The sequence below is a fragment of the Pristiophorus japonicus genome, chromosome 1, assembly GCF_044704955.1.
Source record: "Pristiophorus japonicus isolate sPriJap1 chromosome 1, sPriJap1.hap1, whole genome shotgun sequence".
In the NCBI taxonomy this organism is placed as follows: Eukaryota; Metazoa; Chordata; class Chondrichthyes; family Pristiophoridae; genus Pristiophorus; species Pristiophorus japonicus.
In genome coordinates, this window is record NC_091977.1 from 279,047,275 (window position 1) to 279,335,632 (window position 288,358).

Sequence of the window (288,358 nt, forward strand, 5' to 3'; positions counted from 1 at the left end):
CTGAGGAAGAGATAAGAAAGCCAGTACAGCCATCCTAGGCGTCGGACAGACTGTGGCAAAGTGCAGGTCATGGAACAACACAATGGGAGATGGACAATTGCATATATCACTCAGAGTCAGTCTGATAAGAGTCGACAAATCAATGTAACTTCGCTGATAGAATTAGACCTATCGATGATTTTGTAGGAGGGTGCTCCTTTCCAAAACCTGTATAAGTTCAACTTAAAAACTCATGTATTTCGGAGGTTCCACGACTGAACCTTCCCTTGCAATTGCTCGTAATAAAAGCCGGTTGAACCTGGGATTTCGTGTGTTCACTTCTGTGATAATTATACAACAGGAGAAGGGCGAAGTGTCGATTAACTAGATCAGTTAGTCCACCCCGAAGAAGAGAAGCCTCCTTTTTTTTACCTCAAAACAACTTTGAGAAGATCTGACCACCTGTCAGTGTTGTGAACAAATCTTTTACATTTGTCAATGCATTGCGGAGATTACCCTCTAGAACTTGGTTTACGGTTACTTTATAATCACCACACAATCTTACCTTACCATCTGACTTAGGTACAACTTGGGTGTAGCCCAATTACATAGACCTATCTTAGAGATAATGTTCTCAGTCTCTAGTTTCAACTATCACCTTGAATGCATATGGTACGGAACATGGCTTGCAGTAAACCGATCTAGTGTCTTTCTGTACCCTTGAAGCCTTGGATTGGATTGGCTGTTTCGCAGAACATTTTCGGCTATTTCTTGATCACATCATCCTTCAATGCAAATCTCATTTCAACACGAAAAAACCCCACTCCAATGCAGCTTCAGACATCCCAACCAATTTCTTCTTAGTAAGGCAGGCTTGTCTCCTGCCACCACTAAGAGAGGCAAGCTCTGAAATTGATTCTTGTATTTCATCGGTACGGTGAAACGACCTGCCACAGGAATGTTCTCTCCTGAGTATCCTCGCAGCGCTATCTTGGATTTCTCCAATGGTAAATCATGCAATTTGTCGAGATATAGCGATTCCGGTACCATGCTCCCCGATGCACCAGTGTCGATTTTCATGGGTATCTTGGTTCCTGCAACATCTATTTGGATGATGATATTTTTCGACTCGTTGTTAGATACCCTCATGCTCCTGATGAAATGCATCTGCTCATCCTGTTAATCTTCTTCCATGCTATGTACTGTCTGGGGATTTCTACTTACAGCCTTGAAAGTTGGTTTACTTTTCAGTCGGCATGCCTTTGCAAGATGCCCAGTTTTCATGCAGAAGAAACACTCTGCCTTCATATATGGACAATTTTGAGCAATGTTTTGTCCCAGACACTGATAGCATGACTTCAATGCTCTGTTACCATTGCCAGTTGCCGAGGCCTTGGGGCCCAACTGCTTTTTACTTTTAACCTGCGGGCGATTCACCTCGGATGTCTGATTCATTTTTCATCCCACAAACAAAGCGGTCACACAATGCTCGGTCCTGAAAGTTTACGAAATGTCAGTGAATAGGTAGATTTTTTAATGTTACAATGTACGCACTGATACTTCCATCAATGAATTGATCTCGTATTCCAAAATGACAACTTTCAGCAATTTTCAGGGGCTCAGGACTGTAGTGCTGTTCTAACTTGCTTAGAATCTCCATAAGCGATGTATCCTTTGGCTTGATGGGAACAAGCACATTTTTTAGGGTTTCATACACCTCGGGCCTGCTTCAGTCAAGAAAAGAGCCCATTTTCTTTCCAATACCATCCGGTTACGGTTTTCATCATCGGGGACTTCAATTATATTATTCGCAGTGAAAAACATTTCTAGCCGTTCCACATACGCTCCAGAAGTTTCACGGTCGCGTTGGAATTCACCTAAGCGCCCTATTATTCCCATAGGCACAGCCATCTGGACTCTGGCAGTTCAGTCAAGTGTGCTTGTAATTTACCTTAGATTTTTAGCTGTTCTGCAAACAAAGGACCTCTCTAGTCTCTCAGTTGTTTGGCTGGAATCATATACCAACAAAAATTTCAGCTAGGGAATCCAGAAATCCTATCCTTCATCACCAATGTGATATATTTTCTATGACATCACAACACACAAGACTTCACAAGATGGCTCTTAACTCAGGAACTTGTCAGGTGACCTGTCACTTGATGCCTTTATTATGAAAACAGCAATGGCTGCATTACCACAGTAGTCCACTAGGTGAAACTATATTACAGGAGTTGTGAGTGGAGTGGCCGGAGGAGCCGAGCAGGCGGAGGAAACAGTCGGCAAATGAGAAAACAGAGAGTTGTGGTGAATGGCTATTTTTCGGACCAGAGGGAAGTATACTGTGGCATTCCCCAAGGTTCAGTACGAGGACCACTGCTGTTTTTGATATACATTAATAACTTGGACTTGGGGGTACAGGGCACAATTTCAAAATTTGAAGATGACACAAAACTTGGAAATGTAGTGAACAGCGAGGAAGGTAGTAACTTCAAGAGGACTTAAACAGACTGGTGGAATGGACGACACGTGACAGATGAAATTCAATGCAGAAAAGTATGAGGTGGTACATTTTGGTCGGAAGAATAAGGAAAGACCATACGCACTAAATGGTACAATTTTAAAGTGGTTACAAGAACAGAGAGACCTGGGGGTGTTTATGCACAAATCTTTGAAGGTGGCAGGACAGGTTAACAAAGCAGTTATTAAAGCATATGGGATCCTGGGCTTTATAAAGAGAGGCATAGAGTACAAAAACCAGGAAACACATATAAAACATTAGTTCAGCCCCAGCTGGAGTAATGTGTCCAATTCTGGGAACCACACTTTAGGAAGGATGTGAAGGCTGTGGAGAGGGTACAGAAGAGATTTGCTAGAATGGTTCCAGGGTAATTCCAGAGATGACTACATGAATAGACTAAAGAAGCTGGCATTGTTCTCCTTGGAGCAGAGAAGGCTAAGGGGAGATTTGATTGAGGCATTTAAAATCATGAAGGATTTAGATAAAGTGAATAAAGAGGAACCGTTTCCAACGACTGAAGGGTCAATAACCAGATGGTACAGATTTAAGGCGATTGCTGAAAGAACCAGAGGCGACATGAGGAAAACCTTTTTTATGCAATGGGTGGTTAGGATTTGGAAAGGACTGCCTAATAGGGTGGTGGATACAGATTCAATAGGTGCCTTCAAAAGGGAATTGGATAAATACTTGAAGGAGAAAAAATTGAGTTCCTGGGGAGGAGTGGAGGAGTGGGACTAAATGGATTGCTCTTCAAAAGAGCTGACACAGACTCAGTGGGCCAAGTGGCCTCCTTCTATGCTGTACGATTCTATGATTTTGCGCTCAAGACTCTGGAGTGGGACTTGAGCCCACAACCTTCTGACATTGAGTCACAGCTAACTTTAATAAAATGCTACATTTCCCTGAATTGTATTAATTATCCATTTTCCATCAATTACACAGGATATTTGCTACCCCCTTGAAATATGAGTTAGTTGGTATTAAACACTTCATAATTCCAGCCAAAGGAACGATAACCCAATGCTCTTGTGTTCAATTAGTATATTAAAACCCATCCTTTGTTTCAAAAGGAAGTCATCAGATTCACATACACATTCCCCATCAATAGCCATTTAGGCAATCCATTTTGGTTTCCATCCATGTGCAATGGCAGCAATCAGATCCTACATACCAGGACTTCCAGAACACTGCATGTCTCTGTCTTTTCCTGAGGTGAAAATATTGGCCAGACTGTAATGTAAGTTCCCTCCAGTTTACAGAAAACAGCTTAGTGATGATCTTAACTGTGTGTACTGTTACTAGCAATAAGGAATTCAAATCAATAATCTTCTACAGATAAAAATAAATTGTCACAGCCATATTTGCTGAAATGACATAAAAAGCTCAATGTCAGCAATGAGAATTTCCATCAAAGGGCAGTACCCAACCATTCTGATCAAGAAGAAGAACTTATCTTCTAAAGCTACTTGCCCTAATAGCATGAGTGGTTGAGTTCTCAAATCCTTGGCTGGAGCAGTGTAACCTCATGAGTGCAAAGAAATAATTTTCCTTTATATAAAGCCTGTCCACAGTAGTCAGGGCATCTCAAAGTACTTCACAGCCAATGAATTAGTTTTGAGGTGTAACCACTGTTGTTAAGTAGGCAAACGTGGCAGCTAGTTTACATAACAAGATCCCACAACAGCACTGAGACAAATGGTCAGTTAATCTGTTTTGGTGGTGCTGGTTGAGGGATAAATTTTGACCAGCATATGAGGACACCCCTGCTCTTCAAATAGTGCAGTGGTATATTTTACATCCCCCTAAACAGGCTGGAGTGGGGGGCAGGGTGTGGGCCGGCTGGCGAGTAGTTGCTTACAAGAATACACATATTTAGGACACAATGAGAGGAATTAAAGTTTATGAGGATAAATACAATCAGACAATACTATATGCTACTGGTGCAGCTTATACCCAAAAGGCCACGGGCAGGTTTTAGATAGCTATTTGTACCCTGTTTTTTGAAGTTAGCTCATTAAGTGCAGATTTGAAGTGCAGATTTGGATATGTTTAGGGAGTATTCAGGTGGTACGAGTGAAAACTTGGAACTGAAATTTAAAGGAGACAATTAGAGGAATGTCAGAAAAGGAGAACAAAAATTCTAAAGGCCTTTGGAAAGGCTCAGAAAACATTTCAATACACAGCCACCTACCATCTACAAGATACACTGCAGCAACTCGCCAAAGCTTCTTCGGCAGCACCTCTAAAACCCATGACCTCTACCACCTAGAAGGACAAGGGCAGCAGGCGCATGGGACCATCATCACCTGCAAGTTCCCCATAAAATTAAAGGAAATGGTAGCATAGTGGTAATGTTACTGGACTAGTAATCTGGAGACAAGAGTTGAACTACCTCCATGGCAGCTGGGGAATCTAAATTCAGTTAATTAAATACATCCGGAATTTAAAAAAAAGCTAGTATCAGTAATGGTGACCATGGGGGCTCAATTTTCCCCAGTATTTGCACCGTTATTTTTTGGAGCAGGCTGCTTTTTCTCTGGCCTAACTTAAAAATCCCCAGTTTCCCCAATCAATTTGCACCAGTGTAACTCAGTTACGAATTTTTTGTCAGTTTTTTTTTCAGCCAAAGGGGGCGTAACCAGCCACCTTCGCCACTTCTGGCCATTTAGGGAAGTTTGACCAGCTGAGAGTTACTCCAGTTCTGATTTCTATGTCTTGCACCTATTTTCTATGTTTCTATTGAGGATGTAACTGGTAGAGTGGACAAGGGAGAACCAGTGGATGTGGTGTATTTGGACTTTCAAAAGGCTTTTGACAAGGACCCACACAAGAGATTGGTATGCAAAATTAAAGCACATGGTATTGGGGGTAATGTACTGACTTGGATAGAGAACTGGTTGGCAGACAGGAAGCAGAGAGTCAGGATAAATGCGTCCTTTTCAGAATGGCAGGCAGTGACTAGTGGGGTGTCACAGGGTTCAGTGCTGGGACCCCAGCTATTTACAATATACATGAGTGATTTAGATGAAGGAATTGAGTGTAATATCTCCAAGTTTGCGGATGACACTAAGCTGGGTGGCAGTGTAAGCTGTGAGGAGGACACTAAGAGGCTGCAGGGTGACTTGGACAGGTTAGGTGAGTGGGCAAATGCATGGCAGATGCAGTATAAGTGGATAAATGTGAGGTTATCCACTTTGGTGGCAAAAACACGAAGGCAGAATATTATCTGAATGGCAGCAGATTAGGAAAAGGGGAGGTGCAACACGACCTGGGTGTCATGGCACATCAGTCATTGAAAGTTGGCATGCAGGTACAGCAGGCGGTGAAGAAGGCAAATGGTATATTGGCCTTCATAGCTAGGGGATTTGAGTATAGGAGCAGGGAGGTCTTACTGCAGTTGTACAGGGCCTTAGTGAGGCCTCACCTGGAATATTGTGTTCAGTTTTAGTCTCCTAATCTGAGGAAGGACATTCTTGCTATTGAGGGAGTGCAGCGAAAGTTCACCAGACTGATTCCCGGGATGGAAGGACTGACAAATGAGGAGAGACTGGATCGACTGGACCTGTATTCACTGGAGTTTAGAAGGATGAGAGGGGATCTCATATAAACATATAAAATTCTGACAGGACTGGACAGGTTAGATGCAGGAAGAATGTTCACGGTGTTGCGTAAGTTCAGAACCAAGGGACATAGTCGAAGGATAAGGGGTAGGCCATTTAGGACTGAGATGAGGAGAAACTTCTTCACTCAGAGTTGTTAACCTGTGGAATTCCCTACTGCAGAGAGTTGTTGATGCCAGTTCATTGGATATATTCAAGAAAGAGTTAGATATGGCCCTTACGGCTAAAGGGATCAAGGGGTATGGAGAGAAAGCAGGAAAGGGGTACTGAGGTGAACGATCAGCCATGATCTTATTGAATGGTGGTGCAGGCTCAAAGGGCGGAATGGCCTACTCCTGCACCTATTTTATGTTTCTATGATTAGGCCAGCGTATGTGAGTGAGAGAGAAAAAGAAAGTTGGTGCTATGTGTTTTTGAATTCTTTTAATGTGTTAGGAGGTGGTTGTATGCTTTAACTTTGCAGCCTCAGCTCATTGTGTCCCTGGTTACCATGGCAGCCTGATCTTTTTGGCGCACATCAAGGCTCCACCCCCAAACTAAAGGTCAAATTATGCCATGCCAAATGAAGAGATCCAACGGGGAAACTTACACTTTTTCTTTGGCGTACGTGGGCCGCAAAAAATCAAGCACAACTCTTCAAGTATGCCAAAAAAATGCTTTGGGGAAAATTGAGCACCATGAAACTACCAGATTGTTGTAAAAACCCATCTGGTAAACTTATGTCCTTTAGGGAAGGAAATCTGCCATCCTTTTCCGGTCTGGCCTATATGTGACTCCAGATTCACAGCAATGTGGTTGGCTCATTGGCTCACCACCACCTTTTCAAGGCCAGTTAGCGATGGATGGGCAGTAAATGCTGGCCTTGCCCGTGATGACCACATCCCATGAAATAAATTTTAAAACAAGTTACACACCATCCGGACTTTGAAATATATTGGCGCTCCTTCATCATCGTCGAGTCAAAACCCTGGAAATCTCTCCGTTACTGCACTGTGGGAATACCTTCAGCACACGGACCGCAACGACTTATGAATGCGGCTCATCACCACATTCTCAAGGGCAGTAAATGTCCAATGAATAAATGTTTTAAAAGCCACCGTTGCTGAGGTTGACCAGGCAGCAGAGCAAAAAGTGACAGGTAAATATGAAGGGAAAGACAATTCAAAGGGTATGCCCAGAAGCAAACCCCTCTGGTATGCTGGCCAACATTTATGCCTCAACCTGCACCAAGTAAATGACCACAGGCCAGCACTCAACACCATTTGATGGCTGCTGAAATGGATATGATTCTGCACGAGAGGACTTCAAGCAGGATGGCCCTCTATGCCACTCCACAGCACCATCCTCATGCCAGAAAGGCAGAGGAGCCAATTTTCAGGCCACAACTGTTACTATCAACAGATGTTCCAGCCCTATGTTGCAATGGTACCCACAGGTATCCTTGTAGCATCTGGCACAGCTCAGTATCTACCTCTTGGATGACCTAGACTATGTTCCCCATTCCATTGCAGTGCAACTGCTGTTGATGTCGCTGGCATGCCTTCTTGCAATGCAGTAAGAACATTAGATAGGAACAGGAGTAGGCCATTTGGCCCCTCAAACCTATTGCGCCATTTAATAAGATCATGACTGATCTGATCATGGACTCAGCTCCACTTCCCTGCCCACTCCCGAAAACCTTTTACTCCTATATTGCACAAAAATCTATCTCCACCTTAAATATATTCAATGATCCAGCCTCCACAGCTCTCTGGGACAGAGAATTCCAGATTTACAACCTTGTGAGAGAAGCAATTCCTCCTCATCTCAGTTTCAAATGGGCGTTCCCTTATTCTGAGACTATGCCCCCTAGTTTTAGTTTCCCCTATGAGTGGAAATATCCTCTCTGCATCCACCTTGTCAAGCCCTCTCAGTATCTCATATTTCGATAAGATCACCTCTCATTCTTCTGAATTCCAATGAGTAGAGGCCCAACCTACTCAACCTTTCCTCATAAGTCAATCCCCTCATCTCCAGAATCAATCTAGTGAACCTTCTCTGAACTGCCTCCAAAGCAAGTATATCCTTTCGTAAATATCGAAACCAAAACTGCACAAAGTATTCCAGTTGTGGCCTCACCAATACCCTGTACAGTTGCAGTAGGACTTCTCTGCTTTTATACTCCATCCACCTTGCAATAAAGGCCAACATTCCATTTGCCTTCCTGATTACTTGCTGTACTAAATTTTTGTGTTTCATGACAAGGACCCCAGGTCCCTCTGTACTGCAGCACTTTGCAGCTTTTCTCCATTTAAATTATAATTTTCCTTTCTATTTTTTCTGCCGAAGTGGATAACCTCACATTTTCCCACATTGTACTGTCAAATTTTTGCCCACTCACTTAGCCTGTCTATATCTCTTTGCAGATTTTTTGTGTTCTCACAATTTGCTTTCCCACCCATCTTTGTATCATCAGCAAACTTGGCTACATTACACTTGGTCCCTTCACCCAAGTCATTAAAATAGATTGTAAATAGTTGAGGCCCCAGCAGCCTCCACTAATTACTGATTGCCAACCAGAAAACTACCCATTTATCCCGACTCTTTGTTTTCTGTTCGTTAGCCAATCCTCTATGTGGCACCTTATCGAATGCCTTCTGGAAATCCAAATACACCACATCCACTGGTTCCTCTTTACCCACCCTGCTTGTCACATCCTCCAAGAAGATTCAATGCCACTGAATGCGTGACATACTATGACTGAGGTGCTTCAGAGTTATATCCAGCATTAAAGTCAGTTATTCACATATCTTAGTAATGCTATCAGGTCTGCTGCCCTAGATTCCTTGGGGAATAAGAGCCTCATGCATGAATTGCCTGTCAAAGTGAGGTCTTTGCACTTGTGTAGGCAGATGTGAGTGTGAGGGAGGGTGGACTAAACCAACTCTTCGAGCCCAGCCTCCCTAGAATCCCTCCAAAAGATTCACCGCTGAACACCGGACAGGATTCTTATTATTGCCAGGAACTGTCTGGGTCAACAACAAAAAATTAAAACACAGGACCCAAAATGCTAGCAGGAATAAAGCACAAAAACAAAAAGAAGAAATGTCAAAAAGAATTCCCAAAATATTGCAGAATCAAAGAACTTGCCTGTGCCCTTTGAATGTGTTACAGCCATTTTTTATGAGCTTTCTTTAGAAATGACTTACTGCATGCCTGAAAATAGGGTGCAGAACATCCCTACCCCGAAAGAATACTTAAATGAAATATATTTTCCACTACTGGCTGCACGACTGATACTGCTGCAATGGTGTCAGTGGAAAATCTAGGGTCATAATTTCAGACTTGCTGGGACTTGGAATAAAACTGATCAGTGTTTGTTCATGTAGATTGCACTATTAGGTTAATACCCAGAAGTTTTTACTTGATTACCTTGGGGGAGGGGGTAGAAGGGAAACATCAGAAAGATTAATGTTCGAGGTTTTGTCTGTGATTAATTTACTTGCCTCCCAGGAGTGCATCACAGTGCAAATTATGCATTGCCAGTTAACAAGCAAACTTTTTTTTATTTCCATAAAAATCTTCTCAAAATAGTGGTAATGTTAAAGGCAATATAATCCATAACAATTAATAGATTTATTAAATGTGTTGTGTATGTGTATGAAATTAATGTGGTGATCACAAGCCCAATATCTGAATTTTGATAAATTGAAACAATTAAAATGAGGTCTAGAAAGGGTAGAATGATCAATTATTCCAAACACTAAGAATCGAATACTTGACTTACATATTTATTTATTTTTAACCACTTAAATCATGAAAAAAATTTAAACTGATGTTCTCCAAGTTTATTTGTTGAATGCACATTTAAAAAAAAATCCAGTTTATAGATATACAATTTTTATTTTTTACAATCAATCATGTCATTTTTAGAATGTAAACTAACTTCTTCAAATTGTATTGACTCAATACTTCAATATTTTCACCATTAATGCGTGGGATTAGCATTTAAAGTGTTTAATGAACACCGAGGCTTCAAAAACGTAAAGCATATCTCAGTTACTAGATAGTTGGCATAATTTTAGTTCCATGCAGTGCACTGCTATGATAAATTATTTTCAGAAAAGTTAATGTCCATGAAAGCATGTGATACATAAAATTCTTACTGAAGTTATATTTCAAATGTTTATCTTAATCAGCTTCTGAAAAAATATTTTTAAATCTTAGGCGAAATGGTTTGGATTTTTGTAACTCCATCTAATTTTGCTGAAGTTCAATTCTGAAATATTGCCCAATAATTAAGATACTCTGTCCTCACTGACAGAATAACTATTTCACCACAGCCACAATATGCTTCTTCTTCTCGGAGACAAATGGGGTGGATCCTGGTTTGCTGTGCTTGCGGCGATTCTGTTCCCTGAAAGAAAAAAATAATTTGTAATGTGGTATGCTTATTTGGTTAAATACTTATTTAAACATGAACATATTTCATGTCTACTGTTAATTGTGGCATCTTCTCTTTAAAAGTCAAAAATCGTACACACAAGTCATTAACCGACTCAATTTGTCAGCTAAAACAAAAAAACATTAAGTTGTCTCAAAATTGACCAAAATGCCTTTTACAACAAAAAAAAGAATTCCCAGAAAAGACAGGCATGCAGAAGGGTTGTGAGGGCTTTCCAGACATTTATTACAAGCCCAGTTATTCCTTTTTCACCTCTCTTCCTGTAAAGACCATATCCCTTTCTCCCAATGGCTCGATCTCCATTGTATGTGCTTTGATGACTCCACTTTCTGTACCACAGCTTCTGAAATGTCCTTTCTCCTGTGGGCGACAGGACCCGTGACTATGTCTGCCCCATTTTCCTTGCCGGAGCGCTCATATTGTCTCCCTTCTCACACATGCTACCGACACATTCTTTTCTCTTCTTCCTAAACTAGGGTCGTCAAATTTGGTTGGATTTATTCGTTGAGGTTTGATCACATGATCTCCACCCGCCAACTACTCCATCCAGTCAAACAGCCTTTCTTCCCATCTCCAATATTTTTTATAACTACTAATAAACAAAGTGTTCACAAAAAATGAAAAAAAAAGCAATTTTCGGACTTCCCTGTTGTTTGTCATTTCAGTACCCACCCCCCCCACCAGGTTTCCCACAAAATGTCTCTTTTTCGCGACGACTCTGGAGCCACATGATCTAAACAGTGAATTTAGCCATTTCTCCCATTTTCTTCATCCATTTCTGCTATCCAACTACCACTGCACCCACCCTTATTTTGAAAGTTTCTTTCGAACTCTGTGCTTTTTTCCCTGTAACATGTCTCTGCGTCGAACCATTTCCTGCTCTCTTGTTCTTTTAATATCTGTACTAGGGAGGATTAATTAGTAATCTTGTTGTGCGAGGCACCTTGGAGAAGAGTGACCATAATATGGTAGAATTCTTCATTAAGATGGAGAGTGACACAGTTAACTCAGACACTAGGGTCCTGAACGTAAAGAAAGGTAACTTCGATGGTATGAGACGTGAATTGGCTAGGATTGACTGGCAAATGATACTTAAAGGGTTGACGGTGGATAGGCAATGGCAGACATTTAAAGATCACATGGATGAACTTCAACAATTATACATCCCTGTCTGGCGTAAAAATAAAACTGGGAAGGTGGCGTAACCGTGGCTAACAAAGAAAATTAGGAATAGTGTTAAAACCAAAGAAGAGGCATATAAATTGGCCAGAAAAAGCAGCAAACCCAAGGACTAGGATAAATTTAGAATTCAGCAGAGGACAAAGGGTTTAATTAGGAGGGGGAAAATAGAGTACGAGAGGAAGCTTACAGGGAACATAAAAACTGACTGCAAAAGCTTCTATAGGTATGTGAAGAGAAAAAGATTAGTGAAGACAAATGTAGGTCCCTTGCAGTCAGAATCAGGTGAATTTATAATTGGAACAAAGAAATGGCAGACCAATTGAACAAATACTTTGGTTCGGTCTTCACTAAGGAAGACACAAATAACCTTCCAAAAATACTAGGGAGTTGTGTTAGGGAAATTGATGGGATTGAAGGCCGATATATCCCCAGGGCCTGATAGTCTGCATTCCAGAATACTTAAGGGAGTGGCCCTAGAAATAATGGATGCATTGGTGGTCATTTTCCAACATTCTATAGATTCTGGATCAGTTCCTATGGATTGGAGGGTAGCTAATGTCACCCCACTTTTTAAAAAAGGAGGGAGAGAAAACAGAGAATTATTAGCCTGACATCGGTAGTGGGGAAAATATTGGAATCAATTATTAACGATGCATTTGGAAAGCAGTGACAGGATCGGTGAAAGGGAAATCATGCATGACAAATCTTCTAGAATTTTTTGAGGATGTAACTAGTAGAGTGGACAAGGGAAAACCCAGTGGCTGTGGTGTATTTGGACTTTCAAAAGGCTTTTGACAAGGTCCCACACAAGAGATTAGTGTGCAAAATTAAAGCACATGGTATTGGGGGTAATGCACTGACGCGGATAGAGAACTGGTTGGCAAACAGGAAGCAAAGAGTAGGAATAAATCAGTCCTTTTCAGAATGGCAGGCAGTGCCTAGTGAGGTACCGCAAGGTTCAGTGTTGGGACCCCAGCTATTTACAATATACATTAATGATTTGGATGAAGGAATTGAATGTAATATCTCCAAGTTTGCAGATGACACTAAGCTGGGTGGCAGTGAGAGCTGTGAAAAGGATGCTAAGAGGCTGCAGGGTGACTTGGACAGGTTAGGTAAGTGGGCAAATGCATGGCAGATGTAGTATAATATAGATAAATGTGAGGTTATCCAATGTGGTGGCAAAAACAGGAAGGCAGATTATCTGAATGGGGACAGATTAGGAAAAGGGGAGGTGTAACGAGACCTGGGTGTCATGGTACATCAGTCATTGAAAGTTGGCATGCAGGTACAGCAGGCGGTGAAGGCGGCAAATGGCATGTTGGCCTTCATAGTGAGAGGATTTGAGTATAGGAGCAGGGAGGTCTTACTGCAGTTGTACAGGGCCTTGGTGAGGCCACACCTTGAATATTGTGTACAGTTTTGGTCTCCTAATCTGAGGAAGGACATTCTTGCTATTGAGGGAGTGCAGCGAAGGTTCACTAGACTGATTCCCGGGATGGCAGGACTGACGCAAGAAAGAGTTGATCGACTAGGCTTATATTCACTGAAATTTAGAAGAATGAGAAGGGATCTCATAAAAACATAAAATTCTGACGGGATTGGACAGGTTGGATGCAGGAAGAATGTTCCCGATGTTGGGGAAGTCTAGAACCAGGAGTCACAGTCTAAGGATAAGGGGTAAGCCATTTAGAACCGAGATGAGGAGAAACTTCTTCACTCAAGAGAATTGTGAACCTGTGGAATTCTGTACCACAGAAAGTTGTTGAGGCCAGTTCATTAGATATATTCAAAAAGGAGTTAGATGTGGCCCTTACGGCTAAAGGGATCAAGGGGTAGGGAGAGAAAGCAGGAATGGGATACTGAAGTTGCATGTTCAGCCATGAACTCATTGAATGGGGTGCAGGCTCGAAGGACCGAATGGCCTACTCCTGCACCTATTTTCTATGTTTCATGGAGATGATCTTTTCATATCACTTTTTCACAGCTTTTAAAAAAATCTGTTGATAAGTGATTAAACCCATTAACTGTCTCTCTACCAGGAGTAATCATTCCTGATTCAAGAATTCTGCCTGGCTTCCTCCATATGCTCATCCCAATAAAAGGAGAATACTGATCTTTTAATTTGCAGCTTTATCAAAGGGTAAGGACCCAAAATGTTAACCCATCCACTCTCTTTTCAGGCGCTAATGTTCCCGTGCTGTATTTCCAGCATTTCCTGTTTTTATTTGCAGCAAGGAAGTAACATTAGGAAATACAAATTCCAGATCCTGGATATGAAGCAGGAATCCGATCTTTACTATTATTAACCCTTTGACAGCTAGGAGATGCAGTAGCAATTTTAAGCTCTGTGGACTATCCAGTTTTGTAGCTTTTCAGCTGTTACTGTAATAATTGTTTCAATGTCCCAGTGTAATAAAGCTACACACAAATCAGGAATGGATTACTGTATTAACCCCAAACCTTAAGTACAGTTAAAAACTATAGATATGATTTTGCATTCAATGGGAATGCATTCATAAAAATCAGCTCTTGTATATAAAGTATTAAAAATGTAAAATTTTGCTTTCTATGTTGTTCCCCTCTCTCTCCATTGAGATATTTTTTTCCTTTGTCATATGAAACAGGCTGGTGCTTTTTTTCCTCTAGAGACTTAGAGGTGATTTGATAGAGGTCTTTGAAATTATGAAGGGATTCGATAGGGTAGATGTAGAAAAGATATTTCCATTTGTGGGGGTGTCCTAAACTAGTGGCTATAAATATAAGATAGTCAATAATAAATCCAATAATCAATTTAGGAGAAACTTCTTTACTCAGAGTGGTGTAAATGTGGAACTTGCTACCACATGGAGTGATTCAGACAAATAGCATAGATGCATTGAAGGTAGATAAGTACATGAGGGAGAAAGGACTAGAAGGGTATGTTGATGGGATTAGATGAAGCAAGGTGGGGAGAAGCTCATTTGGAGCATAAACAACAGCATAGACCTGTTGGCCCATTTCTGTGCTAAAAAATGTTATGCCACTCGAGGTAATATTTTTTTTTAAACTTTAGTATTGCAATTTGGCCTTAATTTATCTAAATGTTGTATACCTTATTTTTCTACCTACTGGGACCAGACTGACCATTTGAGGTGGGAGCGGAAACCAAGATTTCAAGAGGTTTTTGCGACTAGTTGAAAGCCAATAAAATAAAGACGCGCTTATTTGTACAGCCAAAATGGACGCCATGCTCCACCCTTTGTCTATGATTGATCCCCTTGGATGATAAGCCACACCTTGAAGTTTCACTGGAATGTGTAACTGGAACCACCCATCCCAAGGTCTCACTGATTTTGCAAATTGTAACTCGATCCACTTTGACTTCCTGAAGCGACAGAGGACAGAGCTCCCAGAAGACAGCAAGGGTTAGCCAAAGTGCCTTACCCTAGTCCAAGTGCATCCTCCCCCCATCCGAAGTGCCTTACCCCAGGTCAAGTGTATGCCTCCCCCAGCCGAAGTGCCTCACCTCCACGCAGGTGCATGCCTCCCCCAGCTGAAATGCCTTACCACAGTGCAAGTGCATCCCTCTCCCAGCCAAAGTCCCTCCTTACACCCCCTCCACCCCCCGCTCCCCCCAACCATAGATGGGGCATTGTGTATGGATTGTTAACAGGTTTATTGGGTATGAAGTGAATAGTGACAGTGTTGTGACTTCTGGATTTCATCCAACGATGTCCCTTGTAGGGGGTTGGAAGAACGTGATCAGTCTTCCCAGAGTTCCCCCTCTCCCCTCCGATCCCCCCCAGCCACTCTCTCCCTCCCCCAGTCTCTCTCTCTCTCTATCCCTCTCAGTCTCCCGCCGCTTCTCTCGGCCCCCTGTCGAGATCAGGTCAGCAGTCTCAGGCCTCAGGTCCTGCTTCTCGGTACCACGTGGAGTGAATGATTCGGGGCCGGGGGTCAGAGCTTGACAGACACCACATGGGGGCACGGAGCTTGACAGATGCATGCGCAAAAAAAACGCAGTACAAATAGTTACATCGATGAAATAAAGACTGATATGGTCACACCAAACATGGGGTTCTGCTGAATTAATATTTGTGTGGGTGAGGAAAGAAACTGATAGAATTTGATTCCTGGGATGAGATTCTGAGGGGGATTAACAGGGTAGATGCTGAGAAGTTGCTTCCCTTGGCTAGAGATTCTGAAACTAGGGTGCCGAGTCTCAGGGTAAGGGGTTCAGCCATTTAAGACTGAGATGAGCAGGGATTTCTTCACTCAAGAGGGTTGTGAATCTTTTGAATTCTCTACCTCAAAGGGCTGTAAATGCTGAATCGTTGAGTATATTCAAGGCTGAGATAGATAGGTTTTTAGACTCTAGGAGAATCAAGGAATATGGGGATCAGGTGGGAAAGTGCAGTTGGAGTTGAAGATCAGCTATGACCTTATTGAATGGTGGAGCAGGCTCAAGGGGCCCTATGGTTTAGGTGACCAGTCTGGAACAGCCCATCTCCTAATTCTTATGTTTTTATGTAACTAAGTATTGATATGCTAATTCAAAGACACAGGAGCTATTGAATTGCCTATTCAATTTAGATTACTAGTATCTAAAATCTTATTTACTGTTGTAACAAATCTCAGGATATATCCGATAAATCCAACATCACGCTTTCCTTTGGCTTATGAATGCCTGATTAATACTAACATAGGTTTTTCAAGCTGGCACAGAGGGAAGAGGAGCGACAACTGCTTGATAGATGTGTGTGTGCATGTATGTATAAATGTGTATTAATATATATGTGATAGGTATGTTAATATATAGAGGTGTTAATTTGGACTTTGGGAGTATGCCAGGTTTAACTTTAAAGATGTTGGATTCTCATAGAAATTCAGGCAATCCTAACATCACAAACTAAATGGATCTAGATGAGGTGGGCGTTAAACTAAAAACAATTCAATTAAAAAGGATCCATGGAACAAAAACTAGGATAAACTGTACGAAAATGAACAGAATAAGGCATTTAGTACTTTGGAATCCTGTGATAAGTAAATTACATCGAACTGTCCAACCAATAAGTTTCACTTCAGGAAATAATGGTGGCAAATAGATGTTCTTCCTGAACTATAATGCAATCTATTTCTGAGTGAAAAGCTGCAACTCAGTACCATCACTTCTTCCTGTTACATAATGCAATCAACTGCAAGCTCTTTCATCTCAAAAGCTGGCCAATCCTTTTCATGGTGCAAGGATTCGGCGAAAACATCGACAGCAAAAGCATAACATTTTGGACTTTAAGTTTTGGACACATTTTCCGTTACTGCAGAGAAGCAGACAGCATAACTTGGGACAGGTCCAAACAGGTCCCGTACAACAGTTCTAGACACCGGAATTATAGTAGTGAACAGAAATACACAGTTATAGCCAGATCTTTTGGTCTCAACCGTCTCAATGCTTTTATTCAAGTTAAAGCACACACCTGTACCCAGTAAAACACACCCTGGTGGTGTAAAACAGACAAACAGTACAACACACAACCCTGCTCCGTCTAAACAGGCCGCTAACGCGAAGTACCCACGACTAAAACACCCCTTGGTTTGATAGGTCACCACCGAATCTGTCCAACAGACTCTGCGTACGCCTATGATCCGTGCAAAAACCTCCCCATTAAACCCCTAAGGCTTGGTTGGGACACACGACATCCCTTCACACTATGCGGTGGGCTGGGATACTGCTCACCAGTTATACTCGCTGCTTCTCCCAATGAGCGAGGCTCTCTTTGCTCGTAGATGGTGTTTCTTCTCTCCATCCCAGGCGGAGTGCTCGGTCTTTGAGTACGTTGAATGAAGCAAGCAAGCATAGAAGAGAGAGAGAGAAATGGCAGCCAAAACTGCCTCTCTTATACCTGCAAAAATGCTTCTTCTTGCGCCAAAAGTTAGTTCTTCGCCTGAGGCAGTACAACTAAGAAGCAAATGAAACACCTTTTTGGCTGGTGTCTTTATCAACTGGTTGTTCCTGAGGACAAGACTCCAACAAGTCTGGGTGGCCGGAAAGCTTCCTTTTATCTTGAGCACCGACCAATCTTCCTGATGGGTTCCCATTACATGACAAAAAGGGTCCTCTATTAGGTTCCTTCCTGCGATGTTTTCCTGTATTCAGCCGTCGACCCATCCCTGCCCACCTGATGTGTATTCCTGTGGAATATGTTTGGACCTGTCCCAAGTTATGCTGTCTGCTTCTCTGCAGTAACAGAAAATGTGTCCAAAACTTAAAGTCCAAAATGTTATGCTTTTGCTGTCGATGTTTTCGCCGAATCCTTGCACCATGAAAAGGATTGGCCAGCTTTTGAGATGAAAGAGCTTGCAGTTGATTGCATTATGTAACAGGAAGAAGTGATGGTACTGAGTTGCAGCTTTTCACTCAGAAATAGGTTGCATTATAGTTCAGGAAGAACATCTATTTGCCACCATTATTTCCTGAAGTGAAACCTATTGGTTGGACAGTTCAATGTAATTTAGCTTATCACAGGATTCCAAAGCACTAAAGGCTGTATTCTGTTAATTTTCATACAGTTTATCCTAGTTTTTGTTCCATGGATCCTTTTTAATTGAATTGTTTTTAGGTTAACGCCCACCTCGTCTATGCTCCATTTAGTTTGTGATGTTAGAAATTCAGGCAATCCTATGAGAATCCAACATCTTTAAAGTTAAACCAGGCATACTCCCAAAGTCCAAATTAACACCTCTATATATTAACATATCTATCACATATGTATTAATACACATTTATACATACATGCACACACACATCTCATCGAAACCACCAAGGGCAAAACTACTTACAATGGCTTAGATTTGTCCTGTGATTTGCCGATCCATACAGACCAGGCGTATTCCATGTTTAAAGCCCAGTCTGCACTGAGATTAAGCAAACTCAGTCAGGGCAGTGGTTGGAGCACTACTGTTGGCCTCAGTGCCATTGGGACCAGAAAAGAGAACATTAGCTAGGAATCCCTCTTCTGATGGCTATCCAGTACTTGGAACCGTACCCCAGTGAGGAGTACATAGCTTCTGGGTCGAAGACAAGGAGAAAAATGGGAAAGAAAAGAAGTGTTCCATTCTTGTTTCAGTCACAATATCTAAACATAATGGACCATTCAACCCAAGAAATGTAAGCAAGACAAAGCTTGTAGTTCATAAAATAAAAATCATGTCTTGGGATCATGCACAAAGGCTCAAGCCGAATGTCAAAACACTTGTGTTTGTGTGTTTGATCATCTAATCCACTCTTACACAGCACCCAAGAGCTGGTTACAGAGTAACACAAACAGCAACTAGGGAATCGATTCTTGGAATGAGCCACCAATGCAACTGAAAAATAACATTTTTGCATTTTTAAAATCTGTATTGCTCTGAGCTTTATGATCTTAAAGTCACCACCAAAAGTGGTATAATCTTGAAGAACACTTTGAGATAGGCTGGTTCCAGACTGGTCACCTACAAGCACTAGTTTTATTTTTCTATTACACCCTTTTAGTATTGCCAATTTAAAACTTATCCAACACTACTGTAATTCTCATTTTACTCAATATATTCACTCTCAATTTCAGTTACAGATGTGACACGAAAGTAAAATGTAGATCTGTACCGAATTGATTATAATATGCTCAAATCAGTTCATTTATTACTGAGCCGGCCAATGGTACAACACTGTACAGAATTCTGATTTATTGTAAAGCTTGTAGAAATACAGACTAAAAAATGCAAAAATATTGTTCTGCGGTTACAGAGATCTAAATAAACTATGGCTCATTCCAAGATTAGTTCCCTAGTTGCGGTTAGTGTCACTCTGTAACTAGTTCTTGGATGATTTGCAAGAGTGGATGGGATGATGAACTATTTTTCTCTATATGAAGCATTTCTCAGCTACTTGCCATCACCGGAGCTATTGGAAACACACCAGGTGGGTTGTTGTGGATCCAAACTAATATTTTACTCCTCTGAAGTATATTACAGTGGAAGCCCCAAGATCTTATTCGTCAAATAACAAAGGCACATCCAGTCAGGCTATAGTGTAGCCTAATTTTTGAACTGTAGATTTGTCTGAATATTTTGGTTACTTCTACAAATTCTGAATGAAATTTTAATTAAAATAAGACTTAATAATAGAAAATATTATATATAGGGTGTTGTGTCACAGGATAGTTAATTGAAACATACTTTCTGCGTCGTGCTTCCCTCATGATGCGGAGTTCCTTGGACTGGTTGTAAATCATTTTAGGCAAATGACGGTGACGGGCTATACGTTTAATGTGAGGATGGTGCTGGAATTTTTCTTGAAGTTTCTGGTTGTAGTTCAAAGAAGCCTTCTCTCTTGGTGCAAGCTGAAGCAGCAAAATGAATGGTATTAATGCATCTAAAGACTTTAATTACATTATTCAAGAACACAAAATACAGTTACATTCTTCATGTCCCTTCTACACTGACAACTTTTATTTAATTTTTTTAAATTACTAATATTTATCAGCATTAATATTCCTTGCTATACAACAATCAATATGAAATATTATTTAGTACTTTAGTAACATCATAATTCAAAGTCTAAACATTTTCCCATGGTAGCACACTTTGGTTATTTGTTATTTGGATTAAAACCAGTAAAAGCAAATCTTAACAGAAAAGCTGGAATACAAACTGAACCAAAGAAATGAACTTGAAGTGTTTTGACTGTAAGGATGTCTAATCAAAGTTAAACAGCAACAGCATATAATTGTGTAACTATAAAGGAAGCATTTTAAAATAAAATTATTATGCCTTGCCCTTTCCCCATAACAGTTATGTAAAAAACAATTAAAATGGTGAAGTGCCAGGGCAGTACTTTACGCTTTACATAGTCCAAACAAACAAAATGATTGAAAAAAGTTAAACAAAAATCTAAGAACAAAAAAAAAGCAAAATCTCTTAAGTCTTCAGTTTTATAAAGGGTAGTTTAAAAGGAACCACTTGGAATTTGTCACGTATGAGAAAATTAAAAAGATACATTGATAAAATGAACTGCAGCCGAAATAGGCGACAGTGGCACACTGATGTATTCACACAGATGAAATTTGAATGAGCGATTCATCATATAAACATAGAAAATAGGTGCAGGATTAGGCCATTCGGCCCTTCGAGCCTCAATGAGTTCATGACTGAACATGCAACTTCAGTACCCCATTCCTGCTTTCTCGCCATACCCCTTGATCCCCCGAGTAGTAAGGACTACATCGAACTCCTTTTTGAATATATTTAGTGAATTGGCCTCAACAACTTTCTGTGGTAGAGAATTCCACAGGTTCACCACTCTCTGGGTGAAGAAGTTTCTCCTCATCTCGGTCCTAAATGGCTTACCCCTTATCCTCAGACTGTGACCCCTGGTTCTGGACTTCCCCAACATTGGGAACATTCTTCCTGTATCTAACCTGTCTAAACCCGTCAGAATTTTAAACATTTCTATGAGATCCCCTCTCATTTTTCTGAACTCCAGTGAATACAAGCCCAGTTGATCCAGTCTTTCTTAATATGTCAGTCCCACCATCCCGGGAATAAGTCTGGTGAACGTTCGCTGCACTCCCTCAATAGCAAGAATGTCCTTCCTCAAGTTAGGAGACCAATACTGTACACAATACTCCAGGTGTGGCCTCACCAAGACCCTGTACAACTGTAGCAACACCTCCCTGCCCCTGTATTCAAATCCCCTTGCTATGAAGGCCAACATGCCATTTGCTTTCTTAACCGCCTGCTGTACCTGCATGCCAACCTTCAATGACTGTTGTACCATGACACCCAGGTCTCGTTGCACCTCCCCTTTTCCTAATCTGTCACCATTCAGATAATAGTCTGTCTCTCTGTTTTTACCACCAAAGTGGATAACCTCACATTTATCCACATTATACTTCATCTGCCATGCATTTGCCCACTCACCTAACCTATCCAAGTCACTCTGCAGCCTCATAGCATCCTCCTCGCAGCTCGCACTGCCACCCAACTTAGTGTCATCCACAAATTTGGAGATACTACATTTAATCCCCTCGTCTAAATCATTTATGTACAATGTAAACAGCTGGGGCCCCAGCACAGAACCTTGTGGTACCCCATTAGTCACTGCCTGCCATTCTGAAAAGTACCCATTTACTCCTACTCTTTGCTTCCTGTCTGCCAATCAGTTCTCAATCCACGTCAGCACACTACCCCTAATCCCATGTTCTTTAACTTTGCATATTAATCCCTTGTGTGGGACCTTGTCGAAAGCCTTCTGAAGGTCCAAATACACCACATCAACTGGTTCTCCCTTGTCCACTCTACTGGAAACATCCTCAAAAAATTCCAGAAGATTTGTCAAGCATGATTTTCCTTTCACAAATCCATGCTGACTTGGACCTATCATGTCACCTTTTTCCAAATGCGTTGCTATGACATCCTTAATAATTGATTCCATCATTTTACCAACTGCCGATGTCAGGCTGACCGATCTATAATTCCCTGTTTTCTCTCTCCCTCCTTTTTAAAAAGTGGGGTTACATTGGATACCTTCCACTCCATAGGAACTGATCCAGAGTCTATGGAATGTTGGAAAATGACTGTCAATGCATCCGCTATTTCCAAGGCCACCTCCTTAAGTACTCTGGGATGCAGTCCATCAGGCCCTGGGGATTTATCGGCCTTCAATCCCATCAATTTCACCAACACAATTTCCTGACTAATAAGGATTTCCCTCAGTTCCTCCTTCTTACTGGACCCTCTGACCCCTTTTATATCTGGAAGGTTGTTTGTGTCCTCCTTAGTGAATACTGAACCAAAGTACTTGTTCAATTGGTCTGCCATATCTTTGTTCCCAGTTATGACTTCCCCTGATTCTGACTGCAGAGGACCTACGTTTGTCTTTACTAACCTTTTTCTCTTTACATATCTATACAAACTTTTGCAGTCCATCTTAATGTTCCCTGCAAGCTTCCTCTCGTACTCTATTTTCCCTGCCCTAATCAAACCCTTTGTCCTCCTCTGCTGAGTTCTAAATTTCTCCCAGTCCCCGGGTTCACTGCTATTTCTGGCCAATTTGTATGCCACTTCCTTGGCTTTAATACTATCCCTGATTTCCCTTGATAGCCACGGTTGAGCCACCTTCCCTTTTTTATTTTTACGCCAGACAAGGATGTACAATTGTTGTAGTTCATCCGTGCGGTCTCTAAATGTCTGCCATTGCCCATCCACTGTCAACCCCTTAAGTATCATTCGCCAATCTATTCTAGCAAATTCACGCCTCATACCTTCAAAGTTACCCTTCTTTAAGTTCTGGACCATGGTCTCTGAATTAACTGTTTCATTCTCCATCCTAATGTAGAATTCCACCATATTATGGTCACTCTTTCTCAAATGAACATTAGTATTTTTTTTATACTCGTAACAGATTACAGAATATTTGCGGGCTGAGGTGGGGGAAGAGAAATGAAAAGATCAAAAGGAAATATTGAAAGTGCGTGGCCCAGTAGTTCTGTAGTGGGCTACTGTTGCCACAGGAGGCAAAGGAGGGAATAGAGGACCATGTAAACACTCTGAATGACTAATAATCAAACCCTCTCCAGTCCAGGTGGGCAATATTTCAGCTCAGTGTTATTTAGCTCTGAACTAAAATTGCTGAAATCACTGAATGTTCCCAATTCTGTAGAAATGTTCTAAGCACACATCAAATTATGGAGCAATGAATCAAATGGCTAAGAAGCATTCTTACTGTTTGAGGACGAATGTAAATAGCTGGGGGTTTGAAGAGAGCAGAATAAATAGGAAATAATACAAAAGTTAGAATTGCTTTGGGAGGGGTGGTACTCGAGAGGGACATGCTGTGCTGAAACCATTCAGAAATTCAATTGCAGTTCAGTGCCTAAATATTGTTACAAAGCAGTTAATGGCAAAGTTCCATTTTCCAATTTGTAAAGTTCACAACAGCTTATTTGGCAGTATAAACTCAGCTGATAAGCTTGACAATTCCAACGTGGTCTTGGCCAGCCTCCCATCCTTCACCGTCAGTAAATTTCAGCTCATCCAAACTCCTGCACTAATTCCATCTCACCCATCATTCTTGGCATCCGAAACCCCAACACTTCAAATTTAAAATGTTAAGCCTTGCGTTTAACATCCTTTAAGGCCTCATCCTTCTCCGGCTGTAATTTCCTCCAGTTTTCACAACTCTTCCCAACACCTCTGCTCCTCTGACTCTGTCCGCACTCTTTTTACCTCACCACTGGAAGATGTGCCTTCACCTGCCGAGGCCCTATGCTCTGGAATTCCCTTGACCTCTGCAGTACTGAGGAAATGCTGCACTGTTGGAGGTGCTGTCTTTTGGATGAGACGTTAAACCAAGGCTTTGCCTGTCCTCTCGAATGGGCATAAAAGATCCCATGGCAGGGGAGTTCTTCTGGCGTACTGGCCAATATTTATCACTCAACCAACATCACTAAAACAGATCACCTGGTCATGTATTTCATTACTGTTTGTGAGAACTGGCTGTGCACAAGTTGGCTGCTGCATTTCCCTACATTACAATGCCTTGGGACGTCCTGAGATTGTGAAAGACGCTATATAAACGGAGTGACTATTTGTACAAATACTTTTCTATGACTTCTGCACCTGCGTCCTCCGGACTCCAGGGGGGGCGGAAAGAAATGAAAAGAGACACACATTGGCGGGGGGCGGGGGGTGAGGAGGGAAAGAGACACACACGGAGGTGGGGTAGGGGAGGAAGAGAGAGACACATGGAGTGGTATGTTAGGTAGAGAGGGGGGAGATAGGGAACTCGGGGAAGATGAATCACTTTTCTCGGAAAGCTCGGTGCATCAGGGACAATGTTGGAGTGGATGAAATCCAGAAGTCACGACACTGTCACCCAATAAACCTGTTTACAATCTGTGACCTACACAATGCCCCATCTATGGCTGGGGGAGGAGTTAGGTCATGCATTTGTGCTAGGGTAAGGGACTTCAACTGGGGGAGGGAGAATCCTGGAGAGATCAAGGCTAAGGTACAACAGCATGGACATGGGCTACGGATGTTAGTTGAAGGTTTAAAAAAAAACAGAATGCATTAAAAATCATAAATCTACTTCATGATACAGGTTGAACCTCTCTTATCCGGCACCCTCGGGACCTGGCCTTTGCTGGATAAGGGATTTTGCCGGACGAGGGGCGGTCACGTTAAATTGGATGGTACAGGTACTGAGCAAGGGGCTATCGGGGCTGGGAGTGCGGCAGAGAGATCGTGGGGGGAGGGCGCGGTGGATCGCAGGGTCGGGCCAGCGATTTGCAGGAGTCGGCAGCGAGGAAGAACTTCAATTTGTTCATGTCGGAGTTCTGCACATGCACCACCCGGTGGCCAAGAATGGTGCCGGACGAGGGGTAGTGCTGGATAACGGAGTCCCAGATAAGAGAAGAATTAGAAAACTTCAGAATTTAAAGTACTGCATTAGTTTCACTTCAGGCGAAGATAGAATAGTTCAAAACTTTCTGGCTACCAAATTTAACCCATTTTTGATTCTTCCATCAGATAGAAACATAGAAACATAGAAAATAGGTGCAGGAGTAGGCCATTCGGCCCTTCGAGCCTGCACCGCCATTCAATGAGTTCATGGCTGAACATGCAACTTCAGTACCCCATTCCTGCTTTCTCGCCATACCCCTTGATCGCCCTCGTATTATGGACTATATCTAACTCCTTTTTGAATATATTTAGTGAATTGGCCTCAACAACTATCTGTGGTAGAGAATTCCACAGGTTCACCACTCTCTGGGTGAAGAAGTTTCTCCTCATCTCGGTCCTAAATGGCTTACCCCTTATCCTTAGATTGTGACCGCTGGTTCTGAACTTCCCCAACATTGGGAACATTCTTCCTGCATCGAACCTGTCTAAACCCGTCAGAATTTTAAACATTTCTATGAGATCCCCTCTCATTTTTCTGAACTCCAGTGAATACAAGCCCAGTTGATCCAATCTTTCTTGATATGTCAGTCCCGCCATCCCGGGAATCAGTCTGGTGAACCTTCGCTGCACTCCCTCAATAGCAAGAATGTCCTTCCTCAAGTTAGGAGACCAATACTGTACACAATACTCCAGGTGTGGCCTCACCAAGGCCCTGTACAACTGTAGTAAACCTCCCTGCCCCTTGCTATGAAGGCCAACATGCCATTTGCTTTCTTAACCGTCTGCTGTACCTGCATGCCAACCTTCAATGACTGTTGTACCATGACACCCAGGTCTCGTTGCACCTCCCCTTTTCCTAATCTGTCACCATTCAGATAATAGTCTGTCTCTCTGTTTTTACCACCAAAGTGGATAACCTCACATTTATCCACATTATACTTCATCTGCCATGCATTTGCCCACTCACCTAACCTATCCAAGTCACTCTGCAGCCTCATAGCATCCTCCTCACAGCTCACACTGTCATCCAACTTAGTGCCATCCGCAAATTTGGAGATACTACATTTAATCTCCTCGTCTAAATCATTAATGTACATTGTAAACAGCTGGGGCTCCAGCACAGAACCTTGTGGTACCCCATTAGTCACTGCCTGCCATTCTGAAAAGTACCCATTTACTCCTACTCTTTGCTTCCTGTCTGCCAATCAGTTCTCAATCCACGTCAGCACACTACCCCCAATCCCATGTGCTTTAACCTTGCACATTAATCTCTTGCGTGGGACCTTGTCGAAAGCCTTCTGAAAGTCCAAATGCACCACATCAACTGGTTCTCCCTTGTCCACTCTACTGGAAACATCCTCAAAAAATTCCAGAAGATTTGTCAAGCATGATTTTCCTTTCACAAATCCATGCTGACTTGGACCTATCATGTCACCTCTTTCCAAATGCGCTGCTATGACATCCTTAATAATTGATTACATCATTTTACCCACTGCCGATGTCAGGCTGACCGATCTATAATTCCCTGTTTTCTCTCGCCCTCCTTTTTTAAAAAGTGGGGTTACATTGGCTACCCTCCACTCCATAGGAACTGATCCAGAGTCTATGGAATGTTGGAAAATGACTGTCAATGCATCCGCTATTTCCAAGGCCACCTCCTTAAGTACTCTGGGATGCAGTCCATCAGGCCCTGGGGATTTATCGGCCTTCAATCCGATCAATTTTACCAACACAATTTCCTGACTAATAAGGATTTCCCTCAGTTCCTCCTTCTTACTGGACCCTCTGACCCCTTTTATATCTGGAAGGTTGTTTGTGTCCTCCTTAGTGAATACTGAACCAAAGTACTTGTTCAATTGGTCTGCCATTTCTTTGTTCCCAGTTATGACTTCCCCTGATTCTGACTGCAGAGGACCTACGTTTGTCTTTACTAACCTTTTTCTCTTTACATAACTATAGAAACTTTTGCAGTCCATCTTAATGTTCCCTGCAAGCTTCCTCTCGTACTCTATTTTCCCTGCCCTAATCAAACCCTTTGTCCTCCTCTGCTGAGTTCTAAATTTCTCCCAGTCCCCGGGTTCACTGCTATTTCTGGCCAATTTGTATGCCACTTCCTTGGCTTTAATACTATCCCTGATTTCCCTTGATAGCCACGGTTGAGCCACCTTCCCTTTTTTATTTTTATGCCAGACAAGGATGTACAATTGTTGTAGTTCATCCGTGCGGTCTCTAAATGTCTGCCATTGCCCATCCACTGTCAACCCCTTAAGTATCATTCGCCAATCTATTCTAGCAAATTCACGCCTCATACCTTCAAAGTTACCCTTCTTTTAAGTTCTGGACCATGGTCTCTGAATTAACTGTTTCATTCTCCATCCTAATGTAGAATTCCACCATATTATGGTCACTCTTTCTCAAATGAACATTAGTATTTTTTTTATACTCTTAACAGATTACAGAATATTTGCGGGCTGAGGTGGGGGAAGAGAAATGAAAAGATCAAAAGGAAATATTGAAAGTGCGTGGCCTAGTAGTTCTGTAGTGGGCAAAGGAGGGAATAGAGGAGCATGTAAACACTCTGAATGACTAATAATCAAACCCTCTCCAGTCCAGGTGGGCAATATTTCAGCTCAGTGTTATTTAGCTCTGAACTAAAATTGCTGAAATCACTGAATGTTCTCAATTCTGTAGAAATGTTCTAAGCACACATCAGATTGTGGAGCAATGAATCAAATGGCTAAGAAGCATTCTTACTGTTTGAGGACGAATGTAAATAGCTGGGGGTTTGAAGAGAGCAGAATAAATAGGAAATAATACAAAAGTTAGAATTGCTTTGGGAGGGGTGGTACTCGAGAGGGACATGCTGTGCTGAAACCATTCAGAAATTCAATTGCAGTTCAGTGCCTAAATATTGTTACAAAGCAGTTAATGGCAAAGTTCCATTTTCCAATTTGTAAAGTTCACAACAGCTTATTTGGCAGTATAAACTCAGCTGATAAGCTTGACAATTCCAACATGGTCTTGGCCAGCCTCCCATCCTTCACCGTCAGTAAATTTCAGCTCATCCAAACTCCTGCACTAATTCCATCTCACCCATCATTCCTGGCATCCGAAACCCCAACACTTCAAATTTAAAATGTTAACCCTTGCGTTTAACATCCTTTAAGGCCTCATCCTTCTCCGGCTGTAATTTCCTCCAGTTTTCACAACTCTTCCCAACACCTCTGCTCCTCTGACTCTGTCCGCACTCTTTTTACCTCACCACTGGAAGATGTGCCTTCACCTGCCGAGGCCCTATGCTCTGGAATTCCCTTGACCTCTGCAGTACTGAGGAAATGCTGCACTGTTGGAGGTGCTGTCTTTTGGATGAGACGTTAAACCAAGGCTTTGCCTGTCCTCTCGAATGGGCATAAAAGATCCCATGGCAGGGGAGTTCTTCTGGCGTACTGGCCAATATTTATCACTCAACCAACATCACTAAAACAGATCACCTGGTCATGTATTTCATTACTGTTTGTGAGAACTGGCTGTGCACAAGTTGGCTGCTGCATTTCCCTACATTACAATGCCTTGGGACGTCCTTAGATTGTGAAAGACGCTATATAAACGGAGTGACTATTTGTACAAATACTTTTCTATGACTTCCGCACCTGCGTCCTCCGGACCCCACGGGGGGGCGGAAAGAAGTGAAAAGAGACACACATTGGCGGGGGGCGGGGGGGTGAGGAGGGAAAGAGACACACACGGAGGTGGGGTAGGGGAGGAAGAGAGAGACACATGGAGTGGTATGTTAGGTAGAGAGGGGGGAGATAGGGAACTCGGGGAAGATGAATCACTTTTCTCGGAAAGCTCGGTGCATCAGGGACAATGTTGGAGTGGATGAAATCCAGAAGTCACGACACTGTCACCCAATAAACCTGTTTACAATCTGTGACCTACACAATGCCCCATCTATGGCTGGGGGAGGAGTTAGGTCATGCATTTGTGCTAGGGTAAGGGACTTCAACTGGGGGAGGGAGAATCCTGGAGAGATCAAGGCTAAGGTACAACAGCATGGACATGGGCTATGGATGTTAGTTGAAGGTTTAAAAAAAAACAGAAAAATCATAAATCTACTTCATGATACAGGTTGAACCTCTCTTATCCGGCACCCTCGGGACCTGGCCTGTGCTGGATAAGGGATTTTGCCGGACGAGGGGCGGTCACGTTAAACTGGATGGTACAGGTACTGAGCAAGGGGCTATCGGGGCTGGGAGTGCGGCAGAGAGATCGTGGGGGGAGGGCGCGGTGGATCGCAGGGTCGGGCCAGCGATTTGCAGGAGTCGGCAGCGAGGAAGAACTTCAATTTGTTCATGTCGGAGTTCTGCACATGCACCACCCGGTGGCCAAGAATGGTGCCGGACGAGGGGTAGTGCTGGATAACGGAGTTCCAGATAAGAGAAGAATTAGAAAACTTCAGGATTTAAAGTACTGCATTAGTTTCACTTTAGGCGAAGATAGAATAGTTCAAAACTTTCTGGCTTCCAAATTTAACCCATTTTTGAGTCTTCCATCAGATAGAAACATAGAAACATAGAAAATAGGTGCAGGAGTAGGCCATTCGGCCCTTCGGGCCTGCACCGCCATTCAATGAGTTCATGGCTAACATGCAACTTCAGTACCCCATTCCTGCTTTCGCGCCATACCCCTTGATCCCCCTCGTATTATGGACTATATCTAACTTCTTTTTGAATATATTTAGTGAATTGGCCTCAACAACTTTCTGTGGTAGAGAATTTCACAGGTTCACCACTCTCTGGGTGAAGAAGTTTCTCCTCATCTCGGTCCTAAATGGCTTACCCCTTATCCTTAGACTGTGACCGCTGGTTCTGGACTTCCCCAACATTGGGAACATTCTTCCTGCATCGAACCTGTCTAACCCCGTCAGAATTTTAAACGTTTCTATGAGATCCCCTCTCATTCTTCTGAACTCCAGTGAATACAAGCCCAGTTGATCCAGTCTTTCTTGATAGGTCAGTCCCACCATCCCAGGAATCAGTCTGGTGAATCTTCGCTGCACTCCCTCAATAGCAAGAATGTCCTTCCTCAAGTTAGGAGACCAAAACTGTACACAATTCTCCAGGTGTGGCCTCACCAAGGCCCTGTACAACTGTAGTAACACCTCCCTGCCCCTGTACTCAAATCCTCTTGCTATGAAGGCCAACATGCCATTTGCTTTCTTAACCGCCTGCTGTACCTGCATGCCAACCTTCAATGACTGATGTACCATGACACCCAGGTCCCGTTGCACCTCCCCTTTTCCTAATCTGTCACCATTCAGATAATAGTCTGTCTCTCTGTTTTTACCACCAAAGTGGATAACCTCACATTTATCCACATTATACTTCATCTGCCATGCATTTGCCCACTCACCTAACCTATCCAAGTCACTCTGCAGCCTCATAGCATCCTCCTCGCAGCTCACACTGCCACCCAACTTAGTGTCATCCGCAAATTTGGAGATACTACATTTAATCCCCTCGTCTAAATCATTAATGTACAATGTGAACAGCTGGGGCCCCAGCACAGAACTTGCGGTACCCCACTAGTCACTGCCTGCCATTCTGAAAAGTACCCATTTACTCCTACTCCTTGCTTCCTGTCTGCCAACCAGTTCTCAATCCACGTCAGCACACTACCCCTAATCCCATGTGCTTTAACTTTGAACATTAATCTCTTGTGTGGGACCTTGTCGAAAGCCTTCTGAAAGTCCAAATACATCACATCAACTGGTTCTCCCTTGTCCACTCTACTGGAAACATCCTCAAAAAATTCCAGAAGTTTTGTCAAGTATGATTTCCCTTTCACAAATCCATGCTGACTTAGACTTATCATGTCACCTCTTTCCAAATGCGCTGCTATGACATCCTTAATAATTGATTCCATCATTTTACCCACTACCGATGTAATGCAATATGTAAGTTGGAAAACTGCACACCACTTAAAGATGAGGCATTAATTGAACATGCTGTAGAGGTCAAAGATATTTTTAAACAGCGAGATGATGACAGCCGTTTTATAGGAGGGGAAATAATTCCTGAAGGAGCTCGCTATCATCAGAAAGTTTTGGGCTGAGGAAGTTTCTTGAGTATTGAGGGAGCAGGCAGAGGGGGTCTCAGTTGATAGGAGTCTGATGGGCACTGAAGGGAGGAAGATAGCGGAAAAATTTCAGAGCTTTGCAGGTGAGGGAGGGTTGGCACACCTTCGAGGCTGGTGGTGGTAGAGGGCCGAGCAGATAGCTTAAATAAGTCCAGTGATAACAATACAGCATTGGCACTGGTTCATGTGTGGCACATTCTCAGGAAATGTATATACTGCCAGTTGCAACTCAGAGGACAGTTCACATTGTTAAACTATTCACTGCTATTGAACGTTTTGTACAAAATGTTATTTAAAAATAGAAATCTAATATAGCCTGTCTCACGAGGGTAACTTAAAATTTATAACAAAATAAATATTCTCGTGACATAACAGATTCCAACATTAGCTGAACATGTCTGTCACTGCACTTTGATGCCTCAGGGTATAGGTGGTTGGGAATGCAAAGCTGCAACCTACTAGAAAATAATTTAAATTTTAAAATTATTTTTAAAAAAAATTATTTAATTGTTGATGGCAGAAATGCAATATTGGTGATTTTAAAACCAATCATGCTACTTACAGCATACAGCTCCCATAAGTGGCATAACATATTAATAATAAGTATTGTCAACTTAGGATTTTAAATAAATGTTTAAAGCCTGGACACTAAACAGAGGAAATTAAATAGACTGCATTTTAATTGCAATTAAATTTACTCTTAAAATGTTAAGTCTTACAGCAGCTGAGTGAAAATGGGCCGAAGGATATGAGACAGTGAAATGTTTATTAGTAGGTTATCAAAAGTTAAAAATGTGATTGTTTAATTCCAATGTTCAATGTGCCTGAAATACTTCATTTGTTAATTTAAATAAAAGATCAAGAGGGTATTTCACTTTTTGAAGAACTGTAGTATACAGATGGGAATAGAACTTCATTCACGAGTAATGCTTATCTGGGGAGTCCACTTAACTTAACATAACTCAACATTTCATTCTCAGTAATTAAAATGCATCCAACCAAACATTGAATTGTAGCTTTCACCATATGCTCCTGTGCATAACATCTACAACTACAAATACATCACCACAGAACTGTCCTGTAAGCAAGCATGGATACTTGTGGAATAAACTGTATATCTGGGTGATGGCTTAATAAATTTACAATATTATTAATAAGTACCACAAAAAATCCAGATTAAATTACTGATGCCATATAATTTTGATCAAATGTCACCATCACTATTATTACTTTTTACCTGCAATATTGTTTTTCATCTCTCAATTGCATTAAAGAAAAATTGTTTTACAAATATAAAACTTATGAGTTAATGGACTCAAGTTTTGGCCTGAATTGCTCCTATTTTTTTGGAGCAACTAGTTTAGAATGGAGCATCTTAGAAATTGCAATTCTCAGCATTTAGTTTGCTCCAGTTCAAGTGAGTTAGAATATTTTCATTTTAGAACAGATTTTTTTTCCCCAAAAGAGGGCGTGCCCAGCCCTTACATCTGTTTTGCAAGTTTAGGCAGCTACACCAAACTAACTTAGAATGGAGTAAGTGTTGATTTTTGTACGCTCAGAAAAACCTTGCTTACACTTATAAATCAGGCGTAGGGAATGAGAGATAGGGGAGGGGGCGGGGAAGAGGGGGGGGGTTACAAACATTAAACACTTCACTTTTACAAATATAGAGCCATCATCAATAATAAATGATAAATAAATCAATAAATCAATCAAAAAAATTAAGAAAATAATAAAAAATTATGTTTCTATTCACTGACTGCAGTACCGGGAGCCCTCCAACAGCGTGCTGCGACGGAGCCTCCAAAGTGTCTCTCTCTCTGCCTCTGTAAGTGTCTCTCTCTCTCTCTCTCTGCCTCTGTCAATGTCTCTGCCTCTGTCAGTGTCTCTGTGTCTCTGACAGCGAGGGGTGGGGGGAGAGGAGGGAGGGAGAGGAAGTGGGGAGGGAGAGGAAATGGGGAGGGAGAGGGGAAAGGGGGAGAGAGAGAGAGGAGTGGGGGTGGAGGGAGAGAGAGGAGGGGAGGATGAACAAGCCCTGCCGCCGACGACGCAGATGCCTGGCCGCCGAAGACTTTGGGTGGGGCCCGCCCCCAGCAAGATGTCGGGCGGGCAGGCCCCACCGACGGTGTGCGGTGGGGGGGGGGGGGGAAGAGCAGGGGGGCAGAGGGGGACTGGCTGAATGGGAGGGGGAGGGGGGGAGGGGGGGGGGGGAAAGAGCGGGAGCTGGATGGGAGGGAGGGAGGTCAGAGTCCGATCTTCGCCCGGGGAGCTCATTCAGCCAGGGGCGGCGTGCTTCGGGCCCCTCCCACGCAGCCTCGGGAGCGAGGAGCTACTGCACATGCGCGCACACTCTAGCGCGCATGTGCAGAGGTCCCGGCCCTGTTTTCAGCGCAGGGACCTGGCTCCGCCCCCGACCCCTTGTGCTGCGCCATTCCGAGCACGAAGACGTCCTGAGGAACTCGCAGAATCACAAGGTAAGTTTTCGCCGCGCTTTTTATTCCAGAAAATCGGCGCATCTCTTAGAGGGCAGAAACTTGGGCCCATAGGGTGGAGTTTCAACTTTTGAGCTCAGCTGACGACTTCTTAGGTGAACTTTCCCCCAGGTATTAATTAGTCTATGTGTTTTCTACTGCTACAAAAATCATTCTGCCTTTTACTATTAATAATGAATTGGCTTGTGAATATTTTTCTTGGAAATACCAATTTTGCACTATTAACACAATATGCACATTACTGTGGTTATCTACCATACATCAAGTTAACTGCACACCACATAATAACTTTTAATAATTCCCCACAGGTATTTAACAACTACAACAATAGCGAACCTTGCAAATAAAGAAAACAATATGCATCTCATGCAAGCCTTTTTTGTACTCATCAGGAGGAGGTACATCAATCTTCCTTGAACAGAGGCTCAACCAGTCCCCATCCACCACCACCAGCCTGGTTGAACTTGTTCTTACATTGAAGAACATCTCCTTTAATTTCCCATTTCCTTCAAATAAAAGGTGTTGCTATGAGAACCTGTATGGATCCGAGCTATGTGCCTGCCTTTTTGTGGGGTACGTGGAACACTCTTTTTTCGAGTCCTACTCAGGTTCCGTCCTTCACCTCTTTTACCAGAACTTGATGACTGCATAGTTGCTGCTTCCTGCTCTTACTCCGAACTGGAAAACTATCAACTTTGTTTCCAATTTCCAATCCTCACTCGCCTTCACATTTTCGATCCTGGATTCTTCCATTGCCTTCCTTGACTTTTCTATCTCCATTTTTGGTGATAGGCTGTCCACCAATATCAACTATAAGCCCACTGACTCCCATACCAACCTGGGTGACCGTGCCCGTCCCATTTTCTGCACTTCTGCCCTCACCCCTTCCGCTCCCTCCTAGAACCACAATAGGGTCCCTCTTGTTCTCCCCTCCAGCCTCCACATTCAACGGATCATCCTCTACCATTTCCGTCACTCCAGCACGATGCCAACACATCTTTTCCTCGCCTCCCCATTCAGCATTGACGGGACCATTCCCTTTGCAACACTCTTTCATCACACTCAACACCCATTCCCCTTCTCCTGGCACCTTCCAGATGGAGCATTGCAGCGAGGAAAATCGAGAAGAGGGTTGGCGCGATGACGCAGACATTACCACCCCGCTTTTCCGCTGCTTTTGTTACTTAATCACTCCTGCCCTCCACCCTATCGTAGACCTTCCTTTTTGTTCTTTCCTACCTGCTCCCGCTTTCCCCCCTGGCTGTGCACTTGCATATAAATGGTTAAATCTCTAATATCATAGAACCACAGAATGATACAGCACAGCAGGAGATCATTTGGCCCATAATGCCTGTGCCAGCTAAAGCACATCTATCCAGTTAGTCCCACTCCTAATAGCCCTGTCAATTTTATCCCTTCAAGTATTTATCAAATTCCTCTTTGAAAGTTACTATTGAATCTACTTCCACCACACTTTCAGGCAGTGCATTCCAGATCACAACAACGCGCTGTGTACAAAAATGTTTCCTCATTCCAATCACCATAAATCTGTGTCTTCTGATTACCAACCCTTCTGCCATTGGAAACAGTTTCTCCTTATTTACTGTCAAAATCATTCATGACTTTGAACACCTCTATCAAATCCCCTCTTAACTTTCTCTGCTCCAAGGAGAACAACCACAGCTTCTCCATATAACTGAAGTCTTTCATCCCATGTACCATTCTAGTAAATCTCCTCCGCGCCTTCTCCAAGACCATATTATTACCTCAATGCAATCGAGGTAATGCTAAACCTGCCAAGCAAACAGCCAAATCATTTTATCCTAATTAAATCATGGCCTTCACTTTTACACCTCAATCAACGAGGAGTTCCAACTTCCATTACCAGTTAAATAAATGTATCAAGCTCCATCCAGTCAAGTTCATTTTCCTAAGCCTGCCTAAATAGCTGCTTCCGTCTTAATAAATCCCTGTCTCACTCTTTTTACTGAAAACTGTCAAAGCATTCTAAATTGTAAGGGCTTTTATTATAATTAAAAGCAATGATTTTCTTTAATTCAATTTATTTAAGAAGAGCAAATTGCTGCTGATCTAGTACAACTGCAATGCTTCTCTAGACAAAAAAAAAGTATAATAAAGTAATTTATGAAAGCTGTCAAAATATGGGCAACCAAATAGGAGTTTTGCGCTAGATAAGCAGTAGATTACCAGGTCAGAAAATCTGCCAGAATGCAGAAGGGAATATTATGCAGGTAAATTTTTCAGTTATTACATACAGCAATTGTAAGTCAATCACAGTTATGGTTTTAACCTGTACTTTGTCAAGTTTTTAAAAAGGAAACTTGATTAAAAAAAAAAATCTATCCTACAAATCTGGAATCCAAGTTGTCAGTCTGGAATACTCTTCACTTGCCTAGATGAGTGCAGCTCCAACAAAACTCAAGAAGTTCAACACCAGGACAAAGCAGCCTGCTTGATTGGCACCCCATCCACTACCTCAGCTCATCTGCTGCTGAAACCTTCATCCGTGCATTTGTTACCTCTAGACTCGACAATCATAATGCTCTCTTGGCTGGCCTTGCACCTTCCGTAAACTTGAGCTCATCCAAAACTCTTCTCATATCCTAACTCACACCAAGTCCTATTCACCCAAACTACTGTGCTCTTGGTTAGGCAACACCTAGATTTCAAAATTCTCATCTTTGTTTTCAAACCCCTCCATGGTCTCGTCCCTCTGTAACTACCTCTAGACCTACTGCTCTCCTCCAATCCTGGCTTCTTGCACATCCCCGATTTTCTTTGCTCCACCACTGTCGGCTATGCCTTCAGCTGCCAAGGACCTAAGCTCTGGAATTCCCTCCCTAAACCTCTTCACCTCTCTATCCTACTTTAAGACAGTCCTTAAAACATAGCTGTTCCATCAAGATTTTGGTGACCTGCCCTACTATCTCTTTAGGTGGCTTGTTGTCAAATTCTGTTTTATAATTGCTCCTGTGAAGCACCTTGGGACGTTTTACTATGTTAAAGACACTATAAAAATGCAAGTTGTTTTTGCTGGTAGCCAAGTACTGGACTTCATGTAACTGACTTTCAGCCTTTAGCTTATCAGGGTGCTTTTCAAGCTGACATTTGCCAAACATAAGATTTTAGAGATCATCTTAAAACAGATTATTGTGAAACACCTGCATAAGTATAAAGTCATTGACAATAGTCAGTGTGGATTTACTGGGGGCCGGGGGGGGGAGATAGAAAAGATCATGTTTAACAAACTCATTAGAATTTGTTGGAGGTATCAGAGCTGGTGGATAAGAAAACACCATGTACATTACTTATCTGGACTTCAGCAAGGCTTTTGCTACAGTACCGTATAGAAGATTGCTCCATAGAATGAAAAGCAAACTCAGTGAGCAGTTCGAGAAGTAATTTGGCAACAGGCTACATCAAAAGAGACTGATGATGGTAATGCATGGAGCTGCATCAGAATGGCAGGAAGTGAGCAGTGGGTTTCTCCAAAGAAAAGTAAAGTAATGAAACCGTTGCAATTCACATTGGAACTGGGGAAAGATTAAATTGTCAAAATTTACCAAAGACAGCAATGTGGTGGGAGAGTTGCTTACATGCAGAGAGATTGAGAGAGATTGCGATATTGGGCTGAGAAATTACAAGTTAAATTCAATGTCAACAAGTGCAAAGTAATGGGATGAGAAAAATAAACATTGGAGCAATAAATGAGATGCGGTTACCATCCACAGGAAGGATATAAAAGTGCTGGAAATGGTGCAGCAAAAGACCACCTGTCTGATACCTAACATCAGATATCTGAGCGACAAGGAGAGACTACAGATAACCTGGGAAAGAGAATTTTATTGAGGCAGAACAACACAAGTGATATCAACATAATGAACCCCAAGAAATAGTACCATGACACTGAAAATGACAACAAGGAGGCATGGGATGAAGCTCAGAAGAGGGAAGGTGAATGGACATTCAGATATATCCATTACACACAAGAAGTTGGTTAATTTTTGGAATGGACTGTTCAAGGATGCAACCGAGGCCGATAGCATCAGTAATTTAAAGAAGGAATTGGACAGCCATTTGGCGAGAAAATCAATTGAGCAATAGGTAATAAGAACATAAGAAATTGGAGCAGGAGTAGGCCATTTGGCCCCTTGAGCCTGCTCTGCCATTCAATAAGATCATGGCTGATCTGATCTTGGCCTCAGCTCCACTTCCCTGTCTGCACCCCATAACTCTAGACTCCTTTATCATTCAAAATTCTGTCTATCTCCACCTTAAATATATTCAATGACCCAGCCTCCACAGCTCTCTGGGGTAGAGAATTCCAAATATTCATGACCGAGAGAAGAAAATCCTCATCTCAGTTTTAAATGGGCGACCCCTTATTCTGAAACTATGCTCTCTAGTTTGAGATTCTCCCACGAGGGGAAACATCCTGTTGTCAAGCCCACTCAGACTCTTATATGTTTCAATAAGATCACATCTCACTCTTCTAAACTCCAATGAGTATAGGCCCAACCTGCTCATCCTTTCTTCATAAGTCAACCCCTTCATCTCAGGAATCAACCATGTGACCCTTCTCTGAACTGCCTCCAATGCAAGTATCCTTAAAAAAGGAGACCAAAACTCTACACATTATTCCAGGTGTGGCCTCACTAATACCCTGTACAATTGTAGCAGGACTTCCCTGCTTTTATATTCCAACCCCTTGCAATAAAGGCCAACATTCCATTTGCCTTCCTGATTACTTGCTGTACCTGCATACTAACTTTTTGTGTTTCATGTACAAAAACCCCAGATCCCTCTGTACCGTAGCATTTTGTAATCTCTCCCCACTTAAATAATAATTAGCTTTTTTATTTTTCCTACCAAAGTGGATAACCTCACATTTTCCCACATTATACTCCATCTGCGAAAGTTTTTTCCACTTACTTAACCTATCTGTATCTCTTTGAAGATTCTTTGCGTCCTCCTCACAACTTGATTTCCCACCTATCTTTGTATCATCAGCAAACTTGGCTATATTACACGGTCCCTTCATGCAAGTCATTAATATAGATTGTAAATAGTTGAGGTCCCAGCATTGATCCCTGTGGCACCCCACTAGGTACAGTTTGCCAACCTGAAAATGACCCTTTTATCCCAACTCTGTTTTCTGTTAGTTAGCCAATCCTCAATCCATGCTAATATATTACCCCCAACCCCGTGAACTCTGATCTTTGTGCAGTAACCTTTTATGTGGCACCTTATCGAATGCCTTCTGGAAATCCTACATCCACTGGTTCCCCTTATCCATCCTGCTCGTTACATTCTCAAAGAACTCCAGCAAGTTTGTCAAACATGATTTCCCTTTCATAAAACCATCGAGACTCTGCATTATGATTTTCTAAATGTCCTGCTACTACTTCCTTAATGATGGAATCCAGCATTTTCCCAATGACAGATGTTAGGCTAACTGGTTGGGATAGATCTTCTTCTTAGGCAGTCCCTTGGAGTCGAGGATGACTGATTTAGTGAAGCAGGACAGGGCAGCAAAAAGCAAAATACATGAGTCCCTTCACACTTTGTGTGACGTTCATGTGGGGTCCTACTCTGGCCTGATTAGCCTGAATGGTGGATAGTGCATGCAGTGGCGAGGCCAAACTATTGGTTACTGCTTATTAAATGTAAGCTGTAGGGCATTTCTGTCTCCCTCCTTTTTTTAAATAGGGGTGTTAGTTACATTTACGGTTTTCCAGTCTGCTGGGACCTCTCCAGAATCCAGGGAATTTTGATAGATTACAACCAATGCATCTACTATCTTTGCAGCCACTTCTTTTACGACCCGAGGATGCAGGCCATCAGGTCCAGGGGACTTGACAACCTTTAGTCCCATTAGTTTGCCTAGTATTTTGTAATGAACTGTGTATTTTGCTTTTGAATCTAGGCACGTCCAGTGGACAGAAATGGTCCTTTCTGGCCCTGAACATTCTGATACAAGTTTGCAATATAGGTCATATCATTGTTGGTGTATATCTAACAAATTGTCAGCTGTAGAAATGTATGAACAACTTGTATCCTTTAGGAGTAAGCCAAAGCAGCTGTTGGAACTCTCAATATGAAAAGGAACTCCTTTATCCCTGATTTTCTCCCCTCCTCTACTTAAAGGCACTGACATATGCTGGAGTACAATTATCCAGGCTACAACAGTCCTCTCAAGTAGGCATTTTTCATGTTCAAGTCAGGATAGTGAGTGTCAGTGGGCTATTCACCTTTTGAGAGCTACCAGTCACATAGAATCCACACCTCACTAAATACACTAAGTACACTCCACAAGGGATCACGGGACAATTTTCAGAAACAGGAGCCTGCATTACTTTATGGACACGTTAGTTTGCAACACCTAAAGCTCTGATTGGGTCCCTTTGATCACAAGACCGGATTGCTGATTTCTCCTCCAAGGGGATCAGACACACCCAGCAGTTTCTCTGGAATGTGTAATTAGAACCGCCCTGCCTACGTAAACAGTGACTTTGCAAAGTGTAATTCGAGCCATTCTGACTGCCGCCTTCAGACATAACAGAACAGAACAGACAGGGCTCCCTCTCATAGGTTCCCCCCCCCCACTGAGTTCCTAGCCTCCTCTCCCCCATCCCTGCTCCAATCTCTCTCTGCTTCAGTCTCTCTCTCTATGCCCAGTCTCCACTCTCACTATCCCAGTCTCAAGTCACTCTCACTCTCGCTCACTCTGTGCCCGTCTCAAATCTCAGTCTCTCTCTCTCACGCTCTATGCCCCAGTCTCGAGTCTCTCTTTCTCTCTCTCTCTCTCTGCCCCAGTCTCTCTCTCTCGCTCTGCCCCAGTCTTTCTCTCTCTCTCTCTCTCTCTCACTCTCTCTGCCCCAGTCTCTCTCTCCACCGCTCTCTCTCTCCGATAGCCGCGAAAATGTTCGAAATCACTTCCGGCTTCCTCATATTGTACTGCGCATGCGTGACCGGATCGATTATGCATATGCAATTAGGGGCGGAGCCCACAGCACGCATGCGTACAAGGACACAAAACTGATCGTGCAGATAATCACTGTTAGTTTACCCCATCCCTAGCTAACTCCACACAAACCAAGGATTAAACCTTGGATCTTATGTTCTGCTCCAGACATTTATCAATTGAGTCACCAGGGGAGCTGTGACAGAAGGAATTGAAGTAAAACCTAATTGCCTTCGCTAAGGAGAGTAGATTTACACATATTGAGGACTTTTGCAAGTTAAGACGGCAGAGGATTAGCCTCCTCCATTTATGTGGGTATGTGAATACGAAAGTGTAAGTATCTGTTCATGTGAATGAATTGTGTTTGTGGCAGAGAGAGAGAAAGAAGGAAGAAATTAGTTCAGAGGGATTGAGAGGATTAAATAATTTGGGTAAAACAGGAAATTAGTAAAGAAAGAAAGAAAGACACGACCACCAGATGGCTCACAGCGTTTTACAGCCAATGAAGTACTCTTGGAGTGCAGTCACTGTTGTAATGTAGGAAACGCGGTAGCCAATTTGCGCATAAGTAAGTTCCCACAAACAGCGATGCGATACAAACCTGATAATCTGTTTTTTTATTATATTGATTGAGGGATAAATATTGGCCAGGACACCAGGAATAACTCCCCTGCTCTTCTTCAAAATAGTGCCATGGATCTATTCCATCCACTTGAGGGGGCAGACGGGGCCTCGGTTTAATGTCTCATCCGAAAGACGGCACCCTCAGACAGTGCAGCGCTCCCTCAGCACGTCACTGGAGTGTCAGCCGAGAATTTTTGTGCTCACATCCCAGGAGTGGGACTTGAACCCACAGCCTTCTTATTCAGAGGCAAGAGTGCTACTCACTGAGCCACAGTCCCACAATCTTAGGCAATTTAAATTAGATAACTTTACATACATATTGTGTTAGTGAATGTTAATATAGGAGGGGCATTTTTTTCCAAATTCAAGCTCCCACTATTGAGTCTGGAGCAAATACTGTACAGGCAAAATCATGAAGATGGCGCTTGTGATTTCCCACTATTAACTGTGTGATTGGATGCTCCCCAACGTGCTGGAATATTCATAAAATAGGTCCTTTGGTGTTAAGCACAGTCTATATTACTGCTCATGTAACTGCATGCAAATCGGTCTCTGGTATTTAAAGTTGTATTTGCTTTTATGATATTGGAAAATGCTTAATCACAAAAAAAATTCCCATTCAAGTAAGTGTCAAAAAACAATGTTTTGTAACCTTATTTTGTAGGTAATGAATAACCAAGATGAGTCTTCATCATCTCACACAAGAGATGCTCTCGACACAAAAGTAATTATTATGATGAACATATTTAACAAGTAGAACCAAAGCAAAATGCATAATCAATACCAAAGACATTGTTTTGTCATGTGTTGACTCAATTAAGTTACTTTTGAAAGTCAACTATGTAGCTGGTCTTGGAAGGCTGGATTGCAGAAACAAGATATCTGTTGCTTGGCTTCAGCCCAAACTTCCCAATTACTGATTCAGTAACTTGTGTAAAGGTGGGAGTCTGGTGTCTAGCATCCAAAACTAAGTGACAGACCTCATATCTGCCAACCAACTGTAAGTAAGTTACTCCAGAATCAGATGCTTTAATAGCCATATCTTTAAATATTCATCTGTAAAACCAGTCATCAAAGCTATTTTTTAATGATTAAATACCATTTCCTAACAGTTACTGTGCGCGTCTGGAGGTCCCGTGCAGGCCACTTGCCGGCTCCACAATGGGACATTTCATGCATGAACGCTGGGCCACGCAGTCCATCAAAGGGACCATGCACCCAAACAAAAAAATTAGGTGGAACATTGACGAGGACCTGTGAAATAGGATTCAGGTGACACTTGTGTAGCTGGCTATAGCGCACTTGTGATTTCAACAATCAGTTATCAAGTCACCCTATTTGTAGATATAAATGCTACCCTCTGTACTTAGTGTATGTCTGCTGTTGGAAAAACTCTTACATCAAATTTAAAATGCTTCTGTAAGGCTCTTGAACACCAAGCGGGTATACTGTACAAAACAAAAATAATTTTGTAAAATCCCGTAACTCAATTATTCTGTATTTAGAAACATAGAAAATAGGTGCAGGAGTAGGCCATTCGGCCCTTCGAGCCTGCACCGCCATTCAATGAGTTCATGGCTGAACATGCAACTTCAGTACCCTATTCCTGCTTTCTCGCCATACCCCTTGATCCCCCTAGTAGTAAGGACTACATCCAACTCCTTTTTGAATATATTTAGTGAATTGGCCTCAACAACTTTCTGTGGTAGAGAATTCCACAGGTTCACCACTCTCTGGGTGAAGAAGTTTCTCCTCATCTCGGTCCTAAATGGCTTACCCCTTATCCTTAGACTATGATCCCTGGTTCTGGACTTCCCCAACATTGGGAACATTCTTCCTGCATCTAACCTGTCGAAACCCGTCAGAATTTTAAATGTTTCTATGAGATTGACGTGGTTAATTTTTAAAATAAGTCACAAGTTCTCATTAGTTTACTCTTTATACATTGTCCAATCTCTAGGATTTTACGAAATAAGTCCTTCCTGATCACCTTAAGTTTGTGGATTACTGTGTTTGATGTATTTTCTGCAGTTACTATACTTTGAACACAGCAGTTACAATGTTGTATCAGTTAGATAACCAACAAGTGAATAAAGCAATGTCAAGTATTAAAGAGGTAGGAATAGGTGAAAAGGGAATTGAGTTTTTAAACAGTGTGAAGAGGACTCCTTTCTTACGCAGTATGGAAGAAGCCCAACAACAGATTCATCACTGTTACATCGAGTCATGGGAAATGAACCAGAGCAGATAAGAGAACTAACTGTGAGGGAACATTTAGGCACTAGCAATCACAATATAATGATTTAAAATAATGATTGAGAAAGACATAAGTAAAACAAAGACCAAATTAATAGATTGGAAAATAGCTAATTTTGAAGGACTGAGAATGAAACTGGAAATAGTTAATTGAGGGAATGAGAATGAAACTGGAAAAAAATATTGACAAAGAGATGGAACAGCAGTGGGAAATATTTTAAAAAGGTGATCAGTAGAGTTCAGGTGAAATATATTCCCCAAAAAACAAAAACAAACTAGCCAATAATGAAACACCATGGATGAAGAAGAGATTATGGGCATACACTAAGTACATAGACAATAAAGGCAAGGATGACAAACGAGAATGTGAAGAGGTAAGGAAAGAAGTTAAAAAAAAGGAAAGCAAAGAGGAGCTACAAAATTAAATTACATTTTCCCAGAGATTGGTAGACTTCTGGAACAAGCTGCCGTTTCATGTGGTGGATGCAAGCTCGCTGAATTCCTTCAAGTGAAAGCTGGATTTGTTTCTGGCTGCGTCGGAAATCACCTCTTACAGAAGGTAGGTACTACAGGGAATTCAAGGCCAGAGTAATCACCTGGACTAGTTTCGATCGCCTAGATGAGCCGGAGAGGAATTTCCCAGATTTTCCCCCATCCCAAATTGGCTTGGGCTTTTTATCTGTTTTTTTGCCTTTCCCCAGGAGATCACATGGTTTGGGGTGGGGTGGAGTGTATATGTTGTGATACACAAGGTATCGCAATTTGTGTGGGACAGGCTCGATGGACCAGATGGTCTTTACCTGTCCGTCATTGCTCGTATGCAATATGAATAGCAGTAAAGTATTCTACAGACATAAATAACTGAAGTAAAATCAGGATAAGGACAAGCCATTAAGGGTTGTACAAGATAAGCTCACTGGCAATGACAGCAAAATGGCAGAAATATTAGATAATTTTTTTGCCTCAGTATTTTTCAGGGAGACGAACAAGGTGGTCATGACATTATAAGAAGAGATCAAAAAAGATGTAAAACTAATCAGACTTAGTGAAGATAAAATCCCAAGCATCCACACATATTAAAATAAGTTAGGGAAGAGATAGCAGAGGCACTATTACATATATATAACAACTCATTAGAAAAGGGAATAGTACCAGAGGACCGATGGACAGCTAATGTGATTCCTATATTCAAAAGGGAGTTAGACCAAGTCCAGGGAACTAAAGATCAGTTAGCTTAATGTCGGTGACAGAAAATATCATGGAATCTGTACTCAGATGTAGTAGAAAACATCTAGGGCCCAAGTTTCCACATGATTTGCGCCTGATTTTTTAGGAGCAACTGGTGGAGAACGGACTATCTTAGAAATCGCAATTTTCCAAATTTTTTTTTCTACAGTTCTAGTCAGGTAGAATAGTTCTACTTTGGAACAGAATTTTTTCTTCAAAAGGGGGCGTATCCGGCCACTGACGCCTGATTTCAAAGTTTCCACAGTGAAAACGTACTCCAAACTAACTTAGAATGGAGCAAGTGAAGATTTTTGTAGAACTGAAAAAACCTGTTCTACACATAAAAAAATCAGGCGCAGGTTACAAATTAGGCGTCCAGAACGAGGTGGGGGGGGGGGAAGGGAAGTCATTAAATTCTACAATAAATCCTTATTTATACTTCTACAAATATTATACAAATAAATCCAACCTGAATAAACATTTATAAGTAAAGAAAAGATTAAATAAACCATCTTCCTACCTGTGTGAAAGTGCTTCAGCCACGGAGAACGCTGTAGGCGTTCGTTCCCGCGGGGGGGGGGGAAGGAGGAGACAGCGTTCGTTCCCGCGGAGCGGGAGGGGGAGGAGGAAACAACCATTCGTTCCCGCAGAGCGGGAGCGGGGGGTGGGGGAGAAGGAGGAGTCAGCCGTTCATTCCCACGGAGCGGGAGGGGGAGGAGGAAACAACCATTCGTTCCCGCGGGGGGTGGGGAAGGAAACAGCCATTCGTTCCCGCAGAGCGGGGGGGGGGGGGGGGGGGAAGGAGACAGTGAGAAGGCTGCAAGAAGCCTCAGTGCTGATGGCAATGTGCTTTTATTAAAAAATGTTCAAAAATTAAACAGCTACAAAGAACTACATAAATGGCCGAGTGCCAATGTTTCCTTCACACTGCGTGCGCGCGAACGCTCCAACACGCACCGTTGCCGGCAGGAAAAAAACTAATTTAAATGGTACCCGCCCCCTCCCACTTAAAAAATCGGCGCAAGTGTAGGTTCCGCCCCCCTGGGCACCGCGCTAAACAGACAAGGAGCTGCAAAGCGCTCCAGAATCGTGCGTTTTTTTTCCGGCGCTCGGAGGGGCACCCGTTTTTTATCATATGGAAACTTGGGCCCCTAGAAACTGAATATAATAAATAATCAACACGAATTTCAAAAGGAAAGGTCATGTTTGGTCAACTTTATTGAATTACTTGAAAAAGTATCAGAAAGATTAGACAAGGGTAAAGTACAATGTTTCCCATAAGCTGTGCAGCACTCCAGGGATCCCGTGCAGCCGGCTTTTCAATACAAAAACCGTGCATGCATGCTATTAGAATGCAGCCTTTATAGGGGCCGCGCAGCGCTAAACAAAATTAAAGGGAACATTGGTAAAGCAGTAGATGTAATACACTTGGATTTTGAAGGTAAACTCATGATCAACGTCAGAGCATGTGGAGTCAGGGAACAAGTAGCAGAATGGATAGCAAGCTGACTAGAAAACAAAGTAGGTAAAAGGTAGTTACTCAGATTGGCAGAAGATGGGAAGTGTTCCACAGGGATTGGTGCTGGGACCACTGCTGTTCAAAATTTACGATTTGGACTCGGGGAATCACAAGTACAATTTCAAAATTTGCGTATGAGTGTGAGGTTGTGCATTTTGGTCAGAGGAATAAGGAGGCCACATGTTCCTTCAAAAATCAGAATCTAAATGGGGTAGAGGGGTAAAGGGATTTAGGGATACACATTCACAAATAATTAAAAGTTAACAAGACCATAACAAATGCAATCAAAGCATGGGGGTTCATTTCTAGAGGAATAGAAGTGAAAAGCAGGAAAGTTATGTTAAACTTGTATATATTGGTTAGCCCAAACTTGGAAGTACTATATACAGTTTTGGTCTCCATATTACAAAAATGATATAGTAGCATTGGAGAAGGCTTTTACAAGGATGATACCAGAACTGTGAGGGCATACCCACCAGGAAAGGATGAACCAGCTGCGGCTCTTTTCTCTTGAAAAGAGAAGGCTGAGGGGTAACCTAATAGAGGCGTTTAAAATTATAAAAAGATTGTGACGGAGAAACATAGAAACATAGAAAATAGGTGCAGGAGTAGGCCATTCGGCCCTTCGAGCCTGCACCGCCATTCAATGAGTTTATGGCTGAACATGCAACTTCAGTACCCCATTCCTGCTTTCTCACCATACCCCTTGATCCCCCTAGTAGTAAGGACTACATCTAACTCCTTTTTGAATATATTTAGTGAATTGGCCTCAACAACTTTCTGTGGTAGAGAATTCCACAGGTTCACCACTCTCTGGGTGAAGAAGTTCCTCCTCATCTCGGTCCTAAATGGCTTACCCCTTATCCTTAGACTGTGTCCCCTGGTTCTGGACTTCTCCAACATTGGGAACATTCTTCCTGCATCTAACCTGACTAACCCCGTCAGAATTTTAAGCGTTTCTATGAGGTCCCCTCTCATTCTTCTGAACTCCAGTGAATACAAGCCCAGTTGATCCAGTCTTTCTTGATAGGTCAGTCCCGCCATCCCGGGAATCAGTCTGGTGAACCTTTGCTGCACTCCCTCAATAGTAAGAATGTTCTTCCTCAGGTTAGGAGACCAAAACTGTACACAATACTCCAGGTGTGGCCTCACCAATGCCCTGTACAACTGTAGCAACACCTCCCTGCCCCTGTACTCAAATCCCCTCGCTATGAAGGCCAACATGCCATTTGCTTTCTTAACCGCCTGCTGTACCTGCATGCCAACCTTCAATGATTAATGTACCATGACACCCAGGTCTCTTTGCACCTCCCCTTTTCCTAATCTGTCACCATTCAGATAATAGCCTGTCTCTCTGTTTTTACCACCAAAGTGGATAACCTCACATTTATCCACATTATACTTCATCTGCCATGCATTTGCCCACTCACCTAACCTATCCAAGTCGCTCTGCAGCCTCATAGCATCCTCCTCGCAGCTCACACTGCCACCCAACTTAGTGTCATCCGCAAATTTGGAGATACTACATTTAATCCCCTCGTCTAAATCATTAATGTACAGTGTAATCAGTTGGGGCCCCAGCACAGAACCTTGCGGTACCCCACTAGTCACTGCCTGCCATTCTGAAAAGTCCCCATTTACTCCTACTCTTTGCTTCCTGTCTGACAACCAGTTCTCAATCCATGTCAGCACACTACCCCCAATCCCATGTGCTTTAACTTTGCACATTAATCTCTTGTGTGGGACCTTGTCGAAAGCCTTCTGAAAGTCCAAATACACCACATCAACTGGTTCTCCCTTGTCCACTCTACTGGAAACATCCTCAAAAAATTCCAGAAGATTTGTCAAGCATGATTTCCCTTTCACAAATCCATGCTGACTTGGACCTATCATATCACCTCTTTCCAAATGCACTGCTATGACATCCTTAATAATTGATTCCATCATTTTACCCACTACCGATGTCAGGCTAACCGGTCTATAATTCCCTGTTATCTCTCTCCCTCCTTTTTTAAAAAGTGGGGTTACATTGGCTACCCTCCACTCCATAGGAACTGATCCAGAGTCAATGGAATGTTGGAAAATGACTGTCAATGCATCCACTATTTCCAAGGCCACCTCCTTAAGTACTCTGGGATGCAGTCCATCAGATATTTGTGTCAGAATGGCCAAGGCCAGGAACGAAAGATTTGCATTTATATAGCGCTTTCACAACCACTCGACATCTGAGTGCTTTACAGCCAATGACATATTTTTGGAGTGTAGTCACTGTTGTAATGTGGGAAACGCGGCAGCCAACTTGCGCACTGCAAACTCCCACAAACAGCAATGTGATAATGACCAGATAATCAGTTTTTGTTTTGTTGATTGAAGGATAGATATTGGCCAGGACATCGGGATAATTCCGCTGCTCCTCTTTGAAATAGTGTCATGGGATCTTTTATATCCACTTGAGAGATCACTCAGTTTAACGTCTCATCCAAAAGACGGCACCCCCAACAGTGCAGCACTCCCTCAGCACTGCACTGGAGTGTCAGCTTAGATTTTCTGTGCTACAAGTTCCTGGAGTGGGACTTGAACCCACAACCTTCCGACTCAGAGGGGAGTGTGCTCATCATAGGCAGCCCCTTGGAATCGAGGAAGACTTGCTTCCACTCCTGAAGTGTGTTTTTATGGTGGCTGAACAGTCCAATACAAGAGCCACAGACTCTGTCACAGATGGGACAGATCATAGGTGGGGGAAGAGTGCTACCCCACTGAGCCATCGCTGACACTGACAGGAACATAATAATGTTGCAGATCAGAGTATTTTCTAAATTATGAGAAGATAGGAACTGTGGAGAAGCAAAGAGATTTAGAGGCTAATTTAAAAGGTTAATGGAATGATAGCCTTTATGTCAAGGGGACAGGAATACAAAGGGGTGGAAATTATGCTGCAATTGTACGAAGCTCTGGTTAGACAGTATTTGAAATACTGCCTACACTTCTGGGCACCACACCTCAGGAAGGATATATTGGCTTTGGAGGGTGCGCAGCGCAGATTCACCAGAATGATTCCCCAAAGGAGTGATGTAATTGAGGTGTTTATGATTGAAGGAATTGATAGGGTAGACAGAGGGAAAGTATTTCCTCTTGTGGGAGAGTCCAGAAGAAGGTGGTATCATCCTAAAATTAGAGCTAGGCCGTTCAGGGGGTGATGTCAGGAAGCACTTCTTCACACAAAGGGTAGTGGAAATCTGGAACTCTCCCCAAAATGCTGTTGAGGCTGGGTCAATTGAAAATTTCAAAATTGAGATTGATAGATTTTTGTTCGGTAAGGGCATAATGGGATATGGAACCAAGGCAGGTAAATGGAGTTATGATATAGATCTGCAATGATCTAACTGAATGGTGGAACAGGCTCGAGAGGACTGAATGCTTTACTCCTGTTTCTATGTCCCAATCACAATGTTACGTTCTTTGTGGAGCAATTACATAAATCAGAGACACAATGGCCCCTCTCTCCACTATAAAATTACAGGTTTAAACTAGCTTTTAAATGCAGTTGTAATGGAGGGGTAATGGGGTTTAAACAGTGTTAAATCATCACTTTCTTTCTGCATTAGGCACGCTTAAACCTTCATTACGACAATGACTACATTTCAAAAGTACTTAACTGGCTGTAAATCACTTTGGGATGACCTGTGGTCATGAAAGGTGCTATATAAATGCAAGTTCTTTTTTATCTTTAAACAGTTTTGAATGAGCACCAAGCACCTGTTCTCATAGAAGGGTTAGGTTGAATGAAACTGAGCCAGAAGTAACAATCTTCCAATTGTTAGTAAATGCAAGACACTTTACACTATTCCATAAGTACTAACGTATTTTTGTCAGGGGCCCACAATATAATCTTATCATTTAGTATGATGGCAAGCATTCCAAATAGTTTAAACTTCTCAGAACTCAAGGAACAATAACATGCGTGTTGAACTCCATGACCTGAATACGTCAGAGGAAGCTGCAACTAAACTGTGTGGTGCTGTGGTCAAAATGCACCTTGTTAGAGGAAGTATTAAGGGGTTTAGCAGCTTTGAAAGTAGATAAATCCCCAGGCCCAGATGAAATGCATCCCAGGCTGTTGAGCGAAGTAAAAGAGGAAATGCAGAGGCCTTGACCATCATTTTCCTGTCCTCTTTGGATTTGTGCATGGTGCTGGAGGATTGGAGGACTGCTAATGTAGTACCCTTGTTTAAGAAGGGAAAAAGGGATGGGCCGAGTAACTACAGACTTGTCAGTCTAACCTTGGTGGTGGGAAAATTATTGGAAAAAAATCCTGAAAGACAGGATAAATCTACATTTGGAAAAGCAAGGATTAATTAGGGACAGTCAGCACAGATTTGTTATGGGACGATTGTGTTTGACTAACCTGATTGAATTTTTTGAGGAGGTAACCAAGAGGGTCGATGAGGGTAGTGCGTACGATGTAATGTATATGGACTTTAGCAAAGCTTTTGATAATGCTCACATGGTAGACTGGTCGCAAAGGTTAAAGCCCATGGGATCCAGGGCAATGTGATAAGTTGGATCCAAAATTGGCTTAGAGGTAGGAAACAAAGGGTAATGGTTGATGGATATTTTTATGGCTGGAAGGATGTTTCCAGTGGGGTTCCGTAGGGTTCAGTACTGGGTCCCTTGCTTTTTGTGGTATATATCAATAATTTAGATTTGAATATAGAAGTATGATTAAGAAGTTTGCAGACAACACTAAAATTGGCTGTATGGTTGATAATGAAGAGGAAAGTCATGGCTGCAGGAGGATATCAATCTACTGGTCAGGTGGGCAGAGCAGTGGCAAATGGAATTTAATTCTGAGAAGTGTGAGGTGATGCACTTTGGGAGGGCTAATAAGGAAAGGGTATACACATTAAGCGGTAGGCCACTTAATAGTGTAGATGAACAAAGGGACCTTGGAATGCTTGTCCACAGATCCCTGAAAGTTGCAGGCCAAGTGGATAAGGTGGTTAAGGCGGCATACGGAATGCTTGCCTTTATTGGCCGAGGCATAGAATATAAGAGCTGGGAGGATATGCTTAAATTGTATAATACTTTGGTTAGGCCACAGCTGGAGTACTGCGTGCAGCTCTGGTCGCCATATTATAGGAAGGACGTGATTGCACTAGAGAGGGTGCAGAGGAGATTTATTAGGATGCTGCCTGGAATGGAGAATCTTAGTTATGAGGACAGATTGGATAGGCTGGGTTTGTTCTCATTGGAACAGAGGAGGTTGAAAGGAGACCTCATTGAGGTGTACAAAATATTGAGGGGCCTGGACATAGTGGATAGTAAGTGCCTATTTCCATTGGTGGAGGGGTCTATTATGAGGAGGCATAGTTTTAAGGTGGTTGGTGGAAGGTTTAGAGGGGATTTGAGGGAAGGCTTCTTTACTAAGAGGGTTGTGGGGATCTGGAACTCGCTGTCTGGAAGAGTGGTGGATGCAGAAACCTCACCATTTTTAAGAGATGGTTGGATGGGCACTTAAAGTGCAGTAACCTGCAGGGTCGCGGACCCAGAGCTGGTAATTGGGATTAGAATGGATAACCTTATGTTGGCCTGCGCAGATATAATGGTAAGTACTGCAAGGAATCGAATACAGCCAGGGTGATCTCCCGGACTAGTTTCGATCGTCTGGAAGGGTCGGAGAAGAATTTTCCCAGATTTCTTTCTCCCTAAATTAGCCTGAGTTTTTATCTGGTTTTTGCCTCTCCGAGGTGATTACACGGCTCCGATTGGGGTGAGTGTAGAATGTCTCAGTGTAAGGCGTGTCGCAGTTGTGTGAGGCGGACTGGCTGGGCTGGGTGCTCTTTGCCTTTCCGTGATTGTTCATAGGTTTGTGTGTAACCTTCAGGGTTGCTGACCGAGCACCGTGCGGCTCTTTGTTGGCCGGCGTGGATATGATGGGCCGAAATGGCCTCCTTCTGCACTGTAAATTTCAGTGTTTCCATGTTACTGGATCAGCTCTGGTCACTAAGACACATGGATGACATTTAACAGCTAGAGACAGTGCAGTACCTGATCTCCAGTGTTAGGCGGCCGAGCAAGAAGGAAAGACATGAAGCACTTTGGCTTTTCAGCCTGGAAGTGAGGTGGTCATATATCGCAATATACAAGATAGTTGAGGAAATGGAAATGATAAATTTGGACTTTGCTTTAAGTTAAATTGCGAGGGTAGGAATCTTTTAAGAAAGAATTGGATACTGAAATGAAGGGAGGCGGTGGGGGCGGAGGGGGGCTGGAAAGAGGAAGAGAACTTTAGGATCCCTCTGGATGAATGAATTAAGACAGCTTGAATGACTGTCTTCATCTGAAATTATCTTATCACCTTGCAGCAAATACCTATTGGTTTTAAATTGCCTATAGATTATGTTAATGTTAAACTGCACAGAGAAGGAAGTGAACAATTTCACATCCCATGCAAGATAATCCTTCCTTGATGAGCCCAGAAGCCAACATCCTTTTACATTCAAATACTTAGAAGTTTGAACTAATGGTAATGAACAATATCAGAAAGAGCAGCTCCAGAGAAATTCTATACATCCAGAACAGAGATGCCCAAGGTGGGTAAAATCAGACTGTCTAGGCAGTGCTTCATTCTGACTTTTCCAATTTGGGTGCTTCCCGATAGGATCCTGAAACAGCCTGGGTTCCAAATACTCCCTTATCCGGAATGCCCTTATCCAGAACCACCCCTCGTTCGGAACCATTCCCGGCCACCGGGTGGCACATGTGCAGAATTCCAACCTGAACAAATTGAAGTCCTTCCTTGCTGCCGATCCCTGCAATCGCTGGCCTGACCCCGCGATCCACCACCCCCCCTTCCCACGATCTCTCTGCTGCACTCCCAGCCCCAATATCTCCTTGCTCAGTACCTGTACCATCCAATTTAACGTGACCTCTCCTCGTCCGGAAAAATCCCTTATCCGGAACAGGCCAGGTCCCGAGGGTTCCGGCTAAGGGAGGTTCAACCTGTACACCAGATTGCTGACAGAACCCCTCCCCCCAACATACTTGTATACTTTGTGGCTCCCAAAAATAGAGAGAGCATTCTGACTATAGCCTCCTTCTACCTCTCCATCTGCTTGTTCAAGCTTCACCAGACAGTGCACAACCTCAATGTCCTACATGACCCAGAGCAGAGTTTTTTGACCACTCGCAAAATTGCTTTCCTCCACCTCCACAATATCACCTGCCTCCTCACTCCAACTTTATTCCCATCACAACCAAAACTCTAATCCATGCTTTTTCACCTGCAGATTTGAATTCTGCAACACCCTCACCACTATCCATCTAAACTCTCCCCTCTCTAAACTCACTGTTCCATAAACTCCAGCTTGTCCAAAGTTCAGCCATCTACATCTGGTCTCGCATTAAGTCATTCCCAATCATTCCATTCATAGGTGACATATATTAGCTCCCTTTCCCCAAAGCACGGATTTAAATATCCCTGTGTTCATTAATAAATCCTTCCATGGACTATCTCTTCCCTACCTCGGTAACCTCCTTCATCCTTCTGTTCTGCCCAGAGCCATTTTATTTCTTTAACTCTAGCCTCCTGTGATTTGGCCTCATCTCCTAACTTGTATCTACATAGAAGTTACAAGATGGAAACAATCCATTGGGCCCCAACCAGTCTATGCCAGCGATTACCTCCAGGTAAGCAAATAGTTCTGATCACATTTAACCTGTTCCAATATCCCATGTGACAAAAGGATTTGATAGGGTAGATACAGAGAAAATATTTCCTCTGGCAGGGGAATCCAGAACAAGGGGACACAATCTTTAAATTAGAATTAAGTCTTAAGGAGTGAAATCAGGAAGCATTTTTTCACACAAAGGGTCGTGGAAATCTGAAAATGCTCTCCCCCACAAGGCTGTGGATGCTAGGTCCACTGTAATTTAAAAGACTGAGATCGACAGATTTTTTTAATCAGGTAAGGGTATCGAGATATGGATCAAAGGCGGGTAAATGGAGTTGAGGTAAAGATCAGCCATGATCTAAAAGAATGGTGGAACAGGCTCCAGGAGCTGAATGAACTACTCCGGTTTCTATGTTCAATCCCCTTTCCTTCATCCACCTTTTCAATCTAACCTTGAATGTTGACAGTTTCTGCCTCGACCACTCACTCTGGAAGTGAATTCCAAACCTCGCAACTCTAAATAAATTACTCCTTGGCTCGGTTCTAAATTTCTTAAATTTAATCTTGTATCTATGGCCCCTTGTTCTTGACCCCTCTAACTCTTCTACTGATGCCCAATTTTTACTCTTTCGGGAAGCATCTTTTCTATGTTAAAGGTACTACATAAATGTAAATTTATTGATGAAAGATCCAGGATGATGGGGGTTCAGAGAAGCTGTGGTAGAAAGCAGCAATAAAATCAAAGATATCTCCAATGAGGCATATTTTTCTGGGGTTATATGGCTCTGGATTAGCCAAATCCAAGTTGCAGCCCCATGAAAATGAATAGAGCTGCACTTGGATACAGCTGGCTCCACCCAGTCAATGACAGCCAGATGGGTCTGAGGGAAAGGAGACCTGGCATAGAAGCTGAGAAGTTTGAGTTTCTTTAAAATGGCAGGAATATGTTTGTAATTACTACTCCCCCTAGGCTTTCCTTCCCTTTAAAGAGAAAATCTACTGTATTAAATGGGCATCCTTAAATAAGCACAAACGCATTTCAAATCCAAATTACATAGGATATACGACACAGAAAACAGGTAATTCGGCCCAACCAGTCCATGCCAGCATTTATGCTCCACTCGAGTCTCCTCCCGTCTTTCCACATCTAAATCTATCAGCATAAGCCTCTATTCCTTTCTCCTCATATGCCTGTCTCATCATCATCATAGGCAGTCCCTTGAAATTGAGGAAGACTTGCTTCCATTCCTGAAGTGAGTTCTTTGGTGGCTGAACAGTCCAATACGACAGCCACAGACTCTGTCACAGGTGGGACAGACATTCGCCAAGGGAAGGGTTGGGTGGGACTGATTTGCCGCACGCTCCTTCCGCTGCCTGCACTTGACCTCTTTACATTCTCGGCGTTGAGATTCGAAGAGCTCAACGCCCTTCTGGATGCACTTTCTCCACCGAGGTCATTCTTCGGCCAGGGACTTCCAAGTGTCAGTGGTGATGTCGCACTTTACCAGGGAGGTTTTGAGGGTGTCCTTGTAACATTTCCGCTGCCCACCTTTGGCTTGTTTGCCGTGAAGGAGCTCCACATAGAGCATTTGCTTAGAGTCTCATGTCTGGCATGCGAACCATGTGGCCTGCCCAACGAAGCTGATCGAGTGCGGTCAGTGCTTCAATGCTGGGGATGTTAGCCTGGACGAGGACACTAATGTTGGTGTTTGTCTAGCCTTCCCTTAAATACATCTATACTATTTGCTTCAACCACTCCCTGTGGTAGCTGTTGTGTATGGAGAAAGAGTCAGACTGAACACTGAGCTCAAAGTAACGTGTGACCGTAGTCTTAGATTGCAGGTCTCCAGAGTGCCTTCCAACCTGTGAGACCTCCTTAAATACCTGTGCTCCCAAGGGATTATGGGATCCCTTGGGACTCCAGGGGACGAGCCCTCTGGTGGCTGTACAGAGTAAATACAAGTTTACATATATAACACCCACCCCACCCACTGCCCCGAAGGTCAATAGTGTAACTATTTACAATGTGAGTCAATCCGGGGCCCTTCTTGCCCTGGTTGATCGTCTCAGTGTGAAAGCTGGTGTTGTTGAATCATTTGTTGGTCCCTCGCTGGGCTGCTGTGCAGCTGGCCTTGCTGGGCTGCCTGGTGTGTTGGACCCTGCTGGGCTGCTGTGGATGATGGGCTCCGCTTCGTGGTCAACCGTGGTGCCGGTGCTCGGGGATCAAAAAAGGTAGGGTCCAAGGTGGGTTGCTCAGGATAGTCCGTAAATCTGAGTTTGATTTGGTCCAAGTGTTTCTGGTGAATGAGTCCATTTGAAAGTTTGACCCGAAACACCTGACCACGACAATGCTGGGAAGCCACTTGGGACCTTGTCCATAATTCAATACAAATACAGGATCATTAATTTTAATCTCGTGTGAAACATTTGCGCTATCATGGTATGTACTTTGTTGAAGCCGCCTGCTCTCTACCTGTTCATGTAGATCAGGGTGAACTAACGAGAGTCTTGTCTTAAGTGCTCTTTTCACGAGCAGTTCAGCAGGTGGGATCCAGTGAGCAAGTGGGGTCTCGTGCGATAGCTAAGCAGGACTCGGGATAGGTGAGTCTGCAGTGAGCCTTCAGTTACTCTCTTCAAGCCTTGTTTGATGGTTTGCACTGCTCTCTCTGCCTGACCATTGGACGCTGGTTTGAACGGGGCAGATGTGACATGTTTGGTCCCGTTGCGGGTCATGAATTCTTTGAACTCAGCACTGGTAAAACATGGCCCGTTGTCGCTCACCAGGACATTGGGTAAACCGTGAGTGGCAAACATGGCCCGCAGGCTTTCAGTAGTGGCAGCAGACATGCTAGCCGACATTATCTCACATTCAATCCACTTGGAATACAACCACAAGGAACATTTTGCCCAAGAACGGGCCTGCATAGTCGAGGTGTACCCTAGACCACGGTTTGGAGGGCCAAGCCCATAAACTTAGCGCCGCCTCCCTGGGTACATTGCTTAGCTGCGAGTATGTATTACATCTGTGAACGCAGGACTCGAAGTCCGCATCGATACCGGGCCACGACACGTGGGATCTGGCTATCGCTTTCATTATCACGATGCCTGGGTGGGTACTGTGGGGGTCATTGATGAAGGTGCCTCTGTCCTTCTTGGGGACCACTACTCGATGGCCCCACAGAAGGCAGTCTGCTGTATAGAGATTCCATCTTTGCGCCGTTGGAACGGGTTTACCTCTTCCTGCATTTCCAGTGGGTCACTGGACCAGCTCCTGTAAAGCACACAGCTTTTGACTAGAGATAATAAGGGGTCCTGGCTTGTCCAGGTTTTGATCTGCCGGGCAGTGACGGGTGATTGCTCACTCTCAAATGCTTCCATAACCATGGCTAGATCTACAGGCTGCGCCATTTCCACCCCCGTGGTGGGCAATGGCAGCCTACTGAGAGCATCGGCGCAGTTTTCTGTGCCTGGCCTGTGACGGATGGCGTAGTTGTATGCGGACAACGTGAGCTCCCATCTCTGGATGCGGGCCGATGCATTGGTATTTATCCCTTTACTCTCGGAAAACAGGGATATAAATGGCTTATGGTCGGTTTCCAATTCGAATTTTAGCCCAAACAGGTATTGATGCATTTTCTTTACCCCATAGACACACGCTAATGCTTCTTTCTCAATCATGCTGTGGGCTCCCTCAGCCTTAGACAGACTCCTGGATGCATAGGCAATTGGTTGCAGTTTCCCAAAATCATTAGCTTGTTGCAATACACATCCGACGCCATATGACGACGCATCACATACTAGTACCAAACGCTTACATGGATCATACAACACAAGCAATTTGTTTGAGCATAACAATTTTCTCGCTTTTAAAAAGGCATTTTCTTGGCTTTTGCCCCAAACCTATTCGTCCCCTTTCCATAGTAATGCATGCAGTGGTTCTAACAGTGTGCTATGACCCGGTAAGAAGTTACCAAAGCAGTTCAGGAGTCCCAGAAACGACCGCAGCTCCGTCACGTTCTGTGGCCTCGGTGCGTTCTCGATTGCCTCAGTCTTCGCGTTGGTGGGCCTGATGCCGTCCGCCACAATCCTCCTTTCTACGAACTCCACTTCAGGCGCCAGGAAAACGCACTTCGAGCATTTTAACCTGAGCCCCCTGCGGTTGAGTCGACTAAGAACCTCCTCCAGGTGCTGCAGGTGCTCAACTGTGTTCCGACCTGTGACCAAGATGTCGTCCTGGAAGATCACAGTGTGCGGGACCGACTTCAGTAAGCTTTCCATGTTTCTCTGGAATATCACCGCCGCTGAACGGATTCCAAACGGGCATCTGTTATAAACAAAAAGACCTTTGTGCGTGTTGATGCAGGTGAGGGCCTTTGATGATTTCTTCAGTTCCTGCGTCATGTCGGCTGAAGTCAAATCCAGCTTCGTGACTGTCTTTCCTCCCGCCACGTTGCAAAGAGGTCGTCAGCCTTTGGTAGTGGGAGAAACGATTGATAGTTACTTTGTAATCACCACAGATTCTGACGGTGCCGTCTCCCTTGAGGACTGGCCCACTCGTTGAACTCGATCGGTGAAATAATGCCCTCTCTTTGCAGACGGTCTAGCTCGATCTCTACAGCATGTACGGTACTGCTCTCGCTTTGTGCTGGATGGGTCGCGCCCCCGGAATTAGGTGGATCTGCACTTTTGCTCCTTGGAATTTCCCGATGCCTGGTTCGAACAGCGATGGAGATTTGTTTAAGACCTGGGCACATGAAGTGTTGTCAGCGGGCGATAGCGTCGGATGTCGTCCCAGTTCCAGCGTATCTTTCCCAGCCAACTCCTGCCGAGCAGCGTGGGACCATCGCCCGGTACCACCCAGAGTGGTAGCTTGTGCACCGCTCCATCATAGGAGACCTTTACGGTAGCACTGCTGATTACAGGAATCAGTTCTTTTCTGTAAGTTCTTAGTTTCGTGCGAACTGGAGTTAAGACCTTGAGGCCTTGTTGCAGCATAGTCTTTCGAAAGTCTTTTTGCCCATGATGGACTGGCTCGCGCCTGTGTCCAGCTGACACCGGGAGTCCATTTAGTTCAACATTCAGCATTATCGGGGAGAATTTGTGGTGAATGTGTGCACCCCATGTACCTCTGCCTCCTCAGGTTCTGGTTTGTCGTGATCCTCCGTGGATCTGTCCTCCTCTGCAACATGGTGGTTTGCAGGTTTAGCAGTTCGCCTGCACACTCGTTGGAGGTGTCCCATTGTTCCACAGCCCTTGCAAATGTACCCTTTTAATCGGCATGAATGGAAACGATGATCACCCTCGCAGCGCCAACAAGGTGTTAATGGCCTTGCATTCATCACCCTTGATGGTGGACTCAGACATCTGCGGACGTGCAGCTGCAAGCATGTATCACCTGCCCTGTACGTTACGATTCAAAAACAACATTACTTTGTTCACAGTGCTTGTAGCAGCACTTGTGTGCTGAGAGATTTGCTTCGTATTGTCATTGGTGACAATGAATGCCTGGGCTATCGCTATGACCGTACTCAAGGTTGGGGTCTCTACAGTCAAAAGTTTGCGAAGTATGGTTTTGTGGCCAATGCCAAGCACAAAAAAGTCTCTGAGCATGTGCTCCAAATGTCCTTCCAATTCGCAATGACCTTCAAGGCGTCTCAGCTCGGTGACATAACTCACCACTTCCTGGCCTTCAGCCCTTTTGTTGGTGTGCAACCGGTACCTCGCCATCAGAACGCTTTCCTTCGGGTTCAAATGCTCTCGGACCAGTGTGCAAAATCATCGCACGATTTCTCCGTGGGTTTCGCTGGAGTGAGCAGATTCTCCATGAAGCCATACGGTGGTGCCCCACAGACGGCGAGGAGGATCGCCGTGTTCTCTTCCTCATCCTTCTCTTTCTCTTCTTTAGCTACAAAGTGTTGCTCGAGTCTCTTCACAAAAGTTTCCCAATCATCTCCCTCTGAGAATTTCTCCAGGATGTTCTCTGCATCTTTGGGTTCGCTATCTGTATCTCATCGTCAGTTGTGTGTGGAGAAAGAGTCGGGCTGAACACTGCGCTCAAAGTAAAGTATGACCGTAGTCTTTTATTGCAGGTCTCCAGAGTGCCTCTCCAACCTGTGAGGCCTCCTTAAATACCTGTGCTCCCAAGAGATTACGGAATCCCTTGGGACTCAAGGGGATGAGCCCTCTGGTGGCTGTACAGAGTAAATACAAGTTTACATATATAACAGTAGCGAGTTCCACATTCTCACCACTCTTTGGATAAAGAAGTTGGTTCTGAATTCCATATTGACTATCTTATATTGATGGCCTCTAGTTATGCTCTTCCCCACAAGTGGAAACATTCTCTGTGTCCACTCTATCAAAACCTTTCAAAATTAGGTCACCTCTCTGCCTTCTTTTTTCAAGAGAAAAGTGACCCAGCCTGTTCATCCTTTCCTGATATGGATACCCTCGCATTTTTGCACCCTCACCATGCCTCTATATCCTTTTATAATATGGCGACCAGAACTGTACACAGCTCACAGGATATTCACTGTTGGTTAGAAAAAAACTTGATGGTAAAGAATCCACTTTGCTTTGAAGGTCAGATTATCCTTTCACCCTGCTCTATCCATTCTAAGAGGTGCTATCTCGAGTCCCTACCTGCAGAGGGTGAAAAAGCATCTTTCTTAGCTTTATTGTTGAGAAAGGAAGTTTTAATAAAAATGTCAAATTATATACATGGTTCATCAGCATGAACTAACAGGTAATCAACTGAAAACGATTTTTGAATGTAACTTGACTACTTGGACTAATGTGATATTAAAAAAAAAGCTGTTAGAATGGAACAAAGAGTTTTTGACATAACTATTGCCAGATCCTGGGGAACGTAACCAGGTCTGGTCGGAATCTCATCAGATACTGGACAGTGATGATACTCTCCTTTTAAATAAAACAGATAGGACAATGGTTCTAAAATGATCAACTGATTGAATAGCACAGCTGGTTTCATAACCTAATAACATTGATGAGTTTTTGCTCTTAGAATCTTTAAATCACCAATTCCTTTACTTTATTGGTATATTCAAAGTTTTATAGAACTGATATTGCAGCAAGTGAAGAAATCGCAAAGTTTCTGTTTAAAGAATGGACTCACTCGAGAATATTTTTGTGGATTTTATGGGGTCACCCTGCACAGATATGTGAAATATAGAAACATAGAAAATAGGTGCAGGAGTAGGCCATTTGGCCCTTCAAGCCTGCACCACCATTCGATAAGATCATGGCTGATCATTCACCTCAATACCCCTTTCCTGCTTTCTCTCCATACCCCTTGATCCCTTTAGCCGTAAGGGCCATATCTAACTCCCCCTTGAATATATCCAATGAACTGGCATCAACAATTCCACCATATTATGGTCACTCTTCCCCAAGGGGCCTCGCACAACAAGATTGCTAATTAGTCCCTTCTCATTACTCATCACCCAGTCTAGGATGGCCAGCTCTCTAGTTGGTTCCTCAACATATTGGTCAAGAAAACCATCCCTAATACACTCCAGGAAATCCTCCTCCACCGTATTGCTACCAGTTTGGTTAGCCCAATCTATATGTAGATTAAAGTCGTCCATGATAACTGCTGTACCTTTATTATACGCATCCCTAATTTCTTGTTTGATGCGGTCCCCAACCTCACTACTACTGTTTGGTGGTCTGTACACAACTCCCACTAGCATTTTCTGTCCTTTGGTATTCCGCAGCTCCATCCATACATATTCCACATCATCCAAGCTAATGTCCTTCCTTTCTATTGCATTAATTTCCTCTTTAATCAGCAACACGACCCCACTTCCTTTTCCTTTCTGTCTATCCCTGTTGAATACCCCTGGATGTTGAGTTCCCAGCCTTGGTCACCCTGGAGCCATGTCTCCATAATCCCAATTATATCACATTCATTAATTGCTGCCTGTGCAGTTAATTCGTCCACCTTGTCATGAATACTCCTCGCATTGAGGCACAGAGCCTTCAGGCTTGTCTTTTTAACACACTTTGCCCTTTTAAAACTTTGCTGCAATGTGGCCCTTTTTGATTTTTGCCTTGAGTTTCTGTCCTCCACTTTTACTTTTCTTCTTTCTATCTTTTGCTTCTGCCCCCATTCTACTTCCCTCTGTCTTCCTGCATAGGTACCCATCCGCCTGCCATATTAGTTTAACCCCTCCCCAACAGCACTAGCAAACACTTCCCCATGGACAATGGTTCCGGTCCTGCCCAGGTGCAGACCGTCTGGTTTGTACTGGTCCCATCTCCCCTAGAACCGGTTCCAATGTCCCAGGAATTTGAATCCCTCCCTTCTGCACCACTCTTCAAGCCACGTATTCATCTGAGCTATCCTGCGTTTCCTACTCTGGAGGGAGAGAGAAAATTCAGAATTATAGACCGGTCAGCCTGACATCGGTAGTGGGTAAAATGATGGAATCAATTATTAAGGATGTCATAGCAGTGCATTTGGAAAGAGCTGACATGATAGGTCCAAGTCAGCATGGATTTGTGAAAGGGAAATCATGCTTGACAAATCTTCTGGAATTTTTTGAGGATGTTTCCAGTAGAATGGACAAGGGAGACCCAGCTGATGGCTTTCGACAAGGTCCCACACAAGAGATTAATGTGCAAAGTTAAAGCACATGGGATTGGGGGTAGTGTGCTGACATGGATTGAGAACTGGTTGGCAGAAAGGAAGCCAAGAGTAGGAGTAAATGAGTACTTTTCAGAATGGCAGGCAGTGGCTAATGGGGTACCGCAAGGTTCTGTGCTGGGGCCTCAGCTGTTTACATTGTACATTAATGATTTAGACGAGGGGATTAAATGTAGTATCTCCAAATTTGCGGATGACACTAAGTTGGGTGGCAGTGTGAGCTGCGAGGAGGATGCTATGAGGCTGCAGAGTGACTTGGATAGGTTAGGTGAGTGGGCAAATGCATGGCAGATGAAGTATAATGTGGATAAATGTGAGGTTATCCACTTTGGTGGTAAAAACAGAGACAGACTATTATTTGAATGGTGACAGATTAGAAAAAGGGGAGGTGCAACGAGACCTGGGTGTCATGGTACATCAGTCATTGAAGGTTGGCATGCAGGTACAGCAGGCGGTTAAGAAAGCAAATGGCATGTTGGCCTTCATAGCGAGGGGATTTGAGTACAGGGGCAGGGAGGTGTTACTACAGTTGTACAGGGCCTTGGTGAGGCCACAACTGGAGTATTGTGTACAGTTTTGGTCTCCTAACTTGAGGAAGGACATTCTTGCTATTGAGGGAGTGCAGCGAAGGTTCACCAGACTGATTCCCGGGATGGCGGGACTGACATATCAAGAAAGATTGGATCAACTGGGCTTGTATTCACTGGAGTTCAGAAGAATGAGAGGGGATCTCATAGAAACGTTTCAAATTCTGACGGGTTTAGACAGGTTCGATGCAAGAAGAATGTTCCCAATGTTGGGGAAGTCCAGAACCAGGGGTCACAGTCTTAGGATAAGGGGTAAGCCATTTAGGACCAAGATGAGGAGAAACTTCTTCACCCAGAGAGTGGTGAATCTGTGGAATTCTCTACCATAGAAAGTTGTTGAGGCCAATTCACTAAATATATTCAAAAAGGAGTTAGATGTAGTCCTTACTATTAGGGGGATCAAGGGGTATGGCGAGAAAGCAGGAATGGGGTACTGAAGTTGCATGTTCTGCCATGAACTCATTGAATGGCGGTGCAGATTCGAAGGACTATATGGCCTACGCCTGCACCTATTTTCTATGTTTCTATGTTAAAACTCCAGAGACTGCATGGCAGTTAGCTGTGACAAAAGAACTGTCAGTCATCCATTGACAAAAGAGCTGTCGGCCAGGAAGGGTGCCATTGACAAAGCCACTCTAATATGCAAAAGCACCTCTCACCTCCATCTCAGAAGGAAAAGCAGAACAATGAACCCACTTGCCTGGCCAGCCAAGGAAGAGCTGGGTGTTGCCCAACACAAAAACTGAGAGAGATGGCCAGATTAAGGGACATCAGCCCAATCCATGTGGGTTGGATGGCCCATCACTGACTAAGTACCCGTGCTTAGAAACAAAGGGATGTTAAAGATTGATGGGAAAGATAGGGGTAGCAAGACTCTCATCATAAAGACAGGGTCTTTTCCACTATATTTTTAGCTTGGAGCTTGGAGTGAAGCTTGGAGCTTGCAGCTTGTATCTAGAGAGAGCCCTCTCTCCCTCTCGCTCTCGCTCCACCAAGACCGATGTACCAGAGGAAGAGGCCGCAGTACCGCAGAAGAAGCCACCAAGACTGAAGACCAGGCAGTGACTTCCCACAGCTGAGCTGAGAAAGGAAATCGGCTGCGTGTGGTGGTGAGCATGGTCGCGAGTGTCCCAAGCCAGTAACCAGATATCCCAGGCGAGCTGGGTAAGGGCTCAGGGTTTTCTCAGAAGTGAAGCTTTTCAGGGCTATTCTGGGGAGGGTAATTCGTTGGTAGGGGTAGAGTTAGAATCCATCAGAGAATTACTGCATGTTACTCGGTCTCATTTCTGTACTGTATGTATATTGTTTGTAACCTGGATTTTATTCTCCACCGAGACAGTGATTGCGTTTAGGTAGTGCATGTTTTAGCCAGTGTATGTTAGACCAAATAAATATAAGTACGATTTTACACCAAAGCATTCCTGTCCGTGACTCATTTCATTTACACTCTGGATAATAATTCCCGGGTCTAGAACTTTCGTAAGGCGGGGCGATTCGAACTGTCCGTCTAGCAATTGGGCTAGGATCAAAACCGCTTACACAAAAGACAGCATAGCAGAACTAATTGGTTCTTACAGTATTCCACATTGCAAAATAGTGCATCAGTAGTCATAAAGTTATCCTATAAATGTGTATGGAGCAAGCTCGGACTCGATGTGGTTTATAGGCACTTACATATGTTTAATGTCATTTTTCTGTAATGTGCTTCCCAACTTACCTCCATTATTCAAATAACCATTGTATAAAATCCTGCTTTGGTAAATTATCCAAATAATGAAACCATTGAGAGTTTAAAAAAATGTTCAAATAACCTTATAATCACACATCATAAAAATAAATCTCAATATATAACACTAACAGGAAACTAGTGGTCAGGTATTATTCATCACAATATTTCACTTACCACACCAAGCTTTTCAGAAGCATTAGCCTTCCACAAACGGATATTCATTTCATCAGAGCCACATAGTATGTACTTGTTGTCAGCAGACCACTTTACACACATAACGTGCTGCATACGTTTTGTATGGTATACCTCCCTAGAGAATAAAATGCTTGTATTAATAGAAATTTACTTTACAGCCAGCATTACTATTTGAAACAGAAGTCAGATATGAAAAAAAGAAAAGGTTACTTATGGATAAAACACACAAAGAAATGCACCTACAGTTGTTGCTGCCATCAGTGAAGTAAATAGAAAGTGATAAATTAAAATTGTTTTCAATCCACATCCATTCCCATTAATGGTATATTTGCTCAAAAGCTTTGTCCATGTGAGAAATTTTACACCCATATTACACAATCCCTTTCTATACAATTTGTTCAGTTTCATTCATTTCTGCCACCCGTCACACTGCAAGTTAAAATAACCAGGATTTACATGTAATGCAAAATATTTACATTGCTAAGAGTATTTGAAAACTATTGAGACACATATCAAAACCTGTGAATTCCTGAAATGCGGATAAAATAATGGGGAAATGGGCATTTTTATTGTTGGCATTGAGTGCATTTACTGCATTCATATGAAGTTAGATTCAAGGTAGATTTAAGGAAAATGCCATTATCCAATATCAACAAATGCAGGACCAGTTAAGAGGAGACTTTTAAGCAAATACTGTTCCACTGCTTTAAAAAAAAATGTACAATGGCAAAGTATATTTTTCCTCAAGTTCAGCAGTGTCACCTGTTCAAAATCAACATGAAATAGATTAATAAATCTACTTTCAAGTTTAAGCAATTTCGATGATTAAGTTTATAAAGATTAAATACCTCACTTAGTAATTAAAGTGAATTAAAACTATAGAAAGCCAGATACATGGTTTTTACTATTCAGCCATAAATGCCGCAGTCTTTTGACTTTGGTCCCAGAGATCCGTATCTGTGGAAAATGTAATGCCCAGTCACAATGAGGTTATTTTCGTCAGGGAAGCACAAGCAATTAATTTAAATATTTTACTTTACTGTTGGTGGGAGGATGAGCAGAAGTTTGTTTTTCTTAAACCTTAATTCAATTATAAGAAAATGATTAAAATGGTTAAAGTCAACATGTACAAAGCTATCATCTTATGCATTCAAGATGGTGTTTAAAAACTACTTCATAAAAAAAATGTACAATGGCAAAGTATATTTTTCCTCAAGTTCAGCAGTGTCACCTGTTCAAAATCAACATGAAATAGATTAATAAATCTACTTTCAAATTTAAGCAATTTCAATGATTAAGTTTATAAAGATTAAATACCTCACTTAGTAATTAAAGTGAATTAAAACTATAGAAAGCCAGATACATGGTTTTTACTATTCAGCCATAAATGCCGCAGTCGTTTGACTTTGGTCCCAGAGATCCGTATCTCGAGCTTGCATGACATGGTCATAAGTGTCTGTCATGCTGATGGTGGCTGTTTACCTGGTGTTACCAATTTAAATCTCTGCCCCACTCCTCCGACCTCAACCTCCTACACTTCAAATGAAGCTCAACGTAAGCTAGAAGAACAGCATCTCATCTTTCGATAAGGCACTTTACAACCTTCTGGACTCAATACGGAGTTCGACATCTTCAGATTATAACCACTGCTCCCATTTCTTTGGACAGCAGGTGCTTGTAATTATTCTGCTGTTGCCATTTACAGTTCCTCTAGACTCATATTTTGTTTATTTACTTGTCCCATTATCACCCCCTTCTTCCTTGCACCATCATCCCTTTTGTCATTTAATCACTTCTGCCCTCCACCCACTCACAGAATTAGCCTCTTGTTCTTTCCTTCTCTCCGGCCCCCCTTTCCCTGCCACTGTACTGGCTTAAAACCTGTTACATTGATAACATTTTCCAGGTCTGATGAAAGGTCATCAATCTGAAACATCATCAACGTGAAATGTTAACTTGGTTTCTCTCTCCACAGATGCTGCCTGACCTGCTGAGTATTTCCAGCATTTTCTGTTTCTATTTCAGTGAAGATGGCGCTTGTATAACTGATCTAAATTTCTTATGCTTGTGTTGAATATGTTGATGAATTGTTAAAATAATTTAGGACAGATGTCAGATGTTCATAAAAAAGTGAATAACTTATAGATTTCCAATACCAGCAGTGGACAGGAAAACTCTTGAATCGTTTAAGAAACAATTGGATGCTGATACTGGGGACCTCTAGGATTTCTATGGATGAATTAATATGGGCTGAATGGCTTGCTTCATCCTTAATTATGTGAATTACTAATACATTGAACCCTGTTTCGTCCTGTCCTGGGCATGTCCGATATGAAGAAATGGCTGCCGTGGTCTTTTCAGTTGTCATTATGCAAGAGCAAAACTAGACCAGTGTATGGAATCACAGTAAACCAGAGAGATAAACCAAAATCTCAACCAATTTCTACTCATATTACAAAAAAAAGGGAAAAGTACAACTTGTTCACTCGTGTATGGTGTCATGAAGCCTTTCTAGCAAGCCACTCATCTTCTTTTGAAACATAACCTCAATACTTTTTAAGTCAAAACAACCCTCTTATGTAACAACAAAAATGGAACACTGGCAACTTATTTTAAAACATTACCGATTGTTGAGATATCTAAACACTAAACTACTACAAGGTACAAATGTTTTGCATTGCTGTTCAAACATTCTAAACAGGAAAAAAAATTACAGAAAATTCATTCCATCTATACATTAAAAGTAATAATTGGAATGGGAATCAAATTTTGCAAAAAAAATTGCTGAGAGTTTGGTAAAATAATCTTGTTTAAACTCGCAATGCAAGGCCCTTGTTTACGCTGACCACTGAAAAGTACATTAGTCTGTGCTCAGCAAACTGGAAATTCCTGCTAAATCATGGTCAAAGGCTTTTAAAAGCTGTATTAAAATCAATATGCAATATCACTGATCAATGGTGTACACTATTTTTGTTTTGACTTCAGTATTAGTGCTGCTAAATTAATATCTACAAAGAACAAATTAGTGATATTATAGCATTCTTTTATAAATTACGTAAAGGCTGAGGAGCGAAAGAGATTTGTGTTTAATAATTATCGCCACTCCGACAAATAGGTTCTACAGAATAAATCCACAATATGAAAATTCTTCAATCTATAACTAAACTTCACTTTCTAAAATGAAAATGTCTGTTTAAAACTACAATATACTTACAGAAAACACTGAGTTTTGATACTCAGTGTTGATTGTTTTAATTAGCCCCCAAAGTAGTATCCTTCATCAGAGTAGCTCTTTACACTTTCCATTTTATAAATAGAACCTAAAAAATTAGTTCAAATATAAGGAATTGCACAGTATTGGAAAGTTCCATCCTCAGGGTAGTAATTTATCCAGTCACTGATATTTAGCTAAAATCACTTTTGTTGTTTCAACCTTCCTTCTCCCCCACTTCAGAGACTTGAGAACATAATCTCGGCTAACACTTCAGTGCAATATTGTTGGAGTGCTGCACTGTCGGAGGTGCCATCTTTCAGATGAGATGTCTGCCCTGTCGCATGGACTTCAAAGATCCCATGGCACTATTTGAAGAGGAACAGTGGAGTTCTCGCAATGCCCTGGCCAATATTCATACCTCCACCAACACACCACTAAAACTGATATTCTGCTCATTTATCTCATCATTGTTTATGGGAGCTTGCTGTGCACAAATTGACCGTCACATTTACTACATTACAACAGCAACTATACTTCAGAAGTATTTCATTAGCTGTGAAGTGTTTTGGAACATCTTGAGGACGTGAAAAGTGCTATGCAAATGCAAGTTCTTTCTTTACATCTGGCTACCTTATATGCTTTGGCTTCTTAAACTCTCATTTCATATTTTCTCTACATTGTTCATATGAAAGGTTCAACACCCAAAATGTTGACTTGTGTTCTCAATAGATTTTGCCTGACCTGCTGAGTGTTTCTAGCATTTTTCTGTTTCATTTCAGATATTCAACATTTCCAGGTTTTTTTGCTAGCTATTTTTGTATTTTCAACTTTACGGGAAATTGCTGCACAATTCAGTCCGACGCAAACTTCCGGTTTAGCACTCCAGGAGGGAAGTGGAGCGCTAAATCAAGTGTTACCCCTTCCCTTGGAACACTAAATGGAGCAAGAGGAGTGGTAACGGTAGAGCGCTGCACAATGTCCCGTGCAGCGCTGCCAGATTCACAGGCTCCTTCCCTCCCTTAAAGGGAAGGGCCATTGCTGAGGTGATTTCAAGGCAAGGCTGGGAATGGTGGGCACCTGCGATCCACGAAGAGCAGCCCCAAGCACTCTAAAAGGGTGCAGAGCTGTTCGATCACAGCATAGGAAAAATTGAAAAAACAGCACACAGGAGCAAGAACAACATTTTGGCTACCTGACCACCACTGCCTTTAATTACCGTTCCCCAAGCGGCTGGCTGAGGTCACAACACCTCCTGTAGCTGTCATTATCGACGCCTGGCGATGCTGCAAGGGGCAGAAGCGAATTTAAGATCTGGGGCAATAACGAGACGCTACGCACCGGATGACGTCAAGATCTCTGGAGCGCAGGAGATCGAGGTGGTAAGGGTTAGCGCCACCCACCATGCAAGTTCACACGCGTCAGAATTCCACCGCGCCCCATCAGTAAGCTGTTAGCGCCTCCGTGGGCGATAATGGGGCGCTAACGGGAGGCGCAAAGGAGGTAAATTTCTCCCCCTTGTTTACTTTCACTTCTTTCATTGAAATTAGGCGATTCTACCGGTTTAAGTGGCAACAGTGCAGCAGTAGTAACATTCTCTCTCAGGAAGAAATGTTTTGTGTATATACATATAAACATTGTTTTGCTGGTTAATTGAGAAATATTATAATTTAGCTATTAACTTTAAGAGTTTTATAATTCCAATTAGTTCCTGAAACACAGTATTTAATCATGGGAAGGGATGTATTGCAGAATTGTTGCAAAAAAGTGGAAAGAATAGAAAATTACATAGTATAGCACCGAAACAGGCCATTTGGCCTAAGTGGTCCATGCTTATGTTCCACACAAGCCTCTCCCACCCCTCTCATCTAGCCCCATCAACATAACCTCTTTTCTCCCTCGTGTGTTTATCTAGCTTCCCCTTAAATGCTATGTTAGTTGCCTCAACTGGTCGTCGTGGTAGCAAGTTCCACATTCTAACCACTCTCTGGGTAAAAAATACTAGCTGATAAGGGAACAAGCAAGAGGATTAATTTCTTTAGTCAGATAGATGGCTTTTGGCAATTCATTAGTGTTACCCTTTGCGATTGTTCGTGGCTGGCAGGCGTGCAAAGAGTCGCATAGGCTGTAATTACAAGCCTTAAAAAGGACAGCTAGCAGCCTAGAGATGACAGCTACAGTCAAAGTAGAACATCTTCTGGCACCTCGCGGATTTGGTAACTATCAATCAGTTTAGTTTGAAGATACAGCTAGTTAGATTAAGAACTTTACATGTACTGTCTCATTATATGAATTTTGTATTAAGTAAATAATAATTCTTGTAGAGCTTCTTCCATAGTCTATGAATTATATTATTGTGGAATCTACATTTTAAAAATAAAGCCTGACCTTATAGGACTAATGGGAAGGAGAAAACACGAGAGGCAGTGTCTATGGAATAACATGAAACCTATTTAACAGAAAAACAGGAGAATTGTTAGATGGTTGTGTTCCATTCTTATTTTTCTAAATCGTAGCCAGAGAATCACCTGCAATGGCTTCTTTTCCCGCTCCCACATCGTTACCTCTGGTGTCCCCCAAGGATCTATTCTTGGAGCCCTCTTATTTCTCTTCTACATGCTGCCCCACAGCAACATCATCTGAAAATACAGCGCCAGTTTCCACATGTATGCTATAGATGCCCAGCTCTACCACCACCACTTCTCTCAACTGTCTCAAAATTGTCACACTGCTTGTCCGACATCCAGTACTGAATGAGCAGAAATTTTCTCTAACTAAATATTGGGAAGACTGAAGCCACTCTCTTCGGTCCCCGCCACAAACTCATTCCTTAGCTACTGACTCCATCCCTCTCCCTAACAGCTGTCTAAGACTGAACCAGACTGTTCGCAATCTTGGTGTCATATTTGACCCTGATGTTAGCTTCCGACCACATATCCATGCCATCACCAAGACAGCCTATTTCCACCTGACACCTAACATCGCCTGACTCCGCCCCTGCCTCAGCTCATCTGCTGCTGAAACCCTCATCCATGCCTTTTGTTACCTTTAGACTTGACTATTCCAATGCGCTCCTGGCTGGCCTCCCATGTGCTATCCTATGTAAACTTGGTCATCCAAAACTTGGCTGCTCATGTCCTAACTTGCACCAAGTCCCATGCACCCATCACTCCTGTGCTCGCTGACCTACATTGACTCCCAGTTAACACCCCCCACCCCCCCGCTCATGAGATATCCGCGCTCTTGTAAGTCTGGCCCCTTGAGCATCCCTGATTTTAAATTGCTCAACCATTGGTGGCTATGCCTTCAGCTGCAAAGTCCCATGCTCTGGAATTCCCTCCCTAAACCTCTCCACCTCTTTTTATTTCTTTAAGACACGTGTTAAAAGCTACCTCTTTCATCTGCCCTAATTTCTCCTCATTTGTCTAGGTATCAAATTTTATTTTGTAACATTCCTGTGAAGTGCCTTGGGATGTTATACTATCTTAAAGGCGCTACATAAATAGAAGTTGTTGTAATGTTATGTTCCCAGCTATGCTTACATTCATCCTCTAAAATCATCAATTTCAAAGGATATAATTTTCTGCAAATTAAAAAAAATACTTCAGGAATGTGGCCAACATTGACAAGGCTACATTAATTGCCCATCCCTATTTGCCTCCGAGAAGATGGTAATAGGCCTGTACCTTGAACAACTTTAGTCCTTGCGCTGCTGGTGCTTCCATGATGGTGTTAAGTACAGAATTTTAAGCTACTAACCCACCAACGATGAAAGAACAGATATCTATCAAAGTCAGGATGGTGTTGGACTTGGAGGGGAACTTGAAGGCGATGGTGTTCCCATGAGATTGTTGCTCTTGGCCTTTTTGCTGATAAGTTTGCAGGGGAGGGAGTTCCTGTCGAGGCAATCTTGGTAAGTCACTGCAGTGCATCCTGTAGATAGTACATAACTGTATCCGGTGACTAATGGTGGAAGGGATGGATATAGAATCCAGTAGCTGCAGTGCACATTGCAAGTCCTGGATGGTGAAGAGCTTCTTGAATATTGCTGCAGCTGTACTCATTCAGGCTGAGTGACTTGGATGGTTGAGAGGCTTTGAGGATTTGTAGCTGAATCACTCATCGCAGAGTACCTAGACTCTGCCTGCTCATGTAGCCATGGTGTTACTATTGGTGAGATAAGTTTCTGATCAATGGTAACCCCCAGGATGTTGATGATCGCATAAGTAGCAATAGTGGTGCTGTTGAAAGTCATGGGAAGTGGTTGGACTGTTTCTTCTTGGAGATGGGTAGTGTTTGGCACTTATGGCACAAATGTTACCTGCCACTTGTCAGCCCAAGTGTGGATGTTGTCCAGGTCTTGCTGTAGGCTGGCATTGGCTTCATTATCAGGAGATGTGAATGGCGCAAAACACTGTAGAATTGTTAGCAAAAAGCCCACTCCTGACCTCATGGTGGAAGGAAGGACAATGATGAAGCAGCCGAGGATGCTGTCCTGAGGACCTCCTGCAACAATGTCCTGAGTCTGTGATGATCGGCACACAACAACTATGGCCATCTTCCTTTGTGTCAGCTATTCTCCTGTTTCTGGAAGGTTTTTCCGTGGCCCACATTGCACAAGTTTTGCTAGGGTCCTTTGGTGCCACACTTGGTTGAATGCTGCCTTGATGTTAAAACAATTATCTCTCCTAGGACATTCAACTCATATTCATGCCTGGAGCAAGAACTGCTATACAGATCTTCAGCATTGCAGCCAGGATGTTATCAGGGCCCATAATCTTGGCTGTGTTTATTACACTCTTCGTGACATTTGGAGTTAAGTGATTTGGCTAAACACTGGCATCTATGATGGCAGGGTCCTTGAGAGGGGTCGTTCTAATAGCACTTGTGGTTCGAGGTTTGCAAACACTTCAGCTTTGTCCCTTGCAAACACATGCTGGGGTTGTTCATGGAGCCTCCTCTTACCCATCAGTTGCCTGATAATCCACCACTATTTTTGACTGACTGTGGAAGGGTCTCAGAGGTTTGCACTGATGCATTGGTTGTAGTCAATGTTCCCCTTAAGTTTTTTTGGCTGAGTGGCCCATTCAGTTTATAACATCGGAACATTGGTTGTGGTGCTGCTTAACTGTCTATAACACGCTTCTTTTGGTGTTACCATACAGGTGGGCCCTGTGCTGTAGCTTCACTAGGTTGGTACCTAATCTAAGGGATGCCCGATGCTGTTCCTGCATGCCTTTCTACACTCCCCATTGAAACAGATTTTGTCTCCCGACTTGATGATGGAGAAATGAGTGATATGTTGGGTCAGAAGGTTACAAACTGTGATGGCATACAATTCTGCCGCTGCTGAATGCCCACAACACCTCATGGATATTCCCAGTTTTGAACTTCAAGATCTGTCTTTAGTCTGTCTCACTTAGCATGGCAGTAGTAAGTTGTAGGGTCTCCCTACGGTGAAGATGAGACTTTGTCTTCACAAGGACTGTGCTCTGGTTACTGTTACCAATACTATTGTGGTAACCAGGTTTGCAATAGGTAGGTTAGTGAAGGTGAGATCTATTAGATTACTGCCTCGTGTTGCTTCCCTCACCCCCTGATGCAGGCCCAGTCTAGCTGTTACATTCAGTCAATGGTGGTACTACTGAGCTATGCTTGGTGATAGTAGACATTTAAGTCTTCCACCCAGAGTACATTCTGTGCCCTTACTTTTCACAGTACTGCCGCAAAGGAGTGTTCAAATTTGAGGAGTGCTAATTCATCAGGTGTGCGGCAGAAGGAATGGTAGATGATAATCAGTAGGAGTTTTCCATGGCCTTCGTTTGACCTGAGGCTACAGGACTCTATTCTCTGGAGTCAAATGCAAGGTTTCCCAGGGCCATACCAACCCAACTGCTTACCACTGGTGGGTCTATTCCACTAGTGAGACTTTAAATATATTTTGAAGGGGCTGCGCGGCCCCCCCAAAAAAATTATAGGGGAACATTGGTTATGTCACCTTGTTCTGGACTCCCCCAAAGAAAATAGTTTCTCTATCTATCCCATCAAATCCTTTTACCATCTTAATCACATGCATTTCAACATTTGTAGAGTAGCATGACTAAATCATATCAATCTCTTCTCTCCTCCAGGGCCATCACATGAAGAAAACACGCTCCTGTCCAGAGATGAAGATGCCATAGAGGAGCTCATTCCTGCTGAGGGCATCATCATCATAGGTGGTCCCTCGAACGAGGATGACTTGCTTCCACATGAGTTCACAGATGTTTCAATGAAGGACCAGATATTCCAGTCATGAACTCCAATTGAAGAGATGGAAGATGCCTGCGCGTGGATTTAAAAAAAAATGCGTGGCGACACCACACGGGCTTGACAGAACTAGGCCTTTATCCAGTGGCAAAGGTTAACCAGGACGACTGGAGACCTGTTCTGCTGCACGGACCTAGTGCGCACACATATCGCAGTGTGGGCTGGCCCGTGCTCTCGGCTCTTCTGTGCCCTGTACCCTCATTTGCCGCACCTCCGTCACAATCTCTCACTGCTCCTCCACCACAAACAATCGCCGCTCCTCCGCCACGATCTCTCACCGCTCATCCGCCCCGACCTTCCCGCTCCTCCACTGCACCTGGGCCCTGCCGATGCTTCTGCCCACGCCCCAAATGCCGACCTGGGTTTTGATGATGTCACCCAGTCGCCCACCTCTAAATACACTTGTAACAGCTCACGCTGGAAGTTGTAGTGGTATGCTCTTTTATCCTCCTGACCTGCGGTGGTGTCCTCTTGCAGGTGGGGGTGGCCTGAGGGCACACCATCACAGGAGACATACATTGCAGACGCCAACAGTGACACGAGCACATCGGTGGGTCCTCTTTGACAGCAAAGTAGGATGTTATCTGGTGAATTGTATGGCAGAGAGTGGTGGGAGGGACACCTGTGGAGAATCCTCATCAGAGGGTGCCAAGTCACTAGGCCAGCAGGAGGGGGGTTGGTCATTGGTAATGTGTGGCCACCAGGTCTTCTTGTAGGAGGTCATCTCCAGGCTCTGCTCAGCTGGACAGAAATGCTGAACCCGGGGTGGGGGGTGCGGCTGGCAAAGAAAATGAGAATGGTAGGCCCAGCAGCAACTGCACGAGGTACTGGCTGTCCTGCCAGGCACCCTCTCCACAATGGCACAGGGGATGGAGGAGTCCAGCTCAAATATTTGTGGAGTGATGCCACAGGCCCTGTGAAAGATATAATGTTCTATTGGGAGTCCTGCTGCCTTGTAGAGGTTGAATCACGGCACACAGACGAGTGCCAGCAGGCCCAGGTACCGAACGTCCAAACTTTCTCTGCTGACATGGCTACTGGCTTCCACATGAAAGCAAATAGATTGGCGTGGGCTTCTACGGCATCAGTGATCTCCTCCAAGCTGCTCTCCTACAAAGAGGCAAGAATCACATGCCACTGGTGGAGGAGAGGGAGCATTGTGACAAGGAGATAAAATGCGGACTCCTCTCACATCTCACTAGTTTCTTCCCAACTCCCCCCAATCAGTACCCGAAGTGCTACACCCCTCTCCTGTTGGCTCAATGACTTTCACAGCCACTGGTAATGCGTGGCCACCAAGTCCAGCAGGTCTTCTTGTAAGAGGTTGCAGAGGTCTGCGACCATCTAACATGACAATCCCAGCCTTCAGAAGCACTGCTCTGCCGACAAGTCAAGGAAGCTAAGCCTCTGCCTGTAGACCCAATTAGGTGGGTAGGACCTTCTGCAAGCTCGCCCCTCTGTTGCTCCCTTCTCTGCTGCCCAGCTGCAACTCCCTCCACAGCATACCCTTGCTGCTGGTGATTCTCATTCACTACTTCTTCCTCAATCCAGAGCAGCCACCAAACATGATCTTCTCCCTCTGAATACCTCCAAACTCTTAAAGAACTCTCTCATACCAAGTACTTTCACCAAACCATGTCCTACAGGGAACTGAGAAAGAAACTTCGAACCTTTATTTACACCCGACCTCCTGACATTTAACCACCCCAATGAAGTGCCACCCAATCTCGCCTCTGTTTCGCAGGCAACTTTCCTGGCCCCCAGGAAACCCATGCAGCACCAGTTAGTTTCTAATCGGGCTCCCAATTGCATTACAAGAGCCTGATTTAAAGAAGTTAATAAGTGTCCCGCCCCTCAACAGCCCGACACTCCGATGTCCCAATATCCGCCGCCGTAAAAAATGGTGGTGGGCTCATTCTAAGAATTTCAGAGTTCAACCCTCAGAGCTCTACAGGTTGGATAAAATCGATTAGGCTGGATTCAAATGGCACGTGATGATGCTGATATCTCCAACATAGGTTACTGGAATGTAGGAACAGGAGTAGGTCATTCAGCCCCTCAAGCTCATTCAGCCATTCATTAAATCTTGGACGATCTGTACTCAACCCCATTTACCAGCCTTGGATCCATATTCCTTGATACCCTTACATAATAAAAATCGGCCGATCTCAGTCTTGAAAATGTTAATTGGCCCAGCATCCACTGACAGCCTTGAGAGATTTCTAGATTTAAGAAAGACTTGCATTTATATAGTGCCTTTCACGATCACCAGACGTCTTAAAGTGCTTTACAGCCAATGAAATACTTGGAGTGTAGTCAGCCAATTTGCACACAGCACACTCCCACAAACAGCAATCTGATAATGATCAGATAATCTATTTTTTGTTATGATGGAGGTATAATTTTGGTCAGCACACTGGAGAGAACTCCCCTGCTCTTCTTCAGAACAGTGTCATGGGATCTTTTACGTCCACCCGAGACGGGGCCTCAGTTTAACATCTTATCCGAAAGACAGCAAGTCAGACAGTGGGTTTTGAACCCACAACCTGCTGACTCAGGTGAGAGAGCTACCCACTGAGCCACAGCTGACATTGTCTTAATGGCCCCCTCGTTTCCCTGAGCAGCTTCATTCAGCTCCAACTCCATTAAAAAAGCACTATAGACCAAGTGTAATGGTAATACATAGAAAAAAAATGGATTGAATCATTCTCAGAGCACTGCTGAAGCTACTCAGCTACACAGATTATTCGTCATAATCCAAGTCATGGAATACGAAGGAGACTGAAAATTGCAAGTCTCTAGGCCAAAACAAACATTTTTTCAATTCAGATTGGAAGACGTACTTTTAACACAAATTCCTTTTCTCCAAATGCAAATGTTAAAAACTGAAAATGTAAAAAATAAATGTATTAACATTGAAACTCAAACTAGAAAATAGAAACGTCAACAGCCAAGCAGAATCACTTCATATCATCTTCGTTTTAGGCGGTCCCTCGTATTGAGGATGACTTGCTTCCACCAAAAAGGGTTAAATTCACAGGTGTTTCAATGAAGGACCTAATATTCCAGGTCCTGAACTACATATTGAAGGGTGGAAGATGCCTGTGCGTGGATTTTTTTTTAAACGTGTGGTGGCCGCTGCACACCAGCCACCACATGGGATTTACAGAGCTAGGTCTTGGTCCAGTGGGAAGGATTAACCAAGACGACTGGAGACCAGCTCTGCTGATATAATGTAGGTCACTCTGTAATCCCGCTGCACCGAGTTCACCCCAAACTGATGACAGAGCAAAAGCAATAAAAACACACACAGATATATAAATATAAGATGGTAAAAAGGAAAAACACAATGGCATTTGTAAAAACAGAAGCAGAAAAATCAAATAGAAACTAATATTCTAAATCGGAGAAATAACATTAAAAAAAATTTTTTAGTCACCAACCTGCTATGCCCCTTATCCATAGGGAAAATGCGGATAGATTTATCAAAGCTGGCCGAGACAAACTCCTTTCCTGTTGGAGAGTAATCTACATCGAGTACTGCCGATACGTGATCCATATGTACCATTATGGGAGTATCAAGGTTGCGCATGTCAAAGGTATACAAGCTGCACAAAGATAAGAAAAATGATGATGAACTAGTCCATCACTGGTTTACACACAGAAATTTGGGATACTGTTTTTCTTAAATACGAAAAAGGGCAGACATCCAGATTTTGGGGGAAAAGAGGAAGCAGAATTAACAGCATTAAAGCATACTATACATACAGTTTTAAATTTGACTACAAAAGTTACCAAAATACTTTTGTCATTAAATATTGCCCAGCAAACTTTTTTGTCGCAGCATATTTACCTACTTTGAACTTGCTTTGTCTTCATCATCATTAAGATTTTTAACATTGGGCTTCCCCTTTCAGAAGTTCTGCCATTTACAGAATTCTTCATATTATTCAAAGAAGCCGTCTTATGCTACTTCCACTACCTGGATCTCAAGAAATGACTAAACTTTGGCTTGGTTTTAGAAAAAATGCTTTAACAGCTTTTTGTGCAAAAGGTCATGTAGCCATAACAGCAATTTAGGATAACAAAAACAGGTTGATAATTTCACATTTCTGACACGAGCACTTCTTTTCAAAACACAATCTATTCTAATCTGCAATTATGTAAGGCCTTGGTGAGACCACACCTGGAATAATGTCCAGCTTTGGTTTCCTTACCCAATGAAGGATATACTTGCCTTAGAGGAAGTTCAACGAAGGTTCGCTAGACTGATTCCTGGGATGGGGGATTGTCCTATGAGGAGAGATTGAGTAGACTAGGCCTATAATCTAGAGTTTAGAAGAATGAGGTGATCTCATTGAAACGTATAAAATTCTTAAGGAGCTTGACAGGGTAGATACTGGGAGGATGTTTCCTCTGGCTGGGGAGTTCTTTCTCCTTATCTGGTCAGTAAGAAACCTTTGGCATTGTTGCCAAATTAGGTTATTTTAAGGGTTAAGTCATGGCAGGAGAACCCAGCCCCGTGTCATTCTCCTCCTGTGCCATTGGGAAATCAGGGACACTTCCAGTATCCCTGACGACTAGGTGTGCAGGAAGTGTATCCAGCTGCAGCTCCTGTTAGACCGCATGACGGTACTGGAGCTGATGATGGATTCACTCTGGAGCATGTACGATGCTGAGGATGTTGTGGATAGCACGTTCAGTGAGTTGGTCACACCGCAGGTAAAGGTTACAAAGGCAGATAGGGAATGGTGACCATCAGGCACAGCAGGAGTAGGAAGGCAATGCAGGAGTCCCCTGCGGTCATCTCCCTCCAAAACAGATATGCCGTTTTGGATATTGTTGGGGGAGATGGCTCACCGGGGAAGGCAGCAGCAGCCAAGTTCATGGCATCGTGGATGGCTCTGCTGCGCAGGAGAGCAGGAAATAGAGTGGGAGAGCTATAGTGGTAGGGGATTCTATTGTAAGGGGGATAGATAGACGTTTCTGCGGTTGCAACCGAGACTCCAGGATGGTATGTTGCCTTCCTGGTGCAAGGGTCAAGGATGTCTCAGAGCGGCTGCAGGGCATTCTGGAGGGGGGAGGGTGAACAGCCAGTTGTCGTGGTGCATATATGTTCCAACGATATAGGTAAACAGCGGGATGAGGTCCTACAAGCTGAATTTAGGGAGCTAGGAGTTAAATTAAAAATAGGACCTCAAAGGTAGTAATCTCAGGATTGCTACCACTGCCACGTGCTAGTCAGAGTAGAAATAGCAGGATACGTGGCTTGAGGAGTGGTGCAAGAAGGAGGGATTCAAATTCCTTGGACACTGGAACCGGTTCTGGGGGAGGTGGGACCAGTACAAACCGGATGGTCTGCACCTGGGCAGGACTGGAACCAATGTCCTAGGGGGAGTGTTTGCTGTTGGGGAGGGGTTAAACTAATATGGCAGGGGGATGGGAACCTATGCAGGGAGACAGAGGGAAATAAAATGGAGGCAGAAGGAAAAGATAGAAAGGAGAATAGTAAAAGTGGAGGGCAGAGAAACCCAAGGCAAAAATCTTAAAGGGCCACATTACAGCAAAATTCTAAAGGGACAAAGAGTGTTAAAAAGACAAGCCTGAAGGCTTATCATGCTTGACAAATCTTCTAGAATTTTTTGAGGATGTAACTGGTAGAGTGGACAAGGGAGAACCAGTGGACTTTCAAAAGGCTTTTGACAAGGTCCCACACAAGAGATTGCTGTGCAAAATTAAAGCACATGGTATTGGGGGTAATGTACTGACGTGGATAGAGAACTGGTTGGCAGGTAGGAAGCAGAGAGTCGGAATAAACGGGTCCTTTTCAGAATGGCAGGCAGTGACTAGTGGGGTGCCGCAGGGCTCAGTGCTGGGACCCCAGCTGTTTACAATATACATTAATGATTTAGATGAAAGAATTGAGTGTAATATCTCCAAGTTTGCAGATGACACTAAGCTGGGTGGCGGTGTGAGCTGTGAGGAGGACGCTAAGAGGCTGCAGGGTGACTTGGACAGGTTAGGCGAGTGGGTAAATGCATGGCAGATGCGGTATAATGTGGATAAACGTGAAGTTATCCACTTTGGTGGTAAAAACACGAAGGCAGAATATTATCTGAATGGCGGCAGATTGGGAAAAGGGGCGGTGCAACGAGACCTGGGTGTCATGGTACATCAGTCATTGAAAGTTGGCATGCAGGTACAGCAGGGGGTGAAGGCAGCAAATGGTATGCTAGGGGATTTGAGTATAGGAGCAGGGAGGTCTTACTGCAGTTGTACAGGGCCTTGGTGAGGCCTCACCTGGAATATTGTGTTCAGTTTTGGTCTCCTAATCTGAGGAAGGACATTCTTGCTATTGAGGGAGTGCAGCGAAGGTTCACCAGACTGATTCCCGGGATGGCAGGACTGACATATGAGGAGAGACTGGATCAACTGGGCCAGTATTCACTGGAGTTCAGAAGGATGAAAGGGGATCTCATAGAAATATATAAAATTCTGATGGGACTGGACAGGTTAGATGCAGGAAGAATGTTTCCGATGTTGGGGAAGTCCAAAACCAGGGGACATAGTATAAGGATAAGGGGTAAGCCATTTAGGACTGAGATGAGGAGAAACTATTTCACTCAGAGTTGTTAACCTGTGGAATTCTCTACTGCAGAAATTTGTTGAGGCCAGTTCGTTAGATATATTCAAAAGGGAATTAGATATGGTCTTTATGGCTAAAGGGATCAAGGGGTATGGAGAGAAAGCAGGAAAGGGGTACTGAGGTTGAATGATCAGCCATGATCTTATTGAGTGGCAGTGCAGGCTCGAAGGGCCAAATGGCCTGCTCCTGCACCTAATTTCTATGTTTCTAGAACTAGGGGTCATAGTCTCAGAATAAAGGGTCGTCCATTTGGACAGATGAGGAGAAATTTCTTCACTCAAAAGGAGTGATCTTTGGAATTCTCTACCCAGAGGGCTGTGGATGCTCCAAGATCGATCGATGTTTTGATACTAAGGAAATCAAGGGACATAGGGATAGTGTGGGAAGGTGGAGTTGAGGTAGAAGATCAGCCATGACATTATTGAATGGTGGAGCAAGCCCGAAAGGCCGAATGGCCTACTCCTATTTCTTATGTTCTTAATAGGCAATGAAAATGTATCCAGTCTCTTAGAATCATACAGCACAAAAGGAGGTCATTCAGCCTATCATGCCTGTGCCTGCTCTTGAACGAGCTGTCCAATTCAGTCCCACACCCAAGCTTTTTCCGCCATACTGCAAATTAGTCCTCTTCAAATACATCCTAAATGCCTTTTAAAAGATCCTGTGGAGTCCGATTCCACCATCCTTTCATGTAGTGTGTTCCAGATCTTAAGAATCCTTAATTTCTCCTCAGTTCCCTCTAGTTCTTTTGATAATTATTTTAAATCTATGCCCTCTGGTTAATGACCCACTTGCCAAAGGAAATAGTTCCGCCCTACTTTCTCTATCAAAACCCTTCATAAGTTTCGCTGCTTTAAGGAAAACAATTCTAGCTTCTCAATCTCTCCAGATAACTGACCTCCCTTATCCTGTTATGTGCACTCTCCAGGGCCTTAACATCCTTTCTAAAGTGTGGCGCCAAGAATTTTACAATACTCCAGCTGAGGCCTAACCAGAGATTTGTAAAGGTTTAGCATGACTTCCTTTTTTTGTATTCACATTTACAAAGCTCTATTTACAAGGCCAAGTACCGCATACACCTTCTCAACTTGCCCTGACACCTTCAAAGATTTATGAATATGCACCCCCTGGTCTCTCCAATCTTGCACCTCACTTTAAAACAGTACCATTTAGATTATACTACCTCTCGATGTTCTTTCTCCAAAGTGCATCAATTCACACTTATCCGCATTAAATTGGATCCACCATGCATCTGTCCATTTCCCCAGTCTGTCTATGTCCTACTGAAGTCTACTACCATTATCCTCACTATTTACTACATTGCCAGCTTTTGAATCATCCACAACTTCAAAATTCTATTCTCTATACCCAAATCCAGGTCAGTTATATACGACAAGGGAAGCAATGGTCCAAATACCAACCTCTGGGGAATCCACTGCATACTTCTCTCCAATCAGAAAAACATCTGTTCACCACTATTCTCTGTCTCCTATCCATTAGCCCCATTTCTTATACAAAAAAGCAGCAATGTAGGCTGAAGGAGTAACCCACAGATTGTTCCCATATTCTGAGCCTCATCTCAGAAGCCTGTACCATGTTAATAAACAAGCTATTATGCTTACTGATGGCATTTTTACGAAAGATCAACATTGGTGTAATCACTTTCTACCCTGAAGAACTGCAGCTCTGCGACACGAAGCTCCATATATTCATTCCAAGACTTTATCCCAGATTGAGTAAAATCAAGTCGATTTACAATTTGTATCACATTAAAAAAAAGCTATATTCAAGTACAAGTGCTGCAGATTCCTACAAATTTGGATTCATTAAAAAAAAATATTTCGTAAAGGTATTAAAGGCGTGTAAACAGAGATGATGGCAGACTGAACCAATCTCCAGACCTGACTGTTGAATCCCCATTAGCTGAACTCCCAATCTCAGACACTGTGTAAACATGGGCTTGTGGAGTTTGGAGCCATAAAGGTACAGCTCGGGAGGAAAACAAAATATCTAAAAGCATTCCCTAACTGGTTTTCACTCCTGGAGATAATAAAGATATTTCCAGCTATTTTGTATGCATGTGACAACATGCAAATGTCATCACACAATTGAACTCAGATTGGGTTTTGGAGTTGCCAGTGTGAATCAGCCCTCCAATCTAGAAATTCATGTAGATCTGAGAGATCAGTTAGAGTGGTATTGGTAAAAGTAATCAAGTCACTGCTATAACCCTGGAAGCAGAGCTACTTGCCCAACCTTGCAGGTGGGGGAGTGTTTTATAGTGCAAAGAGGCATCTGATGAGAGAAAGCAAATAACATTTCAAAACAGGGAGAAGACTGGGGAAGAGGAGGGGGATGGGGATGTAAAAATTTTGAAGCAAAAAACAAATGAAATTGATGTCTTTCATTTTTCTCAAATAGTACATGAAAATTTAATGAAAACACATTTTTTAATTTCCCCTCACCCAATATTCAGGACAATGGTCAACTCAACTTTGTTACCACGGGTAAAAATGTATATGAGTGGCTGCGATTTCATTATCCGGCAAGACTTGCAATGAATCTAAAACTTCTTAAAACAGACACTGACAAGTAATCAATTCATTCACTTATAATCAACAATAAATTCCCATCAACTACTTTAAAAGAAATCAATGAGCTTTTTCGAGATCGTCACTGTGAACATCCATAAAATTAAATTTAGTGCAGTTTTAGCAAAAACGGCACAATGAGATTTTGGCTGCAACTTTGTGCAATAAGCACTATCTACATGATTAAGCACAACAAAAGAATTCCCAAATAAAAAACATAAATAATGCCTAAAGGCAGGGGATTCCATTCTTCTGCCCTCACATGTAGTACATTTTGAGAAATAAAATTACCCTCATCTTCTTTTGAAAGTTATTATAAATAGCTATTTTTAGCTGGGGTTGGGAGAAACAAAACCACCAAACTGGTTACAGGTCCAGAATTCTGTATGCTGCAGGAACATAGTACAGTATATGGAAGCACTGCCTTGGTGAGACCACACCTGGAGTATTATATGCAGTTTTGGTCTCCTTACCCAAGAAAGGATATACTTGCCATAGAGGGAGTGCAGCAAAGGTTCACCAGACTGATCCCTGGGATGGCAGGACTGTCGTATGAGGAGAGATTGGGTAGACTGGGCCTGTATTCACTAGAGTTTAGAAGAAGAAGAGGGGATCTCATTGAAACAAATAAAATTCTGACTGGGTTGGATAGACTGGATGCGGGGAGGATGTTTCCCCTGGCTGGGAAGTCTAGAGCAAGGGGTCTCAGGATACGGGGTAGGAAATTTAGGACCGAGTTGAGGAGAAATGTTTTCACTCATCGAGAGTGGTGAACCTGTGGAATTCTCTACCACAGAAGGCCAGGTCACTGAATATATTTAAGGTGGAGATAGATAAGATTTCTAGAAACTAAAGGCATCAAGGGGTATGGGGGAAAAAAGCAGGAATATGATGTTGAGATAGAGGATCAGCCATGATCATATTGAAGGCAGCGCAGGCTTGAAGGGCCGAATGGCCTACTACTGCTCCTATTTTCTATGTTTCTATATATTAATTTATACCCTGCAAGAACCCAGGACCCAGAATTTGGTGAAGAGGGAATGTTACAGGGATTATCATTAAGTATCACTGCTGGAAGTACTGAATCAATGAGTTACAATGCTTTTAATCCAAATTTGATCTACTTTCCATTCAATGCACGCCAGTGTTTGCTGATCAACAGCAAAATCTGAATCAGCGCTGTGGTGTAAATGTTGTGACTAAAAGGCTTGGAGGTACGGTAGGATTTTCAGTACTTCTTGCAAGATTTGCTCCATGGTTGGTTCTATCAGTTATAAAAAAAAAAACACCCATCCCAAGCATTCACTGAAATCTATTACCCATCAATATTAAACTATATTTTTATTTTTAAATCCAAGAAACAATTGCTACTCTTGCATAATGTTAAAAGCTTCCACAATTCACAGCACATTTCACGATTGTCTCTATGATTCTTCCTAGTGACACTATGTTCAAGATTCCATTCCAGTCAGGATTTTTGCAGGATGAAGCACCAAAACATCAGATTTTATGTGTGGAATGCACACAGTAAAAAGAGGTCCTTCAGGGCCATCGAAACTCAGTTGACGTGAAATGCATTTTTAGTGACGTACGCATCTTCTGAAAGAATGCATCGTAGAAGATGGCAAAGTTGGGATAGAAGTAGGGACTATCACAAGTCTGAAACAAGTATCCAGCACAAATGGAATTTGTACTTCTTGCACGATATAGTTGAATGAAATCCAACTAGTTTAGAATTTCCGTTTGTATTAGATGGAGCTTGTCCTTATTCAGTATTTTATTTCCTGAAAAATATTTAACTATTTTTTTTTAAATATTAGTGATCTGGACAGGAGGAACTGCGGTCTGAAAAGTGCGTTGCGTTAACCAGGAAGTTGTATAATTACATAAACAAAATAATTGTTGGCGAGGCACTAGTTATTTAGATAGGTTTTTTCCAAATGATGTTCTGACACAGTGACTTAAATGTTCAGAAGACACAGCTCTCTTATCTTTTATACATTAGTCACTGCATAGCCGTAATTAAAATAGCTGTATAATTAATTTACTGGAACTACTGGGACATGGCCTCTTATAACGCTAGTTTCTCTAGCTAGGATGGGGCAAGTCCAGTTTCAAGAATTTTAAACAAATTCCATAATGGCAACCTGCATTTAAATAAATCTGACTCTAGAAAGAATAATTTAGCGAAACAGAGTCTGTAACCAAACCTATTGTGTACTACTTCCTGCATCTCATCTTTACTTTTAAGATAACTACATTGAATGCTCTTGTATGGCTCTCAGAACTTAATTGCAAGGCATCCACTGTACTCCCACACAAGCACAGATCCATCCACTTTCCTTGCTCTCAGCTTTTTACAAATAATTCTAATCTTTTTACACAAGGAATTACTTGTAATCCTCATTCGCTCCAGTAAAAATAAAAGCTTCCAAGGGGTTCCAACACACGGTGTTAGTCCGCAGGTTCATGACAACCTGTCAAAAGAAAATTTGAATGCGTTAAAAATAAACAGGTATGTCACATTTTAATTCTATTCAATTTGATACAAATGGAGAATTAAATGTCATACCTTCTTCAAAGGGGTTGCCTGCCTTGTGTCATATAGAACAATATTTCTATCTGAAGCACAGCTTGCAAGGAGGTAGGTCTAAAAGGAACACAAATTGAACACAACATTTAAGACCATTACATCTCATTACAGAAACCAAAACCAGCAATACGTAATTAAACCAAGCCTTTCAAGAATCAAGATGGGCCTTGAAGCTGAATATATTCAAGGCTGAGATGGATAGATTTTTGGACACTCAGGGAACCAAGGGATACGTGGATAAGGTGGGAAAGTGAAGTTGAGGTTGAAGATCAGCCATGATCTTACTGAATGGCAGAGCTGGCTCGAGGGGCCGAATGGCCTACTCCTGCTTCTCATGTTCTGAAAGGTTATAAAGAAAAATCCTGACATGTAGGACAAGATAGAGTATGTGAGAGAGGGAGGTAAATATTCTGAGAACAAACATATGTGACCTGAATACAGAACAGTAGAGACAAAAGAGTGAGAGAAAATGAGGAATAGAAAAACAGAGAGAGAAGCAGCACAGACAAGTAAGAGAGAACACAAGAGTATAAGAATTAGGAGCAGGAGTAGGCCATTCAGCCCCTCGAGGCTGCTCTGCCATTCTGATCTTCTACCTCAACTCCACTTTCCTGCACTATCCCCATACCCTTTGATTCTCTTAATATTCAAAAATCTATCGATCTGTCTTGAATATACTCAATGACTGAGTTTCCACAACCCTCTGGGGTAGAGAATTCCAAAGATTCACCACCCTCCGAGTGAAGAAATTTCTCCTCATCTCAGTCCTAAATGGCCGACCCTTTATTGAGATTGTAACTCTTGTTCTAGTTTCCTCAGCCAGAATTTTGTATGTTTCAATGAGATCACCTATCATTCGGCTAAACTCTAGAAAATATAGGCCGAGTCTACTCAATCTCTTCTCATAGCACAATCCCCCCATCCCAGAAATCAGTCTGGTGAACCTTCGTTGTATATCCTTCCTTAGGTAAGGAGACTAAAACTGTACACAATATTCCAGGTGTGGTCTCACCAGGGCTCTATATAATTGCAGTAACATATCTTTACTCTTACACTCAAATTCTCATGTAATAAATGTGGATTTCCAGAAGGCATTTGATAAGGTTCCACACAAGAGGTTACTGCACAAGACAAAAGCTCACAGGATTGGGGGTAATATATTAGCATGGATAGAGAACTGGTTAACTAACAGAAAAGAGAGAGTCGGGATAAATGGATCATTTTCTGGTTGGCAAACAGTGATTAACGGGGTGCCACAGGGATCGGTGCTGCGTCCTCAACTATTTACAATCTATATTAATGACTTGGACAAAGGGACAGAGTATAATGTAGCCAAGTTTGCTGATGATACAAAGATTGGTGGGAAAGCAAATTGTGAGGAGGACACAAAAAATCTCCAAAGGGATATAGACGGGCTAAGTGAGTGGGCAAAAATTTGGCAGATGGAGTATAATGTGGGAAAATGTGAGGTTATCCACTTTGGCAGAAATAATAGAAAAACAAATTATAATTTAAATGGAGAAAAATTGCAAAGTGTTGCAGTACAGAGAGACCTGGGGGTCCTTGTGCATGAAACACAAAAAGTTAGTATGCAGGTACAGCAAGTAATCAGGAAAGCAAATTGAATGTTGGCCTTTATTGCAAGGGGGATAGAGTATAAAAGCAGAGAAGTCCTGCTACAACTGTACAGGGTATTGGTGAGGTCACACCTGGAGTACTGCGTACAGTTTTGATCTCCGTATTTAAGGAAGGATCATCATCATCATCATAGGCGGTCCCTCGAAACGAGGATGACTTGCTTCCACGCCAAAGAAGAATGAGTTCACAGGTGTTTCAATGAAGGACCCGAGCTACATCCTCAAGGGTGGAAGATGCCTGTGCGTGGATTTTTTTAAACATGTGATGGCCACTGCACACCAGCCACCACACGGGCTTGGTCGAATGGCAAAGATTACCCAAGATGACTGGAGACCAGTTCTGCTGCATGGACCTAGTGTGCACACATATCGCAGTGTGGGCTGGCCTGGGCCCTTGCCTCTTCTGGCCCCAAACTCACGCCTCCCCTGGGCCCCGATCACGTCCCTCTACAGTCTCTCGCCACTCCTTCACCCCGACCTTGCCACTCCTGCTGTATCCGCCCACGCTCCAAGCACCGACCTGGACCTTGATGACATCACTCTTCGCTGCCGTCGCCCACCTGCACCAGCTCGCACTACTCCCTGGAGTGGTATGCCTCCACGCTGCTCCAGAGACCACTCGCTGATCCTTTTATGGCCCCGACCTGTCGCTGGTGTTCTCACGCAGGTCGGGGCCTCCATGCTGCTCCCGGGCCATCATACCTCCGCTCCTCTTATGGCCCCAACCTGCCGCTGGTGTTCCCACGCAGGTCAGGGCCTCCACGCTGTTCCCGAGGCCACTCACGGCTCCTTTTATGGCCCATTGGAGGCTGTTCAGAGAAGGTTCACTAGGTTGATTCTGGAGATGAGGGGGTTGAAATGAGGATAGGTTTAGTAGACTGGGCCTATATACATTGGAGTTCAGAAGAATGAGGTGTGATCTTATTGAAACATATAAGATAATGAGGGGGCTCGACAAGGTGTATGTAAGAGAAGATATTTCCACTCATAGAGGAAACTAAAACTAGGGGACGTAGTCTTAGAATAAGGGGCTGCCCATTTAAAAATGAGATAAGGAGAAATTTCTTCTCTGAGGGTTGTAAATCTATGGAATTCTTGCCCCAGAGAGCTGTGGAGGCTGGGTCATTAACTATATTTAAGGCGGAGATAGACAGATTTTTGAGCGATAAGGGAGTAAAGGGTTATGGGGATTGGGCAGGGAAGTGGAGCCGAGTCCATGATCAGATCAGCCATGATCTCATTGAATGGCGGAGCAGGCTCAAGGGGCCAAACGGCCTGCTCCTATTTCTTATGTTCTTATACCATTTGGTTTCTTAATTGCTCGCTGTACCTGCAATACTCTATTTCAGTTGACTCTTCTCTATGCCACAATTAAAGCTGTTAAAAGTGGATTCATTTTTTTTTTAAAAACAGCGACTTGTGCACAATATGCCAATTGCCATGTACTCCATGTTGTATTTATTTCTGTGTGTTTTGCGGTCACAAATTTGGCTATCTTGGTTCTGACTAGCAACTAACATTTGTTGATTCCAAACAATTGCCAAGAAACAGCAGTAGACTGTAATTTGATAGGGTTTTAAAACGTTACAAAGATAGCCAGTCTGCTATGCATATATTTACATTTTAAAAAGCATGAGGAAGCTTCAGGAATTTTTCCGTGACCGTTTAAAAAAAAATTCCCACAGCTCATGAGCAAGTCAACTGTGAATCCTTAGCCAGCCTCAAGTGAACATAATACATCAAGTAGTAAAAATGCCAAAACGCCATGAAGCTACCCGTTTACCTTAATTGAATTAGATTTAATAGTGAATTAAGAAATCAGCTATTAAATTCTGCTATGATCAAACTACATTTAAAACTCAACCCTGCAGAGTCAGTAATTGTAAAAAAAACTTACACCAGCAAAAATAACCAGATGCGAGAATCTAAGTAATTAATTTCTCCTTAATTCTGTTATGATTGGCATTTCATGTGCCAATAGCAGCTACCATTAAACTGTGATTGATTTAAAAAAAAATTGTGTTATTAGCGGTTACTTCCTAGTCAGTAGTTAGATTAGATCAAAAAGACAAAAATAAGTTCAACTATATTTAATACGTGTTTCCGCACTTATACGCCGGATGCCTCACATCAATTCTATCTTATAAGCAAGAGGCATTCATTGCTGCGCATTTCGCAGGGCTTTCCAGAGGTGCATTATGAGGTAACTTTAAGGCAGACTGGGAAGTTTAAATTGCACACTGATTATTTGTCAACAAATATTAGCTGTCCACATAAAATGCAGACACGCAGTTGGTTCATATATCTACATTCCAGATATATTTTCTGAAAAGACTGAAGGACAACTGTCTTAGAACAAGTAATCAATGTATTCAATTACTTGTCCATATTGTCCAAGCTTACAATCTTTCTCCAACCCAAATAAGAAAACAAAATTTAAATGAAATACAATATTTAAAAATAGTGCAGGTTTTGGCTACATTAGCCCAAGAGCGGAGGGTCTCCAACGCAGTCTGCTCAGGTATTAACAAAACTTCCATTAGTAGCTGCTCAGCCATGGGTCAAACATGAAAGCACAATTTTCTGTCAAGTGTCAGTCTTGGCTCAATGGTAGCGCTCTCGCCCAAGTCAGATGGTCATGGGTTCAAACCCCACGCAAGAGACTTGAGCATATAATCTAGGCTGACACTCTAGCATGGCGCTGAAGGAGTGCTGTCTTTAGGAAGAGGCCTTTGAACTGAAGCCCCTCAGGTCAATGTCTTCAGGTGCACGTTCCGATTGCACTGCTCATTTCATGCCAGTTTCCAGGAATTGAATTTCTCCCCTGGTATTTCATACTCCCAACAACCCTTTGTGTAAAAAATTCCTAGTCTCTCTCTTCACCCTCTTCACCCTCTTGGTGACCATTTTAAATTGATGACTCTTGGTTAATGCCTACCCAGCCATTGGAAACTGTTGTACTTCTTGCAATTTAGTATCATCGGCCCCAAATTTCGACATGATTTGCTCCTGATTTTTAGGAGCAACTGGTGTAGAACGGAGTATCTTAGAAATCGGAATTTTCATCATTTAGTTTGCTCCAGTTCTCGTCAGTTAGAACAGTTTCACTTGGAACAGAATTTTTTTTTCAAACGGGGGCATGTCCGGCCACTTACGCCTGTTTTCAAAGTTTCGTCAGTGAAAACATACTCCAAACTAACTTAGAATGGAGTAAGTGAAGATTTTTGTACGCTCGAAAAAACCTTGTCTACACTTTAGAAAATCAGGCGTAGGTTACAAATCAGGCGTAGGGAATGGGGGGGGGGGGGTTGAAAGGGAAGTTTACAAACATTAAACACTTCAGTTTTACAAATAAAGAGCCATCATCAATAATAAATGATAAATACATCAATAAATCAACCAATAAATCAATCAAAAAAAATTAATAAGAAATAATTTTTTTTTAAAAAAATCAATAAATAAAACATTTTCTACTTACCGACTGCAGCACCGGGAGCCCTCCAACAGCGTGCTGGGATGCCCCCCCCCCCCCCCTCAGTGTGTCTCTGTCAGTGTCTCTATCTCTCTGTCTGTGTGTCTCACTCTCTGTCTGTCAGTGTCTGTGTTTCTGACAGCGAGGGGAGGGGGAGGAGGGGGGTAGAGGGACAGAGGGGGGGGAGAAGGGGGAGGGATGGGGGAGATGGAAAGGGGAGATGGAAAGGGGGGAAAGGGAGATGGAGGGGGGGGAAAGGAGATGGGGGGGGGAAAGGAGATGGAGGGGGGGGAAAGGAGATGGAGGGGGGGGAAAGGAGATGGAGGGGGGGGAAAGGAGATGGAGGGGGGGGGAAAGGAGATGGAGGGGGGGGAAAGGAGATGGAGGGGGGGAAAGGAGATGGAGGGGGGGGAAAGGAGATGGAGGGGGGGGAAAGGAGATGGAGGGGGGGGAAAGGAGATGGAGGGGGGGAAAGGAGATGAGGGGGGGGAAAGGAGATGGAGGGGGGGAAAAGGAGATGGAGGGGGGGAAAAGGAGATGGAGGGGGGGGAAAAGGAGATGGAGGGGGGGGAAAGGAGATGGAGGGGGGGGAGGGGAAAGGAGATGGGGGGGGGGGGGGAGGGGAAAGGAGATGGGGGGGGGGGGAGGGGAAAGGAGATGGGGGGGGAGGGGAAAGGAGATGGGGGGGGGAAGGGAAAGGAGATGGGGGGAGAAGAATGGGAGGGGAAAGGAGATGGGGGGGGAGGGGAAAGGAGATGGGGGGGGAGGGGAAAGGAGATGGGGGGGGAGGGGAAAGGAGATGGGGGGGGAGGGGAAAGGAGATGGGGGGGGAGGGGAAAGGAGATGGGGGGGGGGAGAGGGGAAAGGAGATGGGGGGGGGGAGGGGAAAGGAGATGGAGGGGGGGTGGGGGTGAACGGGCCGGGCCCGAGACTTCGGGCAGGGCCCGTCCCCAGCACCAGATTTACAGGTAGGTGGCATTGGGTCGGGTCGGGGGGAGTGCGGGTCGGGGGGTGTGGTGGGAGGGAGGTCGGTTCGGTTCGGGTCGAGGGGAGGGAGGGAGAGGGAGGTCAGGTCGGGGGGAGGGAGGTCAGGTCGGATCCAGTCCAGGGGTGGTGGGGGAGGGGGGATGGGAAGCGGGAGTCAGGTCGGGTCCAGTCCGGGGGGTGGGGGGGGGGGGGAAGCGGGAGTCGGGTCGGTGTCGGGTCGGTGTCGGGTCGGGTCCGGGGGCGGAAGTCAGGTCGGTGTCGGGTCCGGTCCGGAGGCGGGGGGCTGGAAGCGGGAGTCGAGTTGGGTCGGGAGGAAGCAGGAGCTGGCCGTGGGAGGAGCCTTATTCACGCAGCCCCAGTGAGGCCATTCGGCCAGGGCTAGGGGCTGCGTGCTTCGGGCCCCTCCCACACAGTTTTGGGCGCCTGGAGCTACTGCACATGCGCGCCCACTGTAGCGCGCATGTGCAGAGGTCCCGGCACTGTTTTCAGCGCAGGGACCTGGCTCCACCCCCTACTGCTCGTGCTGCGCTGTCCCGAGCTGCAAACGACCTGCAGGGAGCTGGAGAATCTGGAAGTTTTTTTTAGGTGCACCTTGTGGCACGAAAAACGGGCGTCCCGGTCGGGACTGCGCCGTTCTAGGCACGGCTCGAAACTTGGGCCCTATATACTGTATTTGCTTCTCACGATGTGGTCTCCTCTATATCGGGGAGACCAAATGCAGATTAGGGGCCTAGTTTGCCGAACACCTCCGTTCAGTCTGTAAGCGTGACCCCGAGCCTCCGTTCGCTTATCACTTTAATTCTCTGCTCCACTCCCACTCTGACCTCTTGGTCCCCAGCCTCCTACACTGTTCTAATGAAGCTCAACGCAAGCTCGAGGAACAGCACCTCTTCTTTCTCTTAAGCACTTTACAGCCTTCCAGACTCAACATGGAGTTCAACAATTTCAGATCATAACCTCTTCCCTATTTTTTGGATGGTAGCTGTTGCTGAGGTTTATGCCAATGCCATTTACAGCTCTTCTAGACCCATCTTTTGATTCTTTACTTATCCCATTATCATCTTCTTTTGCCTTGTACTATCATCTCTTTTGTCATTTCATCTCCTGCCTTCTACACCATCACAGACTTTCGCTTTTGTGCTTTCCTCCCCTCCCCCCACCTCCGTACTTGCTTAAAACCGGTGAAATCCAGTTCTGACAAAAGTTCATCAACCTGAAACGTTAACTGTTTCTCTCTCCACAGATGCCTGACCTGTTGAGTAGTTCCAGCATTTTTTTGTTTTTATTTCAGAGGAAACAGACTTTCCCTATGCACTCTATCAAAACTCATCATCATTTTAAAAGCCTCTACTAAATAACCTAATCTTTTCTGCTCCAGTGGAAATAGGCCCACCATCTCAAGCACCTCCTCTCAACTATAGTTTCCCATTCCAAGCATTTTGCTGCTGAAAACGCTCTATTTAATATCCTTTCGGTAATCGATGCCCAAAACCGTACAACGTAATTAACTGTGGCCTACCCATCTATATACACCGAAAACAAAAGTGGACCCAGCACTGACCCCTTGAGCAATGTAACATTAACGATACTCAAATCAGTTAAAGTACAGAGAGCAAAGCAAATCTGAATTACCTCAAAGATCATACAATAGCAACATTTCTCAAACCATAATTTCAAAAAATATATGTAACAAACTAAAATGGACTGCAATACAAGATTTGCTTAAATTTGCAGGTACCATGTTATTTTCTATTGTTGACTTAGTGCAGTGTACCTCATCAGCTGATGTGTGAAATGTTAGCTGTAGGTGTAACGCAACATGTGCACAGCCTGTGAAAAGATCATGTGGAAACTTCATTTTGATCACCTGTCCTAATATCTTCTTATTGTGCTCAGTGTCGCATTTTGTCTGATAACGCTCCAGTGAAGTGCCTTGGGACGTTTTACAACGTTAAAGGCACTATATAAATGCAAGTTGTTGTTGTACTGCTAAGCAGGACTGTTTTGAGTAAACACGAGACTGGAAGTTATTTTCCAATTAAATATCCCGTCATTCTGGACTCTACAGATTGAATTCTACTATTATTTATTGTACGGGATGAAGAACAATGACTTGGATAAATCGCAGAACAGTGCGCGGAGAATGGGGGTACTTGGTTAACCCGCGCTCGTTCATTGCGCTGTAGCCAGAACATTAAATTGGTGAGTGGGTGATATTGTGAGTGGCCAGCGCTAGTTACATGCAGCCTGCAGCTCTTAAATGGGATGTGCGTTATGGCTGGAAGAAATGATGGGAGTCCTTTGTTTCCTACATTATGACAGTGACTACACTCCAAAAGTACTTAATTGGCTGTAAAGCGCTTTGAGATGTCCAGTGGTCGTGAAAGGTGCTATATAAATCCAAGTCTTTCTTTTTTTGTGAACAGAATCTGTGCCCGAATACTTTGAAGAATGGATCAACAGGTGAGAGAGTGTGCACCAAGGTTTGCTGATGTCACACTGGAGGCCTTGGTGCAGAAGGTGGAGACACATCCTCTATCTGCAAGGGCACAGGAGGTCAAGACATGTGATGACGAGGTAGTGGGAGGAAATAATGCCAGGAGTATAGCTGCAAGAACACAGATGCAATGTAGGAAGAAGTTTAATGATCAGACAACAACTGACGAGAGTTGTCAAGCAAGTTTAATCTACAAATGGCATATCCTACCAGCTGCACCACTAGCCTCATCAACTGCTCAATTCACACCACCTTCATTACTCACAATCAGTGCTCAACCCTTCAATTTACATACTTCACCTTACCCTCACAACTCAACAGCAACAACTTGCATTTGTATAGCACCTTTAAGATAGCAAAACATCCCAAGATGCTTCCCAGGAATCAGACAAAATGTGACACCGAGTCCTGTAGGAGTTATTATTAGGATAGAAGACCAAAAGCTTAGTCAAAGAAGTATGTTTTAAGGAGTGTCTTAAAGGAGAGGTAAAAAGAGGCAGAAAGGTTTAGGGAGGAAATTCCAGAGTTTGGGGTAGAGGCAGTTTAAGGCATGGCTTTTCGTGGATGCGCAAAAGGCCAAAATTGGAGGAGCTCAAAGATCTCGGAGGGTTGTATGGCTGGAGGAGATTAGAGATGGGGAGGGGCGAGGCCATGGAGCAATTTGAAAGCAAGGATGAGAATTTTTAAAATCGAGGTGTTACCGGACCGGAAGCCAATGTAGGTCAGCGAGCACAGGGATGATGGCTGACAGGATGCGAGACAGGATACGGCAGCAGAGTTTTGGATGAGCTCCAATTTATGAAGAGTGGAAGATGAGAGCAGACCAAGAGAGCATTGGAATAATCAAGGCTAGAGGTAACAAGGGCATGGATGAGGGTCTCAGCAGATGAGTTGAGGTGGGGCAGCAACAGGCGATGTTACGGAGGTGTTAGTATGCGGTCTTGGTGATGGAGAGGATATGTGGCCGGAAGCTCATTTCAGAGTCAAATACAACACCAAGGTTGCAAACAGTCTGGCTCAGCCACAAGACAGCGACCAGGGAGAGGAATCGAGTCGGTGATTAGGGAACAGAGTTTGTGTCAGGGACTGAAGACAATGGCTTTGGTCTTCCCAATATTTAGTTCGAGGAAATATCTGCTCATCCAGTACTGGATGTCGGACAAGCAGAGTGACAAATGAGATACAATGGTGTGGTCGAGAGAGGTGGTGGTGAGATAGAATTGGGTGTCGTCAACCTACATGTGTTTTTGGATAATGTCGAGGGCAGCATGCTGATGAGAAATAGGAGAAGGCCAGAATAGCTCCTTGGGGGACACCAGAGGTAACGATACGGGAGCAGGAAGAGAAGCCATTGCAGGTGATTCTCTGGCTACGTCTGGGTAGATAAGACTGGAACCAGGTGAGGGCACTTCCACCCAGCTGGACAACAGAGGAGAGGCATTGGAGGAGTTTGCTTTGGTCAACTGTGTCAAAGGCTGAAGACAGGACGAGAAGAATGACCATGTAACCATGGTCACTGTCACACAGAACGTCATTTGGGACTTCGATAAAGGTCCTTTCAGTACTGTGGCAGGGTTGATAATCTGATTAGAGGGATTTAAACATGGAGTTGCGGGAAAGATGGGCATGGATTTGGGAGGTGACACTGGCAGCTATTCAACGATTACAGCTACATCACCCAAACAGATCGCAGGCATTCTCAAACACACTTCCCTCTTTCTTGCAGGAGAAGATGGCGCATAACAGGAGGCAACAGCAAAGAACTGGAGGATGAGCACGCCTGAATGTTTCAACAACCAAGGAAGAGACGGTGCTGGCCATCATGGAAAGGGATATTGCTGAGGCTGTGGCCACTGGAGGGGTCAATGAGGAGAGTCTCTGCATTCCTAATCCTCCTCATGTCTTCACACTTCTCCCTCATCCTATAATTCCTTATGACCCATAGGTTGTTGATGGTACAGACACACACTTCTCACTCTGTCCTGTCCCCTCACCACAACCTAACCCTTTTTCATTTCAGATACCCAAGAACTGGAAGCTTCCCAGACAACAGGAAGAGGAAGATGACAGTGATGAAGAAACACTGTCACTTGATCTTACTCTCTCAACCACAAAATGTTCTTGCCTTCTGCTGATTAAATGTGAAAAGTACTCCAAGCACTGGAAAATGTTTTACAAGCAGAAGAGACTTGCCAGTTTTAGCCTGATAAATAGGAAGACTTAAGACCAATTTTAGTGCAAGAATAATTTTAATATCATGAAAGGGCAGCACAATCTCCTGTAGAATAATGTTTAAAATCATGTTTTTATTTTGTCTAGTCAAATATTGTATTTGTTTACTTTCAGTAGCATTTTTCTCAGAAGTGACAATATTACCTCTATTGGATTGAATTTAACACTGCTGATACTGTCCACACCCCAAGTAAATGAGCGGATTGGGCTGGTCCTCTGCTCATCCCAGATGTCCACCTGCTGTCCACATGTTGCAAACACACCATCCCTCCAATGGTGATCAATTCCTGTGTAAACAGTCTAAGCACAAGCATAGTAATCACGTTTATTAGGAATACTAAACAAGCACACTACTAAAAATATGCAACAATGCCAGGGTATTGCTAATGCTAATTTGGTACATTTCTCATCTTTGCTCGTGCTCAGTTTAAAAATAATTAATTCATGGGTTGTGGGCATCACTGCCCATCCCTAGTTGTCCTCGAGAAAATGATGGTGAGCCACCTTCTTGAACCTCTGCAGTCTGTGTGGTGAAGATACTCCCACAGTGCTGTTAGGTAGGAAGTTCCAGGATTTTGACCCAGTGACGATGAAAGAACGGCGATAATATTTCCAAGTCAGGATGGTGTGGAGTTAGAATTTATTTAGATTACACTTCGGACGGCAGAGCAAGGACCACGGAATGTTTTTCTTGGGTGAGCTTTTCCCACCAATGTCTGGTAGCTCGATATGACCTTAGCATGCATGACATATGAATATAATAGCAACAGGAGTAGGTCATACAGCCCCTCGAGCCTGCTCTGCCATTCAGTAAGATCATGGGCTCAGCTCCACTTCTCTGCCCGCTCTCCATAACCCCTTATCCCTTTATCGTTTAAGAAACTATCTATTTCTGTCTTAAATGTATTCAATGTCCCAGCTTCCACAGCTCTCTGAGGCTGCGAATTCCACAGATTTACAACCCTCCGAGAATAAATTTCTCCTCATCTCTGTTTTAAATGGGCAGCCCCTTATTCTAAAGATCATGCCCTCTAGTTCTAATCTCCCCCATCAGTGGAAACATCCTCTCTGCATCCACCTTGTCAAGCCCCCTCATAATCTTATACGTTTCGATACGATCACCTCTCATTCTTCTGAATTCCAATGAGTAGAGGCCCAACCTACTCAACCTTTCCTCATAAGTCAACCCCTCATCTCTGGAATCAACCTAGTGAACCTTCTCTGAACTACCTCCAAAGCAAATATATCCTTTCGTAAATATGGAAACCAAAACTGCACGCAGTATTCCAGGTGTGGCCTCACCAATACCCTGTATAGCTGTAGCAAGACTTCCCTGCTTTTATACTCCATCACCTTTGCAATAAAGGCCAAGATTCCATTGGCCTTCCTGATCACTTGCTGTACCTGCATACTATCCTTTTGTGTTTCATGCACAAGTACCCCCAGGTCCCACTGTACTGCAGCACTTTGCAATCTCTCTCCATTTAAATAATAACTTACTCTTTGATTTTCTTTCTGCCAAAGTGCATGACCTCACACTTTCTAACATTATGCTCCATCTGCCAAATTTTTGCCCACTCACTTAGCCTGTCTATGTCCTTTTGCAGATTTTGTGTCCCCTCCTCACATATTGCTTTTCCTCGATTTTTGTATCGTCAGCAAACTTGGCTATGTTACACTCAGTCCCTTCTTCGAAGTCGTTAATATAGATTATAAATAGTTGGGGTCCCAGCACTGATCCCTGCGGCACCCCACTCGTTCCTGTTTGCCAACCAGAGAATGAACGATTTATCCAGACTCTCTGCGTTCTGTTAGTTAGCCAATCCTCTATTCATGCTTATATATTACCCCCAACCCCGTGAACTTTTATCTTGTGCAGTAGCCCTTTATGTGGCACCTTGTCAAATGCCTTCTGGAAGTCCAAATACACCACATCCACTGGTTCCCCTTTATCCACCCTGCTCGTTACATCCTCAAAAAATTCCAGCAAATTTGTCAAACATGACTTCCCCTTCATAAATCCATGCCGACTCTGCCTGACCGAATTATGCTTTTCCAAATGTCCTGCTACTGCTTCTTTAATAATGGACACCAACATTTTCCCAACCACAGGTGATAGGCTAACTAGTCTACAGTTTCCTGCTTTTTATCTGCCTCCTTTTTTAAATAGGGGCGTTACATTTGCGGTTTTCCAATCTGCTGGGACCTCCCCAGAATCCATGACTCTCCATAACCTCTCACTAAACACACGTTGGTGAGGGTGCCCAAATGTGACCAGCACAACTTTATTTCCTTAAAGTACTGGTTCCTGCCATACATCTTTTATTTATCAATTATAATACAAAATGTGGCATACCTTGCCTAGTATTGTGTGTATCGGCTCTTCTTGCTCCTCAAATCCAGGACTCTCCATTTTCCACTGTTTGATGGTCTTATCATCTCCAACCTTTAAAAAAGTTCATGCAAATAAACAAAGCAAATTCTGTATTAACTATTATCTTTACCGGTATGGTACAAGTTTAGAGAGTTAACAACAATTTTTGGAGCAACTGTGGGTCACATGATACTGATGAAAACTATACCAGAAGAGGAACTCTGAAATATGATTATATATTTGATTGTAAATTAATTTCTATTTCTGTCACAAACATCTCATTCCTTTTAGTTACTCAGGTCTGATAAACAAACCATCACAAAGCTGGGATAGAAACTTCTGAACATTTTTGGGAGGAGGGAAATGTAACAAAAACTTAACAGGACACCAACAAAAATTTATTTTTAGTAAAAACCCACCAATGTTAAATGCTAGATGTTCATAGTTTAATATCCAATAATACAATACTTTTTGGATTTATTTTTAAAACATAAATCTTTAGCTCTTCACTTAGCTTTGTCTGTATCTAGTTTACATCACTAATTCCATTAATCCTAGTGATTAAGTTATGATTATTAGCATTAAGGGGCAATAATGAAGTATCAAAAGTACTTCGAGTTTTGAAACACAGTTGATCATTCAGAGCATATTGCTCAAGAGTATGCAGGCATTTTTGTAATCGTTGAAAACATAAACTCAAAGTAAGCATTTTCTCTTGTCAATCCAGTTGCAGCCAGAGAATTCCCTGCAATGGCTTCTTTTCCGCTCCCGCACTGTTACTTCTAGAATCCCCAAGGATATATCTTTGGTCCCCTCCTATTTTTCTATCTATGTGCTGCCCCACGGCGACATTATCTGAAATCAGAGAGTCAGTTTCCAAATGTACACTGACGACATCCAGCTCTACCTTACCACCACCGTCCTCGACCCCTCCACTACCTCAGATTTGTCATGCATCTTCTCCGACATCCAGTATTGGATGAACAGAGGTTTCCTCCAACTAAATATTGGGAAGATCAAAGTTATTGTCTTCGGTCCCCGACAGAAATTTAGTTCCCTAGCCACTGATTCTATCCCTCTCACTGTCCACTCCGAGGCTAAACCGTGCCATTCACAACCTTGGTGTTGTATTTGACCCCAAGATGAGCTTCCAACCATATATCTGCTCCATTACCAAGACCACTTACTTCCACCTCTGTACCATTGCCCATCTCCAACTCTGCCTCAGCTCATCTGCTGCTGAAAATCTCATCCATGCCTCTAGACTTAATTATTCCAATGTACTCCTGGCCGGCCATCCATCTTCCACCCACCATAAACTGTAGCTCATCCAAAACTCTGCTGCCTGTATCCGAACTCGCAAAAAATCCTGTTCACCCATCACCCCTGTCCTCGCTGACCTACATTGGCTCCCAGTCCGGTAACATCTCAATTTTAAAATTCTCATCCTGGTTTTCAAATGGCTCCATGATCTTGAACCACACCCCCCCGCCCCCCCCCCCCCCCACCCCCACACCTCTGTAACCTCCTCCAGCTGTACAACCCTCCAAGATCTCTGCACTGCTCCAATTCTGACCTCTTGCACATTCCCGGTTTCTGTGCCATCAGGTGCCTCGGCTCTAACTTCTGGAATTCCCTCCCTATACCTCCGCTCTCTACCTGTCTCTCGCTCCTCCTTTAATTCACTCTTTAAAAACTACCTCTTTGATCAAGCTTTTGGTGCCCTGTTCTGATAGCTCTATGTGGCTTGATGTCAACTTTTGTCTGATAATGATCCAGTGAAGGGGTTTAAATGCATGTTGTTGTTGTCTAACTGGTCAGGAATGGTCATTCGTTTTATAAAACAAATCTACAGAAAATGATCTCTGCCAAGCTGACACTTACTAAAATTTAGCAGGAAAAAGATAGAACAAATGTGCTAACATATCACAATATTATTAGTGCAGAAACAGAAGAGCTGATGCACGGATATATTGACCTGATTTACTGAGCTGATACAACAGTCACTGATTGGGGGAGGTGGGGGAATATAAACATAGGGCCCATTGTGGTTTATGTAATAGAGACATGAATTTTGACCCAAACTTGAATAGTCCGTAACAAATGCCTATTTTGTAGACTGGAACTTAACGAATTAATTGGTCAGAAATACATCTAATAATTGCTTGACACTTGAACAAACAGGCCACAAACAAAAAAACTTGCACCTTTGACAAAGTAAACAATCGTAAGCATCATCTCAAGTTGTTTATGCTCTAAGTACACTTTAAGAGATACTGTTATACTCACTGAAAAGAATGATGTACCACAGAATCTGGAACAGAGCCCTCTGACAAAACCTGTGTGTGCTTGTAAAGTACGGACGCATTCACGATTCATCAAGTTCCAAACTTTTATCTACACAAGAATAACAAGTGAGATTCACATTATGTCAAGGATTCATACACGAACTGTACCTCTTTCTGAAAGTGCTAAATAGAGAGTGAAAGTTCAGCATAATCATTTTTTATATATTTACAAATTTCAACCAGTAATACATTTCAAGTGATTCCTAAACTTGGAATTCAATTTATATAGAATGCATGAGAACTAGATAATGACAGAATGCAACACCTCCAGCTGGGTTTGTCATTATATAGAAACTATGGGCCCAAGTTTCGGGCCGCGCCGGACCTGAACGCCCGTTTTTCGCGCCACAAAGTGCGCCTAAAAAAAACTTGGATTCTCCGGCTCCCTGCTGGTCCTCTGGAGTCGGGCGCGGCGCAGCACGAGCTGTAGGGGGCGGAGCTAGGTCCCTGCGCTGAAAACAGTGCCGGGACCTCTGCACATGTGCAGTAGCTCCAGGCGCCCAAAACTGTGTGGGAGGGGCCCGAAGCACGCAGCCCCTAGCCCTGGCTGAATGGCCTCACTGGGGCTGCGTGCATAAGGCTCCTCCCACGGCCAGCTCCTGCTTCCTCCCGACCCAACTCGACTCCCGCTCCCCCCCCCCCCCGCGCCCCCGGACCGGACCCGACTCCCGGACTGGACCCGACCCGCACTCCCCCCGCCCCCACCTGACCTCCCTCCCCCTCGCAGCCCCCCCCCCCCAACCCGAACCTCCCTCCCTCCCCCCGCCACCGGACCGGACCAGACCCAACCTGACCTCCCTCCCCCCGCCCCCGACACGAACCGAACCGACCTCCCTCCCTACCCGAACCAACCCGACCTCCCTCCGTCCCCCCGACCCGACCCGCGCTTCCCCCGACCCGACCCAACGCCACCTACCTGTAAATCTGGTGCTGGGGACGGGCCCGGCCGAACCCAGCCCGTTCAGCCTCCTCCCCCTTCCCCTTCCCCTTCCTCCACCCTTCTTCTCCTTCCCCCCTCCCCTTCCCCTTCCTCCACCCTTCTTCTCCTTCCCCCCCTTCCTTTTCCCCCCTTTCCTTTCTCCCCCCCCTTTCCCCTTCTCCTCTCCCCCCCTTTCCCCTTCTCCTCTCCCCCCCTTTCCCCTTCTCCTCTCCTCCCCTTCCTCTTCTCCTCTCCCCCCCTCTCCCCCCCTTCCTCTTCTCCTCTCCCCCCCTTTCCCCTTCCCTCCTCCCCCTTCCTCTTCTCCTCCTCCCCCCTTCCTCTTCTCCTCCTCCCCCCTTCCCCTTCTCCCCCATCCCTCCCTCTGTCAGAAACACAGACACTGACAGACAGAGAGAAACACACAGACAGACAGACAGAGAGATAGAGACACTGACAGAGACACACTGGGGGGAGGGGGGTGGGGGGGGAATATCCCAGCACGCTGTTGGAGGGCTCCCGGTGCTGCAGTCGGTAAGTAGAAAATGTTTTATTTATTGATTTTTTAAAAAATTATTTCTTATTAATTTTTTTTAATTGATTTATTGGTTGATGTATTGATGTTTTTAATCATTTATTATTGATGGTGGCTCTTTATTTGTAAAACTGAAGTGTTTAATGTTTGTAAACTTCCCTTTAAACCCCCCCCCCCCCGCCCCCATTCCCTACGTCTGATTTGTAACCTACGCCTGATTTTCTAAAGTGTAGACAAGGTTTTTTCCAGCGTACAAAAATCTTCACTTACTCCATTCTAAGTTAGTTTGGAGTAAGTTTTCACTGCCGAAACTTTGAAAACAGGCGTAAGTGGCCGGACACGGCCCCTTTTGGAAAAAAAATTCTGTTCCAAAGTGAAACTGTTCTAAAGGACTCGAACTGGAGCAAACTAAATGTCGAGAATTTGAATTTCTAAGATACTCCGTTCTACACCAATTGCTCCAAAAAATCAGGAGCAACTGAGGCCGAAACTTGGGCCCATAAAAAATAGGTGCAGGAGTAGGCCATTCGGCCCTTCGAGCCTGCACCACCATTCAATAAGATCATGGCTGATCATTCACCTCAGTACCTCTTTTCTGCTTTCTCTCCATACCCCTTGAACCCTTTAGCCAGAAGGGCCATATCTAACTCCTTTTTGAATATATCTAATGAACTGGCATCAACAACTCTCTGCAGTAGAGAATTCCAGAGGTTAACAACTCTCTGAGTGAAGCTGTTTCTCCTCATCTCAGTCCTAAATGGCTTACCCCTTATCCTTTGACTGTATCCCTCGGTTCTGGACTTCCCCAACATCGGGAACATTCTTCCTGCATCTAACCTGTTCAGTCCCGTCAGAATTTTATGTTTCTATGAGATCCTCTCTCATTCTTCTAAACTCCAGTAAATACAGGCCCAGTCAATCCAGTCTCTCCTCATATGCAAGTCCTGCAATCTCAGGAATCAATTTGGTGAACCTTTGCTGCACTCCCTCAATAGCAAGAACGTCTTTCCTCAGATTAGGAGATCAACACTGAACACAATATTCCAGGTGAGGCCTCACCAAGGCAATGTACAACTGCAGTAAGACCTCCTTGCTCCTATACTCAAATCCCCTAGCTATGAAGACCAACATGCCATTTGCCTTCTTCACCGCCTGCTGAACCTGCATGCCAACTTTCAATGACTGATGTACCATGACACCCAGGTCTCGTTGCACCTCCCCTTTTTCTAATCTGCCGCCATTCAGATAATATTCTGCATTCATATTTTTGCCACCTAAGTGGATAACCTCACATTTATCCACATTATACTGCATCTGCCATGCATTTGCCCACTCACCTAACCTGTCCAAGTCACCCTGCAGCCTCTTAGCATCCTCCTCACAGTTCACACTGCCACCCAGCTTAGTGTCATATACAATCTTGGAGATGTTACACTCAATTCCTTCATCTAAATCATTGATGTATATTGTAAATAGCTGGGGTCCCAGCACTGAGCCCTGCGGCACCCCTCTGGTCACTGCCTGCCATTCTGAAAAGGACCCGTTTATCCCGACTCTCTGCTTTCTGTCTGCCAACCAGTTCTCTATCCACATCAATACATTACCCCCAATACCATGTGCTTTAATTTTGCACACCAATCTCGTATGGGACCTTGTCAAAAGCCTTTTGAAAGTCCAAATACACCACATCCACTGGTTCTCCCTTCTCCACTCTACTAGTTACATCCTTAAAAAATTCTAAAAGATTTGTGAAGCATGATTTCCCTTTCATAAATCCATGCTAACTTGGACAGATCCTGTCACTGCGCTGCTATTTCATTTTTAATAATTGATTCCAACATTTTCCCCACTACTGATGTCAGGCTAACCAGTCTATAATTCCCAATTTTCTCTCTCCCTCCTTTTTTAAAAAGTGGTGTTACATTAGCTACCCTCCAGTCCATAGGAACTGAGCCAGAGTCGATAGACTGTTGGAAAATGATCATCAATGCATCCACTATTTCTAGGGCCACTTCATTTAGAACTCTGGAATGCAGGCCTTGGGAATTTATCGGCCTTCAATCCCATCAATTTCCCTAACACAATTTCCTGACTAATAAGGATTTCCTTCAGCTCCTCCTTCTCACTGGATCCTCGGTCCCCTAGTAGTTCCGGAAGGTTATTTGTGTCTTCCTTCGTGAAGACAGAATCAAAGTATTTGTTCAATTGGTCTGCCATTTCTTTATTCCCTATTATAAAGTCACCTGATTCTGACTGCAAGGGACCTATGTTTGTCTTCACTAATCTTTTTCTCTTCACATATCTATAGAAGTTTTTGCAGTCAGTTTTTATGTTCCCAGCAAGCTTCCTCTCATACTCTAATTTCCCCCTCCTAATTAAACCCTTTTCCTTCTCTGCTGAATTCTAAATTTAGCCCAGTCCTCAGGTTTGCTGTTTTTTCTGGCCAATTTATATGCCTCTTCCTTGGATTTAACACTATCCTTAATTTCCCTTGTTAGCCACGGTTGGGCCACCTTCCTCGTTTTATTTTTACTCCAGACAGGGATGTACAATTGTTGAAGTTCATCCATGTGATCTTCAAATGTTTGCCATTGCCTATCCACCGTCAACACTTTAAGTATCATTCGCCAGTCTATTCTAGCCAATTCACGTGTCATACCATCGAACAGATAAATTGGTGCTATAAAAACAAGCCTTATTTTAGGGGTGATGGGGCCCATTGCAGCACCATCTGTATCGTTGCTCATATATGGATAAACATTTAAATTGGTTCCTCTTGGTCCTGGATGAGAATTCTGTAGTTCTGGCATGCACTTAACTAGTGGGGGATGCTTGCAACATTGGCATCTTTTGAATCTGCATTCAGAACAAGGAAAGAAATCGAACTGTACAACTGCAATAAAAGCATCTTGCTGACAGACTTGCTGCACACATCAGCTGAGCAGTTCCTTCCCAACTTTAAGAGAAGACGAAGGAGGGCGGAATTTGGTAACAGAGGAGGTCTAGCAGGATGTCATCCTGCCCAATTATATGGGGTGGGGAGAACTGCGAAGTACTTCAAATTGTAAGCTATTGCCCTTACCAAGTAATTTTTTTACTCTCATCTAATTTTATCCCTTCACTGAATGCAGCAATTCATGGGTGTGACCAGCTCAAAAGGGATGCTTTTGGATCATTTACAGGCTAACGGACCAGTAGGGCATCAGAGCAGAGTCGAGTTCTTTTCTCATTTGTCTATACACACACACACACACACACACACACACTCAATTTCCAGGGGAAGTCATCAGATAGTGATGGAACAAAAGTCAAGCAGATTTTCAGCCTCCTAGTCTGGAACAATGAAGCAAATTGTAATGCCTTATTGCCATCCCAACTGAGAACAGCTACCTCAGCATATATTAGGAATTGAACCAGGGATCTGGTCCACTTGATTCTATACCACATCACAAAGTGCATTTATCCACCAAGCAATTAGTGGAGATCATAATATATGGTGTCAAAAAAATGTTGCAATATTGGGGGTAATGGATGTCAGTATTCTTTTACTTCTGGATGCTGAATCAAGTCCAAAGCAACAGGATAAAAAATCTGCTCTTTGCTAACTGCGAGAATCCTACATTTATTGAGTTTGGATAGTCTCAACCTGAACAATCTGGCACTAAATAATAATCTCACTCAGAGTCATCATAATGATGGCTGATGTGGAAAATATAAAAAAGTCTCACTAATGTAGCAGGGAGAGGGAAGCTCTTTGGAAGTTTGGAGTTAAAGCACGTCGTTGGTAAACAACAGAGGTAACTTGACTTTGGATTCACCCTGTGCTATACTGAGCCCAAATGGAAATGTGTTCCATTCCGTAGCAAAGACAGCATCAACATGCTGAGCACAAAGATTTGAAGCTTTGGCATATCTCCAAAGACAGTGCCACAACAATTTGAAGAATGCGCAACAGAGGCATTAAACCATGTAATGCAGAATCTAATATTCTGGTGCCAATCTAATATTCTGGTCCCAATGTGCAGCTATGTGTAACCTCGCCAGTCCCTTTAAGTACTCCCTGTATAACTCCATGTAATTCTAGCTGCTTGTAAAAGTCAATTAGAGGCCAGTAAATTGCTTGTAAATTTTAAGCACCAGGTTGGAAGAACCCAGATTAGAAGGCATCTGTAACAAATGGTAACTTCTAGAGTGTGCCACAAGGGCTAAAGATACAAGACTTTTACTTGTTTAGTAGTGGACCTTCCGCTGCATCACTCAGTCAGTTGGAAATTATATTATTTTATGCTATGTAGTGTACAATATATTATCAGAGCCACTAATTTATGGCGATTAAATAAGTTAATGGCCCAGAATTTGCAATCAGCAGCGAAACGAAACAAAGACATTCACCGCTGACTCAGAACTTCGTGTTTTCCGACGTTCAATTCAAATCAACGAAGGTTAGCGAGAATCCTCTTGTTCGAACTCTGTGACATCAACAAGCTATCTAAGCAGCCAATCAAAACGCAAAATTATCAGACAACAAATAAGGAAGTGGGTAAGCTCTTAAAATTCTAACTTTAAAAAAATGGTAGCAAGAGCAAAACAAAGATTGGGGCTCTCGCACGGGGAAAAAGCAAACCCGAAATAATAAACAAACCTAAAAGAAAACTAAAATGGATAAATTTTACACAGCACAAAATGAAAATTTGTTTTTCTAGCCACAACTTAGTTTAGCAGTCAATACGCTGTTAAAACCTCAGTTACACCTAATCCCTTTGGGTCCAACTTCATGGGCCCAAGTTTCCACACGATAAAAAACGGGTGCCCCTCCGAGCTGGGCGCCCGTTTTTCGCGCCGGAAAAAAAACGCGCGATTCTGGAGCGCCCTGCAGCTCCATGTCTGCTTGGCGTGGCGCCCAGGGGGGCGGAGCCTACACCCGCGCCGATTTTGTAAGTGGGAGGGGGCGGGTACCATTTAAATTAGTTTTTTTCCTGCCGGCAACCCTGCGCGTGCGCGTTGGAGCATTCGCGCACGCGCAGTGTGAAGGAAACATTGGCACTCGGCCATTTTTGTCGTTCTTTGTAGCTGTTTAATTTTTGAACATTTTTTAATAAAAGCACATTGCCATCAGCACATCAGCACTGAGGCTTCTTGCAGCAGTGAGAAGGCTGAAGGAAGCCTCAGAAAGTTGAGGCAGCCGTTTCCCTCCCCCCCCCGCGGGAACGAACGGCTTCCTCCTCCTCCCCCCCCCCCGCGGGAACGAACAGCTGATCCCCCCCCCTCCCCGCGGGAACGAATGGCTGCTTCCCCCCCCCACCCCGCGGGAACGAATGGCTGCTTCCCCCCCAACCCCCCCGTGGGAACGAATGGCTGCTTCCCCCCCCCACCCCGCGGGAACGAATGGCTGCTTCCCCCCCCCCTCCCCGCGGGAACGAACGCCTGCAGCATTCTCCGTGGCTGAAGCACTTTCACACAGGTAGGAAGATGGTTTATTTAATCTTTTCTTTGCTTATAAATTTTTATTCAGGTTGGATTTATTTGTATAATATTTGTATAAGTATAATAAGGATTTATTATAGAATTTAATGACTTCCCCCCCCCCCCCCCTCCCCCCCCCCTCACCTCGTTCTGGACGCCTAATTTGTAACCTGCGCCTGATTTTTTAATGTGTAGACAAGGTTTTTTCAGTTCTACAAAAATCTTCACTTGCTCCATTCTAAGTTAGTAAAAAGTACGTTTTCACTGTGGAAACTTTGAAATCAGGCGTCAGTGGCCGGACACGCCCCCTTTTGAAGAAAAAATTCTGTTCCAAAGTGGAACTGTTCTACCTGACTAGAACTGCAGAAAAAAAAATGTGGAGAATTGCGATTTCTAAGATAGTCCGTTCTCCACCAGTTGCTCCTAAAAATCAGGTGCAAATCATGTGGAAACTTGGGCCCATAGTGGGGAATTTAGCAGCGCAATTACTGCGGAAGAGCCGAAGTTTATCAGTTTCACTGATTTGTGTGATTTTGTTAATACAGGCTCTGTAACGGGAGGACTCCCGCATGCGCACGCACAAAATCTCGATGTCAGTTTCAAAAGCGGAATGACAATAAACGCTGCTAGTTTAAGGTCATCCCGATCGCAGATTCTGGGCCATTGTGTTATAGAGTATGGTAGTAGTAAGTGATCTAATCAGGCTGAGATTCCACGATTATGTGCAAATTTGCATAGAAACTGTAAATCAGTGTTCTTGATTAATATCAAATGTTAATTTAAACATGAAGTACATTTGTCCGCATTGTGCAAGTGAGTGCAAGGCATTTTCTATTAACATTAGTGCATTTAGCTAAAATGGTGTCACCATTGCCACACCTGGAGCTTGTCAGCAATTTCTATTGGACAACACTGTTCTATGCAAAGCAGCACTAACATAATCCATACAATATAACTTTCTGTCTGTTGCCACTTAACCTATCTCTGGAAAACAACAATCTCCAAGCATAATGGTTCCTGAGCCCTTGAAATTCCTGGAGCACCCAAGTGTAGTGGGTGTGACTTCTGGCTATTAGTCCAACTCAAACCCATTCCAAATTATAGGGACAGACTCATTTACACAAGGGGGAATGGTAGCCTGCACCATTTACAACACTACCCTAGGTACCTGCCCATAGAGGGCTAGTAATAGCACTTGATTGCTCAGTCTGTATGCCTGCAGTAAATGGGGAACTGGCAGGATTCCTGGGATGGGCACGTCATCCCGCCAACCTTACATCTTCTGATGAAGTCACAACGAAGGAGGCACTTCTTCCATCTGCCCCTTCTTGTAGAAATGTAACAAAATAGAAAAAGGGGTGAAGTCCCCAAGGAACCAGGACCTGTCCCAAGTTCAGCACCCCTTCCACCCGATTTGTACTTTTATTCCACCCTCAGAAAGTCAAAGTTTACAAGCCATATTCTCATTCAAAGTGACCCTTTCACACAATATCAGGACAGAATATCCTGTTCCTATACCTGGAGCTATCGGATTACATGGGTGCAGTAAATGGAAAAAGATCAGGCAGGGAGGGGCACAGGCCCTTCATGGAGCCTGTCCAGATTTCTGGCCCACTGACACAAGTTAAACCAGTTCACATGTGGTTGTTGTTTGCTGGTGATAAATGAAACTTGATGAGAACATGAGAGCAAAGGGAGTATGCTGAAAGACTGAGATGAGGTAGATGGAATGGGAGGAGACTCGTGTGGAGTATAAGGACGCGCTTACTTGTACTGTGAAAATGGCCACCATGCTCCACACTTTGTCTATAATTGGTCCCCTTGGAGGATAAGCCACACCCTGACGTTTCACTGGAATGTGTAACTGGAACCGCCCATCCCAAGTTCTGAGCGACTTTGCAAATTGTAACTCGATCCACTTTGACTTCCTGAAGCGACAGAGGACAGAGCTCCCCAGAAGACAGCAAGGGCCAACCAAAGTGCCTTCCCCCAGTCCAAGTGTATCCTTCCCCCAGGTGAAGTGCCCTACCCCAGTCCAAGTACACCCTTCCCCAGCCGAAGTGCCTTATCCTAGCGCAAGTGCATCCCCCCCCCCCGCCCACCCACCATAGATGAGGCAGTCATTGCGTACGAATTGTTATTGGATATGAAGTGAATAGTGACAGTGTCGTGACTTCTGGATATTATCCACTCCAACGATGTTCCTTGTAGGGGGTTGGAAGAACGTGATCCAGCTTCCTCCCCCCACCCGTGTCGCCCATTCTCTTTCCCCACACAGTCTCTGCATCTCTCTTCCCTCCCCGCCACAGCCTCACTCTCTCCCCCCCCCAGCCTCTCTCTTCCCCCCCCGCCTCCCCAGTCTCTCTCTCTTCCCCCCCCACCCTCTCTCTCTCCTTCACCCCCTCTCTCTCTCCCCTCCACCCCCCTCTCTCTCTCTCTCTCTCTCCCCCCCACCCCCCTCTCACCCTCTCTCTCTCTCTCTCTCTCTCTCCCCTGTAACCCCCCCTCTAACCCTCTCTCTCCCCTCTAACCCCCTCTCTCTCTCCCCTCTAACCCCCTCTCTCTCTCTCCCCCCTCTAAGCTCTCTCTCTCTCTCTCTCTCCTCTAACCCCCCCCTCTCTCTCTCCTCTAACCCCCCCTCTAACCCCCTCTCTCTCTCCCCTCTAACCCCCCTCTCTCTCTCTCTCTCTCTCTCTCTCCCCTCTAACCCTCTCTCTCTCTCCCCTCTAACCCCCTCTCTCTCTCCCCTCTAACCCTCTCTCTCTCTCCCCTCTAACCCCCTCTCTCTCTCTCCCCTCTAACCCCCTCTCTCTCTCTCCCCTCTAACCCCCCTCTCTCTCTCTCCCCTCTAACCCCCCTCTCTCTCTCTCCCCTCTAACCCCCCTCTCTCTCTCTCCCCTCTCTCTCTCCCCTCTAACCCCCCTCTCTCTCTCCCCTCTAACCCCCCTCTCTCTCTCCCCTCTAACCCCCCTCTCTCTCTCCCCTCTAACCCCCCTCTCTCTCTCCCCTCTAACCCCCCTCTCTCTCTCTCCCCTCTAACCCCCCCTCTCTCTCCCCTCTAACCCCCGCTCTCTCTCACTCTCCCCTCTAACCCCCCCTCTTTCTCTCTCTCTAACCCCCCCTCTCTCTCTCTCCCTCTCTCTCTCCCCCTCTAACCCTCTTCCCCCCCTCCCACTATCTCTCTCTCCCTTCCCACCCGCAGACACTCTCACCCTCCCACACCCAGACTCTTTCCCCCCTCCCCCCCAGACTCTCTCTCTCTCTCTCTCTCTCTCTCTTCCCCCCCTCCCCGACTATCTTTCTCTCTCCCTGCACCCCCGACTCTCTCTCCCCTCCCACCCGACTCTCTCTCTCTCTCCCCTCTCCCCCCCCCAACTCTCACCCCTCCCCCTCCGACTCTCTCTCTCCCCTCCCCCCCGACTCTCTCTCCCCTCCCCTCTCCCCCCCCCCCGACTCTCTCTCTCTCCCCTCCTCCCCCCGACTCTCTCTCTCTCTCTCTCTCTCTCTCCCTTCCCCCCCGACTCTCTCTCCCTCTCCCCCCCCCCAGCTCTCTCTCTCCCCTCCCCCCACCCCCGGCTCTCTCTCTCCCCTCCCCCCACCCCCGGCTCTCTCTCTCCCCTCCCGACTCTCTCTCTCCCCTCCCCCCTGCCGACTCTCTCTCTCCGCTCCCCCCCCACGCCTCTCTCTTTCTCTCTCTCTCCTCCCCCCCCCCCCCCGACTCTCTTTTCCTTTCTCCCTCTCCCCCCCCCCCCCTCCACCCCCCCGGCAGACTCTCTCTCGCAATCGGGCCCAGTACTGCCGCTCTCAGTGAGGGAGCAAGTCAGGGCCTAGCGAGTCGTCGGCGAGTCCGGGGAGTGGGGGGAAAAAAAGAGTGTCGACGATGGAGTCGAAGCCAAGCAAGGGCAAGTCCTCGGGAAATTAGCAGAGTCTTGGGCCTCAGGTGGAGGGAATGATTCAGGGCCCGGAGGGGACAGGGGGCGGGGCTTGTCGCCTGTCGGTCCAAAAAAAGTGTGGGGGCGTCTAGACATACGGCTGTCAAAAAAAGTACAGTACAAATAGTAACTCAGGAGTATAAACACCAGCAGGCTAGCTAGGCCAAATGGTCTGTTTCTGTCTTGTATATTCCATGTAATTATGTAACTAATTTTATCCCTTATCTTTTTTAAAGCCCAAGTGGGGAGGCAGACAAAATACTCAAGGTTAAATGTAAGTCGCTGCAATGATATGTGGGGGTAAGTGACTAGGATGGAGGATGAGCCACTTCAGGTTGGAAACATTGGGTTTGGGAGGGGTAGTGGGTACTGGCAATTCAGGAAAGAAGATCCTTTTAGCTCATACACTGCATCTAGATACAAAGCTAGCACACCGCTGCTGAAATTAAAATTTTTACATTTTCTACATCTCAACAAAACAATGGTCTCTTTGCGTTTATGTGATACGCTTTCATAATTCAATTAATTTGTGTTTTGGTTGAAAAATAATAAAGAACTGAATATTCCCACGGTCTGGCAGCACTAGGTGATGCCCATCTATAATGGTGGAGGAGAGGAGGGAGATGACAGTCTGTGGGAATATGGGGAGAGGGGAGGGATGATACTGATGTTTAGCAGCACCAAGGGGGCAGAGGTCATGCATGCGTGATTAAACGTCATAGCAAACACAAAGAAAATAGGGCCACCAGACTGTACAGCATGAGATGCCATCAGTATGGGGAAAGGGGGTAATAGGGAGAGGGTCCAACACTTATGATGCAAACTATTGGACAGGTGGAGGTCAGATATTATACTTATTTATATAGCTTACCATTCGCCTAATTTAAACAATCACAAATAAGGCTCACTTGCTATCGGCCAGCGTTAAGCGGGATTTGTCTCCCCCTACAGGAGCAGAAGTTAACAACATTGTCCAGGAGCTGTGCAGTTACCATAAGGTAACTTTAAAACCACTTGTATTTCTATATCATCATCATGTGCAAAGAGACGCCTCCAAAAGCTTCACAGGGCAGTGGATAGTAAGTAGGTACCAAGCAGAAAATACAAATAAGAGTCAGTTATTCTGTTTACTTCCTATTGTCCTGCCTAGGAAACCCTGTTACTGTCTATGTACTCTCTCTGTACCCGATATGACCACAAACTTGTACTTTTTAAAAAAGGCTAAAAATGCAGATCATCTGAATGAGAGCATATTTTTTTACCTAATCTAAATTTTTATTGTAGCACTCCTTATGTATTTTTAATGAATTGCAATGAAGTGCTAAGATACAAGTTATATCACTATTATTAATGGGCATTCAACATCTGAAAAACCACATCTGTTGCTAAAGTACCCCCTCTTCCTTTGCTTGTACTGCAGCTCTTTACCTGTAATTTGCTTTATGTGGCTCTTCATCTTATACCACTATTATTGGCTGAACTTATATTAACATAAACTGTTGGCTACTTTACTACACATAGAATTGTATCAAGCCAGAAAAATGTTGTGAAGTGACAAGCACAGGACTGCTGCTGAGATGGGAGTGACACTGAGCAAGGTGCATAGTAAGGGTACAGACAACATTTTTTGGTCGAACTGTATGAGAGTTGTACTTTGAAACTATTAGGTCATCCAGAAGACAAGAGGAAATTACAGACTACTACTTTTTAGGGAATAGAGGGTTTGAAAGCAAAAGAAAATTTTACTGAACAGTTCTCTCTCCTCGAGTAAACATAGAAACATAGAAAATAGGTGCAGGAGTAGGCCATTCGTCCCTTCGAGCCTGCACCACCATTCAATATGATCATGGCTAATCATGCAATTTCAGTACCCCATTCCTGCTTTCTCTCCATACCCCTTGATCCCTTTAGCCGTAAGGGCCACATCTAACTCACATTGCTTTTATATCCAACTGTTTCTGCATCAATTTCTCAACCTCAGCTTCCTTTACCGAATTCATGAACAGCTCAGACTGTTCTTTCTCTTTTAGGAGATCATCCACTTTGGCCTTTGCAACAGTTATGTTTTCTGAGGCGTGCGAAAGCATGGGCCTTATGCTAAACATCTGTACGATAAAGATCCTCCACCAGCCTGTCCTCGCCACACAGCACTGCCCCTCCCAGTCATCAAGATCCACGGCGTGGCCCTGGACACCGTGGACCATTTCCCATACCTCAGAAGCCTCTTATCAACAAGAGCAGATGTTGACGACGAGATTTAACACCACCTCCAGTGCGCCAGTGCAACCTTCAGCCGCCTGAGGAAAAGAGTGTTCGAAGACCAGGCCCTCAAATCTATCACCAAGCTCGTGGTCTACAGGGCTGTAGTAATACCCGTCCTCCTGTATGGCTCAGAGACATGGACCATGTACAGGAGACACCTCAAGTCGCTGGAGATATATCACCAACAATGTCTCCGCAATATCCTACAAATCCCCTGGGAGGACAGATGCACCAACATTCACGTCCTCAACCAGGCCAACATCTCCAGCATTGAAGCACTGACCACACTTGATCAGCTCCGCTGGGCAGGCCACATTGTCCGCATGCCAGACACTAGACTCCAAAAGCAAGCGCTCTACTCGGAACTCCTTCATGGCAAACAAGCTAAAGGTGGGCAGAGGAAACGTTACAAGGACACCCTCAAAGCCTCCCTGATAAAGTGCAACATCGCCGCTGGCACCTGGGAGTCCCTGGCCAAAGACCGCCCTAAGCGGAGGAAGTGCATCCGGGAGGGCGCTGAGCACCTCGAGTTTCATCGCAGAAATCAAGCGCAGGCAGCGGAAAGAGCATGTGGCAAATCTGTCCCACCCTCCCTTACTCAACGACTATCTGTACCACTTGTGACAGGGACTGTGGCTCTCGTATTGGACTGTTCAGCCACCTAAGGACTCATTTTAAGAGTGGAAGAAAGTCTTCCTCGATTCCGAGGGACTGCCTATGATGATGATGATGTTTTCTGTCTCCTTGGAACCCAGGGAACAGACTATTTTAGATCTGGTAATGTGTAATGTGATTGGATTAATGATCTCATAGTAAAGGATCCTCTTGGGAAGAGTGATCATAACATGGTATAGTTTCAAATTGGGTTTGAGGCTGAGAAACTTGGGTCTCATACTAGTGCCCTGAACTTAAAGGCAATTACAAAGGAAGGGTAAGACAGTAGATAAGCTGTGGAAGACATTTAAGGAGATATTTTATAACTCTCAGCAAAGATATATTCCAGCGCGAGCTGGTCCAGGTGTGCGATGGCTTCAAGGTGGGCGACTGGATCATTAGGACCCAGGTCGCTGTTTGGAGCGCAGGCAGGAGCATCGGCGAGGCCCAGGTACAGGAGAGGAGCGGGAAGGTCGTGGCGGAGGTGCGGTGAGTGATCGAGGCAAAGGAGGGTTGAGGGATCGTTGCTGAGATTCGGTGGGTGATTGTGGCGGAAGTTCGGCGAATGTTTGGTGTGGAAGTGCGGTGCGAGATCGTGGTGGAGGTGCGGTGAGTGTTTTGTGGCAGAGGAGCAGCGAGAGATCGTGGTGGAGGTACAGCAAATGAGGATATGGAGCCCAGAGGAGCCGAGGACCCAGGGGCAGCACGGGCCAGCCCACACTGCGATGTGCGCGCGCACTAGGTCCGCGCTGCAGAGCAGGTCTCCAGTCATCCTGGTTAACCCTTGCCACTGGATAAAGGCCTAGCTCTGTCAAGCCCGTGTGGTGGCTGTTGTGCAACGGTCACCACACGTTAAAAAAATCCACGCACAGGCATCTTCCACTCTTTCAACTGGAGTTCAGGACTGGAATATCGGATCCTTCATTGAAACATCTGTGAACTCATGTGGAAGCAAGTGATCCTCATTCAAGGGACAGCCTATGATGATGTTGATGACCTCTAGACTTGACTACTGCAACTCACTCCTGGCTGGCCTCCCACATTTTACACGATGTAAACTTGAGGTCATCCAAAGCTCGGTAGACTGTGTCCTAACTTACATCAAGTTAAGATCACCCATCATCCCTGTGCTTGCTGACCTACAATGGCTCTCGGTTAAACAACGCCTCGATTTCAAAATTCTCATCCTAGTTTACAAATCCCTCCATGGCCTTGCCCCTCCATATCTCAGTAATCTATTTCAGTCTCACAACCCCACAAGATGTCTGCGCTCCTCAAATTCTGGCCTCTTGAGCATCCCTCATTATAACTGCTCAACCAACCCGTGGCCATGCCTTCAGATGTTTGGGCCCCCAAGCTCTGGAACTCCCTCCTTAAATCTCTCCACCTCTCTACTGCCCTTTCCTCCTTTAAGACGCTCCTTAAAATCTACCTCTTGAACCAAGCTTTTGGTCATCCGCTGTAATTTCTTCTTATGTGGCTCGGTGTCAAATTTATCTGTTTTGTCTTGGTACCACTGCTGTGAAGCGCCTTGGGACATTTTACTACGTTAAAGGTGCTATATAAATAAAAGTTGTTGTTGAAAATTAGTGCAGAAAACAACATGGGGAAGATTGGAAAAAAAAAGCTGCTCGGTGCCCAGGATCCTGAGTTGATGCCTCTCCTTTATGGACTCCAAGACTGATATATATGCAGCCAATGGTAGCGGGGACCCATTTTGGTGTTGCCCTCCCAGGATCCGATCTATATAAACAGGGCCTGAACGTTTGCAGCTTTCTCAGATAGGATGTTCACCTTTTGGTTTGGGAACTAAAAATTTAGCCATTCCTGCAATAGATACATTTACTATTCATACAATCATCCAGCACTGAAGGTCGTCATTTGGTCTATCGTGCCTGTGACAGAGCTATCCAAATAGTCCCACTCCCCTGATCTTTCCCCACAGTCCTGTAATTTTTTCCCCCCCTTCAGGTATTTATCCAATTCTTTTTCGAATTTTATTGAATCTGCTTCCACTACCCATTCAGGCAGTGCATTCCAAATCACAACAACTCGCTGTGTTAAAAAACTCATCGCCTCTGGTTCTTTTGCCAATTAACCTTCAATCTGTCTCTTCTGGTTACGGACTTTTCTACCACTGGAAACAGTTTCTCCTTATTTATTCTATCAAAACTGTTCATTATTTTGAATACCTCTATTAAATCTCCTCGTAACCTTCTCTGCTCTAAGGAGGACAACCCCCGCTTCTCCACATAACAGAAGTCCTTCAGCCCTTGTACCATTCCAGTATAACTCCTCTGCACCCCTTCGAAGGCCTCGACATCCTTCCTAAAGTGCGGTGCCCAGAATTGAACACAATAATCCAGCTGAGGCCTAACCAATGTTTTATAAAGGCTTGGCATAACTTCCTTGCTTTTGTACTGTATGCGTTTATTAATAAATCCAAGGATCTAATGTTTTAACAGCTTTCTCTACTTGTCCTGCCAGCTTCAAAGATTTGTGCACATACATCCCCAGGCCTATCTGTTCCTGCACCCCTTTTAAAATTGTACCATTAAGTTTATATTGCCTCTCCTCATTCTTTCTTCCAAAATATATTACTTCACACTTCGCTGTGTCACAACATTTTGTGTCCCCTGTTGTGTTCTTAGATGCTCTAACAATGACTCCACAAGACAATGTGTTGTACTTGAACTGTAGTGGCCCGAGTCCTTTATTAGTTAACTCCAGAGTGAGAATCACAGGTAACCTACGAGTCTTCCACTGCTGTGCCCTCTGGTGGCACACCCTGATATAGTACCAACAGAGAGTGAGTGAGGTGTGAGCGAGTGAAGTGTGAGTGAGGTGAGCGAGTGTGTCCATGTGTCAATTCTCCCGACTTCCCACGTTGGTGTGGCGGGCGCTCCTGGCATTCATGTACATACGAGTTCAAGTAGGTGGGTTTTGCGTTTTTTTGTGTGTGGTTCCGTGGTGCAACAAGAGCGTTAGATGCCTGGTCAGTGTGGTGACTGGTGCATAAGGACAAGCTAGTTTCGGAGCTGCTGGGTGGTGTCCCTGCAGTTTGGTGGAGGTTCAGTGCCCGGTGCTGGCAGTGGAAAGCCGGTTGGCTCGCGTAGCCTGTTCTCGGGGCTGTTGCCGTGGTCCCTAGCGTCAGGCAAGTTCACAGATGTCTGTGACCCTCCACCCGCCCCGTCCTTCCTTTACGCCCTGGGACCCAGCTGCTCCGTAAGGAACTGTTGTCTAGCAGTGCACAGGGAACCGCTGACTCGTTGGCCTGAGCGTCGCTTGGTTTGAGATCCTGGCAGGTGCTCGATTCCTCTGGGGAAACAGTGGCGGGTGACCCTACATCTAGGGTATGGCCTTAGTGCAGTCTGCTCCTTCAGGCCCGTGGCAGTTGGTGCTATCGATTGCCTGGAGAGATAGAGCCGACCCAGGGCATGGTATCACCACTGGTGTCTTTTCCCTGCTGAGGTCGCTTGCTTCGCAGCTCGTGTGTTTTGGCTGCTTGTGGCCACAATTCATGGTGCATGACTCTGGTCCCCGGGACGCAGGCTACAGCATTGGGTAGCTTGCTGGACCTGTGTGCATCCGATGGGTGTCTGCCCGCTGCATTAGCGGCATGTGGTGAGAATCCTGCATCGCAGCTTTTCCTTGCTTATGATGGACACTCTAGGAGTCCGATCACGATCGCGCAACTTTTCCTCGCTGGTTGCATGTATACAATTCCGATTATCAGTTACACATTTTACATGGTCAGTTACACACTTTACATAGTCCGTTACACCTTTAGTCTCTAACTTACAATTCTTATTACATTGCTTAATTGTGTGGAACGATCCCTTGAAGAGAGCCTTGCTTGCTTTACCCCAATCCACTTCTCCGTTTGGTGCCACGTGTTGCTCCATCAGTGCTGCACCTCCTGGTCTGGCCGCAGTCATCTTTGTCTTCAGCGCATCGCCTCGTGGTGCGGACGCCATCTTTTCTTCGTCCACGATGTCGACCCTCTTCTCCCCAGGTTCTGCCTCCGCAGTTGGGAAGTCGCTGCTGGATCCGATTTTCTCCCTCCAGAGTTCTGCCACTGGAGCCTGGAAGGTGCGTTCGGGTCGTCATTCAGATAATATTCCGCCTTTCTGTTTTTGCCACCAAGAAGATAACCTCACATTTATCCACATTATACTGCATCTGCCATGCATTTGCCCACTTACCTAACCTGTCCAAGTCACCCTGCAGCCTCTTGGCATCCTCCTCACAGCTCACATCACCACCCAGCTTAGTGTCATCTGCAAACTTAGAGATATTACACTCAATTCCTTCATCTAAATTATTGATGTATATTGTAAAGAGCTGGGGTCCCAGCACTGAACCCTGCGGCACCCCACTAGTCACTGCCTGCCATTCTGAAAAGGACCCATTTATCCCAACTCTCTACTTCCTGTCTGCCAAACAGTTCTCTATCCACGTCAATACATTACCCCCAATACCATGTGCTTTAATTTTGCACACTAATCTCTTTTGTGGGACCTTGTCAAAAGCCTTCTGAAAGTCCAAATACACCATGAAGACAGGACTTCCCTCTATCTCGACTTCCATCATCAGTGGGGAGCACTCGGTGGTGCAGGTAAACAAGCTATGTACCTCCCCGTCGAACTGGGCTGCCTCGCTAACAATTCATAATCCACGCTGAATTCATGGTCATCTGCGGACTCCTTATCGACACACTGAGTCCTATTTCTCTTACACATTCGCTGGAGGTGGCCCTTTGTTCCGCAGCCTTTGCAAACATTGTCTTTAAAACAGCACTGGTGAGCCTTGTGATTCCCTCCGCAACGTCAGAATGGTGCTACTCGATTAGCCCCCCTCGGCGGACCCGGAGTTAAGGGACTCGGGGGCCTGTTCTCTCTACAGTCCAGCTCCTGAACGGCGCCACCCTGTGCACAGTACCTGCCGGGTTTGAGTCCTGAGGGTGAAACATTTACCTAGAGCCGCAAGTTGAGGTCATGAATGATTGGCTCACAGAGATGGCCTTCTGCAGGGTGACTGTGATATCCGCCGACAATTGCTTGTGAAGGCGGCCCTCATGGCCAATTCCAGTGACAAATGTCCCGCAGCGTTTCGTTGAGCTGGGTGCTGAGCTCACACGGTGCCGCCAGCCTCCTGAGGTCTGCGGCGTACTTCGCGACTTCCTGGCCTTCGGGCCGTCGGTGGGTATAGAACCGGTGTCTGACTGTGAGAATGCTCTCCTTGGGCTTGAGTTGTTTCTGGATCAGGGTTACGAGCTCCTTGTACGACTTGGTCGTTGTCTTCGCTGGTGCCAGCAAGTCCCTGACGAGACCAAAGATGTTGGGTCCACCACTGGTTAGCAGGATAGCGAGGCGCTTATCAGTTAGTGCGGCCGGGTCGTCTCCTGCGAGAAAGTATTCTAGTCTCTTCACAAAGGCATCCCAATCATCACCATCGGCGAACTGCTGTAATGTACCAAGGATAGCCATTTCCACGTGAAAGTTCGTATTCTCGTCGCCAGTTGTTGTGTCCTTAGATGCTCTAACAATGACTCCACGAGGCAGTGTGTTGTACTTGAACGGTAGCGATTTTAGTCCTTTATTAGTTAACTCCAGAGTGAGGATCACACTTGGTGGCCTGCCTTTTATACTAGGCCAGGCACACCTGTAAACCACAAGGTGATAGGAAGGGCCAAATGTATGAATATAAAGGGGCTGCAGGAGGGGTCAAAACTAAAAATCATGGTCTAAAAGCGAGTATTAAAACACTCTACCTAAACGCATGCAGCATTCGAAATAAAGTAAATGAGTTGACGGCACAAATCATTACAGATGGTTATGATTTGGTGGCCATTATTGAAATGTGGTTGCAGGGTGGCCAAGACTGGGAATTAAACATACAGGGGTATCTGACAATTCGGAAAGATAGACAAGGAGGGAAAGGAGGTGGGGTAGCTCTGTTAATAAAGGATGATATCAGGGCAGTTGTGAGAGACGATATTGGCTCTAATGAACAAAATGTTGAATCATTGTGGGTGGAGATTAGAGATAGTAAGGGGAAAAAGTCACTGGTGGGCGTAGTTTATAGGCCCCCAAATAATAACTTCACGGTGGGGCGGGCAATAATCAAGGGTATAATGGAGGCATGTGAAAAAGGAACGGCAGTAATCATGGGGGATTTTAACCTACATATCGATTGGTCAAATCAAATCGCACGGGGTAGCCTCGAGAAGGAATTCATAGAATGCATACAGGATTGTTTCTTAGAACAGTATGTTACAGAACCTACAAGGGAGCAAGCGATCTTAGATCTGGTCCTGTGCAATGAGACAGGAATAATAAACGATCTCCTAGTAAAAGATCCTCTCGGAATGAGTGATCACAGTATGGTTGAATTTGTAATACAGATTGAGGGTGAGGAAGTAGTGTCTCAAACGAGCGTACTATGCTTAAACAAAGGGGACTACAGTGGGATGAGGGCAGAGTTGGCAAAAGTAGACTGGAAACACAGCCTAAACGGTGACACAATTGAGGAACAGTGGAGGACTTTTAAGGAGCTTTTTCATAGTGCTCAACAAAAATATATTCCAGTGAAAAAGAAGGGCGGTAAGAGAAGGGATAACCAGCCGTGGATAACCAAGGAAATAAAGGAGAGTATCAAATTAAAAACCAATGCGTATAAGGTGGCCAAGGTTAGTGGGAAACTCGAAGATTGGGAAAATTTTAAACGACAGCAAAGAATGGCTAAGAAATCAATATAGAAAGGAAAAAGATAGATTACGAAAGTAAACTTGCGCAAAACATAAAAACAGATAGTAAAAACTTTTACCGATATATAAAACGGAAAAGCGTGGCTAAAGTAAATGTTGGTCCTTTAGAAGATGAGAAGGGGGATTTAATAATGGGAAATGTGGAAATGGCTGAGACTTGAACAATTATTTTGCTTCGGTCTTCACAGTGGAAGACACAAAAAACCATGCCAAAAATTGCTGGTCACAGGAATGTGGGAAGGGAGGACCTTGAGACAATCACTATCACTAGTGGGGTAGTGCTGGACAGGCTAATGGATCTCAAGGTAGACAAGTCCCCTGGTCCTGATGAAATGCATCCCAGGGTATTAAAAGAGATGGCGGAAGTTATAGCAGATGCCTTCATTATAATCTACCAAAATTCTCTGGACTCTGGGGAGGTACCATCGGATTGGAAAGCAGCTAATGTAACACCTCTGTTTAAAAAAGGGGCAGACAAAAGGCAGGTAACTATAGGCTGGTTAGTTTAACATCTGTAGTGGGGAAAATGCATGAAGCTATCATGAAGGAAGAAATAGTGGGACATCTAGATAGGAATAGTGCAATCAAGCAGACGCAACATGGATTCATGAAGGGGAAATCCTTGAGGATATAACGAGCATGGTGGATAGAGGTGTACCGATGGATGTGGTGTATTTAGATTTCCAAAAGGCATTCGATAAGGTGCCACACAAAAGGTTACTGCAGAAGATAAAGGTACGCGGAGTCAAAGGAAATGTATTAGCATGGATAGAGAATTGGCTGACTAACAGAAAGCAGAGAGTCGGGATAAATGGGTCCTTTTCGGGTTGGAAATCGGTGGTTAGTGGTGTGCTACAGGGATCGGTGCTGGGACCACAACTGTTTACAATATACATAGATGACCTGGAAGAGGGAAGAGAGTGTAGTGTAACAAAATTTGCAGATGACACAAAGATTAGTGGGAAAGCGGGTTGTGTAGAGGACACAGAGAGGCTGCAAAGAGATTTAGATAGGTTAAGCAAATGGGCTAAGGTTTGGCAGATGGAATACAATGTCGGAAAATGTGAGGTCATCCACCTTGGAAAAAAAAAACAGTTCAAGGGAATATTATTTGAATGGGGAGAAATTACAACATGCTGCGGTGCAGAGGGACCTGGGGGCCCTTGTGCATGAATCCCAAAAAAAGTTAATTTGCAGGTGCAGCAGGTAATCAGGAAGGTGAATAGAATGTTGGCCTTCATTGCGAGAGGGATGGAGTACAAAAGCAGGGAGGTCCTGCTGCAACTGTACAGGGTATTGGTGAGGCCGCACCTGGAGTACTGTGTGCAGTTTTGGTCACCTTACTTAAGGAAGGATATACTAGCTTTGGAGTGGGTACAGAGACGATTCATGACGCTGATTCCGGAGATGAGGGGGTTACCTTATGATGATAGATTGAGTAGACTGGGTCTTTACTCGTTGGAGTTCAGAAGGATGAGGGGTGATCTTATAGAAACATTTAAAATAATGAAAAGGATAGGCAAGATAGAGGCAGAGAGCTTGTTTCCAGTGGTCGGGGAGACTAGAACTAGGGGGCACAGCCTCCAAATACGGGGGAGCCAATTTAGAACCGAGTTGAGAAGGAATTTCTTCTCCCAGAGGGTTGTGAATCTGTAGAATTCTCTGCCCAAGGAAGCAGTTGAAGCTAGCTCATTGAATGTATTCAAATCACAGATAAATAGATTTTTAACCAATAAGGGAATTAAGGGTTATGGGGAGCGGGTGGGTAAGTGGAGCGGAGTCCACGGCCAGATCAGTCATGATCTTGTTGAGTGGCGGAGCAGGCTCGAGGGGCTAGATGGCCTACTCCTGTTCCTAATTCTTATGTTCTTATGTACAAGTAACCTACGAGTCTTCCACTGCTGTGCCCTCTGGTGGCACACCTTGATATAGTACCAACAGTGGCCATATAAGATACATGACATCACCTGCAAACCTTCAAATTATGCCCTGTATACACAAGTCCAGGTCATTAATATGTATCAGAAAGGGCAGTGGTCCTAATACCAAACCCTAGGGAACACCATAGTATACTTCCCTCCAATCTGAAATAAAACTGTTCCAACACCACTCTCTGCTTTCTGTCCCTCAGCCAATTTCAGATCCATGCTGCCACTGTCCCTTTAATCCCTTGGGCTTTAACTTGCTAACAAGTCTATAATGTGGTACTTTGTCAAACATCTTTTGAAAGTCCATATAAAAATCAATCGCTCTACCCTAATCGATCCTCTGTTACTTCATCAAAGAACTCTATCAAGTTAGTCAAACACGATTTGCCTTTAATAAATCTGTGCTGACTTTCCTTTATTAGCCCATAACTTTCCAAGTGCCAATGAATTTTGTCCCAGATTCTGATTTTAAAAAACACATCTTAATAAGCACAACGTGTAAATATCTTTTAGCAACATCACCTCCAGAGTTTCCATTATGGTCCTGCTAAAATATTACTGAAAATTCAAGTTATTGTTTTGTTACTGAGGTTACTCATAACTTCAGATGTGTATTCCATATTCACGTGCTAATTCACTGATGTGTGCCAGTTATTACTTTTGAGAAGCATCATCAAAAAAGGTTAAAGAATTGTAGACTTTGCCAAATGTCTTCAAATATAGCTAAAACTTCCTGTCTTTAGCCACATTTAATAATCAGTTAATAAAACTTGTACTTTAGTAAACTGGCATACATTTTATCAAGAGGTTAAGCAAAATGCTTTGAAAACAACATAAGCACTTTCTTGCTCATTATTGCAATGTTCCCATGAAGCCACGCAGCGCTCTGGAGCTCTCGTTCAGTCGGCTCTTGAATGGAAAAACCGCGCATAAGTGAAATTTTGAATGGGCCGGAAAAAAGAGGGAACATTGCATTATTGGAACATTTGCTATTTTGGTTGGTTGATAAGTCACTCCTGCAATTTTCACACTCAATGACATACCAATCATATCTGTGCATGTGTATGTCTCAAGTTTGTAGGTCAGAAAAACCTTCACAAAACCATGGCTTAGACTGCTGCCAGCCAGAATTGTGTTTTGTGATTCACCTGCGAGACTGCCCATAATTCACCTCAGAGTATCCAGTCGATCTTACTTGAGATATTTATCTCATTACATTACTGGCTATGACATATCCATTTGTCCATACTCACAATCAATTCAGGCTCTATTCTGGCACCAACCCAAGCTGGACATTATTTATTTTACAAGAAACTAAAGTAGAAACCTTTTTTCAACAAATTACACAACACAGAAATATACGCATCACTCACCTCGCCATTGCAAGCCCCAGAGATTATTGTGGATAAACTCTTAAAGTGCTTGGCCATACAGTGCACACCATCCCTGTGACCATCAAGTGATGCTATAAATGGTTTAGCAAAAACCCGTTCCAGTTTGGTTGCATTCAGTGCTCTAGTGTATTCCCGAGGTACCTCAAATGGATGCAGCGCAGGATCATAATTCCTTGGAACTGAAAATATAGAAATTGGAGATTTAACAAATTAGGACATAGCTAATTATTTTGCAATTAAGTTCTATAATGATTAATAAAGAAGCAAACACATCTTGGCAGTAGTGGCATGGGCCCAGACTGCACACCAGTAATTCTCCCCCCCACCCCCACACCCACCCCCCAATGCCACCTCTTCTCCCATTGTCTCTCCCACAGACAATATGGCTTGAAACTACCCCACATTCTCCAGTACTACAGTACTGGGCTTCCATTAATAGATTGGTGTATTTTTGATCATAAATTCATTTATTATTTATTTTCAAGAAATAATCTATTAATTCAATGGGTAGTGGAAATCTGGAACTCTCTCCCCAAAACACTGCTGAGGGTAGGTCAATTGAACATTTCAAAATGGAGATTGATAGATTTTTGTTAGGCAAGGGTATCAAGGGTTACACAACCAAAGCAGGTAGATGGATTTAAGATGTAGATCTTCCATGGTCTAACTGAATGGCAGAACAGGCTCAAGGGCCTACTCATGTTCCTAAGAAAAAGAAAGTGCCGAAAATTCCAGCCGGGTCTGTACAAAATGCGCACAGAACCGGCGAGACCTCGCAAAAGCAGGTTTTCAGGGCGAGATGCCATTGCGCCAAAAACCGCCTTTTCCGACCTGTCAAAATTTCTCGACAGATCTTCCGCATCCCCGGGAGAAGGACATTCGAGCGGGAGAGATTGGGCTACTTGCCCAACTCATGCCCAGTGAATGTCCTTCAAACTTTTACGGCTGGTAAAAGCAGGCGTATAGCTTACTTTTGCCAGTGTAAGAGTTTTAAAACATATAAAAATTAAATCATACACTTATGTTAAAAACCCTGTCAATTAAGGCAAGTCTATTTTAAACCCTATTAAAACATTTTTTTTTAATTGAAAAAAAAATATTTTTTCTAAAACATTTAATTACAATTAATTTTAAATATGTGGTGTGTTTTTTTAATTATGTTGTGTTTTTTGTTTTAGGGAGTTATTCTCATTGATAGTAATGGGAACTTGTAAAAACGGAGTTCCTATTATTAATGAGAATACTGCAGAGTGATTGGTGGTCCAGGCCCATGTGACTCCAGCATTTCCTTACGTACGGGGAAGTCATCTCCCCGTATGCTGCGCATCGAACGAAGGCCTCTGACCGGAATCAAAGGCGCCTCCGTGACCACCAGGTACTTGCGCAAAATGTTTTTGGGTCGGAGGCATTCGTCCGAAGGAAACCTCCAACCGGAATTTTCCCCCCAAAATGTAATGCAGTGGAAACTTTTGAATTGTCCAAGCTCCATCTGTGGCATGATACAATTGCAATCTATTCTTAATTCGAAGTTAATGTTTACTGGATAGAAAATTGAATTATGCAGTAGTGCGAATGAAGCAATTTTAACCAAAAAAGCACATCAAAATACAACACAAACACATCTCTGCTTTTAATGCTCTCATTCCACAACATTATTTGCCAGCTCCTACAGGTATAATTCCCCTAGTACAGTCCCCATCTTTGTTACACAATCGTAGAATCTGACAGCACAGAAGCAGGCTGTGTGGCCGTTCATGCCTGTGCCAGCTTTTTGTCAGAGCTATCCAATTCGTTCCACTCCCCTGCTCTTATCCCACAGCCCTGCAATTTTCTCCCTTTCAAGTATTTATCCAATTCCCTTTTGAAAGTTACTATTGAATCTGCTTACTATCCTTTCAGGCAGTGCATTCAAGATCATACTAACTTACTGCGCCAACAAATTTCTTATCTCACCTCTGGTTCTTTTGCCAATTACCCTCACTCTGTGTTCTGCGGTTAACAACCCTTATTTATTCTATCAAAAAACCCTTCATGATTTTGCAACACCTTTATTAAATCTTCTCTTATCCTTCTCTTCTCTAAGGAGAATGATCCAAATTTCTCTAGTCCCTCTATGCAACTGAAGTCCCTCAGTCCTGGTACCATTCTAGTAAATCTGCTCTGCACCCTCTGCAAGGCCCTGACATCCTTCCTAAAGTGTGGTACCCAGAATTACACAGAACACACCAGCTATGGCTTAACCAGTGATTTATAAAGGTTCAGCATAACTTCCTTGCTCTTGTACACTATGCCTTTATTTATAAAGCCATAGATCCCACATGCCTGCCACCTTCAATGATTACTGTATGTAAACGCCCAGGTCTCTCTGTTCCTGGAGCTGCTTTAAAATTGTACCATTTGGTTTATATCACCTCTCCTCATTCTGCCTTCCAAAATGCATCACTTCACACTTCTCTGCATTACATTTCATCTGTCATGTGTCTTCTCATTTCACCAGTTTGTCCTCCTGAAGTCTGTTACTATCTATCCTCCTCACTATTTACTACATTTGAGTTTCGTATCATCTGCAAACTTTGAAATTATGTCCTGTATACACAAGTCCAGGCCATGAATATATATCAAAAGAGCAGTGTTCCTAATATGGACGCCTGGGGAATACCACTGTATACTTTCCTCCAGTCTGACAAACAACCGTTCACTGCTCCTCTCTGCTTTCTGACAAGGTCCTACATAGGAGATTGGTGTGCAAAATCAAAGCACATGGTATTGGGGGGTAATGTATTGGCCTGGATAGAGAATTAGTTGGCAGACAGGAAGCAGAGAGTCGGGATAAACGTGTCCTTTTCGGAATGGGAGGCAGTGACTAGTGCCGCAGGGCTCAGTGCTGGGACCCCAGCTCTTTACATTATACATTAATGATTTGGATGAAGGAATTGAGTGTAATATCTCCAGGTTTGCAGATCACTAAACTGGGTGGTGGTGTGAGCTGTGAGGAGGATGCTAAGAGGCTGCAGGGTGATTTGGATGGGTTAGGTGAGTGGGCAAATGCATGGCAGATGCAGTGTAATGTGGATAAATGTGAGGTTATCCACTTTGGTGGTAAAAACACGAAGGCAGAATATTATCTGAATGGTGGCAGATTAGGAAAAGGGGAGATGCAATGAGACCTGGGTGTCATGGTTCATCAGTCATTGAAAGGTGGCATGCAGGTACAGCAGACAGTGAAGAAGGCAAATGGCATGTTGGCCTTCATAGCGAGGGGATTTGAGTATAGGAGCAGGGAGGTCTTACTGCAATTGTACAGGGCCTTGGCGAGGCCTCACCGAGAATATTGTGTTCAGTTTTGGTCTCCTAATCTGAGGAAGGACGTTATTGCTATTGAGGGAGAGCAGCGAAGGTTCACCAGACTGATTCCAGGGATGGCTGGACTGACATATAAGAGACTGGATTGACTGGGCCTTTATTCACTGGAGTTTAAACAGATGAGAGGGGTTCTGATGGGACGGGACAGGTTAGATGCGGGAAGAATGTTCCCGATGTTGGGGAAGTCCAGAACCAGGGGACACAGTCTTAGGATAAGGGGAAGGCCATTTAGGACTGAGATGAGGAGGAATTTCTTCACTCACAGAGTTGTTAACCTGTGGAATTCCCTGCCAGTTCATTGGATATCGAAACATAGAAAATAGGTGCAGGAGTAGGCCATTCGGCCCTTCGAGCCTGCACCGCCATTCAATGAGTTCATGGCTGGACATGCAACTTCAGTACCCCATTCCTGTTTTCTCGCCATACCCCTTGATCCCCCTAGTAGTAAGGACTACATCTAACTCCTTTTTGAATATATTTAGTGAATTGGCCTCAACAACTTTCTGTGATAGAGAATTCCACAGGTTCACCACTCTCTGGGTGAAGAAGTTTCTCCTCATCTTGGTCCTAAATGGCTTACCCCTTATCCTTAGACTGTGACCCCTGGTTCTGGATTCAAGAGGGAGTTAGATATGGCCCTTATGGCTAAAGGGATCAAGGGGTATGGAGAGAAAGCGGGAAAGGGGTAATGAGGTGAATGATCAGCCATGATCATATTGAATGGTGGTGCAGGCTCGAAGGGCCGAATGGCCTACTCCTGCACCTATTTTCTATGCTTTCGCCCCCTGAGCCAATTTTGTATCCACGCTGCCACTGTTATGGGCTTCAATTTTGCTAACAAGTCGATTATGTGGCACTTTATCAAACACCTTTTGAAATCCATAAACACATCAATCACACTATCCTCATCAACTCTTCTTACTTCAAATAACTCAATCAAGTTAGCCAAACACAATTTGCCTTTAACAAATCGTGCTGGTTGTCATTGACAACCCAAGACTCAGTTTCTCCTCAAACCACTATCACCCACTCGCATTTCCAACACTTCGGGCCCAAGTTTCCACATGCGCCTAAAACGGCGCAGTCCCGACCTGGACGCCCGTTTTTCGCGCCACAAAGTGCGCCTAAAAAAATCCTCCGTATTCTCCACCTCCCTGCAGGTCCTCTGGCCCTCGGCGCAGCCAGCACGAGCTGTGGGGGGGGGCGGAGCCAGGTCCCTGCGCTGAAAACAGTGCCGGGACCTCTGCACATGTGCGCTACAGTGGGCACGCAAATGCAGTAGCTCCAGGCGCCGAACTGTGTGGGAGGGGCCCGAAGCACGCAGCCCCTAGCCCTGGCCGAATGGCCTCACTGGGACTGCGTGAATAAGGCTCCTCCCACGGCCAGCTCCTGCTTCCCCCCCCCTGCCTCGGACCAGACCCGACACCAGCTCCCCGCCTCCCCCCGCCTCTGGACCAGACCCGACACCCGCTCCCCGCCCCGACTGGATCCGACCCGCGCTCCTGTTCCCGCTCCCCGACTGGACCTGACCCGAGCTCCTGTTCCCGCTCCCCGCCTCCCCGACTGGACCCGACCCGTGCTCCTGTTCCCGCTCCCTGCCTCCCCGACTGGACCTGACCCGACCCGCGCTCCTGTTCCTGCTCCGCTCCCGCTCCACCCCCCACTCCCCCGGACCCGACCCGAGCTCCTGTTCCCGCTCCGCCCCCCCCCCCCCAACTGGACCCGACCCGACCCGCGCTCCTGTTCCCGCTCCCCGCCTGGACCCGACCCGACCTCCTGTTCCCGCTCCCCGCCTCCCCGACTGGACCCGACCCGTGCTCCTGTTCCCGCTCCCTGCCTCCCCGACTGGACCTGACCCGACCCGCGCTCCTGTTCCTGCTCCGCTCCCGCTCCACCCCCCCTCCGACTGGACCCGACCAGAGCTCCTGTTCCCGCTCCGCCCACCCCCCCCGACTGGACCCGACCCGAGCTCCTGTTCCCGCTCCCCGCCTGGACCCGACCCGATCTCCTGTTCCCGCTCCCCGCCCCCCGACTGGACCCGACCCGCGCTCCCGCCCCCTGACCCGACCCGACCCCCCCCCCCACTGGACCCGACCCGACTCCCGCTCTGGATCCGACCTGACCTCCCCCCCCCTCTCTCTCCCTCCCCCCCCGACCCGAACCTCCCCGACCCAACCCAACCCAACACCACCTACCTGTAAATCTGGTGCTGGGGACGGGCCCTGCCCGAAGTCTCGGGCCGGCCCGTTCAGCCTTCGGTCCCGAAAGGCCTGCCTGAAGCACTTTCACACAGGTAGGAAGATGGTTTATTTAATCTTTTCTTTGCTTATAAATGTTTATTCAGGTTGGATTTATTTGTATAATATTTGTATAAGTATAAATAAGGATTTATTATAGAATTTAATGACTTCCCCCACCCCTGCCCCCCCACCTCGTTCTGGACGCCTAATTTGTAACCTGCGCCTGATTTTTTAAAGTGTAGAACAAGTTTTTTCAGTTCTACAAAAATCTTCTCTTGCTCCATTCTACTTTAGTTTGGAGTACGTTTTCACTATGGAAACTTTCAAATCAGGCGTCAGTGGCCGGACACGCCCCTTTTGAAGAAAAAATTCTGTTCCAAAGTAGAACTGTTCTACCTGACTAGAACTGCATAAAAAAAAATGTGGAGAATTGCGATTTCTAAGATAGTCCGTTCTCCACCAGTTGCTCCTAAAAATCAGGCGCAAATCATGTGGAAACTTGGGCCCTTAGTCTTAATACCAAAAAGTAAGATCGACCATTCAATTGCCTCTACTGCTAACTTTGCTTTCCTCCCTGTCCTGCTCCCAATCTCCTCCAGCCTCTTTTTCACTAGTCCCAAGCCATAATTTCAGTTTCTATCCCCTCTCCTCGCTGCCTTCTCCAAGCTCATTTCAGGTATCAGCCTTAACTCAGTGACAGAGTCAGAAGATCATGATGAGTACAAGCCTCACTCCAGGACTTGAGCATAATCTAGGCTGACACTTCAGTACAGTAGTGAGTGTGTGTTACGCTGTCGGAGGTGCTGTCTTTCGGGTGACGCATGAAACTGAAGTCCCATCTTCCCTTTTGGGCAAGTATAAAATATTCCATGGCACATTCAAAGTGAAGGTGGGAACCCTCCCAGCGCACTGGCCAATATTTTTCCAATATAACTAAAACAAATTATCTGATCATTTATCTCATTGTTGTTTGTGCACAAATTTGCTGTCCCATTTCCCTACATTACATTTCAAAACTACTTGATTGGCTCTTGTGTTTATGGGATGTCTTGAAATCATGAAAGATGCTATATAAATCCATCTCTAGCAATGCCTTCTTTTTCTTTTCCATACCATCACCTCCAGAGCCCCACCCAAAGATCTATCCTTGGTCCCCAGGTACATGCAGCACCCCACAATGAATAGTGTGGCTCTCATTGTAGCATTCCTCTGGCTCTGTGGTGGTATTGTGGAGTGGGATCATTAGCCAGGTGGCCTGGCCGTATACCTTGTCCCCGAGCAGCCAGCTCGGTCTCGACGTGGTGGCTGAATCAGTCGAGGAACAGTGCTCTCCCGCAGGATAAAGGCTTCATGTGCGCCTCCAGGATAGCGAACAATGACTGCGAAGATGCGCTGCGTGTGGTTGCACACCAACGACACGTTTAGGGAGTGGTATCCCATTCTGTTTCTGAAGACCCCTGCTTTCTGGAATGGTGCGCGCAAGGCCATGTGTGTGCAGTCAATTGCTCCTTGCACCCTCGGGAAGCCCGCAATCCTGGAAAACCCATATGCATGCTCATCCAGTTTCTCCCTAATTAGTGGGAAGGTAATAAAGTCCATTCTACGTGTGTACCGAGCCTGTGTGATGCCACAGATGCATCGATGTACTGCGTATTGAGACGCAGCATATGTAGCCTGATGCAGCCTGGAAGGAGCCGGAGGCGTAGAAGGTGAGTGCCACCGTGACCTTCACTGCGACAGGCAGTGCAGTCCTGGTTCCCGATGTGAGGCTGCAGGTCTTCCTGCAGGAGATGGCATATCTCTAATAACCTCCTTTCGGAAGCGCAGCCTTCTGACATATTGCTCGGATAGGTCCAGGTACGAGCATTGCCACCGGTGAAGACGTGGGGGGTAAGACCTCCTGCCCCGATGTCTAAGGGCTCTCCTCCTTCGGCCGCCGACATGGCCAACAGCCCTTCTCTCTTCATGACGCTTGCTAGAGCATGTAGAAACTGACGCTGGTGAACAAGTAATGCCCCCATTAAAGTTTCAGGAATAAGTTTTTCGCAAGCTCAACTGCTATGTCTGTCTGCTGCTGCAAACTCGGAGGCTCTCCACTATGCTGTGTGTAAACGTTGCACTGACTGTGACCACCGAGAGAAGCACTTCCTCATCCCTTTAAGTAGTTACCAGTTAATGACTCTGCAAGCCTGTACCGACTGTTTATCGGCCGCATCTAACTTACCGACTGGGGCGCAAGTGTGGGCGTTTCACCAGGAATACGTCATGATCAGAGTGATCATCAGCAGCCAGGTGAAACGCAGCGCTCCCTATCGGAAAACTTTTACGCTCCCATTAACATCCCCTCTGGCCGCTAAATGAGGCATTAGCCAACCGAAAATCCAACCCAAAGGGTTGTAGAAATCTGGAACACTCTAGCCCACATGGTTATAGATGCTGGATTAATTGAAGCTTTCAATTAATGGAAATATTCAATTACACAAATTAAGGTTGTATTCCTGGAATTTAGAAGGTTAAAGGGTGATCTGATCAAAGTTTTCAGGATATTAAGAGGAACAGATAGCGTAGTTAAAGAGAAAAACTATTTCTGCTGGTTGGGGATTCTCGGATTAGGGTGGATAATCTAAACATTAGAGCCAGACCTTTCAGCAGTGAAATTAGGAAACACTTCTACGCACAAAGGGTGGTAGAAGTTTAGAACTCTCTTCCACAAACAGCAATTGAAGCTAGATCAATTGGTAATTTTAAATCAGAGCTTGATAGCTTTTTGTTAACCAAAGGTATTAAGAGATATGGGGCAAAGGCAAAGATATGGAGTTAGGTCGCAGATCAGCCATGATCTCATTGAATGGCGGAACAGGCTCGATTTAAAATTACCAACTGATCTAGCATCAATTGCTGTTTGTGGAAGAGAGTTCTAAACTTCTACCACCCTTTGTGCGTAGAAGTGTTTCCTAATTTCACTGCTGAAAGGTCTGGCTCTAATGTTTAGATTATCCACCCTAATCCGAGAATCCCCAACCAGCAGAAATAGTTTCTCTCTTTAACTACGCTATCTGTTCCTCTTAATATCCTGAAAACTTTGATCAGATCACCCTTTAACCTTCTAAATTCCAGGAATTGCTTACTCCTGTTCCCATTAAGAAAATATTCCGGTTCGTCTTTCTTGGAGCCAAAGTGGATGACCTTACACATCTCCAAAATTGAACTCCATCAGCCATAGTTTTGTCCACCTACTATGTCCCTTTGTAACTTCCTATTCCCTTCTACATGACTGCACTTGCTAACCTAGAAATGCAACTCTCCATTCCTTTATCCAAGTCATTAACATACGTGGTGGAAAAGCCGAGGCCCCAGTACCGATCCCTGGGGGAACACCACTTGTTGAATCCCACCAATCTGCAAATGAGCCCTTTATCCCTGCTCTGTCACAGGGTTGCCCTCAATTCCATACGCTCTCATTTTTGCCAATGATAAAAGAAAAGACATGAAATCATATAGCACCTTTCACAATCTTAGGATGTCCCAAAGCACTTTACAGTCAAAGACATACTGTTATTCTGTAGGAAACATGGCAGCCAATTTTTACGAACAGCAAAGTCCCACAAACAGCAATGAGATAAATGACCGGATCATCTGCTGTAGTGGTAATGTTGGTTGAGGGATAAATATTGGCCAGGACAACAGTGAGAACCCGTCTCCCAATCTTCTTTAAATAGTGCTGTGGGATATTTTATGTCCACCTGAGAAGGCAGACAAGCCCTCGATTTAACATCTCATCTGAAGGACAGCACCTCCGACAGTGCAGTGCTCCCTTAGGGAAGTGCCAGCCTTGGATTATGTGCTCATTTCTAGAGTGGGCCTTGAATCCACAACCTTCAGACTCAGGAGGCGAGTGTGCTACCCACTGAACCAGGGTTGGTATGAAACTCTTGGGTGGATTTATGTGCTCAAGTTTCTGGAGTGGGTGTTGAACCCACAACCTACTGACTCAGATGCAAGTGTGCTACCCACGGAGACACAGCTGACACTACAACAGTGACTACACTTCAAAAAATACTTCAGTGACTGTAATGCGCCTCGAGACGTCCGGTGTTCGCGAAATGCACTGTATAAATGCAAGTCTTTCTTTCGTCTTTTTACTTGCCCACATATGCTCAGTCACTCTGTTTCTGATGATCAGATTCCAGTAACTTCCCCCACAGTTGAGGTTTCCTTTAGGTAGCTGGGGGCATGCTTTTGGATTTGGATACCTGGGAGTGGGTCAACATTTGCAGAAGGTCTCCATTTGGTCTTTGCTGGAGTAAGTTTGAACATGGTTAAAAAACATTAACAAATCATTTTCGGGTTGGCAGACTGTAACTAATGGGGTACCACAAGGATCAGTGCTTGGGCTTCAGCTATTCAGAATCTATATCAATGATTTGAATGAGGGAACCGAATCTAATACATTCAAGTTTGCTTATTACAAAGCTAGGTTGGAATGTAAGTTGTGAGGAGGATGCAAAGAGACTTTGAGGCGATAGAGACAGGCTAAGTGAGTGGGTAAGAACATAGCAAATGGAATAAAATGATGAGAAATGTGAAGTTATCCACTTTGGTAGGAAAAAAAGAAAAACTGGGTATTTTTTAAACAGCAAGAGATTGGGAAATGTTGGTGTTCAGAGGGACATCAGTGTCCTTTTACATGAATTACTGAAAGTTAATATGCGGGTACAGCAAGCAATTAAGAAAGCAAGTATTATTGTTGGCCTTTTTAACAAGAGGATTTGAGTACATCATCATCATAGGCAGTCCCTCGAAATCAAGAAAGACTTGCTTTCACTCTAAAAGAGAGTTCTCAGATGACTGTATAGTCCAATATGGGAATTACAGTCTCTGTCACAGATGGGACAGACAGTGGTTGAAGGAAAGGGTGGGTGGGGAGCCTGGTTTTACCGCATGCTCCTTCCGCTGCCTGTGCTCGTTTTCTGCATACTCTCGGCAATGAGACTCGAGGTGCTCAGCACCCTCCCGGATGCTCTTCCTCCATTTATGTTGGTCTTTGGCCAGGGATTTCCAGGTGTCGGTGGGGATGTTGCACTTTATCAAGGAGGTTTACAGGTTATCCTTGAAACATTTTCTCTGCCCACCTGAGGATCGCCTGCCATGTAGGAGTTCCAAGTAGAGCGCTTGCTTTGGGAGTCTTGTGTCGGGCATGCGGATAATGTGGCCCGCCCAATGGAGCTGGTCGAGTGTGGTCAGTGCTTCGATGCTGGGGATGTTGGACTGCTCGAGAACACTAACGTTGGTGCATCTATACTCCCAGGGGATTTGCAGGATCTTACGGAGACATCGTTGGTGGTATTTCTCCAGCGATTTGAGGTATCTACTGTATATGGTCCATGTCTCTGGGCCATATAGGAGGGTGGGTATCACTGCAGCCCTGTAGACCAGATTTGAGGGCCTGATCTTCGAACACTCTCTTCCTCAGGCGGTCGAAGGCCGCGCTGGCGGCGGTGTTGGACCTCGTCGTCGATGTCTGCCCTTGCTGATTGTAAGCTCCCGAGGAATGGAAAGTGGTCCACGTTGTCCAAGGCTGCGCCGTGGATTTTGATGGCTCGGTGGGGGGCATTGCTCTGTGGCCGGGGCGGGGGGGGGGGGGAAGCAAGCTATTAAGAACACAAATGGTATGTTGGCCTTTTTAGAGGCTTTGAGTACAAGAGTAAAGATGTCTTACTGTAATTATATAAGGCCGTGGTGAGACTGCACCTGCAGTATTGTGTACAGTTTTGGTCTCCTTATCTAAGGAAGGATATACTTGCCGTTGAGGTAGTGCAACAAAGGTTCACCAATCTGATGTTTGGGATGGGGGGATTGTCGTATGGGGAGAGATTGAGCAGATTAGGCCTATATTCTCTACAGTTTAGAAGAAGGAAACATCAAAGCCTCCTTGATAAAGTGCAACATCCCCACCGGCACATGGCAATCCCTAGCGCAAGACCGCCATAAGTGGAGTAAGAGCATCTGGGAGAGCGTTGAGCACCTCGAGTCTTGTCGCCAAGAGCATGCAGAAATCAAGCGCAGACAGCTTCCACCACAGTCTGTCCCACCTGTGACAGAAACTGTAATTCCCGTATTGGACTGTACAGTCACCTGAGAACTCACTTTTAGAGTGGAAGTCTTACTCGATTTCAAGGGATTGCTTATGATGATGATAGAGAAGAATGAGAGGTGATCTCATTGAAACGTAGAGGGTAGATGTAGAGGGTGTTTCCTCTGGCTGTGGAGTCTAGATCCAGTCTCAGAATAAGTGGTCGGCCATTTAGGACTTAATCAAGGGTTCGGGGACAGTGCAGGAAAGTGGAGTTGAGGTAGAAGATCAGCTATGATCTTATTGAATGGCAGAGCAGGCTCGAAGGACCGAATGACCTACTCCTGCTCCAGTTCTTCTGGCCTTTGCATGGTTTGGAAGGTGCCCACCTATGCCATGCAGTGCAGTGTGGGAGCAGATGTCTCCAGTGCCAACATGTGAGTGGTGCTGAGCTGGGCCCAGGCTGGGAAAGCCCCGCAGCTGCAGGCAGCACTCAAAGCGCGGCCTGCCACACTCACCTCTCTGAATGTCCTTGCTCGTCTCCCTCACGTAATCATCCGGATTCCGGCACAGGATCTTCACTTTCATTTTTTTAAATCCGACCCGACCGACAATTTAAATCTCACCCGCTGCCGTTTAAATTCCGCCGACCCTCGCTCGTTCGCACGCAAAGCGTAAGGAAAGGGGAGGGACTAGTCGGGGTCACGTGCGCAAACGCAGACGGACAGCGGAGCGAGAGACGTGTGTGGCGTGTGTTTACGGTGGACTTGCGCAGTGATGTTCGGCCACACGCGCAACGAGGAGGGGGAGGGGGAAGAGAGGAGGGGGGGGAGGCTTGGTGGGGTCACGTGGTCAACCGCGCTTGCTCTGAAATCCACTCGGGACTGTGCGTAAGAACGCGATGACGTTGTGCCGGGCGAGAGCGCGGGCGTGGCGGTTGCCTGCGACCTGGTTGTCTGGTCTTTAGAGGGAAGGGAGTCATTTTGTCGCGGTTGTCACTGACCAAACAACGACAACACACAGCACAGCGATCTGCTGAGCGAACATGTCCTCGGGATCCGGGCAGGCCCCCGAGCCCGAGCTGAAGGGGCCGACGACGATGCTGAGGCTTTTGCAGCTGGTGAAGTACGAGAACCTGCTGGCGGGGGTGAGTGGCGGCGTCGTGTCCACCCTGATGCTGCACCCGCTTGACCTGGTCAAGATCCGCTTCGCAGGTAAACACACACACTGTTACCCCCACCAGCTGAAGGGACAGTTGGAGAGGCCTCGTCAAGTGGCACACCACGTGGGGGGAGAGAGAGTGTGAATCACGTGTACATAAGAAATAGGAGTCCCTCCAACTGTTCTGCCATTTAATAAGATCAAGGCTGAACCGATCATGGACTTGGGTCCACTTGTGCACCCACTCCCATAACCCCTTATCGGTTAAAAAACTGTCTATCTCTGCCTTAAATTTATTCAATGACCCAGCTTCCACAGCTCTCTCTGGCAGTGAATTCCACAGATTTATAACCCTCAAAGAAATTTCTCCTCCTCTCTGTTTTAAATGCGCGGCCCCTTATTCTAAGATCATGCCCTCTAGTTCTAGTCTCCCCCACCAGTGGAAGCATCCTTTCCGCATCCATCTTGTCAAGCCCCCTCATAATCTTATACATTTCGATAAGATCACCTCTCATTCTTCTGAATTTCAATGAGCAGAGGCCCAACCTTCTCGACCTTTCCTCATAAGTCAACCCCCTCATCCCTGGAATCAACCTAGTGACCCTTCTCTGAACTGCCTCCAAAGCAAGTATATCCTTTTGTAAATATGGAAACCAAAACTGCAAGCAGTATTCCAGGTGTGGCCTCACCAATACCCTGTATAGCTGTAACAAGACTTCCCTGCTTTTATACTCCATCCCCTTTGCAATAAAGGCCAAGATTTCATTAGCCTTCCTGATCACTTGCTGTACCTGCAATACTATCCTTTTGTGTTTCATGCATCCCCAGGTCGTGCTGTACTGCAGCACTTTGCAATCTTTCTCCATTTAAATAATAACTTGCTCTTTGATTTTTTTTCTGCCAAAGTGCATAACCTCACACTTTCCAACATTATACTCCACCTGTGAAATTTTTGCACACTCACTTAGTTTGTCAATGTCCTTTTGCAGATTTTTTGTGCCCTCACACATTGCTTTTCCTTCCATCTTTGTATCATTAGCAAACTTGGCTACGTAACACTCGGTCCCTTCTTCCAAGTCGTTAAGGTAGATTGTAAATAGTTGAGTGTCCCAGCACTGATCCCTGCAGTACCCCACTGGTTACTGATTGCCAACCCGAGAATGAACCATTCATGTGTACAGGGGTGGGGGGAGGAGTGAAGCACGTGTACCAGGAAGGGGTGGGGAATGTGCATCACGTGTATCTGGGGGGGGTGGCGGTAGTGTGAATCACGTGTACCGGGAGCAGAAGCAGGAGTGTGAATCACTGGGGGGGGGGGGGGAGTGTGTGAATCGCGGGGGGTTGTGAATCACTGGGGGCGAGGCGGGGGAGGGAGGAGGAGTGTGAATCACTGGGGTGGGGGGGGGAGTGTCAATCACGGGGGATGAGGCAGGGGAGGGAGGAAGAGTGAATCATGGGGGCGGGAGGGAGGAGGAATGTGAATCACGGGCGGGGGAAGGAGTGTGAATCACGGGGAGGTGGGAGGAGGAGTGTGAATCATGGCGGTGGGGGGGGGAGGAGGAAGAGTGTGAATCATGGGGGGTGGGGGAGAGGGAGGAGGATTGTGAATCATGTGTCGCCGGGCAAGGGTGGCATGTGAATCATGTGTCACCAAGATGGGTGCTGACATTTACCACTGCAGAAATGTTCAATAATTTTACAATGGAGTAACTGAAACTGTAATCTTAAGTAGTTATTTGATCACTGAAATGTTATTGTATTTTTTGTGCAGTGAGTGATGGATTGAAGATGAGGCCAAAATACAATGGAATTATGCATTGTATCAGTTGCATCTGGAAACATGACGGAATCAGGGGGCTTTACCAAGGAGTAACCCCCAATGTCTGGGGCGCAGGATTGTCTTGGGGATTCTACTTCTTCTTGTAAGTACTAGAAATATTACTGCAGGTTCTGTCAGCTAGAATACCCTGCTCTGGGGTTGATGAGTGGGTTGCAATTGTGAGAATGCTTTAAAAGTTGCTTTTTGACAAGTAAGTGGCTTCACTTTGATAGCAGAGTTGGGAACCCTTAATTTTTCTCGCAGACCAGGACCCATCACACTTTGGACAAAAAATTGAATGACTTATTCACATGTTCCCCCCCTTGCGCTCCTGTTAACTAACTGCTAGGGTAACAAGAGGGGGCCCCAAGATGATCATTCCTACAGTTTCCCTTCCCGATGAAGAAATGCCTGGCTTGCACACACTCCACTGAGATGCACCTGGCATCAAGAACTAGTACCGTGCAGATCTGAGCCGTTAATATAACGCTTGTACAAAAGCTAAATACTGCCAGTGCTGGAAATCTGAACTAGAAACACAAAATGCTGGGTATACTCAGCTGGTCAGGCAGCATCTGTGGTGAGAGAAACTGTTCTGATGATAGGTTATCGACCTGAAACATTAACTCCAATGTAACACTTGTGTCTTGTTATTTTTGATATGTAGACAGCTGTCCAGGCAATTTGCATGCAGCAAGCTCCTATAAACAGCAAATGAGATAAATCACCAAAGAATCTAGTTGATGGTGTTAGTTAGCCACTGAAAATCTGAGTCTTTATAATAAAGTCTCATGTGTCCATCAAGTATGTCAAACCTGTCATCTATGTTGTGACTGGCAAGCTGTCAGTCAGTTTCTTATTTTTCATTAGTTAACTGTTCCAGTCACTTTGTTTTTGGATATTTGCTACATTTGTCATATTTTCATTCCCAATCGTGTAACGCATAAACATTTCCCCATAATTTTTAATTTTTCCTTAAATCACATTTCACCAAAATAATCTAATGACATAGCTGTGACATTTACCCACCAGTCCGATTATATATCCCTCAAAAAATAAAATTTATTATAATAAATATATTTTAACAGAATTCAACCATTCAGGAAAAAAATACAAACTTTCTTCCATTTTCAAATCACTCCAAAAACTCCTTTCCCCTTGCACGGCCTGACTTGCCTATCAGGTCTCTTAATCCCAACCTGGGTACACTCTTCCCGTGTACGTCATTGTCCAACTCACCCAGTTGAATCTGATGTCCTGAGCCAAACAATTTCAGTACAGCTCCAGTGAACCAGCACATAGCCCAGCCTGCATTTCAGCGTATGCACAAAATGCACAATTGTTCTGTGACATAACCAGACCCATTGTGGATAGATAGTTGCGTAATACTTTTTTAAGCAGCAAGAATCAAACTGTTCAGTTAAGGAAAAACTGAGTAGTTTGCTTCTCGTTGCGATTATTCCAGTAATTAGGATTTTTCTTAACTGTGTATGTTAGTAATGTGATATCGAATCAATTTCAAGATCTGTAATAAAGTTAATGGTAATATTCTTTGTGTTGGAGATCACTGCTGAATTACTAAACATAGATATGCTACTTTCAGTTATAATGCCATCAAGGCCTACAAACAGGATGGTCGCCCAACACAACTTAGTGCTACTCAGCACCTTATTTCAGCTGCCGAAGCTGGTAAGTTCTTGGAAGAATTAAACTTATTTGACTGGGTGACAACAATCGGGCCACCATATTAATGCCTCTATATTACGTTAGAATATAAGAACATAAGAAATAGGAGCAGGTGTAGGCCATACGGCTCCTTGAGCCTGCTCCACCATTTAATACGATCAAGGCTGATCCGATCATGGACTTGGGTCCACTTCCTTGCCCGCTCCCCATAAGCCCTTATTCCCTTATCGGTTAAGAAACTGTCTACCTCTGTCTTAAATTTATTCAATAACCCAGCTTGCACAGCTCTCTGAGGCAGCAAATTCCACAGACTTACAACCCTCTGAGAGAAGAAATTCCTCCTCATCTCAGTTTTAAATGGGCAGCCCCTTTTTCTAAGATTATGCCCTCGAGTTCTAGTCTCCCCTATCAGTGGAAACATCCTCTCTGCATCCACCTTGTCAAGCCCCCTCATAATCTTAAATGTTTCAATAAGATCATCTCTCATTCTTCTGAATTCCAATGAGTAGAGGCCCAACCTACTCAACCTTTCCTCATAAGTCAACCCCCTCATTTCCAGAATCAACCTAGTGAACCTTCTCTGAACTGCCTCCAAAGCAAGTATATCCTTTCGTAAATATTGAAACCAAAACTGTATGCAGTATTCCAGGTGTGGCCTTGCCAATACCCTGTATAACTGTAGCAAAGACATCCTTGCTTTTATACTCCAACCCCTTTTCAATAAAGGCCAAGATTCCATTGACCTTCCTGATCACTTGCTGTACCTGCATACTAATCTTTTGTGTTTCATGCACAAGTATCCCCAGGTTCCGCTGTACTGCAGCACTTGGTAATTTTTCTCCATTTAAATAATAACTTGCTCTTTGATTTTTTTTCTGTCAAAGTTCATAACCTCACATTTTCCAACATTATATCCCATCTGCCAAATTTTTGCCCACTCACTTAGCCTGTCTATGTCCTTTTGCGGATTTTTTGTGTCTGTGCACATTGCTTTCCTCACATCTTTGTATAGTCAGCAAACTTGGCTACATCACACTCGGTCCCTTCTTCCAAGTCATTAATATAGATTGTAAATAGTTGGGGTCCCAGCACTGATCCCTGCGGCACCCCACTAGTTACTAATTGCCAACCCGAGAATGAATCATTTATCCCGACTCTCTCTTTTCTGTTAGTTAGCCAATCCTCTATCCATGCTAATATATTACCCCCAACCCTGTGAACTTTTATTTTGTGCAGTAACCTTTTATGTGACACCTTGTCAGATACCTTCTGGAAGTCCAAGTGCACCACATCCACTGGTTCCCCTTCATCCATCCTGTTACATCCTCAAAGAATTCCAGCAAATTTGTCAACCATGACTTCCCTTTCATAAATCCATGCTGACTCTGACTGAATTATGTTTTTCCAAATGTCCTGCTACTGCTTCTTTAATAATGGACTCTAACATTTTCCCAACCACAGGTGTTAGGCTAACTGGTCTATAGTTTCCTGCTTTTTGTCTGCCTCCTTTTTTAAATAGGGGTGGTACATTTGCAGTTTTCCAATCTGATGGCACCTCCCCAGAATCCAGAGAATTTTGGTAAATTAGTGCATGAAAATATAACTGGATTATTACTTGTAAAGGCCTTGCCCTCACTAGCTCATTTTTTGTTTGTTCTCATGTTTGTGTTCTCATTGCCTCAAGACTTGTTAGTTTCAGTATTATCTGACTTCAGCACAAAAAAGCAACGTCCCGACTGTTCTCACAATGTACAGATTATAACACACTGTTTTAACAGTCAGTATTATACAACTAATTGTAACTGTATTTTCAAGCTATGAATTCAAGTTTTGTCCATTTGCTCCCAATAGCTATTTGTTTCCACGCAATGTACAAAAACTAATGGACACTCCTACATGATTTATTTTCATTGAGTTAGGTAGTTATATTTCATTTTCAACTAGTTTATTTTGGTTAGGATGGGGTGGTATGGTTGGCCAACTGCAAGGGCATTTACTCTATGTATTTGAGGCACGATGTCCACACTGTTGAATTAATGGTTCTAATGTAATCATTATGCGTTTGAGTGATGATTGGAAGTTGATCTACCAGAAAATAATATTGTATGCCAATTAAAATGACAATCCTATCAAGAAAAAATAGAAATTATCCTATTGAAGCAAATTGTGCTCTACAGATGTTTTTGCATTCATCATTTTATTCAACTGCCAGAAGTAGAACTCCCACACAAAACTGTTATATCCATGTCTCACAGTTCTGCAATTAGTCACTGTACTCTGATATATGGTGCAGTAAAAATATCCTTGTGGATCTGTTCAGGGAATGTGGCTCAGTTCATCTCTATAAATGGTGATTATTTTGTGTTTTTATTGACCAAGTAGCTTCTCCCTTTAGCGCTCTATGTGCCCACCAGTCCCCGCCGCCACCCCCTCCCCCCCCCCCCCCCCCGACAAAACCCATACTAATTCAGAATTGTTTGTGAGAAACAATCGTTTGTTCCGGTCCAAAAATGCTGAATATTTTTCTAACCCAGCATGCAGATTTGCCTGGAATGCTAGCAGAACTACAGAGAACTTTAACTGAGAGTATAACTGAAAATGGAAAATGTTGGCTGGTCTTGCCATTTTAACTATAGATAACTGAATATTTGTATAACAATTAAGTGGAACGTTCATGAAAGTTTGACTATTATTGATGATTGACTTCTGTATATCGGTGGTATTTCCAATAATGTGTATTTGTTTGAGATGCATATTATCAAATATATCTTTGTGAAAGAAACTTTGAGAACTACAATAACGACAGCAAAAGTGGAAGACTTCGTTTTAATGTTTGTACAGATCAAAGTATTTTTGGGTAAATACCCAGACAGTCTTATGTGGATTATTTGTGCTAGACTTAAAGGAGTAGAAATTCACCTCTGCCTAAAACAGGGTCCACCTTCTGTATTTGAAAGTCTTTTTCCGGCGCATGGATCATGGCGGAGATGCTGTCGATATTCAGCACTTGGACATTATTTTTTGCTCGGGACGGATGTAGTTGCGGCTGAGGGGCAGAAGCGCCCTTGCAGTGGGTCGACTGCCCCGATCACTCATCAGTGCCATGCTGATGACATCACAACGCCTCTCCCCTTCAGTTAAAGGGGAGAGCCGTTGTGAGCTCTGCATATTTTTAAGTTCCGTCCACTGGGCCACCAGGGAGGGTTTTGGCCGGGCCAGCGGGGCAATTCCGCAAAAGGGATATTTCCCGCGGGGCAATTTCAGCAAGGGGTCCTGACGCTGATGAAGGGCAATTTGCAAAATGGTGGCCCCTCTACAGAGAGTCGATGGCCATTCCGCACTGCCCCGTCGCCGTTGCTTTCAGGCGGCCAGAGGCCTTATTGGGAGGAGCAATTTCGGCCCCAAAATGTTTTCATACAAAGTATGGAATGGAATAACAACATTCACATTAATCAAAATAGTACTGAAGTACTAATTAGCTATTGAAAATTAATCAATAACATTTGTAGTCATTTTGATATCCAGGACTATTTGCCAACTTTTAATATTTCAGTTTTATATTACACTTCAAATTAACTACCTTTTTATATAAACACAAATTGGATATGAAAGATAAATGTGTACATGCAACAATGTAAGCGCAAATGTACCTGTATTTTTTTTAGGTGCAGTGACGCTTTGTATTACAAATCCAATTTGGGTGACGAAGACGCGGTTAGTTCTGCAGTACGATGCAGGTGTCGATCCATCAAAGAGACAGTACAAAGGCATGTTTCATGCCTTGTTGAAAATATACAAGAATGAAGGTATTCGTGGACTCTACAAGGTGATGTAGTAGTACCAGTAATTGGATCTTAACCTTGCAAAGTCTTTGGACCGGATTTTGCGATAGAAATAATGGTGTGGCAATTGGCGTTCACCGTTATTGAGGAGTAAATTGGGCAGCAACTTCCAGCGTCTGCACATGCGCAGCAAAACATGGAAATCAGGAAGTTGCTGTCCGAGTTGTCCTGCTCCTCCTGAAACTGCACAATACCCATATCTCGTCGAGAGACTTGAATTCAAATACACAGAAGGGCTTGAATTTGCAGTATGTCCGAAACAAGCCAGAAAAAGTTGGGGCTTGTCCATTCAAGTGCTAAGTGAATTACTGCCAAACAACCTCTCTGCCACTGAAAATTAACTTTTACAAGTATGGAGTCTCATTCCTTCAGATTGTTGGAGATTTTAAAAAGTTAAAATAAAACATTTTTACTTTTGCTTTTTTTCTCTTTCATCTCTGTCTGTTAATCCAATCTTGCTTTCCTTCTCTTTATAAAAAGGGGTAATTTCGTCCCCTCTCCTATCCTGGTTGTTTCCCTTGATATGATCCCCATCTGCACTTCCTTAAGTCCAAGGAACACAGATTTAAACATTTATCGTGCACAACTGGTTTAGCCATTAATTACCTGATCAGGCTGGACCACATCAAGCATTATCGGGTCCTGCTCTCGTCTGCCAAAACTGCTTAGCGAATCTGCCTCTGCCACATCCCTCTCTTTCCCTTGCCCACCAAGCCAAACTTCGCCAAGGTTCCCCTTTTCCTAACCTGGAACGCGCATCTTTCTCTAGGTTCTCCTATCATGCTCTCTCCGAGCTCACCTGGTCTATGAGACCCAACTGCCCTCGACCCTATTTCCACTAAATTGCTGACCATTCAACTTCTCTTCCTGGCCCCATTGTAACTGATATTGAACGGTTCCCTTTCCTCCCCGTCCCCTTTAAATTTGCCGTCATCGCCCTCGCTCCTCAAAAAACACACCCTTGACCGCCTATCTACAACCTCCTTTTCCCCTCTCGTTCTTGAACGTTGGGTATCTTTCCTGCAGTTTCATGTTTGAACTCCTTCAATCAGGTTTCTGCCCTTGCCTCAGCACTGAAATGACCCTTATTAAAATCACAAATTACATTTTACGTGACTGTGGTGCACTATCCCTCCTCATCCTGCTCGATCTATCTAAAACCTTTGTCACGGTTGACCACACCATCTTTCTCCCATGCCTCTCCTCCGTTCTCCAGCAGAGTGGGTCTGCATTCACCTGGTCCACTCGTACCTATCCAGACACAGCCAGAGAATCTCCTGCAATAGCCTCTCTTCACATTCACACCATTACCTCTGGAGTTCCCCATGGTTCTATCCTTGGCCCCTTCCTATTTCTCATCTACATGCTGCCCCCAGGTGACATCATCCAAAAACACAAAGGCAGGTTCCATATGTATGCTGATGATAGCCAGCTCTCCCTCGCCGCCACCTCTCTTGACCCTTCCAATTACCTCTGTTGTCAGACTGCTTGTCCAACATTCAGTCCTGGATGAGCTGAAATTTCCTCCTATTAAACATTGGGAAGACTGAAGCCATTGTCTTCGGCACCCACCACAAACTCCATTCCTGAGCTACAATTACATCCCCCTCCCCATCCACTGTTTCAGGCTAAAGCAGACCGTTTGCAACCTCGGCATCCTCTTTCACTCTGAGCTTTCAACCCCATATCCTCTCCATCACAAAGACCACCTACTTCCACCTCTGTAATATCACCCATCTCTGCCCACCTGCTGAAACCTTCAACTATGCTTTTGTTACCTCCAGATTCGCCAATTCCAAGGCTCTCCTGACCGCCCTCTCATCTTCCACCATCCGTAAATTTAAGTGGCTCCAAAACTCGTACCAAGTCCCATTCACCCATCACCTGTGTTCGCTGACCAATGTTGGCTTCCAGTCCAGCAATGCCTTGATCTTAAAATTCTCATTCTCATGTTCAAATCCCTCCCTGGCCTTGCCCCTCACTAACTCTAGCCTTCTCCAGCACTACAACCCTCTGAGAACTCTGCATTCCTCCAACTCTGACCTCTTGAGCATCCCCTACTTCCATCACTCCACCATTGGCAGCCGTGCCTTCAGCCGTCTCGGCCCTAAGCTCTGGAAATCCCTCCCGAAATGTCTCCACCTCTCACTCCTCCTTAAGACCCTCCTTAAAACCTACCTATTTGACAAAGCTTTTAGTCTTCTGTCCTAATGTCGTCTTCTTTGGCTCTGTATGAATCTGTCAGATTATGTTCCTATGCAGCACCTTGGGATGTTTTACTATGTTAAAGGTGCTTGGAGGGGGATGGTGGGGATGGTGGCGCACAGTAGCGATTTTAAGTCTCAAGTTATTTTAAAAATCCTAATAGGACCACAAATTCATAGATCTTTATTGCTTGTTTTCAAAATCTCGAGGCGAAAGACAACCCTGCAAGTTACAAAACTTTCATTTTCAGATCCTGTTGTTGGTAATGTTTACCTAATGTCAGTCTGATATTTTGTATTTTGTTACTATACAGCTCTATAAATTTTTTTTCTAGAGAAATTGGCTTAACTGGATATGTTTTAATAAAGAGAAATCTCTTTTTGGCTGAGGTTAATGTGGCAGAAAATTTAAATCCAGTGCTTTTTAATTTTTATCCAGGTCTTGGAGGTCATTTGAATCCAATATAATCTTTTAAACTGGAAAATGAATGCTGTGGATATTGTAAAACTGCATTGCGTTTGAGCTCTGTGTATCTACTTTTCTATAGGGATTCGTGCCAGGTCTTTTTGGGACATCACATGGTGCTCTCCAGTTCATGGCTTATGAGGAACTGAAGAAAGATTTCTGTAAATACAAGAATGTGGCAGCAGATGCAAAACTGGTGAGTTTGTTGTCACAGGCATGGTTAATTTCTAATAATACAGTAAATTACATTATTACAGCATGCGCTAATTACATTGAACCACTTTTGTTACAACCCAGAAGCCTCTTCACATCTGAGAAAGCTGTTTCTAAATGCATATTTCATTTAAGTAGATTCATTAACTGTTCTTTAAAGAAATAGTTGTGCATTAATGCTGTTTTCTTCCATTCATTGTGCCCACTGTTCTTGACTGGGTACAACATGGTGGCCCCTCTGATTTTAGGATGGTGCGTTCACACAATAATACATAATGTGCATCATTATTTTGCATCCTCTTTCTGATCTGTAGTTCAGTTCATAGTTCCAGCAATTTCCAGTCATTGTTGATAAAGCCTAATAATGACCAGCCCCTCGATCACTGGAATTTCCTGCTCCAGGTTGTCGAACATAGCCGAGGGGTACTGCCCCCGGAAGAACCTAGCGTTGACTGAAGGGGCAAGAAATCGAGGCACAATTGTAGGCCTCCTTGGAAAATCTGGGATGCCACCCCTTTTTCCTAATCTATGTGCCCGGAGAACTAAGCATTCCTTGTGGCATGTCTGGAAAATCTACCCTCATACTTTCCTATGACAGATGTGACTGAATTATTTTTTACTTCCTTGGTCCACGTCTCTTTCTGTTGTCTGATTAACCTGTGGGTTTGTGCTATATTTCGAGAGGGAGATTGAATTGACTAGCATGTAACCGACTGCACAGACATAATTAATGCCAGTACATAGAAACATAGAAAATAGGTGCAGGAGTAGGCCATTCGGCCCTTCGAGCCTGCACCACCATTCAATAAGATCATGGCTGATCATTCCCTCAGTACCCCTTTCCTGCTTTCTCTCCATACCCCTTGATCCCTTGAGCCGTAAGGGCGATATCTAACTCCCTCTTGAAAGATCCAATAAACTCGCATCAACAACTCTCTGCGGTAGGGAATTCCACAGGTTAACAACTCTGAGTGAAGAAGTTTCTCCTCATCTCAGTCCTAAATGGCCTACCCCTTATCCTAAGTCTGTGTCCCTTGGTTCTGGACTTCCCCATTATCGGGAACATTCTTCTCGCATCTAACCTGTCCAGTCCTGTCAGAATCTTATATGTTTCTATGAGATCCCCTCTCATCCTTCTAAACTCCAATGTATAAAGGTCCAGTTGAACCAGTCTCTCCTCATAAGTCAGTCCCGCCATCCCGCGAATCAGTCTGGCGAACCTTCGCTGCGCTCCCTCAATAACAAGAATGTCCTTCCTCAGATTAGGAGACCAAAACGGAACACAATATTCCAGGTGAGGCCTCGCCAAGTCCCTGTACAACTGCAGTAAGACCTTCCTGCTCCTATACTCAAATCCCCTAGCTGCGAAGGCCTTCTTCACCGCCTGTTATACCTGTATGCCCACTTTCAGTGACTGATGTACCATGACACCCAGATCTCGTTACACCTCCCTGTTTCCTAATCTGCCGCCATTCAGATAATATTCTGCCTTCGTGTTTTTGCCCCCAAAGTGGATAACCTCACATTTATCTACATTATACTGCATCTGCCGTGCATTGGCCCACTCACCTAACCTGTCCAAGTCACCTTGCAGCCTTTTAGCGTCCTCCTCACAGCTCACACCGCCACCCTGCAAACTTGGAGATATTACACTTAATTTCTTCATCTAAATCATTAATGTATATTGTAAAGAGCTGGGGTCCCAGCACTGAGTCGTGCGGAACTTCACGAGTCACTGCCTACCATTCTGAAAAGGACCCGTTTATCCCGACTCTCTACTTCCTGTCTGCCAACCAGTTCTCTATCCATGTCAGTACATTACCCCCAATACTATGTGCTTTGATTTTGCACACCAATCTCTTGTGTGGGACCTTGTCAAAAGCCTTTTGAAAGTCCAAATACACCACATCCACTGGTTCTCCCTTGTCCACTCGACTAGTTACATCCTCAAAAAATTCCAGAAGATTTGTCGAGCATGATCTCCATTTCATAAATCCATGCTGACTTGGACCGATCCTGTCACTGCATTCGAAATGCGCTGCTATTTCGTCTTTAATAATTGATTCCAACATTTGCCCACTACTGATCTCAGGCTAACCAGTCTATAATTACCTGTTTTCTCCCTCCTTTTTTAAACAGTGGTGTTACATAAGCTACCCTCCAGTCCATAGGAACTGATCCAGAGTCGATAGACTGTTGGAAAATGATCACCAATGCATCCACTATTTCTATGGCCACTTCCTTAAGTACTCTGGGATGCAGACTATCACGCCCCGGGGATTTACCAGCCTTCAATCCCATCAATCTCCCTAACACAATTTCCTGCTTTATAAGGATATCCTTCAGTTCCTCCTTCTCACTAGACCCTCGGTCCCCTAGTATTTCTGGAAGGTTATTTGTGTCTTCCTTCGTGAAAACAGAACCGAAGTATTTGTTTAATTGGTCCCCCATTTCTTTGTTCCCCATTATAAATTCAAGTGAATCTGACTGCAAGGGACCTATGTTTGTTTTCACTAATCTTTTTCTCTTCACATATCTATAAAAGCTTTTTCAGTCAGTTTTTATGTTCCCAGCAAGCTTCCTCTTGTACTCTTATTTCCCCCCTCCTAAATAAACCCTTTCTCCTTCTCTGCTGTATTATAAAATTCTCCCAGTCCTCAGGTTTTCTGCTTTTTCTGGTCAATTTATATGCCTCTCCCTTGGATTTAACACTATCCTTAATTTCCCTTGTTAGCCATGGTTGAGCCATCTTCCCCGTTTTATTTTTACTCCAAACAGGGATGTACAATTGTTGAAGTTCATCCATGTGATCTTTAAATGTTTACCATTGCCTATCCACCGTCAACCTTTTAAGTATCACTCGCCAGTCTATTCTAGCCAGTTCACGTCTCATACCATCGAAGTTACCATTCCCCAAGTTCAGGACTCTAGTCTCTGAATTAACTGTCTCACCCTCCATCTTAATAAAGAATTCTACCATATTATGGTCACTCTTCCCCAAGGGGCCTCGCACAACAAGATTGTTAATTAGTCCTTTCTCATTACACATCACCCAGTCTAGGATGGCCAGCCCTCTAGTTGGTTCCTCGACGTATTGATCTAGAAAACCATCCCTAATACACTCCAGGAAATTCTTCTCCACCGCATTGTTATTAGTTTGGTTAGCCCAGTCAATATATAGATTAAAGTCACCCATGATAACTGCTGTACCTTTATTGCACACATTTCTTGTTTGATGCTGTCCCCATCCTCATTAATACTGTTTGGTGGTCTGTACATAACTCCCATTAATGTTTTCTGCCGATTGGTATTCCGTAGCTCCACCCATACAGATTCCACATCATCCAAGCTAATGTCCTTCCTTACTATTGCATTAATTTCCTCTTTAACCAGCAATGCCACCCCGCCTCCTTTTCCTTTCTGTCTATCCTTCCTAAATGTTGAATACCCCTGGATGTTGAGTTCCCAGCCTTGGTCACCCTGGAGCCGTGTCTCCATGATGCGAATTACATCATATCCGTTAACTGCTATCTGTGCAGTTAATTCATCCACCTTATTCTGAATACTCCTCGAATTGAGGCACAGAGTCTTCACGCTTGTCTTTTTAACACCTTTGCCCCTTTAGGATTTTGCTGTAATGTGGCCCTTTTTGCTTTTTGGCTTGGGTTTCTCTGCCCTTCACTTTTTTACTTTTCTTCTTTCTATCTTTCTGTCATTGATCTGTCGGATTGAATAATATTTTTCTCTATTATATAAAATATATATAAACATCCTTCAGTTTGTTTTCTCCTTCCTAAGGTAGACAGAATTAGCTCTATGTATGACCAACTGTATTGCTTTCCACTTTATGGCATCACTGGTAACCTTACTTGTGATTTGAGACACTCGAAAGTGTTCACTTTACACATAGGTGATCTGTTGGAGATTAGGTAAACTTGCCCATTATGGAGTGGGAATGTCCAACATTCATTCTAGATTTGGTTCATCAGCTCCTTTCATCTGGCCCCCACCTCTTGTCATCTTGGCACTGTTGGAGTGGCAGGGGTGGGAGCACGAATGTTGCCATCCTGAGAGAGAAAAGCCAGTGTCACTATCCCGGGTGGCAGCTCAGCAGTCCCACTGATCTGTTGGAAAACAGATTAATGGGCTGCTGTGAGGCCCTGGAAGCCCCTTTGAACACTGGTATCCAGAGCTATGAGGGCAGCAGTCTGAGCTTCCACTGCAGCACTCAGACTTTTGATGGAGGCTACTTGTGCTGCAATGAAAGCTGAGATCGGTCTGGGGGAGGTGGGACCAGTACAAACCGGATGGTCTGCACCTAGGCAGGACCGGAACCAACGTCCTAGGAGGAGTGTTTGCTAGTGCTGTTGGGGAGGAGTTAAACTAATATGGCAGGGGGATGGGAACCAATGCAGGGAGACAGAGGGAAACAAAAAGGAGACAAAAGCAAAAGACAGAAAGGAGATGAGGAAAAGTGGAGGGCAGAGAAACCCAAGGCAAAAACAAAAAGGGCCACTGTACAGCAAAATTCTAAAGGGTCAAAGTGTAATAAAAAGGCAAGCATGAAAGCTCGGTGCCTCAATGCAAGGAGTATTCGGAACACAGGAGAGGGCACTGAGCTAGTTAGAATGGGTGAGAGCTCAGATGAACAGGATCCCAAGAAAGAATGCAAAAGGCAGGAGGCAACAGGGCAGAGTAGCACTGGGGTAAGTGTAAACCACAAGGTGATAGGAAGGGACAATATGTATGAATATAAAGGGGCTGCAGGAGGGGTCAAAACTAAAAGTCATGGTTTAAAAACGAGTATTAAAACACTCTACCTAAACGCACGCAGCATTCGAAATAAAGTAAATGAGTTGACGGCACAAATCATTACAAATGGGTATGATTTGGTGGCCATTACAGAAACGTGGTTGCAGGGTGGCCAAGACTGGGAATTAAACATACAGGGGTATCTGACAATTCAGAAAGATAGACAAGGGAAAGGAGGTGGGGTAGCTCTGTTAATAAAGGAAGATATCAGGCCATTTGTGAGAGACGATATTGGCTCCAATGAACAAAATATTGAATCATTGTGGGTGGAGATTAGAGATAGTAAGGGGAAAAAGTCACTGGTGGGCGTAGTTTATAGGCCCCCAAATAATAACTTCACGGTGGGGCGGGCAATAATCAAGGGAATAATGAAGGCATGTGAAAAAGGAATGGCAGTAATCATGGGGGATTTTAACCTACATATCGATTGGTCAAATCAAATCGCACGGGGTAGCCTTGAGGAGGAATTCATAGAATGCATACGGGATTGTTTCTTAGAACAGTATGTTATAGAACCTACAAGGGAGCAAGCGATCTTAGATCTGGTCTTGTGTAATGAGACAAGAATAATAAACGATCTCCTAGTAAAAGATCCTCTCGGAATGAGTGATCGCAGTATGGTTGAATTTGTAATACAGATTGAGGGTGAGGAAGTAGTGTCTCAAACGAGCGTATTATGCTTAAACAAAGGGGACTACGGTGGGATGAGGGCAGAGTTGGCTAAAGTAGACTGGAAACACAGACTAAACGGTGGCACAATTGAGGAACAGTGGAGGACTTTTAAGGAGCTCTTTCAGAGTGCTCAACAAAAATATATTCCAGTGAAAAAGAAGGGCGGTAAGAGAAGGGATAACCAGCCGTGGATAACCAAGGAAATAAAGGAGAGTATCAAATTAAAAACTAATGCGTATAAGATGGCCAAGATTAGTGGGGAAACTAGAAGATTGGGAAAATTTTAAACGACAGCAAAGAATGACTAAGAAAGCAATAAAGAAAGGAAAGATAGATTACGAAAGTAAACTTGCGCAAAACATAAAAACAGACAGTAAAAGCTTTTACCAATATATAAAACGGAAAAGAGTGACTAAAGTAAATGTTGGTCCCTTAGAAGATGAGAAGGGGGATTTAATAATGGGAAATGTGGAAATGGCTGAGACCTTAAACAATTATTTTGCTTCGGTCTTCACAGTGGAAGACACAAAAACCATGCCAAAAATTGCTGGTCACGGGAATGTGGGAAGGGAGGACCTTGAGACTATCACTAGTGGGGTAGTGGGACTGAAGGTAGACAAGTCCCCTGGTCCTGATGAAATGCATCCCAGGGTATTAAAAGAGATGGCGGATGTTATAGCAGATGCATTCGTTATAATCTACCAAAATTCTCTGGATTCTGGGGAGGTACCATCGGATTGGAAAGCAGCTAATGTAACGCCTCTGTTTAAAAAAAGGGGGCAGACAAAAGGCAGGTAACTATAGGCCGGTTAGTTTAACATCTGTAGTGGGGAAAATGCTTGAAGCTATCATTAAGGAAGAAATAGCGAGACATCTAGATAGGAATAGTGCAATCAAGCAGACGCAACATGGATTCATGAAGGGAAAATCATGTTTAACTAATTTACTGGAATTCTTTGAGGATATAATGAGCATGGTGGATAGAGGTGTACCGATGGATGTGGTGTATTTAGATTTCCAAAAGGCATTCGATAAGGTGCCACACAAAAGGTTACTGCAGAAGATAAAGGTACGCGGAGTCAGAGGAAATGTATTAGCATGGATAGAGAATTGGCTGGCTAACAGAAAGCAGAGAGTCGTGATAAATGGGTCCTTTTTCGGGTTGGAAATCGGTGGTTAGTGGTGTGCCACAGGGATCGGTGCTCGGACCACAACTGTTTACAATATACATAGATGACCTGGAAGAGGGGACAGAGTGTAGTGTAACAAAATTTGCGGTTGACACAAAGATTAGTGGGAAAGCGGGTTGTGTAGAGGAATGTATTCAAATCACAGATAGATAGATTTTTAACCAATAAGGGAATTAAGGGTTATGGGGAGCGGGCGGGTAAGTGGAGCTGAGTCCACGGTCAGATCAGCCATGATCTTGTTGAATGGCGGAGCAGGCTCGAGGGGCTAGATGGCCTACTCCTGTTCCTAATTCTTATGTTCTTATGTTATGAGGTGCTACATTATGATGGGTTTCACAGGTGTGCTGATGGAGGTGACCACCCATTTCATGCTGGAAAGGATGGGGTCCAAGTTCTGCGCAAAGCCCTGTGCCAAGTTAGTGCTGGAATCCTCCATGCTGTTTGACATTGACCGCAGGCATTTCAGTGCACCAAGCATTTGGGTATGTGCACCCATCAACCACCTTCTGTAGACTGGCCAATCGAAGTCCTCATCTGATTCGTCTGCAGCAGAACTAGTGTGCGATCTTACCATCTAATGAGCTGGCACCTGCGCTATCCTTTTTCCCCCGTCCTGGCTCCTGCACACTTGTGCCAGGAGTCTCAACATGTGAAGATCCCTCCTCTATCATAGCCGCTAACATATGCACAGTGTCAGTCTCTTAGCTGCTGGCTGAGAGTGTAAAATCAAGTGATGGTGTCTGTTCATCTTGACTGTCTTTTTCCTCTTCACTGACTGGGAAGGTTCCAGTTCTTCAGCCCGCCAGTGACCATGGTCTCAGCGATGCCCCTTCCCATGATGGCCAGCACTGTCTCCTCCATGGGGATTAAAACATGCAGGCATGCTTGTCCTTCTCCAGTTCTTTGCTACTGCCTGCTGTTATGCACCACCACCTCCTGCAAGAAAGATGGCAGTGTGTCAGTGAGTGGCCTGCAATATGTTCGGGTGATGTGGCTGTCATGGTTGAATAGCAGTCAGTATGTGAGAGCTGAGAGTTGTAGGTGTGAGGCTTGCAGCAATGCTAAGTGTATGAGGGCGAGATGAAGCATATGAATATTAGGGTTGAGTACTGATAGAGATTGTTGGTAGGTGGGTGATGGAGTTGTAGTGAATTGAACAGTGGATGAGGCTAGTGGTGCAGTTGGTAAGATATGGCATTTGAAGATAAACTGACTGACCACGACAATTCATGTGTGATCATTTCACTTCTTTCTGCACTGTTTCCAGTTACATGCAGCTATACTCCTGGCATTGACCTCCAGCGCTATCACTTCTGCCGCCTGAGTATGTGTCTGGAGGGCCTCCTGGCCCCTTACAAATACAGAGCATCTCTCCTTTCCACCTCTTTCACCAAGACCTTCAGTGTAGTATCTGAAAACCTTGGTATACGCTCTCTCTCATATTCAGCTCAACATATCCGAGCACAATCAGTTTTTAAATGACTCCCACCGCTTCCTGCAACCACAATGCTCCTCACCTTTAAGAGGTACAGGCTGCCTTTAAGTAGCGCTAACCACTCGTGATATTGGGCCGCTGCTGATGCGTGTAGCCAATGAACAGCACAGGGTGCAATCATGTGAAACAACAGGCAGCACGAATTTACCCCCTTTGTGTCTGACATTTTGTAATTTTTACATACAGGGATCGTCTGTATAAGTGATACTGCAATTTTCTATATGGGGGTCTGGCTATTTGTATGTGGGTGATGCTGCTTTTTTTGTGCATGGGCAATCTATTTATGGGGTATCACAATTTTTGTATATGGACGAGTTACATTTTTGTATATATGAAGTCTGAATATCCCATGTTTGCATTTCTGCAAATTCATACAGCACCCTCACTGATTTTGACTCAAGTGTCCAGCCCCCAACTCCAAATGGTTTGGCATTCTTTCTCTAGAGGATACTGAAGTACAAGTGCCTGTTGAAATTTGTATTCATTGTATTCAAACTTGGGTCTTGTAGTCTTAGGTCATCTGATATAGTTGCAAAATGATTTCTAATATCAAAGGAGAATGTACTTATTGATAACTCTAAAAACTCATTATTCACATTCTGTGGCTGGAAAATTGCTGGCCATTTAGAAGATAAAATGTTGCCTTCTCGCTTCCGCCCACTTCCGGCACAGAACGCAATGGCCACCATTTTGGGCAGGTTGGCAGCGCTGCCTTTGTCTGCGCTCGCTTCACACATTTAAATGATCCAGATCTAGTATTTTAGATGTCGCCGCTCTTCATGATATCCTCTCCAAACCATGCACGGCAAAACATGTGTGCCTCAGTACAACAGAGTCGCTGCCAGTGCTTATTAAAGGGACACACACAAATTTCAGGTAAGTTTCTATTTTTGCTTTTGGACTGGTTTCTTTACATTTTATTGGAGTAGTGGTTTGATGCAATACATTTAAAATGTTGTAGAAGTATGCAGGGAGTGCTACTGGACGTTTGCAAGGGTTTGACTCTTAAAGGAAGGCCTCTGAGAACTCTACGTGCTCCCAGTCCTGGGGGCTCTAGTTGCAGTCACTGTTGGGCTGCAGTATTACATAGAGATGAAGCACAGGCAGCAAAGGGGACAAGCTGCTCACAGAGGGAGGAGGAAGCGGAAGGAAGGAAGCCACCCAGACAACCCCTTCTGGACGGGATAATCAGGAACGAATCATCCGCCTGGAGTGAACACAATCCAAATTTCCCTTTTTAGCATTAGTCCCACACCTTAACTTCCCTCTGTTACTGATCATCACAGCATCCTCTTGGCCACAATGCTGAAATGAAAGCCACCACAAAGCCGCTCCAATCCAATTTTATCCATATATGCATCCAATGTGCATTCCCTTAATGATTGTCTTGCGTGTGCCTTTGCCTATCCTAGTGCTCCTACACAGTGCTACCCCAGTGGCAGCAGTATGACTGATGGAAGTGCTGCTGACTTTCAGTGGGGGACACTGCAGATGGTCTTGCAGGACGACCTCGAGGAGTTGGTAGCTGGGAGTGTGAAATCGAATGATGATGTTTCTTCTTCACTCTCCTCTCCTTCTTGGTCAACCACTGACTGGGCAGGCTGCATTTCTTGGGTGTCTGAAATGCAGAAGTCACAAGGGTAGGGTTATGGTGAGGGGAGTTGGTAAAGCAAGAGGTGTATGCTTACACCATGTTCAGCTTGTAAATCAGAAGAGATGGTGGGATGAGGGGGAAGTGTGATGTGAGGAGGAGGCTATTGCATTTTGTATTCTCTCAGCCTTTCTGCAGAATGTTGGCCTTTATTGCAAGGGGGATAGAGTATTAAAGCAGAGAAATTCCTGCTACAACTGTACACAGGTCACACTTGGAGTACTGCGTACAGTTTTGGTCTCCGTATTTAAGGAAGGATATACTTGCTTTGGAGGCTGTTCAGAGAAGGTTCACTAGGTTGATTCTGGAGATGAGGGGGTTGACTTATGAAGATAGGTTGCGTAGATTGGGCCTATACTCATTGGAGTTCAGAAGAATGAGAGGTGATCTTATCAAAACGTATAAAATAATGAGGGGGCTTGACAAGGTGGATGCAGAGAGGATATTTCCACTCTTGTGGAAACTAAAACTCGGGGACATAGTCTTCGAATAAGGGGCCACCCATTTAAAACTGAGATGAGGAGGAATTTCTTCTCTGAGGGTTGTAAATCTATGGAATTCTCTGCCCCAGGGAGCTGTGGAGGCTGGGTCATTGAATATATTTAAGGCGGAGATAGACAGATTTCTGAGCGATAAGGCAGTAAAGGGTTATGGGAAGCGGGCAGGGAAGTGGAGCTGAGTCCATGATCAGATTAGTCATGATCTTATTGAATGGTGGTGCAGGCTCAACGGGCCAAATGGCCTACTCCTGCTCATACTTTATGTTCTTCTGCACTGCTGCCAAGGGCTCAGCCATGCCCTTGCAAAGAATGGCCAGCACCATCTCTTCCAACGGCGTGAGGTGAAGCTAGAAATGCAAGGTATTTCTCGTGTTTGGTAGAGTGTGTTGGTAGGTGAGTGATGGGGGTGTGGTGCATTGAGCAGTGTGTGAGGCTAGTGGCGCAGTTGGTAGATGAATTTTGATGATGCATTCACTGACCTTGACCACTCATCTTGGGTCATGAAACTTCATTGGGTACTGGAGCCAGGTCCTTGGGGAGGGGAGGCAGGGGGGGAGGGGAGGGGAGGCGGGGAGAGGGAGGCAGGGAGAGGAGAAGGGGAGGCGGAGGGGGAGGGGAGAAGAGGCGGGGAGGGGGGGGGAGGAGGGGAGAAGAGGCGGGGAGGGGAGGGGAGGGCGGGGGGAGGGGGGGGTGGAGGTGGCGAGGTGAGGCGGCAGGGGAGGGGAGGGGAGGCGGGGGGGGGAGGGGAGGAGAGGTGGGGAGGTGGGGGGGGGGGGACTCTGCTGACAGTGACGGCCTCGATGATCTGGTCCCACATCCTTCTTTCCGGAAGGCCTCCTAGCTCCCTGTGGGCAGAGAATCCCTCTTGCAGTTTTGACCCACTACACAAAGCTAGAGTCCTGTGTCTGAAACCTTAGGTACCCTTTCCCTGGCCTGCTGAGCTATTTGTATTTGTGCTGAAGCACTTTTTCCATTTTTCATAGGTGCAAACTGTCTTTAAGAGGCGCAGGCTAGCTTTAAGTAAAGCTTTAAATAAAGCTAGCCTTGCTTCAAGAATCCAAACTTTGGCCTCCTGCGGAGCGCGCAGCCTGGCAACAGTAGGTAGGCTGTGAGCTGCAATCGTGATAATTAGTAGGCCACACAAAATAAACGTGCTGCGAACGGGCATAGGTATATCTCGCTTTGCATTGCCCGCATCCATTTTTTGGAGTCACTTAATTTCCCGGCCTATATGTTTCCAAGTTCTGGGTAATGTTATACAAGTCTTGAGTGTTGCTTGGACTAGACCAGCTTATTGTTTTTTCCTTTTTATAATTCCATTTAGAAGACACAGCTTTACAGATGTCATTCTATGACATGCAATGTCAGGCAGTGACACACAACATGGTGACACCCTCCATGATGCATTGCTGAAATCCTGGGTTTAATGTATCTTACCCTATGGATAGGGAAAAAAAACTTTCTTGGAATCTATAGTCTCCCTTGAAGCTTGCTAGATTGTAATAATCCTTCAGGTCTGCAGTCACAGAATAAATTAAATAATGTCCTTGCACTTACATTATTCTTGCTTCCAGGCAAGTGGAGAGTATTCCATCACATTCCTGCCTTGTGGATGGTGGAAAGGCTTTGGGGAGTCTGGAGGTGAGTCATCACGCAGACCCAGCCTCTGACCTGCTCTTGTAGCCACAGTATTTCTGCAGCAAGTGAGGCTCTCGCCCCAGGCAGACAAGGGTCTCATTGAGATTGAAAAGTTGAGAGTCTGATCATGTCATTAAGACCACAACCACATTTTAACTGGGAACAGTGAGGTTGGTGGCTAGTGCTCTCTAGGGAAGCCTGACTAATGATCAAGAGGGTCAAGAAGCTTGTTATTTTTTAAAGGTTTGCTTGGGAGCCAGGAAGAACTGGGCTGCTCCTCTGGGCCCCACAGCAATCCTTGGTCGTCCCATGCCTAGACTTCCCGCGATTTCTTTGGCTTCCTCCCCCTCACTTCCCATGGGTTCCCGACTGCAGCCTCCTGCCTTGCTCATACAACTCCCATCCAGGGCCCGACTTCATTGATGCTGGGTTCGGCCAGGAGTCAGGCTTGATCTACTTAAATGAGGCCCAAGAGTTAAAATGGCCAGGCCTCATGTCGTCGAGTTCAATGTTTGCCCTGTCAGCTCCACTCGCAGTGAGTTAAAATCGGGGCTCATTCTCTTAATGTGCCTTTAACAATGAGTTATGCAGCTGAGTTTCTAAGTAAGTGCCTTCAAGGTAAATCCCAGTACTTGTTTAGCATTGTTGATGGCTCCTCTGCATTAAGAAGCTACTTTCAGTCTAGAGACAATAATCATACCTAAATCCATTCCCACGTTTATTAATGGACGCCCGTATGTTGTGTAGACACATTTCAGATTCTTTCTTCCAGTGTGCTTTATTTTGCTTTTATCTGCATTATAATCTATTAGTTTTTTGTTAAATAAAAACAAAGTGCTGGAAATACATAGTGGATCAGGCAGCATCTGTGGAGAGAGAGAGAGTTTCATTGACCTGAAACGTTAACTCTGTTTCTCTTTCCACAGCTGCTGCCTGACCTGCTTTGTATTTCCAGCACTTTCTGTTTTATTTCAGATTTCCAGCATCTGCACTATTTTGCTTTTGTTTTAGCTACTACTTAGTTCATTACACAGGACCTTTTTTAATACTGTTTGTTTCCCTTACACTAGTCACCTTAATGGATAGCTTGATGTTATCAGCAATTTTCATAATGTTAGTGGAAGTACCCTCCTTCATATCCTTCATGAATAGTATAACCAGCTAGCAGAAATCTAACCTTCGGGGCTAGACTTTCCACTTCACATCGCCCATCTATCGCCCAAAATGGACCTCTATCGTCCATTTTGAGGAAAAAGTGGAAACTAGGCCAGAAATATCGCTGGAAAAATAGGCCCCCCCCAAGTTTCGGCTTACTTCGCCGAATTGATCGCCCACACAAGGCCCATCCCAACTTTCGGCACATTGCCGGCACAAGGCTGGGCTGATATAAGGCCGAAAACACCGCTGAGAAATAGTTGCTTTTCCCCAGCCTTATGGAAGGGAATGGGCACTACGTGTGCCATTTTGAAGATCGGAGGAAGGGGGGAGACAGCCAAAAAGATATGTTCGATGGTTGTGAGTGATTTATGTGTAGATAGATCTGCTCAGATTTTTAAATATTCTTAATAGTATTACAGTGGATTAGGCATTTTTTATGGAATACATAAGAACGTGAATCTATTAAACTACTTTAAGTTCATTTATTGCAATTGAAAATAATTAATGAAATTGATGGGGCCTATGCTTTCTGTGCCATTACTTGTAATTGCTCACAAGCCGGTTTCTGAAAGGATCAATCAGAGGTGGCAGAGAAATGCGGAGAAAGAGGCGAGCGTATAGCCAACGAAGGTACGAAGAAACGCAATCTTACCTCAACTTGACAGAAAACACATGACTAAGGAGGCTACACTTCCAGAAGGTGGTCATCGATGAGATCTGCCAGCTCATCAAGGGGGACATTCAGCCTTCCAGCACCGTCAGAACTGCATTGTCCGTTGAGGTGAAGGTTACTGCTGCCCTAGCCTTCTACACTTTGGGATCTTTTCAGACTTCAGCTGGTGACATGTGTAATATCTCTCAGCACGCCACAAACTGCTGCATTCAACAGGTGACTGAAGCCCTTTACGCTCGCAGGATGGACTTTATAAGCCTCCCTATGACCAGGGATGCACAGACCGGGAGGGCTTTGGGTTTCTACAGAATAGAATACTTCCCCAAGGTGCCGGGAGCAATAGACTGCACTCACATTGCCCTGAAAGCCCCCTTAAAGAACATGGAGGTGTTTTGAAACAGAAAGGGGTTCCACTCCCCAAATGTGCAGCTTGTTGTCAACTACAAGCAAATAATCATGATAGTAAATGCTACATGTCCTGGAAGCATCCATGATGTGCACATTCTACGTGAGTGCTATCCCTGACCTGTTTGTTAATCAGCCAGAAGGTCACGGTTGGATGCTGGGGGATAAGGGATATGGCCTTGCCAGTTGGCTGATGACCCCTCTGCGTAATCCCATCACTGAAGTGGAGAAACGTTACAATGAAAGCCACATAGCGACACGAAACATCGTCGAAAAGACAATTGGAATCCTAAAGCAGCCCTTCAGATGCCTGAACCATTTTGATGGCAGCCTACAGTACCACCCTGACCAGGTCGCTGAGTTTATTGTGGTGTGTTGCATGCTGCATAACCTAGCTATATGGAGAGGACAAGTAATGCCAGATCAGGCTGCAGGTCCACCTCCAGAAGGAGGGAAACGGAAGAGCCAGCGGCAAAGAGGAAGAGGCTGGCGAGAACCTAGGGGAGGGCAATCAGCCTGGCGATCTAGCCCCGGTACACCACCCCTCCCCGAAGACCAGTCCCCAGTGGCAGTTACACAGCTGCTACGCTGTTGCGTTAGCAGCTCATTTACGAACGCTTTTCATGATCTTTTATTGTGGATAGTCACATTTACATTTATAGTTAAGCAAAAGTTGCATTTGCTTGGTGTTACGTTTCTGCCTTACCTGCAGTGGCCTGGCATGTACATTAATGCTTAACTAAAGTAAACTTTTGTTACAATAATACAACGCTCAACTAATGCAGAATAATTGTTAAAATGTTATGCTTAACTTTAAAAGGAGAGAAGGCACAACAATTGTTAAACTCAATAAAAACTTTTATTTAACACAACGAATGAGAATTTTTTTTTAACACCCTCCCCTCCCCTCATCTCCCCCCCCCACCCCAAACAACCATGAACAAAATTGTAAAAACATCAATTAATTTTACAAACAACCCCCCCCCCCTCCCTACCTGCGGTCACGTTTCCCTCCAGGTCCTTTCCCACCCCGTGTTTTTACATCACCCGCCCGTTTTGATCTCCGCAGACCGACACGAACGTGGTGTGCAACGTGGGACGGCAAGACTTCCTGCCGTGGTGGAGGTGACGGAGTGGAAGCCGAAGCCTGAGGCTCCTCTTCTGAGTCAGGAGGAACTGTGACCTCCGTACTCGCTTGAGTGCTAGGGGTCGCACTCTGAGCCAACACGACACCTTGGGGTGCAGCGCTGTGTCCAGCCAGCAACGCATGCCAAAGGACATTGGTTGCGGCGGTCTGCTCCCGAATCGCCTCCAAGGTCTGCCGTTCTACCTCAGTTTGCACGGAAGACCAGTTGGAGAAGTTAGTGTTGAACTGGCTCCAGTTCGTGGAGAACTGGCTCTAGTTCATGGAGAACCCATCGAATCCCTGGATAAGATCGCGACCGTCTCCCTGCACAGGGAGATCAAGCACTCCATTTGCCCATCCGAGGTAGGCGATTGCTCACCTCGCTGACCCGACCTCCGTGGCGTTGACGTGCGCAAAATGTCACGCCTTGGCGTCACCAGCTGCACACTGCTTGGTCCCGGTGCCTCATCACTCTCAATTGAGATGACCGCAGGTTCATTTCCCCCCGCCCCCCACAACAATGATCGATTCCAGCAGCTCTGGATATAATTCATCATCATCTTCCTCCTCCTGGAGGTGAGGAAAGTTTTCTTCCTCTTCGTTTGAATGTTGATGTTCCTCCTCTTCCTCCTCCAAGGTGGTTGTTGAAGGTGCACTGGACGGCTGCAGTGCCACTAGCTTCTCAGGTTGACCTTAAAAACACGAATGACATTTTTAAAGAACTTATTAGAACATAACGGTGATCATTACCAGGAGATGTTACATATCCATACTTTTCACTACCCCATAAAGCTGTAGCGGCTACATCCCCTGCTTCTTATGCACAAGGGCTACACCAGGAATGCATGCATAGCCTGCCATGACATCATAGAAACATAGAAACATAGAAAATAGGTGCAGGAGTAGGCCATTCGGCCCTTCTAGCCTGCACCGCCATTCAATGAGTTCATGGCTGAACATGCAACTTCAGTACCCCATTCCTGCTTTCTCACCATACCCCTTGATTCCCCTAGTAGTAAGGACTTCATCTAACTCCTTTTTGAATATATTTAGTGAATTGGCCTCAACAACTTTCTGTGGTAGAGAATTCCACAGGTTCACCACTCTCTGGGTGAAGAAATTCCTCCTCATCTCAGTCCTAAATGGCTTCCCCCTTATCCTTAGACTGTGTCCCCTGGTTCTGGACTTCCCCAACATTGGGAACATTCTTCCTGCATCTAACCTGTCTAACCCCGTCAGAATTTTAAACGTTTCTATGAGGTCCCCTCTCATTCTTCTGAACTCCAGTGAATACAAGCCCAGTTGATCCAGTCTTTCTTGATAGGTCAGTCCCGCCATCCCGGGAATCAGTCTGGTGAACCTTCGCTGCACTCCCTCAATAGCAAGAATGTCCTTCCTCAGGTTAGGAGACCAAAACTGTACACAATACTCCAGGTGTGGCCTCACCAAGGCCCTGTACAATTGTAGCAACACCTCCCTGCCCTTGTACTCAAATCCCCTCGCTATGAAGGCCAACATGCCATTTGCTTTCTTAACCGCCTGCTGTACCTGCATGCCAACCTTCAATGACTGATGTACCATGACACCCAGGTCTCGTTGCACCTCTCCTTTTCCTAATCTGTCACCATTCAGATAATAGTCTGTCTCTCTGTTTTTACCACCAAAGTGGATAACCTCACATTTATCCACATTATACTTCATCTGCCATGCATTTGCCCACTCACCTAACCTATCCAAGTCGCTCTGCAGCCTCATAGAATCCTCCTTGCAGCTCACACTGCCACCCAACTTAGTGTCATTCGCAAATTTGGAGATACTACATTTAATCCCCTCGTCTAAATCATTAATGTACAGTGTAAATAGCTGGGGCCCCAGCACAGAACCTTGCGGTACCCCACTAGTCACTGCCTGCCATTCTGAAAAGTCCCCATTTACTCCTACTCTTTGCTTCCTGTCTGACAACCAGTTCTCAATCCATGTCAGCACACTACCCCCAATCCCATGTGCTTTAACTTTGCACATTAATCTCTTGTGTGGGACCTTGTCGAAAGCCTTCTGAAAGTCCAAATATACCACATCGACTGGTTCTCCCTTGTCCACTCTACTGGAAACATCCTCAAAAAATTCCAGAAGATTTGTCAAGCATGATTTCCCTTTCACAAATCCATGCTGACTTGGACCTATCATATTACCTCTTTCCAAATGCACTGCGATGACATCCTTAATAATTGATTCCATCATTTTACCCACTACCGATGTCAGGCTGACCGGTCTGTAATTCCCTGTTTTCTCTCTCCCTCCTTTTTTAAAAAGTGGGGTTACATTGGCTACCCTCCACTCCATAGGAACTGATCCAGAGTCAATGGAATGTTGGAAAATGACTGTCAATGCATCCACTATTTCCAAGGCCACCTCCTTAAGTACTCTGGGATGCAGTCCATCAGGCCCTGGGGATTTATCGGCCTTCAATCCCATCAATTTCCCCAACACAATTTCCCGACTAATAAGGATTTCCCTCAGTTCCTCCTCCTTACTAGACCCTCCGACCCCTTTTATATCCGGAAGGTTGTTTGTGTCCTCCTCAGTGAATACCGAACCAAAGTACTTGTTCAATTGGTCCGCCATTTCTTTGTTCCCCGTTATGACTTCCCCTGATTCTGACTGCAGGGGACCTACGTTTGTCTTTACTAACCTTTTTCTCTTTACATATCTATAGAAACTTTTGCAATTCGTCTTAATGTTCCCTGCAAGCTTCTTCTCGTACTCCATTTTCCCTGCCCTAATCAAACCCTTTGTCCTCCTCTGCTGAGTTCTAAATTTCTCCCAGTCCCCGGGTTCTCTGCTATTTCTGGCCAATTTGTATGCCACTTCCTTGGCTTTAATGCTATCCCTGATTTCCCTTGATAGCCACGGTTGAGCCACCTTCCCTTTTTTATTTTTACGACAGACAGGAATGTACAATTGTTGTAGTTCATCCATGCGGTCTCTAAATGTCTGCCATTGCCCATCCACAGTCAACCCCTTCAGTATCATTCGCCAATCTATCCTAGCCAATTCACGCCTCATACCTTCAAAGTTACCCTTTAAGTTCTGGACCATGGTCTCTGAATTAACTGTTTCATTCTCCATCCTAATGCAGAATTCCACCATATTATGGTCACTCTTCCCCAAGGGGCCTCGCACAACGAGATTGCTAATTAATCCTCTCTCATTACACAACACCCAGTCTAAGATGGCCTCCCCCCTAGTTGGTTCCTCGACATATTGGTCTAAAAAACCATCCCTTATGCACTCCAGGAAATCCTCCTCTACCGTATTGCTTCCAGTTTGGTTAACCCAATCTATGTGCATATTAAAGTCACCCATTATAACTGCTGCACCTTTATTGCACGCACCCCTAATTTCATGTTTGATGCCCTCCCCAACATCACTACTACTGTTTGGAGGTCTGTACACAACTCCCACTAACGTTTTTTGTCCTTTGGTATTCTGCAGCTCTACCCATATAGATTCCACATCATCCAAGCTAATGTCCTTCCGAACTATTGCCTTAATTTGCTCCTTAACCAGCAATGCTACCCCACCTCCTTTTCCTTTTATTCTATCTTTCCTGAATGTTGAATACCCCTGGATGTTGAGTTCCCAGCCCTGATCATCCTGGAGCCACGTCTCCGTAATCCCAATCACATCATATTTGTTAACATCTATTTGCACAGTTAATTCATCCACTTTATTGCGGATACTCCTTGCATTAAGACACAAAGCCTTCAGGCTTGTTCTTTTAACACCCTTTGTCCTTTTAGAATTTTGCTGTACAGTGGCCCTTTTTGTTCTTTGCCTTGGGTTTCTCTGCCCACCACTTTTCCTCATCTCCTTTCTGTCTTTTGCTTTTGCCTCCTTTTTGTTTCCCTCTGTCTCCCTGCATTGGTTCCCATCCCCCTGCCATATCAGTTTAAATCCTCCCCAACAGCACTAGCAAACACTCCCCCTAGGACATTGTCATTATTATATCAAGCCGTTGTTGGTGGTCTCGGCACGGCTGGTGTTCCTGGAGCTCCGCTGGGCTGGAGTCCCTCCTATCTCAGTGTCTCCGCTGGGCTGAAACCCCTGAGCCTCAAGCAACAGCCCAACTCGGGAGCTGCAAAACAACATTACAGACGGCTCAAGGCTCAAGTCCAACAAAAAACTCGGGACCTAAAGAACAGGTGGTGGATGGAGAAAGCACAGGAGATACAACAACTGGCCGACAGCCACGATATGCGACGATTCTTCACTGCAGTCAAGACCACCTATGGTCCAAACTCCCAAGGCCCCACCCCACTCCTGGCCAAGAACGGGGAAACACTCATCAAGGACACCAAGGCTGTCCGGGCCCAATGGAAGGAGCACTTTGAAGATCTCCTCAATCGAGACTCTGCCTTTGACTCGAGTGTTCTCGATTCCATCCCGCAGCATGCCACCCGCCACCAACTCGGTGAAACTCCAATGTTGCACGAGGTAGGCAAAGCCATAAAACAGCTTAAGAATAACAAAGTTACGGGTGCGGATGGAATCCCTGCTGAGGCGCTAAAATATGGTGGTGAGGCGCTGTTGGCGCGGACACATGACCTCATCTCTCTCATCTGGAGGGAGGAGAGCATGCCGGGAGATCTGAGATGTAGTGATTGTGACCATTTTTAAAAAGGAGGACAAGTCCGACTGCGGCAACTACAGGGGAATCTCCCCGCTTTCAGCCACTGGGAAAGTTGTCGCTCGAGTTCTCAATCGTCTTCTCCCTGTGGCCGAGGAACTCCTCCCGGAATCACAATGCGGATTTCATCCCCTACGGGGCACAACAGACATGATCTTTGCAGCGCACCAGTTGCAGGAAAAATGCAGGGAGCAGCGCCAGCCCTTATACATGGCCTTTTTCGATCGTACAAAGGCCTTTGACACTGTCAACCGTGAGGGTCTATGGAGCATCCTCTTCCGTTTCGGATGCCCTCAAACGTTTGTCAACATCCTTCGCCTCCTTCACGATGACATGCAGGCCGTGATCCTTACTAACGGATCCATTACAGATCCAATCCACATCCGGACCGGGGTCAAACAGGGCTGCGTTATCGCTCCAACCCTCTTCAGTCTTCCTCGCCGCCATGCTCCACCTCACAATCAACAAGCTCCCCGCTTGTGTGGAATTAAACTACAGAACCAGTGGGAAGCTGTTTAACCTACACCGCCTCTAAGCCAGGTCCAAGATCACCCCAACCTCTGTTATTGAGCTTGCAGTATGCGGACGATGCCTGCGTCTCTGCACATTCAGAGGCTGAACTCCAGGATATAGTCAATGTATTCACTGAGGCATATGAAAGCATAGGCCTTACGCTTAACATCCGTAAGACAAAGGTCCTTTCACCAGCCTGCCATCGCCGCACAGCACTGCCCTCCAATCATCAAGATCCACGGCGCGGCCCTGGACAACGTGGACCATTTCTCCTATCTCGGGAGCCTCTTAACAAAGGCAGACATTGATGCGGAGATTCAGCATCGCCTCCAGTGCGCCAGCGCAGCCTTCGGCCGCCTGCGGAAAAGAGTGTTTGAAGACCAGGCCGTCAAATTTACCACCGAACTCATGGTCTACAGGGCTGTAGTAATACCCGCCCTCCTGTATGGGTCTGAGGCATGGACGATGTATAGAAGGCACCTCAAGTCGCTGGAGATATATCACCAACGATGTCTCCGCAAGATCCTGCAAATCTCTTGGGAGGACAGGCACACCAACATCAGTGTCCTTGACCAAGCTAACATCCCCAGTATTGAAGCACTGACCACACTCGATCAGCTTCGCTGGGCAGGCCACATAGTACACATGTCAGATACGAGACTCCCTAAGCAAATGCTTTCTGCAGAGCTCCTTCATGGTAAACAAGCCAAAGGAGGACAGCGGAAATGTAATAAGGACACCCTCAAAGCCTCCCTGGTAAAGTGCGACATCAGCACTGACACCTGGGAGACCCTGGTCGCAGACCGCCCGAGGTGGAGAAAGTCTATCCGGGAGGGCGTTGAGCTCTTTGAGGCTCAACGCAAGAAGCATGGAGAGGCCAGGTGCAGGCAGCGGAAGGAGCGCGCAGCAAACTAGCCCTACCGACTCCTTCCCCCGACGAATGTCTGTCTCACCTGTAACAGAGTCTGTGGCTCTCGTATCGGATTGTTCAGCCATCAAAGGACTCACTTTGGGAGTGGAAGCAAGTCTTCCTCAATTCCAAGAGACTGCCTAAGATGATGAGTATATCAAGAGTACATCACAAGTATATTGCATTATAATTACAGGACATTACATGTGTAACTTATTTAAGATTTTAAAAATGTTTTTAATACTGTTTGACACGTTACACAGTTCACATTACTCGTGAGACTCAAGGCTGGGTTCGGCCACCAGAGCGACCACAAGCTCCTCAATTTCCGACAATGGTTGTACTTTAGCAGAGCCGACCCCCGTCTTCCTCTGCTCTGCCCGGTTGATGGATATCTTCTGCAAATGAGAAGAGAGCATGGCATGGTGTAAGCTAATGGACTTGGTAATTAACATTTAAGAATGACAAACTTAAATTCAATGCAGGAGATTCAATGTTCGATTCAAAATTTGCATGCATCATTAGAATATTAGACATAACATTTGAAATATAAAGTGCAACTTACTCTTGCTGCTGCCAACAAGCTATTTCAGCGTTTCCAGCACTGGTCAGGTGTCCTCGTCTCATGGGATGCAGATGTTACCACATCTGCAATCTCCTGCCATATTTTTCTGTGGACACTGGATGGAGGTCGTCCCACCTGGCATGCACCACATTAACCAGGGCTTCGTTCATCTCATCACTGAAGGGTTTTCCCCTTTTCCTTTCTGAGTCGCCCTCCAATGACATTTTACTATATTACATTTTACTATATTAAATTACAGTAGTAATCTATTTTTTACAATGTAGTTAAATTTATATAGCTTTTATACCTCCAAAGCCTAAAATAAACAATTCTTTCTCCTCTGCAACTCTGTCTTCCTCCTCTCTATCTTTCTCTCTCTCTCTCTCTCACTCTCTCACCCTCACCCTCACCCTCCCTGTGCCTTCTGAGCATATGTGATGACCCCTGACCTCCCAAAACATGGGAAAGACAGCCGGGAAAAAAAATACCATACATGCGCAGAATAGCGTTGCTAGGGAAGCTTTTTTTTTCTTTGACTTCCATTTTCAGTGAGCGATAGTGAGATCGCTGAAAAATCACATCGCCCATTCGACATCGCTGTACTAAGGCCGAGTGGAAAATCGCCAAAAAAATGGGTCTTGTACCAGCGATCAGCAAGGCTGAGACGTCCCACATCGCTGGAACAAGGCCCATTTTTGGGGGCCTTGGCCATCTAGTGGAAAGTCTAGCCCCTAGTTTTTGCCCTGTTGTCAATTCTATTCATCACGACTTTTTGTTTCGCGTTGTCATTTTTAGTTCAGGTAGGTCATTTATTAAATTTAATGAGTCTTGGTTTTATTTAAAAGCCTAATGTGACACATACCAGTGCATTCTGAAAATTCAAGTAAGCTTTATTCCCTAGATTGTCCATATTCGCTAATTACTTACATAGCATCACATAATAGTACAGCACAGAAGACGGCCATTTGGCCCATCAAGTCTGTGCCGGCTCTTTTGAAGAGCAATCCAGTTAGTCCCACTCCCTCACTCTTTCCCAGACCCCTGCAATTTTTCATCCAAAATTATCCAATTGCCTTTTGAAGGCTACTATTGAGTCCATAACCACCACCCTATCAGGCAGTGCATTCCAAATCCTAACCACTCATCATGTAAACATGTTTTTCTTCATGTCGCCTGTAATTCTTTTGCCAATCACCATAAATCTGTGCCCTCTGGTTATCAACCCTTCAGCCAATGGAAACAGTTTCTCTTTATTTACTCTATCTAAACCCTTCATGATTTAAACACCTCTATCATTTCTTCTTAGTCTTTTCTGCTCTAAGGTGAAGCTTCTCTAGTCTATATACGTAGCTGTATTTCCTCATCCCTGGAACCATTCTAGTAAATCTCTTCTGTACCTTCTCCAAAACCTTCACATCCTTCCGAAAGTGTGATGCTCAGAATTAGCCACAATGCTCCATTTGGGTCCGAACTAGTGTTTAATATAGGTTTAGCATAACTGTTTTTTGCACTCTCTGCCTCTGCCTCTGTTTATAAAACCCAGGATCCCATATGCTTTACGAACTGCTTTGTTAACCTGTCCTGCCACCTTCAAAGATTTATGCATAAGCACCCCAGATCTCTCTGTTCTTGCACCCCCTTTAAAATAGTACCATTCAGCTTGTATTGTCTCCTTATTCTTCTTACCATGTATCACTTCACACTTTTTTCTGTGTTGAATTTCATCTGCCATATGTTTGCCCATTCCACTAGCCTCTTGAAGTCTATTACTATCTTCCTCACTGTTTACTGCACTTCCAAGTTTTGTATCATCTGCAAATTTTGAAATTATGCCTTGTACTCCTAAGTCCAAAAAACAGTTATGCTAAACCTATATTAAACACTAGTTCGGACCCAAATGGAGCATTGTGGCTAATTCTGAGCATCACACTTTCGGAAGGATGTGAAGGTTTTGGAGAAGGTACAGAAGAGATTTACTAGAATGGTTCCAGGGATGAGGAAATACAGCTACGTATATAGACTAGAGAAGCTTCACCTTAGAGCAGAAAAGACTAAGAAGATTTGATAGAGGTGTTTAAATCATGAAGGGTTTAGATCAAAAACGCAGTGGTCCGAGTACTAAACCCGGGAGAACAACCTCCAGTCTGAAAAAGAGCCATTCACCACAACTCTATCCTTTAACCAATTTTGTATCCATACTGCTACTGCCCCTTTTATTCCATGGGCTTCAATTTTGCTAAAAAACCTAATATGTGGTACTTCATCAAATGCCTTTTGAAATCCATATAAGTAACATCAACTGCACTACCCTCATCCACCTTCTGTTACCTCATCAAAAAACTCAATTAAGTTAGTCAAACACAATCCTTAACAAATTCATGCTGGCTCTCCTTTATTAGCCCATGCTTGTCCAAGTGGCTGTGTTCTCCCGGATTATTGTTTCTAAAAGCTTCCCCATCACCAATGTTAAACTGACTGTCCTGTAATTGCCAGGTTCATCTCGCACCCTAGTTCAAAAAAGGAGAGTAACATTTGCAGTCTTCTGGCACCACCCCTGTATATAAGGAGAATTGGAATATTGTGGCCAGCACCTCCTGCAATTTCTTGCCTTACCTATCACCAACCTAGAATGCATCCCATTTTAAGTACTATCCACTTTAAGTACTATCAGCCTTTCTAGTATCTCCTCTCTATCTATTTTTATCTCATCTAGTATCCTGACAACCTCCTCATTTACCAAAGTTTTGGTAAGGTCCTCTTCCTTGGTCAACACTGATGCAAAGTACTCATTTAATATTTCAGCTTGGCCTTCTGTCTCCACCAATAGATCTCCATTTTGGTCCCTAATTGGCCCTACCGCCCCTCTGACAACCCTTTTAACGTTAATATGCCTATAGAAGACCTTTGGATTCTCTCTTATGTTAGCCGACGAAACTATTCTTGTACTGTCTCTTTGTCCCTCTTATTTCCTTTTTCATTTCTCCTCTACTTTTTATATTCAGCCTGATTCTCCCTTGTATTATCAAGCTGGCATCTGACATATGCCCCCTTTTTCTGCTTCATCCTACTGTCTAACTCCTTCATTATCTAGGAAGCTCTGGCTTTGCTTACCCTCCCTTTTCCCCCCCTTGTGGGAATGTACCTAGACTGTACATCCTTAAAGATTTCCATCATGTGATCTATTGTTTCTAAAACCATATTGGCTGTTCTTTATGGCCCATGTATTCCATGAACATTGACAGTGATCCATAATCTGCAGAATAGCTGTGATCGACTAGAAGAATGCATATTTCCTTGTAGCTATTTTCCCACAATCGAGAAAAGTCTTTGTGGCCCAAGGGAAATACCATGGTAGTGTGTTGCACTTTGGACTCAAGTCAACACCTGGTGCTTTCGTAAAGTGTCTACTATAGCTGCAGCCATATTAAAGTTTAAGGGCTTCTATACTCATGTAGCTAATTATCTCATCAGAGCACCTCAAAGTTCACAAAGACCACTGCCCAGCTTGTACTCACTATCCAATATGGTTTGTATTTTGAATATTTGCATTGAATGCAAGTATTTCATTCTGAACAGTCCATGCTTAACCAAACAGGTTAGACTTTGAATTGAAGTATCTTCTACATAGTCCCACCAAAGCAGCCCAATTCCTCCTTTTGTTAATACACTTGGGTCGGAATTCATGTCCAGAAGTGACTAAAATAGTGAACAGGGGAATGTATGGATGTTATTTATATGGATTTCCAGAAGGCATTTGATAAAGTCTGTCAAAAGAGCTAAAATTGAAGCTCATGGAATTGAAGACAAATTATTGACCTGTTTAGGAAATTGGCTGAGTGGCAGGAGACAGAGTAGGGATAATAGGCAGGTCTACTCTAATTGGCAGAATGTGACTAGTGGTGTCCCACAAGAATATGTGTTGTGGCCTCAACTATTCATCGTATGTATTAACGACTTAGATGATAGGATAGAAAGCCATGTATACAAGTTTGCCGATGAAACAAAGATAGGTGGCATGGAAGCATAAAATTACAAAGATATATTAATAGATTAAGCGAATGAGCAAAACTTTATTTCATTGTAGGAAAATGTGAGGTCATCCATTTTGGACTTTAAATGGATAAAACAGAGTACTTTCTAAAGTACTAGAGACAGTGGAGGTCCAAAAAGACTTGGGTGTCCATGTACATAGATGGACAGGTATGGAAAATAATCAAAAAGGCTAATGGAATGCTGGCCTTTATATCTAGAGGATGAGAACACAAGGGGATAGAAGTTCTGCTACAGTATTTAAGTCCTGGTAGGTCACACGAAGAACTTAGGAAGGATACATTGGCCTTGGAGGGAATGCAGCGTAGAATTACCAAAATGATACATGGACTCCAAGGGTTAAATTACGATGAGAAATTTCAGAAACTAGGATTGTATTCCCTAGATTTGATTGAATTTTTCAAGTTATTAAGAGGAACTGAGAGTAGATAGAAATAAACTATTTCTGCTGATTGGGGTGTCTAGGACTAGGGGGGCATAGTCTAAAAATTAAAGCCATACTTTTCAGGAGTGAAGTTAGGAAACACTTCTACACACAAAGGGTGGTAGAAGTTTGGAACTCTCCTGCAAACGATAATTGATGCTAGCTCGATTGTTAATTTTAAATCTGAGATTGATAGATATTTGTTAACCAAAGATATTGAGGGATAGGAGCCAAAGAAAGGTATATGGAGTTAGATTGCAGATCAGCCATGATCTCATTGAATGGCGGAACAGGCTCGAGGGGCTAAATGGCCTATTCCTGTTCCTATGTTCGAGAAGTGACATATTGTACATGGCAATGGGTGTTATATAAATAATAGTGGCATCAAATACATCTTAACGGATCTATTGACTTTATGATGATTCTTGTTAATAACCTGTACTTTTATTAGATGTGGAGGAAGCTTCTACAACTCCGGAACAGTGATCTTTCTCAAATGGAATATTCGTTTTTTTAAACATAATGGGGCCGAAATTCAGCTCCCAAAAGGCCTCTTACCGCCAGAAAGCGGCAGCTAGGTTGCAGAGTCGAACAGCCGCCGACTTCTGGTCCAATGGCCGCCGCCAGCGAAATTCAACTCGGGGATTTTTCTGGCGGTCCACACTTCAGCCCCGCTGCTGCCGACCATCCTAAGTGCGTCATCAAAGGGTGCACCACCAACCTCCTGTACCTCCATCGCACCGCCAGTGAAATTTAACTCCAAAAATCTTTAATCCGCAGAGTGGTGCCCCCGACATCCTTGGTGGCCTGGTGGAGGCCTTGCAGAGTGCGGAGCGGCCCTCCCCTTTAAGTTAAATTGCTTCAGCGCTACGCGGAATATCCTTGTAGCGCTTGACTCACCTCCCCCGGGACCCGCCCCTAAAAGAAGTGGAGTGTGCGAGATTGCACTTCGCTTCCTTTGAGGGGCGGTAAGCCCAATTCAGTGGTGGGGGCAAGACTTCTGTGCCGGGCATTAAGTCTGGGCTCGAGATGGTTACTGCCTCCCAATCGGGGTGCAGAGCAATTTCGCATCCAATGCCTGTCTTTGTTTGGATTACCTGACTAACATTCAGCTGTCAAGGTAATTACCTGGCTTTTAAATCAGGTTTTTTCATGTTCTTTTATTGTAATTGAACTTTGCTTGGAGTGCGTGATAGCATCGCGAGCACAGATCAGGATCCACAAGGTTTTGTGACCTCTTGACACCTGCACTGGCATTTCTGATAGCCACTCCTGATGCACAAAACTGAAACTTGTAACATCCATTCTATTGGTAGGTCGGAAAACAACTGAAAAACCTGAAACACCACCTATTGCCCTAATGAAGGAATCCTCAGAGTACTGGAAGAATGTGAACATATGTGAGCTCAAACACAGGCCTATCTGAGTTTTCATCATAATTGTAAAATGTTCGTTTTATTTTGTTTTTCTCTTGTCTGCCGCAGAATTCCATAGAATATATAACTATGGCAGCATTGTCCAAGGTATTTGCTGTATCTGCAACCTATCCATATCAAGTGATTCGTGCTCGGCTGCAGGACCAGCATACCCAGTACTCCGGAGTAATGAATGCCATATGGAGAACGTGGAGGTAAGATCATAAAGACTGAATAAAATTTGATTTAGTTGTTATTACATTATATTTAAGATTATATTGTATTACTTGTTTTGATGGTGATCAATGCATCGTCTGGAATTTTAAATTGTTAAGCCGTAAATACAGCATTTACCAGCAGCAGAAGCGTCTACTGATGTAATCTTGAGCAAATTGATCACCTAGATTTTCTTCTCCTCTTCCTAGCCGTACATCTTTTATTAACTGTTTAGGCCCTCTCCCTAAACATTTCCAACTCTCAAATTCCTTCTCTTCTTCAAAGGCCTTTTTTTACAACCCACTTCATTTTAACCCCCAAAAACTGAATCCCGACCCCCAACCCACCTACTTCTGGTTTTAATGGAGGCGGGACGGGGGTCAGGCAGCCAATCCGCTCCCAGGAGGTGGGTTGGTACTTTAAATATTATAATGAGGCAGTGTGCCTCATAGTGAGTCACCATTTCAAATTTAACTATGGGTGAGTGAGTTTCGAAGGCCTTGGGGACTCTGGCAGATAAAGGGAGGCAAGGACTGCTGGATCCAGGAGGTCAGTGCCTTTCCACTTACCTGCTGGATCCAGCATCCTTGTCTCGCCAACCCCGCATGATTGGGCAACCTTCCGATCTCTTTCTCCCCCCCCCCCCCCGCCGGAGTCCTCCGATACTCCCCTTCAGACTTCCACGCTCCATCCCCCTCTGGCCTTTTGACCTTCCCCCCTCCGGCACCAATCACCCGCTGGCCTTCCGACCTCCCCCTCCAGCCCTAAGCATCGTCCGGCCTTTTACCCCTTCCTGATTCCTCTCTCCCTCCCTCTTCTCTACGTCCTGCTGCCGCAGCTGTATCCGCCTAACAGCCAGCCAGCCTCTCTATCTGCTGGCTGCGAGCAGGAAGCGGTGATTCCAAATGCTAATCATATGCTGTTAATCAGGGTGTTAAATTTGGCAGGGCCTGCAGAAAACTCCTCCTGGGTTTCCCGACTGCTTTCCAGCTCTTCCCCCCCCCACCACCCCTGGCCCCGCCCGTTCCCTACCCACCTCCAGATTAAAATTCCGGCCACTATCTACTACTTTGGATTTGGCTCTTTTTGTTGGCCGATTACACGTCTGTGAAGCGTCTTGGAATATTTATCTATGTTAATGATGCTATATGAATGCAAGTTGTTATTTGTGTTCAGCCAACCAAAGGGGTCTTTTGGTGTTTCTGTAGTTGCTAGTCATATAGCAAGCATACTGACCTAGATGAACCTGCCTGTTTTTCACCATGGTAATGGCCCTGAAATCCCAGTCGGAGGCTTCCCACGGGCAATTGCCTCCGACTGGAGAATTTTTACGAATCTACCTGGTGGTCTCGGAGGCGCCCTAGATTCCTTTGGGGAGGCCTTCTCTTCCCGCACTGCAAAGTGCGCTCCCATCTGGAGGGTTCCCATGCAGAAGATGCAGTCACGTGTGACTGCTCAGCCAATCAGGTACGTATTCCACAGCTTTCCCATTAATAGCAATGAGAACTCCGTATCTATACGTTCTCATTGCTATTAATGGGGTAAAAAACAAACACACGCTAATAAATAAAAAAGAGCTCACATAATTAAAATTAATTGAAATTAAAGTTAATAAATGCCTTAGGAAAAAAACAATATTTTTCCAATTTAAAAAAAAAATAGTTTAGTAATTCAGGTTAAAAATAAACTTACCTTAGTGGGCAGAGTTTTTAATAATAAAATGTTTTTATTTAATTTAATTTTATTATGTTTATGTATGTTTTTAAACACTTGCACCTGTAAAAGTAGGCTATGCGCCTGCTTTTTCAGGCGCAAGAATTTTGAGGATATTTGCTGGGCAAGATATGCATAAATCCCGCAATCTTGCCCAAGCAAATGTCCTCACTCCCTTTTTCCGGTGATCTGTCAAGCTCCAGCCTGACAGATCGGAAAAGCTAGTTTTCAGCGCATGCGCATTGTGTGCTGAAAACCGGCTTTTCCGATGTCTTCCTGGATCCGTAGAAGCTTCATACGGACCCGGGAGGCCGGGATTTTCAGGCCGATATGTTTTCCAGCTTGGCTTAGTTAGTCGCCTCTGAGTCAAAAGGTTATGGGCTCAAACACCAGTCCAGGACTGGAGCATGTACAGGTGCAATTTCTGCAAAGGCTTCCCCAATCTCTTACCCTAAATGTGGCAGAAGATTGGTTTCCACCAATCTGCCAAGGTTACGGCAGGAAATCTGAAGAATCCCTGCAAAAATTCCAGGCATAAATCTGAGCACTCTGAGGAAATGCTGCATGATCAGATTTGCCATCTTTCAGATGAGATGTTCAATTGCCTGTTCTGGTGATTCAGTTGGATGTTACAGATGTTATGCTAGTATTTGAAGAGGAGCAAGCAGTTCTGGTATCCGACCAATATTTCTCCTTCAACCAATATCAGATTAATTGATATTTGCTGTATGTGGGACATGGCTCTGTAAATTGGAAGCTATTTTTGCCTCCATAACAGTGATTGCAATTCAAAAAGTTTTTAATTGGTTGTGAAGCACTTCAAGCTTATGATCAGTAAATGTAAGTAGATTGGAGTGCCTGATGTTAGCCTTCAACCTTAAAGATGTAAAGGAACTCTCTGACTGTTAAATCGGGTTTTCTGTTATTTCTGTATTGTGACTAAACAAATTACTTGTAAGTAAATAGAAGGTGTACATTTTAGTAATGTGTACTTTGAAAATTTCCGTTTTCTTTTTCAGGAATGAAGGGGTTCACGGATTTTACAAAGGAGTTGTTCCAAATGTACTTAAAGTGACCCCTGCATGTTGCATTACGTTTCTCGTATATGAAAATGTTTCTCAATTTTTATTTGATTTCCAACAATCCTGAATGTTGTCTGTTGTCAGAATTCGAATCACAGAGCCATATAATTTTACCCAAAAAATCTGCAAGGCATGAGGAGAACATCAAGTGCTCGCTAATATCCTCTTGCAATCCCCAAGCAGTTATTAAGTACTGCTAAAATATTATTTACTTCATTTTATAAATCTGCAATGTTTGCAGATATAGTTATAAATTCATAGTAAACTTCTGAGGGTCAGATGTCTCCAGGGTAAAATGCTTGAAGGATCTATTTTCTTCAGACTATAATCAGCAAAACACAAGAGGCAAGTAATGCCAAACTGAATTGTTAAAAACAATAGTTTATGTTTTATATTCTTACAATGATCTTTTGTAATGAGATACATTTGGTAAAATAATGAATTAATTAATGAGGATTATATTATTTAAAATGTAATTTAATAAGTAAAGTTAATAATTATGGTTCAATAGGAAATGTTTATGTATTGTGCTCTGGGAAGGTTTACAAGCCTACATGTGAATGTACTATCATGATGTTGCTAAATCTAGATATTGCAATAAACCTTGCTCCAGGTGGCAGAACTGAATAAAAATGTTCATTTCTATGTTCAGTCTAATTATATCTACATCACAAAAGAACCTAACTAGAGAGTTTGGATAAAGTGATGACCTTGATGGTCTTCGTTAATCAGTTATTAGTGGTGTTCACCTGCCAAATTATGATTTTGACAGTTCCTACATTGAGACTTTTTCCTGTGTGCCTACCTAAATACTTGCTCATCTCAACTGAATGCAAACAATGGAGTTAAGTGTCACTGTTGGGAAATAAGTAACTTTAACACAAGTGAAGCTTCTTTTAAATCATATACAAATATTTAAGATGTAGGATCAGGTTATATATTCATTGGAGTTTAGAAGAATGAGAAATGATCTTATTGAAATGTACACGATTCTGAGGGAGCTTGACAGGGTAGATGCAGAGAGGATGTTTGTCCTCGTGGGGGGAATCTAGAACTAGTGGACATAGATTCAGAATAAGAACGGAATTTAGAACGGAAATGAGGAGGAATTTCTCCTGAGTCGTGCATTTTTGGAATTCTCTACCCCAGAGAGCTGTGGAGGCTGGGTCATTGAATATATTGGGTGGTGATAGACAGATTTTTGAATGAGAAGGGAGTCAAGTATTATGGGAGAGAGGGCAGGGAAGTGGAGTTGAGGCCAAGATCAGATCAGCCATGATAATGAATGGCAGCGCAGGCTCGAGGGGCCAAATGGCCTACCCCTGCTCCTATTTCTTATTTTTATGTAGGTTCAGATAGAATAAATCTGAACATTGAAACCACAGCTTGCATTGTCATCTAATGACTAGTTAGTCTACTGAAGCTGGTATATCCAGGCTGGATTTGATAATTTCTTCTAGTCTTACAGTAACCTTCTGTTATTCAAATCTTCCAGGTTGCTTTTTATTTAAAATCATGAAAATCCAGTATTCTGGAGAGTCTTCTACAAATGTTCTTTTAAAAAAAAAAATAAGAATACCATGCCAACATTACAATTTTCTAATACTAAGGAGTACAGTACTTTTTTAAAAAAAGTTTGAAAGGTACATTTTGTTCAAATTAAACCAAAAAGGTAGCAAAAGATAGTGGGGGTAATTTTGAGTTTGGTTGATAGTGATTCAGACATTCGTCATAAAAATCAGGAAAGATGCACAATGGGTGGCTGAATCGATATCACCTGTTTTACACTATCACCCAAAGTCAAAGTTACTCCATACAGTCTAAATTTCACTTGTATTTCCACAACTTAAATACTGTTTTGATAGTGTTACTTGAAAGTTCAGGTGCAGAACTGCAATAAATTTGACTTTGCCATTTTAGGTTTATTTTAAATTTCTCTGGGCAATTTAAATGTGCCAATATTTTAATTAGAAGCCTATATGTGAAATATATTTGAAGTTTTTGTTAATGAAGTTAATAAATTTCTGTCAAATTTGTTTCTGCAAGTGCAGGTTAGGCTCTTGATAGTTTTCAGCTTGTAGAAGCAAAGCTATTTTGGCAGCTCCTCGATAATTATCCGTGATACTGAGTTCCAGCCAGTAGAAGCATCACCTTGTGAGTAGCCATCTGAGCACAGCCCAACCCAGACTGAAATGTCCACTAGTCCAGCATTGATTCCTTCACACAACCCTTCCACTGGTGAAAAATTGGATAAAAGTTTGTTAGAAAGGTGCAAAGAACCAACATAACTAACTTAAATATTGTTTTAAACAAAGCTGCATAAGCCCAGTTTCCTTGTGATAAAGGCATTACATTATGAACCACACAGGTTTCCCACTAATTTTTTGCACGGTACTTTCCCTAATTCTTTCCCACACACATACACACACAACAATTTTCCGTTGGATATTTTTATATTTCACTTTTCAATGCTTTTTCCCCATTCAATTTTCTACTCAATGCTGAAAATAATCACTCATACAGGGAGCTGGCTCCAAAGATGTAGGAAGACCACTGGAGTTTCAACCAAGTTGCCATTCTTCATGTGCCAGTGAGACAACAATTGTCCACGAAATTTATTGCCGGGTAGCGTGTGCATTTTAGCCAAGCCTGATTCTGACTTCCGCATACGTAGACTTTTTCTATCAAGCTGTCACTGGATATTGAACAGGAGTAATACGCCTGGGCCTAGAAATTCAGTGGTTAGAAATCTGGGCCTAGAAATTGATGAACAATCGGACCATGCAAAGTTGGTCCCCTTGCGTCCAGCCGTGTGCTGGGGGCTCCAGTCCCGCCCCAAGATGGAGCATGCTGGTGGTGGTGAAGATAGAAATCGTCTGGCAACACTTTGGCACCGGAGCAACCATGGGTCTGGGAGAGGGGGGGTGACGAGAGTGGTGGTCGGCAGCAGCCTGCAGTTTTAATGATGGAGCCAGAAGTGCTCCTGACTCCACATTCAGGTAAGTAGAAAATGGTTTACTTAGCTTTTTGGTGGTAACCTCTAGCGGTTTCTTTAAAGACCACTGGTTTGGCTGCTGTGCGTCTAAGAGGACGGACTACAGCAAGCACAGCTCAGGTGCCAACTAATTTCGAGAAGGCCTGAATTACGTATTAGGCCCCCGATTTGCATAGGCAATGGGCTCAATGCTTGTTTCGGGCGGATGCCTTGAACACAACAGGGTGCCCTAACCAATATGGTGTGCATCACATACCATATTGGACCCTTCAGTGCCCATTTTTCACCTGTAAAATGGACGCCGAATGATTCAGTTTCTTAAGCGGTTATGGTTTTTCCTCCCTAGCCCAGTGACCTCAAAACTGTAGGGACTGCTAGCGTCCCAGCTGAAATCAGCAGAGACCAGGGATTTAATTTTGCAATGTTTGGTGCAACAGATTCTAGTATTTTTACTGAATGAATAACTAACCGCTCCTAAACCATAAGTCTGTTTCAAAACTAACCTGAAGATGTGCGATGTATATTAATGGTAGAGTTGAATTCTGGGCTTCCTTGATCAAGATAGATGATGGCTTCAATTGGCAGTGGACCACTGCACTCAGCCCCATTAAATGTGAAGTACCAACGCTGACAGCAGGCACTTTTGCATTTCAGACGAAGTGAGCCTGTGAACAGTACTCTGAGAGCACTGTCTGTGCGCAACTTGCTGAATGTGCATTCCTGAGGCAAGACACAAAGAGGCATAGTCAACACCGTGTCAAAATATTGTACCTATACTATGACTTTGTAAAATTCATTCTCTTCTATTAAACTGCCATACAAATAGATGAATCCCTATCTATAAAGGCAAAACTCATCCATTGTCCCTTTAAAAACTTCATGTACACTTCGTACCCCTGCCCCATACAGTTCACCTGGTAAACTTAACTACAATAAACAGTATCTTTGCACATTTTGCACAAAATAAAGCCCATTTGAATCTTTGTCCTTTCAATAATATCATCATGCACATGCTAGATTTAAAATGTGTCCTTAAATTCCCTTCTACTAAAAATTAGTCCAGTGTCCATTTCCTAATTTATTGTGTGGAGTACATTTTGCAAGATACAATCTTTGTTTTACATAGGCTGCTTGCCAGCTTCACAATGGGGGAAAAAATGCACATACGCGCTATTTTGAATGGACCGCGCACCCAAAAAATATTAAAGGGAACATTGATCCTCATCCTTTTTGACCTGTCTGCAGCCTTTGAGACATGGTTGACCACAACATCCTCCTCCAACACCTCTCCTCCAAATCTAGCTGGGTGCGACTGCCCTTGCCTGGTTCAATTCCTATCCAGTTGTAGCCAAAGAATCACCTGCAACGGCTTCTCTTCCTCCTTCCACGCTGGACCTCTCGATCCCCCAAGGATGTATCCTTGGCCTCCTATTTCTCACTTACATTCTGCCTCTTGGCAACATCATCTGAAAACACGTCAGGTTCCACATGTACACTGACAAAACCCAGCTCTATCTCGCCACCACCTCTCTCGGCCCCTCTACTGCCTCCAATTGTCGCGCTGCTTGTCTGACATCCAGTATAGGATGAGCAAAAATTTCCTCCCAATAAAATATTGTCTTCGGTCCCCACTACAAACTACATTCCCTAGCTACTGACTCCATCCCTTTCCCTGGCAGCTGTCTGTGGCTGAACTAGACTGTTCATAACCTTGGCTTCCTATTTGACCCTGAGCTGAGCTTCCGACCCCATATCCTCTCCATCACCTGTCTCTGCATCTGCCTCAGCTCATCTGCTGCTGAAACCCTCATTCATGCCTTTGTTACCTCTAGACTTGACGATTCCAATGCTCTCCTGGCCAGCCTTCCACCTAGCACCCTCCGTAAACTTCAGCTCATCAAAAACTGCTGCCCGTATCCTAACTCGCACCAAGTCCCATTAACCATCACCCCTGTGCACGATGACCGACACTGGCTTCCTGTCTGACAGCGCCTCAGTTTAAAAGTTCTCCTTGTTTTCAAATCCCTTCATGGCCTTTCCCCTCCCTATCTCTATTACCTCCTCCAACCCTACAACTCACCAAAATCTCTCCACTTCTCCAATTCTGGCCTCTTGCACGTCCACGATTTTAATCACATTGTGCTTGCATTCGTGCCTTCAGCTGCCGAGGCCCTAAGCTCTAGAATTCCCTCCCGAAACCTCTCCACCTATCTACCTCTCCTCCTTTGAGATGCTCTTTAAAATCTACCTCTTTGTTCAAGCTTTTGGTCATCTGTCCCAATATCTCTTGTATGGCTCAGTATCAAATTTTGTTCCTGTGATGTGCTTATGGATGTTTTACTACGTTAAAGGTGCTATATAAATACAAGTTGTGGTTGCTTAGTTACAATGTATATTAGTTCTTCATTCCAATTTCTTTATTGGTTTTAGAAAACTCCATTTTTCTCCTAGTTTCATTAGGTATAATTTAGCCTAACTTCAAAATCAACATTGAATATGATGGCTCCTTTACAATGACTAATTAGCAGTGAAGATTCATTTTCTGGGAGAAGGTGATCCCGATGACAATAAGGGCTAAACTCAGTCCCTCCAGGCATAAAGAACCCTGGAGTATGACCTTCAAAGAAGCACTCTTCAGGGTGTAGGACAGATGGGGAAATCGACTGGAGGTAGTGATTATTTGTACTGCACAGGAATGATTGTCAAAAGATGTGCAAACTAAGAGACATTTTCAGCAGTCATCCATGCCTGGGAAGAGGATATTGGTTTATTGGGGACTTAAACTATTTACTTCAGCACTAGTTACGAGTCTTCTAAACTACAGGGTAAGTATTATAGGGTTACTATGTAAATATGGAATTTGTTAACACTGATACTGAACACAACTAAGCCTATTAGGGTCTTTGACTAATTATTCTGATACAAGATTACCATCCCTATGATCGAAGAGTTCATCTACAGTCAAAGCAGTCCCCTCTCGATCAGCTAGGATTATCGATTGGATTCCAATAGATACCAGGGCCTATCAGGAACTTAGAGCACTAGTCTGCAACATTCTGCTTTGATCAGTCTTGAACTTCTGAAGGAATCTATTTTGCTTATGATGTACATAATAAGGAAAAGCTCCCTGCATTATATTCCTCCTGGTCCCCTAGACACCAAGGGGCCAAACTTGGTGAAGGCCAAGTGCTGCCCAAAAGGCTGCCGAGAGACCGGGCGGCACTTTGGGCAGGAAATTGATGAAAAATAAATTAAACGTTGGGCCGGTGGCAAATGAGTAATATACGCCGACAAACTGGGCGGGAGTGGGGGCGGAGCTCCCAATCTCGGCGGTAAATGCTCGTGCCACCAAGGATGGAGTCAAGCCCACGGAGGGCCGAAGACGTTCAAATAAAAATTATTGGAAAAAAATAATTACCCGTAAGACCTTTAGGTGGACCCATTAAGGTAAGTCGCTGTGAAAAAAAAATGTTAAAGTTCACTAAAGTTTTAAAACCAGCCTCCTTGCAGCGGTCCTTCCCCCTGCTGGTGCCGACTCTTGCACACACCAATCTGGCATCTCGGCGGGTGGAAGGACACGTGCCACTTGGTCATCCGCTAATATCAGCGGGCGGTTCTCCCCTCCTGCCCGCTCCAGACCAAGTGCAAACTGGCACTGGGTGCAACCCGGAGAGGAATCTCGGTGGCAGTCAGCAGTAAGGCCATCTATTTTGGCCCCCTAAACTTGTATCTGCGTATTGGGAGTAAAACTGTGGGAATGGGAGCAAGTTGTCTCCTGCACTTTAAATTAACATAAATTACATAAGCTGACCCTTCGATGTAGTTATTTACTTGAAAAAAGTAACTCCCAAAATTCATGGTTTGCATTTTGAATTTTTTTTAACCAAAACTAATAGTTATGACACAAGGTTCCAGGATTTTCCAGGGTAGGCAATGGAGAAGCCGAGCTTTCAAACAAGAAGTCCGAGCTTGCTTTGTGAATAGCTAATCTGGCGGTCGATCATAAAAAGAATCTGTGTGTTACGCACCCCTTCCCAGTTTGGTGGCGGTGTTCATAAACTCAGAAGGGAGGGATCCTTAACTGCATTCTAAAGTCAAAATAGGGCCGTGGCTTGCCATGATTGATATAGAAACATAGAAAATAGGTGCAGGAGTAGGCCATTCGGCCCTTCGAGCCTGCACCGCCATTCAATGAGTTCATGGCTGAACATGCAACTTCAGTACCCCATTCCTGCGTTCTCGCCATACCCCTTGATCCCCCGAGTAGTAAGGACTACATCTAACTCCTTTTTGAATATATTTAGTGAATTGGCCTCAACAACTTTCTGTGGTCGAGAATTCCACAGATTCACCACTCTCTGGGTGAAGAAGTTTCTCCTCATCTCAGTCCTAAATGGCTTACCCCTTATCCTTAGACTGTGACCGCTGGTTCTGGACTTCCCCAACATTGGGAACATTCTTGCTGCATCTAACCTGTCTAAACCGGTCAGAATTTTAAACGTTTCTATGAGATCCCCTCTCATTCTTCTGAACTCCAGTGAATACAAGCCCAGCTAATCCAGTCTTTCTTGATATGTCAGTCCCGCTATCCCGGGAATCAGTCTGGTGAACCTTCATATGGACTGTAGCCAATCAGGAGGAACCCCGGCAGTGACAGAGAGAGAAGTTAACAAAGCCAAACCCAGTAGTTGAAACTTCAGCCAAATACTCCCAATACACACTCAGGCATCTGCCACAGGAATAGGCCTCTCCAGGGGCTCAATTTTCCCCAATGCCATTTGTTGGCGTACTTGAAGAGTTACGCCCATTTTTCGGGGGCCCAACTATGCAAAAACAAATCATTCAACTTTCCCCGTTTGAATTGCTGATTTTGAGGCAGCGTAGCCTAAGATCTGCGTCAAAAAGATCGGGTTGCCTGAGTAATGAGGGACACACTGCGGGCTGAGGCTGGAAAATGAAACATACAAGACATTCTGGCTAGCACGCAGCAACCTGCACAAGCACCTTGAACATTGCAGCAGCTTACCAGCATTAATTTACCAGTACCAGTTTATGCCAAAAGTCTATTTCCCCCTCTCGGTGCCGCTCCTAACCCTGGCCGAAAGGCCTCCCTCCCCCCTCCTCCCAGAGCCGGTGCCGCTCTAAACCCTGGCCGAAAAGCCTCCCGGTGCCAGGTGCCGATCCTAACTCTGGCCGAAAGGCCTCCACCGCCTGCCCCCCCTCTCTCCCCCTCTCCCTCTTTGCTACTGTTGTCCCAGCTGTGGAACTGCATCTGCTGCGCTGATTCTCTTGCCTGTGCCAACTTTGTTAACTGCCCAGAAGGTTTTTCCAGCGTGGTCATATACGCCATCCTAAGAAAAATTGTGAGTAAATCGGAGTTGGCCAAACTTGCTTAAATGGCCAGAATTGGCGTGAGTGGCAGGTTACGCCCCAACTCAGATAAAAAAAATTGTAGCCTAAAAAAATCCTACTTAAGTGAATTACACTAGCGCAGAAACTTTGGGGAAACTGAGATTGTAATTTACTCAAAAAAAACTGGTGCAGATAATTGGGGAAAATTGAGCCCCAGGAAAATGCTTCCACTGATTTACAACAATTTTATGAGTGTTATTAAGCATTTTATTCAGAATTGTTTAATTTTTTAATTAATTTCTTATGCTATAAGTGTCCATTTTGCCTGGAAATTTCACAATGGCAGGAACCTTTCAAAATGGTGGCTGAAGCCAACTTCAGAACATTTTTAGTAATTTCATTATTCACTTTCTGTAATTCATCACTTTGAGGTTGGTTATTTTGGAAAAACATTCAGCATTTTGATTGCTCGGTTTTCTGCTGATTATTTTTCCTCTTTTGAACTTAATGAATTGGATTGCTTTTGATTCATTCACATTTAGTTATTTCGTTACCTAACAGATAAGTCCTTATTACAGCCGATCACTAATTTTCAGCCTGTGATGTGTGGCGCCCTGAGTGTGACACTTTCAGGTATGGTATCTCTGAAAAGGTATGACATGACAGGTGTGCATTAGACACAGACTATAACTAGACATAAATTGGGTAATATTATCAGGCATAACTCAAATCATAAGAGGGAGATGCTTAAATTATGAACTTTGATACCTAGTTTAGTTTGTTTACATTATTATATTTTTAACATTGATAATACACTAATCCAGCTCTATGTGCAATGTGCTCTGAGATTTGAAGGAAGCATCAGAAGGGGATATTGATTCATTTTAACACATTAAAACCAATTGTGGTACATCAAACACCTTTCAGAAGTCTTTCATTCAAACAGTCATTAGTATTTGAAAATAATGGATATTTCTTTTGTAATGGAAGAGCAAAGTTCTACTTCTGGGCAAAAAGGAGCTCCCGCCAATCATAGCACCTATTACACTGCAATATTATTTTAACCATTTGACAGATAAGTCTGAAATATGTTCTTAAAATCTAGGCAGTTACATTTTGTGGCACTGTTCTGATTGCTGCAGGAAAGTGCTTGTTCCATGGCCCACACCCTGGGCATAATTGCAATCTATTGCTTGATTTGTGTGGTAATATGTTATATTGAGGCTGTTTGCTCTGCATCTGATTACAGTATTAAATATAAATTGATTCAGGAGCAGTGTCGTGTCCCTCTCGTGCTTGTAGAGCGAAGATGTTCTCTGTAGAGTATATACGCATGTTCTTTCAGTGTGCATTGAAACAAAGACACTAAGTTTCACAACACATGTTTTCATCATCTGTCCCTGTTCACCAGATGCTACACTGAGCAGTTCTGAATTGGTTTCATGTGACTCGTCTATTTGGTTCAACTTTCATGACCTCAATTACCAGAAAAGAGTTCTGATGGAGTATAGGGAAGATTATAGTTATTATTTTAAACTTTAAACCTAACATTTTAAGGGTCATTTTAACTCAACTTGCTGGGTGGCAAACCCGTGGGATCAGATGGAACGCCAGTTTTACACCCTGCTCAATATTACTCTCCATTGCCTTCAATGGAAAATAAAATCAAGCAAAGTGTTGCACCTAATCTCGTCACTTTCCCAACAGGTGAGTTTGGTTAAAATTAACCCCAAATTTATGTTTACATCTAATCCTTTAATGTTGACCTCACATAAATCTGCAACTAAATATAGATTATAATTCTTAACCATTGTGCAACCCAAATCTGGAAAAATCTGGTTTTAAAATCCATATTACACAGATCAAATTAACTTAATTTAATACTGGCCCTTAAATTAATCGTGTTGCAAAACAGATAATTTCAATTAAGGTTTAAGTTCTATTTGGATGCTAAGTGCTAAATAAAGATACACAATAGTGAACTGTAGAATACCTAATTCATTCTGCAACTCATAACTTGTCTTCATTTATTGTCAGCTGTGGCTCAGTGGGTAGCACACTCGCCTCTGGGTCAGAAGGTTGTGGGTTAAAGTCCCAATTCAGGAAGTTAAGCACATTACTAGACTGACATTATAGTGCAGTGCGGAGGGAGTGCTGCACTGTCGGGGGTGACGTCCTTTGGATGAGACATTAAACCGAGATCCCGTCTGCTCTCAGGTGGATGTAAAAGATCCCATGGCATTATTTTGAAGAAGAGCAGGGCCAATATTATGTCCTGGCCAATATTTATCCCTCAATCAACATAACAAAAGCAGTTTCAAGTCATTATCGCATTGCTGTTTGTGGGAGATTGCTGTGCGCAAATTAGCTGCCGCATTTCCCACATTACAGCAGTGACTACACTCCAAAAGTACTTCATTGGTTGTAAAGTGCTTTGAGACGTCCAGTCCTTTGAAAGGCACTATATAAATGCAAGTCTTTCTTTCCTCACACCTGGAATAAATATTTCCCTGTGGCATTAAGCATGTTTCTCTTCCTTCTATTTTCTTCCCTTTGCATTTTTTTTGTCAGAAGATGACTCATGTTGGGGTACATTTCCAGAGCCATAAGCAGCACTACACTACTTTGCCTGGTTAACCATTCTTCATGTAGAAGTATGGACATTGAACATTAGCTGATCACCGCTCTGTTTGAATCGTATTAATGACCTGGACTTGGGTATACAGAGCATAATTTCCAAGTTTCCAGTTGCCACAAAATTCAGAAACATAGTAAACAGCGAGGAGGCTAGTAACAGATTTCAGGAGGGCCGAGACAAACTGCTGAAATGGGCAGACACATGGCGGATGCAGTTTAACGCAGAGAAGTGTGAAGTGTTGCATTTTGGTGGGAAGAATGAGGAGAGGCAATATAAACTAGTACAATTTTAAAGGAACAGAGAGATCTGGGGGTATACATACACAAATCTTTGAAGGTGGCAGGACAAGTTGGGAAAGTTGTTTAAAAAAGCATATCGGATCCTGGGCTTTACAAACTGAGGCATACAGTACAAAAGCAAGGAAGTTATGCTAAACCTTTAGAAAACACTGGTTCGGCCTCGGCTGGATTATTGTGTCCAATTCTGGGCACCGCACTTTAGGAAGGAGGTGAAGGTCTTGAATATGGTACAGGGGGCGATTGCTATAATGGTACCAGGGATATAACTTTACTTATGTGGTTGACTCTTAAATGCCCTCTGAAATGGCTGAGCCAGACTGTTAGCTGAAAAGTGGCTTACCACCACCTCCTCGAGGGCAATTAGGAATGGGCAATAAATGCTGGCTTTGCCAGCGACACCCACATCCGTGAATTAATAATAAAAAAAAATTCCTCAAGCAATCAGAATACCACAAAAAGTAACTGCCTAGATTTTAAGAACATATTTCAGACTTATTTGTCCAATGGTTAAAATAATATTGCAGTATAAAATGTACTATGATTGGTTGAAGCAACTTTTATCCCAGCAAAAGTAAAACTCTGTCTTCCAGTACAACAACAATGGCCATTATTTTCAAATACTAAGGACTGTTTGAATGAAAGACTTCTGAAAATAGTTTAATGTAGCATAATTGGTTTTAATGTGTTAAAATGAATCAATTTACCCATCTGATACTTCATCCGAATATCAAAGCACATTGTACATAAAAAGCTGGATTAGTGCATTAACAATGTCAAAAATATGATAATGTAAACAAACTAAACTTGACATCCATACTCTTCAGCTTCCAACAGTGGTCATTAGTCGAGATTATTTTCTCTTCCATCTTCTTAGTTTGGGGAACTGGAAGCAAATGTAGAACCCTCAATGCTTCTCTAGCTGAAATAAGCCAACACAGCAGCAACCAGAGATTGAACCTAGGATCTTTCAAGTTGATATAGCTTAATATCAAACTCTGCCAAGCTTTAACGCTATCCATCATCATAGGCAGTTCCTCGGAATCGAGGAAGAGTTGCTTCCACTCTTAACATGAGTTTTTAGGTGGCTGTACAGTCCAATACGAGAACCACCGTCTCTGTCACAGTTGGGACAGATGGTCGTTGAGGGAAGGGGGTAGGAGGGACTGATTTGCTGCACGCTCTTTCCGCTGCCTGCGCTTGATTTCTGCATGCTCTCGGCGGTGAGACTCGAGGTGCTTAGCGCCCTCCCGGATGCACTTCCTCCACTTAGGGCAGCCTTTGGTCAGGAACTCCCAGGTGTCAGTGGGGATGTTGCACTTTATCAGGGAGGCTTTGAGAGTGTCCTAGTAACGTTTCTGCTGCCCACCTTTGGCTCGTTTGCCATGAAGGAGTTCCGAGTAGAGCACTTGCTTTAGGAGTCTCATGTCTGGCGTGTGAACTATGTGGCCTGCCCAGCGGAGCTGATCAAGTGTGGTCAGTGCTTCAATGCTGGGGATGTTGGCCTGGTCGAGGAAGCTAACGTTGGTGCGTCTGTCCTCCCAGGAGATTTGTAGGATCTTGCGGAGACATCATTGGTGGTATTTCTCCAACGACTTGAGGTGTCTACATGTTCCATGTTTGTGAACCTTACAGGAGAGTGGGTATTACTACAGCCCTGTAGACCATGAGCTTGGTGGCAGTTTTGAGGGCCTGGTCTTCAAACACTCTTTTCCTCAGGCGGCCGAAGGCTGCACTGGTGGTGTTGGATCGCGTCGTCAATGCCTGCTCTTGTTGATAGGAGGCTCCCGAGATATGGGAAGTGGTCCACGTTGTCCAGGGCCACGCCGTGAATCTTGATTACTGGGGGGCAGTGCTGTACACCGAGGACAGGCTGGTGGAGGATCTTTGCCTTACTGATGTTTAGCGTAAAGCCCATGCTTTTATACGCCTCAGTAAATATGTTGACTATGACCTGAAGTTCAGCCTCTGTATGTGCACAGATACAGGCATCGTCCGCGTACTGTAGCTCGACGACAGAGGTTGGGGTGGGTCTTGGACCTTGCCTGGAGATGGCGAAGGTTGAACAGGTTCCCACTGGTTCTGTAGTTTAGTTCCACTCTGGCGGGGAGCTTGTCCACCTGCACAACCTCTCACCAACACCGACCCTCAAAATTCAGAATCTCTTAACAAATGAATAATTTCAATCGTTTGTATGATACACTTATTTATAACTTTTTGTAGGGGAGGGGTGAATTTCAGGCTTATCTAACTGAAAGAAGTCAGTGCTGGAGAATGGAATATGCCCCCTTGTTTTGAATGCAATGTTTTTGTGTTATCGACTTATTAAGAGATCAAGGGGTTTAATTTTCACTTTCCCTGCCTGGGCGATAATCTGAAAGTGGATTGCTGGCCCACTGTAGAACCTGTCTGATTTCTTCCCATTGTGATTAGTGGAACATACACCAGGCAGGTTCTACAACTGGCGACCGATCGCTCCATCAAGTTGGAAGAGTGAAGAGGAAAGTTATATCCCAAGGGACTTATCTTCCTCTGATGGACACTTGGGTGTATAAGTGGTAATCGTACCCATGGTCAAATTCATAAGACATCTGTCCCTTGTTCCAGGTGCTTATTGAATGCACCATGTTGTTATGTCATCCAATATACACACAAACACAAAAAGTGCTCCAAGATGGAGTAAGAGGCTGAATGTGCACTATATAAATGGAAGGTTCCCCCCCCGCAAACCACCACTCCACCACCAACAACCCCCCCCCCTAAATTCTGCACCAAATTCTCTACCACCGAACAAATTTACATAGTATTTATAGTACAGAAACAGGCCATTCGGCCCAACAGGTCCATGCCAGCATTTATGCTCCTCCCACCCTTTTTCACGTAACCCCATCAACATATCTTTCTATTCCTTTCTCCCTCATGTGTCTATCTAGCTTCCTCTTAAATGCATCTATGCTAGTCACCTCAATTACTCCTTGTGATAGTGAGTTCCACATTCTAACCACCTGATGTAAGGCAGAATATTTGGGAGATCAAATGTACCAATATGTTAAACTGAAATAATCTCATGAATAGCTTTGCATCAGTCTCTATTTATATTGATGCTTAAAAAGAGGAATTTTAAAGGGTATGGGGAATGAGCTGGAGAGTGGCATTAGGCTCGATGGCTCATGTGGAGAAAATCACCAATGCAGAATTGATGGGCCAAATGGACTCTTTCTGTGCTGCAACATTCTATGATTCTATTTGGGTCAAGGAACTCTGAAGGCAGTTTTTTTCTCATGATCCACTACAGAGGTTGGACACTGAATTGTTTCTGTAGATCTAGGTACCAGTGTTACAGTTTTTGAATCCTAGTGGAACTTGACAATTGGGTAAATGTCTCAAAGGACCAAACCCAGCTGAGCCAATTATTTTAGATGTAGATATGTGAATATCAGCCACAGACACTTGCTGAAATTCTCACCTAAAGGACAAGACTGTCATACCTCATAATAATTGCATTTTGGTAATATGTAAGAATGTTATGATGGCTATTTGGAATTATTGCATGCAAGAGCTAAAACATTTTGCCTTAAAATGGTACAGTTGTGTCCATGAATTTCCAGTACTGTCCAGGTTTTTTTTTGTCAACATTCCTTCAAGTGATGTGGATAGGTTTAATATACTATGACATCTGTGACTTTTTCCGAACACTGAGTCGGCAGCCTCTGGCCATAAGTCAAGTATTTTGGTTTCTAATAAAATTGTAGTGTCAACAACGCTCTGCTTTTCTCCAGACACCAGTGCTAAATGTCAACTTTGAAACTGTCGGCTCACAAGATTTAATCCTTTCCTCAAGGTGCACTTGCCTGATGAAGACATTAATGTTGAGGCTGCTACAAATCTTGAACCTGATGCTGAGCCGTCATTGGTCTTGTGCTTCATGTTGAACTTATTTCTATATTCAGAGAAATTGCTTGATTGACTTGACTTTTTGGTACTCTTGTATTTCTCATGCTCAGAATATGATTCAGACGTTTTAGCCTCAGTCATTGTTTAGAATGTCGCTGAGTTTCTGGAATCCCTGTTTCTTTAACTTTCCTAAGTACATTGGTCGAATTTGCAGATTAAATCATGGAGTTGCATGGGACAATTTTCCGCTGAGGCTGGTGGGAATTTCACCCACCACCAGCGCATACTTGGAGAATTGCCCCAACTGTGCAGGCATTAAGGCTGGAATCTTCCTAGCACTGCGAGTGCGGGTTTGGAGGCGGGCCCGCTATCACAATGGCCATGAGTGACAGCGGCGCGGAATCCCGCTCTGAACCCGCCTCCTTGTCAGTTTCTAAAGTACCGGGTCTGCATGCGGATCAAAGACCCAACACCAAGCGGTGGGCCAGTTAATTAAGGTAGTTAACAGGTAGTTGAATGCTACTTAAGAGGATTAAAAGCAGCCACTTACAATTTTACCAATCTTTTGATGAGTTTCTCGTCCCTCAGTGACTCTCCATTACTTTGGGAAGTTGACAGCTGCAGAAGTGGTATAAAAGCTACCATTTCACGGATGTTCACTTCCCAATATCAGAAGCTGAAGCTTTCAGGATTTGGAAGAAACTTTTGAGCTGTATGCAGTTTGGAAGTGTTTGCAGTGAACTCTCTATTCACTGTCACCTCCTTGGAGCATCCTCTCTCACCATTGATAGATCGCTTCTATCATCTCAACCTCACCAGCCATCTATTGCAGCAGCATCGGTGCCCTTGAAAAAATCTCATCTTGGTCCTCCGAATCCCACCACGATCGGCTCCAGTACCAACAGATACTAAACACACCAGCATCAACAACAACAACAACACCAACGTTCTCCGCAATCAACTGATGCTGCACAGAGCATCAGCACCCAACCATACTGCTGCCAGGGATGACCTCACCATGGCCACATTTACTTCACTTGACGCTGTACACCCTAGCTGCCACATGTTGTGCTAGGTTGGCACTTCTCCACACCAGCTCCATAAAGCATCCCTGAAATGCCCAAACTATTCCTTTCACACTCATTACCGTTGTGGGGTGTACCCTTATGTCTCACCATTCACTACAACTCACTAAGCCACTTCCAAAGGTGGCCACAAATCTGTCCAAAAACGCAAAGTGTTGAAAGTAAAGATTTCAATGTTTGATAACACATCAACATAAACTTTACATGAACATTGGCTAAAGGATTCAAGTACCTACCCTTGAGTGTTTTGTGGCAGAGGAGCGGCAAGTGTTTTGTGGTGGAGGAGCATTGAGAGATTGTGGTGGAGATACGGCAAATGAGGGTACCGGGCCCAGAAGAGTCGAGGGCTCAGGGGCAGCCTGGGCCAGCCCACACTGTAATATGTGTGTGCATTAGGTCTGTGCAGTAGAGCAGGTCTTCAGTCATCCTGATTAACCCTTACTACTGGATAAAGGCCTAGCTCTGTCAAGCCCATGTGGTGGCTATTGTGTACAGCCACCACACATTAAAAAATTCCACGCACAGGCATCTTCCACCCTTTCAACTGGAGTTCAGGACTGGAATATCGGGTCCTTCATTGAAACATCTGTGAACTCATGTGGAAGCAAGTCATCCTCGTTCAAGGGACCGCCTATGATGATGATGATGGTGTTGTTGGTTGGTATAATTGGACAAAAATGAGGATGTGTATGAAGGGTGGCTACTGAGATGGGGAACTGATAATGTAGATAAAAAGGGAATAGTGGAGGTGCAAGGTAAGTTGGTGTGAGTAAGAATGTGCAAAGGAAGAGTAGGGAAGACAGAGTGATGCGGGTGTGATGAGTGGCACATAGAGGTTGAGTGGGGCTTTGCAGTAACATTTTGTAATCTACTGATATCATTGAAAGGTTTGCGCCACTGCAGCCTGGTCCTCCTGATGACATCTCTGCTTGTGCCCTCCTGTGCAATGTACAACCAGGCTGCGTTGGTGTCCTGGGGAGGTCTCTTCCACCCATTGGAAGGGAAAAGGACTTCCCTGCATGCTGTGATTCCCTGCATAAGCATCTGGAGGGAGTGATGGGGGTGTTGGCTGCAGCCGTGCACCTCTGTGCAGTGCTCGTCAGTGTTAGCACCACCTTAATGCTGCTGCAGAACACTGACAGAAAAAATGGCAACATAAATGTGGGCATGATCCCTTTAAGGAAACCGTCTGACAACACGTTATCAGATGACGTCATCAAATCCACTTCCTATTAATTGGCCGGGAACCTCGCAGGGCGGGCTTAACAAGCCCCATCTAGGAAAGATTGCTTTGAGAGGGCAGGATAGAGCCGGGAGCAGGTTTCCCACACGCCACCGATGCCGGCTGCTCTGGACTCACCACGGGTGGTGAAATCTCGGCCAAAGTATGGATTTTAGCAGTAAAGATTACAACAACAACATACTTTTATTTAGCACCTTCACATAGTAGGAGAATGTCTCTGAACGCTTTGCAAGGAAGAAAAGGAAAATGCAGAACAAAGAAAATTAGAAGAGAAATAGACTGGTGACACTATTGAAAATATAGGAACAAGTGGCCCTTGAAGGAAGTGAAAGAGCCAGTAAGATGGAGTGGCCAAAGGATTGACCTCTTCTGGTGAAGTGGAGAAAACAGGAAATAAAGTCAGACTGGAGTGTGGGCTGAGACACATAACTGGAGAATATCATTAGCACGACATAAAGTGAGGCTGCGGTGGGATTTGAAAATTACGATAAGGGCCTTGAAATTGAGAATGAAGAACCAGTGGAGTGCGGCAAAGATAGGGGCGTTGAACATGCAAACTTGGCAAGAAAAGGCAGAGATGTGGAGTTTTGGATTAACCGACGTTATGATGGGTGGAGGAGGGAGGTTTGGCAAAGGTGGCATTTGAAAATTCAACTCTTAAGATGATGAAGGTATGAATTAGATTTTTGGCAGAGGACTGGGGAAATTAAATGCCGAAGCAAGAAAGCTGTAGAGTTGGTAAAAATGCAGCAAAGATAAGTGACCGGATCTGAGGTACAAAGGACAGCAGATTATCAAGGCTGCACACCACCTAGTTCATTATCAGTTTCTGACCCATGGTACGAAACAAATGAAAAACTTGTTTGTAACAATAAGTGAGCCATTAGAAAATAAGTGTCTAAATGGGACAGAAGAGCAGAGGGATCTGAGGGTACAGATGCACAAATCACTAAAAGTAGCGATGCAGGTTAATAAGGCCATATAAAAAGTAAACTAACCACCGGGGGACATTTCTAGAGGGATAGAATTGAAAAGCAGAGAAGTTATATTAAACTTGTATAGAACTTTGGCTAGACCACACTTGGAGTACTATGCACAGTTCTGGTCTCCATATTACAAAAAGGATATAGAGGCACTGGAGAAGTACCAGAAAAATTTACGGGGATGATACCAGAACTGAGAGATTACACCTATCAGGAAAGGATGAACAGACTGGAGCTCTTTTCTCTAGAAAAGAGAATTGTGACAGGTGAGCTGATAAGATTATGAAAGGGTTTGATTGGGTAAACGTAGAGAAGATATTTCCACTTGCTGGGGAGACAAGAACTCGGGGCCATAAATATAAGATGGTGATAAATCTAATAGACAATTCAAGAGAAACCTCTTTACCCAGAGAGTGGTTAGAATACCACAGGGAGTGGTTGATACGACTAGCATAGATGCATTTAAGGGGAAGCTAGATAAACACAATAGGGAGAAAGGAATAGAAGGATATGTTGACGGGGTTAAATACGAAGGTTTGGAGGAGGCTTGTGTGGAGTATAAACACAGACACGGACCTGTTGGGCTGAATTGCCTGTTTCTATGCTGTAAATATTATGTAATACGTGCTATGTATTACGTGTCTTTTCATTCTATTTATGTACGATCTAGTTTTAGCCATGAGGTGGCATAGTGAGAGCAACATAAAGAACTTCTGTGCCTGTCGAAACCTGGGATGGTAAATTGATGTTCACCTTAATTATTTTACTGAATTTCTTTCTTTAAAAGCCTAGATACAGTTTTGACTGGAATTATTTTATGAAATAATGCTCTTGTCCCATCAAGGGAAATGAAAAGCATGAAGAAATTAAACCTTGATGAATCCTTCCCTTCATTAGTATAATTAACTCACAAGTCTGACTGTGAGTAGATCCCTTTAACAAGCACTTGGAGGCAATCTTTAGTAGACAAGTTTTTGCAAGAGGCAAGACTTTGAGTAACAGTTAGATCAGATGGAAATCTTACTACCAGTCTTAGTGTTAGAATCATGGATTCAAGCAGCACAAAAGGAGGCCATTCAGCCCATCGTGCCTGTGCCGGCTCTTAGAAAGAGCTATCCAATTAGTCCCATTCCCCTACTCTTTCCCCATAACCGTGCAAATGGTTCCTTTTCAAGTATATACACTGTTATATATGTAAACCTGTAAATACCTTGTGTAGCCACCAGAGGTCTCATCCCCTGGAGTCCCAAGGGATCCCACAATCCTTTGGGAGCACCTGTACTTAAGGAGGTCTCACAGGCTGGAGAGGCACTCTGGAGACCTGCAATAAAAGACTAAGGTCACACTTTACTTTGAACTCACAGTATCTAGTCAGACTCTTTATTCATAATAACAACTGGCGATGAGATACAGATGATGAACCAAACGATGCAGAGAACAGTGGGCATCCTGGAGAAATTTTCAGAGGGAGATGATTGGGAAACCTTCGTGGAGCGACTCGACCAATACTTCGTGGCCAATGAGCTGGAAGGAGAAGTGAACGCTGCCAAACGAAGGGCGATCCTCCTCACCGTTTGTGGCGCACCAATGTATGGCCTCATGAAAAATCTGCTTGCTCCAGTGAAACCCACAGAGAAATCGTAAGATGATTTGTGCACACTGGTCCGGAACATCTGAACCAGAAGGAAAACGTTCTGATGGCAAGGTACCGGTTCTACACCTACAAAAGGTCTGAAGGCCAGGAAGTGGTGAGCTACGTCGCCGAGCTAAGACGCCTTGCAGGACATTGCGAATTTGAAGGACAGTTGGAGCACATGCTCAGGGACCTCTTTGTATTTGGCATTGGCCATGGATACTTCGCAAACTTTTGACTGCAGAGACCCCAACCTTGAGTAAAGCCATAGCAATAGCCCAGGCGTTCATTGCCACCAGTGACAATACCAAGCAAATCTTTCAGCACACGAGTATTGCTACACAAGTACTGTGAACAAAGTGATGTTTTCAAATCGCAACGTAAAGGGCAGGACTCACATGCCTGCAGCTGCACGTCCACAGATGTCTCAGAGTCTACCATCAAGAGTGGTGAATGCAAGGCCATTAACACATTATTGGCGCTGCGGGGGGTGATCATTATTTCCATTCAGGCTGCTTCAAAGGGTACATTTGCAAGGGCTGTGGAACAATGGGACACCTCCAACGTATGTGCAGGAGAGCTGAAAATCCTGTTAATCCTGCAAACCACCATGTTGCAGAGGAGGACAGATCCACAGCGGATCACGACGAATCAGAGACTCAGACTGAGGAGGCAGAGGTATATGGGGTGCACACATTTACCACAAAGTGCCCCCCAATAATGCTGAAGGTTGAATTAAATGGACTCCCGGTGTCGATGGAGCTGGACACGGGCGCAAGCCAGTCCATTATGAGCAAAAAGACTTTCGATAAATTGTGGTGCAACAAGGCCTGAAGGCCAGTCCTGACTCCCATTCGCATTAAACTGAGAACTTACACAAAGGAACTGATTCCCGTAATCGACAGTGCTACTGTAAAGGTCTCCTACGATGGAGCAGTGCACAAGCTACCACTCTGGGTGGTACCAGGTGATGGCTGAGGAAGATACGCTGGAACTGGATCGACATCCGAGCGCTCTTGTCCGTCGACGACACTTCGTGTGCCCAGGTCCTAAACAAGTTCCCCTCACTGTTCGAACAAGGCATCGGGAAATTCCAAGGAGCAAAAGTGCAGATCCACCTAATTCCGGGGGCGTGACCCATCCATCACAAGACGAGAGCAGTACCGTACATGATGAGAGAGAGGGTGGAGATCGAGCTGGACCGGCTGCAACGAGAGGGTATCATTTCGCCGATTGAATTCAACGAGTGGGCCAGTCCGATTGTCCCAGTCCTCAAGGGAGACTGCACCGTCAGAATTGTTGGTGATTACAAAGTAACTATCAATTGTTTCTCTCTGCAGGATCTATACTCACTACCAAAGGGAGACGACCTTTTTGCAATGCTGGCGGGAGGAAAGACGTTCACGAAGCTGGACTTGACCTCGGCCTACATGACGCAGGAGCTGGAGGAAGCATCAAAGGGCCTCACCTACATCAACACGCACAAAGATCTCTTCATTTACAACAGATGCCCATTTGGGATTCGATCAGCCGTGGTAATATTCCAGAGAAACATAGAAAGCTTACTGAAGTCGATCCCGCGCAAGGTGGTCTTCCAGGACGACATCTTGGTTTCAGGTCGGAACACAGTCGAGCATCTGCAAAACCTGGAGGAGGTTCTTAGTCGACTCAACCGCGTGGGGCTCAAGTTAAAACGCTCAGAATGCGTTTTCCTGGTGCCTGAAGTGGAGTTCCTGGGGAGAAGAATCGTGGCAGACGGCATCAGGCCCACCGATTCGAAGATGGAGGCAATCGAGAACACACCGAGGCCACAGAATGTGACGGAGCTGTCGTCGTTTCTAGGACTCCTGAACTACTTTGGTAACTTCTTAGTGGGTCTCAGCACACTGCTAGAACCCCTGCACGCCTTACTGCGTAAAGGAGATGAATGGGTATGGGGTTAAAGCCAAGAAAATGCCTTTGCAAAAGCTAGAAAATTGTTATGCTCAAACAAATTGCTTGTGTTGTATGATCCATGTAAGCGTTTGGTACTAGCATGTGATGCGTCGTCATAGAAGGTCGGGTGTGTATTGCAACAAGCTAATGAATCTGGGAAATTGCAACCGGTTGCCTATGCATCCAGAAGTCTGTCTAAGGCTGAGAGCCTACAGCATGATTGAAAAAGAAGCGTTAGCTTGTGTTTATGGGGTAAAGAAAATGCATCAACATCTGTTTAGGCTCAAATTTGAATTGGAAACTGACCATAAGTCACTGTTTGCCCTCTTTTCTGAAAGTAAGGGGATAAATACGAATGCATCGGCACGCATCCAGAGATGGGCACTCACGTTGTCCGCATACAACTATGCCATCCACCACAGGCTAGGCACAGAAAACTGCGCCGATGCTCTCAGTAGGCTGCCATTGCCCACTAAGGGAGTGGAAATGGCACAGCCTGCAGATTTAGTCATGGTAATGGAAGCATTCGAGAGTGGGCAATCACCCGTGACAGCCCGACAGATTAGAACCTGGATGAGCCAGGATCCCTTACTGTCCCTAGTAAAAAATAGTGTGCTTCACGGGAGCTGGTCCAGTGTACCAGTGGAAATGCAGGAAGAGATAAAGCCGTACCAGTGGTGCAAAGAAGAAATGTCTATACAGGCTGACTGCCTTCTGTGGGGTAATCGGGTAGTGGTCCCCAAGAAGGGCAGGGACACTTTCATCAGTGATCTCCACAGTACTCACCCAAGCATTGTAATGATGAAAGCGATAGCCAGATCCATGTGTGGTGGCCCGGTATCGATGCGGACTTAGATTCCTGCGTGCACACATGTAACACATGCTCGCAGTTAAGCAATGCACCCAGGGAGGCGCCACTAAGTTTATGGTCTTGGCTCTCCAAACCGTGGTCCAGGGTCCATGTTGACCATGCAGGCCCGTTTTGGGGTAAAATGTTCCTAGTGGTTGTAGATGCGTACTCCAAATGGAATGAATGTGAGATAATGTCGGCAAGCAGGTCCGCTGCCACCACTGAAAGCCTGCGGGCCATGTTTGCCACGCATGGCCTGCCTGATGTCCTTGTGAGCGACAACGGGCCATGTTTCACCAGTGCTGAGTTCAAAGAATTCATGACCCATAATGGGATCAAACATGTTACATCTGCCCCATTCAAACCATCATCCAATGGTCAGGCAGAGAGAGCAGTGCAAACCATCAAGCAGAGCTTGAAGAGGGTAACTGAAGGCTCACTCCAGACTCGCCTATCCCGAGTCCTGCTTAGCTACCGCATGAGACCCCACTCGCTCACTGGGATTCCACCCGCTGAACTGCTCACGAAAAGGGCACTTAAGACAAGGCTCTCGTTAGTCCACCCTGATCTACATGAACAGATAGAGGGCAGGCGGCTTCAACAAAGTACATATCATGATAGCACAAATGTGTCACGCGAAATTGAAATCAATGATCTTGTATTTTTGTTGAACTATGAACAAAGTCCCAAGTAACTTCCCGGCACTGTTGTGGCCAAAGAGGGGAGTAGGGTGTTTTGGCTGAAACTTTCAAATGGACTCATCCACCGGAAACACTTGGACCAAATCAAAGTCAGATTCACGGACTATCCTGAGCAACCCACCTTGGACCCTACCTTTTTTGATCCCTCCAACATACACACCAGTGGCAACTGACACCGCGTTTGACCACGAAGCAGAACCCATCACCCGCAGCAGCCCAGCAGGACCCAACACACCAGGCAGCCCAGCAAGGCCAGCTGCACAGCAGCCCAGCGAGGGCCCAACAAATGATTCACTAAAACCAGCATTTGCACCGAGACGATAAACCAGGGAAAGAAAGGCCCCAGATCGACTCACCTTGTAAATAGTTACACTATTGACTTTGGAGGGGGGTGTTGTTATATATGTAAACCTGTAAATACCTTGTGTAGCCACCAGAGGGCTCATTTCCTGGAGTCCCAAGGGATCCCACAATCCCTTGGGAGCACCTGTACTTAAGGCTGGAGAGGCACTCTGGAGACCTGCAATAAAAGACTAAGGTCACACTTTACTTTGAGCTCACAGTATCTAGTCAGACTCTTTATTCATACATAACATATACAATTCCCTTTTGAAAGTTACTATTGTATCTGCTTCTGCCACCCTTTCAGGCAGTGCATTACAGGTTATAACAACTCGCTGCATCTAAAAATTCTTCTATCTCTCTTCTGATTCTTTTGCCAATTACCGTAAATCTGTGTCCTATAGTTACCGACCCTCCTGCTAGTGGAAACAGTTTCTCCATATCTACTCTATCAAAGTCTGTCATAATTTTGAACACCTCTATTAAATCTCCCATTAATCTTTTCTGCTCTAAGGAGAACAATCCCAGCTTCTTTAGTCTCTCCACGTAACTGAAGTCCCTCGTTCCTGGTACCATTCTGGTAAATCTCCTCTGCACCCTCTCCAAGGTCTTAACATCCTTCCTAAAGTGTGGTGCCTAGAATTGGATATAATACTCCAGCTGGGACTGAACCAGTGTTTTATATAGGTTTAGTATAACTTTATTGCCTCTATTTATAAAACCTAGAATCTGGTATGCTTTTTTAACAGTCTTATGAACTTGGCCTGCTGCATTCAAAGATTGTGAATGTGTTGATTTTAAAATTAACGATAGAGGAAAATATAGTGTTATAATAAGAGTTACAAAAATGAAGAACATCATTAAGGGGGACCTTTTAAAATACAAAACAAGGGGAAAAAGCTCAAATGAAAAGAATAGTGATGCTAAATAAACATTCGAAAATAAGGGTGAGTTAAGCAGTTAAGATACTGTGAATGAAATCAGAAAGGAAGCATTTAGAAAGAAAAAGCAAAACGCATATTAAAGCAGGAATAGAAACATTTAGACTTAAGATTTAGAAGTACAAAATAGAGAACAGTAAAATAAATACATAGAAATGACGTGTAGAACAGACATTATAATGAGGGGAATGAAAAAAATTGAACAGAGGTAAAAGAAGGGGAGCAAGTTGGCCATTTGCTTCTTTTACTAATGATTTAGATCAGTAGCTTCACTTGGGACATACAGATTTCAATCTATACTGAGACTACACCAAATCAGTAAAACTAATTTTTGACCACTGATTGAAAATTTAAAATATTTGTTAAGAAGCATGATTGCAGTAAAGATCCAAAGTGGCGTGCGTGTGTGGTACAACATGTGAGCAGTGGTGTCGTACTATACTCCAGCAGTTGAAATCCATGAGTGGCTTCGAAATAATAAGCATGAAGTTAAAAGGTACTGGGAAACTTAGCCTGGCGCCCAAAATGCCCGACCCACTGCAGAGCAGCAGTCATCAAAGCCAATCAAATGTTGGACTATATGGCAAAAACAGTAGAATACACGTCAGAGGAAGACATGGTCAAATGGTACAGTGCTCTAGTCAAACCATACCTTGAATAGCGTGCCCAGTTTTGATTGGAGGTTGTGCAGAGAAGGGCCACAAAGGGTCCCAATCTTAAAGGTCTCAGTTATGAGGAAAAAGAGGAGGCATCAGGGCTCTTCAAAGAAAATGTCCAAGAGGTGATCTTACAGAGATATACAGGATTGAAAACATGGTAGGTGTCAGCCGCGGCTCAGTGGGTAGCATTTTCGCCTCCTGAGTCATGAAGGTCGTGGGTTCAAGTGCCACCCCAGAGACTGGGGCACAAAATCTAGGCTGACACTCCAGTGCAGTACCGAGGGAGTGCTGCACTGTCGGAGGTGCTGTCTTTCAGATGACACATTAAACCAAGGTCCTGTCTGCCCTCTCAAGTGGAGGTAAAAAATCCAACGGCAATATTTTGCAGAAGAGTAGGAGAGTTCTCTCTGTTATCCTGGCCAATATTTATCCCTCAACCAACAGCACCAAAATAAACCATTATCATATTGCTGTTAATGAGACCTTGCAAATTGCCTGCCGAGTTTCTTACATTACAACAGTGACTACAATTCAAAATACTTAATTGGCTGTAAAGCGCTTTGGGACATTTTGAGATTGGCAAAGGCGTTATGAAAATGCAAGTCTTTCCTTCTTTGGAAATTAAGCTGTGAAAGTATAACAAGGGGTCACAGGTTTAAAGGGATTGATATCAGGATGATCTTCACACAAAAATAAGTAGTGGAAACAAAACTAATCATTTGGAAAAAAATTAGCTGCTGGAATGAGGGGAATAACGGGACTATCTAATGGCTGAGCTGAGATGGGATCAATGGCCTCCTTCATCCGTATTTTTCTTGTGACTATCAAATAGATGAAGTAAGAGGTGGAGGAGACGGGTCACCCCTATAAAGCTGCTGCTAAGATTAGTTTATTCAGCAACATTTTGAACAAGAAATTTTTCTCCTGCAACAAAAATGCGTGTACAATGTTTCAGTCTCGCCACCTTGCTTTGTGATTTGGAGATACTAATCTTGAACAGTTGAATAAAGGAGGTGCATGCTTCGATCGAAAACCATCCGGTAGATTCTTTAAAAAATCAATAACAAGATAAAATGTAATGCAACAGATGATTCAGCCTAAATCTAGTGTCAACAGTAGTGCAACGGTTCATACAGTTTGGACATATTATGCACTATAATTATTTCAGTAATGACTTAAAAATCACATATATAGATGAAAAAAGACAGAACAGAAGAAAACCATTGAAAGTCAAAAGAAACCGGGAGTTAAATTGAATTACACCCGAAAATGGGCACAGGGAATGCGATGCATGATTAACCTGTGCCCATTGATTGCAATGCAGGCAGGAGATCAAATTTGTACTGCTTGCTTATTTCCATAATTGCTGTGTGCTGCGAGCTGCTCATTGGCTACACGCATCAACAGGGGCCCGATATCGCGAGTGCCTAGCGCTACTTAAAGGGAGCCTGCGCCTCTTAAAGGGGAGGTGCATTGTGTCTGCTGGAGGTAGTGAGAGTATTTTCAAAATTCTGCTGTGGAAGATTCTACAATGGCTGGCCTTGGTATGCACCAAGGTTTTCAGACACTAGAGGTCTTTGTGGAAGAGGTGGAATGGAGGAGAGATGTCCTGTATCCACAGGAGAGCAGGAGGCTCTTCAGACAGATGCTCAGGAGACAGTGGGAAGAGATAGTGGTGGAGGTCAATGCCAAGCGTTTAGCTACAAGAACATGGATGCAGTGTAGGAAGAAGTTTAATGGCAAGTTGTCAAGGTCAGTGAGTTTATCTTTAAATGTCATATCCTACCAACTGCACCATTAGCCTCTCCACTTCTCAATTAAAGGCTAGGATAGAGGAGGGATCTGCACATGGTGAGATACTGGGCACAAGTGCGCAGGAGCTGTAAGTCTACAGCATTTTTTTGTCTCATTTTCTGCTAATAACTGTGCTTGCAAACTGCTCCAAGATGGCTGAACCTGGCTTGACCATTTTTAATGACTTAAAATGCTGTGCAAATTCAAAAGACTTTTTCATGAGTTTTAACACCTCACAGCTGCAAAAGACTTGTCTGGGAACTGTGGAAAAAGATTTTCCAGGAGATAAGAGAATGAAAAACCTATTCATCATGAGAGAGCGTCCCTTTGTTTTAAACCAAAACAATTGCGTACACGGTGGGCAGACCCAGGCATCCAGGAAAAGTATAAAATGGCTGTAACATGTGAGGTCAAATGCTGTAGTCAAGAGATTGGTAACCTGGTCAGTTACAAAGGGAAAGGGGATTAATTTTTGATCGCTGACCATGGCTGGATTTAACCCTTTGTGAGTGTCTTGCTTTCTATTAATCATTTAGGGGATAGGCAATTTTAACTGTTATAAGATATTTTAATGGTATAGGTCTTTGTGGGATAATAATTAGAAATTATTGTGCATTTGATGCTTTCGTAAATTGCTTGTATTTCTTTTGAATATTCTAAGTAGAGATAACCCTTGGATATGGGTGAGTGAAGAAACATCCTGAGTCTGTGTTGTTTTGTCTCACAAGTCTGAACTCTGAAAGTGTAGAGTCAAGGTGTAGGCTCAAAGGGCCGAATGGCCTACTCTTGCACCTATTTTCTACGTTTCTATGTTTCTAAGACATATATCGTACAGGCTACAATCTGTTGTTATAAAAGATCTTACAGAGCCAGGGCAGGGGGAAAGGATACTGCAGGTGTCAGCTCGCCGGAGAGCAAGGTTGCACACTAGTTCTGCTGCAGAGGACTCAGGTGAGGTCTTCGATGGGCCAGGCTACAGAAGAAGACTGATGGGTGTACACACCCAAATTCTTGGTGCACTGCCGGAAAGCCTGCCCTCAATGTCAAGGAGCATGGAGGAGTCCGGCACCAACTTGACACAGGGCTTGTCCAGTGACACTGGATGGTTATAGAATAAATACATTAGGCCAGAAATTGCTGCAGAAGCGCATTTTGCGGCAAACAACAGTAATCGGACTTTTTGCCTCATCATTCATATCGCACAATATCTGTGTCGCCAATTGCTTGACCATTGAAACATTAATGGCAACAGTGATGTTGACGCCACATCTGGGATGTCATGAATATCATGGTCTATCTCCATAAACAACAAAAGAACGAATAAATAAACAGAGTTAATGACAGAGCAGGAAATTGGGTGAATTATAATCAAATTAGATACAAAAAATGAAATAAAGAGAAGGAAAGAAAGAGTGTGGATTAAGAAAGAGAGAAAAGAGACAGAAAGAAAAAGTAAGAAATAATGTTAAAAAAAAGCCGAAGAAGAGGACATTGAAACCCAGTTGTGTTTGGGAATTGATGTTTTTGTCCTTGAGAAGCTAATGAATGAATCACAGGGTAGGTGTGCAAAATGTACAAACAGTATAGAACCAGTGGCCCCACCCCTCTTTAGGTACCGTGGAATTGCTTTCATAGGAACATAGGAATTGCTAGGCGAGAAAAGTCCAAGGTCCGTGTAGATCACCTACTACCATCCTGGCACTCGTATAATGTCAGAATGATAATGGAGTTGTTGACTGATCACAGCAATCAATCTCTATCAGTTAGTCTACAACAGATTCAGACATGACACAAGGAAAACCCCAGTGTTGGAGAGCTTTGGGAACCATAGGTCCAAAATCACCTTTTTCCTCCCCAACCATGCTACAACCATGCTGACTCAGAGTCGTGTGTGCTACCCGCTGTGCCACACACTGTAACACTGCAACACACTCGCCTCTGAGTCAGAAAGTTGTGGGTTCAAGTCCCACTCCAGGGATTTGAACATATAAATCTAGGCTGACACTCCAGTGCAGTGCTGAGGGAGTGCTGCACTGTTGGAGGTGCCGTCCTTTGGATGAAACATTAAACCGAGGGCCCGTCTGTTCTCTCAGGTGGATGTAAAAGATCCCATGGAACTATTTCGAAGAAGAGCAGGAGAGTTATCCCTTGTGTCCTGGCCTATATTTATCCCTCAACATAAAAAAATAGACTATCTGGTCATTATCACATCGCTGTTTGTGGGAGCTTGCTGTGCACAAATTGGATACTGCATTTCCCACATTACAACAGTGACTACACTCATTGGCTGTAAAGTGCTTTGAAAAGTGCTATATAAGTGCAAGTCTTTCTTTTTACACTTACAACGTAATGTTACAAATCACATATTTATGGTATCTCAAAATGTTATTTTCTGAAAGAAATCTAATTTTATTTCTGAATAAAGTTAAACATCTTTGCATCCTGAACACTATTGCCTTCCGACACTCATCATCATAGGCAGTCCCTCGGAATCGAGGAAGACTTGCTTCCAATCCTGAAGTGAGTTCTTTGGTGGTTGAACAGTCCAATATGAGAGCCACAGACTCTGTCACAGGTGGAACAGATAGTCGTTGAGGGAAGGGGGGGATGGGACTGGTTTTCTGCACACTCTTTCTGCTGTTTGTGCTTGATTTCTGCATGCTCTCAGCGATGAGACTCAAGGTGCTCAGCGCCCTCTCGGATGCACTTCCTCCACTTAGGGCGGTCTTGGGCCAGGGACTCCCAGGTGTCAGTGGGGATGCTGCATTTTATCAGGGAGGCTTTGAGGGTGTCCTTGTCGCATTTCCACTGCCCACCTTTGGTTCGTTTGCCATGAAGGAGCTCCGAGTAGAGCACTTGCTTTTGGAGTCTCGTGTCTGGCATGTGGACTATGTGGCCTGCCCAGCGGAGCTGATCGAGTGTAGTTAGTGCTTCAATGCTGGGGATGTTAGCCTGAGTGAGGACGCTGATGTTGGTGCACCTGTCCTCCCAGGGGATTTGTAGGATCTTGCGGAGGCATCGTTGGTGATATTTCTCCAGCAACTTGAGGTGTCTACTGTACATGGTCCATTAATAGGAGTGTGGATGGCAAAACTGGCACAAAAGTAATGCCAAGACAAATAAAAAGTTTAAAAATCGCCAGGAACAATTCACTACCTGCTGGAGTGAGACTCCATCGCTTTATTGTTCCCTTTCTGGACCTCCAAGGTAGAGTGTCATGTCAGGACCATGAATCACATCATTAACAGGATCCTTAAGACATGAATTACCACCACTAAATGGCTGCGGCGAAATTAATTCACATTTCGGTTTTGGGGAATTTGTGGAGAATCAGAACTCATGGCATATCTCTTCTTCACTGCAAATTGCTGGATTTTTTTATGCACTAATAATGGCAAGCGCCGTTAATGCATCATTTTTCCAGCAATTTCCATCCATGCTTCATCTGCTTTATGTCACCTCACTTACTGCGATTTTGCCGAGGTCGATGCCGTAGTTGAGCGCTTTCCAGGCGCACTGCTTGAAGTTGATTCTCCAGGGCTCCTCGAGGCGTTCTTGCATACACTCGCCTTTCTCTCCCTTGGTTCCATCCCGCCCTGGGATCCCTGGGGTTCCTGGTATGCCGTTCGCTCCAGGATTACCCTCCCGGCCAGGGACACCAGGTGAACCCCGCACGCACATGCCATTATACTGCATTAAGGAGAGAGAGAGAAAATCATCAGTTTCAATCAAATCTTAATGCCCAAATGGAACAGAAATTACCCATTACAGTAGGTGTAAGATGGAATTACAACCATGTTACTCCTGTTATGATTCACTGCAAGTAACATAGTTGGTATCAATGGAGAATAAAGGTTTTATTGGAGACAAAGGGCCTTGAGGGAGGGTTTTATCCAGGGTGGATGCAGAAGGAAGGGGACAACGGGATGTGAAGGATACAAGGAAGTAGTTGGAGATGGTCTTGTCTGTGAACCAGACCTGACAATAGAGAGGTCATATCAGATGGCAAAGTTGAAGTGGTGGTGGTGAAACTGAGTAGAAGAGTTTAAATGGAGGAAGCGCTTTAAAGAGGTCAGTAAATTCAGAGGAAAAAGCAAGATGAGCTGAGATGGAGATGTAAATCACCAAGGATGAGTAATCCACTCAATGCAGAGTCTGAAGGAGGAAAGGAGGAAGGAAGTCTTGATGAGAAATTTAGGATGGGGGAGGGGTGTAGTAGATTATAAGGATTGTAAACGAGAGGCAAGGGGAATGAAACATGGTGAGGTGCTCGAACAAGGAGAAGATGTCAGAGAAGTAGGGCGAGAGACCAAAGGGAGATTTGTTAATATGGGCCACATCATCACAATGGTTTGGGAAGGGGAGGTCATGCAAAGCATAGCCAGGAGGGGAGGCTTCAGTAAGGGGAAAGCTTCTGCCACACATGAGCCAAGTTTCAGTCAGAGCCATGATGTCAATGCAATTATCCACAATAAGGTTGTGTATGATGAGGACTTTGTTCGTGAGTGAATGGACATCTTGCAGGGAAGTGCAGAGAAGGGTGGTGATTAATGAAATGGTGGCAGAGTCCAAAGGGTCTCGTTGCACTTCCCCTTTTCCGAGTCTGCCGCCATCAGATAATATTCTGCCTTCGTGTTTTTGCCCCCAAAATGGATAACCTCACATTTATCACATTATACTGCATCTGCCATGCATTTGCCCATTCACCTAACCTGTCCAAGTCACCCTGCAGCCTCTTAGCGTCCTCCTCACAGCTCACACCGCCACCCAGTTTAGTGTCATCTGTAAACTTGGAGATATTACACTCTATTCCTTCATCCAAATCGTTAATGTATATTTTAAAGAGCTGGGGTCCTAGCACTGAGCCCTGCGGCACTCCACGAGTTACTGCCTGCCATTCTGAAAAGGACCCGTTTATCCCGACTCTCTGCTTCCTGTCTGTCCAACCAGTTCCCTATCCATGTCAGTATATTACCCCCAATACCATGCGCTTTGACTTTGCACAACAATCTCCTGTGCGGTACCTTGTCAAAAGCCTTCTGAAAGTCAAAATACACCACATCCACTGGTTCTCCCTTGTCCACTCTGCTAGTTACATCCTCAAAAAATTCCAGAAGATTCGTCAAGCATGATTTCCCTTTCATAAATCCATGCTGACTTGATCCGATCCTGTCACTGCTTTCCAAATGCGCTGCTATTTCGTCCTTCATGATCGATTCCAACATTTTCCCTACTACTGATGTCAAGCTAACCGGTCTATAATTACCCGTTTTCTCTCTCCCTCCTTTTTTAAAAAGTGGTGTTACATTAGCTACCCTCCAGTCCATGGGAACTGATCCAGAGTTGATAGACTGTTGGAAAATGATCACCAATGCATCCACTATTTCTAGGGCCACTTCCTTGAGCACTCTGGGATGCAGACTATCAGGCCCCGGGGATTTATCGGCCTTCAATCCCATCAATTTCCCTATCACAATTTCCTGCCTAATAAGGATATCCTTCAGCTCCTCCTTCTCACTAGACTCACTGTCCCCTAGTACCTTCGGAAGGTTATTTGTATCTTCCTTTGTGAAGACAGAACCGAAGTATTGGTTCAATTGGTCTGCCATTTCTTTGTTCCCCATTATAATTTCACCTGAATCTGACTGCAAGGGACCTACGTTTGTCTTTACTAATCTTTTTCTCTTCACATATTTATAGAAGCTTTTGCAGTCAGTTTTTATATTCCCTGCAAGCTTCCTCTCGTACTCTATTTTCCCCCTCTTAATTAAACCCTTAGGCCTCCTCTGTTGAATTCTAAATTTCTCCCAGTCCTCAGGTTTGTTGCTTTTTCTAGCCAATTTATATGCCTCTTCCTTGGCTTTAACACTATTCTTAATTTCCTTTGTTAGCCATGGTTGAGCCACCTTCCCAGTTTTATTTTTACTCCAGACAGGGATGTACATTTGCTAAAGTTCATCCATGTAATCTTTAAATGTTTGCCATTGCTTATCCACCGTCAACCCTTTTAGTATCGTTTGCCAGTCTACTCTAGCCAATTCACGCCTCATACCGTCGAAGTTACCTTTCCTTAAGTTCAGGACCCTAGTTTCCGAATTAACTGTGTCACTCTCCATCTTAATAAGGAATTCTACCATATTATGGTCACTTTTCCCCAAGGGGCCTCGCACAACAAGATTGCTAATTAGTCCCTTCTCATTACACATCACCCAGTCTAGGATGGCCAGCTCACTGGTTGATTCCTCGACATATTGGTCGAGAAAACCATCCCTAATACACTCCAGGAAATCCTCCTCCACCGCATTGCGACCAGTTAGGTTAGCCCAATCAATGTGTAGATTAAAGTCGCCCATGATTACTGCTGTACCTTTATTGCACACATCCCTTATTTCTTGTTTGATGCTGTCCCAAACCTCACTACTACTATTTGGTGGTCTATACACAACTCCCACTAGCGTTTTCAGCCCTTTGGTATTCCGCAGCTCCACCCATACCGATTCCACATCATCCAGGCTAATGTCCTTCCTTATAATTGCATTGATTTCATATTTAACCAACAATGCCACCCCGCCTCCTTTTCCTTTCTGTCTATCATTCCTAAATGCTGAATACCCCTGGATGTTGAGTTCCCAGCCTTGGTCCCCCTGGAGCCAGGTCTCCGTGATGCCAATCACATCGTATCCGTTAACTGCTATCTGCGCAGTTAATTCATCCACCTTATTCCAAATACTCCTCGCATTGAGGCACAGAGCCTTCAGGCTTGTTTTTTTAACACACTTTGCCCCTTTAGAATTTTGCTGTAATGTGGCCCTTTTTGTTTTTTGCTTTGGGTTTCTCTGCCCTCCACTTTTACTATTCTCCTTTCTATATTTTGCTTCTGCATCCTTTTTATTTCCCTCTGTCTCCCTGCATAGGTTCCCATCCCCCTGTCATATAAGTTTAACCCCTCCCCAACAGCACTAGCAAACCCTCCCCCTTAGATATTGGTTCCGGTCCTGCCCAGGTGCAGACCATCCGGTTTGTACTGGTCCCACCTCCCCCAGAACCGGTTCCAATGTCCCAGGAATTTGAATCCCTCCCTTCTGCACCACTCCTCAAGCCACGTATTCATCTGAGCAATCCTGCAATTCCTACTCTGACTAGCATGTGGCACTGGTAGCAATCCTGAGATTACTACTTTTGAGGTCCTACTTTTTAATTTAGCTCCTAGCTCCCTAAATTCGCCTCGTAGGACCTCATCCCGTTTTTACCTGTCATTGGTACCTATATGCACCACGACAACTGGCTGTTCACCCTCCCTTTTCAGAATGTCCTGCACCCGCTCTGAGACATCCTTGACCCTTGCACCAGGGAGGCAACATACCATCCTGGAGTCTCGATTGCGGCCGCAGAAACGCCTATCTATTACCCTTACAATTGAATCCCCTATCACTATTGCTCTCCCACTCGTTTTCCTGCCCTCCTGTGCAGCAGAGCCAGCCACAGTGCCATGAACTTGGCTGCTGCTGTTCCCCCCTCAACAGTACTCAAAGCGGTGTATCTGTTTTGCAGGGGGATGACCGCAAGGGATCCCTGCACTACCTTCCAAGCACAGCTCTTCCTGTTGGTCTTCCATTCTCTATCTGGCTGTGGACCCTTTACCTGCGGTAAGACCAACTCGTTACACGTGCTATTCATGTCATCGTGGATGCTCCAGAGTGAATCCACCTTCAGCTCCAACACCAAGCTGCCAAAACGCAAGTCACTGACATGAAACAAGGGATCCCTCTGTCCCATGAGCATTTTGTAGAGCATGAGCAGCCAATCTATCATAGCACGTTTTATGGATTTGTTAACATTTTTAACTTCGATGCTGAGAGCTGCCCCACCCCATTGAGCTGTGTGTGTGTGTGTTACCCCGAGTGCAACAGTGGTTCAAACTCAGTGGTGCTTTGCCGTTGGCTCTCACTTTGACATATTCAGATGAGGCCAGTTGTGACTCAGGGGGCAGATCGTGGGAGAACTGCAGAAGTGCAAGGAAACTTGGGGTAAGGCGTTTGAAGGCGGGGATGGATCCCACCCAAATTGTCACATCAACAAAGTTGCCTATGCTTTTCCTGATTGGTAAATATGTAGGAAATGACGAGGATCCCCAATAATTTTTTAAATTAATTTTCTTATCTGTATTTTTGGGGGATTCGATTTTCTGATTTATCCCATTTTTCAGTGCGAAAAATGGAACCTGAACGAAACCCAGGTGTTTTAATTGGCAATAAAAAATGTTCTATTGATCTAACTTAGAAAGGCAGACTAATGTAATTCAATGGTTGGTTTTAGGTCATTGTATTTCTAGTGAGATCCTGGGGAATATTTTCAACTTCAGCCCAAAAGGGGCGATAAGTCGGTGGATACCTACCTTTGGCAGGTGGTGAAGTCTGTACCCCCCACTACATTGAATGGGAGAACCAAACCATTTTCAGTTTTGGGCCTCATCAGAATACAGTTGGTGAAGTGCCCAATGCTCAGTGAGTGCGGCAGCGTGCCAGACTGCAGGACAAACAATCCAGTGGCCCCACGAGCAAAGCAAACTGAAGGTGGGGAGGCACTCTTCCTGGACCTACAAAAATACCCCCATTAAATGTTCCAGGGTGTTTTTGGAGCAGCCTCAAGCAGTCCCTTTAAAGACTGTTGGTTAGCCAGCTCACTACCTGGTGCAAAGGGACGTTTTCTTATCATAATAGGACCCCAATTTGCACATCCAAGCAGCCTTTTACCTATTTGAGCGGGAGCGCTTCGCGCCCATTTATAAATTTCAGCTGGGCTTGGGCATCCAAGGGGTGGCTGATGGTTCTCAGCTGATATTTGACCCTGAAATGACCCATATCTGCAGCATAACTAAGATCGCCTATTTCTACCTCCATAACATCGTCCGTCTCTGCCCTTGCCTCAACTCATCTGCTGCTGATGCCCTCATCCATGCCTTTGTTACCTCTAGACTTGACTATTCCAATGCACTCCTGTCTGACCTCCCACAATCTACCCTAGGTATACTAGAGGTGATCCAAAACTCGGCAGCCTGTGTTGTAACTCGCACCAAGTCCTGTTCATCCATCACACCTGTACTCGCTGACCTACATTTGCTCTCGGTTAAGCAACACCTCGATTTCAAAATTCTCATCCTTATTTTCAAATCCCTCCATGACCTCGCCTTTCCCTATCTTTGTAATCTCCTCCAGCCCCACAACCCCCCCCCCCCCCCGAGATATCTGCGCTCCTCTAATTCTGCCCTCCTGAGCATCCCAGATTATAATCGCTCAACCATTGGTGGTCGTGCCTTCTGTTACCTAGGCCCCAAACTCTGGAACTCCCTGCCTAAACCTCTCTGCCTTTCTACCTCTCCTCCTTCAAGACGCTCCTTAAAATATACCTCTTTGACCAAGCTTTTGGTCACCTGTGCTAATTTCTCCTTATGCGGCTTGGTGTCAAATTTTTATGACATAATACTCCTGTGAAGCACCTTGGGACGTTTCACTACGTTAAAGGCGCTATATAAATACAAGTTGTTTTTGTTGTTGTTGCCACTGTCAAATGCTGGACACCTTGTGAATAGGAAGGCTGCCGTTTACCCTGAAATCTGGAGTCAGCTGCTGGGAAAAATCTGCAGCTCCATGCCAGGGGATAATCATCTAGGCTAACTAATTTGCCTCAGTGACATTATTGCCAGTAATCATAAATTCTATGCATCAGAAAGTACCACATTTCCTTGAAGTACTAAAGTAAGCAAACTTGGTTAGAATGTATTTCTATTTATACTAGGTTTCCCAAGCAAACAACTCATTAGACAACCAAGAGACTGCTATTCACACCATACCTACTTGTCTAGCAGATATTATTAATATTCTGATTGGTTGAGTATTGGGAAAGAATTTGTATGTTCTTCAAAGTAGTCTGTTTGTGTTGAGGAAAGACAGGAATATATCCAAACAGCAGTCCGAGGATTTTCATACTTTTGCCATCTGTTTCCAATCCTGGCAGCCTGGAGTATCTTGGTGAGAGCTTTGCACATAACGGTTCATCAGAAATTCAGCTTCATGATTTTGGAAAGAAGTACAAAGGTTTCCAACTCCATTCTCTTTTTGGAACAGTTTAAGTATTGCTTAAGTCAAGTATTGCAGCTGCTGTATGTTTTCTGCTTCTGTGTGACACGCTAGCCCATTCATGTCATTCAGTTCAAAGGAAACATTCTGCTTATTGGAACATAAGAACATAAGAACTAAGAGCAGGAGTAGACCATTTGGCCCCTCGAGCCTGCTCCGCCATTTAATAAGATCATGGCTGATCTGATCTTGGGCTCTACTCTACTTCCCTGCCCGCTCCTTATTGTGCCTTTATGCTTTGAACACGAGAAAGTAGTGGTGGGAAAGGACCTGAATTGTAACACTTTGGTCCCACAGATCTGCAATCCAAATGAAATATCTTTCTCAATGTATTAAATCTCTCCACCGCCATAAATCCGATGCAATTCCAAAGAGGCATCTATAACATAACTAGCAAGTTACACCGAACTTTACCCCACTTTGCGGAACTTTAATGAAGAAAATACTTATTGATAAAAATCGGTCAGTCTAATGAGAGTGAACTAAAGGATTAATGAAATAAGTATCCTAATGACATTCTGGTTGGAAAACTTCAACATCTACTTATTTTAAATTGAGTAAAGACTTTCCAACTCTATGCGAACGGAAATATGTTATACAACTTCCACTGCTGATTATAGTTGTATTCTCCTTCACTTCTCCCCCAGTCAATGGGACGAAATCCAGTCCTCATGTGGTGAAACTGCAGGGAAAGAATGTCTGACTAGTTGCTTCACTAGACATCTCGAGCGGAGCATCCTGCAGATTGCAGTCGGAATCAGAACATGATTCACAGACGGTTTTATGAACTCAGTAGTATTGAAAAAAAAATCGTTATACTTTTCCTCCCCCAGATGTAAACAATTCCACACGGGAGGTTCTGAATAATTCCTTTATAGAACGTCATGGACCAAATAAAAAAAAACATAAGTGTTACCCTTTCCAGAAACTCCTCGTCCCGTTGGCGAGCAGTTCTTTTCTTGCCCGACTCGGCGCCAAGTAAAGGTAGAATGAGCCAGGTGAAGAGCAGCAGCCGAACCAGCGAGCCCATGTTGGGAGAAAGGAGGATTAAAACTGAGCTAAAGATGGGGCAGGGGATTCTCTCAGACCCCACTCGCCGCGCTTCGCGTCTGCTTCAGACCGTGAGCAGCAGTATCTGCAGGGATTTCAGGAATGTCTCAGCCCCAAACACTGACTCACTCAGTGTGCAGAGCAAATGAAAGAGTTGGGAAATGTCAGAGACTTTCAAAACTACAGATTCAATCTTTGTGAGAAAGTTTAGATTGCTCGATGGAATGAAAATAAAGGCACGGATGGAAAAACAGGTTTGTGGCCAGTGAAGGTTTGGTCAGGATACAAATTGTAGGTTATAAACCGCCGCTGGGATTGAGAACAAAGACGGATCTGTGTTCCTTTACAGCTCCAAACTGAATGAGTGCAGTTTCTAAACTGGATGTGATAAACGTGGCGTGCCAACAGACTTAGACAGAACACAAAGCGCAAATGATAGGATACATAAATAGTATGCTGCAAATATATAGTTACCAAAGCTCTTATTATAGTACAGCTTCATTTCTGTTGGCATTTTAATCAATGGGTATTCACCTATGTTCCCTTCCCCCCTCCCCCTCATTAACCAATTGAAAAGGTGCTTTATTACCCTACAGAGGTCATATTTACATTGCAAGTGTTGGTCACTTTAATTATCCGCTCCACTCGCACTCTGACCTCTCCATCCTGGGCCTCTTACACTGTTCCAATAACACAAGCTCGAGGAATAGCACCTCGTCTTTCGTTTGGGCACTTTACAGCCTTCTGGACTCAACATTGGGTTCAACAATTTCAGACCATAACCTCTGCCCGCATTTTTCCCCTTTCCTCTTTTTTGTTACACCCCCCCTCCGTTTTTCCCCCTTTTCCATGGCAGCTGGTGATGATTCTGCAATTCACACCCCATCTAGATTCATCTTTTGTTTCTTATCTTGTTCCATTAGATTAATAAAGGATGAGATCAGTGCATGGTGAGAAATGATATCGGCTCAGAAGATCAAGATGTGGAATCAGTTTGGATGGAGCTAAGAAATAATAAGGGAAATAAGTCACTGATGGGAGTAGTGACTAACATCCATAACCCTTGTGCTCGCTGACCTACATTGGCTTCTGGTTAAGCAACGTCTTGATTTCAAAATTCTCATCCTTGTTTTCAAAACCCTCCATGGCCTTGCCCCTCCCTATCTCTGTAATCTCCTCCAGCCCCACAACCCCCGATATATCTGAGCTCCTCTAAATCTGCTCTGTTGAGCATCCCTGATTATAATCGCTCAACAATTGGTTGCCGTGCCTTCTGTTGCCTGGGCCCTAAGCTCTGGAACTCCCTGCTTATACCTCTCCGCCTCTCTTTCCTCCTTTAAGACGCTCCTTAAAACCTACCACTTTGACCGAGCTTTTGGTCACCTGCCCTAATTTCTCCTTATGTGGCTCGGTGTCAATTTTTTTTGTCTCATAATACTCCTGGGAAGCGCCTTGCGACATTTCACTACGTTACAGGTGCTATATGAATACGTGGCTTGAGCAATGGTGCAGCAGGGAGGGATTCAAATTCCTGGGGCATTGGAACCGGTTCTGGGGGAGGTGGGACCAGTACAATCCGGAAGGTCTGCACCTGGGCAGAATCGGAACCAATGTCCTCGGGGGAGTGTTTGCTAGTGCTGTTGGGGAGGAGTTAAACTAATATGGCAGGGGGATGGGAACCAATGCAGGGAGATAGAGGGAAACAAGGGGGAGGCAGGAGCAAAAGACAGAAAGTAGATGGGGAAAAATGGAGGGCAGAGAAACCCAAGGCAAAGAACAAAAAGGGCCATTGTACAGCAAAATTCTAAAGGACAGAGGGTGTTAAAAAAAACAAGCCTGAAGGCTTTGTGTCTTAATGCAAGGAGTATCCGCAATAAGGTGGATGAATTAACTATGCAAATAGATGTTAACAAATATGATGTGATTGGGATTACGGAGACGTGGCTCCAGGATGATCAGGGCTGGGAACTCAACATCCAGGGGTATTCAACATTCAGGAAGGATAGAATAAAAGGAAAAGGAGGTGGGGTAGCATTGCTGGTTAAGGAGGAGATTAAGGCAATAGTTAGGAAGGACATTAGCTTGGATGATGTGGAATCTATATGGGTAGAGCTGCAGAACACCAAAGGGCAAAAAACGTTAGTGGGAGTTGTGTACAGACCTCCAAACAGTAGTAGTGATGTTGGGGAGGGCATCAAACATGAAATTAGGGGTGCGTGCAATAAAGGTGCAGCAGTTATAATGGGTGACTTTAATATGCACTTGGATTGGGCTAACCAAACTGGAAGCAATACGGTGGAGGAGGATTTCCTGGAGTGCATAAGGGATGGTTTTTTAGACCAATATGTCGAGGAACCAACTAGGGGGGAGGCCATCTTAGACTGGGTGTTATGTAATGAGAGAGGATTAATTAGCAATCTCGTTGTGCGAGGCCCCTTGGGGAAGAGTGACCATAATATGGTGGAATTCTGCATTGGGATGGAGAATGAAACAGTTAATTCAGAGACCATGGTCCAGAACTTAAAGAAGGGTAACTTTGAAGGTATGAGGCGTGAATTAGCTGGGATGGATTGGCGAATGATACTTAAGGGGTTGACTGTGGATGGGCAATGGCAGACATTTAGAGACCACATGGATGAACTACAACAATTGTACATTCCTGTCTGGCATAAAAATAAAAAAGGGAAGGTGGCTCAACCGTGGCTATCAAGGGAAATCAGGGATAGTATTAAAGCCAAGGAAGTGGCATACAAATTGGCCAGAAATAGCAGCGAACCTGGGGACTGGGAGAAATTTAGAACTCAGCAGAGGAGGACAAAGGGTTTGATTAGGGCAGGGAAAATGGAGTATGAGAAGAAGCTTGCAGGGAACATTAAGACGGATTGCAAAAGTTTCTATAGATATGTAAAGAGAAAAAGGTTAGTAAAGACAAACGTAGGTCCCCTGCAGTCAGAATCAGGGGAAGTCATAACGGGGAACAAAGAAATGGCGGACCAATTGAACAAGTACTTTGGTTCGGTATTCACGAAGGAGGACACGAACAACCTTCCGGTTATAAAAGGGGTCGGGGGGTCTAGTAAGGAGGAGGAACTGAGGGAAATCCTTATTAGCCAGGAAATTGTGTTGGGGAAATTGATGGGATTGAAGGCCGATAAATCCCCAGGGCCTGATGGACTGCATCCCAGAGTACTTAAGGAGGTGGCCTTGGAAATAGTGGATGCATTGACAGTCATTTTCCAACATTCCATTGACTCTGGATCAGTTCCTATAGAGTGGAGGGTAGCCAATGTAACCCCACTTTTTAAAAAAGGAGGGAGAGAGAAAACAGGGAATTATAGACCGGTCAGCCTGACATCGGTAGTGGGTAAAATGATGGAATCAATTATTAAGGATGTCATAGCAGTGCATTTGGAAAGAGGTGACATGATAGGTCCAAGTCAGCATGGATTTGTGAAAGGGAAATCATGCTTGACAAATCTTCTGGAATTTTTTGAGGATGTTTCCAGTTGAGTGGACAAGGGAGAACCAGTTGATGTGGTATATTTGGACTTTCAGAAGGCGTTCGACAAGGTCCCACACAAGAGATTGATGTGCAAAGTTAGAGCACATGGGATTAGGGGTAGTGTACTGACATGGATTGAGAACTGGTTGTCAGACAGGAAGCAAAGAGTAGGAGTAAATGGGTACTTTTCAGAATGGCAGGCAGTGACTAGTGGGGTACCGCAAGGTTCTGTGCTGGGGCCCCAGCTGTTTACACTGTACATTAATGATTTAGATGAGGGGATTAAATGTAGTATCTCCAAATTTGCGGATGACACTAAGTTGGGTGGCAGTGTGAGCTGCGAGGAGGATGCTGTGAGGCTGCAGAGCGACTTGGATAGGTTAGGTGAGTGGGCAAATGCATGGCAGATGAAGTATAATGTGGATAAATGTGAGGTTATCCACTTTGGTGGTAAAAACAGAGAGACAGACTATTATCTGAATGGTGACAGATTAGGAAAAGGGGAGGTGCAAAGAGACCTGGGTGTCATGGTACATCAGTCATTGAAGGTTGTCATGCAGGTACAGCAGGCGGTTAAGAAAGCAAATGGCATGTTGGCCTTCATAGCAAGGGGATTTGAGTACAGGGGCAGGGAGGTGTTGCTACAGTTGTACAGGGCATTGGTGAGGCCACAATTGGAGTATTGTGTACAGTTTTGGTCTCCTAACCTGAGGAAGGACATTCTTGCTATTGAGGGAGTGCAGCGAAGGTTCACCAGACTGATTCCCGGGATGGCGGGACTGACCTATCAAGAAAGACTGGATCAACTGGGCTTGTATTCACTGGAGTTCAGAAGAATGAGAGGGGACCTCATAGAAACATTTAAAATTCTGACGGGGTTAGACAGGTTAGATGCAGGAAGAATGTTCCCAATGTTGGGGAAGTCCAGAACCAGAGGTCATAGTCTAAGGATAAGGGGTAAGCCATTTAGGACCGAGATGCGGAGGAACTTCTTCACCCAGAGAGTGGTGAGCCTGTGGAATTCTCTACCACAGAAAGTTGTTGAGGCCAATTCACTAAATATATTCAAAAAGGAGTTAGATGAGGTCCTTACTACTAGGGGGATCAAGGGGTATGGCGAGAAAGCAGGAATGGGGTACTGAAGTTGAATGTTCAGCCATGAACTCATTGAATGGCGGTGCAGGCTAGAAGGGCCGAATGGCCTACTCCTGCACCTATTTTCTATGTTTCTATGTTTCTATATAAATACAAGTTGTTGTTGTTGTTGTTTCACCATTCAGTTAGACCAAGACTGTGGTGTAAATGTAACATATCAGAACTTTGTATGTGTCTTGGTTCCATAAGTTTTAATACACTTGCGTAACAAAAAAGTTTTGAATTTTTCAATTGACCTCCAGCTTCAACAGTTTTTTGGGGTGAGAGTTCCAGATTATCATTCCACTTTGTGTGAAGAAGTGCTTCCTGACATCACCCCGGAACAGCCTAGCTCTAATTTTAAGGTTATATCCCCTTGTTCTGGACTCCCCCACCAGAGGAAAAGTTTCTCTCGATCTACCTATTGTTATGTCTGTAATGCACTTATGAATGACTCCATGAGGCAATATGTTGTACTCAAACTGTTGACCTTGGTCCTTTATTCGTAACTCCAGAGTGAGGCACAAGCATGGTGGGCAGCCTTTTATACTGGGCCCTGCACACCGATGCAGTTGACCCTCAGGTCTCCCACCACAGCGCTCTCTGGTGGACAGCCTCTGCCACAGGGGCAGGAAACCTCGGTCTCCACCAGTTGCACCCTCTAGTGGTGCCAGCATAGTATATACACAGTGTAAACCTTATTGATAGTACATCAGGTAACAAGTCTCCATCTTATGCAACTATGCAGTGACTACACAGAGAGTATATCTATAGTCTGCATATATAACACCTATCATCTCCTTTGATCATCTTAAACACCTCAATTAGATCACCCATTAATCTTCTATATTCAAAGGAATACAAGCTTAGTCTGTGCAACTGTCTTCATAATTTAATCCTTTTCGCCCCGGTATCATTCATATCATGGTGGTAAATTATAAACACCAGGAACTGAAAATGTTAATTTAACAACCATTATTTTTTTTATCCATATAGGAGGGTTGCCCAAAGGCTGAGTTGAAAAGATCGGTTTATGAAAGGTTTTTAAAGGAGACAAAGTGGGATGACAGGATTTAGGGAGAGTGGAGCCATGGCGACTGAAAGTTATACCACTGATAGCAGGACAACTGGCAGGGCAATGCCTAAAAGGCCAGAGTCAGAACACCAAAGTGTAATGGAATGGGGGTGAGGGGGGGAGGAAGAAGTTGGGTGGGGCAGTGCTGTGGTGGGATTTGAGGATGAGGATTTTAAATCTATGTTAGGGGACAGGGAACTAATGTAGGTCAGGGGTAAAGGGCTCCTGAGACAGTGCGGGACACGATACGGATGGCTGAGTTCTGGACAAGTTGGGGTTTATGGAGGATGGAACAGGAAAGATCAGCAAGGAGAATTTTGAAACAATCGCATCTAAAGGTAGCAACAGCATGGATAAGTATTTCATTGGCAGCGGGATTGACATAGAGAAGAGGTGGACAATGTCACAAAGGTGGAAATAAGTGGTCTATCTCTATAGTTTCTTTCCTACCGCCCCTCATGCCTTCTCTGAGCTCATCTTGTCCATGACACCCACCTCCTGCACCCTCGACCCTATTCCCACCAAACTGCTGACTACCCAAATTCCCTTATGGCCCCCATGTTAGTAAGTATTGTTAATGGTTCCCTCTCCTCGGGTCCCCCTCCCCTTCACATCATCATTCCCCTCCTCAAAAAAAACACCCTTGACTGCTTTGTCCTTGCCAACTACCTCTCCATCTGCAACCTCACTTTGCTCTCCAAAATCCTTGAACATGTTATCCCCTCCAAATTCCATGTCCATCTTGCTTATTGAAATAAATCTTATCTTGCCTCTGGTTTGTTTACCAATTACCTTAAATCTGTGTCCTCTGGTTACCAACCCTTCTGCCACTGGAAACATTTTCTCTTTATTTACTCTATCAAAGGCCTTCATGATTTTGAACACCTTGTCAAGTCTCCCCTTAACCTTCCCTGCTCTGAGGAGAACAACCCCAGCTTCTCCACTCTCTCCACATAACTGAAGTCCCTTATCCCTGGTAACATTCTAGTAAATCTCCTCTCCAAGGCACAGCAGGGAGTCCGGGGCCCAGCGTCGGCGGCAGTCGGGAGCAGCGTCGAGGAGGTGCGTGGAGAGGCCTATAAAAGGCACAGCAGGGAGTCCGGGGCCCAGCATTGGCGGCAGTCGGGAGCAGCGTCGGAGGTGCGTGGAGAGGCCTATAAAAGGCACAGCAGGGAGTCAGGGGCCCAGCGTCGGCGGCAGTCGGGAGCAGCGTCGAGGAGGTGCGCGGAGAGGCCTATAAAAGGCACAGCAGGGAGTCCGGGGCCCAGCGTCGAGGAGGTGCGTGGAGAGGCCTATAAAAGGCACAGCAGGGAGTCCGGGGCCCAGCGTCGAGGAGGTGCGTGGAGAGGCCTATAAAAGGCGAGCTTGTGCAGCTACAGGGAGAAGGCAAAAAAGAAGTAGAAAGAAATCAAAAGGTGACGTCACAGCCAAGAGGGTAAGTGATTGGCTGGTGATTGGTGAGTAGTTTTTCTTTTTTCTCTTCTATATCAGTGAGTAACTTTTAACATTGTTGTTGCCAATTTAAGTGTATATAAGGGTTAAGTCATGGCAGGAGAGCTCGGTCGGGTGTTATGCTCCTCCTGTACCATGTGGGAACTCAGGGACACTTCCGGTGTCCCTGACGACTACGTGTGCGGGAAGTGTATCCGCCTCCAGCTCCTGACAGACCGCGTTGCGGAGTTGGAGCTGAGGGTGGATTCACTCTGGAGCATCCACGATGCTGAGAATGACGTGAGTATCACATGTAGCGAGTTGGTCGTACCGCAGGGAAAGGGTCCACAGCCAGATAGGGAATGGAAGACCAACAGGAAGAGCAGTGCAAGGAAGGTAGTGCAGGAGTCCCCTGTGGTCAACCCCCTGCAAAACAGATACACTGCTTTGGGTACTGTTGAGGGGGATGACTCATCAGGGGAGGGCAGCAGCAGCCAAGTTCATGGCACCGTGGCTGGCTCTGCTGCACAGGAGGGCAGGAAAAAGAGTGGGAGAGCAATAGTGATTGGGGATTCAATGGTGAGGGGAATAGATAGGCGTTTCTGCGGCCGCAACCGAGACTCCAGGATGGTATGTTGCCTCCCTGGTGCAAGGGTCAAGGATGTCTCGGAGCGGGTGCAGGACATTCTAAAAAGGGAGGGAGAACAGCCAGTTGTCATGGTGCACATTGGTACCAACGACATAGGTAAAAAAAGGGATGAGGTCCTACGAAACGAATTTAAGGAGCTAGGAGCTAAATTAAAAAGTAGGACCTCAAAAGTAGTAATCTCGGGATTGCTACCAGTGCCACGTGATAGTCAGAGTAGGAATCGCAGGATAGTGCAGATGAATACGTGGCTTGAGCAGTGGTGCAACAGGGAGGGATTCAAATTCCTGGGGCATTGGAACCGGTTCTGGGGGAGGTGGGACCAGTACAAACCGGACGGTCTGCACCTGGGCAGGACCGGAACCAATGTCCTAGGGGGAGTGTTTGCTAGTGCTGTTGGGGAGGATTTAAACTGATATGGCAGGGGGATGGGAACCAATGCAGGGAGAGAGAGGGAAACAAAAAGGAGGCAAAAGCAAAAGACAGAAAGGAGATGAGGAAAAGTGGAGGGCAGAGAAACCCAAGGCAAAGAACAAAAAGGGCCACTGTACAGCAAAATTCTAAAAGGACAAAGGGTGTTAAAAGAACAAGCCTGAAGGCTTTGTGTCTTAATGCAAGGAGTATCCGCAATAAAGTGGATGAATTAACTGTGCAAATAGATGTTAACAAATATGATGTGATTGGGATTACGGAGACGTGGCTCCAGGATGATCAGGGCTGGGAACTCAACATCCAGGGGTATTCAACATTCAGGAAAGATAGAATAAAAGGAAAAGGAGGTGGGGTAGCATTGCTGGTTAAGGAGCAAATTAAGGCAATAGTTCGGAAGGACATTAGCTTGGATGATGTGGAATCTATATGGGTAGAGCTGCAGAATACCAAAGGACAAAAAACGTTAGTGGGAGTTGTGTACAGACCTCCAAACAGTAGTAGTGATGTTGGGGAGGGCATTAAACATGAAATTAGGGGTGCGTGCAATAAAGGTGCAGCAGTTATAATGGGTGACTTTAATATGCACATAGATTGGGTTAACCAAACTGGAAGCAATACGGTAGAGGAGGATTTCCTGGAGTGCATAAGGGATGGTTTTTTAGACCAATATGTCGAGGAACCAACTAGGGGGGAGGCCATCTTAGACTGGGTGTTGTGTAATGAGAGAGGATTAATTAGCAATCTCGTTGTGCGAGGCCCCTTGGGGAAGAGTGACCATAATATGGTGGAATTCTGCATTAGGATGGAGAATGAAACAGTTAATTCAGAGACCATGGTCCAGAACTTAAAGAAGGGTAACTTTGAAGGTATGAGGCGTGAATTGGCTAGGATAGATTGGCTAATGATACTTAAGGGGTTGACTGTGGATGGGCAATGGCAGACATTTAGAGACCGCATGGATGAACTACAACAATTGTACATTCCTGTCTGTCGTAAAAATAAAAAAGGGAAGGTGGCTCAACCGTGGCTATCAAGGGAAATCAGGGATAGCATTAAAGCCAAGGAAGTGGCATACAAATTGGCCAGAAATAGCAGAGAACCCGGTGACTGGGAGAAATTTAGAACTCAGCAGAGGAGGACAAAGGGTTTGATTAGGGCAGGGAAAATAGAGTACGAGAAGAAGCTTGCAGGGAACATTAAGACGGATTGCAAAAGTTTCTATAGGTATGTAAAGAGAAAAAGGTTAGTAAAGACAAACATAGGTCCCCTGCAGTCAGAATCAGGGGAAGTCATAACGGGGAACAAAGAAATGGCGGACCAATTGAACAAGTACTTTGGTTCGGTATTCACTGAGGAGGACACAAACAACCTTCCGGATATAAAAGGGGTCGGAGGGTCTAGTAAGGAGGAGGAACTGAGGGAAATCCTTATTAGTCGGGAAATTGTGTTGGGGAAATTGATGGGATTGAAGGCCGATAAATCCCCAGGGCCTGATGGACTGCATCCCAGAGTACTTAAGGAGGTGGGCTTGGAAATAGTGGATGCATTGACAGTCATTTTCCAACATTCCATTGACTCTGGATCAGTTCCTATGGAGTGGAGGGTAGCCAATGTAACCCCACTTTTTAAAAAAGGAGGGAGAGAGAAAACAGGGAATTACAGACCGGTCAGCCTGACATCGGTAGTGGGTAAAATGATGGAATCAATTATTAAGGATGTCATAGCAGTGCATTTGGAAAGAGGTGATATGATAGGTCCAAGTCAGCATGGATTTGTGAAAGGGAAATCATGCTTGACAAATCTTCTGGAATTTTTTGAGGATGTTTCCAGTAGAGTGGACAAGGGAGAACCAGTTGATGTGGTATATTTGGACTTTCAGAAGGCTTTCGACAAGGTCCCACACAAGAGATTAATGTGCAAAGTTAAAGCACATGGGATTGGGGGTAGTGTGCTGACATGTATTGAGAACTGGTTGTCAGACAGGAAGCAAAGAGTAGGAGTAAATGGGGACTTTTCAGAATGGCAGGCAGTGACTAGTGGGATACCGCAAGGTTCTGTGCTGGGGCCCCAACTGTTTACACTGTACATTAATGATTTAGACGAGGGGATTAAATGTAGTATCTCCAAATTTGCGGATGACACTAAGTTGGGTGGCAGTGTGAGCTGCAAGGAGGATTCTATGAGGCTGCAGAGCGACTTGGATAGGTTAGGTGAGTGGGCAAATGCATGGCAGATGAAGTATAATGTGGATAAATGTGAGGTTATCCACTTTGGTGGTAAAAACAGAGAGACAGACTATTATCTGAATGGTGACAGATTAGGAAAAGGGGAGGTGCAAAGAGACCTGGGTGTCATGGTACATCAGTCATTGAAGGTTGTCATGCAGGTACAGCAGGCGGTTAAGAAAGCAAATGGCATGTTGGCCTTCATAGCGAGGGGATTTGAGTACAAGGGCAGGGAGGTGTTGCTACAATTGTACAGGGCCTTGGTGAGGCCACACCTGGAGTATTGTGTACAGTTTTGGTCTCCTAACCTGAGGAAGGACATTCTTGCTATTGAGGGAGTGCAGCGAAGGTTCACCAGACTGATTCCCGGGATGGCGGGACTGACCTATCAAGAAAGACTGGATCAACTGGGCTTGTATTCACTGGAGTTCAGAAGAATGAGAGGGGACCTCATAGAAACGTTTAAAATTCTGACGGGGTTAGACAGGTTAGATGCAGGAAGAATGTTCCCAATGTTGGGGAAGTCCAGAACCAGGGGACACAGTCTAAGGATAAGGGGGGAGCCATTTAGGACCGAGATGAGGAGGAATTTCTTCACCCAGAGAGTGGTGAACCTGTGGAATTCTCTACCACAGAAAGTTGTTGAGGCCAATTCACTAAATATATTCAAAAAGGAGTTAGATGAAGTCCTTACTACTAGGGGAATCAAGGGGTATGGTGAGAAAGCAGGAATGGGGTACTGAAGTTGCATGTTCAGCCATGAACTCATTGAATGGCGGTGCAGGCTAGAAGGGCCGAATGGCCTACTCCTGCACCTATTTTCTATGTTTCTATGTTTCTATGTTTCTTGACATCCTTTCTAAAGTGTGGTGCCCAGAATTGTCCACAATACAGCATAACTTCCTGGCTTTTGTACTCGGTACCTCAATTTATAAAGCCAAGGAAGGAAGCCTGTTTGAACAGCCTTCTCAACTTCTGCCACCTCCAAAGATTTGTGTACATACACCTCCAGGTCTCAGTGGGCTAAAAATTCGACAATCTTGCAACCGTTCTTTGGGCGATATTTTGCCATTTTTGGAGAAAAACCGGTCGGCAGGAAATTCAGAGATGTCTTGCGGCAGTAATTTTTAAGTACCGCTGGGGAGCGGACCGCTACCATGCAAGACTCAAAATATCGCTTTCGGCAAAAATTTGGCTCGTATTTAGGGCAAAAAATCCTGGCAGGTAAAAAGCTGCGTTCCAGTCCTTGGAGCAGCGGTAAGTATGAAGACCTGCAAAAAAAGTAAGTTAAAGTTTTTATTCTTTAATTCTTTTTTAACAATTCGACATTCATAGTCTTGTGAATGTCTTGTGAATTTTTATTTCTTGTTTATTGCAATTTTTTTTTTGCTGTTTACCCCCCTCCCAAGGCCTCTCTCGCAGCGGTATCGGCCTCGGAGTAAAGTTGCAGAAAATTTGCGGTTTGCACCATGACTCCTCGTATAATGCCGATTTTTACCGCTGTGCAAATTGAAGCTTGAATTTTAGGCCTCTTGGCAGTAGCGGAGTGAAAGCGGTATTTTGGCGAAAAAATATCGTTTCTGCCAAAAAACAAATTTCTAGCCCTCTGTTCCTGCAGCCCTTTTAAAATTGTGCCATTTGGTTTAGATCACCTCTCCTCATTTTTCCTACCTAAATGCATCACTTCACACTTTTCTGCAATAAACTTCATCTGTCATATGTCTGCCCATTTAATCAGTTTGCCTACGTCCTCCTGAAGTCTGTCACTATTCTCCTCACTTACTACATTGACAAATTTCATCTCATCTGCAAACTTTGAAATTATGCCCTGTATACCCAAGTACAGGTCATTGATATATATAATACAGAGAAGTGTTCTTAATACCGACCCCTGGGGAACACGACTGTATGGACACCACGTTATACTACCTGACAGTCTGAAAAGCAACTGTTCATCACTACCCGCCTCCTCCGCGATCTCCAACCGCACCCTGCAATCACCGACCGAGCCCCCGCGATCCCCGAACACACCCCCCCCGCGATCCATGACCGAGTCACAGCCAATCCCAGACACCCACCCCACCCCACCCCACGATTCGACACCCAGACCGAACCCTTGCTTGCTCTCTGCAACTGCAGACCTACCCGCCCACAGCCAGCCAGCTTCTCAATTTGGCTGGCTGTGGACGGGAAACCGAGGCCTCACATGCAAATCAGGCCCTGCTGGTAAAATCTGCAGGACCTCCCGGGTTTCCTGCCTGCCTCGGAGGCCCCCAGCCTGGACAAAATTCCGGCTATCTTCTCAGCATCTACCCTGTCAATCCCCCTCAGAATCTTGTGTTTCCCATTAAATGCATCCGTGCTATTCGTCTCAACCACTCCATATACGGTAGCAAGTTCCACAATCTCACCGTTCTCTGGGTAAAGAGGAATGGCATTGGGAGATCTCCAAAACGTGTTGCGGGAGATTTGACTAGTTCACTTTCTCCTTTGTAGATTTTGGTTGAATTTTGGCATTCCTGAATTGTTGAATCTGAAATTTGAACAGATATTAATATTCATTTGAGACAATGAATTGTGAGCAGGTCAAAGTGCACGATGATGAAGTGGAACATTGAAGTGCAACACAACAAGCAGGAGGTGCGTGCTATTATACTGTTTGTATTACAAACCGTCCATAACAAAATAAGTGCTGAAACCTCACCCTTTGGGGGAATTCTAACCCCCATGAATGGGAGGGTTACGGGTGGGCGGGTAGTTAAAATAATTTTTTTGGGGGTCGGCACTACTACCCTGCTCCAATGTGCCCACTTCTGGGTTTTAATGGAGGCACTTTTGGATGTGTGCAAGTAAATTACTCGCCAAAGTCGCAAATTATTGCAGGTAGTTATTGGTGAAATTAACATCCCTCGGAGACGTTAATGAGGGTGTTTTTAAATTCAATTTAACTTAGTTTAAAATTTAATGTCTCCAGCTCGGGAAACTTACTAGGGAAACGGAGGCAAGATTGGGCTGCAGTTCAGGTGGGTATTTAAACTTGTGATTGCTCTATCAGAATAAAAGCTGACGTCTCAGTTCCCTCTCATAAAGATTTGGTAGAGTTCTTGTGTGAATACAGCTTTTTTGAAACTTTCAAATTAACAGGATCAGGATGGGAGCCACGTTGGATGTGTTTGACAGCACATCAGAAGAGGAAGATCATCACCATCCATGGCAGTGACTCTGTGGTGGGATCAGCACATGCACAGGAGGGAGCTGCACAGGAGAGGGGCCGAGGTAGCAGGAGGTACTATTGTAAAAAATCGTGAATTGGAAGAAATAACTTGAGACAAAAAGTCTCTTCAGACTGATGTTAGAATTGAAGGATTCATTCCATGGAAAAATAGCTAAAGCTACTTGAACAGCATGAACATAAATAACTGATAACAGGCAGCTCCAAACATCTGAAGGCTAAGAATGCCATATCTGACTCCAACCTTAGGTGGAACAATTTTCAGAAAGTATAAAATGTGAAGGGGAGGGTTCCACCTCATAGTGGAGGTAAATAACTCAAAAGGCTATTGGGCACACCGGTTTGGTAAGAGCCTTTATAGGTTAAATGGTCCTGTCCATCATGTACCCCCAAGTCCACCCCTAAAAAGACAATAAAAGGGGTGTCTAAAGTGCTTTACAGGGAAGACGGTGAAGATAAGAATGGTTCGTGCCACCTGTCTGTCCGATCGGGACTAATAACAGCTACTTGTTGTGTCTGTAAGCACTCTAGTGATAACTCCACGAGGTAAGGTGTTGTGACTTAGTCCATTTATTGCAGCACCTGAATGAGGATACAGAGAGGTGCAGTGTGCAGGTGACCCTTAGGTCTCCACCAGTCGCACCCTCTAGTGGTACAGGTACAGTGTATAAAGTGTGAAGATACATTCAGCAGTCTAATGTAACTGTGCATTCATTATACATACACAACATCACTTCCCCCTAATTCTTGTGCCACTGGCCTTTGCATTGTGTGCTCTGGCCCTCAACTTGAGTGCCCAAAGCCCTTGCACTTTGTCTGTGCTTGGGAATGGCTCTCTCCCTGTGGATCCCAAGTCCTTATTGCCGTGACATGGGGAAATGGTCAGCAGTGGACGGTTGGAGGTTATAGTGGGGGTTGTCTGGGTTCTGGGTGTGATCTATGTGTGTCCATGGCTACATACATCCATTTCCCGCCCCCCCCCCCCATACATAGACCATGTGCGTGGCTTGACATCTGCATTGGCATACATGTACAGAGAATAAAAAATAGGATTAGTTATATCACTGTTTGGGTTCTGCAGTAGTGGAACAAGTACATATTACAGGTAAGGTACATACGTGGTATTACAGTCTTGCCCCTGGGGTGGAGGACACTACTTCCAGAGCAACCAGACTGTGTCCAGGTTGTCTGATGGCGGCGCTGCGCTCCCAGCCAGCTGGGTGGGCTCGGATCGCTCATTTGGCTGAGTCTCAGGGCCTTTGCCGTTGCCTACTGGTGGGCAGAGCCACAAGAATGTGTGGCCTCCCTGCCCTCCTTTGAGGGCTGCAGGGACACCCTGCTGCCCTTCAGTGGTGGTGGGAGCCTGGTCATCCCAGGACCCATTGGGAGGGCTGGAGGTTGCTGGCCTCTTGTTCCCGGTGCTGGCCCTGGTGGCCAGAGAGGTAGGGCCGATGTGGGGCAGGGTGCCAGTGGTGATGCCTGTGCCGTCCGCTGATTGCTGGCCCTGCAGTGGGTATGCTCCCTCTGTGTGTGGCCACACTCCCTGGGGCATCACATTGGTCCATGAGGCGCAGGCTACATGATCGGGTAGCCCGCTGGACCTGGGTGTTTCCCACGGGAGGTTGCCCTTGGTTTTGTCAGCGTACATCTAGAACCCGGCATCACACATCATTTCTTTATTTACATTCATGATACATTGGCTCCGACCGCAATCAGCCGACTCGACATTGTTAGTTGTCTTTACAAATTTGCATTTGTCAGTTACATCTTCGCATTTGTCAACTACATCTCTTCCCTGTATACTATCGGCATCACTGTACAAGGTTACTTTTAGATACTTGCATTTGTCAATCACATCTTTTCCTTAGAGACTACCGGCATCGCTGTACAAAGTTACATTTAGATACTTGCATTTGTTAATTACTTATTTTTCATTAGTATCACCAGCATTGCCGTACAAAGAGATGAACTGTCCCTTTAATTGTGCTGGGTTACCGGTCTCCTTTAAGAGGGCCTTGCAATCTTTGCCCTAATCCGGTTCGCTGTTCGGCATCACGTGTTGCTCCCTCAACGCTGCTCCTCGTGGTCTGGTCGCGGCCATCTTGATTTCAGGTGCTTCACCTCATGGTGCGGGCGCCATCTTCTCTCTCTTCACGAGGTGGGCTGTGGTGATCCTTTTCTCCCCAGGTTCTGCCACGGAAGCCGGGAATTTACCTTCTGCGCCAATCTTCTTCCTTCGGAGTCCTGCCACTGGAGCCCGGAAGGTGAGGTCTGGTTGTTTGGGTTGGATCATCTCGCCGTTGAGTTGTGCGGTCTGTGTTGTTGCTGCGCAGTTGAGTTGGATGGGAGGATCTTCAGGTGCTGTGATGGATCCAAATTTGGGGTGGCGTAGGACGTTGATCGCCGGGGCCTGGAGGCTTTCCCAGCTCCAACAGATTTGGATTTGTTTCATCCATCTTCTTCCTAGCAGCGTTGGACCATCACCAGCAACAATCCACAAAGGTAGCTTGTGCATCGCACCACCGTAGGACACCTGGACATCCACGCTGCCAACGACTGGGATGGTGTCGTTTGTGTAAGTGAGCAGCTTCACCTGGATTGGTAGCATTTTAGGTTGTTTGACGGGATTGTCCCAGAGTTTCTCGAAGGCCGCCTGATTCATCAGCAATTGGCTCACCCCTGTGTCCACCTCCATCGAGACTGGAACACCATTGATTTTGTCTTCCATTTTCAATGGGGAACTCTCAGTGGAGCAGGTAAACACACCGTACACCTCTTCCTGGGGCTGAGCTGCCTCATGGACTCTCTCTTTGTCTTCATCAGCGCTGGAGCCCGGGTGATTGGCCAACTCTTCAGCGACTCGGTGAGTAAAATTTCTTCTACACATTCACTGGAGATGGCCTTTAGTGTTACAGCCTTTGCAAGTATAGTCTCTGTATCGGCACTAGTGGGCCCTGTGATTTCCTCCACAGCACCACCCATATGGCAGACTCAGGGTCGCGGAACTCAGGGTAGCAGCCTTGCCTCTGAAAGGTGCCAGTCGGTTCACGGTACTTGCCGGGTTAGAGTCCTGGGGCTGAGTCATCATCCTCTTGGAATCGCAGACCGAGGCCATGAATGCCTGGCTGACATTGATTGCCTTCTGCAGGGTGACCGTGTGTCCGCAGAGAGAAGCTTATGGAGGAAGATCTCGTGGCTGATTCCAATAACAAAGATGTCCCTCCGTGCTTCAGTGAGGTGGTCGCCAAAGTCACATGGTGCAGCCAATCGTCTCAGGTCTGCAGCATATTTTGTGATTTCTTGGCCTTTGGGCCGCCGGTGTGTGTAGAACTGGTGTCTGGCTGTGATAATGCTCTCTTTAGGTTTGTGCTGTTCCTGTATCATCATTACGAGCTGCGCGTACGTTTTGGTTGTCGTCTTCGCTGGGCCTAGCAGGTCCCTGACAAGGCCATAGACAGTGGGCCCATAACTGCTAAGCAGGATAGATCTGCGCTTATCAGCCAGCGAGGTCGGGTTGTCTCCCACCAGGTCGTTCGCAATGAAAAAGTGTTCGAGCCTTTCCACAACGGCATCCCAATCTGCCCCATCAGCAAATTGTTGGAAGTTGCTAAGGTTAGCCATTTAGCGCGTGGAAATTCGTAATCTCATTGCCAGTTGTTGTGTCTGTAAGCACTCTAGTAATGATTTCACGAGTTTCTTGAACTGTTGTGACCTTAGACCATTTATTGCAGCTCCTGAATGAGGTAAAGTGAGGTGAGCTCCCTTTTGTACCTGGTTACCTGCAGTGTGCAGGTGACCCTTAGGTCTCCACCAGTAGCACCCTCTGGTGGTACAGGTATAGTGTATACAGTGTGAAGATACATTCAGTGGTCTAATGTAACTGTACATACATTATACATACACAACACTTGTCATGGTCGTATGTCTATCCTGATTGTGTGTTGTTTGTGCCTATATTTGAACTACTGCTCCCTTAATAAAATGCCTTATAACTCCTAAAACCCTTTGGGTATCTGTGTGCGACCTGTGATCCTAATCTTTCACTACCCATATCACAGGGTTTACAGAGGTTCAGCTTCCTTGACCTCTCCGAAAAGTAGTATTTCTGTAGGCTGAGATTGTCCTATCAGGTGGAGGCAGACATCTGCACCTCCTAAAAGACCAGCTGCCAGCTGAACCTGGTGGTTACGTGTTACCAGGGGCTGTGAAGGTCACCACCACCATCAATTTTCTTGTCTCTGGTTCCTTCCAAGGCGCTACCAGAGATTATCAAGGGTCTCACAGTCCGCTACACATAAATGCATAAATAAGTTGACAGATGGATTGTTTGCCAGGGCTGGGAGTTATGTAAACATCCCCAGTAATGACAATAGACAGAATGTGCAGGCACTTGGAGTTGCCTCTCTGGCTGGATTCTCACAGGTACAAGGAGTCATCAATTGCACACAAAAAGGGGATGCAAGAGCAGAGAGACCTGGGGGTGTTTGTTCACAAATCTTTGAAGGTGGCAGGACAAGTTAACATAGCAGTTAATAAAGCATATGGATCCTGGGCTTTATAAATAGAGGCAAAGAGTAAAAATGCTAGGAAGTTTTGCTGAACCTATATAAAATACTGTTTCGGCCCTAGCTGGAGTATTGTGTGCAATTCTGAGCATCACACTTTAGAAAGGACGTGCAGGCTTTGGAGAGGGTACAGAAGAGATTTACTGGGATAGTTTCAGGGATGAGGGATTACAGTTACGTGGAGTTTTTCTCCTTAGACCAGAGAAGGCTAAGAGGACATTTGATAGAGATATTTAAAATCATGTTTAGATAGAGTAAATAAAGAGAAACTGCTTCCAATGGCAGAAGGGTCGATAACCAGAGGACACAGATTTAAGGGGATTGGCAAAAGAATCAGAGGTAACATGAGCAAAAAGGTAATTACGCAGCGAGTGGTGAGTATTTGGAATACACTGCCTGATAGGGGGTGGATAAATACTTGGAAGTAGAAAAAATCAGCAAAGTGATGGAAGGTGTCATCGACAGTGCTATCAAGTGGCACTTACCAATAACCTGCTCACCGATGCTCAGTTTGGATTCTGCCAGGACCACTCAGATCTAGACCTCATTACAGCCTTGGTCCAAATATGCACAAAAGAGCTGAATTTCAGAGGTAAGGTGAGAGTAACTACCCTTGACATCAGGGCAGTTTGACCGAGTGTGGCATCAAGGAGCCCTAGTAAAACTGAAGTCAATGGGAAGCAGGGGGAAAACTCTCCATTGGCTGGAGTCATACCTAACAAAAAGGAAGATGGTTGTGATTGTCGGATGCCAATCATCTCAGTCCCAGGACATCACTGCAGGAGTTCCTCAGGACAGTATCCTAGGTGCAACCATCTTCAGCTGCTTCATGAATGACCTTCCCTCCATCATAAGGTCAGAAGTGGGGATGTTCACTGATGACTGCACAGTGTTCAGTTCCATTTGCAACTCCTGAGATAATGAAGCAGTCCATGCCTGCATGCAGCAAGGCCTGGATGACATTCAGGCTTGGGCTGATAAGTGGCAAGTAACATTCGAGCCAAACAAGTGCCAGGCAATGACTATCTCCAACAAGAGAGTCTAACCACTGCCCCTTGACATTCAATGGCATTACCATCAGCGAATTCCCCACCATCAACGTCCTGGGGGTCACCATTGACCAGAACCTTAACTGGACCAGTCACATAAATACTGTGGCAACAAGAGCAGGTCAGAGATTGGGTACTTTGTGGCGAGTGTCTCACATCCTGACTCTCCAAAGCCTAGCCACCATCTACAAGGCACAAGTCAGGATTGTGATAGAATATACTCCACTTGCCTGAATGCGTGCAGCTCCAATAGTACATAAGAAGCTCGATACCATCCAGGCCCATCCACCACCATGAACATTCACTCCCTCCACCACTGGCTGCAGTGTGTACCATCTACAAGATGCACTGCAGCAGCTCGCCAAAGCTTCCTCGACAGCACCTCCCAAACCCGCGATCTCCACCACCTAGAAGTACAGGGGCAGCAAGTGCATGGGAACACTGTTATGTGTGTAAGCACTCTAGTAATGACTCCATGAGGTAAGGTATTGTACTTGAACTGTTGTGACCTTAGTCCATTTATTGTAGCTCCTGAGTGAGGAGACAGTGAGTTGAGCTCCCCTTTATACTTGGTTACCTGCAGTGTGCAGGTGACCCTTAGGTCTCCACCAGTCGCACCCTCTGGTGGTACAGGTATAGTGTATACATTGTGAAGATACATTCAGTGGTCTAATGTTACAGTACATACATTATACATACACAACATCACTCCCCCTTAAGTCTTGTGCCACTGTCTTTGCACTGTGTGCTCTGGCCCTCAACTTGAGTGCCCAAAGCCCTTGCACTTTGTTTGTACTTGGGAATGGCTCTCTCCCTGTAGACCCCCAAGTCCTCATTGCCACGACATTGGGAAATGGTCAGCAGTGGATGGTTGGAGGTTGTAGTGAGGGTTGTGTGGGTTCTGGGTGTGATCCATGTATGTCCAAGGCTACATACATCCATTTCCCCACCCCACCCCCATACATTGACCATGTGCGTGGCTCGACATCTGCATTGGCATTCATGTACAGAGAATAAAGAATAGGATTAGTTATATCACTATTTTTGGGTTCAGCAGTAGTGGAACAAGTACATATTACAGGTAAGGTACATACATGCTATTACAATCTTGCCCCAGGTGGGTGAGGATGCTTTTTCCGGAGCAACTGGACTCTGCCCCCTGCCAGCTGGGTGGGCTCGGCTTGCTCACCTGGCTGTTTCTCAGGGCCTTTGCCATTGCCTACTGGTGGGCCGAGCCACAGGAATGCGTGGCCTCCCTGTCCTCCTTTGAGGGCTGCAGGGTCTCCCTGGCCTCTTGCTCCCAGTGCTGGCCCTGGTGGCCAAAGAGGTAGGGCCGATGTGGGGCAGGGTGCCAGTGGTGATGCCTGTGCCGTCCGCTGATCGCTGGCCCTGTAGTGGGTATGCTCCCTCTGTGTGTGTGGCCACACTCACTGGGGCATCACATTGGTCGCGGAGGCGCAGGCTACATGATCAGGTAGCCCGCTGGACCTGGGTGCTTCCCACAGGAGGTTGCCCTTGGTTTTGTCGGCATACATGTAGAACCCAGCATCACAAATCATTTCATCATTTGCATTGATGATACATTGGCTCCGACCACAATCAGCCGATTCGACATTGTTGTCTTTACAAATTCGCATTTGTCAATTACATCTTGTTCCTGTGTATTATCGGCATTGCTGTACAAGGTTACATTTAGGTACTTGCATTTCTTAATTACACCTTTTTCATTAGTATCACCAGCATCATTGTACAAAGAGTGGAACTGTCCCTTTAATTGTGTTGGGTTGCCGGTCTCCTTTAAGAGGGCCTTGCAATCTTTACCCCAATCCGGTTCGCTGCTCGGCATCACGTGTTGTTCCCTCAACGCTGCCCCTCGTGGTCTGGTCGTGGCCATCTTGATTTCAAGTGTTTCACCTCGTGGTGCGGGCGCCAGCTTCTTTCTCTCCACGAGGTAAGCTGCGTTGATCCTTTCCTCCCCAAGTTCTGCCACGGAAGCCGGGAATTTACCTTCTGCGCTGATCTTCTTTCTTCGGAGTCCTGCCACTGGAGCCCGGAAGGTGAGGTCTGGTCGTTTGGGTTGGATCGTCTCACCGTTGAGTTGTGCAGTCTGTGTCGTTGCCGCACAGTCGAGTTGGACGATAGGATCTTCAGGTGCTGTAATGGATCCAAATTTGGGGCCACATAGGACGTCGATCACCGAGGCCTGGAGGCTTTCCCAGCTCCAACAGATTTGGATTTGCTTCATCCATCTTCTTCCTAGCAGCGTTGGACCACCACCAGCAATGATTCACAAAGGTAGCTTATGCAACGTGCTGCCATGGGACACCTGGACATTCACGCTGCCAGTGACTGGGATGGTGTTGTTTGTGTAAATGAGCAGCTTCACCTGGATCGGGCGCATTTTAGGTCGTTTAGCGGGATTGTCCCAGAGTTTCTCGAAGTCCGTCTGATTCATCAGCGATTGGCTCGCCCCTGTGTCGACCTCCATCGAGACTGGAATGCTGTTGATTTTGACTTCCACTTTCAACGGAGAACTCTCGGTGGAGCAGGTAAACACTCCGTACACCACTTCCTGGGGATGAGCTGCCTCATGGACTCACTCTTCTTCATCAGCGCTGGGGCCCGGGTGATCGGCCAACTCTTCAGCGACTCGGTGAGTAAAATTTCTTCTTCACATTCACTGGAGGTGACCTTTAATGTTACAGCCTTTGCAAGTATAGTTTCTGTATCGGCACTGGTGGGCCCTGTGATTTCCTCCACAGCACCAGCATGGGGCTGGCCGGTTGGCCCTATGTGGCGGATTCAGGGTTGCGGGACTCAGGGTAGCAGCCTTGCCTCTGAAAGGCACCATTCGGTTCACTGTACTCGTCAGGTTAGAGTCTTGGGGGTGAGTCATCATCCTCTTGGAATCGCAGGCCGAGATCACAGGGCCTTGGTGAGGTCTCACCTGGAATATTGTGTTCAGTTTTGGTCTCCTAATCTGAGGAAGGATGGTCTTGCTATTGAGGGAGTGCAGCAAAGGTTCACCAGACTGATTCCCGGGATGGCAGGACTGACATATGAGGAGAGGCTGGATCGACTGGGCCTGTATTCACTGGAGTTTAGAAGGATGAGAGGGGATCTCATAGAAACATTTAAAATTCTGACGGGACTGAACAGGTTAGATGCAGAAAGAATGTTCCCGATGTTGGGGAAGTCCAGAACCAGGGGACACAGTCTAAGGATAAGGGGTAAGCCATTTAGGAATGAGATGAGGAGAAATATCTTCACTCAGAGAGTTGTTAACCTGTGGAATTCTCTACCGCAGAGAGTTGTTGATGCCAGTTCGTTGGATATATTCAAGAGGGAGTTAGATATGGCCCTTACGGCTAAAGGGATCAAGGGGTATGGAGAGAAAGCAGGAAAGGGATACTGAGGTGAATGATCAGTCATGATCTTATTGAATGGTGGTGCAGGCTCAAAGGACCAAATGGCCTACTCCTGCATCTATTTTCTATGTTTCTATGAAGGCCTGGCTCACTTTGATTGCCTTCTGCAGGGTGATCGTAGTGTCCGCAGAGAGCAGTTTATGGAGGAGGCCCTTGTGGCCGATTCCAATAACAAAGATGTCCCTCAGTGCTTCGGTGAGGTGGTCGCCAAAATCACACGGTGCAGCCATTCGTCTCAGGTCTGCAGCATATTTTGCGATTTCTTGGCCTTCGGGCCGCCAGTGGGTGTAGAACCGGTGTCTGGCTGTGAGGATGCTCTCTTTAGGTTTGAGCTGTTCCTGTGTTATTGTTACGAGCTCCGCGTACGTTTTGGTTGTCATCTTCACTGGGGCTAGCAGGTCCCTGATGAGGCCATGGACCGTGGGGCCACAACTGCTGAGCAGGATAGCTCTGCGCTTATCAGCCAGCGAGGTCGGTGTGTCTCCTGCCAGGTCGTTCGCAATGAAAAAGCGTTCAAGCCTTTCCGCAAAGGCATCCCAATCTTCTCCATCAGCGAATTGTTGAAAGTTGCTAAGGTTAGCCATTTTGCGCATGGAAATTCGTAATCTCGTCGGCAGTTGTTATGTGTGTAAGCACTCTAGTAATGACTCCACGAGGTAAGGTATTGCACTTGAACTGTTGTGACCTTAGTCCATTTATTGTAGCTCCTGAGTGAGGATACAGTGAGGTGAGCTCCCATTTATACCTGGTTACCTGCAGTGTGCAGGTGACCCTTATGTCTCCACCAGTAGCAGCCTCTGGTGGTACAGGTATAGTGTATACAGTGTGAATATACATTCAGTGGTCTAATGTTACATTACCTACATTATACATACACAACCATCACCTCCAAGTTCCCCTCCAAGACATACAGCATCCTGACTTGGAAATATATCGCCACATCAGCACCACATCCTACCGCTCTGTTGGAGAGCAGCCTGGTGGACATCAGTGACATGTTGTAAGGCCAAGGATAAGTTATCTTTCATCCTGTTTAAGGCAACAGTCATCTGCTGCATGACCATGGTCATGGCCTGCATGGACTCATTTGAGAGCCTTGCTTAAAGCTCCATGGAATCACCCACTCTCTCCATGGCAGACTTGCTCGCAATTCCCTGCTCCACCAATCCACTCGCGATCGACACAAAAGCGAACTACTGCGGCTGCTGGAATCTGGAATAAATACAGAAAATGCTGTAAATCTCAGCAGGTCAGGCAGCATCTGTGGAGAGAAAGCAGAGTTAACGTTTTGGGTCGATGACCCTTCTTCAGAACTGGAGCATGTTCAGAAAGAACAGATTCTTAACAAGCACTGAAAGGGGGAGGGGAAGCGATCGAGTTGACATCCTCCACCCTCTCCGCTATTGTAGAGAGTGCGCATGTCCCATCTGTCGGTATCTGGCTAAGTTGCAGATGCACCTTCAACATTCTCTATCTCAATGACACACCCGATGTGCAACATCTGTGTCCAGCTGAGCAGCGCTTGGAGAGGATTGAGCCCCCACTCTGCCCCTCCTAACCGGCTCTCCAAAGCTGTCCCTGCCACAAGTGTCTGCTCGTGCTCAGTTGTGAAGTGTAAATCACACGGTGAAAACCCAACTAACTGTCTAAGTGGATCCACCAAAATGTGAGTATCTGCATGGCTGTACATCTAGTGATGGTGCACCTTCAGAAAGAATGAGGTCCTTTGAGGTATCGTCCTGTGACACTTGATGTACGCATGAAGGCTCTGGAAGACAAAATAAACTTAGTTGTGGCACATTCACAACCTGGACAATCACCGTACTCAGTCTTCTCATAACTCAGTCATTTGTAATTCTGTCACCAGTTATCTGCGAACTCCCTGCCTCTCCATCTCCAGGGCCTCCTCCTCTGCATCAGAGAATTGAACGATTTGTGCAGACCACTTCCAGTCCTGTTCCTCTCCCTTGCGTTTTGCGCTCTCTTCTCCTGCAAGGGACGAAAGAACAGACTTGAGTGAGTGAGTGAAAGTCAGGTATTTGCCCGATGGATGTGGTGAATTCAGTAAGGGTGACTACAAAACAGATGCTTCACTTTGCCTAAGAATTGCGGTGAGTGTCAATGGTGGATGGATAAATGGGTATGGGTGTGCAGAATGATGTGAGGCAAGGCAGAATGAAAGAGGGCGTGGGCTTAAACCACAGGATGTAGGTGGATCAGAAAATGTACTCACTTTTCCTGACCTGCTTAGGTCAGTAATCCGCTTCCTTCGTTGCACCCAAGATCTGGGCACAATGCTCCTGCTGTTCACCTCCTCAGCTCCCTCCAACCATGCCTTCTTGGTGAGAGCAGCAGGTTTCTTCCATCCTTTGCTGGAAACGTACATCCCTCCTACTCCTGACTGCACCCAGCAGCAATTCCAGTGATGCGTCATTGAATCTGTTTGCTGCCCTTGCTCTATGTGCTGCATTCATTGTAAACACCTCCTGGTTCCTCCAATTTCCATTGATACATTGTCCTTTTAAATAGAGCTGAGATTGCGTCATGCGGGATGCGCATCATGCCCACACGCATCATGCTCGCTGCGGTGCTGGGAGACACGAAACCCGGAAGTCAAAATGAATTGCTTCAATTCAGCTGCGATGCAGATTCCGACCTGTTGACTTGACTTAAGGACAGTAGAAATAGAAGCAGGAGTCAGCCTAAAGGGCCAAATGGCCTACACCTGCTCCAATTTCTTAGTTCTATGTTCTCATACAGCCCCTCAAGCCCTCTGGGTTTGATGCACGCAATTCGACCCGCCTGCTCGGAAGCCACCTTCAGATTAATATTGGAGCCTGCATTTCTGTTAAGCTTATTCTCATAATTTGAGTTGTTGGATGCTTTAGAGTCTAATAAATTTTGAATGCTGCTGATTGAGACTTTGTCAACATCAGACACTGGACAAGATTGAATAAATTGGGCTGAAACTCTCTGGAATTTAGAAGAATGAGAGGTGATCTTATTGAAACATATAAGATTCTGAGAGGGATTGAGAGGATAGATGTTGAGAGGTTGTTTTCCCTGGCTGGAGAGTCTAGAACTAGGGGGCATAGTCTCAGGATAAGGGGTCGGCTATTTAAGACTGCGATGAGGAGGAATTTCTTCACTCAGAGGGTTGTGAATCTTTGGAATTCTCTACCCAGAGGGCTGTGTTTGCTGAAGTGTTGGGTATATTCAAGGCTGAGATCGATAGAGTTTTGAACTCGAGGGGAATCAAGGAATATGGGGTTCGGGAGTGAGAGTGGTGTTGAGGTCTAAAATCAGCCATGATCTTATTAAATGGCGGAGCAGGTTCAATGGGCCATATGGCCTTTTCCTGCTCCTTTTTCTTATGTTCTTAAGATAGATCAAATATCTTCAAAATGATCGGCCTGAGCTATAAGAACATATGAAATAGGAGCAGGAGTAGGCCATACGGCCCCTCGAGCCTGCTCCACCATTTAATAAGACCATGGCTGATCTGATCATGGACTCACGTCCACCTCCCTGGCCACTCCCCATAATCCCTTATCCCCTTATCGTTTAAGAAACTGTCTATTTCTCTCTTACATTTATTAAATGTCCCAGCTTCCACAGCTCTCTGAGGCAGCGAATTCCACAGATTTTCAACCCTCTGAGAAAATAAATTTTTCCTCATCTCAGTTTTCAATGGGCGGTCCCTTATTCTAAGATTATGCCCTCTAGTTTTAGTCTCCCTCATTAGTGGAAACATCCTCTCTGCATCCACCTTGTCAAGCGCCCTCATAATCTTATACGTTTCGATAAGATCACCTCTCATTCTTCTGAATTCCAATGAGTAGAGGCCCAACCTCCTCAACCTTCCCTCATAAGTCAACCCCCTCATCCCCGGAATCAACCTAGTGAACCTTCTCTGAACTGCCTCCAAAGCAAGTATACCCTTTCGTAAATGTGGAAACCAAAACTGCAAGCAGTGTTCCAGGTGTGGCCTCACCAATACCCTGTACAACTGTAGCAAGTCTTCCCTGCTTTTATACTCCATCCCCTTTGCAATAAAGGCCAAGATTCCAGCGGCCTTCCTGATCACTTGCTGTACCTGCATACTATCCTTTTGTGTTTCATGCACAAGTACCCCCAGGTCCCGCTGTGCTGCAGTACTTTGCAATCTTTCTTCATTTAAATAATAACTTGCTCTTTGATTTTTTTCTGCCAAAGTGCATGACCTCACACTTTCCAACATTATATTCCATCTGCCAAATTTTTGCCCACTCACTGAGCATGTCTACGTCCTTTTGCAGATTTTTTGTGTCCTCCTTACACATTGCTTTTCCTCCCATCTTTGTATCGTCAGCAAATTGGTTACATTACACTAAATCCCTTCTTCTAAGTCGTTAATATAGATTGTAAATAGTTGGGGTCCCAGCACTAATCCCTGCTGTTATGTATGAATAAAGAGTCTGACTAGATACTGTGAGCTCAAAGTAAAGTGTGACCGTAGTCTTTTATTGCAGGTCTCCAGAGTGCCTCTCCAACCTGTGAAGCCTCCTTAAATACCTGTGCTCCCAGGGGATTGTGGGATCCCTTGAGACTCCAGGGGATGAGCCCTCTGGTGGCTGCACAAGGTATATACAAGTTTACACATATAACAATACTCCCACCGCCACCCCACCCCCCCCCGCCCCCCAGTCCCCACCCACCCAAAGTCAATAGTGTAACTATTTACAACGTGAATCAATCTGGGGCCTTTCTTTCCCTGGTTTATCGTCTCAGTGCAAATGCTGGTTTTTGTGAGTCGTTTATTGGGCCCTCGCTGGGCTGCTGTACAGCTGGCCTTGCTGGGCCGCCTGGTGTGGTGAGTCCTGCTGGGCTGCTGCGGGTGATGGGTTCTGCTTCGTAGTCAACCGCTGTGTCGGTTGCCAGTGGTGTGTGAGTTGGGGGTGTCAAAAAAGGTAGGGTCTAATGTGGGTTGCTCTGGATAGTCCGTGAATCTGAGTTTGGTTTTGTCCAAGTGTTTCCTGTAGATGAATCCATTTGAAAGTTTGACCCGAAACACCCTACTCCCCTCTTTGGCCATGACAGTGCCGGGAAGCCACTTGGGACCTTGTCCATTGTTCAACACAAATACAGGATCATTAATCTCAATTTCGCGTGACACATTTGCGCTATCATGATATGTACTGTGTCGACGCCGCCTGCTCTCTATCTGTTCGTGTAGATCAGGGTGCACTAACAAGAGCCTTATCTTAAGTGCCCTTTTCATGAGCAGTTCCGCAGGTGGAATCCCATTAACCGAGTGGGGTCTCGTGCGGTAGCTAAGCAGGACTTGGGATAGGTGAGTCTGCAGTGAGCCTTCAGTTACCCTCTTCAAGCTCTGCTTGATTGTTTGCATTGCTCTCTCTGTCTGACCATTTGATGCTGGTTTGAACGGGGCAGATGTAACATGTTTGATCCCATTGTGGGTCATGAACACTTTGAACTCGGCACTGGTGAAACACGGCCCGTTATCACTCACAAGGACATCAGGCAGGCCGTGTGTGGCAAACATGGCCCGCAGGCTTTCAGTGGTGGCAGCGGACAGACTTGCCGACATTATCTCACATTCAATCCATTGGGAGTATGCATCTACAACCACTAGGAACATTTTACCCAAGAACGGGCCTGCACGGTTTGGATGGCCAAGACCATAAACTTAGTGACACCTCCCTGGGTGCATTGCTTAACTGTGAACATGTGTTACATTTGTGCATGTATGACTCTAAGTCCGCATCGATACCGGGCCACCACACGTGGGATCTGGCTATCGCTTTCATTATTACAATGCCTGGGTGGGTACTGTGGAAATCACTAATGAGAGTGTCCCTGTCCTTTTTAGGCACCACTACCCAATTACCCCACAGAAGGCAGCCTGCCTGTATAGACATTTCATCTTTACGCCGCTGGTACGGCTTTATTTCTTCCTGCATTTCTAATGGAGCACTGGACCAACTCCCGTGAAGAACACAGTTTTTTACTAAGGACAGTAAGGGGTCTTGGCTCGTCCAGGTTCTAATCTGTTGGTCAGTAACGGGTGATTGCTCACTCTCGAATGCTTCCATTACCATGACTAAATCTGCAGGCTGTGTCATTTCCACCCCCGTGGTGGGCAATGGCAGCCCACTGAGAGCATCGGCACAGTTTTCTGTGCCTGGCCTGTGGCGGATGGCGTAGTTGTATACGGATAACGTGAGCTCCCATCTCTGGATGCGGGCCAATGCATTCGTATTTATCCCCTTACTTTCAGAAAAGAGGGATATCAGTAGCTTATGGTCAGTTTCCAATTCAAATTTGAGCCCAAACAGATACTGATGCATTTTCTTTATCCCATAAACACACGCTGACGCTTCTTTTTCAATCATGCTGTAGGTTCTCTCGGCCTTAGACTTCTGGATGCATGAGCAAGGGGTTGCAATTTCCTAGATTCATTAGCTTGTTGAAATACACACCCGACACCGTATGATGACGCATCACATGCTAGTACAAAACGTTTAAATGGATCATAAAACACAAGCAATTTGTTTGAGCATAACAGTTTTCTAGCTATTACAAAGGCACTTTCTTGGCTTTTACACCATACCCATTTGTCTCCTTCAGGTAGTAAGGTGTGCAGGGGTTCTAACAGTGTGCTGAGACCTGGTAAGAAGTTACCAAAGTAGTTCAGGAGTCCTTGAAATGACTGTTGCTCCGTCACGTTCTGTGGACTCGGTGCATTCTCGATTGCCTCCGTCTTCGAATCGTTGGGCCTGATGCCGTCCGCCGCGATTCTTCTCCCCAGGAACTCCACTTCAGGCGCCAGGAAAACGCACTTCGAGCATTTTAACCTGAGCCCCACGCGGTTGAGTTGACTAAGAACCTCCTCCAGGTTCTGCAGATGCTCGACTGTGTCCCGACCTGTGACCAAGATGTCATCCTGGAAGATCACGGGGCGCGGGACCGACTTCAGTAAGTTTTCCATGTTTCTCTGGAATATCGCCGTGGCTGATCGAATCCCAAACGGGCATCTGTTGTAAATGAAGAGACCTTTGTGCATGTTGATGCAGGTGAGGCCATTCGATGATTCCTCCAGCACCTGCGTCATGTAGGTCGAGGTCAAGTCCAGCTTCGTGAACATCTTTCCTCCCGCCAGCGTCGCAAAAAGATAGAAACATAGAAACATAGAAAATAGGTGGAGGAGTAGGCCATTCAGCCCTTCTAGCCTGCACCGCCATTCAATGAGTTCATGGCTGAACATGAAACTTCAGTACCCCCTTCCTGCTTTCTCGCCATAACCCTTGATCCCCCGAGTAGTAAGGACTTCATCTAACTCCCTTTTGAATATATTTAGTGAATTGGCCTCAACTACTTTCTGTGGTAGAGAATTCCACAGGTTCACCACTCTCTGGGTGAAGAAGTTTCTCCTCATCTCGGTCCTAAATGGCTTACCCCTTATCCTCAGACTGTGACCCCTGGTTCTGGAATTCCCCAACATTGGGAACATTCTTCCTGCATCTAACCTGTCTAAACCCGTCAGAATTTTAAACGTTTCTATGAGGTCCCCTCTCATTCTTCTGAACTCCAGTGAATACAAGCCCAGTTGATCCAATCTTTCTTGATAGGTCAGTCCCGCCATCCCGGGAATCAGTCTGGTGAACCTTCGCTGCACTCCCTCAATAGCAAGAATGTCCTTCCTCAAGTTAGGAGACCAAAACTGTACACAATACTCCAGGTGTGGCCTCACCAAGACCCTGTACAACTGTAGCAACACCTCCCTGCCCCTGTACTCAAATCCCCTCGCTATGAAGGCCAACATGCCATTTGCTTTCTTAACCACCTGCTGTACCTGCATGCCAACCTTCAATGACTGATGTACCATGACACCCAGGTCTCGTTGCACCTTCCCTTTTCCTAATCTGTCACCATTCAGATAATAGTCTGTCTCTCTGTTTTTACCACCAAAGTGGATAACCTCACATTTATCCACATTATACTTCATCTGCCATGCATTTGCCCACTCACCTAACCTATCCAAGTCACTCTGCAGCCTAATAGCATCCTCCTCGCAGCTCACACTGCCACCCAACTTAGTATCATCCGCAAATTTGGAGATACTGCATTTAATCCCCTCGTCTAAATCATTAATGTACAATGTAAACAGCTGGGGCCCCAGCACAGAACCTTGCGGCACTCCACTAGTCACTGCCTGCCATTCTGAAAAGTACCCGTTTACTCCTACTCTTTGCTTCCTGTCTGACAACCAGTTCTCAATCCACGTCAGCACACTACCCCCAATCCCATGTGCTTTAACTTTGCACATTAATCTCTTGTGTGGGACCTTGTCGAAAGCCTTCTGAAAGTCCAAATATACCACATCAACTGGTTCTCCTTTGTCCACTTTACTGGAAACATCCTCAAAAAATTCCAGAAGATTTGTCAAGCATGATTTCCCTTTCACAAATCCATGCTGACTTGGACCTATCATGTCACCATTTTCCAGATGCACTGCTATGACATCCTTAATAATTGATTCCATCATTTTACCCACTACTGAGGTCAGGCTGACCGGTCTATAATTCCCTGTTTTCTCTCTCCCTCCTTTTTTAAAAAGTGGGGTTACATTGGCTACCCTCCACTCCATAGGAACTGATCCAGAGTCAATGGAATGTTGGAAAATGACTGTCAATGCATCCGCTATTTCCAAGGCCACCTCCTTAAGTACTCTGGGATGCAGTCCATCAGGCCCTGGGGATTTATCGGCCTTCAATCCCATCAATTTCCCCAACACAATTTCCCGACTAATAAAGATTTCCCTCAGTTCCCCTTCCTTACTAGATCATCTGACTTTGGTAGTGGGTATTGATCCTGCAAGGAGAAACGATTGATAGTTACTTGGTAATCACCACAGATTCTGATGGTGCCATCTCCCTTGAGGACTGGAACCATCGGACTGGCCCACTTGTTGAATTTGATCGGCGAAATGATACCCTTTCGTTGCAGCCGGTCCAGCTTGATCTCACCCTCTCTCTGATCATGTACAGTCCTGCTCTCGCCTTGTGATGGATGGGTCGCGCCCCCGGAATTAAGCGGATCTGCACTTTTGTTCCTTAGAACTTCCCAATGCCTGGTTCGAACAGCGAGGGGAACTTGTTTAGGACCTGGGCACACGAAGTGTCATCAACGGACAAGAGCGCTCAGACGTCGTCCCAGTTCAGTGTATCTTCCCCAGCCAGCTCCTGCCAAGCAGCATGGGGCCATCACCTGGTACCACCCAGAGTGGTAGCTTGTGCACTGCTCCATCGTAGAAGACCTTTACAGTAGCACTGCCCATTACGGGAATCAGTTCCTTTGTGTAAGTTCTCAGTTTAGTGCGATTGGAAGTTAGGACTGGCCTTGAAGCCTTGCTGCACCACAATTTATTGAAAGTCTTTTTGCTCATAATGGACTGGCTCGCACCCATGTCCAACTCCATTGACACCGGGAGTCCATTTAATTCAACCTTCAGCATTATTGGGGGGCACTTTGTGGTAAATGTGTGCACCCCATATACCTCTGCCTCCTCGGTCTGAGGCTTTGGTTCGTTGTGATCCGCCGTGGATCTGTCCCCCTCTGCAACATGGTGGTTTGCAGGATTAGCAGGGTTTGCAGCTCGCCTGCACATATGTTGGAGGTGTCCCATTGTTCCACAGCCCTTGCAAACGTATACTTTGAAACAGCATGATTGGAAACGATGATCACTCTCGCAGCGCCAACAAGGTGTTAATGGCCTAGCATTCTTGATGGTGGACTCTGAGACATCTGCGGATGTGCAGCTGCAGGCATGTGAGGCCTGCCCTGTACGTTACGATTCGAAAACAACATTACTTTGTTCACAGTACTTGTAGCAGCACTCATGTGCTGAGAGATTTGCTTGGTATTGTCACTGGTGGCAATGAACGCCTGGGCTATTGCTATGGCTTTACTCAAGGTTGGGGTCTCTACAGTCAAAAGTTTGCGAAGTATTACTCCATGGCCAATGCCAAGTAAAAGGAAGTCCCTGAGCATGTGCTCCAAATGTCTTTCAAATTTGCAATGTCCTACAAAACGTCTTAGCTCGGTGACATAGCTCGCCACTTCCTGGCCTTCAGAACTCTTGTACGTGTAGAACCTGTACCTCGCCATCAGAACGCTTTCCTTCGGGTTAAGATGCTCCCGGACTAGTGTGCACAAGTCATCATACGATTTCTCTGTGGGTTTTGCTGGAGCAAGCAGATTTTTCATGAGGCCATATGTTGGTGCCCCGCAAACGGTGAAGAGAATCGGCCTTCGTTTGGCAGCATTCGCTTCTCCTTTCAGCTCGTTGGCCACAGAGTATTGGTCAAGTCACTCCACGAAGGTTTCCCAATCATCTCCCTCTGAAAATTTCTCCAGGATGCCCACTGTTCTCTGCATAGTTGCGGTGGTGTTCATCAGCTGTATCTCGTCACCAGTTGTTATGTATCAATAAAGAGTCTGACTAGATATGTGAGCTCAAAGTAAAGCGTGACCATAGTCTTTTATTACAGGTCTCCAGAGTGCCTCTCCAGCCTGTGAGACCTCCTTAAGTACAGGTGCTCCCAAGGGATTGTGGGATGAGCCCTCTGGTGGTTAAACAAGGTATTTACAGGTTTACATATATAACACCTGCAGCACCCCACTAGTTACTGGTTGCCAACCAGAGAATGAACCATTTATCTCGACTCTTTGTTTTCTGTTAGTTAGCGAATCCTCTATCCATGCTAATATATTACTCCCAACCCCGTGAATTTTTATCTTGTAGAGTAACCCTTTATGTGGCACCTTGTCAAATGCCTTCTGGAAGTCCAAATACACCACATCCACTGGTTCCCCTTTATCCATCCTCAAAGAATTCCAGCAAATTTGTCAAACATGACTTCCCCTTTGTAAATCCATGCTGACTCTGCCTGACCGAATTTTGCTTTTCCAAATATCCTGCTACTGCTTCTTTAATAATGGACTCCAACATTTTCCCAACCACAGATGTTAGGCTAACTGGTCTATAGTTTCCTGCTTTTTGGCTCCTTTTTTAAATAGGGGCATTACATTTGCAGTGTTCCAATCTGCTGGGACCTCCCCAGAATCCAGGGAATTTTGGTAAATTACAACCAATGCATCCACTATCCCTGCTGCTACTTCTCTTAAGACCCTAGGATGCAAGCCATCAGGTCCAGGGGATTTATCTGCATTTAGTCCCATTATCTTACTGAGTGCCACCTCCTCAGTGATTGTGATTGTGTTAAGTTCCTCCCCCGCTATAGCCCCTTGACTATCCACTGTTGGAATATTGTTAGTGTCCTTTACCGTAAAGACTGCTCTACTGTGTGGTGGCTGATGTGCAACGGTCACGACACGTTAAAAAAATCCACGCACAGGCATCTTCCACCTCCTCAATTGCAGTTCAGGACTGGAACATCGGGTCCTTCATTGAAATATCTGTGAACTCATATGGAAGCAAGTCATCCTCATTCGAGGGACCGCCTATGATGATGATGAAAGACTGATACAAAATATTTGTTCAGCATTTCTACCATCTCCATATTCCCCTTTACTAATTCCCTGGTCTCGTCCTCTGAGGGCCAACATTTACTTTCGCCACTCTGTTCCTTTTTATATACCTATAGAAACTCTTGCTATCTGTTTTTATATTTTGTGCTAGTTTATTTTCATAGTCTATCTTCCCTTTCTTAATCATTTTTTTAGCCATTCTTTGCTGGCTTTTAGAAGCTTCCCAATCTTCTGTCCTCCCACTAGTTTTGGCCACTTTGTATGCCCTTGTTTTTAATTGGATACCGTCCTTTATTTCTTTAGTTAGCCATGGATGACTATCTTTTCTCTTATGCCCTTTCCTCCTCACTGGAATATATTTTTCTTGAGAGTTGTGAAATATCTCCTTAAATGTACACCACTGTTCATCATCTGTCCTAAACTTGAATCTATTTTCCCAGTCCACTTTACCCAACTCTGCCCTCATACCTTAATAGTCTCCTTTATTTAAGTTTAGTGCGCTGATTAGAGATCCAACTTTCTCACCCTCCATCTGAATTTGAAATTCAATCATGCTATGATCACTCATTCCAAGGGGATCCTATATTGGCTCTAGTGCCAAGATTCCACAACAGGAATCATCAAAGGCCTCTCTCACATCCATTGCGCCAAATTGTATACACTTAATTACGGGAGAGACATCCACATTTTATCAATGAGTGTTCGACTTCATTGTAAATGCTACTGAGGAGGCAGACTACAAAATACAAAATACCGCACATTGTTTATTTTTGGCCATTAAATGTGACTGATTAAATTATTGGGCCAGAATTTGCTGATATAAATAACAACTTGTGTACGACACACACCGTTATTAATGTGCAAATCAGCCAGCAAATTCAGGGGATTAAGAGATAAACCATGGGTTGCCAATCTCCAGAACCTGCTGGTCGATTTACACTGTTCTGCTCTTTGCTCCACACATAGATTTTCGCCCCAGTAGCCTCTCTGTTATTTTTAAGAACTTGCTGGAAGTATACAGACAACAACAACAACTAGTATTTATATAGCATCTTTAACGTAGTGAAACGTCCCAAGGCACTTTACAGGAGTATTATGAGATAAAAAATTTGACATCGAGTCGCATAAGTAGAAATTAGTGCAGGCGATCAATAGCTTGAACAAAGAGGAATGGTTTAAGGAGTGTCTTGAAGGAGGAAAGAGCGGTAGAGAGACGGAGAGGTTTAGGCAGCGAGTTCCAGAGCTTGGGGCCTCGGCAACAGAAGGCACGGCCACCAATTGTTGAACGATTATAATCAGGGTTGCTCAAGAGGGCAGAATTAGAGGAGCGCAGACATCTCGGGAGGTTGTGGGGCTGGAGGAGATTACAGAGCTAGGGAGGGGCAAGGCCATGGAGTGATTTGAAAATAAGGATGAGAATTTTGAAATCGAAGCGTTGCTTAATCAGAAGCCAATGTAGGTCAACGAGCACAGGGATGATGGGTGAGCGGGACTTGGTACGAGTTCGGACACGGTCAGCTGAGTTTTGGATGATCTCACGCTTACGTAGGGTAGAACATGGGAGGCCAGCCAGGAGTGCGTTGGAATAGTTAAGTCTACAGGTAACCAAGGCATGGATAAGGGCTTGAGCAGCGGATGAGCTGAGGCAAGGGCAGAGACGGCCGATGTTACGGAGATGGAAATACACTCAAGGGTCAGTATTAGGACCACTGTGCTTTTTGATATATATTAATGACCTGGACATGTGTATAGAGGGAATAATTTCAAAATTTGCAAATGACAAAACGCGGAATTGTAGTAAATAATGAGAAGAGTAGTAACAGACCTCAGGAGGACATAGACAGACTGGTGAAATGGACAGAACAGAGAAGATGAAATTTAACGCCGAGAAGTATGAAGTGATACATTTTGGTAGGAAGAATGAGGAGAGGCAATATGTGTTAAACGGTACAATTTTAAAGGGGGTGCAGGAACAGGGTGACCTGGGGGTTTACGTACACACATTTTTGAAGGTGGCAGGACAAGCTGAGAAGTCTGTTAAAAAAGCATACAGGATTCTTGTATTTATTAATAGAGGCGTAGAGGAAATTCTAATCCCGCAGACAGGTGAGTTTGGGTTGGGCGGGATGGAAAAATTTAAAAAATCCTTATCACCAACCCACCACTTAAGGTTTTACCAGAGGCGGGACGGCGAGCGACCAATCCACTCCCAGGAGGCGGGTTGGTCATTTAAAAATATAATAATAAGGCTGCTTGCCTCAAATTTAGAGCTGGATTTTCGGCTGATTTGCATCCCATTTAGCGCCTCGGTTGGACGCAAAAATGATTTTTTGGGCACAAAACGAGGCGAACAAGATTTTGCGCCCAGGTGGGACTTTCGCCAATGGTTTTGCGACGGCGCTAAAACTTACCACCCAGCCGCTGTTTTGACCATTTTGATGACGCAAATCGTCGTGCATCACTGCGCTAGCGCCCCGGGCGGAACTTTCAAGCATTTCGCCCGATTTAGCGTCCGCCTGAGAACCTGCCAAGAAAAAGCAGTCAGATCCAGGGCGTACCAGGCGCTAACAGCGCCATATTGAAATCGGAGGAGAAAGTTGGAGTTGTGAAGTTTGTGAGTTTCTAGTTTGTTTTATAAAGGACATTTAAAACATTTAAAAAGATATGGGGGCCATGCTAGGTTGGGAGCCAGTAATCCTAGCTGCTATATTCATACGGCTTCAAGCTGGAAAAAGGCATATTGTTGATCATTTGCAATGTAATCGAAGAGGTCGTCGATGTATGGGGAGGAGGCCTTACCCCCCCCCCCCCATGAGTTTACAGGGAACATCGCTCATACCTCCAGCTCTCTGAGGCACAGTGCATTAGAAGGTTGCGCTTCCGAAAAGAGGTGGTCACAGAGATATGCCAGCTTGTACAGTCAGACCTACAGCCTACCAGCAGCAACAGGACTGTACTGCCAATCAAGGTGAAGCTGACTGTGGCACTTGCCTTCTATGCCTCCGACTCCTTTCAGGCATCAGCGGGGACATATGCTCCATTTCGCAGCACGCTACACATTGCTGCACTGTACTACTGCACTGTACGCATGCAGGATGGACTTCATAAACTTCCTAATGATCAGGGAGATCCAAAATGAGAGGGCTGTAGGTTTTGGACAATTTGCTGGCTTTCCCAAGGTTCAGGATGCCCTTGACTGTATGCACATTGCCCTGTCAGCACTTTTAGAGAATCCAGAGGTTTTCCAAAACTGAAAGGAATTCCATTCCATGAACATACAGATTGTCTGCAACCATACTCAGCGCATCATGGCAGTCAATGCTCAATATCCAGGGAGCCTCCACGATGCTTTCATCTTGCTTGAGAGCACTGTCTCATGTATGTTCCAGTATCAACCACAAAGCCAGAGCTGGATGCTTGGGGACAAAGGTTATGGTCTTGCCACCTGTCTCATGACCCCCTCCGGAATCCTCAGACAGAAGCCGAGCATTGCTATAATGAGAGCCATGCAGCCACGTGCAACATCGTTGAACAGACAATTGGAGTGCTCAAGCAGTGCTTCCGATGCCTGGACCACTCTGGAGGCTGCCTGCAATGCTCCCCTCAGCAGGTATCTGAGTTCATTGTGGTGTATGGCATGCGACACAACTTAGCCATCATGAGGAGACAGGAGGGAATTGCCAATAGGGATTGCAAAACCACCTCAGGAGAAAGGGGGGATGGGGGGTGGGCGAGGAGGAGGAAGATGATGAAGAGGAGCCTGGTGAGGAACCCAAGCCACCACCACCATTACAACCACAACCACAGGGGTGGCCTCGTGGAAATTTCTCCGCTGCAAAAGCCTTACGTGAGCAGTTCATAATTGAATGCTTTGCTTGAAGAGTGAACGGCACGTTTGATCGTTGCCTGTCCACTCTATCCCACAATGTTGACTATTGCCCCTCTTATTCAGCAAATGAGACACTACACAGGAATGGTTGAGGTGAAAAAAAAATGTATTAAACATTGTAACATTGTAAACTTTGTAACCTTTATCGTGAGACTTAAATAAAATAAGCTGCATCCAGCAGTGTGATCATTCAACAACATTAACAACATAATCCAGTGAAGTTTTAACATAATCTGCAACATAATACTGTAACATAAAACATATGATGCATCCAGCATCAACAACATAATGCAGCAATCGTGCCCCACTATTTTTTCCCATCATCTTTTGCCCCCCCTTCCTCTTACATAGAAACATAGAAAATAGGTGCAGGAGTAGGCCATTCGGCCCTTCAAGCCCACACCACCAGTCAATAAGATCATGGCTGATCATTCCCTCAGTACCCCTTTCCTGCTTTCCCTCCATACCCCTTGATCCCTTTAGCTGTTAGTGCCATATCTAACTCCTTCTTGAATATATCCAATGAACTGGCATCAACAACTCTCTGCGGCAGGGAATTCCACAGATTAACAACTCTCTGAGTGAAGAAGTTTCTCCTCATCTCAGTCCTAAATGGCCTACCCCTTATCCTAAGACTATGTCCCCTGATTCTGGACTTCTCCAACATCGAGAACATTCTTCCCGCATGTAACCTGTCCAGCCCCGTCAGAATCTTATACGTTTCTATGAGATCCCCTCTCATCCTTCTAAACTCCAGTGTATAAAGGCCCAGTTGATCCAGTCTCTCCTCATATGTCAGTCCAGTCATCCCTGGAATCAGTCTGGTGAACCATCGCTGCACTCCCTCAATAGCAAGAACGTCCTTCCTCAGATTAGGAGACCAAAACGGAACACAATATTCCAGGTGAGGCCTCAGCAAGGCCCTGTACAACTGCAGTAAGACCTCCCTGCTCCTATACTCAAATCCCCTAGCTATGAAGGCCAACATACCATTTGCCTTCTTCACCGGCTGCTGTACCTGCATGCCAACTTTCAGTGACAGATGAACCATGACACCCAGGTCTCGTTGCACCTCCACTTTTCCTAATCTTCCGCCATTCAGATAATATTCTGCCTTTGTGTTTTTGCCTCCTAAGTGGATAACCTCACATTTATCCACATTATATTGCATCTGCCATGCATTGGCCCACTCACCTAACCTATCCAAGTCACCCTGCAGCCTCTTAGTGTCCTCCTCACAGCTCACACCACAACCCAGTTTAGTGTCATCTGTAAACTTGGAGATATTACACTAAATTCCTTCATCCAAATCGTTAATGTATATTTTAAAGAGCTGGGGTCCCAGCACTGAGCCCTGCGGCACTCCACTAGTCACTGCCTGCCATTCTGAAAAGGACCCGTTTATCGCGACTCTCTGCTTCCTGTCTGCCAACCAACTCTCTATCCATGCTAGTACATTACCCCCAATACTATGTGCTTTGATTTTGCACACCAATCTCTTATGTGGGACCTTGTCAAAGGCCTTTAGAAAGTCCAAATACACCATATCCACTGGTTCTCCCTTGTCCACACTACTAGCTACATCCTCAAAAAATTCCAGAAGATTCATCAAGCATGATTTCCCTTCCATAAATCCATGCTGACTTGGTCCGATCCTGTCACTGCTTTCGAAATGCGCTGCTATTTCATCCTTAATGATTGATTCCAACATTTTCCCCACTACTGATGTCAGGCTAACCAGTCTATAATTACCCGTTTTCTCTCTCCCTCCTTTTTTAAAAAATGGTGTTACATTAGCTACCCTCCCGTCCATAGGAACTGATCCAGAGTCGATAGACTGTTGGAAAATGATCACCAATGCATCCACTACTTCTGGGGCCACTTCCTTAAGTACTCTAGGATGCAGACAATCAGGCCCCGGGGATTTATCGGCCTTCAATCCCATCAATTTCCCTAACACAATTTCCCGCCTAATAAGGATATCCTTCAGTTCCTCCTTCTCACTAGACCCTCGGTTCCCTAGTACATCCGGAAGGTTATTTGTGTCTTCCTTCGTGAAGACAGAACCAAGGTATTTGTTCAATTGGTCTGCCATTTCTTTGTTCCCAATTATAAATTCATCTGAGTCCGACTGCAAGGGACCTATGTTTGTCTTCACTAATCTTTTTCTCTTCACATATCTATAAAAGCAATTGCAGCCAGTTTTTATGTTTCCGGCAAGCTTCCTCTTGTACTCTATTTTCCCCCTCCTAATTAAACCCTTTGTCCTCCTCTGCTGAATACTAAATTTTTCCCAGTCCTCAGGTTTGCTGCTTTTTCTGGCCAATTTATATGCCTCTTCCTTGGATATAACACTATCCTTAATTTCCCTTGTTAGCCACGGTTGAGCCACCTTCCCTGTTTTATTTTACTCCAGACAGGGATGTACAATTGTTGAAGTTCATCCATGTGATCTTTAAAGGTTTGCCATTGCCTATCCACCGTCAACCCTTTAAGTATCATTTGCCAGTCTGTTCTAGCCAATTCACGCCTCATACCGTCGAAGTTAGCTTTCCTTAAGTTCAGGACCCTAGTTTTTGAATTAACTGTGTCACTCTCAATCTTAATAAAGAATTCCACCATATTATGGTCACTCTTCCCCAAGGGGCCTCGCACAACAAGATTGCTAATTATTTCCCTTCTCATTACTCATCACCCAGTCTAGGGTGGCCAGCTCTCTAGTTGGTTCCTCAACATATAGGTCAAGAAAACCATCCCTAATACACTCCAGGAAATCCTCCTCCACCGCATTGCTATCAGTTTGGTTAGCCCAATCTACATGTAGATTAAAGTCGCCTATGATAACTGCTTTACCTTTATTGCACACATCTCTTATTTCTTGTTTGATGCTGTCCCCAACCTCACTACTACTGTTTGGTGGCCTGTACACAACTCCCACCAGCGTTTTCTGCCCTTTGGTATTCCGTAGCTCCACCCATACCGATTCCACATCAACCAAGCCAATGTCCTTCCTTACTATTGCATTAATTTCCTCTTTAACCAGCAACGCCACCCGCCTCCTTTTCCTTTCTGTCTATCCTTCCTAAATGTTGAATACCCCTGGATGTTGAGTTCCCAGCCTTGGTCACCCTGGAGCCATGTCTCCGTGATGCCAATTACATATATCCATTAACTGCTATCTGCACAGTTAATTCGTCCACCTTATTCCGAATACTCCTCGCATTGAGGCACAGAGCCTTCAGTCTTGTCTTTTTAACACACTTTGCCCCTTTAGCTGTAATGTGGCCCTTTTTGTTTTTTGCCTTGGGTTTCTCTTCCCTCCACTTTTACTATTCTCCTTTCTAACTTTTGCCTCTGTCTCCCTTTTATTTCCCTCTATCTCCCTGCATAGGTTCCCATCGCCTTGCCATATTAGTTTAACTCCTCCCCAACAGCACGAGCAAACACTCCCCCTCGGGCATTGGTTCCGGTCCTGCCCAGGTGCAGACCGTCCGGTTTGTACTGGTCCCACCTCCCCCAGAACCGGTTCCAATGCCCCAGGAATTTGAATCCCTCCCTTCTGCACCACTCCTCAAGCCACGTATTCATCTGAGCTATCCTGCGATTCCTACTCTGACTAGCACGTGGCACTCGTAGCAATCCTGAGATTACTACTTTTGAGGTCCTACTTTTTAATTTAGCTCCTAGCTCCCTAAATTCGTCTCGTAAGACCTCATCCCGTTTTTTACCTATATGCACCACGACAACTGGCTGTTCACCCTCTCTTTTCAGAATGTCCTGCACCCGCTCCGAGACATCCTTGATTCTTGCACCAGGGAGGCAACATACCATCCTGGAGTCTTGGTTGCGGCCGCAGAAACGCCTATTTATTGTCCTTATAATTGAATCCCGTATCACTATCGCTCTCCCACTCTTTTTCCTGCCCTCCTGTGCAGCAGAGCCACCCACCGTGCCATGAATTTGGTTGCTCCTGCCTTCCCCTGATGAGTCATTCCCCCTCAACAGTACCCAAAACGATGTATCTGTTTTGCAGGGGGATGACCGCAGGGGACCCCTGCACTACCTTCCTTGCACTGCTCTTCCTGTTGGTCACCCAATCCTTATCTGCGGTGTGACCAACTTGCGAAACGTGCTCTTCACATCATTCTCAGCATCGTGGATGCTCCAGAGTTCTTCCACCCACAGCTCCAGTGCCGCAATGCGGTCTGTCAGGATCTGCAGGTGGATGCACTTCCCGCACACATAGTCGTCAGGGACACCGGCAGCATCTGAGTTCCCACATAGTACAGGAGGAGCATAACATGCGTCCGAGCTCTCCTGCCATGACTTAACCCTTGGATTAACTAATTGGGCAACAACAATGCTAAGGGTTACTTATTGATAAAGAAAGAAAAAAAAAAGCTACTTACCAATCACCAGCCAATCACTTACCCCCTTGGCTGTGATGTCACCTTTCGATTTCTTTCTACTTCTTTTTGCCTTCTCCCTGCAGCTGCACCGGTAGGCATCGACGTCCCCGGAACTCGCTCCTCCTCCGACTAGCTCTCCGACCACGGACTCCCGCTGGCCTTTATAGGCCTCGACATCCAACCTCCCTTGCCTGTTGCTCCTACCCAAAGTGGCACCAAGATGGCATGAAGTAAGGCTGCCAGAGCCCTGTTGTGTTGGGGGGAGAGACCATGGAGACATCGGCTGGGGACACACTGGAACAGCTCGTGGCGTGGAAGGCCTGGCTTCTGACTGGCTAGCCTCTTCATTGGCATCACCAGTCACAGGTCGTTTGGGTGTGACAGTGGGGAACGCAGAGAGTATGGCGGGAGGCATGGACTGTATCACATACCCAAGCTGAAGCAGAGCTTGTGCCTGTGATCCACCATATTCTGCAAAGGTTTGCGCCACACTCTCTGGGACTCCACTGTCACTGCTGGAGGCCACTAGCCTTGTGTGGGCATTGATGGCCTTGCAGGTATCCCGGCTCGCACTGACAATCTGCGACCCTACCTTTGTAATGGTAGCTTTCAGACTGTCGATGCTCGTGGGAATCCTACCCATGACATCAAGGAGCGAACGGCTGACCTGGATGCTCTCCCTGGACATTCCCACCATGTCCAGTTCCACATCTGCCTGTCCATCAACAGACCGACTTTGCCCACTCACCCTCTGGAGAGATGGCATGCGGGATTCAACCCCAGCACTGCGTTGCTGTATGCCATTAGTCCCAGGAGATTCGGAATCCTTGAACCCCGAGAACGTCATGTCGTCCTCAGAGGAGCTGAATGCTAATGTTTGAACAGGGATTGATTGAAGCTGCACCGGAGTCGGCTCATCGGTATCCTCCTCTTCCAGATGATGGCCTAATGTGGAGTGGTCCCTTGAGGGATGCTGCATCTATGGCTGGTCATCTGGAAGTAGAAAGCAACAGACAAGTGGTTCGCAGCAGGGGAGGGGGCAGGGTGACATGAGGAAGGTCACATAGCATAGGCTCATTTGAAGGACTGCCATTACTCCATTATATCTAGTCCACAGACACTGCAGGACATTGTCCCAACCTAGTCCAGAGGCACTGCAGGACATTGCCCCAACCTATCCCAGGGAGTATGCAGGACTTACCCTCAATATCCGAGCAGGGTGCAGCGCCCCCAGTGGCAGCTGCCCAACCTGTGACGCTGATGATGCCTGCCACTCTCTCCTCAATGTCAGTAAGTGGCAGGGTCTGAGGTGGACCACCGCCTGTCCGCACCTACTCGCGTTTATTATGCGACTTCTTTGCCTGCAAAGATGAAAATGGGAATGGTTACAAGAGGGTCCATCTGCACTTGTGACACACACAGATAGCCACCAAAACACTTATACCATACCGTCTGAATGTAATACAGTCCTCTGTTTAATGGCCTTGGAAGTTGCACATAGTTCATCAGGAGGATATCGAAGTGGGGAGCAATCTTATGAGATCTCAGATCTTAATAATGTGTAAAGATCATTCATTGCAAATAGGGTGCCAAATTAAGCCTACCTATGTGTCATGCATTTTAAGAGGCAACCCACAGAGTGCTGAGAGGTACCATCAGCATGAGAACAAATAGTGTGTCAGATTTATAATTGAAGTAATGAAGGAGTGTATGAATTAAAATTGTACTTACTCTAACGACCCTTGTCAGATCATTAAACTTCTTTCGGCACTGTGTGCCAGTCCTGACCACAGTGTCTGAGGCAGAAATCTCACCAATTTCTCCCCAAATCCTCTTAAATATGGATGGCAGTTGCCTAGAACCACCTCGAAGATGCAACTCCTGCCATCTTATTTCCACAGCCCCCTCTAGAGCTTCATTGGCCTCATGGCTGAATTGCCTGGCACACTATCTGGAATTGTCATTCTCCAAATCCAAATCTGAAATGATTCATACCCGTTTTGTACTACACATGCGCATGGTCATGGCCTGTATTAGCGTTTGCAACTAGAGAGCAGACCAGAAGCGCAAGGGAAAAAAAAATTTGCGCATGGGCAGAATGGCCGAATTTTTCAGCGGCAGAACTTTTGGCTCCAGCGCACAAAGTGTGCGGTGCAACACTGGAGTTAACTCGTCGTGAACTTTCATTCGGCAAAAGTTGCTTGCTCTAGTGCTAATGTTAACCCAGCACAAAATTTTTGACTCTATCACGAATTGTGCCCGAAAACGGGCGAAAATGCAAAAAGCCAAAAATCCAGCCCTTAATCTCCATTTTAAATTTCAAGCCAGCTGAAGGGAGGCGAGGACTGCTGGATCGAACAGGTACGTTACTGACCTGCTGCGATCAAAGACTAGATACTTCCGACCTCCCCTCTGGCCTCCCTCCAGCACCCCCCACAATGTGTCTTTGCCCCCTCGATGTTTCGCAGCATCCGATCGATCCACGGCACCCCTAATGTCTCCCACTCTCCGATGTCTCTGGTACTCCGATTGATCCACGGCCCCAACCCATGATTTTGTCCTCCCTCCTCTCTGCTCCTCGGCTGCGGCCAGGTACCAAAGGCCTTCCTGCCCGAAAGCCAGCCTACCCCTCAATCTGGCTGGCTACGGCTGGGAAACAGACATCCAGGTTAATATTGGGGCCATAGAATACAAAAGCAAGGAAGTGCTGCTAAACCTTTATAAAACTCTGGTTAGGCCTCAGCTGAAGTATTTTGTCAATTCTAGGCACCCCAGGTCTGGATTTTCGGTTGGAGGCTTTTTCAGGTGATAATGGCCGAATGGTACATTTACTGGTAAATTTTGCGGCAGATTTCCATCTGCAGCTGGGCCCTAAGTATGGAGTGGAGCGCGAAGGGAGGCGTTCCACATCTCTCTTAGGGAGTTAGGCTGGGTGAGCAACTGAAAATCCCGAGCTAAAGAACTGGCCTCTGAGTGCCTGAAGAGAGGCTTCCCTGCAAAAACAAAATCAGCACACAAAACACAGCCAATATACTATTCATCCCAAGTAAAGATAAATCACAAAAATAAAACAAGAAACCAATCACACTTACCTCATGCAGTCATTGCTTCCCTCACCATCACCAGAACAGCTCTGATCGCCAGCATTCCCAGGCAGTCTCACTGCGGGGCGCTACTAGTGCTGCTCCAACCAAATTTCACAACATTGTCGAAACTGGGGCGTAGCACACCGACGCAATGCTCCCGGGTGGCACTGCTAAGCGCCACCGCAAAACCGGCAACAAATTTCTCGGCGAGGCGCTGGAAGCTGGCCACCTGGGCACTAACCATTTCCGAACTCATTACTGTCCCTCCGGGGTGCTAACAGACGTGAAATTAAAATGAAAATCCAGCCCCACACTTTAGGAAGGATGTCACGGCCTTAGAGAGGGTGCTGAGGAAATTTACTAGAATTGTACCAAGGATGAGGAACTTCAGTTATGTGGAGGGACTAGAAAAGCTGGAGTTGTTCTCCTGAGAGCAGGGAAGGTTAAGAGGAGATTTGGTAAGTGTTTAAAGTCACTGTGATAATTTCTCCTCAGAAAGGTCAGCAATCAGAGGACACTGATTGGCAAAAGAACCAGAGGCGACATGAGGAAACATTTATTTTACACAGCGAGTTGTTGTGATCTGGAATGCACTGCCTGAAAGGGCGGTGGAAGCAAATTCAATAGTAACTTTCAAAAGGGAATTGGATAAAGACATGAAGGAAAGATTTTGCAGAGCCTAGGGGAAAGAGCGCATGGAAACATAGAAAATAGGTGCAGGAGCAGGCCATTCGGCCCTTCGAGCCTGCACCGCCATTCAATGAGTTCATGGCTGAACATGCAACTTCAGTACCCCATTCCTGCTTTCTCACCATACCCCTTGATTCCCCTAGTAGTAAGGACGACATCTAACTCCTTCTTGAATATATTTAGTGAATTGGCCTCAACAACTTTCTGTGGTAGAGAATTCCACACGTTCACCACTCTCTGGGTGCAGAAGTTTCTCCGCATCTCGGTCCTAAATGGCTTACTCCTTATCCTTAGGCTGTGACCCCTGGTTCTGGACTTCCCCAACATTGGGAACATTCTTCCTGCATCTACGCTGTCTAAGCCCGTCAGAATTGTAAACATTTCTATGAGATCCCCTCTCATTCGTCTGAACTCCAGTGAATACAAGCCCAGTTGATCCAGTCTTTCTTGATATGTCAGTTTCGCCATCCCGGGAATCATTCTGGTGAACCTTCGCTGCACTCCCTCAACAGCAAGAATGTCCTTCCTCAAGTTAGGAGACCAAAACTGTACACAATACTCCAGTTGTGGCCTCACCAAGGCCCTGTACAACTGTAGTAACACCTCCCTGCCCCTGTACTCAAATCCCCTCGCTATGAAGGCCAACATGCCATTTGCTTTCTTAACCGCCTGCTGTACCTGCATGCCAACCTTCAGTGACTGATGTACCATGACACCCAGGTCTCGTTTCACCTAACCTTTTCCTAATCTGTCACCATTCAGATAATAGTCTGTTTCTCTATTTTTACCACCAAAGTGAATAAACTCACATTTATCCACATTATACTTCATCTGCCATGCATTTGCCCACTCACCTAACCTATCCAAGTCACTCTGCAGCCTCATAGCATCCTCCTCGCAGCTCACACTGCCATCCAACTTACTGTCATCCGCAAATTTGGAGATACTACATTTAATTCCCTCATCTAAATCATTAATGTACAATGAAAACAGCTGGGGCCCCAGCACAGAACCTTGCGGTACCCCACTAGTCACTGCCTGCCATTCTGAAAAGTACCTATTTACTCCTACTCTTTGCTTCCTGTCTGACAACCAGTTCTCAATCCACATCAGCATACTACCCCCAATCCCATGTTCTTTAACTTTGCACATTAATCTCTTGTGTGGGACCTTGTCGAAAGCCTTCTGAAAGTCCAAATACACCACATCAACTGGTTCTCCCTTGTCCACTCTACTGGAAACATCCTCAAAAAATTCCAGAAGATTTGTCAAGCATGATTTCCCTTTCACAAATCCATGCTGACTTGGACCTATCATGTCATCTCTTTCCAAAAGCGCTGCTATGACATCCTTAATAATTGATTCCATCATTTTACCCACTACCGATGTCAGGCTGACCGGTCTATAATTCCCTGTTTTCTCTCTCCCTCCTTTTTTAAAAGTGGGGTTACATTGGCTACCCTCCACTCCATAGGAACTGATCCAGAGTCTATGGAATGTTTGAAAATGACTGTCAATGCATCCGCTATTTCCAAGGCCACCTCCTTAAATACTCTGGGATGCAGACCATCAGGCCCTGGGGATTTATTGGCCTTCAGTCTCATCAATTTCCCCAACACAATTTCCTGACTAATAAGGATTTCCCTCAGTTCCTCCTTCTTACTCGACCCTCTGACCCCCTTTATATCCGGAAAGTTGTTTGTGTCCTCCTTAGTGAATACCGAACCAAAGTACTTGTTCAATTGGTCTGCCATTTCTTTGTTCCCAGTTATGACTTCCCCTGATTCTGACTGCAGGGACCTACGTTTGTCTTTACTAACCTTTTTCTCTTTACATATCTATAGAAGCTTTTGCTGTCTATTTTACTGTTCCCTGCAAGCTTCCTCTCGTACTCTATTTTCCCTGCCCTAATCAAACCCTTTGTCCTCCTCTGCTGTCTTCTAAATTTCTCCCAGCCCCCGGGTTCGCTGCTATTTCTAGCCAATTTGTATGCCACTTCCTTGGCTTTAATACTATCCCTGATTTCCCTTGATAGCCACGGTTGAGCCACCATCCTTTTTTTATTTTTACGCCAGACAGGGATGTACAATTGTTGTAGTTCATCCATGTGGTCTCTAAATGTCTGCCATTCCCCATCCACAGTCAACCCCTTAAGTATCATTCGCCAATCTATTCTAGCCAATTCACGCCTCATACCTTCAAAGTTAGCCTTCTTTAAGTTCTGGACCATGGTCTCTGAATTAACTGTTTCATTCTCCATCCTAATGTAGAATTCCACCATATTATGGTCACTCTTCCCGAAGGGGCCTCGCACAATGAGATTTCTAATTAATCCTCTCTCATTGCACAACACCCAGTCTAAGATGGCCTCCCCCCTAGTTGGTTCCTCGACATATTGGTCTAAAAAACCATCCCTTATGCACTCCAGGAAATCCTCCTCCACCGTATTGCTTCCAGTTTGGTTAGCCCAATCTATATGCATATTAAAGTCACCCATGATAACTGCTGCACCTTTATTGCATGCACCCCTAATTTCTTGTTTGATGCCCTCCCCAACATCACTACTACTGTTTGGAGGTCTGTCCAGAACTCCCACTAGCGTTTTCTGCCCTTGGTATTCTGTAGCTCCACCAATATTGATTCCACATCATCCAAGCTAATGTCTTTCCTTACAATTGCATTAATTTCCTCTTTAACCAGCAACACCACCCCCCCCCCCCCCCCCGCACTCCTTTTCCTTTCTGTCTATCCTTCCTAACTGTTGAATACCCTTGCATGTTGAGTTCCCAGCCTTGGTCACCTTGGAGCTATGTCTCCGTGATGCCAACCACATCGTATCCGTTAACTGCTATCTGCACAGTTAATTCGTCCACCTTATTCTGAATACTCCTCGCATTGAGGCACAGAGCCTTCAGGCTTGCCTTTTTAACACACTTTGGCCCTTTAGAATTTTGCTGCAAAGTGGCCCTTTTTATTTTTTGCCTTGGGTTTCTCTTCCCTCCACTTTTACTCATCTCCTTTCTGTCTATTGCTTCTGTCTCCAATTTGTTTCCCTCTGTCTCCCTGCATTGGTTCCCATCCCCCTGCCATATTAGTTTAACTCCTCCCCAACAGCACTAGCAAACACTCCTCTTAGGACATTGGTTCCGGTCATGCCTAGGTGCAGACCATCTGGTTTGTACTGGTCCCACCTCCCCCAGAAACGGTTCCAATGCCCCAGGAATTTGAATCCCTCCCTGCTGCACCACTGCTCAAGCCACGTATTCATCTGAGCTATCCTGCGATTCCTACTCTGACTGGCACATGGCACTGGTAGCAATCCCGAGATTACTACTTTTGAGGTCCTACTTTTTAATTTAGCTCCTAGCTCCTTAAATTCGTCTCGTAGGACCTCATCCCGTTTTTTACCTATATCGTTGGTACCAATGTGCACCACGACAACTGGCTGTTCACCCTCACTTTTCAGAATGTCCTGCACCCGCTCCGAGTCATCCATGACCCTTGCACCAGGGAGGCAACATACCATCCTGGAGTGGGACTAGTTGGATGGCTCTACTGTACTGTATCATTCTATGCCCATTCAACTCATTGCAGAAAGTTAGGGCTTGTGGTTAAGAGCATAAGTTCCCTTAATCTCTCTGGCCCAGAAAGGGAACAATTTAAATTGTTCAGTCTCATTCCTGCATGTACCCTGTAGTAAATTCAATTTTTTTTCTGTCTCTTTTTCTCTCCTTTAATCCTATCTTTCTTTCCCTCTCTTTCTCTTTCTGTACCTGATTGACTCTAACTCACCCTTCTTCTCCGTCATTCCTGTTTCCTTCTCAATCCTTAAATCTCATCGGTTGAGGTAGACTGCTAGTTCCATCGTTCACCAAGGTCCCAGATGCTTTGTTGCCCACATCGCGCCGTTATCAGCGGCACTTCCAGCAAGTTACAGTACAAAAGCGTTTCAAGCTGAAGGGTGCAGGAAAAAGCCAGGTTTGGCCAATTCTGTTTCCTAAAAACTTGTGGTGGAAGTTTGTATGTATGTATCTGTCATCATCATCATAGGCAGTCCTTCGAAATCGAGGAAGACTTGCTTCCACTCTAAAAGTGAGTTCTCAGGTGACTGTACAGTTTCTTAACCGATAAGGGAATAAGGGGTTATGGGCAGCGGGCAGGGAAGTGGACCTGAGTCCATGATCAGATCAGCCATGAACGTATTTAATGGCGGAGCAGGCTCGAGGGACCATATGACTTACTCCTGCTCAGATTTCTTATGTTCTTATGTAATACGGGAATTACAGTCTCTGTCACAGGTGGGACAGACAGTCGTTGAAGGAAAGGGTGGGTGGGGAGTCTGGTTTGCTGCACGCTCCTTCTGCTGCCTGCGCTTGATTTCTGCATGCTCTCGACGACGAGACACAAGGTGCTCAGCGCCCTCCCGGATGTTCTTCCTCCACTTAGCGCGGTCTTGGGCCAGGGATTCCCAGGTGCCAGTGGGGATGTTACACTTCATCAAGGAGGTTTTGCGGGTGTCCTTGAAACGTTTCCTCTGCCCACCTTGTGCTTGCTTGCCATGTAGGAGGTCCAAGTAGAGCACTTGCTTTGGGAGTCTCGTGTCGGGCATGCGTGCTATTGTGTATGCAATAACTCAATAGACTGAATACTGTAAACTCCGAACAGGTACAAACCTGGCTCTCCTTTATTAGGGCCCAAAGTGATTATATTACAAGATGGCTGGCCTTTTATACCTGGGCCGCACACACATGAGCACAGCCCAATGACCTCCGACAGTGGCGCCACCTGGTGGCTAGTAATACCAAGCATACAGACATGACAATATCCCCCTTTAAGATATTAGTAACGGTCTTTTTACAAATTGAGATAGTCTGGGGCTTTCTGCTCCCAAGTTGAACGTCTCAGTTCAACTCCAGCCTTGTGTGAGCATTCTGTTATGACTGGGGGCTGGGTAGCCAATCTGATGGAAGTGGCAATGACCACGTCAGGGATTGAAAATCCAGATTCACTGACCACGTCAGTGATTGAAAGTCCAGATTCATTGATGACAAGCGGAGTCCTCTGATGACTGACGGTAGGTTGGTTGGTCAATGATTGTGTCTTCCTCAGACTGTTCCGGTTCATCCATGTGCTGCAGCTTTATCTGATCAACATGTTTCCTGCATGTTTGTCCATTCTTGAGCTTAATGATAAACACTCTGTTACCCTCCTTGGCCATAACAGTACCGGCGATCCATTTGGGACTTTGACAGTAATTCAGTACATACACAGGATCATTTATAGAAATGTTGCATGACACAGTAGCACAATCATAATACCCTTGCTGACTATGACGTCTGTATTCAACACAATTATTCAAGTCGGGGTGGACAAGAGAGAGCCTGGTCTTAAGACCTCTGTTCGTCAATAATTCAGCAGGGGAGACCCAGGTAAGCGTATGCGGTCTTGTCCTGTAACTAAGCAATATGCGTGTCAAGTGAGTTTGCAGTGAACCTTGAGTTACAGGTTTCATACTCTGCTTGATGGTTTGGACCACACGCTCTGCTTGTCCATTGAATGTGGGTTTGAATGGTGCTGACCTCACATGTTTGATACCATTGGGTTTCATGAACTCTTGAAACTCCATACTGGTGAAGCAAGATCCGTTGTCGTTTACAACAATGTCAGGCAGACCGTGTATAGCAAACATGACACGAAGGCTCTCAATGGTAGCTGTGGATGTGCTGGATGACATGATTATACACTCTATCCACTTGGTATAAGCATCCACCACAACTAAGAACATCTTTCCCAGGAAGGGACCTGTAAAGTCGATGTGGATCCTGGACCATGGTTTAGATGGCCATGACCACAGACTCAGCAGTGATTCTGCTGGTACTTTACTAAGCTGCATGCAAGTGTTGCACTGATGCACACATGATTCCAGATCACAGTCAATTCCAGGCCATCATACATGAGACCTGGCAATGGCTTTCATCATGACAATACCGGGATGCATGCTATGTAGATCATGCACAAATTTCTCTCTGCCTTTCTTGGGCATAACAACACGATTACCCCACAGTATACAATCTGATTGAATGGATAGTTCATCTTTGCGACGGATGTATGGTTTGGTCTCCTCACACATTTGCTTGGGTATGGCAGACCAATCACCACTAAGGATACAACGTTTCACAATCGATAATATCGAGCCCTGGCTGATCCAGATCTTAACTTAACTTGTTGGGCCGTGACAGGGGTCCTTCACTTTCAAAAGCATCCATGACTAACAGTAGGTCTGCCGGTTGTGGTGTTTCCACCTCCTGTGTGGGCAATGGCAGATGGCTCAATGCATCAGCACAATTCTCAGTGCCATCATCATAGGCAGTCCCTCGGAATCGAGGAAGACTTGCTTCCACTCCCAAAGTGAGTTCTTGATGGCTGAACAGTCCGATACGAGAGCCACAGACCCTGTTACAGGTGGGACAGACATTCGTCGAGGGAAGGGGGGTGGTGAGGCTGGTTTGCCGCGTGCTCCTTCCACTGCCTGCGCTTGACCTCTTCGCGCTCTTTGCGTTGAGACTTGAAGAGTTCAACGCCCTCCCAGATGCACTTTCTCCAGCTCGAGCGGTCTGCGACCAGGGTCTCCCAGGTGTCAGTGGTGATGTCGCACTTTACCAGGGAGGCTTTGAGGGTGTTCTTATAACGTTTCCGCTGCCCACCTTTGGCTCATTTACCATGAAGGAGCTCCACATAAAGCATTTGCTTAGGGAGTCTCGTATCTGGCATGCGAACTATGTGGCCTGCCCAGCGAAGCTGATCGAGTGTGGTCAGTACTTCATTACTGGGGATGTTAGCCTGGACGAGGACACTGATGTTGGTGCGCCTGTCCTCCCAGGATCTTGCGGAGACATCATTGGTGATATATCTCCAGCGACTTGGGGTGCCTTCTATACATCGTCCATGCCTCAGTTCCATACAGGAGGGTGGGTATTACTACAGCCCTGTAGACCATGAGCTTGGTGATAGATTTGAGGGCCTAGTCTTCAAACACTCTTTTCCTCAGATGGCCGAAGACTGCACTGGCGCACTGGAGGCGATGTTGAATCTCCGCATCAATGTCTGCCTTTGTTGATAACAGGCTTCCGAGATATGGGAAATGGTCCATGTTGTCGAGGGCCGCACCGTGAAATTTGATGGATTGGAGGGCAGCGGGGACAGGCTGGTGGAGGACCTTTGTCTTACGGATGTTAAGCGTAAGGCCCATGCTTTCATATGCCTCAGTGAATACATTGACTATATCCTGGAGTTCAACCTCAGAATGTGCGCAGACGCAGGCGTCATCCGCGTACTGCAGCTTAACGACAGAGGTTGGGGTGGTCTTGGACCTGGCCTGGAGGCGGCATAGGTTAAACAGCTTCCCACTGGTTCTGTAGTTTAGTTCCACTCCAGCGGGGAGCTAGTTGATTGTGAGGTGGAGTATGGCGGTGAGGAAGATTGAGAAGAGGGTTGGAGCGATGACGCAGCCCTGTTTGACCCCTGTCCGGACGTGAATTGGGTCTGTAATGCATCCGTTGGTAAGGATCACGGTCTGCTTGCCATCGTGAAGCAGGCGAAGGATGTTGAAAAAAGGCAACGGAGGAGGATGCTCCATAGACCCTCACGGTTGACAGTGTCATAGGCCTTTGTAATATCAAAAAAGGCCATGCATAAAGGTGGGCGCTGCTCCCTGCATTTTTCCTGCAGCTGTCGCGCTGCAAAGATCATGTCCGTTGTGTCCCGTAGGGGACGAAATCCGCACAGTGATTCCGGGAGGAGCTCCTCAGCCACAGGGAGAAGACAATTGAAGAGAACTCTAGCGAGAACTTTCCCAGTGGCTGATAGCAGGGAGATTCCCTTGTAGTTGCCGCAGTCGGACTTGTCACAATCACTGCATCTCTGAGATCTCCCGGCATGCTCTCCTCCGTCCAGATGAGAGAGAAGAGGTCATGTATCCGCGCCATCAGTGCCTCTCCGCCATACTTTAGCGCCTCAGCAGGGATTCCGTCCACACCCGTAGCCTTGTTATTCTTGAGCTGTTTTATGGCTTTGTCTACCGCGTGCAATGTTGGAGTTTCACTGAGTTGGTGGCATGCTGCGTGATGGCGTCGAGAACACTCGGGGTCAAAGGCAGAGTCTTGATTGAGGATATCTTCAAAGTGCTCCTTCCATCGGGCCCTGACAGCCTCAGTATCCTTGATGAGTGTTTCCTCGTTCTTGGCCAGGAGTGGGGTGGGGCCTTGGGAGTTTAGACCATAGGTTGTCTTGACTGCAGTGAAGAATCCTTGCATGTCGTGGCTGTCGGCCAGTTGTTATATCTCCTGTGCTTTCTCCATCCACCACCTGTTCTTTAGATCCCGGGTTTTTTGTTGGACCTGAGCCTTGAGCTGTCTGTAATGTTGTTTTGCAGAAGAGGCGAGGGTTCGGGGCCCAGAAGAGGCGAGGGCCTAGTGGCAGCACGGGCCAGTCCACACTGTGATCTATGGATAGTAGGACCATGCGTGCGCTCTAGGTCTGTGCAGCAGAGCTTGATCTCCAATTTCTTGGTTAACCCTTGTCATTGGATCAAGACCTAGCTCTGTCAAGCCCGTGTGGTGGCTGGTGTGCAACAGCCACCCCACGTTAAAAGAATCCATGCACAGGCATCTTCCACCCTTCAGTATGTAGTTCAGGACCTAGAATGTCAAGTCCCTCATTGAAACACCTGTGAACTCATCCCTTTTTGATGTGGAAGCGGGTCATCCTCTATATGAGGGACTGCCTAATACTATACTATATTGTTTTGCAGCTCCCGAGTTGGGTTGTTGCTTGAGGCTCATAAATGCTTTGCGCTTGCGATCTATTAGTTCTTCGATCTGATCATTTTCATCAAACCAGTCCTGAATGTTTTCTGGTTGAGTGACCAAGTGTCTCTTCAGAGGTGCTGGTTATAGAGGCCTAGAGGGCAGACCAAGCGCTGTGGGTATTTAGCATCTCAGGGTCAACAAGGCACACCAGATTGGCTGTGAGGCGCTGGCTGTATAGGGCTCTCTTAGCTGGGTCTCTAAGTGCCCCGGCATTAACTTTTTTGCGGAACTGCTTCTGCTGTCCCCTCTGCTTTGGGGCAATGTCAATGTTGATGATGGATCAGATTAGGTCCGTCCAGCAGTCGTCAGCTCCTGTCATGGCGTGGGTGATGTGCACATCCTTGCGATCCCTGGCTTGGACAATGACATAGTCAAGCAGGTGCCAGTGTTTGGAGCGCGGGTGTTGCCATGATGCCTTGTATTTGTCTCCCTGGCGGAACAGGGTGTTGGTGATGAGGAGTTCATGTTCTAGACATTTTGTCAGGAGTAGGATACCACTGGAGTTGGCTTTCCCTACCCCCTCTCTGCCAATCACGCCTCCCCAGAGGGCTGTGTCTTTGCCGACCCTGGCATTAGTCACCCAGGAGGATCAATTTGTTGACTGTGGGGACGCGGGACAGGGATGTCTCGAGGTTGGAATAAAAACCCTCTTTAGCCTCATCCGTTGCATCGAGTGTAGGGGCGTACGCACTGATGACTGTGGCACATTGGTTCCGGGATAGGGTAAGACGAAGAGTCATGAGACATTGGTTAACCCCACAGGTCTATGGCGAATGACATAATCATAGGCAGATAATGTCAGCGCCCAACTCTGGATGTGTGACGATGCATTGGGATTGATACCTTTGTTTTCCGAAAATAATGAAATGAGTGGCTTGTGATCTGTTTCCAGTTCAAACCGAAGACCAAACAGGTACTGATGCATATTTTTAACCCCATACACACAGGCTAATGCTTCTTTCTCTACCATGCTGTAGGCTCTTTCCGCCTTTGACAAACTTTTTGAAGCATATGCAACAGATTGTAATTTACCCGACTCATTAGCTTGTTGGAGCACGCAACCAACTCCATATGACAAAGCATCACAGGCCAATACTAGACGCTTACATGGATCATAATGTACCAGCAGCTTATTAGAGCAAAGCAGATTAGTGGCTTTCTCAAAAGCTCTGTCTTGAGACGCATCCCAAACCCAGTTGTCGCCTTTTCTTAGCAGCATGTGCAGTGGCTCTAATTAGGTGCTCAATCTAGGTAGGAAATTACCAAAGTAGTTGAGTAGACCAAGGAACGAACGCAGCTCCCTCACATTCTGCGGCTTGGGTGCATTTTTGATGGCCTTGGTTTTCGAATCCGTAGGCCTGATACCATCAGCAGCAATTTTCCTCCCCAGGAATTCAACTTCCAGTGCCATGAAGATACTGGATTGTTTCAGTCTGAGTCCCACTTTGTCCAGACGATGTAGAACCTCTTCCAGGTTGTTCAGATGTTCGGCGGAGTCACGACCTGTGACCAGTATGTCATGTTGGAACACAACAGTTCTGGGGACGGACTTCAATAGACTCCCCATGTTCCTCTGAAGTATGACTGCAGCCGAGCGAATTCCAAAAGGGCACCTGTTATAGATAAACAGTCCTTTATGAGTGTTGGTGCACGTAAGTTTCTTCAACGTGTCGACCAACTCCTGTGTCATGTAGGCTGACGTCAGATCCAATTTTGTTAACGACTTCTCCCCAGCTAGTGTTGCAAACAGGTCATCAGTCATTGATAACAGGTATTGATCCTGTTTCAAAACTCGGCTGATCGTAACCTTGTAGTCTCCACAAATCCTGACAGTGCCATCACTTTTCAACATGGGAACAATGGGGCTGGCCCATTCATTAAATTCAACCGGTGATATGACCCCTTCACGCTGGAGTCTGTCCAGTTCGATTTCGACCTTCTCCCTCATCATGTACGGAACTGCCCGAACTTTATAATGGATGGGTCTTGCATCCGCGTCCACGTGGATCTGCACCTTGGCTCCCGTGAAATTGCCAATGCCTGGTTCAAACAGTGAGGGGAACTTGCTCAGCACTTGAGCACATGGAGTATCATCCTCCTCCGACAACACTTTGATCTCATTCCAGTTCAATTTGATTATTTCTAACCTGGAACAATCCATAACGGTAAATCATGAACTGCACCATCATACGACACCTTGATTACTGCACTGCCAATCACCGTTATGAGTTCTTTAGTGTACGTACGCAACTTGGCATTGACTGGGCTCAGCTTAGGCCTCACAGCCTTAGTATCCCACAGCCTGTCGAATGTTCCCTGGCTCATTATTGATTGACTCGCACCCGTGTCCAATTCCATCGATGCCGGCACACTATTAAGTTTTACATTAATCATTATCGGTTGGCTGTTTGTTAGGAATGAATATAGTACATACACTTCCTCCTCTGGTATCTTGGATTGCATATCCATATCTGCGCTAGACTGGTCATCATCCTCTATGTGGTGTGTCGCAGCACGCTTGCTCAGTTGTGGACACATGCGCTGGAGATGCCCCACTCTCGAACAGCCTTTACAAATATACTGTTTAAACCGACACTGATGATGCCGATGATTTCCCCCACAACGCCAACATGGTGATTTTGGATTCATTCCTGTTGGCGGACTTTGAGCAGCCACAGGTTTCACATACGCAGTCGGGTAGGCCCTGCCATATGCAGCTCTGCCAAACAACTATACTATCTTATTTACAGTACTTGCTGAGTTCCGATTTTTCAATGATATCTGTTTTAAGCTTTTGTCTGTCGTCATGCATGATTGGGCAATCGTGATGGCCTTGCTCAAATCCAGCATCTCCACCGCCAGTAGCTTATGCAGGATTACCTCGTGGTTGATGCCGATTATAAAGACGTCCCGTAGCATGTCTGCCAATACAGTTTCGAACTTACACGGTCCAGCTAGACGTCTTCGGTCGGCAACGAATTCCAATACATCCCGGCCCTCAGAATGAATGTGCGTATAGAATTGATATCTTGAGATGATGATGCCTTCATTTGGTTTGAGATGGTCACGTACCAGAGCACACAATGTTTCATAGTCCTTGTCCATTGGACATAAGGGTGAGAGGAGATTCTTTATGAGCCCATAGATTTTCGGACCGCAAACCGTGAGGAGGACCGCCCGGCGCTGAACTGCGTCTGCCTCTTTCTCCATTTTGTTGGCCACGAAGTACTGGTTCAAGCGGGCTACAAAGTCTGCCCAATCTTCTCCCTCCACAAATTGCTCCAGAATTCCAATTGTGCTCCTTTTTGCATGCAAAGGTTCTTGTTACCTCATCGCCAATTGTTCTGTATGCAATAATTCAATAGACTGAATACTGTAAACTCCGAACAGGTACAAACCTAGTTCTACTTTATTAGGGCCCAAAGTGATTACAAAGGGTCAAAACTAAAAATCATGGTTTAAAAACTAGGATTAAAACATTCTACCTAAATGCACACAACATTCGAAATAAAGTAAATGAGTTGACGACACAAATCATTACAAATGGGTATGATTTGGTGGCCATTACAGAAACGTGGTTGCAGGGTGGCCAAGACTGGGAATTAAACATACAGGGGTATCTGACGATTCGGAAAGATAGACAAGAAGGGAAAGGAGGTAGGGTAGCTCTGTTAATAAAGGATGATATCAGGGCAGTTGTGAGAGACGATATTGGCTCTAATGAACAAAATGTTGAATCATTGTGGGTGGAGATTAGCGATAGTAAGGGGAAAAAGTCACTGGTGGGCGTAGTTTATAGGCCCCCAAATAATAACTTCACGGTGGGGCGGGCAATAATCAAGGGAATAATGGAGGCATGTGAAAAAAGAGCGGCAGTAGTCATGGGGGATTTTAACCTGCATATCGATTGGTCAACTCAAATCGCACGGGGTAGCCTGGAGGAGGAATTCATAGAATGCATACGGGATTGTTTCTTAGAACAGTATGTAACAGAACCTACAAGGGAGCAAGTGATCTTAGATCTGGTCCTGTGTCATGAGACAGGAAAAATAAACGATCTCCTAGTAAAAGATACAGATTGAGGTTGAAGAAGTTGTGTCAGAAACGAGCATACTATGCTTAAACAAAGGGAACTACAGTGGGATGAGGGCAGAGTTGGCTAAAGTAGACTGGAAACACAGACTAAACGGTGGCACAATTGAGGAACAGTGGAGGACTTTTAAGGAGCTCTTTCATAGTGCGCAACAAAAATATATTCCAGTGAAAAAGAAGGGCAGTAAGAGAAGGGATAACCAGCCGTGGATAATCAAGGAAATAAAGGAGAGTATCAAATCAAAGACGAATGCGTATAAGGTGGCCAAGGTTAGTGGGAAACTAGAGGATTGGGAAAATTTTAAACAACAGCAAAGAATGACTAAAAAAAGCAATAAAGAAAGGAAAGATAGATTTCGAAGGTAAACTTGCGCAAAACATAAAAACAGATATTAAAAGCTTTTATAGATATATAAAACAGAAAAGAGTGACAAAAGTAAATGTTGGTCCCTTAGAAGATGAGAAGGGGGATTTAATAATGGGAAATGTGGAAATGGCTGAGATCTTAAACAATTATTTTGCTTCGGTCTTCACAGTGGAAGACACAAAAACCATGCCAAAAATTGTTGGTCACGGGAATGTGGGAATGGAGGACCTTGAGACAATCACTATCACTAGGGAGGTAGTGCTGGACAGGCTAATGGGACTCAAGGTAGAGAAGTGCCCTGGTCCTGATGAAATGCATCCCAGGGTATTAAAAGAGATGGCAGAAGTTATAGCAGATGCATTCGTTATAATCTCCCAAAATTCTCTGGACTCTGGGGAGGTACCAGCGGATTGGAAAGCAGCTAATGTAACGCCTCTATTTTTAAAAAAGTGGCAGACAAAAGGCAGGTAACTTTAGGCCGGTTAGTTTAACATCTGTAGTGGGGAAAATGCTTGAAACTATCATTAAGGAAGAAATAGCGGGACATCTAGATAGGAATAGTGCAATCAAGCAGACGCAGCATGGATTCATGAAGGGGAAATCATATTTAACTAAATTACTGGAATTCTTTGAGGATATAACGAGCATGGTGGATAGAGGTGTACCGATGGATGTGGTGTATTTAGATTTTCAAAAGGCATTCGATAAGGTGCCACACAAAAGGTTACTGCAGAAGATAAAGGTACGTGGAGTCAGAGGAAATGCATTAGCATGGATAGAGAATTGGCTGGCGAACAGAAAGCAGAGAGTGGGGATAAATGGGTCCTTTTCGGGGTGGAAATCGGTGGTTAGTGGTGTGCCGCAGGGATCGGTGCTGGGACCACAACTGTTTACAATATACATAGATGACCTGGAAGAGGGGACAGAGTGTAGTATAACAAAATTTGCAGATGACACTAAGATTAGTGGGAAAGCCGGTTGTGTAGAGGACACAGAGAGGCTGCAAAGAGATTTGGATATGTTAAGCGAAAAGGCGAAGGTTTGGCAGATGGAATACAATGTCGGAAAGTGTGAGGTCATCCACCTTGGGAAAAAAAAACAGTAAAAGGGAATATTATTTGAATGGGGAGAAATTACAACATGCTGAGATGCAGAGGGACCTGGGGGTCCTTGTGAATGAATCAAAAGTTAGTTTGCAGGTGCAGCAGGTAATCAGGAAGGCAAATGGAATATTGGCCTTCATTGTGAGAGGGATGGAGTACAAAAGCAGGGAGGTTCTGCTGCAACTGTATAGGGTATTGGTAAGGCCGCACCTGGAGTACTGCATGCAGTTTTGGTCACCTTACTTAAGGAAGGATATACTAGCTTTGGAGGGGATACAGAGACGATTCACTAGGCTGATTCCGGAGATGAGGGGGTTACCTTATGATGATAGATTGAGTAGACTGGGTCTTTACTCATTGGAGTTCAGAAGGATGAGGGGTGATCTTATAGAAACATTTAAAATCATGAAAGGGATAGAAAAGATAGAGGCAGAGAGGTTGTTGGTAGGGGAGACTAGAACTAGGGGGCACAGCCTCAAAATATGGGGGAGCCAATTTAAAACCGAGTTGAGAAGGAATTTCTTCTCCCAGAGGGTTGTGAATCTGTGGAATTCTCTGCCCAAGGAAGCAGTTGAGGCTAGCTCATTGAATGTATTCAAGTCACAGATAGATAGATTTTTAACCAAGAAGGGAATTAAGGGTTACAGGGAGAGGGCGGGTAAGTGGAGCTGAGTCCACGGCCAGATCAGCCATGATCTTGTTGAATGGCGGAGCAGGCTCGAGGGGCTAGATGGCCTACTCCTGTTCCTAATTCTTATATTCTTATATTACAAGATGGCTGGCTTTTTATACCTGGGCCGCACACACGTGCGCACAGCCCAATGACCTCCGACAGTGGTGCCACCTGGTGGCTAGTAAACCCAAGCATACGTGCATGACATGGATGATGTGGCTCGCCCAATGGAGCTGGTTGTGTGTGGTCAGTGCTTCAATGCTGGGGATGTTGGCCTGATCGAGAACACTGACGTTGCCACATATACAAACACAAACATTGTACCCACATATACAAACACAAACTTTTCATCAGCTAATTTCATCTTTTAAACATATGTAAAACAAAAGTATCGAGCCTGGAGTGAGTACAAAATGTGTGTAATGTATATCATGCGATGTTCACCGCCACTATTGCTACTACAGTGCATGTACTCATAATTAAACCTCAGACATGGGAATATTTATCTGTTCAGGCAGCAGTTTGAAAAGGTTCTCCTGCACGTACTCCTTTCCCGTGTGAGAAGGCAATGTCTTTGTTTAAAAAAGAAAGCCTGTACCCAAATTTTGAAGTAAAATTCAGAATGACTGTAGTTTGGCTGAATTACTTGAAAGAAAAGTTGTGGCAGCTAAGAACAGTCAGTGCTGGGCGAGTCCATATCAGTGAACAAAGCAGCTGCCTTAGTTTGATCCTCAATTCAATCTTATGTTTGATCCAATGCAAACAAAAGGATTATCTACTGTGTCTTGGACAGTCTGTGATGAAAGGAAGCGGCTGAGGAAACAACTTCCTTTGCACAATTGAAAGTCATATGCCCGTGCAGCCCAAAGTTGAAGTACTGTGTATAAGTTTACAACTGCATATTTAAAATCTAGGTGTTATAAAATAGCATACTGCTGCATCTAGTGGCTGTTGTGTGCTATCACTTTGCTCCTCCATATCTTTCATGTGGTGATTAAAAAGATTCCTGCTTCATGTAAATATGAGGACAAGAGGGGAGCTCCCTTTTATACTTGGTTACCTGCAGTGTACAGGTGACCCTTAGGTCTCCAGCAGCAGCACCCTCTGGTGTACAGGTATGATGTATACAGGGTGAAGGTACATTCAGTGGTCTAGTGTTACAGTACATACATTAACATGCATATATAACAACACTCCCCCCTAAGTCTTTCCCAAGTCCTTATTGCCATGACATGGGGAGGTGATCAGTAGTGGGCTGTGGGAGGTTGTGGTGAGGGTTGTGTGAGTGTCAAGTGTGATCCCTGTGCTTGTGGCTGCACTCATCCATTTCTCCCCCTCTCATACAAAGACCATGTGGGTTTCACTGTTGGGAGGATTCCGCAATAGTGGAGCAAGTGCTATGGGTAAGGTACATACATAGTGGAGTGGATAGGTGGTGGCATTTGGTGGTGGGCAGGGCCACAGGGCGGTGTGGGCTCCTTGTCCTCCATTGGTGGTGGAAGTCTGGTCATCCCAGGTTCCGCCGGGAAAGCTGGAGGGTACTGGCCTCTTGCTCCCGGTGCTGGCCCTGGTGGCCAAGGAGGGTAGGGCTGATCTGGGGCAGGTTGCCAGTGGTGGTAGCTGTGCTGCCCATTGACCGCTGTCTCTGCAGTGGGTATGCTCCCACTGGGTGTGTGTGAACCCTTCCTGGGGCATCACATTGGTCCCGAAAGCGCAGGCTACATGATCAGGTAGCCCGCTGGACCTGGGTGTTTCCCACGGGGGGTTTCCTCTGGCATTGACATTATACATGTAGAACCCGGTATCATTTATCATTCTATCTTTAGCATACATGACACATTGGCTCCGATCGCAATTAGTCGATTCGACATTGTTATATCTCTTTACACTTTGACATTTTGCACTTACAACGCTATCTTGTGTATCGGTATCTCTGTACAAGGTTACATTTATCACGTTAGTATTACTGGCATCACTGTTCAACAGTACAAACTTGTTACTTACATCACTTTTTGAAGCATTCGTTATATTTCTCACATTAGCCTTGCCGGCATCACCATTTAACAGTACATTTGTATACCCGCATTCAATTACTACACTTTTATCTTTAATATCACTGGCATCGCTGTGCCTAGAGTGGAACTGTTCCTTTAATTGTTTTGGGTTGCCGATCTCCTTTAAGAGGGCCTTGCAATCTTTACCATAATTCGGTTCGCCGCTCGGTAACACGTGTTGCTCCATCAACGCTGCCCCTTGTGGTCTGGTCGTGGCCATGTTGATTCCAGCTGCTTCGCCTCGTGGTGCTGACGCCATCTTCTCTCTCTCCGCGAGGTAGGCTGCGGTGATCCTTTTCTCCCCAAGTTCTGCCATGGACGCCGGGAATCTATCTTCTGCGCCGATCTTCTTCCCTCGAAGTCCTGCCACGGCCCGGAAGGTCAGGTCTGGTTGTTAAGGTTGGATCCTCTCGCTGCAGAATTGTGCAGTGTGTGTCATTGCCACATTGTCGAGCTGGATGGTAGGATTTCCAGGTGCTGTGATGGATCCAAGTTTGGGGCCGCGTAGGATGTCGATCACCAAGGCCCGGAGGCCTTCATCGCTCTGACCGATTTGGACTTGCTTCATCCATCTTCTACCCAGCAGCGTTGGACCATCACTGGCAACGATCCACAAGGGAAGCTTGTACATCGCGCCGCCATGGGACACCTGGACCTCCACACTACCACCGACTGGGATGGTGCCTTTTGTGTAGGTGAGTAGCTTTGCCTGGACTGGGGACATTTTTGGTCATTTGGTGGGATTGTCACAGAGTTTCTCAAAGACTGTCTGATTCATCAACCATTGGCTCGCCCCGTGTCGATCTCCATCGAGACTGGGACCCCGTTGATTTCTACTTCCATTTTCCACGGGGAATTCTTGGTGGAGCAGGTATATATTCCGTACTCTTTTTCCAGGGGCTGAGCAGCTTCATCTTCATCAGTGTCGGAGCCCGGGTGATTGGCAAACTCTTCAGCGACTTGGTGAGTAAAACTTTTTCTACACATTCGCTGAAGGTGACCTTTAGTGTTGCAGCCTTTGCAGGTATAGTCTTTGTATCGGCACTGGTGGGCTCTGTGGTTTCCTCCACAGCACCAGCATGGGGCTAGCTGGTTGGCCCCATGTGGCAGACTCAGGGTTGCGGGACTCGAGGCAGCATTCTTGCCTCTGAAAGTCACTATTCTGTTCGTGTTAGAGCCCTGGGTGTGGGTCATCATCCGTTTGGAGTCGCAGACCGAAATCATGAAGGCCTGGCTCACTTTGATTGCCTTCTGCAGGGTGACCGTAGTGTCCGCAGAAAGCAGTTTATGGAGGAGGCCCTCGTGGTTGATTCTAATAACGAAGATGTCCCTTGGTGCTTCGGTGAGGTGGTCGCCAAAATCATATGGTGGAGCCAACCTTCTTAGATCTGCCGCATATTTAGCAATTTCTTGGCCTTCGGGCCGCCGGTGAGTGTAGAACCGGTGCCTGGCTGTGAGGATGCTCGCTTTAAGTTTTTCTTGCATTAAAGTTACAAGTGCGCATAGATCTTGGTTTTCGTCTTCGCTGGGGCTAGCAGGTCCCTGACGCAGCCATGGATAGTGGGCCCACAACTGCTGAAACATAGAAAATAGGTGCAGGAGTAGGCCATTCGGCCCTTCGAGCCTGCAGCGCCATTCAATAAGATCATGACTGATCATTCCCTCAGTACCCCTTTCCTGATTTCTCTCCATACCCCTTGATCTCTTTAGCGGTAAGGGCCATATCTAACTCCCTCTTGAATATATCTAATGAATTGGCATCAACAACTCTCTGCAGCAGGGAATTCCACAGGTTAACAACTCTCTGAGTGAAGAAGTTTCTCCTCATCTCAGTCCTAAATGGCCTACCCCTTATCCGAAGACTTTGTCCCCTGATTCTGGACTTCCACAACATCGGGAACATTCGTCCCGTATCTAACCTGTCCAGTCCTGTCAGAATCTTATACGTTTCTATGAGATCCCCTCTCATCCTTCTAAACTCCAGTGAATAAAGGCCCAGTTGATCCAGTCTCTCCTCATATGTCAGCTCAGCCATCCCTGGAATCAGTCTGGTGAACCTTCGCTGCACTCCCTCAATAGCAAGAATGTCCTTCCTCAGATTAGGAGACCAAAACTGAACACAATATTCCAGGTGAGGCCTCACTAAGGCCCTGTACAACTGCAGTAAGACCTCCCTGCTCCTATACGCAAATCCCCTAGCTATGAAGGCCAACATACCATTTGCCATCTTCACCTCCTGCTCTACCTGCATGCCAGCTTTCAATGCCTGATGAACCATGACACCCAGGTCTCGTTGCACCTCCCCTTTTCCTAATCTGCCGCCATTGATAATATTCTGCCTTCGTGTTTTTGCCCCCAAAATGGATCTCACATTTATCCACATTATATTGCTTCTGCCATGCATTTGCCCACTCACCTAACCTGTCCAAGTCAACCTGCAGCCTCTTAGCATCCCCCTCACATCTCACACCGCCACCCAGTTTAGTGTCATCTGCAAACTTGGAGATATTACACTCAATTACTTGATCTAAATCGTTAATGTATATTGTAAAGAGCTCGGGTCCCAGCACTGAGCCCTGCGGCACTCCACTAGTCACTGCCTGCCATTCTGAAAAATACCCGTTTATCCCCACTCTCTGCTTCCTGTCTGCCAACCAGTTCTCTATCCACGTCAGTACATTACCCCCAGTACTATGTGCTTTGATTTTGCGCACCAATCTCTTGTGTGGGACCTTGTCAAAAGCCTTTTGAAAGTCCAAATACACATCCACTGGTTCTCCCTTGTTCACTCTGCTAGTTATATCCTCAAAAAATTCCAGAAGATTTGTCAAGCATGATTTCCCTTTCATAATTGTGTGAGGGAAATTAATGGGATTGAAGGTCGATAAACCCCCGGGGCCTGATAGTCTGCATCCCAGAGTACTTAAGGAAGTGGCCATAGAAATAATGGATGTATTGGTGATCATTTTCCAACAGTCAATCGATTCTGGATCAATTCCTATGGACTGGAGGGTAGCTAATGTAACACCACTTTTTAAAAAAGGAGGGAGAGAGAAAACAGGTAATTATAGACCAGTTAGCCTGACATCAGTAGGGGGAAAATGTTGGAATCAATCATTAAGGATGAAATAGCAGCGCATTTGGAAATCAGTGACAGGATCGGTGCAAGTCAGCATTTCCCGATGTCTCGGAGCGGGTGCAGGACATTCTGAAAAGGGAGGGTGAACAGCCAGTTGTCGTGGTGCATATAGGTACCAACGATATCGGTAAAAAACAGGATGAGGTCCTACGAGATGAATTTAGGGAGCTAAGGGGAGGCTCTGTGCTTGTTCGCCAGAGAAATCGGTGAGTCCCCAGCCAGGTCGTTCGCGATGAAAGTGTTCGAGCCTTTCCCTAAAGGCATCCCAATCTTCCCCATCAGCGAATAGTTGGAAGTTGCTTAGGTTAGACATGTTGTGTGTGGAAATTCATAACTTCGTTGCCAGTTATTGTGTATGCAAGCACTCTCTAGTAATGACTCCATGAGGTAAGCTTGTAATACTTGAACTGTAGTGACCTTCATCCTTTATTGCAGCTCCTGGAGTGAGGACATCAAGAGGTGAGCTCCCTTTTATACTGGGTTACCTGCAGTGTACAGGTGACCCTTAGGTCTCCAGCAGCATCACCTTTGGGTGTACAGGTATGGTGTATACAGGGTGAAAGTACATTCAGTGGTCTAGTGTTACAGTACACACATTAACATGCATATAACATGCAAAGAAGTATACTATAGGAGTACCTTCACTTCATGACGGCAGTTGGTCAAGAAGGCAGCTCACCACCTTGAGCAATTATGGATGGGAAATAAATCTTGGCCTTGCAAATGATGCCCACATCCCATGAACCAATAAGAAAAAGGTATTCTGCGATGAATGTCTCACTTCCTGACCCCTCAATGCCTCTCCAACACCTATAATCAAGGTGTGATGAAATACTACCCACTCGCGTGGATGGGTGTAGCTGGAACTCAAGGCTCACTATCATCCAGGACAAAGCAAGCCCCTGATCGGAGCCCTCAAATACTGTGGCTGTGATTATGTACACACTACAGAGTGCACTGCAGTAACTCACTAAGCTGACTCAAACAGCACCTTGCAGCTATGTGACATCTATCACAGAGAGGTACAAGAACAGCAATATCTTGGCAGCACCATCACCTGCAATGTTCCCCTCCAAGTAGGAATTCCCTACCCAACACAATTGTGAGAGGACCTTTACAAGGACTTTAGCAGTTCCAGTAGAAGGTTCACGTCCAGCAAATGGGAAGGTGAATAAATGTGACCTTACCAACATCGCTCACATCTCAACATTTAAAAAAATGTGGGGCCAATTTAGGTAAACCTCAAGCAAATTCCTCACTGATTTCTTAAAGATTCAGGAAGACTTCAATAGCCCATTACTTAGCATCAGCCCAGTTAATAATGTAACCTCTATAATTGGAAATGTCATCTTCACTCACATTTAACAAGTTTCCTTGTAAAGGTGTGCAGCTAATCAATTCCCAGCATGTTTTAGTAGTCTTGTTTCATAGGGTGACAACTCACTGCAAAATAATTACTTTATGGCATCTATTTTGCCCAAGGATATTACATGTATACTCTCTAGTCCTACCACCTCCATATACCTCAATCCGTTCAGCATTTTAAAAACCTCAATCATGTATTCTCCAAGCCAGCATTTCTCTAGTCCCAACCTCTGGAATCTAGCCTCATAGCTGTGGCTCAGTGGGTAGCACACTCGCATCGGAGTCATGAAGGTTATGGGTTTAAGTCCCACTCCAGGGACTTGAGAACAAAAATCTAGGCTGACACTCCAGTGCAGTGCTGAGGGAGTGCTGCACTGTTGGAGGTGCTGTCTTTCGGATGAGATGTTAAACCGAGATTTCTTCTGCTCTCTCAGGTGGACGTAAAAGATTCCATGGCACTATTTCAAAGAGCAGGGCAGTTATCCCGAGTGTCCTGGCCAATAATTATCCCTCAATCAACATCACTAAAACAGATTATCTGGTCATTATCACATTGCTGTTTGTGGGAGCTTGCTGTGTGCAAATTGGCTGATGCATTTACTACATTACATCAGTGACTACACTCCAAAAGTACTTCATCAGCTGTAAAGCGCTGAGGCGTCTGGTGGTTGTGAAAGGCGCTATATAAATGCAAGTCTTTCTTTTTTCCTTATAACTAAAAGGGCTAAAGCTATAGAGTATCACTCTCTAGTCCTCCTCTGCAACTTCTCCAGAGCCTCAGTATCTTTCTCCATGTGTAGAGATTAAAACGGGACTCAATACACCAGGTGCAGATGCACCAAAGCCTTATATTGTCAAAGCATAGTGCTCCTTGTTTTCATCATCATAGGCGGTCCCTTGTATTGAGGATGATTTGCTTCCACGCCAAAAAGGAATGAGTTCACAGCTGTTTCAATGAAGGACCGAATGGCCTAGAAATCCTGGCCTCCCCAGGTCTGTACTGAGTATGTACGGACCCAGGATGCATAGTAAAAGCCGGTTTTCGGCACGCAATGCGCATGTGGTGAAAACCAGCTTTTCCGATCTGTCGCTTGACAGATCGCCGTATCCCCACAGCCAGGACATTCGCATGGGCAAGATTGTGGAATTTGCCCATCTCTTGCCCAGCGGATGTTCTGAAAACTCTTGCGCCTGGTAAAAGCAGGCGCATAGCCTACTTTTACCAGTGTAAGAGTTTTAAAACATACAAAAACATAGTAAAATAAAATTTTAAAAACACATTATTAAAAACCCTGTCCACCAAGGTAAGTTTATTTTAAACCATAATTAATAAACATAAAAATTATTAAAAAATATATTTTTTTTTCCAAAGACATTTATTAACTTTAATTTAAATTCATCTTAAATATGTGATGTATTTTTTCTTTTTAGTTGTGTTTGGGGAAGGGGGGGGGGGTGTTTCTCAATCATAATAATGGGAACTCCAACTTACGGAGTACCCATTATTATGAATAAGAAAATACTGTACCTGGATTGGCTGTCCAGTGCCATGTGACTCGAGCTCCAGCATACAGATGTCTCCACGTGCACGTGCTCCGATGTGCAGAGAGAGGAAGCCTCAGGACCGGGATTGCTGGTGGGCGCAGCAGGATAAGGTAGGTGTGGATCTTTTTGACCTTTTCCTGTCGAGCGCCCGCGGGAACCAGAGGACTGGGATTTCAGGGCCAATATTATGAATCCCAAACTTCATATTAAAGGGTGGAAGATGCCTGTGCATGGATTTTTTTTAAGTGTGGTGGCCTTTGCACACCAGCCACCACACAGGCTTGACAGAGCTAGGTCTTGGTCC

At 44.9% G+C, this 288,358-nt stretch overlaps 3 protein-coding genes across 5 annotated transcripts; 1 reads left to right on the forward strand and 2 right to left on the reverse strand.

Annotated features, from left to right (window-relative positions):
* Positions 1-9,917: 9,917 nt before the first annotated feature.
* dcaf13 (ddb1 and cul4 associated factor 13) lies at positions 9,918-138,398 on the reverse strand. Its single transcript, XM_070888462.1, has 11 exons — positions 138,206-138,398; positions 125,991-126,190; positions 102,100-102,207; positions 99,793-99,882; positions 97,581-97,736; positions 86,591-86,668; positions 86,413-86,495; positions 78,225-78,389; positions 65,241-65,376; positions 19,940-20,103; positions 9,918-10,513 (listed from the first exon to the last, which is right to left on the reverse strand). The coding sequence occupies exons 1-11, from the start codon at positions 138,273-138,275 to the stop codon at positions 10,426-10,428; spliced, it is 1,338 nt and encodes a 445-aa protein (XP_070744563.1). The 5' UTR covers positions 138,276-138,398; the 3' UTR covers positions 9,918-10,425.
* Positions 138,399-138,578: 180 nt separating this feature from the next.
* slc25a32b (solute carrier family 25 member 32b) lies at positions 138,579-180,599 on the forward strand. 3 transcript variants are annotated; one of them, XM_070872230.1, is made up of 7 exons: positions 138,579-138,901; positions 140,620-140,770; positions 142,271-142,356; positions 146,019-146,179; positions 148,948-149,061; positions 177,035-177,180; positions 179,914-180,599. In XM_070872230.1, the coding sequence occupies exons 1-7, from the start codon at positions 138,733-138,735 to the stop codon at positions 180,041-180,043; spliced, it is 957 nt and encodes a 318-aa protein (XP_070728331.1). In that variant the 5' UTR covers positions 138,579-138,732; the 3' UTR covers positions 180,044-180,599. The 3 variants fall into 3 exon arrangements, with proteins under 3 accessions (XP_070728331.1, XP_070728361.1, XP_070728369.1); XM_070872260.1 differs by lacking the exon at positions 179,914-180,599 and adding an exon at positions 170,775-170,938 and having other exon boundaries at positions 177,035-177,086; XM_070872268.1 differs by lacking the exons at positions 177,035-177,180; positions 179,914-180,599 and adding an exon at positions 162,767-164,112.
* Positions 180,600-181,563: 964 nt separating this feature from the next.
* On the reverse strand, positions 181,564-218,568 carry LOC139249177 (collagen triple helix repeat-containing protein 1-like). Its single transcript, XM_070872282.1, has 4 exons — positions 218,370-218,568; positions 210,786-211,007; positions 183,475-183,691; positions 181,564-182,211 (listed from the first exon to the last, which is right to left on the reverse strand). Exons 1-4 carry the CDS (start codon positions 218,481-218,483, stop codon positions 182,066-182,068), a joined length of 699 nt encoding a protein of 232 aa, XP_070728383.1. The 5' UTR covers positions 218,484-218,568; the 3' UTR covers positions 181,564-182,065.
* Positions 218,569-288,358: the final 69,790 nt, after the last annotated feature.

Bases quoted from the DNA above. Each gene is read 5' to 3' on its own strand.
- slc25a32b (XM_070872230.1), top strand. From the start codon at position 138,733: ATGTCCTCGGGATCCGGGCAGGCCCCCGAGCCCGAGCTGAAGGGGCCG. The intron at 142,357-146,018 runs GTAAGTTCTTGG...TATTTTTTTTAG, and splicing joins TATTTCAGCTGCCGAAGCTG to GTGCAGTGACGCTTTGTATT. The intron at 149,062-177,034 runs GTGAGTTTGTTG...TGTCTGCCGCAG, and splicing joins TGGCAGCAGATGCAAAACTG to AATTCCATAGAATATATAAC.
- LOC139249177 (XM_070872282.1), bottom strand. From the start codon at position 218,483: ATGGGCTCGCTGGTTCGGCTGCTGCTCTTCACCTGGCTCATTCTACCT. The intron at 211,008-218,369 runs GTAACACTTATG...TCCTTAATGCAG, and splicing joins ACGAGGAGTTTCTGGAAAGG to TATAATGGCATGTGCGTGCG. The intron at 182,212-183,474 runs GTTAGTTTTGAA...ATTTTTCACCAG, and splicing joins TATACATCGCACATCTTCAG to TGGAAGGGTTGTGTGAAGGA.
- dcaf13 (XM_070888462.1), bottom strand. From the start codon at position 138,275: ATGAAAGTGAAGATCCTGTGCCGGAATCCGGATGATTACGTGAGGGAG. The intron at 65,377-78,224 runs GTTGGTGACTAA...TTTATTCTCTAG, and splicing joins ATGGATAAGGGGCATAGCAG to GGAGGTATACCATACAAAAC. The intron at 20,104-65,240 runs GTAAGTGAAATA...TTGCTGCTTCAG, and splicing joins CTTCTGAAAAGCTTGGTGTG to CTTGCACCAAGAGAGAAGGC.